This window comes from Anomalospiza imberbis, chromosome 4 (assembly GCF_031753505.1).
Source record: "Anomalospiza imberbis isolate Cuckoo-Finch-1a 21T00152 chromosome 4, ASM3175350v1, whole genome shotgun sequence".
In the NCBI taxonomy this organism is placed as follows: domain Eukaryota; kingdom Metazoa; phylum Chordata; class Aves; order Passeriformes; family Viduidae; genus Anomalospiza; species Anomalospiza imberbis.
The window spans coordinates 65,384,199-65,666,032 of record NC_089684.1 but is presented as its reverse complement, the minus strand read 5'-3'; the positions used below and the strand labels follow the sequence as shown (position 1 = coordinate 65,666,032).

Genomic DNA, 281,834 nt, shown 5'->3' with positions numbered 1-281,834 from the left:
ATGTCCCCGACAATGATTTCCAAGTTCTTTCTTTTGATAAATAGCAGCGAAGAACAAGGGAAAGTAGTCAGCAATTCATATTTACCACCAGGGTAAAAAAAAAAAAGGTGTTGATGTAATCAAGAAGTCCTTAGCCTGTATAACAGAAAAGACAGCAACTTGAGATTAACACAAGTAGCATTTTGCCAGTTTCCTACTGTCCCTGGTTTTCACTTAGCAAACCAGCTGAACAGTAGCAGCTACCTGTTAAAAAAATAAATAAATATATGGAAAGTCAAAACAACTAATTTCCTTTGGCATCATTGCAAATGATTTACACTAACTCAAGAAAACCCAAGAAAACTGATCACTGACTACACCTTAAAAAGCAGTAAGTATAAAGACTAAGCAAATGCATTTAGTATTGCACTGATATGAGTTCAAAGTACTTACTGTCCGTGCCCTGTTTTAAGTTTGGACACATCAGACAGAGTAGTACAGGGAACATCCCAGAACTAGCCAGGTCTTGACAGCTCTGTTTTCTGGTTTTGTTCCCCTACTACTATGCTCCAGGTATTTAACAGATACCATAATGTTCCTGATTTCATCTAGTATGAGTTATAAACAGACCATGAAGTGCAAAACCAGTTCAATTTGTACTTCACAGCCCTAGAAAAACCCCAAGCAGGCATATATTTCCCCACCCCATTAATCCACAGCCTAAGAGAAAAAAAAAACAAACCAGAACAAAAGAGTCATAGAAAAGATGACTGATACAGTACTCCATTATCCACAATCCCCACTTTCTAGTCCCAGGATTTCTCTGAACTTCCTTGTCAGATATACTCTCAAAAGTTAGCATCATATTCACAAAGACATACAGCTCTCTTTAAATAGATGTACTAGTGTTTGAAGTTGCAAGACTAATAATTTTCAAGCTTTTGCACTCAGGATGAAATGTCATTTTAATACAAATAAAAAGACTGACTGTATGTACAAACCAAGGTAAGATTTCAGTTCTCGTTTATCAGAAACATCAATCAAAAAAAAAAAAGCTGAATTGAGAACACACTTCTACTTCTATGTGCATTTGAAGTATGTACAGTAAAAACACCAACACAGCCTCCATGTGTTAACCAGAGAAAAATGCAAGCAAAGATGAATTTTAAAGTACCTGGTAAGCAATCCTTAAACTGAAGCCCAAAATAAAGCTAGAAAACTGCTGCAAAAACCAGCTGATTGCATCATATCAAGTACTCAAAAAAAATTTTTTTTCATTCTCAGTACACTGGAGAATCAGCTGTGCTCTCCTTCAAACCCTGTGAAATCATATTATCCAGAGTGTACTGAAGAACACTTTACAGCTATTTAAGACAAAAAAAAAAAAAAAAAAAAAAGGAAATGATACCAGCTCCATCTTTTTGTGCTGTACTGAGGCATACTCGTTACATGATTGTGTAGAAAATACGATGGATGAAAATCACTACTGATAATTCAAAGTATATATTTTCAAAGGGGAGCCTAGACTACTGCAATGGCACACATAATACCCACAGATGATGGAACATAATCAAAAGTATGATGTAAAGGAGAGGAGAATCAGGTTTCCCAATTAATAAGCTAGAAAGAAAATGGTTCTGAATAGGTCACCATTTGGAACTTTGGGTAAGTCTTGAAAGTCTGTCAGGAAAAAAGTTACAAAAGCAATTGAGTATTTCAATGGTGCTCTCTTCAGCGACCCTACCTAATATGTCTATTAAGTACAAGCATGCAAATATAGGTCAATCCACAGGCACATAGGATCCATGTTAAAAACAGTAAGATAACTGTGATGAGTGGCACCAACAATTTTGATGACTAACACTCAAAATGTTGCTTTCTGAATTACTAAATCAAAATCCTGAAGCAAGTTCCTGCTAGTCTTTGTCACACTGCTAAACACTAAAGTAGGCATTGTTTCCCCCCATTATCTTAGCTGAGCTCAAAGAATTTTTACAATATTTAGTAAGAAAAAAAATTAAAGTATTTCCCCTTTTAAATTTACACAGACGTTTAATTAGCTTTATTTACAGAGCGCTTTTGTTTTCAGTCTCCAATAGTGCCTAGATAGCATCATCAGGCAAGAGTGCCAGTTTTGAAAGAGAATCTATAGAGAATCCTAGGAATAACAGATGGTGATGCTCCTCCAGAAGGGGCAAGCTGGACTACAGAAGCAGCTCTTTCTATATGGCTCAGTTACTCAGGAGTAATTCTGTTGCAGTCTCTACATCCCATGATTTTGAAGACAAGGCCACTATTACTGCATTCTGCAATGAGAAAACAAAAGCAATAATATTTTCAGTGTGTGAACCTGCAGCTCCAGGAAATGAAATGAAATGTTCACAGAAAATCAAAACACATTAATTTACCATTTCTTAAATCCCAACTAATAATTGATAGAAAAATTGTTTCAAAAAGGCAGGAGTAGCTCACAAGATTTATCCGTAAAGTAGTATTTTAAAACTCCAATTCTTAAAAATAATTAACAAAATAGAATAATTGACTCTATACAATGTCATGAAAGTAGAGAATCTACTTTAGTAGATTCTGATGATACTGATGACTCCCTGTACTTATACATATAAACTTGCCCTGCCCTTACTGAAAATATTTAAGTTACTTATACTTACCCTATCAAAGCCCATAGCACAAAGGTTTTCTATTTTTTTGGTGTATTCTGGACTAGAAACTGGTGCTCCAGCATACACATGTGCCCAAAGCCGAGCTGTCTGCTTAAACATTTCTGGATTTTGTTTGTACTACACAAAAGAGAGAGGGGGAAAAGCAGAAAGTTAAATCAACTCAGCAATCCAACCAAACAGCAAGACAATATGGCAGACTGCAACCCATCATTCTTCCTATGATATCTTCCACAATGTTTCATCCTGATCATGCTGCTAATCTTGAAGTAAATTTAGAGGTGAGGATTACACAAAGAGCAAACCTATGCAAGCATTTGATATAGTGAGTTTGCCTTAAGGTAAAGTATGTACTATTGGTATTTGATGTGTGCAGCCAGGTACTGCTCCCAATTGCACAGATCAAAGTAAAGTAGCTATATTTAGCACAGCTGCTGAAAATTTATATTCAGTGTGACAGAGTACAAATTATCCCTATGTTAACATCTCCTGAACATGGTACTATGTACTACTCTAAAGCATTTCTCTAACCACTTAAAAATATCTATGGTTTTACACACTGCAAGTAGGCCTGCAGTTTTTCAGTCCAGGCCAATATTCTACTACTAGGCTTCTTCCTGAGAATGAGGATCTTAATCACACAGGTGACAGAAGAAGGGCTGAAAAATGGGTGAGCAAGTACAAAAAGCTAGGGAGCTGCAACTCTTCATGGAAGCTATTATTTACCAGGAAAAAAAAAACCGTGCCAGTATATAACTATATTATTTTGTACCAATCTCGCCACTAACCAGTTTTCCTATAAACAACAGCAGACTGGACCATTTTGCAGAGAATTTTTAGCTTGTGCCAAGAATTCAACTGCCAAGAAAGTGGGTCATTTGTCATAAACTGTACTCAGAAAAGTTAAATGATTTTCCCATTTTAACAAATTTTGTATGCAGTATAAAGTTTGTCTTTAAAAACCGCTCTTCCCTTAGATCATCACTTTAGTAAGACAAGATATTAGGAAATACATTTTTCAAATATTTAGGTACATTTTAAGGACAGAAACATGGCTGATTGTCATTCTTAGACATTTCATTATTACATGAAAATAATAATTAGATCTATAAAGCACAATAAAATGCTGTACATTTCATTTTGCCTCTCCTACAACAACCCACACCAACTACACTGCTTTGTGTGCCTTGCCCACCTCCCTATAATTCTGATTCACGTGTCATCATTTGTATATTTAATATCTGGTGGCATTAAAACAAACATGGGAGGCAATCTATTCTTGGAAATAAACCACTGTTATAAACACGGTGGTCTCTACCAAATGTCTTTTGGTGTAATGATTAAAAAAGAAGAAGGATTAAGTTAAACACCAGTAGCATCCTGAAGTACTATTTTCTTCTGCTTTTAAGAGATCTTCCCCCAATTAATTTTTTTGAAAATATTTTTGAGAACACTGCCAAGCCTGGAAAGCAACTAGCTGAAGTGCAAAAAATTAGTCATAATTGCATTTTACTCAGAACTAGCTTTCAGTGTCCTATTAATAGAATTACTTTACTTAGGTATCTGTAAATAATCCAGTTTTTCTCTGAATTTAGAAAAGCTAAAGGCAACTTTCACTGATGTTTCAGTATCAGGAATCTAAGGCAGTTCCTGCTGCTGTACTGAAAAAAATCCAACAACCAGAGCAACTAATAAACCAGACAGCTGGTGTCTGAAAATAGTGCTCTTACTCAAACTGGAATTCTCCCTGGGATTCTTTCAAGAGCTTTTGCTATTTACCTGGACAACACACAGTTTAGTAAAATAGCACAAGTGTGGAGAATAATTAATTCCTTGTGAATTTTTGTCTTGGAAAAAGCAGTTAACCCCAAACAAAGTAAAAAAGACCCCAACACTAAATAAACATATGAAAAAAGCAGTTGTTTACCAACATCTCTCTCAAAAACATTAGAAACACTTTCTACTTACATGCACATGCCTGTAACTCAAGGCCAAACCCCAGCATAGTTTTCATGCAGGTATTTGCAGGAAACAGGATAAACTGAATCCTCCCAACATGAGCCATGCCACAGTCCCACTGGACACACCTACACAAGTCCCACTGGACACACCTAAGGGGCAGCCTGGAAAATTGCTCTTTGGAATCTACACATTTTCATGGACTTCTTTACCTGAGAAAAAAACTTTTACCAGCTCAAGTGCTTCTACTGTTATGATTCCCACACAAAATTCTACCATCAGAGCCAGAACAGGAAACACTATTTTTGTTCTTTGTAAAAAAGGATATATAGTGGTTTTTTTAATGAAGGAGGAGTGTGACAGCAAGGGCGTACATCTGGAAAAAAGCCCAGTGCAGGGACGAGCCTGGTGGCCTTTCTGGCCTTTGCAACACTTCTCCTGGGCAGAGCAATTCAGCCTGACAGAACTGTTCACGGACATTTATTCAGAGCAGCCTTAGTGCAGAATCCCAGAAGCAAACCTTCTGTACTTACTGAGTACAGTGGTAGCAAACAGCTCTCACACACCCAGCAGTGCAATGGGCTACCTCTAATCTCCATGTATCCCCCTGAATCCTGACAGGTTTGAAAAAATGCTTATCTATCATTCTACACTGAGTTTCAAAGGGAAGTGCACACCTTGTCACCCTATCCTGGAGGGGCTCTGACTTATAGAAGATACCGGTGAGATAGAAGGTTCTTCCAGCATCAGCTTGCTTTGTTCTTCTGTATCTGAAATATACCCTTACTGCCAGTCAGTGGGGAAGCCAGGCTGCCTTTCTCTCTCCTCAGAGTAAAAAGGAAAACACACCCATACGTGAGACTTTGTTGAGAATTGTCAGAGGAATGACTGTTTCTATCCTTCAGCAACACCTTAAACAAAATCATGTCAGTCCTGGTATGAGCCCAGGATACAACCAATATTTTTCTTTGTATTAAAAGTTATCACTAATGTCTGAAAGGCAACAAACCTTGTTGATTATAAAATTTTACTGATAGCAATTCAATCAGTGATTAAAACAGTTATCCCCAAGTCATTATTCATAAAATTTTGACGTTAAACAAATACAATGTTCAACAACATTCATATTAATCCGGAAGAGGAGCTACATACCAAGCCAAATCCAAGTAACACCACCAAGTTAGAACTCATTTAAAACTGATAGCATATTGCTTTTCTTATACTGGAAGCTTTAGATTTTCAAAGGCCAGTTACACTGGAATTCATTTAACTATGCTGCTACCTCCTGACATTTCTCACAAAGTGATATAAATAAAGGACAAAACCTCCTGATATTGTAGAGTAACTAATACTCACTCTGGAATTCAAAAAGAGCACAAAATACTGTAGCAGCTCACATTTAGTATATGCCATTTTACCACAAATTGTTTAAAACATTTTATCTCCTGTAAACTTTGGGACCTAACCTGAGTCAGCAAAGATGATAGAAGTGTTACAAAATCACAGTCAGTTGAGTATCTTACCTGGTTTGCCACTACTGCATCTTGTGGATCATCTGGTTCTGCAGCTGCCAACAGTGCTTGCAGCGATAACAACACTGTCCTTAGAGTCATTGCTGCTGCCCTAAAATTGAAAATTCAAAAAATCCTTAACCATATCCCATGCCTGTATTTACCCTTGTGGCTGTACTATCATAGAAGACATGAGTTCATGTACAGATTTTAAGTCCAAGAAACATAAACTGCTGCAGGTTGTAGTAATTAAAATACGGTTCTGTGTATATATTTAAATAAGGTTTTAAATGTGGACTTTCCCATTAACAATGCTTTCTGAAGTTTTTGGAAAATACCTTGACTTACACATTTCACCGTGCCCATTTAATGCAATTCATTTCATCTGGGGCAAACCCCACAAAAAGCAAGGCCAGAACAGGTTGTGCCCTTCTCCCTCACTGCCGGTAGCAGCAGCTCTCTCCCGGCGCGGGGCGCGGCCGGCAGCTCGGGGATGCTCCCTCTGCCGGCACTCCCCGTGCAGGAGCAGTGACCTACATTTTAAACATGCGGAACAGGCAAGGAATTCTATACACTAGTTCTCTTTGCACCAGTTTTAACATTACATTTTTCATTAAACTGAACCATTTACATAGTTAATTACTACTATAATAATAAAAAGGTTAGGCTAATTATGGAATGTGTGATCAAAATACTTCCTTGGCTTCCTCTCACTACAACCTGACTGTTGGCAGCAGGAAAACATTCTGTAGTCACAATGGTCCTGTAAAGTTGCTCTTTGTCCCTGTGAAAGATCCCTGTTGAAGGCAGCACAGTCCCAGAGTTGGAATTTCTAACATTTTAGGTTCTTAACATTTATCTTTATCTCAAAGCGTATTTAGAATAAGATACTTCAATAATTTAGTAAGGGAAAACAGTATGCTCAGAGAAGTCAATAAACCTTCAAAAGCAATCACAAGAAATTATTACACACTGGAAGTCTGGAAAGTTATAACATTTACACAGTTTCATTAGATTTTTATCATAAACAACAGCTCTGAATTACCATTTCAGTTGGAACACACTGAAAACCAAGTAAGAACCCTATATACTGTGAAAGTTGAGTATTTCTGATTTGAACAGTTAATTAGATTCTTAAAATCATTGTGGCAATAGCACAGACACATGTTCAAACCACTACACAAATCTGTTCCCTCTGCTTAAGAACTAGGAGCAAGGTGAGTGGGGAAGATGGGACATTTTAGATTTGAGCAAAGTGATTATGACACATGAATGCTAGAGGGAAGTTGTGAAACAGGCATCCAATTTTCAATCAACAGAAAACAGTTTCTTGTTTTCAGAAGATTGCAAATAAATGCAAAGAGTTTGTTAGAATAGGTGGGGAACAGTTAGACCTGATGGTCCAGCTACAAAGGAAATGATGTGCAAGTGCATTTCCAGGCTGAGGTTTCAGAAATGTATGTATTTGCCAGTACTGAGTCACTGTATTAAGGTACTCTAGAAGTGTATACCAATGAACAAAGGATAGATGCTGGTAAAATGTCAGAGGTACATTTGTGGCACCCAAATACTATGCTCCCTGATGCTAACATTCACAGCTTTCTTGCTATGTCACTAACCATTCAAACTTGCCATTCTTCCCTGTTTGTAATTCTGGAAGATTTTTCTCAGTAAGTTATTTTTTAGCTTGATAATTACTACTGAGCTTTCACAGTGCAGTGTTCTACATCAAAAGGCAAGTGAGGAACATCCCAAATGACAGAGATTTTAATTAGCACATAGTGTCTCATTCCAACTGCCACACCAGCTTGAAGTCCCTTAAGCTGAACGTAGTATACTTAAATCTTTAAAAAAATTCCTTATGCTTTTAAATCTGAATTCTGACAAATGACAAAACCATTACAACATACAATTCTCCTCTTTTAAACCCATTCCTTAGTAATTTCCTTTTCTTTACATGTAACTAATGCTATATTGCTCTTATAATTTCCTTGGGCTTGTAATCTCTAATGGTTTATACTATCTTGAAATTAATCTATTTAATGTACACACTGATGATACAATTCACAGTGTCATCTCCTAGCATTACAGGAATGTAATGCAACATATTTACTATTCCAGGTGTCATGGAATACTAAATCTTTCAGGCCTTACTATACTCAAATGGATGTAATAATTTTTATTTTTATGCAGTCAATTTCAGGTAGTACCACATCTGCCACACCCACTGTAAAACCTAAAGTCTTGTTCTCAGTTAAGTAATTTTACGATGTTATACTGTAGAGTTTTAAAGACTGACTTAACATGAAATATCTATCAACCATAACTAATGCTATAGTTACTTTCTCCAAATAAAAGTTGTTCTGTCCTTTCCTTTGCAGAAATCTTCCTACTTTAGAGACATCTGAAAATGTAGAGAAGATGACATAAAAAGGATCACAGCCTTTTGTGCCACTTTTACATACAATTTACTTCCACTTACACTGTACCTTCTAGCAGAGGAGGGTTAAGTGTATTTTGGGGAGCAGAGGGCATTGCTAAGAACCAAAGGTGCCATGGACACCAGCTGTCTCTGGCTTAAGACTGCGAGGTCCTTTCAATCCCTGCTCACCTCTTATATTTGCAGATTTTTATACAAAGCACACTGACACTTGAACATCTGACATTCCAATTTCAAAATAACAATAAAAAGCAGCAATGTATCCATTTATATATACAGATGGCTAGATGAGCAGAGAATTTAAACTCTGAAATACTATGTTTCAGACAAGACTGGTTTAGCCTTTATAAAAAGGTTTAGAAATGGAGCTCACAACTTATTTTCAAGTCTCATGTCTCAAAACAGCTTTCCCATCTCATGCATAGTAAGACAGTCTTTACTGGACACAAACATTGAAAGAAGTATTCTTAAATCATAACAGAAAACCCATTACAGCTTTAGTTGCTGTTTGTATTAAACAAAAGAAGAAATTAAAATTTGTGATTAATGGTAAAGAAAAATTGACATATTTTGCGTAACTATTGTATAACCATCTAAAATCTTCTACCATTAGAATACCAATCAGCCTTCCTGATCAAAGAAAGTAAAAGCGGCTTATTTTCTACATCACTTAGTCTTAATTTTTCAGATATATATTAAGATTTACAGAAGAAATTGAAGGAACAGCTAAAAAATAGATTATGATTTCCCATTAACTTAAAAGTTCTTCTTTTTTTCCTGTTACCTTCTTCTGGGAGAATACAGTGAATGGAGATGACTGCCTAGAATTATATTTACAGACAGCAGTAAGGTAGGACCTGTTCCTCATGAGCAAAAATCAAAAACAATTTCCATCATCAGTTCTGAAAGACAATCTATACTGATAGTGGCACAAAGCTAAAAATCCCAACATACACACCCACCCCTTTCCCCAGCATCTTCACAAGCCAAAGAAGAATGTCCAGGGGAAGAACGAAAAAAAAAAAAGTTTTACTTTCCTTAAAACTAACTTCCAGTGCAAAGATACAGATCTGAATTTTCCAATGCACCTCAAAGGTTTATTGATCTAGAATAGAACCCCGAAAAAATTAGGTATTTCCATCTCTTCTTATATTTGAAGTTTACTACTAGGTATGGATTTATGTGCAACAGCTCATGGAGTCCAAGCAATTCTCTTTGGTAACTCAAGCTAGCTGCATGGTTGTGTTCTCGGTTTGTTCTCTCCTCCTTGCCAAAGGCAAGGTTTTGTATTGCTCCTGACAGACTTCCATCTGATCTGTTCTTAACTGAAGCCTCAGAAGGCTCTTGGAAAATCTCCTTCAATTCTTCACCATGCTTGATATTATGCACACTGAGATGGCTTTCCAGTCTTTCGTTGTACATTGTTTTTGCTTGGACATCATTCTTGTTACTTCACTCTAGATTTTTCCTACGGTTTCCATCTTTCTTGTATAACAACTCTCTAGGCAGGTACACTACTTCAGTGGAAAGCTTACTGATCACTAGCAACAAGCAGACAGCTTGTAGAATGAGTTTTACAGGTAAAACTTCCTATCTGCCTTGCACATGATCTTACATCACCTTTGTACCACGACATTACTGCCTCCTGTTTGCTCCTAAAGCTTACGATAACCAATCCCTGACTTCCACTCCCATCCCACAATGTTGCTCAGCTATCATGCAGGTTTGCCATCTGCAAAATGGGAGGAGGCCCTATCATGCACCAGTGAGCTGCAGAGAGCTCCCTGCAGGGATGCGCTGTCCCTCAGAGAACTTGAAACTAAAAGCCTCCACTCTGAACAACCAAACCAAAAGCTCGGCCTTCTGTTGGCATTACATTTGCTAAACCACAAGGAAAATCTGGATTGAATCAGAACAAAGAGAGCTGATATACATTTGTTCACTTACACTTTTTTCCTAGTTTTTTTTGATAATATCTTAGGGCATTTCCATTAAAAAAGAGCACTCCTAGTTTGGGTGACTACAGTGTTAACATTAAAAGGCACAGCAAGCCAGCTGTGCCCAGCATGCCCGAGGAAAGAAATCTCTTTTACCTTGTGATGAGCAGAGAGAGTCATAAGAGGATTACAAAACACTGCCAGGTTTTATTTTTCTTCATTTTTAAAAGCTAAGTAATTCTACATTTAGGAAGTTTTTACTTATGTTCTTTACATTCCACTCTAGGAAACAATCTCTCTCATTATTCCAAGAGGGCAATGAAGCAGAATGCCAGGAACTGCTGCAGCAAGCAGATTGCTACTCTACTCTGTCATCCAAACATGGTTACGGGAACACTTTTTTCTAAATAATCTGCAATATTTGTTCCATTTGTGAAATAAATAAACTTGTTAATCCGAGAGAAAATCTCTGGGACCTTGTACCAACGGCTTATGGAATCTGGAAGGAAATGAATAAGGCCTTTGAGTAGAAGCCTACTGCATAGTCACTATTTACAGGACAACTACAAGACCAGGCACCCATCAGAGATAAAAAAAAAAAGGAATAGCTCTAACATAGCACAGAGGGGAAAGACCACCTGCTTGCTGAAGAGTTCCCTAAAATCATATTAATACTCTCTGCATTCTTCTCAAAGCTTTAAGAAGCTTCAGTGCTCCTCAAACACCCTGAACAAAACCCAGCAGTACTGGATACCCAGGAAGATCACAAGCTGGCTGCTGCTTATTTATCTATTAAAACAGTATTATCTCTTATAATGATCTCCACATCTCAACAAAAACTGAAGCACAAATCCTCCAGTAGTCACTATGACAAAAATATTCTTATTATTCATTAGTGACTGTCAAACCCACAAAAGCCAAGAGTTTTTGTAGCCATATATGCAGCAAGAACACATTCACTTAATAATCTCTGCTCAAGGGATTTATGCAGAACAGCTTTCAAGTAATTTAGTTCTCAGGTTTCACTGAACTGCATTAGATACGTTGTATATTTAAGATTAAAGCTTTGAGACAGAGTTCTAGCCCACAAGATAAATATAGGCCATAGTAAGTGAAACCACATAATGAAAATTATGTCAGATAAGCATGAACAGTATTCCTTTTACAAAATTATACCCCTATTTTAATTCTAGCGGCAAACAGTAGCTGTTTTGCAAACAAACTGGCATAACAGGTACTTAAAAATCTAAACATAGTGAAAATCCACAGCTGCAAAGAATTTCAGTATCAAGCCTACAATGTGGAAAACGAATTTCATTAAACTCATTAAAAATAATTTAAAGACATTACTTTGCAAACTGATAAAATCTCCCGCCAATATGCAGAATATCATCTCAACTATGCTCATTAGAACAGCAAATCATTACCACAAGATGGGAGAGTAGGGAAGAGACTTGTTTTAAAACTATACAAGCACATTTAAATCTTTGTATTTGTATTCACCATCTATAAATTAGTATTTTATCAGCTTATTAACTCTTTCAGAAATCCTGCTAAGGCCCATAGGCCAAACTTCTCCAGTCCTTTAACTCTCAAACCTCACTGAAAAACAGATATGCAGTGAAATTGGAGACTTATATTTAAACACAGCAACAAAATGAGTATTATTCAGTTAAGAGCATTACAAGTCAATGAAGTGGCACTTCAGATCTTGTTGCTAAAAGATTTGACAGGAGATTGTGGAACTAGTATATTTTCTAGAATACTTCCACAGGTATATTTCAGAATTGCATTTGGCCAATTTACTTTTTAATTCCTGGAGAAATGACTTAAATATTAAAATATTAATTGTGGGGGGATTGCTTATTTTTTGTTTATTTGCTTTCTAAAGAAGCCATTTTATTCAAACCACTTTTCAACCTAGAAAACTTATTTTTGGTGGTGCGGGGTGGTACATCCTCCCCCCTGGCTCCCTCCTTAGGCCAGCTATAGTCTCAGGAATGCTTGTTAGGCCTCAGCCTGGATTAATGGCACCTGGACAGATAGGTTTCCTTGAGCTTATCAAAAACACTGTCTGCTCCCAGAACTTCTGTTGTCTAGCAAGCTCTTGTTTTCCAACAAATAGCCTTGAGTTCCTTCTTTCATCTGAACAAGAGATCAAGTGGAATAGTATTTTTATTACTGGACTTTTCAGGGACTATTCCAGTAAATAACAACTCATCCTTGTGGCCAGGATGAAAGTTTACTGATAATTTAAGTCAATCATCTTGTGACCCTATCTATGAAAAATGGTACTGAAACACTTTAAGCTATCGTGGACTACAGCATGCTGTGACCAGCATTTCCCAGAGTGGGATGACTCTCCGAGCCAGCGAACTCTCAAGTTTGTGAGACTCTGAGGATTGCCATGGAAAGCCAATGAAGCCTGGGCTAATTGCCTCACTATTCCTCAAGGCTTAGTCCTTTGCCCACTGAGAAGATCCAAAGGCATCTGCAAGTATTTCACTGAACCCGAGGGTAATTTTTCTCAAGTATGCCTTTGTACATACTTATCTTTGTCTGCGTGCACATATATTAGGAACGTTGCCACTTCAGATTTAACCTGGTCTAGTGGAATGTGTTCCTCTCCATGGCAGGGAGGTTGGAACTAGATGATCTTTATGGTCTCTTCCAACCCAAACCATTCTATGGTTCTATGATTCTTTGCTCTGGGCATTTCTTAATTAACTAAAGCTGCATATATTGAAGAACAATAAACAACTTACTTAAACATATTAACCATTCATATTGCTTAGTGAGTTTTAGGAAGCTACTCAGGAGAAATCCAGTCTTATCTATCACAATACAGAAATGCTTCAAACAGTAAACAGTGAAGACTATAAGCTATAAAGTTGTTCTTATCAAATGATTAGAGGCTTTGACAAGCACTTCAACAATGCTCAAGTGATTTTCACATACCATTCTATGATTTGAAAAGAAACAAAACTTACAAATAGCACCACTAGAAAATTATTAAGAATAATTTGAAGAGGGATTAATAGTATACATGAAATCTCCCTCCATCACCACCAGGTTCTGTGCAATTCTCTCCTTAGTGCTTCCAAATGAAGACACTGTTTCAAAGAAAGAGTTTAAAACTATATAATTGGCATAATACTGGTGCTTCTTGTGTCAGCTGGTATAAATATACAGAAGTCAAATTCTTGTTCCAATATTCCTATTTTGTATACACCTTGCAGAAAGAAGATATTAATGTTTGGGGTTTTTTCATCAAGCAGATATAACAGAAATAAGACCGATCAAATTATCTGTGCTAGACATAACTCAAAGATTACAAGAACACAGGTCAACTCTTCTGTTTGTCCTTCTCAAATGTCAAAGGTTTTGACTAACAACCCCAAAAGTACATAAATTAAGTTGAAGTTTGTGGTTTTTTACATCTTTGTTGCCTTTTGATATTTACAGACAACCTCATGCCCATTCATTAATCTGCTTCAGAGTACAATCGCTCAGGAGACTGTTCTTGGACAGTTAAAGAGTCATTAATCTCTAGTAAAATTGTAGGGTGGTATGACAATTAGATGCAGGTACAAAAGTGCACTGGCTTTACTGATAAGAAAAACTCTACCAGGTACCACAGCATGTATACTGAAAGATTCTATTGCCTGAAAGAACATCAAGTGTCTGAGATGGTAAGAAAACATATGCCATTCCAAAAGTTAGAAAAACAAGAGCTTATGACCATTACAATTTCATTTCAGTAATTTACAGTATACCGTGCCAGATGATTTCTATAATCTCGTACATCTGTAAAAGATTAATGCCCTGGATGTGTCACCTGCAAGACCTCAAGACTTCAGCATTCTCCTCTAAAGTTTCTGTTTCAAACCCAACTGATGACTGCTTGGCCAACAGCACTCTTGACAAAGTTGTTGACTTTACAAGCATTTGAAGCTTGTATGGATTAGACACTGGTATGATCTGCTGGGGAATTACAGTCCTATTCTTTTGGGGCAGACATGGAGGAAAATAACCATCTGTATTAGGTATCATGCCTATCATACAACTGTTGTACACAACCTTTCAACCACATGAAACCAATTACTCTGAAAAACAAATGAACAATGAGTGCAGCTGTTAGTTTGGACACAATTCTATTCCACAGATTTTGGCTATTAAAACTTCTGCAGTAACATTAACTGATTAAAGAAGGCAATAGGTAGTATTTGTTAACAGAAAAGAACTAGAATTAAAAACTAACTCATATAAAACCAACCAAAATGTCAACAATGAAATGTTCACTCTAGAGAAAAAAGTTTTGGAAGAACTCTCTGTTTATATAATATATACTTGGTGCTTTCCAAAATTATCACCCAATCATTTCATTTGCATATTTGCACCTCAGAATACTATACCATAATGTGTGCTTTTAAGGACATCTCAAATTAGAAGCACAAGGTGAAAAGCAAGGTGAGCTGATGCCTCCTATCCAGGACACCAGTATACTTGATTTTGCACATTTAAACCCCCGTGGAATCTTACCATTGATCTTTCAGAATATCCAAACAAATGGCCCCAGTGACAGAGCTAATATTAGGATGCCATATTTTGGTGATAAACCGCACCTAAAAAACAAGACCATTTTTAAAAACAAAAGCAGTAATTAAATGCAGTATATTAAGTAAACAAATTAAATCCACCATTTTAAATAATATTATGAAGAAATACTAATTTAGAAAATGTAGTACTACAAATGGAACTAAGACGTGATACTGCTTATTTCAGGAGGCTTCAAGTTTTGTAAGACTGTTTGTTAGAGCCTCGCCTTACTCAAAACAGACTACTGCCCATTCCAGCTCCCCAAACTCATCCCTAACTGCTTTCTCACATGTCATGTGTTCACATCCCTGCGTCACACAAAGCTAGTTAGAAATATCCTCCAGCACACAAGTGTTTTGACAAGCAGATGGTCAAATACAGACTTAAAACTTCAAACATTACTAAAAGTGGGCTTTCTAGATTTCACAAAGTCTTGAACTCTTAACATAGGAACTGGATATCACTCACTGTTGAGCTAAACTGTTGGCTATAGATGTGTTAGAAAAATTTCTTTGGTGAATGCTACTATATCTACAACCATCCTGTCTCATCACCTCACATGCAGGAAGTTGTTCACCAACCCAAAATTTAATTAGATTACTAACATTTTTCTTTGCTGTTGAAAAGATCCAGTCCCAGCATTCATTCATTAATCATGTCCATATTTTTACACTGAAGTGTATTTATGTTTACAAAGCATCACTAAAATCAGGTTTTGGTGGTTTGGGTTTTCTGGGGTTTTTTAAGACACCGAGAAAGATAAAAGCAGCACTTTCTCTTAAAGGTCTTGGAGACTAAAGCTGTCCTCAGAAAGGACATAAATGCCTTTGGAAATTCCCCCTTCATTTTCTTCAGGCTGCACTGTGATTGCCTTCTATTGATTTTGACCTATCTTTTTCTCATCTCCTCCTCACCCCAAACTGCTGAAAAACATTTTATGTGCAGAGCAGATCTTTCAACCTTTGCCTCTGACCTGCAAGCAAATCAGTGAAGAGATTATCTGTCAGGCTCTACAGCAGAAAACCGTACATACAGGGCTATAATAAAATCAGAGCAATCCTGGTGTCTAAATAGGCAAGACCAGAACAGTTCTGCTTTCCGGGACAAAAATAAGCTATCATGTCAGCTTATTAACTTATTAACATGTCACTTATTAACTACCTCAACTCCAGAAATCACTCAGAAAATGTAAAAAGCAATGTAAATACTAGATAATTTCTCACAGGAAATGACTGCTAACAATGGCTGTCAAAGCACATACTGGACAAGCTAAAGAAATCTTTCAGATGAAAGGCAGGGCCAGACACAAGCAAAAAGGCTTCCAATTCAAGACTCCAGAATAAGCAGTACTATGCTACAAAGCACTGAGTTTCTAACAGCTGCCTATGAACTCTAGAAATGGAGACCACCAAGCCCTAAAGCAGCAACTAAATCATGGTTTACAGACTGATCTTTCAGCATCTGCAACCCGTTTCAGCTCTCCTTATTTTAGCTCCCACCAAAACGTGTGCAGATTAAAGAACTGAAGACCAACAGACATTTCTTTAAGATTTTCTGTATATTTTGCTCCAGCCCCAAGGAAGTAATTCATACAACCTATGAGCTACTGGAACCTTTCTCTTCCTTCCTCTTCCCCAGATCCTTCCCAGTATTACATATCAGAGTGAAAATAATAAGAATCTAGGGCATGTTCTTGGTTCAAAGACATCTTTCAGATAAACAGAAAACCAATCAAGAAGTGGAGTCAGACAACTCAGGTGTCTACTGATTCAAGCCACTGAAGAGTGGACTAAATCAGGGCACAGGAATGTAGAGCTGCACAAGGCTGGGGAGAACATTATTCAGAGTGGAATCACAAAACTGAACTTCTAGAAAGATGCAGTAAAGTTAGAAGGTGAATAAGTTGTGAAAAATATATGGGTAACTTTACTACAGCCATTTCTCATCTCTCACCCACATGCATGTTACCTATTCCTTCAACAAAGAAGCAGTAAGACTATTATATTTCTCTGTTGGTTCTTCAAGACACACAACTGTACATGTCACTATTTAATTATTACTAGAAACTTGGTGGGTTAGATTCAAGAACCTTTTAAGTATAACTTATGGAGCCCAAGAAATTAAAAGAACCAATAACTCCCTATTACGGCATTTCTTCAACAATGCTGAGGGGGAGGGAAGACAGCTGTACTCTCCACATCATTTAAAATTACCTGAAAACTGTTTTTATCTTGTCAGGAAAATACTACATTAGGGTCAATAATAAGGCCCAAGCTCCTTCCCAAAATTTCCCAGTTTGTAATTTTAGGAACAATCAGAGTGTACCTCTGATTGGACACAGTTTTGAATCCTGCTTTGTTTCTAACTAAATTTAACAGTTCCAATCCTTGTCTAGAAGTGAGTTAAAAAAAACCCAACAAAACCAACAACAAAAACAAGCAAAAACTCCAACAAACAAGCAAAACAAGTATATAAGAACACTCAAACCCAACCTGTTAGCCAAATTGTATTATCCAAAAATGTGTGTTTGCAGTACCTTAGGAGGATTAAATGGATATGTTTCTGGGATTTTTATCTCTAGCTGATACCTTCCACCTGGAAAAGACAAAAACAAGTTGGAAATTATACCAAAAGAACATTACTCAAACTTAGTCTTTCATGACACTAAAGCTTACACTTCTAAATGAGCAGAAGTTAATTCAAATTTACCCAGCCGAATTAGTTAGGAGATTCATTTAGATTTCATCTATTTCATAAATAAATACAATAAAGTCAGTTAGAAAAGCTGTGTTTGCTTGTGCAAAGCAGTACCTATATTTCTTAGGTATATTTATTGTGTACATTTTCATTTCCTATCTTATCATTTCCATGCTTTATTTTAGTAAAATATATCAAAATATGAACCAAATATTTCATCCTAAATAGATGGAAAAAGAGGCCACAGGAATATTCAGGCTGAACAGGGATATTACATTACTTTGACTCTTTTCTCATGACAAATTTTCTTCAAATTACACAACTGAAATTACCTGGTTTTCATTTTAAACTTTTTGAAATTCAAAAACATTCAAAGAACTCTTTCAGAAAAGCTCCCACACTTTAGGAAAAAAATAATAAGGGAGGTACCGGTGTTCAACTTTTATTATGTTCTACATTACCACCTGAAGTAGTTACTTCTGTTCCAATTCTGCAAACACTTTGACACACCAGTATCAGTTACATGCTATGAAGGGCCAGAGCATACAATAAAGGATAATAGGAGCTTGAAGACACAACCCCCTCCTACTGTCCAGTTTTAAACATTTCTCAGTTTTATCTCTTTGTCACGGTATCATTCCATATCCTATTTCCATTATAGTTCTGTTAGCATTCAAGTTCACTACCAATACTTATGTCTTCTGGAGCAATCTCAAACTATCTCTGCCCGCCCAGTAAGGCCATTTGCCAGGCAGCCGTTCAATGACAAAGAGAACAGGGTATAGAAAAACATACACACCAAATTAGACACTGCGTTTTCCATAAAAATTGAAAGCATTTATCCTCATTTGCAATTTTTTTCTTCAACCTGCTGCTCTTCTTTCAGAAATCTTTTCCCTATGTCAGTAAAACGTGTTACAATTTATGCAATTTCTTGAATTAAAGCTGAAGTATTTGCAATCTATTTTCCTTGAGATTTCCAGAGTGATTTACTCTGCAAATGAAGCTACACAAAACCAACTCTCAAGTAGTTACAATACTGGCAGCAAGATGCCTAGGGAAAAAAAGCCTCTATGTACTCCTCTGAGCAGTTACAGTATATGGCATCTTTTAATCTGTACCAAAAAAACACATTAGTAGCTCCTAACAGCTTCCACTTTTAAAATGTATTTCAGTCTAATACACTCCACCTGAAACTAGGTAGTATCAGTTTGATGTTTTACACTATTGTCTACAGCTCTTCTTTTTCTCACTTAAGTCTAAAGTAACTTGAGAAGTTTTAAGAGAAAATACTATATAAGAAAGACCAATAAATCTAAATTACAATAGTAATTCTAAGTAGATTGCTTGTCGGTTCACAGGACAGCACAGGAGAAACAGTTTTGAAGACACATACATCAATAAGAGACCGTAAGGAAGTTTGGTTTTCCTTTTCTTTAAACTGAAGTATAATTCAGCAGCAACTGTTTTTAAGGAAAAAAACCAGCTATGCTCATTAGTCCTTCTACAATTTTGCTGCCACATCATTTTGTAAGGTAATATGAAATCTATCCTTAGGTATTACCATTTCTCCTGCTTACCACAAACTATTGCAATCTTCTGTCTAACAGGATATTCAGCCACCAATATTTTTCACCAGAGACTGCTGAGCTGGTAGTATTATTTATATAGTATTGTTTTACACTAAACTTTGCAGTTAAAAATAGAGCCTTAAAGACATAACCTAAACAAATCTGTGATTTTTTTAATGCTAAATTTAAAATACAAATGATGGATATATTAACTTCTGCATGCCAATATTTCTGCACCTTTTTTAAGAGTATGCATATGTATGGATTTTTTTGTGGCTATTTAATGCTTGAAATTGAATTAAACAGTAATGGCATAATACTCCTTCTGTAATCCTACTGGAACAGGTCTCACAAGAGTTAGAGCAATTCTTAGCTATTTCCCTTGAAGAAATAACCTATTATAAATTTTGCAGTTGCTGTGGCTCACATGCAAACTTGTCTTGAAATTAATAACAATATTACACAGGCTTTAAAAAAAAAAAAGCAACCCCCAAAAAATCCAAACCCACAAAACCTCAATCTATCTACTGAAAAGCTCTTGATTCAAGTAAAACCCAGCAGCCATTAATCAAGTCTCTCAAAGGTCCTCTCTCCAAACACATTTTAACATGGGATGTAAACACGTTTCAATTAAGTTGTATCTTGCAATACTCTGATAATTGATCAATATGAGTTAACACTACTAACAGAAAAACAAAAGTTGTAAATTTTGTCAAGAGATGGCATTCTTCCTCTCAGTCATTCTTAACTAATGTTCCAATATTACCTATAAAAAATTTTGCAGCAGCAGTTTGGTTTCAGATACCTCACCAGCTATGGTCAAAAACTGTTCTTTCAGTTCACAATGGTTCTAGAATTCCCTCCTGTATCACAGGGATTGTCTGACCAGAACTACTGCATAAAACTTCTTCATAAACCACTTCTTGCTGTGTCACTGTTCAGATTATAGATCACAAAACATCAGTAATTATGCAGCATGCATTACTGCTATAATCATAAAATGAAGATGACACACCCTTCAGAATTAAGAAAGGGAATAAATGCATATAACTATATTACAGAAATATTAACATTCCAAAGCAAATTATTCTAATGTCAGGAAACACCAGAAATTGGGCTAGCAGTAACTCTCATTTTGCTCCTTGAAGCATATGACTTCTAGATTAAAGTAAGCATACAATCACATTACTCTTCCATGAGATCTCTGCCATAATCAGAATAAAAAATAAGTTCAACCCCCCATCCAAAAAAAAAGGGGTATTTACTTTATCCTCATAATTAAATGTACTCAAAGGTATGTAAGTATGCATGCATTTCACAGCAACAAATTCTGCACTAAACATATTGCTGGTTTTCACTAGCAGGATATGCTGAATATGTGAGGAGACAGTACCCAGCTTTTGAAATTCTTGTCTACCTGAATCATTCAGCATCACATAGAACCCAGTTCTGCAGAGAGACATTTCAATCTTTTTTTTACCCTCTTTATGACCTGATATACAGTTTTTAACTTTTGTGACACATGAATACCTCTTTAATTTCAAATAACTCTCAATGCATTCTCCAGAAAAGGCACATTTTATAAGCCAAGGTAATACTGATCTGGAGTGGGGGAAAAAATGGCAAGCTCTGACAAACCAACTCACGCAATGAGGTTTAATTCTCTCTGAATGGAAAATAAACACCAAAACCAACACCCTTCTACCACCATTCAGATGTTTCCTAGTATTCAACTGCTTATATACAGATGTTCAGTTATTACAATACTAAGTCTTGGATTTACAAGATGAACTATACTATTGCAAAACAACAATTATTCTAAATGCTAAATAGAATGATTCACTACCCAGTAGATCTGCACGAGTCTGTATTTTAGGTGAACAGCATAGTACTCCTTTTAAATTGAAGGCCCATATTACAACCAGAATAAATTGTTTCCAGACATTACCATCTGACAACTATACATCTGCAGCTGATGAGATGGAGACACATGGGACAAGGGAGGGAGATGGGAAAACCACCATTATTTACTAGACTGTAACGGAACTCTGGAAATAAAGTTCTGCAGGGCACCCCTACCATTACAGCTGCTTCCACTTTTCTATTTTCTCTCTTCCAGACTAACTTCCCTTCTTGTCAGCTTCTGACATCTACCCCTGTCCAATGTTCTTCCATGTCAACCACTGTTAGGCTATTTCCTCATTCTTTTCCTGACCTGGGTGCCAAAGCTAGAGGGGAGACTCTCCCCTGCTTTCAAGTCCAATGCTACTGCACCAGCTTCTAGTCCAGAAAAGCAAATCACAAGGGATGTCCTCCATTAGGGAAGATGTGACAACCAGATTTTCATTAGCAGTCACTAATGCTTTCAAGTGCATACACTTCTATAGCTACAAAACAATTTTCAGGTATTTTCCCCACCTGATGAGAATTTATTTTTTTCAAAATAATGACAAATGGTCTGTGTCCAGTCTCAAAGGAATACTAAAGCCTCAGTGTTAACTCAAAGGCATAGAGCAACTAGAGCAGCTGAAGAGCATGCAAAATTGTTCCATATTAAAAAAAAAAAAAAAAATTATTTGCCTGAGACACTCCATGATACTTTTTTATTGAAAGTACAAATTCAAATCAAAGTAGATACCTGGCATGGGAAAGTCAAGTAAAACTATGTTTCAAAGCTATCCATTTTTTTTTAAAACTAAAAATCCTTATTTATCATGAAAGAACTTTAAATAGAAGGTATGTCTGCCAGTTCCATATATATTATACACAAAGTTTACAAGTACCAGCACAATTGAGTAATTTTGTATCTCTGAAGAAGCATGTGACATTACCCTTTGTTAAAGCTTCTTTATGGAAGTTACCTTGCTTTTACCAGACTGTAAGAGATGCATAATTAGTGATACCAGCTTTAATAAACTAGAAAGTCAGTAAGGTATAATTTTTGAAGGGAGCTAAAGTTATAAAGCTGCACTACAGAGTCCCCCACATCAGTATAAATTAAGTATTGGGACACATGGATGCCCAAAATTAATCCCAAATTTAACTTGCAACAGCATTTCTTCTTGAGATAGGAGAAATGCAAGGTTTATGAATGATCACCACTCTAGATCACAGAAATAGATGTACAGTCTGAAGCTCAGTTTCTTAATGCTTCATGGTTAAGGAGCTCAAACTGTCAAGACAGTAAACAAACAACTAGAAGTCACAATTATACCAATTAAACCACACAGCTTATATTTATAAATTAACCTTGATGTGGGGTAGTCTATTCTACTGCCAAACAGATCTCTCTTCAGGCAACACAGAAGCTGAACTGAAATAGTTTAAGCCATATTTAAAATCTGTATTAAAAAAAAAATCAGACTATTTTACAACATGTACCTCTACATTTTATGCTGTAATTATTTTTACAAGCAAAGCATCTCAAGACACATGACTTGAAATGTATAATGATTGCATACACAAAAACTTTACTTGCCTTCATATGGTGTGTCCGGAGGTCCTGCTATCTCTCCTCTTAATTCTGTAAAATTTTCATCTACAAGATCTACTTTAATTTGATTTTTGCTCGTCTTAAAAATAAACAGAGAAACAAAGAATCATAAGTAAGCATTTCACATACAAATTTCCCCCAAAATATGCTGTTTTAAATTTTTAGAACAGTAATTTAAATTAAGTAAACATTTAAAAATATAGTAATCTAAAGTTAATAGTTATCTTCCAGTTGCAATTTTACTTCATTAAAAATAGACTGCTTGTGAAGCATTAGAAACTTCAATACTATTTATACTATCACTAGAATATGCAAAGCAATCCAGCAACATCTCAAATTGTACTTCTAAGTTGACTATATTTTAAAATGACCATGATCTTTCAAATCAGCTATTAATTCTACATATCTAAACTATAAAATTAAATTGACCAAATTACACATCAGTTCTTTTCATATTTAGACAAATTTATTTAAAAACAGACACATTTGTCACTTGCAATGGAACACAGAAAGACTTCCCCAAGTGGAGTAGTATTTTTAACATTACAATGACCTAAAAAGAATATTGTAGTCTTAAGATCATGTATATCTTTAATATTTAGGCATAAGATATAATTTACTTTATGCACTTGAATTTCACTGTCACCTCCTCAACATTTTCACACCCCATATGAACTTCTCCACAAAATAAAAATACTATACTTTGATACTGGAGAAAACATATGTTTTCCAGAAACAGATTCTCAGAAGTGTTCAGCTAGAACTACTCATTACATTGAAATTGCTTTCCAGGTCCAGAGAGGAGTATTAGTGAAAGTCATAAATTTCCCAGCCAGTAACTAAATTGGGGGGTTGCAAAGCAAAATCTCCTTTTAGAAAGATGTGCTATCAAATTTTCAGAGGTAAGAAGTTACATGTTTTCCCATTCTACTACTTCTCCATACTGTGCTCACTGACTGCAATACAGATTTCCTGATTCCTTTGTTATTTTTTACAAGAGCTGTCAGCATCTTCTCAGATCTTTAAAAATTGTTCCAACTAGTTCTAAGCAGCTGTGCTTCTTTTCACCCTCAGAGTAATCCTGGTTGCAGACAGCTACTAGAGAAGGGTCAAGTCATATAAAGCTGATGGGTGCCATCAGCTGGTTCTTGAATCTACCAGTGATATGAACCATTAAGCACACAGAATTCACTGGACAACAGTTGGAAAATTACTTCTGTTTCTTTCCTGCAGGTGTTCTATTGAATCAGTCCCACCAAAACAAAGAGTGCTCTCCTGACCAGAGATGTTCATAGATATAAAGAAAAATCAAAGATTAGGTAAAAGTTTCACGATGTAAAAAAATCCTAATTCACTAAATTAATCCAATAGTGAACTGGGAGCTTTTAACATCTGTAGTTATATACATTTGTATTTAGAACTTGAAATCCCTTCACACAAATGAGGCAGCACCTGCAGCTCTCCACAACAGCCAGGCACTGTAAAAAATTCCCTCTCTGAATTAGAACTTGATCTTATGAGATGTATCTTCTTGCAAGCTTTCCAACATCCCTTTGAATTTTTTTGCTCTCACACTTCAACTGGCAGCTTGTTCCAACATCTCATGATTTTTAAAAGCTTTCTGAAGTACAATTAGAAGTTACAATCTATATATGCCCACCTGTGACAGCATTGTTTCCCAGCTCTAACAAGTTTTTCATATATCTAGTATTTATTCCCCTTGCAAAATATATCACATTTACACTGGTTTTCCAGCCTTTATTTTGCTTTAAACAAGCTGAAATTCTAATCTCACCATACTGATTTTTTTAAAAAAGGTTCTCTACTATGTCCCATGATCACCTAACCAGCCCTGCATAAACAAACTAAGATGATGCCTCAGAATCTGTGCCATGAGCACTCTGTTGCACTCACTGAAGATACATCACAACCAGCATAACCTAGGAAAGACGAAATCTGTCTTTTTCATGGCAGTATGACATGAGGCTCAGATCAAGTGACAAGAGTCCCAACAAAGATTCCTGCAGAAGTTTTTTTCCTCTCCACTGACTGCACAGCGCTTTGTCAGGTGTACTGCCCCTGTGCATGGACTCTTCATTCCCAAAGCAGCACACTGGTTTAAATGACCAATACAGGTGAGTCACTGTAACTATCTGTGCAGGTACTGCAGTCACTTGAACCTCAGCTGAGCTTCTCCTGCTCCCCCTCTGCGCACATCACCTGGCAAACTCCACCTTGACAGCAGGAGTTCTTGTCCTTTGCAAATAACTTTTCATTTAGAGGACTGTATTAATAGCAAACAGGATGAATTTCAATGATACAATCTATGGTTAATCCATGCTGCAGCTTGCTTCATTTTCTACTTAGCATTCTAGTTTTCTTCAGTGACCTCTTACTCTTGTAGCAGCCTGGGTATTCTCCTTCATATTCAGTTTCAATTAGTACCACACTAGCTGTTTTTCACAACAAATCCTTCCCAACTCCATGAATTTGTTTAAAAGCAATCAAACACACAGTCTGTCACTAAGATCAGTTTCTTCCAAGAGTCAGTAATCCTGGTTCCCCACTTTGAGATGACTGCTTCTATTACTACAGCTGTAGCTGTCTCCACGCCCTTATTTGCTGTGCACAGCACCTTAAGGAAAAACAGCAGGCAACACTGCACTGTTTTATTGCAGGGATTTATTTTGTATTTATGCTTAAATTCTACCATGTCCTCCATATATCAAATTATTTTTTTCTTCATATAGCTGAAGATGTTTTTTCATGTTATTCTGACACTTTTCAAGGTTCAGCTCAGCTTCACCTTGACAAGTATTGCTTTATCCCTCATCCCTGGAGAAACAGCACCAAAGTGATTATTAATCAAATTAAATCTGGAGTGTTTTCCTACAATATTTCTCTTTAATGAGGATTGTGTAGGATAAAATTACTTAATTTCAGCAGTTAACAGAATAAATCCCTGGCCTCCACCTCTACCAACAACAGTGGTCTTCAAAAATTCTCTAACACCAGTAACCTTAGCGCAGAATTTATGAATCAACTTGTGATCTCACATCCCAAGGTGATTTTCCAGAAGCAGTTCTAGAAAGACCTTAATACACTTCCACACCAAGACTAAAACAGCATCACCTCCTGTTGATCCAGTAACAATTTAGTGACTAAATCACTGAGTTAGCAATTCCTGAAATATGAGCCATGCCATTACTCGCAGCATTTACTTCCACAATTTCAGAGCTGAATTCTGTAACAATGCAATGCCCAGAAATCCATCAGCAAAATCCTTTTCTAGAAATCTACAAGCCCAATACTAGCAGAACTTTCCATAATCACACCTAAAAATTATTTTGATCAAGACTGATCAAAAAAATCCAAATGACAAACAGAACACAAGACAGAGAGAAAGGAAAATTGATGCAACAATTTCCCCTTGCATTGTGCAAGGGAATGCATGATGCCATTCCCTCTTTTTTTCTTGATAGTCTAGATGGACTGTGCATAGCCATTTTTCTTTTTAAATGCATCCTTTAATTCACACTATGAATTAAGATTTGTTGTCTTTTAGACCAACTCAACTGCTAAGATTCTTTCTGCAATGCTATAATCGTGCTTAACCAATTTTATTCTGCCTTGTGGAAACTAAACCCAAGCACAAGAGATTAAACTAAAAGTATGATGCAGGCAAGGGAAAGATTCATATTATGCTCCTTTATTCACTACTAAAAGCTTTATCTCTAAAAAGAAACCCAAATGAATCAATCCTTCATGAAGTGTCATTCTGTGTGCATCTTCCAAAGACAGGACACTCAATCACATTTATCACAGTAACCACTGATTGATAATATTTGATTTGTCTTCACCTGCTCCCTCTTAAAAAAAATCCAAAATTATACTGTCTAATTTTATATTTGAGTAACTTCCTTGCAAAGAACACACAATCCACTCCACCAGAAAATCTGAAGAGTAAGTTCTGCCACTGTGAACACATAAACACACAACTTCACTTCTACTAAAATCATTTCAGAGAGCAGCTCTGGACTCTATAATATTACTCTCAGCAGATAATAAGCTCTTCTGTTCTCCTTACTCACCATAGTCTACAGGCCTTAATAAAGAGGGCCTGCCCAATCTGAGGGCCTGTCTGCTTTCTGCAGGAAATCCAACCTTTTTCCTGAGCTTTCAATACCATTTCCTTCTCTCTTCTTCAACCTGCCTTTAGAAACCTCTTTCATTTCTTCATGGCCTATTATCCTCTTCACTAGTCCAGTACCTCTACTCTTAAAAATCCAGTGTTTTCCTTGACATAAAAAAACAGACAAAACCATTACATATCAACAAAAAAGAGCATACTAAGATAAGTTATGAAAAACTGCATTGTTCTTCTAAATTTTATTTTTCACAAACAAAATACTAATTTACTATATTTACTAAAAGCAGAAAATTATATATTCAAAGTTTGATCCAGGGTAAGTCTACTTCATAAAGACTGAAGTAGAGTAAATAGCTTTTTAGAAATAGGAATTATAATTACAACAGAACTTTTTATGCCTTCTAAAAAGCCTCCACATTCTTCAGTTATTTTGATAAGAAGACTACCAGAGAATCAATCTCAAGCAGTCAGCATAAAAATGTCTATTATCAGAGCTGGTGATGTATGGACAGATACTGGTAGGTCGAACTAAAAATGAGAGAATAAGATGTTTCTAATTAATTTTTCTCTAATTACATAGCCAGAAGTCTTGACATGTGTTGAACTCTCTTGAGTTGAAGCAAAAAAACACAAACAAACCCAAACTCCAAATAAATCCCTCACATTTCCATGTCAGTCATGGCTTCCAAACATCATAAACTTAATACTGGATGATGATGACACACAAAAAGAGTTCCGAGTGAAGTTTTCCTAGAACCAACCAGCTCTACTTACTCCCGCCAGGACAATATCTTCACATTAGATCTTCAATCCCTGTATAATAAATTACTCTACAGAAACATAAATGCATCCATTAGCAAATATACTATGTTTTCAACTACTGGTGTCAAAACGAAAAAAGAAAATAATGTGTATTAGCAATATTAATAACTTCAGCATGTTATTTTAAAAATAATGAAGTAGTGTCACACTGCTATTTGCATGTTCTAGGTCTGTGTCTCTCCTCACATAGTCAGACACCATGTGTAAAGTCCTATCAAGTATCTTTGGGTATAAGGGCCAAGGTGGTAAATAGGATTTACAGAAACAAAAAACAACACACACAAAATCACCTTAAACTGAATTAGATCTGGAATTTAAAACCTAGTGGCTACTTCTGAATTACACTGTATGGGGGAAAAAAAAACCTCCAACAACAAAAAGAACAAACCAAACCAAACCAAACAAAATTACAAAACCCTGCTATTCCATGCAGGAATTAATTACCTACCGTCTGTGATTTTACTGGTCTTATAAAATTATTTTCTTCACTCTCAAGGGAAACATACTCTATATTGAAGGGGAACATACTCTATATTGGATCAAGTACTATTATTTTTTGTTAATTTACTTTGCTTTACAGAAGATAACTCAGAAAACTCTAGAAACAAATGTGTGTATATATATAAACAAAACTAAACCAGAAAAAACTAACCTGAAAAGCCACATATAGGTGATAAATTATGCATATAAACATTGCACTAAAATCTGCTACGTATTAGAACTCTGTAATCATTCAGGGCTTTAAGACTAGCCCCTTACACATTAAGAAAGAGTTTTAAGTGGCAAAAATCTTAAAGAATGTACAAGCAAAAATTTCAGCAGAGATTAAGGAATAAACTTGAAAAATTTCTCTGGAATCTTCTCAACTAAGGACAAAGTTTGTGAAGGAGGTTTTTTTGATTTCAAAATTGTTTCCCCAATCACAGAAACAAAATAAAATTACTTCATCTTTCCGACAGGATTTTAATATTATTGATTCATCCATGAGGTAAACTGGCAATAACCACTTTTGAACCTGCCTAAAATATAATAAAAATGTAGTCACTTCTTTTTTACAACCACGACTTACAAATGTGAAGAAGGTACTTTTGAACATCCAAACATTTTATACTGACATTACAAAGTTCAATATTTAATAAGCCAAATTAAGTGAGAAATCCTTCATCCTAGTCTGAAGCCATGCTAGCAAAATTTAATTGTTATACTATAAAGTTACTACTGCTTTATAAACTCTTTTTACCCTCACACCCATTTTATATTCCAACCCAACAGTCTTATTCTATATCAAAATCTGGCATGAATATATCTCACCAGATTTACAGAAAAAGATCACCTGACTATCCCAGTGAAATCCATAACACGATTTTTACACAAGGCCATAAGTACTCTGAGTCAACTTGTTTTGAGCAAAAGGCTCCAATATTTCAGCAGTAATTTACTCCCTAAAACAATTATTTAAATAAATTAAAACAAAACCAAGTTCATCATTCTTATCCTATTTACCAACTCTTTGCAAATCTGTGGATAAACATTCAAAGGAATTTTGTTTTGCAATATTTATCTTGTTATTTTCTTATGCTCTTTTGCTAAGGTACCATTCTGAACTTAGTCCAAATGGTTCAGGTCTCCCTCCTTCACTGACATGCCAGGAAGGAAGATTCTTAATAAAAGCTTGTCTCTTCAGCTGCTAAGAAGTCAATACCAGACTCTCATCTCCCTTTTTTTCAAACTAACACTCCCTTCTTAACCCCCTTGCTACCCCAGAGTAGGCCAGAGTAAGTATACTGCATCCACTCAGTTCCCTCTTTCACAAGAAATAGGAAAGCATCAAAAAGGGAGGAGGTGTCACTCAACTAGGAAGCAAATTGCAGTGCACTGCCATGTAGCAAAACGGCAAATTCAACTTACCAAAAAGAAAAAAAACACCAAGTTTTATAATCCCACTGCCACCCCCTCAAAGAGGGAATAGTTCAAAGCAAGAGGGAATAGTTCAATACTTCCAAAATACTCCTTCAGACTCACTCCAGCTTAAAAGCCAAAATCAAGTGCATATCCTGAGCCTGTTATTATTAAGAGAAGCAGAAGTGCCACATAATTACCACAGTGCTATGAAGCACACACACAGATCAGCAGATCACATCTGCATTCTAGAGCAAGCGCCTGCTAACCTTCAAAGCACAGAGCAACGCCAGAGTGAAACAATCCAGTGGCTGGGGCAGGGCAAAGAGAAGAAACACTACTGTCAACGGCATATTAAAGAGCAGTTTTCCAGACAAGAAAGGGTTAATGCCAAGAAATGCATTTCCTTAAAATGCTCCCATGTTCTTTAAACCTATAAATAATTTCAGTCATGGAAGTTCTACCAAATTTCACATTCTATTTAATTTTCCCCATATTAACATATATTTTCTAGGGTTACATCTGTTCTAGTAAAACTAGGTGACATTGTTTTTGTATACTATTTGTTTCATATACTGATCAAAATACTATGTTACTAATAAGGAACTTGTATTTTAATGTATCTAAGGAGCTACAAGTATGAATACTGTGTGAATTCTGTATTACTTGTGATTAGACAGTCTAGAATTTTCATATTTATCACAATATACAAGAACAATACTGAGCTGTATTTTTTTCCTGTCAGAACACAAAACATCTCAAATATTAAAGCCATCTTCATTCTTCAAGAGTTAGAGCTGGAGCACCACAAAGTTTTAAATTTTTAAATTTAAAGTTTTAAAGTTTTATTTTTTTTTAAATTTAAGGTAGGTAAATACCCATTCCTATTACTGTTCAGCTGTTAAAACACCTCTCTACCAAAACACTTAAGAGACTGTACTTTCACAGCATCTTAAGCCAATCTAACAGTGGCCAAGGTCCTACTTCCCTTCTATTCGCAGAATTAATGTCAAGAAGGGGGTAAGATTTTGTGTAAGCATTCACACAACTGCATAGTAAACATCTGAAATAAACACATATTAGCAAGACAGTTATTTCATTTTAACACAACCCCTGATTTGATTTGTCACTGAACACCACAAGTAAGAGAAGGAGCACAAAGGCAGGAAGAAGAGATGAATCTGGAAGAGGAATGTGACACTGCTTCCTGGAACTGCCTCAGGACTAGTTAAAAGAATTCTGAAACTTCATCTCTAGTGTCTAAACTATTTCTGACCAAAGCACTGCATCAGTCAGGGAGACCAGAGGTGTAACTGACACAGCTCTTCTGGCATAAGCCCTAAGCACAGTTACACAGCCATTGCTTGTCTCACTAAGGGATAGTGCGGTTAAACTGGTAAAGCTGTGCCATGAACCGTGTGTACACAACTGCATACGTACTCTCCTGTACTCCCCTAAGGGTCCCTGCACATGCTATGTCGAGCTATGCAAGATACTTACAGTACCTCAGAGCATAAATTGTGTGCAAGAGTTACCCAAATGTGATCTAAGCCTACTAAGATAATCGACATCAGTGTGGGCATAGTGCAAAGGACTCCTGCTCCCTTCAGAAAAGTAAGACGGGAAAGAAAAAATGCATTTTCCCTATCTTTTTATGCATGGTTCTGTTTTTGATGTAGAACTGAAATACCCTGCAGATAAAGCATGCTTTAATAATCGTTTTGAACCATTCTTTGAATTAGTCATTTTATGAACATACAAAACCATTTGATGCAGGCTCTTCAGTAAATTCCATGTATCTACCCTACTTAGGTTAGCAATTCTACATATAAAGGAATCATAGGATTCAGTTAATTTTAAATTGATTATGCTAATTCACTCACAGTCTCAGAGCTTCAAGTCTAGCGAAAATAGCTGAAGAACAGTTTGTCTGTACTAGCTTCCCACATGGACATCCTTATTCCAAAGTGGAAGGGCTTACCTAAACACCATGAAAGCTCTAAGAGCCTCCGAAGAAAACACAACATATGATTTCCATTCATGTATGCTACTTTATTCCATCACAGCCTCCTGTACTTTAACACACACACCCTAACATAGCAAAAATTCAAAAATACTTTCTCACTGTTCATTTTCAGCTAAAAATAAAAAGTAAAATATTTTCAGCTTGAGCTAAAATACCTGTTTAAGTAAAATATGGACTAATGTACTTGTGGGTTTGAGTTTCTTCCTCCCTTCCTGAAACAGTCTATAGATGTATTTAGAATCTGAAGGCATGTAACCTTAAACTTGCCTTTTTAAAAGTAACTAGACTTACAGTCTTTCATTAGTCTTTCCCAATCTGAACTGTTGATCATACTGGCTACTAATGAATAAAAATTATGAAATAATGAAGTTCAACTAATTTCCTATGTGTTTTGTGACAAGGTAGACAGGACAGCCCCTATTAGCCATCCAACAGAAGAATGACACTCAGGATGAGCCTAGCTCTCTTAGATGTTGGCATAGCCAAACTGGAGTTATACTGCAGGAGTGACTTTTACAGTGTCCAATAAAGCATAACACTGAATGAAGCTTCTTCCTGTAGCTGTTGACATTCACAGCATCTCCCCCCTGTGCAGACACTTTGAAGGATAGACAGGAGCAATCCATTACTTTAGCAGAATTCTGTTGCAATATACTAGATTAAACAGATCTGGTACTCAAAGAAAGTTATTTTTGCTACTCACAGAGATACTTTATTTATGCAGATACTATTTTGTTAAATACTCGGGGCAAACATATTCAAGTGCCCCAACTCAAATATAAGAAATATTAACACTGGGATAATCTCAAAGGAAAATGCTGGATAAGTCAAGACTGCAGAAGTGGACTACATCCAACTCAGAATATTCAGTAATTCTGTGAAACGTCCCTAGAGTGTCATATAGAATATTATTTGCCAAAATTCCTATTCTTTGCCATAAAATAGCTGAATTGATTCCTTTTCTATATCTAAATTGCAGCAATTTTACTTAGCCTGTCAAAGACAAAAAGATAGCCTGCATCTTAATCATTAACTTTAACCTAAAGCATTTTCTCAATTTAATACCAGCAACAATTATTACTGTAAAAGTCATGAAGTATAATAATGACAACAGTCCTTATTAGGATTATGGAATCTAGGAATCTAAAAACCATTTAACAAGTAAATAATTTAAGAACTACTCTAAGTACTTGCACTAGCTTAATGCAAAATAAAGACCACTGGACTGTTAACCAGCACTTTCTTGGAGTTTATACTTACAGAAATTTACTATGATAAAATGTTAACTTTATTTAAATCTCATACTACATAAAGTAACTAACCTTAGGACTTGTACACTTCCTTTCTATTAAAGCCAAACTCCTGGAAACAAGCACAGAAAAATTAATGCAAGACTGGCATTGGTAAAGGATTGGCTAATTTTTAGCACTGCTTTAGGTCCACAGAGGGTTTTTAACAGAGGGTACCATCACCAGTTACAATCTATCCCCTCATCCTAAACTGACTAATCCACTCCTGTAACCAGAGACTGTTCTCCTTCCTCAGGTTTTTATGACATTATCAAAAACAAGCAAATGAGTCTGACTCCAATGCAGACTTAAGTTTTTCTGGTTTCCACTTCCAAAATCTTTAGGATTCTGCCAACTGATATGCAGACCACTCACTAGAAATCTGGACCCAACTGGATACACAATAACATAAAAAAAGTCACCAACTGACACAGGAAAAAGCAATAGATCTAGCTTTCTCTGCACAAATATTCCCATTACCAGTACTTGGCAAACTCATAGGTCTGGTCAAATGATCACTGACATTGTATATTTTAAATCACATACTTAAGTAGTATTCCTAATACTAGTACTGATTAGTCTCTACACAATACTGACCCTAAAAGTGCATTGATATTATATTCACCAAACTTGAGAAACAGCTATACGGTTCAGGTAAAGGGGTGTTAACTATAAATAACCTAATAATTCTGAAAGATCATCCCAGATGTGAGAATAACATGTAGTTTTCTCACCACTTATGGACAAACTTGTTTGATGGCAAAGACGTACAGAACCATTCTCCATTATTTCCCAGTACAAACTAGAGGATATAACCAACACACCACAGATAGGATTAAGAAAACCAAAGATGCACAGTAATGGCATTTCACTATTCTTTTTATGCAGTTATAGGAAACAGGTTTGAACCTTGTCTCGCCTAAAACTGTAGGCACGGCTAAAAACACAGCAGACAAAATTATTTTTGGCAATGTATCAAAGATCTGACAAATAACTATTTTAAAGTTAAGATAATCTTCACATTTCAGAGAAATGAAGCTTAAACTAGTACAAATCTTGTATTTGTTCTACTTTCAGGGTTCCAAACCAAAACTTGTTCAATATCAAAACCCTGACAGCATTGCATCTACCAGAAAAACCAGCCTCCAATTTGAAGAGGATTCATTATTGTCATACAACAGTGAAAACTTTTAAACTAAAAAGAAATGGTCTACTTTAAATTTTTTCTATTTGTTTACAGGGAAAGGTTTTACCAGATGTGGCAACTGAGTTGGAATCCTTTTATGTTTTCTCTGACAAACAGAAACAGTAACTAAAAACCAAACTTATACTAAAGATTCTGTAATCATGCAGGTAGAGACAACTGGTGGCTTCTAGTCTCTTCCTCCTGCTCAAAGCAGGTTCAATATGAGCAGGTTGTTTAGGAATTTGCTGAGTTTTGAACTCCAAGCACAGAGATTCTGCAAGCTTGCTGATCACGTTGCTTAAATGTTTGACTACTACCATTGTAGTTTTTTTCCCCAGTGTCTGGTCAGAATTTCCCATGTTCCAGCTTGTGTCTGCCACCTCTTAGCATACTCTCATGCACTTCTGAGACAAGTCTGGCTCTTCTCAGGAGTCTCTCATTACGTATTTACAGATAACAGGAAGATGTCCCTCTCAACAGTTCTCTCAACAACATCAACTCTTTCATCGTCTTCTCACACATCTTGTGCTCCAGTCCCTTAACCACCTTGACAATTTTCTGCTCAGCTATTTGTGTATGTATCTAAACACAGAACACCATACATGTTCTCTCAAGCACAGAACAGAGGTGAAGAATCACTTCTCACAGCCCATTGACTATATTCTTGCTAATGCAATCCAGTATATGGTTGGACTTCCTTGCCACCATCATATTCAACTAGCTTTTCACTAGGTCATGAAGTTCTTTTCCTGCTAGACTGCTTTGTTTCCAGTCAGTCTCCCAACTGTACATATGGACGCATGGAGTTACTTCCTCCCAGGTGTAGAACTTGGCACCTACCTTAGCTGAGCTTCAAAAGGTTCCTGCCAGGACATTCATTTCTCCAGCCTACTAAAATTCCTTTTTGCATAGCTGCCCCCAGCTTCAGTGTGCTAAAACCCTCCTCACACACTTTTTAAATCATATGCAGGCCTTCTGAGAGGCTGGTACCAATATAATAATGACACTTTAAACGTTCTTATTGTGCACCTTTTTTTACCTTTATGCCTTTTAATCTACTAAGGACACTCAAGCTTTTTTCACACAGTTGTCCTGGTTTTGGCTGGGACAGATTTAATTTTTTTCCTAGTAGTTGATACAGGGCTGGGTTTTGGATTTAGTCTGAGAATAATGTTCATAACACACTGATGTTGCTGGGTACAGCTTACTCTAAGTCAAGGACTTTATAGTTTCCCATGCTCTGACAGCAAGTATAGGCACAGGAAGCCAGGAGGGCGCATGGCCAGGAAAGCTGATCTAAACTGGCCAAAGGGGTGTTCCAACCCATAGAATGTCACACTCAGTATAGAAACTGGGGGGACTGGCTGGGAGCTGCTGATTGCTGCTGGGATGGGCTCGGAACAGATGAACAGGTGGTGAGCAATTGCACTGGGCATCCCTAGTCTTCCTCCAGTTTTATTCCTCTCTCTCTTTTTGTAATCTCCCTATTCATTATTTTTACTATATTTTACTTTATTTAAATTATTAAACTGCTCTTATCTTAACTCATGGGTTTTATCTTTTTTCCAATTCTACCTAGCCCATTGTGGGGAGTGGGGTATCTGATTGAGCAGGTGCACAGTACTTAGCTGCCCCCTGGAATTAAACAATGACAACAATCCCACTCCACTCACTAAACTTCTACTGACTTCAGTGTGACTGTTCTTACAATTCAAAGATTAAGCACATGTATCACCATAAAATGGATACTGTTTAAAAAATATATGTTGACTACTCAGGAACCATAATAGAAGAAATTTCATTCTTATAAATATCTGCATTGCTTCTACACGATAAATAGGAAGAAAAACAAGAATCTTACTAATACTAAAATACAATTACAACCAGAAGTTTCCACATTAGTGGATTCAGTATCTAGCACCCACGACTGCCCAAATATAAACAAACTAAAGCAATGAAGTTTTTATGAGCCTGAAGATTAAATACCTATGGCTTTTCCAAACAGCAAAAACATTTTCAGAGATGTTACTTAGTATCTTGCTATATACTGACATAAATCACAAGACAACTACAGGCAATGATAAAGGCCAACATGAGAGCTACTCTCTAGGTCTTTACAAGTCTAAGAAAGGTATGGCAGACTACAGCTATTTTTCCCTTCCCTTTTGTCTGTAAATCACTGAAACACATAGCAGACTCATTTCAGAATAGCAGAAACAAACACTCATTTCCTTCTTGGAAATCAAGTACTTGAAGTTTTTGTTATTAACCTACTATCTTCACTTGAATGTTGTTTTGGGTTCAAGCAAGTTGCAAATTCACACTGCTACTTCAGATATCTGTTCATGAAGATACTCATACTCCATAATTGCAACTGAGCTTAATTTACTCTCAGCTCTACCTGGATTTACCAGCCATAAATGTCTCTTGATACTTGTAAGAGAATAACACTTCATGGTAGATATACCAGCAATTCTCTTATGGCTAGAAAGAAGCTATGCTTCCCAATGTGTTACCATCAATATTAGAATAGAGTCTTCACTGCAAAAAGTATCAATTAGTAGAAAACACCTTGTATTTCCACATTATAAAAGAAAGTGGATGGCCAATTAAACATTGAATCCTTCACTGCTAGCATAGTATAATTTCTTCAAAGCAAACACTGATGCTTTATTAAATTACACCAAACAAGTCACATGTAATGTTTAACATACCTGATCAATTACAACATGTCTCAGCATCAGTCTTTAAGTGGCCACAAGATCTTTCAATATGTTTCTATTCATTATTAAATGCCAGGCAAGTTCTCCCTGTCATAAGACAGCTATTTATAAACAGAGAGCAGGTAAGGATTTGGCTACCCAATGCAGCATTCCAGTAACTTAATTTAAAAATAATACCAGCTAACCTTTACTATAACGTTTTCCTACTTAGTAAAAGCAGGATACTATTCTCCTTCTACCTCTTCATTGGTTTCTCCATCACGCTGCAGCTTCATACTTTTATTCAACATACATTTTGTAGCTTTAGAATTTCAGCCCATAAAACCAACAAGATAACAGATGAATGAAATGACAGAACAAGGAGAAAGTGGAACATCTGATCCCTTGCCTACACATATTTAACCAGTAAAGTTACTACCTAGACTTAACAACTTCATCTTTGTTATGGACGCACAATACCTCACCTACCTTAGAACTGTAAAGCTCTCTACACACACAAAAGTAATAAGTTTAAAAATCATACTTTAGAGAGCACTCCTGACAAAGAAACATTAGTTAGTTTTATCTATTTAATTCAAATATTTAAGAGATGAAAAGTTACAGGTATCTCTCTTAAATAAACAATACCCTACTTCTTAATGCAATGTCATGTATATAACAAGACTACAAATAATAAAGCAAGCAGAGCAGAAGCACTTTTCCTCAAGTCTGAAAAGACTTTAAATACTTTTGCAAAACACTCAAGAAGTCCCAGACTCAACTTAGAAATATGGAAGATCCTTCATCTCTTCTCTGTAAACCAGAGAGCATTTTCACATTTCAGTTATTTCCCAAAAACTGCATTCAAGGAAAAAGGAAGTGCTAAGTAATATGAAAAGTATATTTAGTCCTGTGTAGCAAGGATTCATAGATCCTTATCCTTAGCAAGGATAAACACACTTTACAGAATTCTTTCTTCATTTGGAATTTAGCACTTCCAACATGTACTTCAAATGCAGAAGGAATTAACTCATCCAGCTGCTCCCTTTTAAAAACATTTCTGGTTCCATCACTCTATTTCAGCATAAAGGTGAGTAGTGGAAAAAGACAGAGAACAAACTTCCTATGTACTTTTCTCCCTGTGTGCCGACCCCCTTCTGAGGCATTTGTGCTCCTGTTACATCTACAAGGAAAAGGTTGGGGGTGGGGGGGGAGGGGCTGCCCTTCAAGTAGTTCAAAGCATTAAATCAGGAATAATTTAAGAACAGATAATGTGAGCCACTTTGCTTTCAGAGAGGGACCTACCTCCAAAGAAACAAATTTAGCATTGCCATTCATTAAAAAGATTTATTTCTTTTTCAAGAAACCAGGTTTAATAATAATTTTAGTAAGAAAACTCCTTTTTTTTTGTTATGTGATTTGTAGTATTTAGTTGGACCTTCATTCATCATTCCACTCCACATGTTTTCACATCCAATGATAATGACACCATAGTTTGACTGCCCTGAAATGTATAAATATTCACAAAAAACTTTGCCTGCAACTTTGATAACCATTGAGTTATGCTGAAATTTTGCATTCAACACATGGGAGTTAGTATAGTCTATTAACAGCAATTTTATACACACTAATATATCATGACACTTATGTAGCTTGCTAATGACAGAAGAAAAAGAAATGTCAAGAGTCTGCTGTACTATGATTTTGAAATTCCATTAATTGACTTTCATAAGAATTATGACCTTTTTTTCTGGCTAGCTTTAGGCAGGTCAAAGGCTATCTTATAATAATATCCATTTCCAAAATTCTGTAACTAAGTCCTGCAGACTAAACAAACAGAAATAATCAAAAATGTGCACACTGGATCCAACCTTTACAGTAAGAAAATTTACCATTCACCTCCCTCAAAACCTATGTAAGTTAAGGTTTCTTTTTTTTTTTTTTTTTGTTTTCTACATAAAGCAAAGAGAAACTGTTTTGAAGCCTTTAGAAAGCACTTCAAAATAGAGTTCCTTGTTTCCACAGTATCAGCTGGTTATAGGGGTATGAGGTCTACATTCTCTAACATTGGTATAAAGGTATCCACCTAGAAATTTCTCTTGGTCTCCATGCAATTCAGTATTTGCTGTGCAATGGCTTGGCAAAATCAGCCTGGGCTTTTTCCAGGGGCTAGCTCAAGATGTACAGCAACAATGTTGTTAGCACACAATTTAAAAGTACATCAACTACTGCTACCCTAAACGTGTTTTCCTTAAGCCATTAGTACCTTTCAAAAATTATCATCTCCATTTTTTCTCTGAAAATATGTCCAGATTTCTGAAACACCAGCTTTAAGAGTTACATATTCACATTAATATTTCACAAGGATCTAACCTGCAACATCATCCCAAGTAGGACGACAATGATGACACAACCATTAAAACCTATCTGGCTGACGTCCACCAACTCAGACACAGACACAGCAAAAGCTGTATTGATGCAACCCTGCAAATACTGCCATATATTCACCCAAACTGATCAGAACTTCTTTACTGCTGCCCTGAAAGTAGTCAGCCTCTCTTACTGACTACCACATACCTCTGAACATACTGATCAGGAAACGAGGTAACATGACTGAAATGAGTGAGGCTTTAAAAGCATCCATCTGAAGGTGAGTAAGCCTGGAGTAGGATAAAGGAAGTTCTTTATAGAGGGAAGCTAAATGGGGGTCTAATAGCTACCGCTAAAAAACCCCAAACATTAAACCCGCATCCTGCAGCCTCTGGCACTGGCGAGCCAAAGGGGTCAGCTGAAGGGGATGTGTGGGATCACGTACCCCCAGCCTCACCCTCCCCAGCCCGCTTCATCCATCGCTCCCGGTGCCGCGCGGGCGGACGCGGGAGGGCGCGTGCCGGGGGTCCCCGCGGAGGCCGGGCCGGCCCCACCCGCCCCGCCCCGTGGCCTCCGGCCTGGCGGCGCTCCCGAGCACCGACCGCCGGGAGACCTCGCCGGGAGCCGGCCCGCCCAGCCTCTTCGGGCCCTGCCGCCGCGCTTCCTGCGGCCCCCTCCTCCTCCTCCCGGCGGCTGGCGGGCCCCCGTCTCCCCGGGAATCGCCATTCCCCTCCCAGACGCCGTGGGACGGGCCCACCTCCAGCACGGGGAGGTGGGGCCGAGGGGGGTGCGGGGTCCCCGCGAAGGCCGGCGGGGCGCCTGCACCGTCCACTGCTGCCCACGCTCACACGGGGGAGGGTGGTGGTGGTGGCGCGCAGGGGGAGGGGGGAGAGGCTCTGACCTCTTCGCTCTTCAGCACCTCCTTGAACTCCCGCTTGATCCTCTGCACCGCGATATTGGCCATCTCCGCAGCGGGCACCCCTCGCCCCCTCCGCGCCGGGCCCAGCGAGCTCCACCGCCGCTCCGCCGGAGAACTCCCGGCCCTACCAAAATGGCGCCCGCGCCGAGCATGCGCGAAAGGGCTGCCGCCGCTCCTCAGGAGGGGCCGCGGGAGCGCGGCCGGAGCGGCACCTGGGCGGTGGTGGGGCCGTGGCGGCCGTGGCTGGAGGCTGCCGGCTGCCGGCTGCCGGTGGGGCCGTGGCTGGAGGCTGCCGGCTGCCGGCTGCCGGTGGGGCCGTGGCTGGAGGCTGCCGGCTGCCGGTGGGGCGGCTGCGGCGCGTGGGCTTTGGGCCGCCTCCTCCCCGCTGACCCCGAAGGAAGGGCGCGCTGCCCACCTGTGGAGGCGCAGGGGTTCGCCCCGCCGGCCGCCCGCCCACCCGCCCGTCCCGGGAGACACCTGCCCGTCCCGGGAGACACCTGCCCGAGCCGCTCGCCCCGTCACGGGCCGGGCGGGCCCGTGGCGAGAGCGTGAGGAGGCACCCCCTCAGGCAGAGCCCCGCCGCGGGCGGGCCCCGGGGCACAGCTGAGGCCGTTGTGTCGTCATGGCTCCCGCCCGGCCCTGTACCGGCAGCGGGGTGAGCCCTGAGGCACCGGGCCGGCGAACGGCTGAAGGAGCACCCTTGGGAGGGCTGGACCGGGTCGGCGGTAGCGGGAGAAATGTCTGAGGTGTCGCTGAGGAAACAGCTGGCTTAAGGACCAGCTGGTACGTCTGCTGGTGAAGCCGTCGAGCAAAAAGAACTAGAGGGCTCTCACGTAACTTGAGTATCTGCTCACCCGGGCCCATGACAGCGGTTCTCAGCTATTTTTTTCTCCATTATGCTCGGCAGAGAAAAATGTTGTTCCTTACACGTCTCTCCCAGGCCTGCTCCTCGTCCTCTTCCCCTTCCCCTTCCCCCTGGAGACACTGGTGCCTCCTCACACGGGACCAGGAGAACTTGCAGGCCCAGAAACAGGTTGTTTAATGGTGACAGGGAAAAGAACTGCTTCTTTTCACAGATTCTGCTACAATGTTTTAAAAGTAGATTAAAAGGCAAAGGTCAGCCCTGTCTAATGGACACTTTGTTGCAGAAGCAAACATGAGCAACCCCAGATGCTGCTTCTGTTCTGAATTCTGAACTAGGGAAACAGTAACCATAACTTCCAACCTGAGGTGTATAAAACAAGGTATGTTATCGAAGAGCATAGATTTTCAGAGGAGAACATTAGATTGGATTTTGACGGTTGTTTATTCAGGAACTAGAGGCTTTCAAAACATTAAGGTTTACAGGAACATTTTATAGGGCCCTCTTTTAACAGTTCAGTGCAGGACAACGTACAACACAGAAATTTATCTCAACAAATGTCGACTTCTGGTAGGGCTATTATCTGCAAATGCTGTTCATTCACCTCCATTAGTATACACAGCATTTTGACTATTATATACACTATAAAGAAAACACAAGCAACAAAAAAATCAATAATTTTTTGAAATCTGTCAACTATATGAAGATGATATAGTCCTTTTAATGTGTTACTCTCCCCATGTAGTTGGACTCGCAAAAGTTCATTTTTCTGCAAAAATGTTGTACCATGTGCATCTGTTCATCAATTTTTTTCAGATGAAAACTTTAAAATGTATTATACAATCCAGTTTTTCAGCTGAGGTTTTTAATGCCTTTATGAAAAGGACCATTTTGCAGTGGGCCTGGTTTCTTTTTAATGACTTAATAGTGTGATCTTGGACCTTCATTTTCAGAATAATTTAGACATCTGAGTCCCACTGATATGTCTTAAATTCCTTTTTAGGAGGTAGGCCATGGCTTTTCTGTGCCCTTGACTGTCACCAATAAAGAAAGGATGATAACTCTTTTTTGCCTCTTAGATGAAAGTTAGGTTTGTAGTGTGCTGAGCAACTATGACTACTATAGACAAAAATAATAAAAGTAGTACATAAAATCTCCTGGTTAAATCCTTCATGTCTTTTCAGACAGCTCACAGAAAGAAACTAAGCTTCCAATATTCAGATTTTGCTCTGAATGGAATGGAAAGCATGACCTTTATTAAGTGTCAAAATCCTTTGTGTTCTGTGAGTATGCTTTTATGTTATAGGTAGTGAACATCCAGTAACAGCCATGGTAAAGGGCAATGATTTTGTCCGGTTTGTACCTAGGTTCATTTTCAAGTGCTCATTTGGATTACAAATGTCAGAGTCTGTTACTGCAAAAATTAAATTAATATGAATTACTGTATCTCTTTTCCTTGGTATACCCCATTCCTGTCCTGTGTCCTTAATCAGGCATTTTTCACTTACCTCACAACTGTTTCATATTCACTGTAATACTGTGTTAATTTTCTCTTTGCTGAAAGACAGTTATAGAAAGGCTTTTTGGCTGCTAGAACAGAATAGTGGTGAGTCTTTCCAGGATCAAAATCTACGTAAAAATCAGTACCTTACATAATCAGCATGCTGGGAGTATCATTTTATGTCTCCTATACTGTTTTATACTTTATTATAATTTACTATTTTACAGAAGATTCTACAGGGTTTTAGTGTAGAACAGGACCATAGACTTTGAGTAGGTGTTTTGGGGTTTGGTTTAGTTTTTTGGGGGAAGTTGGATTTGTTTGTTGTTTTATTTTTGCTTTGTTTAAAAAGCTAATGTGTAGACAAAAATTTAGAACATAGCCTCTTTGTGTGATTTCAGGGACTTCCATGTCTGACTCCCTAATATAGTTCTATATTAGGGAGTCAGACATGGAAGTCCCTGAAATATATTTGTATATATTTGTATGTCGATAATAAAGCCCTGAATTAAGTTCTCATTAGTCTTTTGCCCTTAGAAAAATCCATGCACAATATGTACAACTGTAGTCCATTGAACATAGCTCATTTTTTGAATTAAAAATGTTTGTAGTATATATGATTTCAGGAGATAGTTCTTTCATTGATCCTATCATCATTTTAGTCTCATACTGAACAACGTTTTCAATAGCAGCTTTTACAAACTGGCTGCACATTGGTTTATGCTTTTGCCTGTTGGTGTTGAATACAACTAATAGAGTGGGAGATACTCTTCTGAGCTGCATTGTTTATCATGACTGGCATATTGTTTTGAAAGACTTCTGGAAGTGGGAGAAGGAGATATAGTTGAAGTTCAAACTATGTAAGGTTATTGCAGGAGGAAATGTGGTAGGGTCAGTGGCTGTAAGGCCTCAGCCCAAGCTCTCAATATGGAAAAGCTAACAGTATTCATTAGCCAATGCTAGGATAACCAAACATCCTAAACACTATGGCATTTCCCATGTAATGGGGGAAGTACTGCCTATCATGAAACCTATATATATATATATAAAACAGTTCCCCACATTTTCATGGAAAAGTGGCTATGGCTCATGCAAAGTTTGTGCACAATGGACTCGCTGTACATCCAATATAGCCCCATATGCATGGTTCTTCTCTCTCAGACTATGGATGCCCCCAGCCCCAGTGTACTGCCTGGGGACTCCAAGATGCTTGTGACAGCACTAAGTGACTTCTGTTCTTCAAGATAAGATTCTTGGTGATCTTTTTGTCATTTCCATATTTTCTTAATTTTATTCTTTTCATATCAATAGGACATTTTTATACTAGAATTACTCAGAGGAAATTTGGAATTGCTGAGATAGTCCCCTGTGATTAGAGGAAAATGAGATTTTTGAAACATTAACTTTGCAGTATGTAGCATTCTATTTCTCTTTTACTGTTTTATGTCTTGCATAACAAAACTACCACCTTGTCATCTTGGCTTCTTTAGATTAGAAAAATCAAAAATGTCAGGCTTGATCTTCTCTCCTTGTTGCTGGAGGATTACTTATTGGAGAGGAAAGCTGTTTCAAGAGATAGGTATATTGATTTCAATCCCTTTTCAAACAGGGGTTGAACTTGTAGCATTTTAAATTCTTATTTTATTTATTTCATTAGATATCCATATAAGGATTAACTTTACAGTCTGTGTTAGTACTAGATTATTTGCACTTTGCATTTAAATATTTGTATGCTCATTTATAATAGTGCTTTATTTTAAAAAAAGGCAACAATTAATATTCATGTAACCAGGTTATTTTTAAATTTAACCTTCGTTTTCCGTGGACGGTACGCTTACAGCTCTCATTCTACGATCTCAGCTTTTAACAGAGAAATATAGAAATTGTCCTTTTATCTGCATATCATTCAGCACGTTTCAGAGACTAAGAATAAATTTAGTCTGCACATTTATTGTCTGTCATATTGCGTTCCTGTTGTGGCAGTGTCTGGATGATTCAACTTACCTGTTATTAGCGTTATCATAAAAATAACTAACTGGTCGTGCAAGTTGACCGAGTTTCAAGATGTCATCTTAACTTTCCTGTTCCTCCTATAGATGTCCATGTCCGGTTGCGTGGCCAGGTGTAAGAGTGCCCTCTCCTGGGTGAAACAGGGCAGTTTGCCTTGCTCGGCTGAGACTGATCTCTCTCTTGGGAAGCTTTCCTTGCCTTACAAATAGCTCAAGGTACTGTGGTCACTGCTTTGTCCAGCCGTACCTGTAAAGGTGTTGATTAAGAACTTGTAGGAGTTCTGTAGGCAGAAATGCCAAAATCAGTAGAACAGAAATTGTTCGGTGTTCAGGAAAAGAGAGAAGGTATTCACTCGAGATGCCTGTGCTTACCAAATTTTACTTTTCATGGTGTTAGCAGATGAAATATGTAACCATTAAAAGGCAATAAGGGTTCTAACTAAATATTAGAGTGATTTGAAGTCACTCAGGTTGAATTCACCTGAATTAGTGGAGTTACATCAGACATCAATCTATAGCATAGCAAAGTTTTCATTAAATAATGAATGGGCAGAATTTTTTTGTAGTTTAATAACACCCTATTGTCCTTCACTTGTTAAGGGCTGTTATTAGAAATTGACAGGACACCCGGACTTTTCATTAATTTGATATTGGTCTGCCAATATCTTCTAAATTAATGCTATAACTGAACATAATGTTTCTAGTAGGAAAACCTAGATACAAAGACACCCGATGCTTTTGAGCCTGTTAGCAAAATTACTGGGGTTTTAAGCTTCCACTTTTTTGTGAAGGAGTGATTTTCAGCTGATGGTACATAGACCTTGGGGTCCATGGGCCAATTCTTGTGGCTTCATGAAGAAACAAAAAAAGAGGGGGGAAAATTAGGTTCAACTGTGAAATAGTTCTTGTAATTTTGCAGGAGCTCCCAAGTTGATTAATATTCTTAATGATCAGGCATCTACCTTGAAAATTTGGCAGCCAAAGACTGACAAGTTAACTACAGGGAACTAGAAGCACTTCTTATAAAATGTGCTCCTTTCTTCCTATTACAAAAAGAAGATAGCAGTCTTTCTGAGGATCCTTTCAAAATGAAAGTAAGCTGTGAATACAGAAATAGATTTCACAACCTAACATGGCTTTATTGGTAGTTTTATGAATACTAGAGTTATAAGGGAAGAGAGGATTTAACCAATGTTATAAAGAACTTAGTCACCATGCTATGTTGCTAGTATATTGTTGTCCACTCAAAAACATTTTCTACCTTGACTGAAGAATTTGTACTATTTTAAGAATTTTGTGTTATCATCTATTAATGTAATAACTTTTAGTATGTTATCAAATCTGTGTAACTTTATTTAATTAAATATTGTGATCTTTCTTTCATAGAAAGGTACAAAAGGGAGTTAGAGCTGCCTTAAAAGGCCAGCTGGACAGCTTTTCCTGGCCCACTGGACATTATCTGCTTCTCATGGCTGTAGGATTTGTGACTGAATAACAATTGCTATTTTAATGACTATAGGGGCTAAAATCAGATCTAGACTGATACTCAGTAAAGCCTCCATTTATAAAAGTCATCAGGACTGAAGTATATCAGACTTTTTAGCTAGAAGCTTAAATTTGTTGTTCAGTGTAGTGGTAGCCAGGGAAGTGCCTAAATGCAGCAAGTAAGTAAGAAAGAAGATAAAATGGCATTGATATTTTGAAGCGATTGTTTGGGGGGTGGAGTTAGAGACTATCATTAGGAGATTTGAGTTTGGAATTAGAACTGGAACAGCAAAAAATTGTGAAGCAGTAATTGAATGAATACTGGAATCCAGAATAAATTAAAAATAAACCCACTTTCTTTGGTAGTGGTCTTTATTGCTAAAATATATTCATATTCCTAACAATGTAGATAAGCTGACAGCTGGGAAGCTCACTGTATAAAGAGGTCCAACTGCCAGCATATATATCAAATTTGTGTCTCTGGTATGGTTCCACCTGGCTTTCTGTATTTTCCTGTGAGGAGATAGGCAACACTTGCTCAGGGAGTTTATGTTGCAAACTTATCTGCATCACTGCTGTGTCTTCTCAGAAAAAAAGGATAAGAGTGGACACCTTTCCTCTTAATGTACATAACTAGAGACACAGAGCCATCAACACAGGCTGCAGAGATGGATTATGCTTCTGCAGGCAGTAGTCTTATGAATAAGCTTATGAGGTGGTCTCACCTCAAAAAAAGTTTCCAGCTATAAGAGAATATGCAATAAAGATGTATGAATAACAACAGTATAATACAAGAATATGTGCAGTAAAATCAGAAAACTACTACAAGCCAAGCCACAGAAACAACATACTCCAGTATACTTTGCATATGAAATGTTAAGAATTCTTCCAATGGTCTCTCTGTTTTGCAAAGCACATGACTTTTTAGGGATCCTGAAAGGTAGGACTAATCATAAAAAAGCAGTCTGGAGCTCTTGAATTCAGTTAATATTGCTTGATCCAGCAATTTTTGATTCCGAGGTTTTTTGAAATTTTTATCTAGAATTTGAACTTACTTCTAATGATGGCCATTTTGCTAAACTGCAGTATAATCTGTTATGATGGGCACCAAATCCACAACTGATAGAAGTCTTCTGGAACTGTCTACAACAAAAATTTACAAAATAGTGACGTTTGTCAGAGATCATCTAGAAAAAGCTCAGCTGTGACAGATGGGTAATTTATCAGGCTCCATTGCTGCAGATATGTTGATACCATCCTAAAATAGCTGCATTTTGGAGACTAGAACAATTTTGTATTAGGAAAAAAACCTAAGTTTTTCTATTAATCTCACTACAGTAGAATACTAATTTAAAGCCTTAAGTCTAAATCACTAGTCAGTGTTTGTACCACAGTTCTGTAAAAAAGTTAATTGAACAGGATTTCAAATCATAGAAACCAGTAAAGATCAATTCAAGAATAGAAGCCAGGACAATCTGATTTGTTGTTTTCCTAACCTGATTGTCTGCAATTTGTCCACATGGCTAGCAAGAACACTGCACCTGGCAATTTATTAGAGAACATTGAGGATAAAGTCAGGTTAAACAAACAAGGCTCAAATAGTGTCCTGTACTGAGTAATGTACAGTTTCCCTGAACACAGCAGATACAAGCCATTTCTCTGGTCGGTGGGTTTCTGCCAGGCATGCAATGTTTCACAGAGCAGTATCTAGAAAATCCCTACTATTCTGTGTGTCTGTTTTTTCAGTAATAGCATATGCTTTTGTTTAGGTGGAAGATATAGTTTAGATGTAAAGAGTTTCTTGTCTTGAACATTTTTCTCAAATGAAGGGTAGCAATTATAGCAGTTTCATTGACGTATAATCCATCTCATAAAATTCCCTGTTACAGCTTTTCCATCTTTCTGACAGTGCAAAAAGATCACATGGTAAATTGGAACGAGCTTTTAAAGGCAGTATTCTAGACTTTATCTTTCTTTCCCCAAACAGGGGTTAGTTGTACTGGGAAGTATTCAGTCATGCTGTATGCTTGCCTCTTGTTTTTGCAGATTCTAACCCTTAGTGATGCCTTGTGAAGGCTGACCTAGAACAGAGGCTAGACAGAGTTAAAGAATAAAGTAGGTATTTATTAAAAGGCCTCAATGGATACACCTTGGGCAGTTGAAGAGCCCAGCCAGGACTACATGCAAGATGAAATCAAAATGGTCACAAAAATGGACGACTAGTCATGAAATCTCTCACTTTTATAAGTTTTGGTTCATTTGCATATTGCAGTTAATTGTCCAATTACAGCTTTGGGTTATGAAGTCCCATCCTCCTTGTTTTCTCTCTTCAGTCCACCATTGTTTATACTTTTTGGGCCTGGAACAGTTGTCCTTTGACAAGCTGGAAAAGGATTGTTTTGTCTACCTACCCTAAGAAGAGAACTTGCTAACACTTAATATGAAGCTCAGAGTTACACACTAAAGCAGCAGAGAATCTGAAAAATACAGAAGCTAAAACTTAAGGCATCATTAGTCCTAGGAATATTGTAATATTATGCTGTTGGTCCTTCCCCAAACACAGAGCAGACATAAAAGGTATTAACTCTCTCAGCAGACTTATTTATAGATGCCATACTATCCCTGTATCTTAATATCATTCATTCCAAATAATTTTACTCTCACAGAAATTGTAGTGGAAGTGCTTTGCAGGTGTATCTACTCCTAGGTTCCTGCTTGAGTGGCATAGTATCACAGAATCACAGCAGAGTCAAGGTTGGAAGGGACCTCTTGAGATCATCTAGACCACCCTTCCTGTCAAAGCAGGGTCAGCCAGAGCAAGCCTTGCCAGGACCATGTCCATTTGAATATCTCTATGGATATGCGATAACACAGCCCTTCCGGGCAACTGCTACCAATGTTCAGTTAGCATCAGAAAAAATAAGTGTTTTCTTATGTTTAGCTCTTGTCCTGTCACTGGGCACCATTGTGAGAGGACTGGCTACCTCATTATTTCCTCTACAAAGGAGTTTGGCTTCTGCTGTAATACAGCTTTGGCTTCCAATCTTTCCATCCTTTTTTTTTCAGTAATTACCTTCAGTTTTAGAGATGTCATCTATGTCTAATGATTACCTTAGTAGCTTAACAGAAGGTAACCACAAGAACCTGTTTAAACACCAGAAATGTAAATTCATACTTTCAAACACCCAAAAGGTTTCCCTCAATCTGTGTGGTGTTTTTGCAAAATTTATGAACTGTGAAGTGTGAGTTGAATTTAATTATATAATGGTTTGGGTTGGAAAGTACCTTAAAGATCACCGACTTCCAACCCCCTGCCATGGGTGATGCCTTCCACTAGACCAGGTTACTCAGGGCCCTATTCAACCTGGCCTTGAGCACTTCCAGGGATGTGACAGCCACAGCTTCTCTGGGCAACCTGTTCCAGTGCCTCACCACCCTCACAGTAAAAAATTTCATCCTAATAAACCCATTGTTAAAAGTCTCTCCAGCCTTCTCGTACCCTTTCAGGTACTGGAAGGACACAATTAGGTCTCCCAGAGCCTCAGCTCTCAGCCATTCCTCATAGGAGAGGTGCTCCAACCTTCTGATCATCTTTGTGGCTCTCCTGTGGACTCATTCCAAGAAGTCCATGTCCTTCTTCTGTTGTGAGACCCAAAGCTGGATACAGTACTCCAGGTGGGGGTCTCACAAGAGCACAGTAGAGGGGATGAATCATGTCCCTTGACCTACAGACCACACTTTTGATGCAGCCCAGGATACAACTGGCTTTCTGGGCTGCAAGTGCATATCATGGATCATGTCCAGCCTCTCATCCACCAGCACTTCTAAGTCCTTCTCAGCAGTGCTGCTCTCAATCCATTCTCCTCACAGCCTTTATTTGTCCTTGGGGTTGCCTTAACCCATGTGCAGGACCTTGCACTTGGCCTCGTTGAACTTCATGAGGTTCACATAGACCCACCTCTCAAGTCTCTCAAGGTCCCTCAGGACGACGTCCCTTGTTCACACTGTTCAGCTTGGTGTTGTAAGCAAACTTGCTTAGGGTATACTACGCAAGAATTCTTTTTTCCTGACCAATGTTGTCAAGTTCTGTAAAGTCGATTTTTTTTTCTTACACTAAACTGCTTGTAGGGTTTACAGCTCCTCTTCAAAAGGTGTGACATACGACAGCAAACATCCAGCTGCATCATATCACTTCATCAAATAAAATTTGCTCAAAAGCAAATGTGCACAAGTTAAAACCCTTGCATTATGTCTATAGAAATCTTGCCCAGCTGAGAGAGCAGTCATTTCTTGTACACTTGTCAATACTCATGTTCTAATATCCAAAGTAAAAAGTATGGTTGAATGTGCTACAGAAACCAGAGTATCGTTTACAATGATAACAGATCAGATTTTTTTTCCAATAATGTGATCTAGTTTTCTGTAGTCTATACAGAGATGCTGCCACATTTTATGTGATAGAATACTGATCTTCAAGTGCTGACTGACAGAGTTACGCCTTTTGATATACCTCCTCAGTGACACATGAAATGTCTTCTCTTCTTGTCATATCTTTTTTATTAGTAAATAATGCCTTGGCTTTTTAATGGATGGTACTCTTAAATTTCAATCATATACCAAGTTCTTAATACTAACTGTAAACTGCATATATCCAATTCAGATCAGAGTAATTTTCAGTTCATGACCAGAAAATTTTAATTCATTGCTGCTTCTTAGTTATATGTAGTAAAATGTTTTTAAAAATCCTTTGGGATTTTGTTTTCATTTTCTCTTCTTACTTCTGCACCTAATATCAAATCTGCTTGCTTGTGTTTTAGCTTGTGGTTTGTCTGTCAGATACGGATTCTTCTATTAGGCATTCACTTGGAAATGAACAGGGATTCATTTTTATTTCAAGTCTATGAGAACTGCAACAGTTGAGGGCTCTGACTCATGTTCAGAGGCATTTTGAGACTAAATGCTGAAATGGCTCTGAACATAGAGGGTGGCATGAGATGTGTTTTTCCCAAGTGGCAGCAGTTTTCAGATGAATATAGCAACGTTAGCTGCTGGTAAATTTATGGCTGCAGATAGCTTATGTGAACTACAGTTGCTTATGAAGCAGTTCACTCTGTTTCTCATCCTTTCTTTGCAAGAAAGCCACCACAGTTGAGCAGCTGCTGTTATGATTTCTGCTCCAGAGGAAAAACAATTTTTTAAGGTTATAGCACTGTTGGCTCACTTAGACCACATTTTTAGAAGGGATTGCTCAAAGCAATTGCAAAATAATGTTCCCAATACTGATTGGATAATTATCAATGAAATTTAGTGGACTATTAACTTATGTGGTTACTGAGAACATACTATTCTAATACTATAGAACCATTTCAGCCTAATTCAGATGGGATATCTTTACCAATGAGCATTATCATTAACAATTTGGTGGCTCAGGACTTAATCCTCTATTTTTAAATTGCTTTTTGCAAGCCTGACCTTGTAAGCATCCCAACTGGCCTGCTTGCATTTCATAATTACTCTAAATTACTTGTCATTATTCTAGTTAAGTGTAAAATAATCTTTTTCATGCCCTCAACTTCATCTTTCCTTCATCCATTTCATAGTTTGGAAAACTTCACTGCACAGCTGTGGTCTGGCAGCATTGCCATTGCAGCAATCCTTTGTGGTCATTTTTCCTAGACTGTGGCTAATTGATCCCAAAAGTCTGTGTTGGTGTGTTGAGGCTTCAGGAGCTCAAACGATCCTCCATAGATCCTCTGACAATTTCACTGGAGTTTCTTGTTTCCACTGAGCCATATTTTTTTCTGTGAGTTCTGATGATTGCGGTTGAGTGTTTGTTAAGTTTAGATCTGCACGTTGACAGAAAATCTGGCAGTAAAAATTTGGTGATTACATGAGTGAATATCAGTAAAATTAACATAAATACACAATATAGTCTTTGTGCCAGCCAATTCACAGGCTTGCTGCCTAGTGTCCCAAAGTGCTTTTCAATTCTCCAGAGCTTTGTGAGATGCCAGCCCAGATGAATTCTAGGAATGCTTGCAGGCAACTTTTTTAAGGACTTGGCTTCTTTTTCAAAAATTAGATTTTCTTTTCCAAAAATCCCAGTGTTGCTGCCAAAAGGCCTCTCTTACCTTGATACTACAAGGTTATTTAATAATTTTTTACTGGCACTTCCTAGGTGCCAGTTTCAGACGATTTTTCAGACCTCTTCCAAATGATTCTTTGGTATCAAAATTTGCAGCAGAGTTTCCTGCAGATTCCTTTTTAGAATAGTATTATCTACTTATTATGAACTTCAGACAAGAAAAGAGGGAGCAGACAGAAAAGGAGTTACATTAGGAGGATTTGTCCCATTTCCAGGTCATTTTTCAGATCTGATGAAACAGCATGAATTGCAGATGAACAATTTCCACTCCACAGAGTACCTGGATGTCAGCAATACAATGCCTAGTGACATGACTTATGCAGCAAAGATGAAAAGAACATCAGCAGAAAAAGAACTTAAGAATGGGAAAAGTAATTTTTTTGGGTGTCTGTAAACAAACTCATTCATTATTTGGCAGGTTAGATCACCAATATGACTCCTACTTTACCATTGCCTACTGAGGTAGAAAAGTTGAAAGCTAGCACTGTGATGTGGAATGTGACACCTGCCTGTTGCTTTACAAAATGCCCAACCCACACCACTTATGTGGAGAATGTATAGTAACTTTTGCTCAGCTTCCACCTTCCTCCATTGTAAAGGGTTTTGGTAGAAGAATATTACCACCCTCTGCTCTTTAATCAGAGTTGTCTTCATAGTTTTAGCTTGGCAGTGGGCAGCACAATTCTTTTAGTGTGCCAAAATCAGTAGATTCACTATTCTATCCCTGTTACTACCTGATTTTGAATGCATCTCATGGCTTTGTTCCTAAAGTAGTCTACATCACTGTTTTCATCATAGTTTGACTACCAGAATGGAGACTTCCATACAGTGAGTCTGAACATAGCCTCCATATCAGGATCTTGTTTTACTTCTGTATTGTACACTAAATTTGTGAGTGTAAAGGGGAGCAGATGGCTGAAGTCTGGGAGTAGGAAGCTGAGATAGAATCAGTGCCTGCTATGCCTTGTTCATTTGCCCGTGGGAACCAGGAGGGCCAAATTCTGAGGGATGCTCTGGCAGAATGTTTTATGTAAAATACCCAGCTACTTTTTGCTTACCTGTATGTTCTTGCTGTTTTGAAAGCATTAAGCTTATAAATTGTTTCTCTTGCTCCTGGTCTCTACTTTCTGTGGTTCTAGTTGCCTGCCCCTCTTCCTTGACAGTTCATCCTCTGAAGTTTCATACATGAGGATAACCCTTTCACAAATCCATCCTTCATTAGGCCCATCAGCTTCCCGTATTTCCAAATATGCAAATGGAAACATATATGTTGAACAAAGAAAAATAATCAGGAAAACAATTGCTATTTTGCTGTCAAAAGGCAGTGCAAATAATGCCCTGGAAAAAACCCTCAGCTTTTTACTGAGACCAGGTAAGTAAAACTATTTCCAGATATGCTGAGCTTTGCAGCATACAACATGGGGTGAAGAAATGAGTGTAGGGAGGGGGGTAGGGTTTTATCTCACCCAGTGGGGCTGGCTGGCCCTCCAGATAGTGCTGTTTGCACACCTCTTCAAGGCACAATTTTAAGACATTACCAGATATAATACAAGTCCGTGGATGGTCCAATGTGAGAAATGAGCCAGAAAGACAAAATGCACTGAAGTCTGAGGAGGCTGCATTTGATTCAAAGTGAGGAAGATATCCCAGCTCTAGCTGTGCCACTATTGCATACTGCTTTTTTGTAGATCACTCAGTTGTCATCACTCTCAGCTCCTGCCTCTCCTACATAGACTCTTTGCAGGCTCATATTATTTCTGACAAGGCATCTCATGCTGCTGGTCCAGCTCACTTAGTCTTGCCCTTTCAGTTCTAGGATTGTTCAAATTCAGTTCTCCAAGAATGAATCACTGAGATTCTCTTATCAATTTCAATGGTTCCTCCAAATATGCCTGCTATCATTTTAGCAACTGCTGTTTGACATTGTCCAAGAGCTGTTTGGCAAGAAAATAGAAGTGTTCGGCATTTCTGCCTCAGCTTGGCAGAAGGAACCCTCCTCTCTGCTGTTGTGCAATTGGCATTTCTCTCCTCTCTTGTTTGAATCAGGACTAATGGTAAGCTGAGTCTGGTTTGGGGATTTCAGGATCTCAGATCCATTTTCTAGAACAATGGCTAGCCCTGTGTATGAGGTGTGGGAGACAGATAGGCAAGACTGGTTAATGGTATTGAGAAGCTGCCTTTGCTTGTTTCAAGGGTGGCTTGTTCCCAATGAAGGGTTAGGAGGATGGCTGAGAGAGAGCTTGAAGGAAGCATGCAGCTAACAGTTGATCATTCTTCCTATGACTACCCTCTGACACCATTGTCTAGGTTAGCTTAGTGTTTGGCCAGGACAGCCAAAGTATACTTCAAGCCAAGTGTACCTTGATATTGCAGATGTTCCACGGTTCCTGTTGCAGTCCAAACTCCTGAACAGGCTGTAAGGAAACCTGTTCTCCCTGGAAACATCGAACGGACATAGTTTCATCCTTCTGAATTAAAGATAAGCTTTAGCATCCCTAGTGCCTTACCAGAGTCTTAGTTCTCTGGATTGAGGTAAACAAAATGATACAAGGTCTGCATAGTTTAGCTTTTTTGTGTGATGGCCTGGCTTTCTGTCAGTGCCTTGCCTCCCTTTTCAGTATTGCCACTGCTTAGTTGGGTGCTAAGACAAGAGAAAGGACTAAAACATGGGAAAGAAGAGGCAAGATCCACAGCAAGTCAGGACTGTGTGGCATTGCTACACAAAGGCAGCCTACCTCCTGACTCAGAAGTGAAATGAGTGTGTCTAGGGCCAGCCCCAACCGAGAAGAGTTAGGCTACCTGCATCTTTCAGAGAGAGGTGGCTCTGTGCACCAGTGATGGTTGGACATGCAAGGCTGCCAACTGGCAATGCATCCAAGACTTGGCAAAGTAACATAGGTTAGACACCCAAAGTTAGGAAAAAACTTTCAGAAAAAAAGCTGTAGCCATGAAAGGAGGCTTGAAAACCTCATGACAACCACAAATAGTAATGAGAACAGCCACATGTGGGTCATATGAGACTATGCGGCACTGGTCAGAGGTACCAACTTGGGAGCACTTGCAACTTCTATCCAACCCTCCTTTCTCACTCTAATTGCAGTACTGTCCTTGTTTCCTGGCTTGGAGGAGGTAAGACAGCCTTGGAAATACTGGAGGACAAGATTTTCTTCCCTGTAGAATCCCCACTGCATTATTGCATGGTATCAGCGTCTCAAAGACAGGATGTGGTCCATCTTTCTGTATTGGGAGTATGACACTCCCTCTCCTTGGCTGACTGAGAAGCCACAATCTGATTTTCCTTTCCAACTTCATTCACAGCATCTAAATACCTATTTGGATGGATGCTTTAATTGCTTAGAAGCCCGTGAGTCACGAGCTCCTGAATAGGCTTTAAATTTCAAGAAGAGAAACTACCCTGTAAATTCCTTCGTACTTTGGTGGGGATGGCTGGGGCCAAGCGGCCGAAGTGACCATGTTTGTGACGGGGGCGCGGAGCCCTGCCCGCGGGGGCTGTGGCGGACCCCCAGGCACACCTGGCCCTACAGCAGTCCTGTCCCTGCGTCCTCTCCGCGCGGACCTACCGGAGCTTTATTTTACATGGCCGCCGCGTTGTTCGGCACTGTGGCCGCCCGGCACGCCGCACTACTGCGGCCCCCGAGCCCGGCCCTGCCGGACAGCGCGGCCCGGGACGCGGCTGCCGCTGCCGCAGCAGGGCTCAGACTCCCGTGCGGGGCGGATGGGTGGGAGTGGGGGGGCGGGACCGGGCGGCACCGCCCCGGCCCCGCCGCCGCCGGGAGCCGGCAGATCCGGGTCTCGTGGCGCGGGCTGACGTGTGAGCCGGCCCGAGCCGCGGGGCCGAGCCGCGGGGCCGCCCCTGCCCGCCCGGCCGCCCTGCCCCTGCCCCCGCCCCCGCAGCCCTCCGCGACGGCGGCCGGAGAACGGTGAGCGGGGCCGCCGTGGCGGGGCCGGGGAGGGCGCGGGCTGGCGGCGGCCGAGGGTTTGCGGGGACATCCCCGCCCGACCCCCGACCCTCCGTCCGCCGGGCGCGGGCCGGGGAGTGGCGGCGGAGCCCCGGCGGGGGCTGCGGGGTAACTTCAAGCCTGTTGAAGTGCAGAAACGTCCCCGCCGCCGGGCGCTTCGCCCGGTGCCCGGGAAGGTAAACACCGGGAGAGCCGGAGCCTCTCCACTCGGTGTCAGGCAGTTCTTCTTTTCCAAACCAGAGAAACGTTGGCTTGTCTTCTTATCAGCTGGTCTGATTGTGGTTTTTCTGGTTATTGGGAATTTTAATGCGAAGTGGCACTCTTCTGTTGATTTTCTTTTTTCCTTGAAGGATCTCAGTCTGATACTTTGAGCCAAAGAGGATTAGGTTTCTCTCTTTAAAGAAGCTGGCAGTGGAGTGCAGACACCAGGATATATGCTCCCAGGCTGCTCCCTGCTTTACGAACAGAGTGCAGCTGAAGTGGGAGAGATGAAACAATGTCATGTGAAAGATAATCTCGGGAAAAGGACGGTATCACACTGCTGTTAATGTATTAAATATAGGGTTCCTGCCAGGAGTTCTTCATGTATGCTCGAATATGTGATTCCTAGGGAATCAGTGAAGAAGGGGTATATTGGCCTTGGAGAACACAAGATACGGTTATTTCTCTGCTGCTGCCACTGTGCTGGGTTCCCCAGCTGTCCTGCCCTGCAGCTCAACTGCTGACTTCCATGGCAGTTCTGAGGCCTTGGCTAACCAGCGTGAATGTGGTGCAAGACCTTCGTAAAAAACTTTGGTTTCCTGACAAACACCTGTTTGCCTTTTAGATTGTAGACTGTTTGTGTTTTAATACTGTCTGAACATCCAGATCTATGCAGATGGATAAGTCTTGAAAACCAGCTCCAGTTTTTAGAGGCAAGGACATCTAACATTTGGGTCTCAATAGCATTTTACTTAATGTTGTTAGTGTGCCTACTGGGGAAGGTGTGTATCTTTAGTGCATGTTAATGGGTTATGTATTAGAAGTTTTTAAATGCTTAGCTAATTAGTGTGCTATCCACCTTTACTCATTTATTTTACATTCCAAAAGCAGACATAAATTCAAAAAAATCAGAAGTGTGGGAGATCAGTTTTACCTTTTTATTTCTTCCTGTATCCTTGATAATTTCTTCCAATTCCTGTGACTCAGTGAGATGAAAGAAATCAGTCTTTGATTTTAAAAAGTGACTCTGTCGCTGACAGGGAGGCTTGAAATGGTAGAAGCAGTTTGCAAAATGAAATTAATTGTAATGTTAGCAGTCATTAGTTGGTTCACTTCCAACCACTGTTCTTTCCCCTGCCACATCTTTGGTTCTTTTTGCCCTTTGTAAAATACAAGATTTAAAATGTTTGCCTAGCTCTTGAACGGTACAGAGTTCTGTATTCTAAGTCATTTCAGATCGTTTTGTATAAGGAGCTAAGTAAAGGCAAAGTTTTCCTCGAGGTGTTATGGGTAATTCCACACTGTGTTGTTGCACGTGCTTCTCAGACCAGCAGGGACATCCCTGACCCACTCCGGACCATAAGCCCTCGTCTGCTGTAGAACAGAGATGATGGTAGAAGCAGTTTTGTAGCTCTGGGTGGATTTTTTTTTAGCCTAGTTGGATATTATTTTGCTGACTATATAAATAAATATAATAGACAAGGTACAATGAAATTCTTTATATTGTGCACATTGTGGTGGTTTTGCAACACCTTACATAAACCACGATCAAGCCCATTAAGTTCCAAACTGCATGGCCCAGTTACATGAGCAATATTCTACAGTCCATGTTCTTTTATTCTAAGGGAAAAATGAGAATAATACAATTGTTATTAAAGAAGTATTTCACATTTAAAACTATTAATTATGTTTCAGTAATTTTTAAACTATTTTACCTGCTTTCAAAAATTTGGTATTTAGTTTTGGAGAAAGTTAATTTCTAACTGACTTCTGGTTTTGTTATTAACTTCTCATTTCCTACTTTCATATATTTAGACTTCAGAATAAGTGGTGTGTGAATGTTATTTGCATAACAGATGTGTAATAAAACTATGTTTGTACATTTAGAATTTTCCCTCCTAGATATTATGGGAACTTGACATACATTCTTAAAGACCAAGTTTTGTCTCTTCTGAAGTTTGTCATACCAGAATTTGACCTAACAACATCATGAAACTTCACAGGGCCACTACAATAAAAGTAGCAAGATGTTCTCTTCTTACAAATGCACATGAATGGCAAATGTCACAGTGCCCTGACAATATCAAGTATCAAATTCTTACTGTCTATATTTTGGACATTTATCAGATTCATCATCACGACAAATACGAAAATGTTTTGGCAGGTGCATTTATGCATATAAAGCTTGTTGTCATCTGGCCATTTTCTGCTTGGGGCACAGCTCAGAGAGCCTGCGAGCCTACTTTGTATACATGCTGTTACACATTCTGCATATTTGCATTACATACCTGATATTACACTTGATTTAAACACGCTTTCTGTCTTAACTTTCTGGGTTAGAGATTGAATTTACAAATGCATACAGATCCATCTAGTTGTTAATGAGGCACCTGATTCTGCAAAATGCTAATACTTCTTGGAAAATCCAAGTACTCCCAAACCCTCTGTAAGTACAGTGGAAGCTAAGAAAACTTTCTAAGGCTCTGTCACAGAGCTGAATCTTGCAGTCCTTGTTCAGGTAAAAAGAAAAAGGAATTATTTTCCCAGAAGAGCTCCTTCAGCTTGTTTGCCTTGACTCATCAACAGCTAGCATCCCTAGTTCCCAGTGAGCCTCATTTGAAGTAAGACTCCTTAGCTCCTTGTTATGAAGGAATACAGTCAGTGATAGGAGAAGGATCAGTGTGTGTTAGCTGTGTTAGTCTTAATTCTGCTGACAGAACAGTGGTTCTCCTGGCAGTAAGAGAAGAGATATGGTCCTATCCTCCTCCCTGTTCCCACCACCTGTTCCACACTACTAGCTGAGGCTGTGGCAAGAAAAAGGTCCCTTACTCATGATTGATAGGGCTTTTCATGAAAGATTTGAAGATGCTTAGGGGAGCAGCCCTTGGCATGATTGAGTGATTATGCATTTGCATTGTTGTTAATTGAACAGATATGCTTCAGCAGCTTTCATTTAAGTGTCTAACTGGTATTTTTATAGATAATTGAACAAATTAGTCCAATTTGGGTGGGAACAGATAGAATTACACTTGATAAAAGTTTTCCTCATTAAGATTAGTTCTGATTCTTCTGTTGCTTTGCATGCATTAAAAAGCATGGCTTTCTGGAGCTAAATATATCTTCATTCTTACTTTATAAAGCTTCTAAACAAATGTCAGATCCAAACCACTGAGCGCTCCTCAGAAAGAAAATATTTTTATCAGATAAAAACCCAGAAAACCTGGACCAAAATGTAGCAGCAACCTTTTACATTATATAAGCAGTTGCAATGCTCATTTACTTTATTTGTTGAATCTTTGTCAGATACAGACCTCAAGTATTAGAGCTTTGGTCTTTTTTTGTTTGTATGTTCACAGATTTCCCATTAGTTAATCATAAAATCTTTAGTTTTAGCAGGGAAATATTTTTAGACAACTTGATAAAATAATTTATTTTTATTTCACACATTAAAAAGTTATTTAGGGAAAAAAACCAGCTGTCTGAATGAAATTACATGAAGGTGTGAAGAAAAGTTGGGGTTAGCTCTTCAAGCAGCTGAACTAAATCAAGTGTGAAAGAAAGCTTCTTGGTGTGAGCAACCTTCGTTTAACAAGAATTCTAGTGCAAGTGATTACGGTGTTGTTAGGGGTTTCTCACCCTGGTATCTAGATGAGATTGATCAGATGTGACCCATAATTAAGAACCTCTATTTGAAAATACTAGGTAAATATTTTATCAGAGAGCTCTGTGAAATGTAGAAATATTCTTATTACATTATTTTATTTCTTATATAAAGAGACATTTTTGAGCCATGGAGATTGTCAGATGGTTTAACTTCAAATTAATACGTAGAACAAAAGTGCCTAAAGATGAAAGATACATTATTTTCTGTATGAAAACAGTGGAGCAAAAGGTAAGATGTGTGTTACAAGCTAATCCTGATCTTGTGAAACAGAACCGTAGATTTTTGTTGTGCAAATTAATATAATGGATTTAAAAGTCTGTTGCTAGTAGGTGCAAGGGAGAGTTGTGTAATTTGCATAACACTTTCCTTTTGATAATCTAAACTAGTCTGTGAGTCTGCTGAATTAGATGGATGATATTCTCTGGTAAAAACTGGGTCATCTGTTAGCTAAGCATATGTAAATAACCAAGTCCAGAAATCCTGTTAATTGCTATGGATTCCCTCTGGTATAAGTACTGATTTAAAAAATTCTAATTGATAAGCTTCAAATTGTTTACTGTAGGTATGTAAAAAAAAAAAAACAAAAAAAACCAAAAAACTGATTCAACTTCCATTGAAGTTGAAGACAGGCAGCAGCTAGCTTCAGATAAAATTTGATCTGGCCTAAAGGGGTTAGGAGTAGGGCTGCCAGGGAATAGAGCTTCTTTCATCTGAAAATTGAAAATCCTGCTATCTTTCTCAGCATGCTGCTACCCTGTTAAATCTGTTTGCTCAGTGGCAAGTTATTAAAAACATATGTCATCCCTGGAGAAAAAAATAATGAAAGTATTCTAAAGAATTTCGGTATAATTTTGTGTTCGTATGTGATCAGAGTAACATTAAGGAATGGTGTATTTTTATAGTTTTAAGGATTTAGTAAGGTATTTTTTAATGCAAACAATTAATGTAATTAATATACTAGTGTAAAAAAAGTCATAGCTCATGGTTTAGGGCTACATTTGCTGGAAAAAAGTTTCATTTTTATTTATTTTGAAGCAATATGTTTTTTGTAAAGGAGTGAATAAGAGACTTTTTCATGTTTAATTTTGCAAAGAGACAAAATGCCTAAAAATTTCTGAATTATTAACACTTAAAAAACAATAATTTGAAATAATGAACTACTGCAGGCCACCTGAGCTGCAACCTTTTTCTTTTACAGACTGAGCAAAGTCGTGTTTCAATGGCCAAAACCACCACAATAGGTTATATAGTTCCTTATGGGAGCATACTTTTTTAATACTTTAAAAAGTAAATTATTCATTCTGTACTATGAAGCCCAATAGTTAAGCCCAAAACATCTCCCAGGTGGGGTAATAAACAGCAAAGTCTGGTTGCCTGTTCTGCTTCCATGGGGGGCCTAGTATGAGATCCTCACCTCTGCAATTTTCCATCTGCAAGGCTACTCTTTATTCTTGCTTCCCTGCAAAAGCAGGTCTACCCCCTGGAAGTGGTCCTCTTCCCTGTGCGGCCGCTTGCTCGGAGTCTGGCCTGCCAAAGCAGAACTGCTTCCAGCAGGGTTTTCAGGATTAGTATGTGTTGCTTTCTGCAGCAGGGCATCACTGATACAGCTGCAGGAGTGCTGAATTTGGGAGATTGGCAGTCGTTTGGGAATGGGAGGAGGAATGTCAGCAAGCAGTGAGGCAGTCTGTGATGCTGGAGACACTAACCAAAAGCAGGAGAGTGAACTAATATGCGCAGGTTTTCTACTTAGTATTGAGGTGGGAGGACCATGAAAGTCAGTGAGAGTTCTTGCCTTACTGAAGACCAGAGGAGAGGGCTCCCAGTTTGCTCTGTAAACTGGTTGAAATATAATGTGTTAGTAATTTTACAGAGGATAGCTCACCTTTTTGCATTAACATATGTAAAATAAAATTATTAATAGCCATTAGTTACTCAGTGCAATAGGAATAATTTTGTTGTCCTAGACCACTATCAGTCTCCTAAACTAGAAGAAGCTGAAGCATTTACTTAGCAGAAAGAGGGTATTATTCTTGGACAATGCTCTGTGTCACTGACATCTTCTCTTAATTGGTTTTCATATTCTGAGAGCTTTCTTTCATAAAAATGTCATCATTTTAACAAAGGGATGACCAAAGCTGACAGCTGGAGTTTGGTAATGACATTCTGTATCAAATATCAGTGAATGAATTCTAAAATAGCTGGACTGCTTTTTTGGTCCATGACTGTATGTGCATAATTAGCTCCTTTTCAAGTGTTGCCCAGAGGAAATGTTGAGCCACCTGCATGGGAATAAGTAAATAGCTTTTTAAAATCTTGGTAGATCTTATTTAGTTCCCTTAGGGAGTTCCGTTTTGGTCACTGACATCAGCCTTATTGCCTTTAAAGCGTGAAATCTTTGTCCTGACATACTGGGGTCTGACCATGAAAGAGAAGGGAGCAAACAGTACAGTGAGGAGTTTCAGTGTGCGGGTTCTTATCCCCTGAGAGTTGTACTTGACACTGACAAGACTTAACTTTGCTGATAGAAGCATTTGTATAATCTTCTGTATTCCCCTGAGATGCCATTCTGTGTTGAACTGATGCACCTCAGCATACCTCTCAGCATACCTGTAACCTTAGTTAGCCCAGCCCAAAAATAGTAAGTTTCCTGCCAGATTCTTATTAGATCCTGCCACTCTGAAGGGGTGTGAACTTTTTCACATACTTCAGTTTGAGAAGGGTCGTGATGCTTGCTGTGAAAGGGCTTTGACCATAAGTAGTTGAAGTTTTTATGCTTTGATTCCTGTTTCACTGCTCTGGGTGCAAGCACTGTTGTTGGCAGATTGGCTCAGAAGAATATTCTGCCCCGCACAGAGCAAATTCAAATGTCCACTTCAGGGTAAAAATGTTAGCAACCCAGCAATGCTCAGAATATGGTGGTGGTCACACAGTAGTAGAGTTGTGATGTGAAGACAAGGGATGTATCAGTGCTCTAGTAGTCCTGTAAGACCACCAGGAAAATACCTCAGAGTCACTTTTACCACTTACTTCTCAGCTTCAAGTCTGTCCCTGCTCAAAAGCTCCTTCCCTGATTTCAGATGATACTGCAGTATCCTTCAGTGGCTGGCTCAGCATTTCTTAGTTTATTTGGCTTTGTCCTAGTTTTAAGGAGTTTTTTTGTATTATGTTTGCATCTCTAAGAAACACTAGATGAATGCCACTGGAAAATTAATTAATTGCTTACTTATGAGGTGATTTGTGGGACAGTAGCGAAATTACCCAACTAGTATGCCTTGAGCAGGGTGTGACTGGGTGAACATTTCTCCTGTGGAGCTCCTACTGGGATCTCTAGCTTCTACTTGACCAGTGTCAGTCAGCTTGGTTGAATCCAGCAAGAACTCCACCAGTTGCCTCCATTTGTGTGTATGGGTAATCACTGACTTTTCCATGAGGAAGGGAACTGGCTTAGCTCAGTCTTCATTGAAGAGTTAGTTTATGTTAGATCTTGTTAATTATCCTGAGAAAAGTTGGTAGTGCAAAAAATACTTGCCAACTCATTAGGCTACAGCTGGAAGTACAGGGAGACATGCTGATGGTTTCAAGTACAAACCTAGCTGCTCTCCCCCCACCCCTTGGAATTACAAGGAGAGTGGAGATAGTTGCTTTATACCGTGAAAATGTTGCTATGCCTAGGAGCCCACTTTGGAATCAGCCATCAAAATCATTGCAGCTCTTTTCCCTAGAAAATATAAATGGGTGATCTGAACTGGGACAATTAGTTGAAGAAAGCTGTAATTGGAGCCATGCTTTACTGTGGCAGCACTCCTTCTGGCAGGACCCACATTCATATCCTGCTGGTTTGCTTTTGCTGCCCAGTTAGCCAGTTGGTTTTTTTTGTTTGTTTGGTTTTTTTTTTTTTTGTTCTGAAAATTCAGTTTTATGCCGAGGAGGAGGCCTGGTAGAAAAAGATCATCAGTAGTTCTCTAGAGATCTGTGGTCATGCAGAACTACTAGATCTTGGTGCACTAAATCTGATGAGAGTCATAGTATTTGTTCCAGTAAAAGTAGGGTGCAGCTGTAAGTGTGAAAGAGATGATGAGAGCGAGCTTCTCTTGAGTTATTAATAAAGGGGATTAAAAATCAACATTATAAAAAAGCCAAATATAATGTTGCCACGTTTCAGACTTTAGTTCTATGAGGGAATATTTACTTGAACTATCTAAATTACAGTAATAGAGGAGAAGAGATCCTTGGAATGTTTTAATTAGTATCAATTTGTATACAAGATTCTTCTTTGCAGAAGTTATTTTTAGCCTTGTTTGAACAGAGGAAGTTGCTTTGTAAAGGAAGTTTTCCTAGAAAACGTCAAGCTTATTTTTGCTAGTTTTATAACCCCAACAGTTTAAAACTTTTTTATAAAAAATGAAGACTACCTTTTCTGGTTACTTATGCCAAGCTCTCGGCTTCTGGATTGATTTTGATTTAGTGTGGTGTCTTTGTCTTTAGTGCGGGTTCTGTTCCCTTAGAATCATGCCCCTGTTAACTTCAAACAGAATAGCATTTATTTACTTTAAAGTACTTCTTATTTTTGTCTTTAGTTTTCTCCCTATTCTCATAGTTCCTTTTGTGACATTTCTTCCCTATTCAACTACTAATGCTTTTGTTTCCTTAGTTGTGTCCTGTACTTTTGTTTAGTTTGCCATACTTTGCTTTTTAATGGCTCTGCTACCATTTTTTGCCTTGTTCCTCCATTATACTGCTCTGACGATAGGAAATGTGTTGCATTTCTGGTAGTAGCAATTGAACTAGAAATTTTACAAAGCTATGTGCTGGTAAAATCAGCCAGTCCTATGTACACATACATCTGTTTGGCTTTTTAAAGAGAAAACCCCAAAATCCATACATATTATTTTCCCCCTTCTATGCTGCAGTCCAGTCTGAAGAAACACATGATGCAGAAATCAGTGGATAAAATTCCCTGCCCTGTCTTACTCAGGAAGTTTAGCTGTACAACTGAAATAATGGGAAATTAAATAATAGGCTAGTGATTTGGATGTAGGTTTTTCATCAGAAGAGTAACAAAACACTCCGGATTCTGTGGGAGCATGGGATGTACATGAAGTTCAAATACTACAAAAGATGGAAATCAACAGGAAAATGCATTATATAACAAATACAGAAAATTCTAAGTTTGTCTGGGATTCATTGTTTTGGAATATTTTTGCTTCACTTGGTTGGTTGGTCACTAGTAAACGGTGTTGCCCTACTGCATATACCTTTATCTGTTATTTTACTGTACAACTAGCAGATGTTGAATTGGACTCTGTATGACTAGACAGGGTTCAGTGGGTCCACTCCCTAGAAGAGGCAGGATTAGACATGGATTTTGGAGTAACCAACTGTACCCAGAGGCACTTTGAAATGCCCAGTAACAAGTCAGCTGGGATCCCAGTTACCCCTTGGGTGCTCACAGTACATAGGGGGACAGAATGGCCAAGGAGGAGAAGAGATTCCTACAAAAGCAGTGATCTGGAGCTTTAGGAGGGGATTATCACACCAGTCTCTTCCTGCTTGAAGCAAATTTTCACTCCCTGAGTTAATGGGTACTATGGTCACACAGTCCCAGTGCCTGGTAGTTACTCTGGGACAGGACTTGATGTGCAGGATTGCAAGGGTGTTATGTTATGCTATATGAGGCCAATGTACAGGATATTTTAGATTCTATAAGAAAATATTTGGAGGTCATTTGGAGATGGGAATGATTATACAAAAGAACCAAACTTGGAGCATGCTGTGAATAGAAGAATTTCAAAAAGAGTCAGGTATTGTGAGAAGACATGGATACTAGTATGGCTTAGATGCAGGTGAAAAGGCAAGGGTACACATAATTTTTAAGTAAACCTGTATACTTTAGTAGATAATGGATGAATACAAGAGAGAGGGTTTCCACCTCTGACAGTAAGATAAAAATGAGTATTTAATCTTTGGGGCAGTGAATCCTTTATAATTTTTCAGAATGCCTGCAAGAGGCAGAGCAAATAATTTGCTTTTTTCCTCTAATTTTATTTTAAGTTTGATACATATTTTCATTTGTTCTGCCACACTACTCCCAATACTCTTAGAGGTATTTACCAATTGTGTTCAAAGTTATTGCAGTTGGCTGAAAAACAGTAGCAAGGATCTAAATGGGATTTTGTTTCTCTTTAAAGCAATGTGGCAAGATTCTGTTACTTGCCTGTTGTGCTATGAGATATTTTTGCTCCCAAGAATTTCTTACCCTTAGTCTTCAGGAAAATAGCAACACAGTGAAAATTGTTCTTAGTAGAGGAATCTTCAGCCATTGTATTTATCATGTTTGTGATAGTCTACATTTTAAGTGCCTGGATCCAGGAAAGAAAAGAGTTGATGCGCTTAATGTTTTGATGCTAAAGATGCCTGGTTTAGTCCGTGATAAATCTGTAGTAACTCTGATTTATGTATCATATAAAGCGAGTGTTTCTTCAAATACTGGAGTGATAAATACTTTTACAGTCTTTTACGCCAAGGAGTAGAGATGGACAATGTGTACACTTTGACCATCTTGCTAATCAGCATCATATTAAAATCACATTGGAGAGCATCTAGCACTTGGAAAATGCACAAAAATTCTTGTTTGCCTTCATGATAGAAAGGAATCTAGTTTTGTAATTATTACAGCAGAGTAAGGCAGAGTATAATTTCTGTCTCCCAGAGCTCACCAGCTGCATGCTATTTACTCAGGAGCGGTGTTGCAGAATTGGGAAATAATGTATAGTCATTGCAATAATTCAAAATACAGAACAGTCTCTAGGGACAACAGCCCCCCACCCGCCCCAGCCAGATTGTAGCCATAAAGATTGTGGGTTTGATAGTAGGATGTATAAAATATAACACACTGCTGTAGGGCTGGGAGTGGGGAAGATAATAAAAGAAACAATTTACGATAGTTACTATAACTGAGAATGCTATTTTTTAAATCATGAGAGACTAGAAATATTTTCCATATGGCTTCACTGGCTACAATTTCCAATAGATACTCAAGTCAGAAAGTAGTGAGAGGCTTTTATTTCTGACTTAAATCATCAGAGACCATCCTCCACTTTACTCCTGAATTATAGTAATTCAAACTCCAACCACAGTATTTTAATTTCAGCAGTTCTATTTATGATTACCTCTGTGTGCCTCTCTACAACGGAATGGTCATATTGACTCTCTGATGGTACATCATATTTGTTCTTGTTTACTAATTCTCTCCTTTATCATGTTCTCTATCAGTTTGCTAGTCTGGAGGCCATAATAGATATCTTCTCAGCTGTTATCATAGAGAGCTTTGGCATATTTCCTGACCGTGTCTTCCAGCTGTTCATAAATGCTGAGATTTAGATGCTGTACTAGCAGTAATATGGCTGATCCAAAATACGGTAATTTTGAGTTGCGTAGAAGACATTGCCAGTCAAGAGGACTTGCAGGTATTTGACATCATAGCCTTACCAATTGCTGTGGTCCTACCAGCTGATATAAACCAACTCTGTCAACTCCAAGGAAAACAAGGTGATGATAAACAGAAAAACATACTGGAAAAAATAAGTAAAGGAAAGTTACAAGCATTTTATGTCTTTCTCCAAGTCGGGAGGAAAAGAATAGAGCACATACTCCCATTTTCTGTGATAGATTGTGTGTAGAATGACTGTGTTTGCAAAAGGTGGAGAGCTTGTGTGACTCACAACAAAGAGGTCAGAGCTGAGCAGAGCAAGTTAGCTGCTGACGTGAGATCAGACAATTGCAAGTACCGGGAGGCAGGCAGGAAGCACGCTGCAATTCTGGAACAGGATTTTGATACAAACAGGCTGCCTAAAGAGCCAAGAAATCCTGCTTTGTGGTATATAAAAATACTAGTCTCTTATTCTTAGACAGGGTCACAAAATGCTGATAAAGCTTAGGATCTGATTACAGAGCTTGGTACTTTATGCATTTGAGCTGTGTTTCAAATAACAGTTAATTCAAGAATATTTTAAAGAGAAATAAAGACATGAGAGTGTCATTTTGCAAGTGAAAATCATCATATAGTACAGAGTGTTTCTCTCTTCTTTGTAATTGGGCAGACATGTATCAAATCTCAGTTTCCTTCAGTTCCATCAAAAATAATTGCGTAAAGGGGAATTATTTATCTGGATTTTAAGCATATTAAAATAACCCAATTTTAGCATCTTTTTTTAGGGGAAAACCTAGTGCTGTTCCCAAAATACAATATTTGGGTCTTTGCCAATGAAGGAGTTTGTAATAGGCTTGGAGGGAAGAAAGGATGATTCGTTTCAGCATCATGTGAAGGTGGGAAAGCTTGAAGAGATCTTTTGTTCAAAGCTTGGATGGCATTTTACTTGTTGATATGTCTTGTGCTTTTTTAGCTCGTTGAGGTAATTTGTCGTGTACAGGTGCCTTGGGGTAAATTCCTTTTAGTTCCCCTCCACTTAGATGTATGATGTTGTATGACAGATTAACTTTTCCCATTTATTGTCTAATTTTTTTCAGTTGTGTGCTCTGTAGAGAATGTTAGCCTGGTTTTATCAGTGGTGACTCTTAGTGTTTGGTTTCTGTTTGGTCCACTATAATATAAACACTTGTCTGTTAATTGCTAACAATTGCCATTGTTATGGCCCCTAAATTATTGCAAGTTACAATTAAATACTTTTTTGCAACTTCACTTGTTCAAATACCTTCTTGTGGATGTCAGCATTATATCCAGAGAAGCTATTTTGCACTGTTTAGTAATCAGTGCTTTTTTCTGTTCCTTATCCTAAGATAGTTTTAGAAAGGCTCCTCTGCTTGGTGGGGTATGTTATTCAGGGAGACTGTATAGTTTAAAAATTTCTTCTATTGCTGTCATGTGGTTCTTGTGGTTCTGAAATAATTCCATGAAAGACTAGTAGCCTTACGATAATTCTTAAAAAGAATTATTAGATCAGCTTCTCTGGTCTCCTGTGTATTGGAGGACATTATATCTTTTGTACTTTACTCAGTAACCTGTATTTTACTGAAGCATATCTGAATGCAGTGAGTGGTGGGTCCACTGCTACTTGGGCAGTTTGTTGCACCCATCAGTTACTGCGATGGTAAAAATGTATGCCTTGCTTTTCTTTTCAATCTGGTTAATTACAGCTTCCAATTACTGGTTCTTGATTACCTCTTCATTGAAAAATTCAATACTTGGGCCTGGTTTTCTTTTCAAAATTACTTGCATGCTACATAATCAAGTCATCTCTCAGTCATCTTCTTACTACATAGCCAGATTATGCTATGTATGTATCTAGGCAAAAAGAATTTCCTCCATCACTTCAACTTTTGGTTTTCTTTTGAAAAAGTGGAGACCCTAACAGGTTAAGGGCATTGATGTTCAAACTCCATAATTAAGACAGATATCTCTCAGTTTTTTTTACTCTCTGTCTCTCCATGGTAAGGGTTTATTCAGAGGAACAGTAGGTATTAACAAAGGAAGGACTTCTGAAATGCATTTGCTTTTTTCTCCCCACAAGAGGGTAGAACTGTAGCAGTGTTATATTCTTCTTCTGTTGAATGAAGATGTCTTACAGACATATAGGTTATTCCTCTTTCTTCTAGTGACACTGAAACATTAAAATGCTCATGTGTGATCGAGGCTGTAAGTTTTATAGGCAGTGACTGCAGAACATGTCTGTTGATTCAGCACACCCTTATCAAATGGATGGTGCCTTCATAAAGTACTTGTTTTAGGAATTGAGAGGTTGTATCTGCTCTGTGCTGCTGTGTTTGTCTGTTTGCAAGCTTGCCAGTTGTGTCACATCAGAGCCTGAGTGCATGCAACACTTACACATTCTGAATACAGCTTTATGGATGGCAAGTGAAAAATATTTCTTAAGTATGGTTTTGCAGAACTACCTAATATATCCTGAGAGTCCTCATCTGAGAGAAATCAATCCCAGATTTGACCACAAGGGTAGAAATGCCTTGAAGTCTGCTGCACAGTTTGACCCTCAAGTAAATCACTGAAAAGTTATTGGTAAATAGTAAACATACATTAGAACAGCCTGACATGTCTGGTATAAGTGGTTTTAGCAGATGAATAATCTAGAATTTATTTCCTACCATGTCCATTACCGCTTCTTTGAACATTCTGTATTGCTAAGTGATTAACCTGCTTCTTTGATCTAAAATTAATGTGCATAGCTCCATTTTTAAAGTATTTCCAAGTACATTCACTTTTGTACCCCTGCTGCTTGCTTTTATTATACAACAAAGATTATTGTTTCCTTTAGCAAAAAACTTACTGAGTTTTAAATTATTTTCCTGTATATTGATCTGGAGGGAGAATGCCAGCAGTTTATTAGGGTTTAGGAGTACAAGTTCCCCTGACCTTTCAATTTGTATATGTACACTTAAGAGTCCCACTGTGCAGATGAGAGACAAGAATTTAATCTTTGTGCTTCATGTTTGTTAGGATGTATTTCATTTTGGTATGTGAGAAAACCCAGGGGAGACATAGAGTCTTGCAAAAAAATTTGTGTGAGACAGTGTTTTCAGCAACATCAAAATGTAACTGCACATACCAGACTTCTTCATTCATACTGCCAAAGGAATAATAGGATTACCCTGCTTTGTTTTGCTTTTTCACCCTGGCATTAAATGAACTGAAACTTGATGTGTGAGTCTCTGGAAAATAAGGTCAGTTGAAAAAGAGTTCATTGTCCTTTTATTCTTTTTCTTTTTAGGTGTTCACAGACACCTAAAAGTTCAGGTTTATCCAGAGAGCCATGGCAGAAGGTGGATTTGATCCCTGTGAATGCATTTGCTCACATGAACATGCAATGAGAAGACTGATTAATCTGGTAAGGATAACATGAGGATATTTGGAAGGGTGGTTATTCAGACATTACTTCAGCTCTTACAGATTTGCAATTACTGGTGCTTTTGATTCTGCTTATTCAGTAGCATGGACAGTTAGAATCTGTATATCCAATTTTCTGATGAGCTTTTGAAGAGTCAATACAAATTATAGCTTTCTGTTTATTTCCCAGAGCTGCATTTTGACAGCATTGACACTGTTTCTGTTAAAATGTTTCTTTTATATGCCTTTTTTTCAGTCTGCATAAAACCAAAGAAGCTACCCAGCAAAGTCTTTGTGATCAAGGTAGTTCCACACATATGAAGTTGAACATATTCATATGGCAAGATAATTATGTCTAAATTTTTAAAACTACTCTCTAAAAACTTCTGAAGTTGAGAATCCAGTGATTTTGAGTTTTGAGTTCTGTTTCCTGGCATGTCATTGATAGGTTGAGCAACTTCAAGCAAGTTATGTACATTGCTCTAACTGTAAAATGCTTCTTTGTTTCTGTATTGGACTTAGTTCAATGTCTATTGAAAAATAAGCTACAAAGTGATTCTTTTTTTTCCCCTAAGTATATGTATTTTAAAATAACATTGACAACTATGAACTGTGAGCAATTGGGTGAATTTGATTACAACTCTAATTTGGTTAAATCCTTTTTAAGATTACTGTATACATCAACTTCATTTGATGTACTCCCCCTTATTGATTTTCATATATTTGTTTTTACCACATTTTGTTTCTTAGGGCCTAAATTAATGTCATTTTAAGTTACTGAGTACATCAACTGTTCAAGGCAGTTATGTGTGAAGAAGATTCTCTCTAGGATCAGGCCCTTCTTCAAGAGGTTTCTTAACAGTATTTTGGAAGGTGCTGCTGACACATAGGTGCAGAAAATGGAGGCTTCTGTGGAGAATAGTTGTACTTTCTGTGGAGCCTTTACATCAGGCCTAGCCATCCTAGCTCATGCTTCCCAGCTAGAGGCACAATTTCAAAATCTTCTATGTTCTTTCCCAAGAAGGATTTTCTTTTTGTTCTCAACATGATGGTTGTGCCTTATCCCACAGTTTTGTTGATTCTGAACCTTGAGGCTTCTGAACACATGCTAAAGTCATGAGAAAGGAACCCCCAGAACCAAGTTCAGAAGTTGGGAGGAAGAAGGGAGGATGCATGTTTGCTGCCCTTGTTCCTCAGGCTTGTCAGATGCAAATCTAAACTGGCATGGTTCAGATTTTTCACCCCCATTCAGCATTTTTTAATCTCTTTGGTATTTTGCTAGAAGATACTGACAGGCAATGGCACTGGTCAGCCAGTTCTCTTTGTTGTGGCTGGAGTATTCTAGTTATGAACAATGTGAGTTGTGTCCAAAGTTAGAAGAAATGCCACAAATGTCTGTGAGGTTTTGTTCCTGGGCTGCTCCAGGCAGTGTGAGGTGGGTAAAAATGGATCATTTGGAGGAACACTAGTTCCTGTGTTATGAATGTGAACAGAGCCCATAATAGGTGCTCTTGGGCAGTCACCAAGAGCAGTCTAAGTGTTCTTGTGTAGTTGCAAGAATGGAGTTTATTGCTCAGTATCCACGTTCCAAAAAGATCATACCAATTAGCACTTGAAACTGTGTGGAGTAAAGGGAAATTCCAGATTTCATCTCTCTAAAAAGCAAAGCAGATGCTCCTAAATATTTATAAGACCAAATCACTAGCTAGGATAATTTAGCAGAAAAGAAAAGTCTCAGAAGTCTCAGTCAGCAGCTAGACTATCCTCAAGTAACCTGTTGTATGATCTCAGCAGGAGACTAGCTAAGCCATTTTTTGCATCTGTAACTTTTATGCTCCAGTAAGAGTTTGCCTTCTAAGCTGCTGTTTTGTCACTCAGTCTTACACAACATGGGCAAACAGAAGTTTTACTATTTGTGCTAAAAAGAACATGTGGACATTGCTTCTCAAAATTGCTGAACCCCACAAGTCCCAATGGAGACTGGGTGCACACTGCCTCTAAAAGTTGGATCCTCGAAACCCTAACTTCAAAATCATTTTGATAAACAAAGCTAAGTGATCTGTTCAGACTCTAGGTGAGAAAAAGATATCCAAACATGCTATGTACCCAGAATGGTTTCCTATATGTATTTAATTGTTGATTCTTTTCAATATAGATAGGTATAAAACACACCAGAGTACATTTGAATGGTGTAAAAGCTGGCAGTACTCGATAGGATTTTGGAGCAAATTGTATAACAAGGTGTTTGCAATTGTCTCCAGACTGAGCATTGTAAATGCAGAAGTGCAGAGATGAGATTTAACAGAACCAATTTTAACAGAATTATAATGTAATTATAGAAGACGCCCAAGTGTGAAAATGTTATGTTTAGTGTCTTTCAATCCAGTAATAACACTGTGCAAAACCCCCATGACTGATTGTAGATTTTTTAAACTTGCGATTGACTTAAACTAATTTTTATAGACTAATTTGTTTTTACCTATCTAGATCAACACTGATAAGAATTCAAACACTGATAAGAATTAAGTCTTCTGCTAATAAAAAAGTTATGATATATTCATTTGTGACAATTATGTGTAGAGTTAGCATATTCAAATTCACAGGATTTATGTTAGAATTAACTACACAGGAGATTTGAATAAGACTGCTATTCCAAAATCAGAAAGAGGTCAAGAAGTCTGCCTCTAGAACCTGAAGTTCTTGTTTTAATTTCCAATAATTTTAACTTCTAGTTTAATTGGTATATTTACTTTGACACTCTTATGAAGTGTATGTGGCATTCAAAGTTTAATTTGTGGTTGAATACATTACTTCGGGGGTTTTATACAACATATAGTTTAAATCTCTATTTGAAATGCAGACTTCAATTCATCATGTAGTACAATTAATGCTTATACAATAAAAAAAGCTATTGTCATTTAAACTCTTCTTGCTCTTTGTTGTTAGCAACACCACAGAAAATTACAAACAAGAAAGCTGTTAAAAAATCCACCTCTTACTTAGTTATGTGGCTTGGTTATTTATCTGTCTTTCATTTTCCTTGACTAAGCAGGGCTTTGTTTTGTTGGGTTTTTCCTTCTTAATTCATAATACCATGAAGATTTTATAGTAAGTGAACTGTCCATCTCTAATATGCATAATATTTTAAAAGATTTTGCTGCTTATTAGGTTAACTCGGAGATATTGTTAATACGCAGAGTTCTTACAATGTATATGTACATGCTTAAGTGGCATTGGATTCTTTTGTGCTGAATGTTCTATAGTTTTCCTGAAGTGAATTTTTCAGGGTTCTCCTTGGTGTCAAAATATGAACATTTCACATGTGTAAATTTCTCTAGTATGGCCACTGTAAATAATAAGCAGATGTTATGATCTCCAAATATTCCTAGGAAACACCAGAAATCTAAAATTTTTGGCTCTGACTTCATAAATATCATTTCTAGTATGTAATACCCATGGCACTATCTGTTATGATTTGGTGGTATTGTGTAATAACAATTTGGCTATTGTATGTTGTGTTCACTATTTACTCTATGGATATAGCAGTTAATTGGGAACTTCCATAAGAGGAAGTAAGCGTAGAAGAAAAATATCACAAGATTTTCCATCCTCTGCAGATGCACAAGAATTGTCAAAAGACAATGACAGGTTTGTTAGCTTGCATGACTTTATCTCCAATTCAGTCTCCCCCATCTGCAAAACTTATTTTGACAAGAAGAGCCAAAGTTCAAGGATGAGGAACAGCAAATGACGGCAAGTTGCTTTACTGGGGGGAATCTGTAAGACAAGGGGATGGTTGTTTGAAAGAATCACGATGAAGGATTCTGTGTACCCAGAGGAAATGGTTCCTGTCTTAGTTTTGGCAAAAGACAGCAAATCCCTAGATGAGAATATTGTATTTAAACCTTTTTATTTCCCCTTTTTTCACTTACTTTGTAATACAAAAATCTGATACCCTTATGTTACTCCTCTGGATGTCGATGCTTTCTGAGTAGGCGTGGCTGATCTTGGCCCAAGGGTCAGTTCAAGTTTGAAAACTAGACTGAAAACACAGTTTATGTGGTGGTGAGGAATATTCATACATAGAGCATCTTCCATGAAGAGTGAAACCTGCTTATGACTGCTTAGAGTGGCCAGAAATGTCCAAGCCAGTAACACACATGACGTTGTGTCAAGTAAACATCCTTTTTCTGTCTCCTTCTGGTACAGTATTATTTGATTTACAAAAACTGACTTCAGAATTTTCTCATACTAGTTTTTGCAAAAATGAGCGGTATGTTTTTCACCCAAAATATTCCTAGTTCTAAATGTAAAAGGAGCCATTTTGATAACATGCCAACAGTTCTACTTACAAACCACTGTGGGAATTACAATCTTGTGTTTTGTCCTTCAGTAGCTAATTGCAAAGTAATGGTCCATGCTTAATTATGTTGCTATATCAAAACTTCAGGGGATACAGAGCAAATAATTTTTTATTTTAATCTCTCTTGGAATATGATTTGTCCCTAGATTTTTATAGAAAAAGTTGCAAATTCTCAAACTGAACATAATTGGTTCAAAAACTCTTTTGTCAGTCAAGTTTCCGCATAATTCTCTTGACCAGGTCATTTTAGAGTCTTACTACTTCAAACTGGCATAGTCTGAGATAGTATCCAGCCACAATCTTGGCTGAAGGAGACTTCATGTAAACAGCACAAAATAAACACAGATGACTAAAATAAATGTGTGCTACAAATGGTTGAAAAGCTCTCAAGATGTTAGCACAGCTAAGCCCAACTTAAATAGTCAGCAAAAGTGGCTTTCCCTACTGATGGAGGCTTTCAGTGAAAGCACATCAGAGCTATACCAAATGCATTTTTATAATTTAAAATGTCCTTCAAATATGAAGGTTGTCCTGGAGACTTCTTACAGGACAAGAAGTTCCATGTTGTTCCATGTTGTTTGCCTTCTTTTTTGTATATATAGCAGGTGCTACTTCTTCTAGTCTGTAGTTTTTAGCCAGGCATCCCAAGAGCAGGAAACTGCATTTTGCTCTCACTTGCCCCTTTTGTCCTCTGCATTTAAGCTGATTCAAAGAAGGCCTTTCCCAACAGCTGACCTTTAGGTTGTTCCTTAGGACAGAGAAGCTGTCATTCTTCAGAGTTGTAGGGGAAAAGACTTCATGCACCTGCTTAGACACCAGCCCAAAAGAATAAGACACAGGGTTGGAGTGGCAGAGGGTAAGACTGTACCTGAGTGCTTTTGCTCCACTGAATTCCATTTTCCTGCCTTTCACTGAGTCCTCAAGGTACTGGTGTTGCATAGGCTAAGGCCATAAAACTCTATTACAGAATTCATGAACTGCCAATGCATGTCAAAACTGAGAATCTAATTCTGCTTCAAGCAGTGCAAATGGAGACTATTTTCTAGACATGTTAGAAAAGAAAAAAGTTGTGAAAAGTGGTGTCCACTTGGGTCTCTAATGGGTTGGGAATCAGGACTTCCTGAACAGGTCTGTCATTGTTTGCATTTCCCATTCCTGAGCTTTGTAGTATGCTTGAAAGTGCTCCTTCTTAACCAATATATATTTAGGAAAAAAAAAAAAAAAAAGTAAAATCTCAGTCACACCTCATGATCATCTCAAGGCATGCATAGTGAATTGCAAGCAGTGTAAAAAATCATGCACTGAAAATTCTTTCAGCTTGATATTCCAGAAATAATTAATAGGTATAACCTGTACTATGAATGGCTGAGCTCTGATGGTCAGAGATGTGTTATGGCCATCTCTTTTGAGGAAAAAGGAGAAAATAGTGCTTTTTCTCTCAGGCCTCAAGCAATCAACTCTTAGAGCAAACTGTAGTTATCTTTTGGAGCTGTGAGTTCTAAGCCTTTTCCTCAAGGCTGTCTGTATGGGAGTACACTTTTGTTTTGCTAATATGCATCATTTGGAGAAGATACTCAACTGTTTGGTAAAAAAGCCTATAAGTATTTTGGTTTTACATTTTAGATATAAGTTTGCAAATGTCCTCTGGGGAGTTATGTATGTTGTTTGTGCACATTTTCAAATGCCTCTGTTTAATATTGTGCCTTGTGTATTTGTTGCCTAGTATTTCACATAGCCAGAGATGCTGTGAGCTCCTTGTAATGGTCCTGAACATCATCATCCTGTTTCATCCTCTTTTCACTGTTTATTCATTCTGCTTTGCATTCAGTAAAAGGAGGATGTCATTGATATCATAGGTCAGCAAAATTATAAAATCAAGTACTAGTAAGGCAGGCAATTGTAGGAAAGCGAGGGAAGTGTGAAAAAGGAAGATCTATATGACACCAAGGTGAAACAGCAATCCCAGAACAAATGAAAAAATGAAGAGAAGAATGTGGTTGTGTCCAGATCAGGGCTCCAGATTGCAGTGGTCCCTGGGACTTCTAAAGCATCTTCCTCCATAAAATGTCATGTATTTCAGTATGAAAGTGGTCCCTGGGACTTCTAAAGCATCTTCCTCCATAAAATGTCATGTATTTCAATATGAAAATTAATGTTCTCCTTCTGTCATTACTGGCTGATGATTCTGGGTCTTAAAAGTTGGTTTGTAATCTAGAAATATTATTTTGAAATGTAGCAACCATACTTCTCTCTCACTTGCAGTTGGAGAGAAAATTACTTGCCGCCTCACAGGACTAGGCTCTATATTTTTATTGCAGACTGTTATTCTGTCCTTGTATGAACAATCATTTATTATAATTTTGCATATACTCATAAAAGATGAAGGAGTGGAGAAGGCAGTGTTCACTTTTTCCTTGTTTGTTCCTCTAAGAGAAGCTAGTGTAGTTTGAGACAATTAAATTCCATCAGTGTGCCATTCTTTTCCTCTTATTTCTCTTTGCCAGCTTGTAGCAGAATAATGCATGTAGGTGTCATTTAGCAATTTATTTATCATGTTGTTTACTAGATCATTTATGTAGTTTGGAGAGAACAGACGTGGCTGCCAACAAAGCTTAAACAATGATTCCATTACCCAGAAGCATGAGAATGCAATCAGGAGTATGCCATTGTGTTGTCATCTTCTGGCATTGTTGGAGAGCAAAAGCAGAGCTTCCAGCTGGTCTAAATAGCAAAAAAGTATTTTCACAATGGATGATACTTTGCCCTCATTATCACATAATTTTTTTTTTATCAAGAGTCTTTATGATTCCATTTTAAATTTACTTGTATGGAATAAGTGACCATACCAATTTAGTTATTTGCTTTCCTACTTAACTATTCTTTTAATTCCCACCATTATCTATTTTTGCTCTCTTATCTTTGTATCTGTTTCATTTATTTCTTTCACACATCTCTCTGGGCTTTCATCCATCACAATTTCTTGTATGGAGGTCTTTTCCTGACCTGTCTTATGAACTTACTAATTTTTAATTTCTGTCTTTTCTGAGGACTTATTTCTGCTTTGAGCAGACTCAGCAGTTACTCTAAAATGTAATTATTTTATTTGTCCCTACATAAATAATATACTAACAGTATACTTTTGCCTCATCTGCCATTCACACTAGACTGCATTGATGGTTGCACTTTGTTTCTGCTGTGAGTCCTGTTGTTCTTGTTTCATTACCTCTTTAGTACACCATTTCTGGAGTTGGAAAGTGCTTTTGGACAGGGATTATGCTGCTATTTCTCCTGAAAAATGACAAACTGGGGAGCTGTCTGATCATTGGTATCTTCCTCATATTTGTATGCTCTGTCCTTTTTTTTTTAACTCTTAAATAATACATATAACTCTCAAGGCAAAGTGTTCACACTGGATAGAAACCCTGAATCTTTTTTCAGGTAATATGCTATTGACTTTAATATTAAAAAAAAAAAAAGGTCTGAGCAGAGATTGCAGGATCGGTCCCAGAGATTGTGAGACTGTTGAACTCTGGCATAGCAAACTTCGAAAATTCGCCTGAAGAGTTTCACTAAACTCCTCTGAAGAGGAAGCAGAGGAATTGAAGCAAGAACTGTTTACTGTATAGGTGGACAAAGTGTGCATTTCATTCTCCACAGCAGGTATCTGTGATGAGCAGTGCAAAGTAGCTTAACTTCTTTCAAGGAAGACTGAAATTGTCCTAGTGGCTGAGGTCCCTGTGTTGGAAAAACAAGTTCTCTGTTTAGCTAGATGAAGCTGTTTTCACCGGGCTTACTATTTCACTTGGACTTCAGTGATTTTGTGGAGCAGCTGAAATGCAGTAAAAGTTCACACTCTGTTTTCACCACTCAGTGGCATGTTTGTGTGCACATGAAAAAAAAATAAACAAAACAAACTTTACTTAATATGGTGACTTCCTAAAAGAGTTTTCAGAGGCCAATAGCAGTGTCCCTTTACTGTGGCTGTTCACATTTTGTTCACAGCTGGGGATTGTATAAAGTGGAAGCTCTTATTGCTAAAAACTGTGCAGACTCCTACCATAACATGGCATCTGTTGAAAGAGGAACAGCAAGACACAGGTTTCAGGTGTGCTTGATGGGTGGATGCTGTTGATCCACAAGATGGCATTTTAAAACTGTCCTTGTCTCAAAGGAGCAGGATCTAAACACTGTTGTGTTAGTGTGAGCTGGGGCTAAAAGCTGTATCTTTTGGAAAAGGAAAAGAAGGGAAAAACAGTTTCAAATTCGAGCTAGGAGCCATTTGAAATGTACCCTTTGTATTTTTGCAATGCTAAATTTGAGTGTCATGAGGAAGGAGTGAGAAAGAGCCCTTTTCTCTTACCATGGAAAGGAACTTGATTTCTTGGGGTTTTTTTGTATTGTATTGAATTTATATTCACAATATGTCACTAAGTGGGTACTGATTTACTGTGATCCTGCCACTGCTGCCTCTTCCGGGGACTTATCAGGGGTTTCATGGAAGCCAAATATTCCTATTGACCAAGAGTTCTTATGGCTTGGGGATTATTAGTTTAAATTACTTTAACTTAGGCAATTCAAGACTTCAAATGTACCTGGAGGAAATGAAAGTTCACAGTTGTATTTTAAATAATATAAATTTGTAATTAATATTTTTATTTTTATTTTTTCAAGTTTGTACTGTACTAAAACTGCAAAATTTGGATTATTTTAGCTCTCTTCTAGCTTTCATGCTATTTACAATTTGTGTTTACTTTGCTTTTTATTTTCCTAAATGAAGTAATTAATTGTTTAGCTCAAGTGCACTAAGCCAGTTATTATATTTAAATTACAAACTGCACACAGAATGTTAAAATTCAGATATAATCCTTTTTATTTAAATTGAATAAAATAGTATAAATATTTAGTTTGTAACATTTTTCACTCTCTTCTTTTGTTGATTATACCCTTATGTTTCACTTGCCTAATTTTTGTGTTCTTAAGGGACTGTTTTATAATATATGGAAAAAGATGAAAAGGCTGTTGCTGACTTTAGTAGATGTTAGATCAGACAGTCAGCAACTCATCTTTCACTAAATTCACACTTTTGGCCACACAAGGATCTCTGAAGTATTAATAAAATCAAAATCATTGTTAATAATATTGTCTTAAAGTATCTAGGAGTTATTGTATTTGAAGAATTACTTCTCTGTTCAAATTTTTCTCATCAGCTCCGTAGTGTTCCCAGTCTGAAAAACATGGAGTGTATTTGAAGTCTTTTTGAGGGTTTTGTTGAGAACAGGTGAAGTCTGGTTCAACTTTTTACCATTATTCCACAAACTTTCAACCAAACTTCCCCTCCACATTGGATTAGAAAAATCTTAATACAAAGGACTATTTATTTCCAGTCCCTGATAATTGCTCTTTTTTCAATTGCCTTACTACTGAAATGTTGCACATTCAGTTTTTCCCAACAGTTGCTATGTTCCTTAAAGGGTGTCATTGTCAAAAGAGAGCTAATTGGTAGAAGGAACATTCTTCTTTCAGCAAAAGGCATTACCTTTCCCAGCCATTGAATTTACGTAAGCATTTCATACGTGTGCCAGAAGAGTTCCTTGTCTTTTGACTAAATGAGTGACCACAAGGAATCAGGTTCGTATTGAGTTACACAGTAAGGGACTTGTTGACCTGAGTGAATTAAGAAAAACCTCTTTTTACTGCTGCCCATTTTTCATTATCTGCTGTGTTTCATCCCACAAGGACAATATGCAGCTTCTCGCTGAGCTGTTAAAAACAGATTTGTTACCTGGCTCAGAGAGGCATCCTAGAGCTTTAAAAAAGTTGTATTGGGACAGAGTGTGACACTTAGAATGGGAGATAACTAATATTGTGGCTAGAACACCCCCAGGCAGTGTTCTATATCTAGGAAAATGAGATAAACTGTATGAGGACTTGCCATCGTGGGGACAGAGGGGAATAACAAGATGCTTGTACAGTGTTTCTGATCATTTATCTGTTGCCTGTTTTAATTCTGGTCATCCTTCTGTGTGGAAAATCTGTAAACAGTGTTTTAAGTAGGGATTATAAATTAAGCCCCTCTCAGAATTAAACTCTTATACAAACAGAAGATAATTATGTTGCTGAGCTCTTTAAAATATGGGTATAGGAATATCCAGTTTTCGCAGTTCAGAAATCTTTCAAATATTTCAAATGGGTACTGTTGCTAAGATAACACCTCCCCTTTGTAAATTACTTCCAAAGTTTTAAAATAAAATGAGCTTTTATATAAGAACGGCAGGAAATATGCATAGTTTGATCTCTCCCTTTAGTAAGAAAGAGAAGTATTCTGCCTGAATTTCCCTCAATGCTGTTTTTAACTATAGAAATAGCCTCCAGCCTTCCAAATTCCTTCCTGAGAGACTTCTTTGAAGTTTCACTAAATTTGCTAGTATATCTTAATATATTAATGAAAGAATTAATGTGATCAATCTCCAATTACATTTTTTTCTTTTTCAAATGTGTCAGTCATTGATAATCTTTATGATAAAAGGAGCTTATACTTTCCCAGTTGTCTTCCTCCTTCAGTTCTTCATCTGTTTCCTTGATGTGTTTTGCATAATATGACTACATAAATTAAATCAGTTATGCCAATACAAGGGGAAATGGGTTTTGTGGAAATGATTAATGTATTTCTTACATAAAGAGCATCATCTTTTCATCTCTTTAATATTCGTATATTTACACTGGTAATAAACAGATTAGCCTATTGTGACAAAAAGTACTGGGATTTGTGACACAACTGTATCATAAAACCTGTGAAAAAGCAAATGTCATTTCTAACCAAGGCAGTATAACAATTCTGTACTTTTAAAAACTTTTACTAATAATCCATGTAGTTTACCTAAGCAGAGGATAGAAAATCTGTTTCCACAGTGCTGCACGTTAAATGCCATCCATTTAACATCTCTGATCTGAATAAATAATGTGGTATTTGTCTTCCTTTTTTGGCTCTGTCATCTGTAAAATGGCTGTACTGATTTGCAGGTTAGCCAGTGTTGACTTTTCTTGCAGTAGGCAAGCTTACCTAGTCTGTAAATCAAATAGTCATTAGAGTCACTAAAAATGTTTTAAATTTTACCCATCAGTAAAGAGAAAAACCAGTAAAATACATACTAAAATCTGCTTAAATAAAAAAGGTCTTAGGGGGAAAAAATAGTAAGTACTAAGTTTAAATGTGAAATATTAATTCAACTTCTCTGTGCATAACCATTATCACAGTCTGATAATTTATTGTGATGTTATCACAGAGTATTTCAATGTTACTTGAGCTAGATAATAGTAAGATATTTTGGAATTTATAATGGACAGGTGTAGAGAGTATATCTGTATATAGGTGTAGAGAGTATATCTGTATATAATAGCTCCCATATCACTACTGATTTCTTTTCCTTGAATTTTGAAAGGTATTCAATGGCTGAATTGGAAGCAATCACACTGTAGTCAGGCAATTTAAAGGTATTATGTAAATAGTGTTCAGGAACTATCTCCATACCTGGGAATTCTGCACAAACCATAAGCCAAGTGTGATCCAGTAAAGGATGAGTTATACTTGAACTTTACTCTGACAATCCTGTTTTCAGTAAAAGCCAACCAAGACTTATTGTTAAGTGTCATGCTTTTCTTTTTCTCTGTTTCAGCTGAGACAATCCCAGTCATACTGCACAGACACAGAATGCCTTCAGGAATGTGAGTAATTGTTCATATCAGGTTCATGGACATAAAATGAACTGCAATAATTAAAACAGAGTCTTTAGTGTTCTTTAAAATATAGCAGTTGATTTAATGTTATAGGAACATATTACAATAAATCAAATACTACAGTAATAAAATTGATATGCTGGAGAGGTAATTTCTAACAATCTGTGATGAACATTTGTACGTTAGAAGCAGCATTGATGGGAATTCTGGAGGTATCAATAAACCAGCATAACTGTCAATCAGGCCCCAAGCATTACTGAATCTTACTGTTAGCCTCCAAATAGAATGATTTGGGGAATGAGAGGGGAAAATTTGGAAGGTGCTTTATTTGTCCTCCTCCGATTCAGAGCAGCCTAACCAATGAAGACTGGGTACTGAGCACAGACACACACACGTGTTCACAGCTGGGGCTGGGTGATGAACTGTGAGTACTGTGACCCCTCTACTCCACTGTGAGGAAGAGGAGGCTCTGACATACACCATGACTGCATCTCTGTTGATTTGGTGCCTGTGTAGTTAATGAAACAGAGGAGTGATGTGTACACTTCTTTGGAATTTGCTGTGAAATGCATCAAAAAACCTCTCCCAAACAGTGAACAGTACTAGGTCAGTCAATCACCAGAATCGACAGTGAAGCATAGTTGTGTGGAGGTTATGCAGTAATGTAAGCGTGCCCTGGGGCGTTGAGACACTCCCTGAGACACTTTTTGTGAGCTAGAGGGAATACTGTCAAATGTTTGTAAATAAAAGTGAAGTGGATCTCTTTTTTGCTGTATCACTTTACCGCCTGAGCATGTGAACTCACTCAGCTTGCATCAGGACTGCTGTAATGCTTTGAGGAAGCAGCAAGCACCTGAGCAGTGTTCTTGTAAGCAAGAGCTGCTGGTGCCAGTGTCTTTTACAGGTCTAGGAACAGTGCAGGCAAGGTTTCCAGCATCTTGGAGAGAGTGCATGTCTTCGGTCACCCTTATATTCCTCCCTCCTCGCTCCTCTGTAAAACCTGTTTAGAGATGGGCACGCAGCTCAGACTTGCACTGGGCTCTGCCAGTGTGAAACAATCCCAGATTCAGTGCCATGCCGGGCTGAAGGGAGAAAACTGAGCTGCCCCACATAACCCCTAAGGAAAAGATGGTGTGGTGCACATGTGCTATACAGTGCTGCTGGCTTATTCTTTCTTCATGGGCTTTGTAAGTTATGCTGTCTGTGACTTCCATTGCTTCTCCTCTTCCAAATACACCTGTCCAAGGGCAGACTTTTTAGTCTCCCACACCTTAGACTTCTATGTAGTTTTTTTAATCACAGGCATGTAGGAGAGGGAAAGATGATGGGAGACCCAATATTTTCCAATATTGGAAGGAGGCACAGACAGGGTGTAGAGCTTTCTGAGTCAAAACCAAGCAATGGTAAGTCATTCTCACTCACGCCTTGGGAGTCTTGGATCATCAGTATTTATTAAGCTTTTAGACTAAGGACTGTATTAATGAGTAAGTTCTGATATATGTGGGCACGAAGCTTGTGGGATAGCTTTAATGTTACCAAGCTATAGTGCAGTGGGGATTTGAATGGTTTGCAACAAATAGCTTTCCATTCTGAGATTCTTGCAATAACTGGCTGTGCAGATGCAAGCAATTTGGCAGCAATTGTTCCAAACCAGTGGTTTGTTTCAAAAACCAAAGCAAAAATTACAGAGTAAATCTTTTCCTATGTTATTATATTGCTTAAATTTAGTTCTAGCAAAGGTATTTTTCTGCTGATGCAATGATACAGCCTGCATATTTGTCACATTAGTTTGTGGTGCTTTTATGATGCTGTGCTTGTGCCAGTCTGTAAGACCCCGGGAATCAAAGGCAAAAATAAACAGATTGAGCCTGGAGAAGCTTCTAGAGATGTTTTCAGAAACAAAATAATTCTGGGCCAATCTTCTGTCCATTGCTTCATCCTGTTTTTATGAGCTGTGAAGCGATGAGCTTACGTTTGAGGTGGGTCTCCTCTTCCCTAGGTCCCACAGCTCCACTTCCTGTTGACTTTGATTCCTCATTTCAGAATCTTGATATGAACAAGTTTGTTTCACTCTCACCAATTTGCTCATTCCCAGAATTTGGTCTTCCTTCTGGAAGCACAGCTGGGAATGTTGTCATACACAGATTCTTAAGTTGCAAGGTTGTGGAATAACTGATGAGATGTATGTGGTTTTGTTTTGGGAGACGTCAGGGCTGGGGTTCAGCCAATGTCACAGCAGCATCATGTGTTGTGCTGCTGCTACCAGCTGGAAATTTTCAGAAACACCCTCTGTTGATTCTTCTGAGCTGCTTCGTTTTTTCAACTCTTGATTTCAGTTCTTTTTTTGGAGCCATATAAAGGCAGTAGTACCAGGTTTCCCTCCTTCACTTTTTTGTGTTATTATCTATAAATTCTTACTTACAGTTGTTGGCACCATTATGTCATGGTGACTTCCCTGCAGAGTTTCCTGCCAGGGTCAGGACCAGTGCTTTTGGATTTAGTTGTAGGAACATATAAGCACCACTTCAACAAGTATTTGGGCACTCTACTTGATGGCTGTTCATCTGCTGGTTCTCATTAAAGCATGTGTCAGAGTCTGATGACTGTTCCCTCAATTTCAGTGGGTGTCTTGCAGAAAAGAACAGGTTGTAAGTTTTGAATAGTCAACGCATTTAATATTCTGTTAGGATTGTTAATGCTCAGCAAATCAGAAGATCTTAGAGTTTCCCTTGAAATGAGGAATAAGAGTGGTAATTCTTTTCTGAATTCTGTCTAACGCAAGTGGAGCACAGAGGTTCTCTGACGTGTGGCAGTTGCAACATCAGCTGTTCATCCAGCCTAGGGAGGATCCCAGCTGGGATTGATCTGCTCTGATGGCTCATGGCCCTTCACAGTCAGCCTTCCCTGTCAAAGGAAATGAGGGGCTACTGCCTGAGTTTGTTCTGTGTTCTAGCAATTCCCAGACGTTGTGACCTCAGTTTACCACATTCATATTTTCAGCACTATTCGCAGTGCTCTGCTAGGTTGTAATATGGTCAGAGATGACTGTCTCAAATGTTGTCTACTCTACTTCCAAATTTTTATGCAATTTAAAATGAATACATACATGTGATTCATCTTGATTTGTATTCTTCTAGGGCAGTCACAGCAGCCTAACCTAACAGCTTGAAATGTCTGCCAACTCTTCCCTCCCTTTTCTGGGAATTCCCTTCTCCCTTCCTCTGCTGCTCAAGTCTGTTTTGGCTTTCTTTGGGTTCCTTACCCCTACCTTTGAAAGTGTCAGCTTGCAGGCATTATCTCCTGAAGGTCCCATGGGCTCTTTGTCTTCCCTGATGATTCATTTCTAAAATACCTCTCTTCATACAGTTTTATGCCTTTCCTTCACAGAACAAGCAAGGCTTAAAGCATCATGAAAAGAAGACATAAGTCAGAGACCATGCTTTTGCCTTCCTGCATGCAGATGTTTAACAGTTTTTACCAGGGTCGATCTGTACTCCAAAGGAAGATATTTCTACCATGAGAGGGCAGACAAAAAGCACCACACGGAATACACTTTTACAGTAAAAGAAATTTCTCCTCTTTCTTTAGAGTACAGCCTCACTCTGAAGGAAAAACTGCAGTTTAAGGACACTAAGTTCATGTAAGGGTATTTAACATGGGCCCTTAGTAGTTTTAGTATTGTATTCTTGATATTTTACTTGTACAATCAGGAATTGGTTGACCTTTAACCTTTAAAAGCTCTTTTTACCAAACTCATAATTTTAATAGCTTTTACTGCCTTCTAGAACCTCAAATGAATCTGCAAACATCTGTCACAAAGGATTTTTTTTTCTACTTCCCATTTCTTTCTGGGAGAAGACTAGTTTGTGTGGCCTAGTCTCTGCTTCTGTAGGAAAAAGCAAGTCCAAAATATGTATCTTGTACATGCAGCAACAGATAGGATTCACCGTAGTCACTAACTCCCATGGAGTTAATCCCACAATCTCAGACCAGCTGCTCATAAAGCTTTCTCCTGCAGAGAGATAATTCAGCCATGCTGTAAAGAAAAAAAAAAAAAATTCCAGGTAACCACAGGGCCAGAACTGCTCACAGGCATCATTCAGAAGTGTGTGGATATATATGTATGCCAAACCCAGGGGACTAGATGCTCTGAAAATAAAGACCTTGGGCTGGTTTCAGTGTTGCATGGAAAGGTAGGTTAGAGACTGTGTGTCATGTTTCTCAGTGACACAGGAATATGTACTGTTAAATTCCGTACTAGTTGGTGTGTCTGGAGCACTGGAGATTAATCACCAGATCATCCATCAAAATGGGTGGTGGCAGGAACATTCATCTCAGACCAGGACAATCTTCTATCGATCTAAAAATATTAGAAAATACCATTCACAGGTGCTCTTAGAGGATAACCTTTATTCTTCAAGGAATCAAAACATCACTTCTAAATTACTTGCAAAAAAATGCCAGTTACAGATAAAGGAACTGTGACTGCAAACTCTTAAAAAGATTTTTTTTTTCTGCCTGTCACCAAAAATTCCATCCTGCTTCACTCAACTATTATTTATCCATAAGCTGGTTTTATCTGATTATTTTGTGATCTCAGGGATGGATATCTTTGTAGCAAGATTGTTGTTTCCTACATATAACTGCTTCCAGTAGCTGAAATAGCTTCCTGTCTGTTCTCTTGATTTGTGATGCAAAGCTTTGAAAAGTTGGATTCAACCCCACCTATGTGAAATTTTGCTTATCCTCTTCCCTGTAAGAGATTAAAGTAACAGATTCTGAAATACCTCACATCCTTATTAAAGCTTACGGTCATTTGCAAGAGATGTGGGTTTAACAGTTCCTTGGAAAGTGTAAACATTGTTGTGTCTGTTTTAGTGTCTGGCATGCCTTGAGTAGGTAGTACGGGGCCAGTTAGATCAGCTATTGTCTTGCTTAACTTAGTTCAGAACATGTTTCAGCTCGTTTGGTTCCATCTAAACTTATTACAGCACAGGCTGGAAAAAACTGTATCGCAAAGAACGCGTGTGGTTTCCCTCTGTGCTCCCTTCCCTGACCTGCAGCACGACCTGATCTGGCATCATTTGCTTACCCCAACTTTTGCTTAACCACCACAGACCCTCAGTGCACTAATGTTCAGCAAAAATTCCAGAAGGCAGTCGGACTAGTCTGTTTCTCTGCATTGTATGGGGAATCCTGACTAACAAGTCATCTGAATTTTCAGTCTTCTATCAGAAATGTTTGCCAAAGCAGGTGCTTAAGGCCTTCTTACTTTTTGCTGAAGGTAGTCTCAGAGTGGCTATTAATGTTGTCTGGAAGCCCCAAAATAAAGCAGTTGTTCTTTTCATGCCAAATTATGTGCTAGTCTCCTGGCTATATAAAGATTTTCCAAGATTAAAATATTGATATATGCTGCTGCTAATAATAATATTTTGGTCAACAAAACTGAAGGTCTAAACTCTTACCTTCACAATTCCATATTCTTTCAAAATCTAGTGTGTGACAGTTTAGTGAATTAAAGACTGTAGCTTTCTTATTTATATTCTGTGCACTATGCCATCTCCTCCATATACAAAGCTCTTTATTCATTCAGATTTTCAAAAGAATTCTCACTTGTAATTGCATGGAATTCTAGTAATAAAATTCCTCTACATTAGCAACATCTTGAGTTTTGAAATGTCTGTATTTTGGACATTTAAAAGGCCAAAGCAGTTTCATTTGCTCATACACGTTAATGATGGTGTTTGTGCTGTGAGAAGGATGAACTTCCATTGCATGGGATTTTCTCTTCTTTGACATTTTTGAGTGCATGTGATGTCAGTAAAGGACATCAGTCCAACAGCCCCAACTCATGAAGCCTTACTCCCAGAGCAGCAGTGTGGAGAATGGCATAGCTGTAAGCTTCCCTGCAGGGCCCCTCTGCTGTGTTATGAACAAACCCTTTCCATGGAAGAGCTCCTGTTAGCAGTGCTACCCAGGATGATGGTGATGAGGGTGGTTCTGTGGTATCAGCGTTAACCTTCAAGGAAATTATTCCAGCAGGGTCTAAGTTATCAAGTAAATGTTAAATAAGAACAATCCAACTGATACTGAATCCAGACTTGACTCCATAATCAGGTGATCCACATAAGACAACTTGAAAATATGACAGATACGAGTATCTCTGTGGAGTTTTCTGGATGTTAAAATGTTCATCTAGAGTAATAAAATAGAATAGCTCTTCTCTTTCTGAAGGTTACTCATTATAGCTTTGAATTAATTGCTCTGTAACAGTTGATCATCTAGATCATTAAGGAAGATGTTAGGTCTTCAGATACTATAATAAATGGATTCATGTGAGTACCACAGGTAATTATCTATACATGGGTTTACACTTCAGCTGACAAGATTAGTTACTGTTTGATTACTGGAAGCTATGTTTCAGAGGAGAAAAGTTGTTTTAAAATGTGCAGGTATTTGCAATAGTTTCTTGACCTAAACAGATCAGCCATTTCCAGCCTGAAGGTATTTTCTTAAATTTATTTCCACGTGTTGATGCTTCAGGCATTCTGTATGGAAATTTGGTGTAAAATTTTTATATTGTGTTCCTGGGCTTCACTTTGGAATGTATCTCTGCAGCATTTTTTCATCTCCTGCCAGATATGTTGCTAGAAGAAATACCACATGACCTGGATGATCAGTCATGGAGATCTGGCATATTGACACTGAAACATCTTCAAACAAACTCTCAAGAAATAACTTAGTGTCAAGAAATTGATTACCATTAATTTGCTCTCTTCTTGCTAAAAATTAGCATGTTCTCTGTGTGGGGCCTAACAATGGAGCCTAAGCTTTCATCAGTTTAATCTTACTGTTTTATTTGTTTGAGGCAAAAAAACAAAGACCAACATACATATGGGGGGTTTTCTTACATAAATGTATTCTGCATCAAGTTTGATTTCTTAAAAATCAAGTTTGATTTCTTAAATGTGAAGAGTGTGTTTATCATCTCCAGTTCACTAGGAGCTAATATGATTTAAGAAATATTCATGGTAATTCTAAGAATGCTAGTGAAATATTATGAAATAGATTATTGTCTTTTCAAATGGGTAAGAAATGTGATAAAATACAGTATTACTGTCTCAAAGCAAAAATGAGGGACTAATCAGAACACTAATTGAAAAATATTTCAGGGATTTTTTTCCTGAGATTGCATTTTTGGTTTCACTTGGGGAAAAGAACTCTGTTGTTACTCTGTTATAACTTGAGTTTTCCTTGTCTGTAGTGCCAGGACCAAACTCTTCCAGTGACAATGGCATCAGCTTTGCCATGATAATGATGGCCTGGGTGGTGATTGCATTTGTCTTGTTCTTACTGCGACCTAGTAATCTAAGAGGATCAAACACAGTTGGAAAGCCAACCAGCCAACATAATGTAAGTACAGCTTCAAGTGCCCTGCAGGGAGATTCTATAATAGCTTAAATCTATTTTGGTTTAATACACACTTATAGTAAAAAATGTGGCAAACCCCAGATGCAGGGAAGAAATTATGATATCTTGCTCCAGATCAGAAGGCTGAAGGATGGCTTTATTAAAACTATACTATATTACACCAATATATTAGTTAAACAGATACTATACTATTCTTCATACTTACTTCTTGCTTACCTAACTAACTACAAACTCGTGACTCTGCTGAGAGTCCGAGACACAGCTGGATCCAATTGGTCACTGAACCCAACCAACCTTCACCAGAATCCAATCCAGCAATCACTTCAGGTAAACAATCTCCATGGGGAGATTCCACGTGGGGAAAACAAAGGAGCAGAGATAAAGATTTTCTCTTCTTGTCTTTGTGCTTCTCCTGAGAGACAGAATTATGTCTCTCTGTCCTGAGAATGTGAATGTCACACACACTGTCTGAAAGTAATTTTTTCCCATTTTTTCCACTGTATTTTCTTGGATCTCCATTAAAAATTAAAATGAGTTAGACTGAAGTGAAAGGAATCATGAAGGCTAAGTGTGGGATGGAGCAGGTGCAGTGTCCTCTGGACACTGTCCCTGGATGAAACTGCCACCTGCCTTCTTAGGTGAAAGGGGACAAGCACAGCTTTAAGAGAAGTCAGTAAACAAAATTACAGCATGATACTTTGACAAGGGTAATCTTTGTCCTAGATGTGGGATCATGGAAAAATCTCAATTAGTACAGGAAAAAGTATAGTTTTTGGTGCTCATTTTCTCTAATTATTTTAATAGATATTGAAAAGCCATGAAAGAAAACACAATGTAATACTTCTGAGTTTTTCTATTGCTAAATCCTCCTATGTGAAACACTTTCTCTAATTCTGTACTTGCTTTTTTTTTTTTTTTCCTTTCCTCCTTTCTTCTCCCAAGGGACAAGAACCACCAGCCCCACCAGTGGACTAGAGCATTCAGTATTGGAAAAGTTCAGCAGCAAAAACCTTGCACGACCAAATGAACGAAGTGACCAGATTACTCCTAACCCCCACTCAATACGGTTTTCTTTTCTCATTTATATAGAGCAGAGTTATCACTCAGCAGTAATCTTCATGAACTGCTTTTAGTGACTTCAATTTTAAGTTAAGTTTTGCTTTGTATGTTATTAAAATTCCTATAAGATTGTAATTTGAATAATGGTAAGGCATTGCAGGGGTTTTTTGGTTGTTACTGTTACTGTGGACATTCCACTCAATCTCTTTCTGTTCCAGTGATCCTAATTTCTTTGCCGTGATTTCTGATATGCATTGAAAGAAAAAGAAAATCCCAGTCCACCTATAAGAATGGAAGGTTACTGTCCTTTCTTCAGATCGATTCATATTTCTTCTCCAGTATGCTTTGAGAGTTATATTATGGCTGGAAGTACTTAGTTATGTGCTGAAAAATAGAAATTGTTTTATATTTGCCCTGGTTTCAGAGCAGCTTTTATTCTGGTCTTCAGACCACTAACACAGTTTTCAGGGTTGCTGGCAAAAGCATGGATTGTCCACTAGAATTACACTGTGTGTGTGCATGCACACATAAGTGAACGTAATGATTGCCACTGTCAAAGCTTTGATCTATATATTGGGAACTTTACACAAAAGATTATACCACCAAAAAAGTTAATTCGGCCATTTTCATTAATAAATTGTATGTCTTATTCAATATGTTGTGAAAAAAACATACTCTAAACCCAGGTGTGTTTACTTATAGACTTTATCAAAGGAGAAATTTAGTAAGAAGAACTTGGTAGAATTTTCTGTCCTGGCATAGTCTTTTCATAATTGGTACCTTAATAAGTTTTTAGCCATGATATAATGGATATTGGACAGGATGAAATCATACCAAGAAGTTACCATGGTTACCAACTTTTGGTATACAACATGTACTGGATTATTCAGGTTTTTTCACCTGTATGTTATCAGCAATTCTTAACATTTCATCCTTATCTACTAGTTGTAATTGTAGAATAACAAACTTGCAGGTGATTACATATGGCATGTCTCTTCCATCTAATAAATGTGTGTATGTGTGGTATGTTTAAGTGTGTGTATGTGTGGCTGTGCACACACCTGTGCACATCTCCCATTATGGCAAATGGGAATGACTTTTTTTATGTACCTTAATTTAAGAACATTTTAAAGATGTACAGAAAAGCAACACTGTATATTTTTCTTGTTCAATTTGAAAAAGTGATCAGAATAATGTAAAGCACATTTTTATGTTACCAACATGAAACTTCTTTCCTTAAAGGTCAGTAGAACAGACGTATGGGAATTCTAAGCCTTACTCTACAAACCTTTATTTCATTCAGCTGAAGGAACTAGCTGTTAACGTTCAAAAGGGTTTGTATTGAGGGGCTCTAACAAAAATCTCACATCACATCCCATGGTTGACAGATGCAGGGTTTTGCTATTCAGGGTAAATGGTGAGCCAGCTAAGCCTCCTTGTAAAAGGTACAGTATAGACCTGAAGAAGGGCTTCTGTAATTTGATGTAATTGACCTTTGAATTTCTATGGAATACTGTGCTCCCAAGCATAGGAGCATGTTTAAAAAATATATATAAAAAAAGAAGAAGACTGGGCCAGGTGCTCTCAGTGACATCAGTGCAGTGCCATGTAAAGCAATGAAACTGCAGGAGAGAGGCTGAGAGAATTTGTCCCATTATGTCTAATAATGTACAGGCCACAAACACTGTGTAAAGATGTCACTGGGACAAGCACTCCGCCACTGCTTACTTTTTGCCTTCCACGTACATTTATGTTTGAGATGCTGTTCAGAACATGTAATACAGCATCATTTTGTTGAACCCACAAGGAAACATATATTATCTCCCACACTGACTTTTTTTCTCCAAGGATTTTTGGCCAGAATTCTTCACTATTGGAGGCATAAAACAAGCTTCCAATTGATTAAAAAGCCAACTGAAACAGGCTTCGGTTCAGAGCACTACTCCTCATCCAATTGGGAGTTGGTGAGATTTTACAGAAGATGCTCCTCACTTGTGAGGATCAGTCTCACTTAAATGTCTGTTTATGTATTTATAAAACTTACCATGTGCACCCACCTCTAAGAGTCTTGGCAAATGAACGTTTCGTTCAGAGGAATGTTGTGGTTTACCTTTAAATGAAATGTCTTTGCTTAAAATTCCTCTAATTGTCCCAATGCTTTTATACATGTATGCTTTCCTCATGTAAATTGCTATTTTAAATTTTCTATGTAAAAGAAAAAAAACATTGGAAATATTTTATTGTAAAATATTTTACTAAAGAGCCAGGCCACTATCCCACATAAAAATGTATGCCTTTTAAATTCAGATACTCTCTCCAAGATATAAAATTCAGATCAGCACTCTTAATTAAAATAAAAGTAAGTAACCATAGGACTGTATTTTGCCACTCTTATTTGTGTTAAATAGTGCCTTACTCATCAAGTAGTTGCACTGAAGTTTGTGGAACTACTCTGAGATAATGTACTAGTAGCAGCTTTAGTAAGGGTGGCAGAAATCCGGCCTTTAGTGATGTAATTTGTGATTAAATAATTGTATCATGGTTACAGATGTTTATGGTAAATTTTGGGAAGAGATTAGTGGTATGCAAAGCTCCAGGGTATGATCAGTTCTGTAATGATGGTTTTAAGCTTGGTTAGTCAGAGATGCAAGTTGTAGCAACTTGGAAAATATGGAGGGAAATTTACAATTATACCTTAACTTTGTTAAAACAATAGTATTTTTAGAGTCTGCTTAACACAATTACTATACTCTGAAATGAGAAATCATATGTATTCATGCACTGTCTGCAGATCACTTAGCCTTGTAATCTTAATGATTGAAAAACGAAGAATGAAGATGTCATGTACTTAATATAAATCGGTGGTTTAAAATATGTGAATTATGCCAAACAAAAAATCGTCTGTGCCATTTGCAGTTTCCTAGTAATCTTTTACTGAGTACTTGGATTGGGATAAAGGGCTTGTACTATGCACTTTTTATTGAATTAACAAAATAAATAGCAATCATTAGTAAACTTTTGTCTTTGTTTTTATATAAGATACAGAACTGCACTAACCTATCAATTTCTAAGGTAATTTGAAATAATCTAAAAGTAAGAATCAGTAAAAATAGTGTGTCACCTGTGTAACTTTTAAAATGTAAATTCTAACTCTTCTAATGGGCACCTGTCTACTGTATGTATCTCAAGCAAGTCAGAACAAATAAAAAGCAGTTTCCAAGGTTTAAGATACTTCGATGACCAACATGGTTACCTCTGCCTTTTGCTCTTCGAAGTAGTTATGCAACCGAGGAAGTTAGAAATAATACAGAAAAAAAAAGTAATGACAAATCTGCTGATTGTGTTACTTTGTTTTAGATCAAATCCTACTATTTTGGGATTGCAATCTATTTTCCAGTTCTAGATCTTGGCAGTGTTGGAGCCAGAGCTGCTTTGAGGAAGGAAGATGCTGCAATGGCTCTAAGGCAGTGCGTAGGAGCAGTAGAGACCTGCTGCTTCCTCACTGTTCCCATGAAGTGCAGCACTCTTCTCTGGAAGCAGAGCACAAAATTCTGAGCACTGCTTCAACAGCAACTTGGATCCTTCTTTAAGGATTCCTGTGTTAATCTGAGGAAAAAAGGGAGAACCAGGGGAGCATTAGGGTTTAAAATAATATACACCTATCCAGAGATAGTGGCAATAAATACCAGAGAATCAGAAACAAAATCAGAATAATATAATAATAACAACAACAAGAAGTAACAAATGTTTTAGGCATTTGAGTCAATAAATAGTACAAGATCTTACTCAAATATCAATAATGTCCACTCATCAAAACTTACCCTTTTACTCAAACATGAGATTATAAATAACCCCTGAAACTAAAGCTAAACTTCTAGGTAAAATTGCCACAAATCTAAATTCATATTGTTGTATAGATCTGTACAAGGCCTAGCTGTTCAAGATCACCAGTAATTTGAAATTACTCTGCCCCTGTCGTGGTTTGACATGGAAGTGATTTTTTTTTTCTTCAGGAAGTTGGGTCAAACCAATCAGTGGTCAAGTTTGGATATTGGCACCTGAAGTGACCACTGAAGATAGGGATACGCCTCTGAGAACACAGGGGGTTAAAAGCAAGAACTCCCAAGAGCTCGCTCTCTTTTGGTTCCGGTCAAGGTGCTGTGCGGACCTCCCCTGCCCAGCCATGGGGCTGGGTGGGGGAGGGGAAGCCATGAGGCCTGGTCAAGGTGAGCCGAGGGGTAGAAGGACTGGAACCGAGCCAGCTCCTGTGGACGGAAGGGTGGAAAGAAGCGGAGATGTCTTTGTCACCCCCCCCCCCCGAGGGAAGAGATAGAGAGTCCGGATGGCACCTGTAACTTTGCCGGCGCGGAGGAGAAGGAGGCGGGGGGGGGAAGGCGCCCAGCCTTGGCCTTGGGAATCGGCTGCTGGGCAGAGATTTCAGCCGTCCAGGGAGTCTGAGCTTTTAACCCTTTCCTGAGAAATGAAGGCTTTGTGAAATATTACTCCTCCTTGATTTGAAGTAGAAGAGAGACAGTCTGGGATCCGAGATGATGGAAAAAGAAATTTTCGAGTTGGAAAGAGATGATGGAGTGGCTTGTGGCTGGACTTCTCTTGTTAGCCATAGACTGAACCAAATTCTCCTAACAGAAGCTGCACTTAGGGTGGTGCGTTGGTGTGCCAGGAGACCTGTTTCAGTGATTACCAGCAGAGGAGTATAGAGAAGGTGTGGAGAAGCCCTCTATCTTCAAGGAAGAAGAAGAGGAGAAGAGGACCTCTGTTCTTGGACCCTCAGCCCCAGGGGAAAATGGGGGGGACTGTAGTCCCAAAATGAGAAACTGAACTGTTGTCTCTTTTGGTCCATGGCAAAGCATCCTTAAAGGAGCCCTATGAGCAGTCTGTCCATGCACGGTGGTGAGAGCACTGTGACATGGAAAGGAGAGTGTCACCATGGCAGATTTTCTCCAGGCGGTCGCCATGTGTGACATGGAAACACAAGGGTGGCAATTGTGTTTCCTGGGGGGGGGTCTGTGGCACAGGAGAGACTCCTGTCTCCCTTGAAAGATTGAGTGTTTGAATATCTGAAGGGTGGCAACTTGATCAGGATCCTGGGTGGTGTCTCACTGTTGAGTTTGTTTAGGAATTAGGTGGGAGGAGGAGGGGTGTTTTAGAAAGTCTTCATCCAGGATTTAGTGTTTGTAGTTTTCCTAGTAGTAGTAGTTTAATAAAGTTCTTTCCTTAGTTACTAAGTTTGGGCCTGCTCTGCTCTGTTCCTGATCACATCTCACAGCAATTATTTTAAAAAGTATATTTTCATGGAGGCGCTGGCATCGCGCCAGTGTCAAACCATGACAGCCCCAAACCTGAAAAAAAAAATTACCCTATTTAGGATGTTTGGGAAAAAGATACCACATCATTGCAGCAAAATATTCCATTAAGTGAATTCCTTGCAAAAATGGACTACTTATATCCTTTTCTTCTTCTCTTTATTTATCCATTACCAGCCAATGGCCTACAGTGCCATCAGTGCAAAGATCTGCACTTTGGGCTGGGGGAAGAAGCAGAATATTCCATGCTGAACCACATCCTCACTTGTAAAACAACACAACTCTTACCAACTTCCAGGCAATATCAGCTGAAGATTTTTCTTTTCATATAAGAAAAGTAACTGAACACTTGTATCAAAATTGCCAACTCCCATGGCAGACACTTTGGAGTTAAATGTAATAGCTAGAATCTGGCTTCCACACTACCTTCTTAACATCTGCAGCTCAGAGTACTGGCCAGAGGGGGTGTCTGAAACAAGTGTGCTTCAATATTTGGCAATATATATTAATTCACCCTATATGTACAGCATTTTAAAGGTTTCACTCTTCTTGCCTTTATGGAAAGTGTTACTGTAAAATACTTTCTGAAATTAAAGCAGTAATTTATAATCAAAGATAACATGTAGCAAAGTTTAAGAAAACAGTCCTTTGCAGTTATAAGTTTTGTTGTTACATCTTCCAAGCTACAGATGATGAAACAGAGGAATAATTTTTGTGACTATGTAGTTTTCAGACTTCTAACTGGCTTAAAATTAATTTCTCTTGCTGCAAAAACTGTCTTTAAAATCTAGAGATGAGAAAACATGTTTCCTTTAGCAGACCAGTGAAAAACCCCACCACTGTACAACATTCTGAAGGTCACAGCCACTGGTTTGATATAAAAAGCAAATCTTAAAAAAGGCGTTCAGTTTAAGGGAGAACTCGAAATGGTAAATGATGAGATGAAAATTATTAGCAAGAAAACAACCCAAAGAAGCCTCCACAGGACTGGCACTACACCAAACACCGCAGGTAATGCATCAAAATCTGCTTGCTTGCGATGATTAGTAAAAATTTGGTTTCTTCAACTCCCTTAGTGATTTCATGCAGTCTTGTTTTAAATAGAAAATCCAAATAATCATTCTCCCCTTTATCAAATATCAGCTTGCAGTTTGAATCACAAATGCATCTTGTCTGTGACACTCCCTCCTGCTGTATGCTTGTGTTGGGCTTCATTATGTAAGGGGAAGAGATTAAGCTTTTCGCTATACTGTGAGGGTAGATCAAATCTTCACCTTATTTTATGCAAACAACTGTTATGGCAGTGGAACAGCTCAGCTGAGTAAACCCTTTAAAGAAGGGATGCTACAGGACGATTGCTCTCCAGTGGGGCAGTGATGAAAAGCAGTGCCTTATCTGGCTGCTCTTACTTCCATTGCCTTAGTCCCAGCATTTAATGGTTCCTTGCTGTTCTGTTGAGATGGCTGTTATCCTGAAATGGCTCTCCTGGTGGGAGCTGCAGTGTACCCCGTGTTCAAAAAGCAACGCTGCTGCCCACAGCACTGCTCCTGAAGGAACAGCTTTGATGTCTGGCATGAACTGTATGGTTTCCAGAAAAAACATCAGAAGAGAATGAAAAAAAAGAGGCATTTAGAAAACAACAGATAGGCCACCAAACCTAATCATGCCGGGAAGGAAGTGTGAATAATTTCTCTGTATACTGAGAGCTTTAAGTAATGTAATTAGAGGAAGGTCATGTACTGGGAAACAAAATGTTTAACGTGCAGTAAATTAAAGAATGGGGTTTGACAGGATATTTTCATCAGAGTTCTCAGAGTGCCCTTCCTCCAGCTTTCAAAAGTTTTAGTCCTGCATGGCTTTGGGGTTTACATTATTTACATGGCAATATTGTACATGAGAACTGATGTGGTTGTTGTCCAAATGTTCCGTGTCCTATGCAAACAGGCATGTTGAACCTGACCAGAAATTCACTGCATTTTGCAACAAATTTTACCAAAATCTGCAGTTTGAGAGGCCGGTTTTCACCCGCAAAGAAAATACGGTATTAGATTAATCATAAGATGTTTAGGCAAACTGTCAGGCTGTTCACCAATGTCAAAGTTCTGGTGTACCAGAGAGGTGGACATGAGAAGAGGGTGCAAGTAGGGATATGCCAGGCAGAAAATGTCTCTTATAGCAAGACAATGTTAGCTCTGAGCACACGTAGAGCTCAGGTTCTCATCTGCTTGTGTTCAAAAAATGGCATATGGCTGCTTTATGCAGCTGTTGGAGCCTTTTCAACACGCATGCCCAGTCACACATGTCCTGAATAATCTCTTTAGCGCATCTCCTTCCTTCCTCTTCACATTGTAAGATACAAGGCATGGATTCAAATACTGATCCAACTGATCTTCTGGGCATTTTTGTGCCTCAGCCTGGGACTGTTGCCGAGTACCTCGGATTTCCCAGTTACAGGTGCAGTTACCTCCCAGTTGTGCTTTGTCAAAAGTTAACGAAAGGCTTGACAGACATCAGTGGTTGTTGAATCTGTGTCAGATATTAGTGTCAGAAACTGATTACACAAACTCAGCTGCCTTTAGTTAATGATCAGCTAAATCTGGTTGGCAATCAGTCTGACATTAAACAATAACCAGATAGGATTCAAAACCTTTATATCCAAGGTTCTTTGCTGGCTTTTCCTCCCACCTCCAACATCAGGATGCCAGCCAGGAGATTATGCAATCATGAACTCGCTTGCTCTTTGTCTTCCCTCTCCTTCCCCTCATCCCCCAAATCCTTAAAAACATCATTTCTCCCTTGCATAACAGAACAGCTTGTACACAGGCGGTGAAAAGTGGCCCCTCCACCCACCTTTGGCATTCAGATCGCTCTTTGCTCAGTAGTTTCTGGAAAGGCAGAGGTGTGGCCTCAAACCCACTCCCCAGTATGCTGGAAGAGGGATTCACCTGACCTAATCAATTGCCAATGCTAAAGAAAAACATACACCTGAAATCCCATTCCTCTTGTTACTTAGTTTACTTATCCTGCACTGCAAAAGTATTCCCAGTCTACACTGAGCCTTCAAAAAAACAGAGCAGAATTCACAACTTTTATTTTAAAAAATGGCCAACAGTGGACCAGTCTCATATGCTTAGCAGCAGCCTTATATAACCTTTCTTGCCTTACATGCTATTGGAAAAAATTCTACATCCTGGTAAATGATGGGTCTGCCTCGGTGGAAAAACCAAGAAGATCCCATCCAATAACTCAGAATGTTTTCTGTAAGAAGAAGGGAGACCCAAACTTCATGCATACATTCATACATTTATTTGCAATGCCTTTGAGCCCTGCATTTTTTAATCTGCCTGCAGTGCTCTCACCACCAGAGTGTAGGCTATAGGGAAAGAACAGCAGCCCTCATCATCCTTTCACAGAATCAGGCTGGAAAAGCCCTCCAAGATCATGCAGTCCAACCTTTCAGGTTAAGTTGTGCTGTTTGCAAGAGGGAATGCGAGATCAACGTCCCAGGCAGGAGTGTGACTATCAGTAAAGGTCCTTTACTTTGAGAAAAGGGACTGGGGTCCATTGCCTGTTCCAAGGGCTCTTCAGACATTTGAAACAGCTCTCAAATAATAAACAACCGAGGCCTTTCTCCTCCCAGGAAAGTGCCATGATTACCAGATACAAAAAAGCATCCCTTTTGAAGCTCCTTGGCAGTAGCATAGATGCAGGTGGAGTGTTAGATCCATGTGGTTTTTTATAATCCTCAGGACACGGCACTCTCCTGAGGTAAGTATGCCTGAACCCCCTCCCCAGCCTAAGAAGGCTCTGAAGCTCTTGCCCTCGTTCTTAGCAAACTCAGTAATTGGGAGGTATAAGCTGAGTCTAATGAGCTTCTAACTACCCACACATACACCACCAGCAGGCAGATGGAAGTCCTTCTCACACACACCTGGCCTTGTACCTTCCTCTGACTAGAATATCCACTCCTTGTGTGCCCGGCACGCACAAAGCGCATTTACCAACACCCTCAGCAGATCACTCAAGCAACCTGAAGTGTTTTTGGCTGTGGCTGGTACAGAGGGACCAGATAACATTCTTGCAGTACAAATGTATGCATTCATGGCTATTCTGAGACCTAAGGAGATAGATGGGGGTTTGAAGAGGATGGTATAGCTGAGACTGACTTCTGTGTCACTCACTGAGCTTCTATTTGCTTTGCTTAGGTTTCCCTGGGAAAAAAAAAAAAAAAAAAAAAAAAAAAAAAACACCAAAAACACAAACCTAGACGTGTTTAAAACTGAGACATCTGTGCCAGTAAGCAATGAGAAAAGGTATGACTTGTTTTTACTTCAGAATAAACACAGTGAACCCTGTGCCTTTGGCAGGCAGTTCACTGACTAACCACGCTGAATCTGCCAGGATCATGCACTGACTGCAAACCTCAGTAGGCTCTTTCAGTAGAAACACTCGTATTTTACAGGCATTTCTAAAGGACCTGTGATTACAGTATGTCCTCACTCAAATAGGTAGATATTCTTCTAGGGAAAGACCAGATCCTCCAAAGTAGTAACAGGATAAGATATAAAACAGAAATAATGATTCAACTTCTTAAAATATATCTTAAGAATATATATGAATATATAGTCATATATATTCATATAGTAATTATAATTATATCATATGTAATTATAATGTATAATAATATATTAATATTAATCTGTACTCCTATATACTAAGAATATATATGAATGAAAATACCACATAAGAACAAGGCAATTCTTTAGTCGCTTTGATAAGAACACGCATGTATTATCCACCTGGACTGGCAACACTTAACATAGAAATTGTAACCCGTTTAAAGTCTAAATCACTACAATGATGCAGATGAAGCAAAATCCCACACCCAGCTTATAGGAGAGGCAGTGCAAGTGAACTTAAATGTCCTGGAGAAGAAAAACAGCAGATTTCTCACAATCTTTCTGCTCCCAAAGCCAGATGTAGTATACTAATACCATACTATGTTTACCTAAAAGGCAAGAGCAGTATCGGAGAACTTTAATACTGCTAGGCAAGAGGTCACCGGGCGGTGCCCAGGGCAGAAGAGTGCGAGCTCGTTTTATTTCCTTCTTCGGGGCAATGTTCGCCCCTGGACTTTAAAAGTTTAAATTTTAAACACTGAACTTTACTGTAACCTATCCACGTTTCCCTTCACTTCTCTTTGTTGAGACCGTGCTACGGTACAGGCGAATGAACACCGCCTCCTTTACTTCACAGTAACCATAGCTGAAGGACAAAAAAATATTCAACCACCACAATTAAGTTCTCTTACAAAAACACCCTGAGGCAGCAGACAGGAGCAGCTCAGCGGCCCAGCCCCGCAGCTCCCAGCCGTGCCCGGGGGCCCTGCGGCCCCTCAGCCGCCCGCGCCCTGGCGGGGCCGGGCCGGGCCGGGCCTGCCCGCGGCGTCCCGCGGCCATTCGCCGGCAGCGCGCCGGGCGGGGAGCGCGGGGCGGGCGGGCCGGCGCCCTTCTCCGCCCCCGGGGAAGGAGGGGGCGGTGTGGCCCCGTTCGGCGTCCTCGCCATGAAGCAGCCGCCTCGGGCCCGCCGCGGCCCTTTAAATAGCGGCCGCCGCCGCTGCCGCTCCCTTCGCAGTAGAGCGTCGCGTTGAGCTCGGCGCGCATCCTCTCCGAGCATCCCCGCCGCAGCGCTCCCGCTCGATCCGCGGCGCCGGGGCCGGACCGCGCCCGCCTGCCCGCGGTAAGTGTCCGTGCTGCGGCTGCGGTGCCGCCCCGGGGGGCCCTTCCCGCCCCGGAGCGCGGGGCCGGGGCGCGGCCGGGGAACCGCTCCCTTCCCGCCGCGCTCCCAGGGATGGAGCCCGCGGCGTCGGCCCGGCCCGAGGAGAGCGCGGCCGGCTCGGCCCGCACCCTTCTCCGGGGAGGTGGCGGGAGCTGCGGCCTCCCTTTCCCGAGAGGCCGAGGGGCTGCAGCGGCAGGGCGCGGCCCGGGGTCCCGGCGCGGCTGTGCCGCAGCCTGGGGCCGCGCCGGCGCCCGCCGAGCGCTGTCTGCAGCGGCGGCGCTGCTCGCGCCCGGGATTGCCGTGGCATCGGCACTTCCTCGGCCCGAGCATGGTGTTCGGGGTGTCACGACTCGCAGCGACCGCAGAAACGCTTCTTTGGTGGTCTGTGTATGTTGGCGCTCCGGGGAGGGGCAGGCTCCAAAACCTTCCCGGTTTGGAGAGAGGAGTAGCGGTTCGTTTCAAGAGATCAGCCATAAGAAAATGCCTCTGTGGGCCGCAGCATAATAAAGTCTGAAATCACTGATATTCTTTGTTTGCCTTGAATTGTTGGCCAGTATGTTAATTTGTAGCTCCTGATTTTCCATTTCCCTCTCCTCTTACTAGAGCAATCATGTTTGAAATTAAGAAGATTTGCTGCATAGGTGCTGGTTATGTTGGTGGGCCAACCTGTAGTGTTATTGCGCAGATGTGCCCCAGTATCAAAGTTACTGTTGTGGATGTCAATGAGGCCAGAATCAATGCCTGGAATTCAGACACACTCCCAATCTACGAGGTAAACATCACTGTTTTCTGTTATTCCAGCCTGCACTGCCTTTGCTTGCCTCCCACTACATGGCATTTCCCTGTAGCCCATTTCTGAAGCTTGTCAAGCTTATCATGTCAGTGCTGTCCTTCAAAAAGAGTATTCTGGAGCACCTGCTTGTTGCTGCTGCTCATTAAACCAGGTTTCTGAAATAACTGAGTGCAGCTGATGCAGATGTGTATTAATGATTAGATGAAGGGCCTAATAAGGAAAAAAATGTTTCTATATATAGTGAATTGTGTTAAATCATGCTGACTTTCTTTTGGGACCTGATTTGATCATAATGTAGTCCTCTTGCTCAAGTACAGATACTACCTGCTGGGTTGTAGCACAGTATAAATGTGTAATACTCAGCTGTAAGCTTATTTGCATTCTGAATACTGCCAAAATCCAATCTGTGCTGCCCAACTTTAACTGTGTGGAAAGATTGGGACAGTCATGTTTCTGATTCAGTTGTACTATGACTCTTCAATCTGGCCTAAGAAAACTAGGCCAAATAAATGTACCACACTATCACTCCTTCATTTCAGAATTACTTTAATTTGAAAATAGGTAAAGCATTTTTCTATTTTGCTTCTCTTAGCATTTTTTCCAACTTTTTTAATCATAAAAGAATAGGTCTCTTTTCCTTCCCTTCTTTCTTTCAAGAAATATGATTGTTATAGATTTGAGTTCTTTAATAGGAGTGAAAACTTATCTTCACTTATCTCCCAAAGACAAGGCATCTGACTGGTACTAACAGTTGCACTTTTGCTATAAAAAGTCTTCTTCCCTCTTAAAACCAGAGCTGTACTGTGACTAAGTCAAGATGAATAGACCTTCTTTGTCCTCTAAATTCAAGGGAAACTGTGTATAATGTTCAGATTAGCAGGTGAGACATGAATAAAGTTTTTTGAAAGCAAGTACTTTGTTTTCTCTTAACACTTAGACTGAATGAGCTAAAGTAGAGCTTGCCTTGACACGTTTAAAAAAAAAAACAAAACAAACAAAAAAAAAAAAAAAAAAACCAAAAAAAAAACCCAGCTTGTAACATCTGTTTCCTGGAATGGTGTCCTTTGCTTACAAAGAATGTACAAAAACTGCCAAGAGTTAGTTCAGACAGTTGTAAAATTGAGTCACTGCACAGTGAGGTTTTTGTGGTTTTTTGGGTTGGATTGTTTCTTTTCAGTGTCAGAAGTTGTCTAGTGGACTACCTTTCTATTTACATCCCATTGTAAGGACCATAGTTGGAATATTCAGTGGATTGTAGGATGTTATTTTGCCTGTTCTGACCTTTGTTTTTCTTCTAAGTGGGTGGTATTTGATGTAAAAGGAGACAGTAAAAATGTCTTGCATAAGAATGCTTCTGCTTCCTTTCTTCTCTCCATCCAGTGAACCTTTGCCTTCTGGCATTTACTTAAGTATCTAATATCATGATAGGTGTCTCAAGTTGGAGATATGATTGCCATGTGACAGCGCATGACTGACTATTCAAACAAAATATCTTGGTTAAAAAATTTTAAGACCATTCTTAAAAACCCATACAGAGGATTGCTTATTTATATGTGACTTCCTGCCGCTCTTATCTGATTGGAAGTGTTGAGAGGGGAAAGTGTTACAGCACCGTATGTATCTCTGGAAAGAATTTCATCATATTATGGCTGTTGTGATTCTTCCACATTGTAGGAGTGGTGCCAGGATAAGTTTAATCTGGCCCAAAGATGGGTGGCTGCTGAAAGGAGTGGTCTTGATTTCCTGTGTGTCTTTGCTGCCTAGCTTTCACTGGATCTGGGCTTGCTTGCTTGGTAGAAGACTTTGTGGGGTGTTTTTTTGTGCTGAAGCGGTTTTAGATCTGATGAGGGAATCATGGACAGAGGGAAAAGGAGAATTGAGACCACTTCTTTTGTTTGCAGTCTAGGGAATATTGTAAGACTTATTCTTGAATCTACTTAACATCACTCTACAGGTATTTCTTAAATTGCTTCTTGTGGTAATAAAACTGAGCACAGGAATAACTGAAAGCTAAAATTTGGCTGTGCAAATATGCAATTCAGTGTGGCTCAAAGTTTCAGGACAGCATTGTGAGTCTTTTGAATAAGATAGAGTTTAACTTTTTTTACTGTGTAAATCTTCAGAAGCTTTATGTCTGCCAGGCTGAAAACATGCTGCACTGATGGGGGGAAAAAAATCTTTCTGTATCTGAAATTACATTCTGTTTGGGCATAAAGTTTGCTGTTCTTCCACTGCATTAATCTTAACTGGGTTTTTTTTCTGCTTCTTTTTCAGCCAGGGTTACAAGAAGTAGTAGAATCCTGTCGAGGAAAAAACCTCTTCTTTTCCACCAGTATTGATGATGCCATTAGAGAAGCTGATCTTGTATTTATTTCTGTAAGTTTAGGCGAAGGTGGTTTTCTTTTTTTTTTTTTTTTTTCTTTCTTATCAAATCATTATGTTGCTTTTGTTTTAGGAAGCTGCCTTTGATTTTCATGTAGATTCAGTTAGCAGTGTCGTGTCATTGTGTCACAGATTTCTCCTTGTCTTTCTGTGTACTGCGGGAAAAGTGTTCAGTAAGCTTTTTATTTGTTTTTCTTATAGCCAGTAGCACCTTTGACAAATGAACAGGTTCTAAGTCAAAATGGTAATGTTGATGTTTAATTTGGTTAGGTGTATGGAGTCAGAGCAGAATGTAGTGCAGCTCTCTCATTGCAGTGTACTGGTGAAACCTGTGAGACCTTGATAATAATGATAAAATTCCTAGACAGATATGCAAAATCGTATGCTGGTTATTTGGTTACAGAGATGACCTATTTCTAGAATCTTTTCAGAATAGTGTATTAATGGAAGCAGGGATGGCTTTAATGTTTCAAAGCTATTGACACCACTAGAAAGAGGATTTAGTCAAAGATTAACCTTTTGTAATCTAGAGGTTGTTACTAATGCAGAATCCAAAAGAACTGATTGCTATTTGCATTGGTAGGCCACAGTTAAGATTTTTGTTAAAGTTGTTTTTCTTTGAGTTCTCTTCTTTGTTAGGGCACTGTACTTTGGAGCTCCCTTTCTGACAGTATTTTCTTTCATGCATCAAGTCTCAAATGAATGCTATGTGGCTGGATGACAGCCACTAATACAGCCCATATATTGCCACCTGTCCTTGGTTCAAAACAAGCTGTTGTGTTTTACACGTTGCCATTTCTTCTTTCCATTTGTAATGAAAAGGACCCTCTGTCTTAATCTAAACTACATGTTTTCCCTCATTTTGCCTTTTCTGTGTACATCAGTATACTAATTTTCATCAGTCCTATGCTTGGGTTTCATTGCAAAGTGAGTTTAAGCTATAGTTGCCTCACTAGCCACAAGATTCTTACATGAGTCTTTGCACTCCTAGTATAGCATAGGTAACAAAAGGTGGCTGGCCATAATCATGAAGAAATTACTAGTGTTTCCAGAATCAGGATTGTTTCACCAAAGCCTGCAGAACTGCTATGAATTGCTCTTGTTTAAATCTTATTTAAATAGAAAGCAATGAGCTTTCTGTAGGAAACAAAAGGTGTAATTGAGACAGCTAATACCTCTTCATCTGATGCGGTAGCCAGAATAATTCTGGGGTAGAAGCATTTTCCTTCATCCCAGATGGAAATGTCCATCAATCTTAACAATTTCACCTTGCCTCTTAGCACAAGAGGTACTGACCTGTAACACTTCTTCCCCTTTCACGTGTTTGTAATTAGGTTAATACACCAACAAAGACCTATGGAATGGGAAAAGGCCGAGCAGCTGATCTGAAATACATTGAAGCTTGCGCTAGAAGAATTGTACAGAATTCAAATGGCTATAAAATTGTCACTGAGAAAAGCACAGTTCCAGTACGTGCTGCAGAGAGCATTCGTCGAATATTTGATGCTAATACTAAGCCTAACTTGGATTTGCAGGTAAACATAATCTTTGAGTTGTGTATTTAAGGCCTAGCTGTTGCTTTTGTCTTTTACTTGCTCTTGCTCTCCTGTGCGTGTAGGTGCTGTCTAACCCAGAGTTCCTTGCCGAGGGAACAGCCATCAAAGACCTGAAGAACCCGGACAGAGTGCTCATTGGTGGAGATGACTCTCCAGAGGGACAGAAAGCTGTCCGTGCTCTGTGTGCTGTTTATGAGCACTGGGTGCCCAAAGAAAAAATCCTCACAACCAATACCTGGTCATCAGAACTTTCTAAGCTGGTTAGTGTTGCTCCCTGCTGTGGTCTGCAATGAGCAAGGGGTGTGAACAAAGCTCAGAAGCAGAATTTTGTTGACATTGAGTGATGCAGCTAGGAAAGACAGGTTAGGTTGGGAGGGCCCAATGCATATGTCAAAGGATATTGATCTTTTCAGATCAGCTGACCTAATCTGTGAAGTCTTTGCTCACTTTTATTGCTGTTTGTTATTAATAAGAGCAAGCCTCCAGTGCTGCAGAAACTGATTACTGTCATAAAATGGTTCAAACTCTGCAAGTTAAGCATTACCTTGTTTTGCTTAAAATCTCATTAACTGGCATCTATATATTCAACTCATTAGGTTACCCTTTTGTATGTCAGTCGAGTTGCATAGATATAAAAGTAATCCTTTCAGTAGCAACTCCCTTTGGTCAATGGACATCTTGGTTTCTAAAAAAATGAAGTTCTTTACTGTGCTTTTTATTTGCAGGCAGCTAACGCTTTCCTTGCCCAAAGAATCAGCAGCATTAACTCAATAAGTGCTCTGTGTGAAGCTACAGGAGCAGATGTTGAAGAAGTAGCAAGAGCTATTGGAACAGACCAAAGAATTGGAAGTAAATTTCTCAAAGCCAGTGTTGGTAAATGAAAAATTCTTCCTTTCTTTTTTCCCATTGGGCTTCTGTTTAATAGTGCAATAGTAGTGTTTTGAAATAAGTAATCTGATTCTCTAAAATTTTCTACAGCATTAGAAGTGCTTAATATATGAAAATATTACTGTAGAATACTAGTATAAATCAATTTTTCTGGTAAAATATGTAGAACTGAGATTGCTCCAGACCCAGCAACTTGAAACTGTAGAGTTCAGTGCATGGTTTATCCTGCCTGTGACACTGGAAAGAAAAGCTGTGACTTAATTTTTCTGAAGCATCACTGACAACAGTGCTTGGGAAGATGTCTTCCCAATTGCAACTGCTGCAGGTTTTTTTGGGAGTTGCTGCCAGTGGCCTGAGGGAGAGAATACCTGTAGCTCAGAATGTGTGATGACAGCTTCTAATTTGTAGGATGAATTCATAAGGTTGGAAAAGACTGCCAAGATTGAGTCCAACCTTTGACTAATCACCACCTTGTCACCTAAGCCATGGCACTAAATGCCATATACAGTCATTTCTGGATTAGATTTATGAGAGAGAGTAAAATGTGATGAAGTGGTGATCAGTGCATCAAACTTCAGAACAAGACTAAATCCTCTCTGTATGGTTTCAAGCTAGAAAGTGTGACTTTAAAATAACCTTATCATATATAACCTATCCTAGAGTCTATGCAAGAGTGAAAAATAGATAGCTAGTGCATTACCAAAAATTACTATTAGGTTGTAATAATTCTTCTACAGTGTATTGTCTCTGGGACTCTGCTTGCTGAGCGAAGTTCTAGGTTCAAGGATTCCTCTGTCTCAGTTCTCCCTTGGTCAGCTGTGGTGATCTTTTGTTCTTGGCAATTAGATATCCATTTGGGGATGCGAGAGGAAGGAACCTAATCCTAACACACTTGTTTTGAGAAATTAGCCTAGATCTTGAGATGGGGGGGAACAGGCCCAGGAGCTTGTGAACCTACTTTTAATAATAGCCCAGTTGCTTTTCCTCATACAGGTTCAGGTTTCTATGTTAAAACTTCCATTGATTTCAGTGGAGCCTGAAGCATAATTAAGCCTTCTGTAGCTGACAAAGTAGGTCCAGGAGTTGGATTTTAAGAGATTAAAGTTTTTCATTTGTTAGCAGTGAAATGTTGGGAAAAATTACAATGCTGACTATGTCAATGATTGCCAGAAACTACTTGGTTCCACGGATTGGCTAAGATCAGTACTGTAGTCACCCGTAAAATAACTGTTTTCTCTTTTAGGGTTTGGAGGTAGCTGTTTTCAGAAGGATGTCTTGAATTTAGTGTACCTCTGTGAGGCACTGAACTTACCAGAGGTAGCTCGCTACTGGCAGCAGGTACAAGTTCTTCACCAATTTTTTCAGAGGGTGGTGTTTCTTCAGCACTCAGCTTTCAGGCAAGGAGTTTCAGGCAAGCACTCAGTTTCAGCTCCAAGGAGCAGATACCTTAGTGCTGATCACTTCAGGGCCCTTGGCTTAACACAGACATTTGATACTTGTGGGTGCTTCAGCTTTTTTGGGGTGAATTAAGTTACTTGGATCAAACGGATTGTGAAGCTGTCTAGCAGCCATAGAAGATGTTGCAGTACAAGCATGTGTCTCCTGTCTTTCTTTTGCAGTTGGGTATCTGTCCACTTTGAATTCAGAACTTGTGATCTTTTCCTCAGGGTTTACTTTTACAGTTCTGAAAGGAACTCAGTAGATCTTGCTATTTTTAAAAATAAACATGGTTGCTGTTGTTCTCTCGTTTAATGTTAGGAATGGTTGGGAATATATGGATGCTCTCAGGCCTGGCTCCAATGCAGCAATGATATCCAGTCTGTACTAGCAAGCATTTCCCTATTAACCAGTGAAAGCACCTCACCTTTCTCCCTAGTCCTGACTGAGATGCTTTGAGATGTGTGGTATGGTCAAACAACCCTTTTGGTTTATTGTCCTGATTTGTCTGTGGTGGTCAAGTATAAGGCTGCCTAGCAGATGTCCCCAGAATACCAAGTACATGATTTTCCTTATTTTACCTTATTAACAGCTTTGGTTTTTTTGGCCTTCATTTTGGTTAGCCTGTTCTCCCTTCACTCTTCTCCATTGCAGGAACAATTGGAACACTTGCATGTAATAGCAAAAGTGAGGCATTTAAGTGTGGTTGAATTACACAGGTTTTGAGTTTTGGCATCTGTTAGTGTGGATTAAAAAGGCTAAAAATATTCTCACAGTTGTTACAAAAGGCATGTAAAAAAAGTGTAGGTCTGGCAATGGCATGTATGTGGCACATACAAATTTTAGGGTATTAGCAAGTACCCTAACACTGAAATTGTGTTCTAGGCAGAGACATGGAAAGCAGTAAGTTTTAACTTTTTGAAAAAAGCAGTCTGAAAAAAATCCTAGACTTTAACCTAGATAATGCATGTTAAGATGTATATATGTGCATCAGTATTCACTCTTCAAATAGGATTTATCTCAGAATTTATTAAATTAACTAAATTTATCTTTGGATTGGTTATGATACTGAGTAAAAACGATTACTCTTTTAAGACTCTATTAAATTTGTGTGGGTAGTTCAGCTTGATTGTTAATGGAATTTGTTTATAGTTTAAAATTGCTCCCTTCTGTACCATCATGGCTTGTATAATTTCAGGTAATAGACATGAATGATTATCAGAGAAGAAGATTTGCTTCCCGCATTATCGACAGCTTGTTTAATACTGTCGCTGACAAGAAGATTGCTATTTTGGGGTTTGCTTTCAAAAAGGATACTGGGGACACAAGGTAAGCAAGCAAGCTCAGTTCACCAGCCTGGATTCTTTACAGCTATCACCAGCCACCCAGCTAATGCCCACCACTGAACTGAATTGATGGCTGGATATGGGAGCCTTTTTTCTTGTGACTGCCTTGGTTTATAACAAGGATTAGTCTTTCCTAAATGGGTGAGAACTGATTCTTGACCTCTACAGCAGACCTGAGTCATGCAGAAGTTGCAGATAATTCTAGTCCTTATTAACTTGTACAAGCAAAGAATGCAAACACTTCTGTAGCTGGTTCCAAGTTGCTTTGTGAAATCAAAGTTTCCGCTTGATTTCCTGAAGTGTTTCATTCTGTTCTCCTGTAAAGGTCAAACTTGATACAACTCTTCAACTGCAGTTTGTGGGGAAAGCTTATAAACTCTAAGCCTTTACAATTTTGGTCACTAGGAGTCATCAGACTCGTTATCTTTCTTGGACGATTCAGCAAAAGAGTTATAAACCTTTTAATATTATTCTCCTTGGTGTCCCATCAAGATTACAGGTTTCCTGCTGGCATGGTTGCCACTAAGATATTTAATGTAAAAATTATATAAAAACTCTGTCATCGCTTATCATGATGCATGAGAACTTTCATTACTTGGAACAAGCAACCTGGTTCTTTAACTGATTGATTCCCTTCCTTAGAGAATCATCCAGTATCTACATTAGCAAGTATTTAATGGATGAAGGAGCAAAGCTGCATATCTATGACCCTAAAGTACCTAAGGAACAAATCATCTTGGATCTCTCACATCTGGGTGTCTCAGAAGATAACCAAGGTAAGAATTCTCATATAAAGTTTATTCCCCTCTTCCCACCCTATTCTCAATATACATGGGTCTGTTTAAATATTGTAAATTCATTTTCAGCATGACATCATTGTGCTGTTGGTTGCACTTCCTAAAAGATTGTTATAGCTCAGAAGATTACTCTCATTCTTCTTCCTTTCCCTGTAGCTTTTGTAGAAAAATGCTAATTCTCAACTATTGTATATTTTTCTTCCAATGATCACTCATTTGAATAGATGCCTAGAATTTTATCTCTGAATAATTAAAAGGAAAAGAAAGAAGAATGTCCAGGACAGACTAGTTTTGACAGTTCCTTTGTGCCCCAAGTTCTTAGTTCATTCTCACATATCTAAAATAGAAATAAACAAGTGATTCCGGAATGTACTATTGAGCATTCTCCCTTCCCTCATATCACTTCCAAATTGCTTTGTTCCCTTGCATTCAAGAAACTTTTAAAATGACCACCTATGATTACAGAGGTAAGGGGTATTTGGGACTTCTGTTTTCTTAGTGGGGAGAGGGGGAATGGAACTGATGGATGGGGAGCATAGTTGAGGCTTCTAGAGGTGAAGAGAATAGAGTGAATTGAGCTGTGATGAAGAATGAAGGGTGTACGTTATTAGACATGCCCTTGAATTAGAGGGAAAGGGGAGGCTTTCCTCTAGGCAGCTGCTCAGGCAGCCCCTGGGGAACCACATGTCTCTTCTCTAGCATGAGCTGAGTGTAAAATAGAAACTGTGATGTGCTACTGTTGTACAGATGATGACCTTTGTGAGAGTTGGCATTTGAGCACTCCATAGTACCTTCAAATTCTAGAGATTTGCTTGACTGGTTTACATCAAATTTGAATGCTTGACTTCAAACATTTAAGTGCTCTGACTGCTCTGATGCTAGGTACGACCTGCTTTCATTTAAATAAGTAAAATCAAATATTAAGTATCTTGGTAGAAAATATCTCTAGGTGAGTGACTTGAAACCACTTGTTTGTGTAGGGCAAGGAAGGAGACTAATTTGCCAGAACTGTGCCAGACTGATACTAAAGACATGCAGAAAAAAGCTGTTTTCCTTCTGTTACAGTGTCCCGCTTGGTCACTATCAGTAAAGATCCCTATGAAGCCTGTGATGGAGCTCATGCCCTTGTAATTTGCACTGAATGGGACATGTTTAAGGTAAATGCTATCTTTAATTTAAACTAAAGAAAAAGAGTGTTATGCTACTTATTTATTCTATCTGCTTTAATTACTCTTTACAGGAGTTGGATTATGAACGTATTCATAAAAAAATGCTCAAGCCTGCATTTATCTTTGATGGTAGGAGAGTTCTAGATGATCTTCACAATGAGCTACAAGTCATTGGCTTCCAGGTAATCATCTGGGTGATACTTCTTATGTTTCTTTCCTTCTGCTCTCTTCCCTATTGCTCTCCTCCTTCAGTGACTGAGTAGCAAGGGGAAAAAAAAACCTCTAGATGTGAGGATTTAAATGTTAACCTGTCTGTTCTTAAGTGTTCATTAGTACTGTCTTCCTCCACTGTGTTACTACTTTCACAGACTGATGTGCTTTTAAAGTTGAGGCTATGCCATCAACATTCCGCAGTATAAGCCTGCCTTAGAATCATTCAGGTTGGAAAAAACATCTGGGGTCATGGAGTGCAACCATAAATCTAACATCTGAATGCTGCTCTGCCCTTCTTGCAGCAGGGGAATGATGGACAGTTAGGAGGTAAATGTGAAAAACTGCTCAATCTCATGCCTAAATTTATTCTAGGCATGATATTTGACTCCAAAAACGTCTCCTTCACTGTTTCTTCCAGATCTGTAGTCTTTGCAGAGCAGGTGAATTTGTATGTTACAACCTATGCCATAGCCCCTACTTGGAATTTTATTTTAATACCAGGAAAAAAAAATTGACAGTAACAGGATAGCAAAACACATTTCCTGCCGAAGTAAATGTAAGCTGTTAGTACCATTTTTGCTCCTCACAGAAAACGTAAGCAGGTTTACTGGAGACATGAGACTTAAACACTGAACAAGATGTAATGCAGGTAATAAATGTTTATCAGCCAGTGAGATCTTCACTTGGACAAACTATGAAGGGAAGTTTTGGACTCTTCTCCCAGAGGGCTGTGAAACAAAGCTGGCTGATACTGGAGGTGAAAGCAGTGAATGCAAAGATCATCTGAAGATAGTCAGTGAAAGGCTTAAGAATTACATGAGAGGCTGGAGGAGATAACTGATGAGTCCTTTTAGTCCTTTGTGTTTGATTAAGATCAGCCAGAAGATCCAAACAATGGTGTTTGTTTATACCAGAGAGAGAAAGCTTAACTTTTTAGCTAAGTGTTTTGCTAAGTTAATAGCAAATTCTAGATCAAATTCTAATTTGTGTGATATTTCTCCTAGAAATTTGTCTTCTGTGGCTTAAAGACTTTATAGATCAGAGACTGTACTTTTGTGTTTCTTCTATGAAATTCTAGTTGAATTTTTAGCTAATTTGTGAGTTTGCCATCCAGAATGCTATTAGTCATCAAGGTTTACTAACCAGATTTTTCATCCAGAATATCATTGCAAAGACACTTAACAAGTGACCTATATTTTCTGCATAAAATAACAAAAAGGATTTTGTCTTAACTTAAATTTTGGGATTGTCTGTTTTTTAGGGCCCTTATCTTTTAACGTCCCTTGTTAAAAGCTGTTGCATTAGACAGCCTGATGCTAATAGCAATTCCATTGTATACAATCCAAACCTATGAATTTGAGTAATTTTAAATTTTTCTCTCAATATTTTGTTTTTCTCAAACTAGCCTTTAAATAACTTTAAACACACCTACCGTTTCAATTATAACCTGTTTCCACAGTTAAAGCTGAATTCAGGAAATATGAATGGGAAGCTCTGTGGTTCTAGGCAGAGTGATTTCTGAATCGAGAAAAAGGCCTGCTTAGGTCTCAAGCAGGGAAAGCAGTGTAAGCCTTGATTGAAGGGCTTGAAGCACTTTCAGCATAGATGGAATTTGACTAATACTGGAATCACCAGGCCAGATCAGATGCATGTTTCAGTCACTTTTCATTCCCTGTAGTCCTGATTACTGTGCTTACTCTTATAATGGTTATAGGATTTCTCTCTGGATACTTTTTCTTTGTTTAAGCTACAGGTATGTGCACTGTTTGTGAACCAGCTTGTATAAGTCCATTTAACCAGGCAGTTGAAGCTGTTAAAGGCAAATATGGTACATATAGCTCTCTTGAATGATCTCTCCTGAATGTTTAAACAGTGCTCTTCAGGGTTAACTCAGATGTCTGCCTAGAATCTATTCATCACAATTTTATTAAAATAGAATAGTTGAAGTATTTTGTCTTCTGGAGCTTTGCATTTGACCTGCATTACTTAAGAGGAAAGCTACAGTTCTGCTTATTTACTGAGTGTCTGAACTGTCTTACCTAGTTGGCGTTTTGTCTTCTACAAGCTCTGTCCTTGGTGATTCGCATTAGTCTGACCTAGAAATTAGAGGAATTTGCCTTGCTCTTTGAATTTTGCCATACCTGGCTTGAGTGTGTTGGCTGTGTAACAGGCTTTCACTTGTGTTGGCTGCCTTAGCCTTTCAGAGTTGTGTTGCTTTGAAAACAGCTCACTGCACTATAGAGGGAGAAAGCTTTTTCTGTGCTAATTTAGTATAAATTTTTAGGAAAAGGAGTCTGAAGCCCCATTTTATGAATACACGGAAACATTTTATGGTATTTGTAGTCCTCTGGAAGGTGAGGCAGATGAATGTTCAAAATGTCAAGATGCAGCTTTAAGTAGGCAAAGCAGGCACCTGTAAATGGCTGATTGGTTGTTTTGGTTTTTTAATCAACTCTTTGCAACTCCAGTAGCAGAAACTGTCCTTGGGCACACTGTCCTTTGTGGCTTGTTTTAGTCTATGTTCATAAAATGTGTCCTTCCTAGATTCATCATAGGTTGACATGATTTTTAGCTTGCCACATTGAGTTGTTTAATGTGTTTTCTTTTTCAGATTGAAACAATTGGGAAGAAGGTGTCAGCCAAAAGAATTCCTTTTGCTTCTTCATGTGAAATTCCTAAATTCAGCCTGCAGGATCCACCTGTCAAAAAGCCTAGAGTATAATGTGTAATAGATATTGAAGGAATTTTGTTGATCTTCCTAGTGATAATACTGTAAGCCTATGCTTTTTTTAAGGAAATATATTTTTCATAAACTAAACCAGTTTTACACTAGAAATGGTACCTGGTACATGTGAATTCAGTCTATTTTCAAATCTCTATTTTTATAGCAATTTTTTTGGTTACTGAAGATGGTACAAACCTGTTTTTAATAATGAATCATCTTTTCACTTAAAAGTTACCTTCAAACTGCAGATTTCTGCTTCCAGAAATGTTCCTAAACAGCACTTTAAATATTTCAAGTTATATGAAAACAAAAGAAGTAGTACATATTTTTACCTTAGTCCAGTTATAGACTGTAATCAGTCTATCTAAACTGTGATCTATGGACTGGAACTCTGGTCTCACCAGTTTATTTCTTTTGGGATGATTCTTTGCCTGGTTACATGCATGCTCTAACTGGCATTGAAGTCAAAAGATCATTTCTAAGTAAATTGGTAGGGTTTAGGTCCAGCCCTAAGGTAAAACTGACTTCCGAAATAATGTCCCAGTCCTGGTTGGGATCCTTTGACACTGGTGCAGTCTAAACTGCATCTTCTGGGAGACCACATAGTTCTGCAGTCATCAGTCATGTAATTAGAGCCAGTGGACAGCAGTTACAAACTGATCCACTGGCAGATCTTCAGTTTTCATTCTTTGGTTGTCTTGTCTACATTCCATGTGCAGCCACACATTTTTGATTTAATCAGATTCCTGGGGCAAGTATTCCCAAAGTTGCAGCGACACAACTTGTCTTCAGCAGAGGAGCATTCTGCTTGTTTGAACATTGAATTTAAGGAGAATTACCTTAATTTGGTATCAGCCCAAGTAGAAAACAAATATTGGCTTTAATGTTACCTGATAGTTACCTTTTTCCTTTATGACATACTCCATCTGAAAGCAGTCTTTTTAATGAATCTGCAAAAAATTTATCTCTGCTGTGAAGAAATCATTACAAATAAATTCAGCCCCATAAATCAGCTTCCTACCTCATTTGACTAGCAGGAATGAATACTTCCAATGTTCTCTTGATATTTTTGCCTTTACTGTTACTTTGTTTCTACTTGTTTTTATTATTCTTAATTGGCCAGTGCTATTAAAATCCTTGAGATGACAGTATTTGTCAGTGTTTGTTGCATGGGGTTCTGAAATGGAGGGGAAGCTAGAGAAGGATGACCATGAACAGGTTTCAGACTAGAAGGTAGAGACATCTTAGTTGAATAATAGTGTTGGGTTAGTAGGGAATTATCCTGCAACTGGTCATATAATACCTTCTGAGTTATTCGACTGGTGTGCCTTCAAATATGGTGTATCAATAGTTAAATGGGAGGTGAGATCAGAGTCTTGGAGTGCTACTACTGTAACTGCTTACCCACAGAAATGTAGATACAGTTTAAGCTTTAGGACAGTTACTTGAAGATTTAGGGAACTGGTATAACAATTTGGATAAGCAATACAAGACGCTGTTATCTGACTGAAATAGCGGTGTCCTTGAAGCAGATGCTTCCAGGTTCTGCATGTTTATGGCTTCCACACAGGGACTTACTCTGCAGCAATCATCCAGCAATTTGGGCAAATATGCCTGAGGCTTTTTGTCCTGTAAGATTTTTCACACGTCAAAAGCCACTCAAAGTGAGTGGAAATTATGGGGGCTTAAAATCAAACTGTCATCTTCATCATGCCATTTCCTCCTCCCTATTGACTAGTGCTGCTTTCATGTAACAACCCTGGGATGCAGCGAGGGTTGTAGTGTGGCCCCTGTAAGGATTGTGATCCAAGAGACAGACCACCCTGGTTTTCAGGTGAGTGTCCTCTTGGCTTCCTCTGGCCCTGTAGCACCCGAGAGGGCAGGCTGGTCACTGCTCCTTTGGGATTAAGAAGAGGGTGCTGGCAAGTTGTACTCCAAAGATCTCTTGTCCTTGACTGTTCAGCATGGCACAGCACTGCTTCAGGGCCCATCTTAACCAGGAGGGTGAGTAGAGGTGTCAGGAAATACGGATGTCTTTCTGAAACCTGCACACACCTGCAATAGTAGTGTCTCTGTATGGGACCTGTCTTCATCAGTTTGAAGCAGATGATGAGCTGTTACTCTTGTGTGAAGAATTGTCCCTTTTAGGAATATGAAAGTGTTCCTGAGATTCCAGTGGCTTTTCACAAACCATCCCAAAGAGATGGAAAAACTGTGTTGTTACCCCTGTTGCTACCCTGTTTCACCTCAGAATTAGTCAAAGCCTTCAATTGTGACTTGTGGGTTAGTCATAAAGATATTCAAGGATGGCCAAGTTCATTACAGTGGGATCACTCTCACTTCCCTCTCTTAGCAAAGGGGGAGCAGCAGATCCTTTCTCAAGAGCAGTAAGAGATAAAACTAGTACTGGCAGTTCCCTTGCTTTCTTAGTCAACTAGTTTCTTGGTGGCTGCATTCTTTTAGTGGAAGAACTGGGGCTGGGGGATGAATCCACTGGGGCGTTCCTTCAGGATACAGCAATACACACCTTGCATATATGCCAGAGAACCTTACCACAGGCCAAAAGGAAGAGCTTCAGAAGCTTGTGCAGCACCTTGAATCATAAGCCATCATCTTCAGAGTACAGTTATCAGGGAAATAAGAACTGGAGGTGACCTGAGTTCCTGTTATGAAAACTCGAGTAGTGCAAGAAATAGATGGGGTTTAATGCTATTGAATCTTTGTGTGTGGATGTTACAGCTTGTCATTCTGGATGAGAATTGTGTAACGTGATCAACAGGCTCCTGTGCTCTGAAATTCTTTTTATGGGGGTCTTAAAATGCAATTCCATGGTAACACTGCTTTACACTGTGAAAATACAAGACTACAACAGCTGAAGAAAATCAGGATTTAATACAAGTCTAGAAGTAGTATGATACAGAATGCATAAATTGGGTCTTACCCAAGATATACACAGATAAATTTTAAGTGCCAGGCAAGATGTAATGTTTTTGTTCTGTGTTCATGTTTTTGTGCAGCTGAAAGTAGTCTGGTTCCAGGAATACAATAGCAGCCAAGAATATTCCAAGTGAATAGAAAACACATTTTTGACCAAGACTAGTTATTATAGGAGCAGTTAGGGGTGAGATTTTGTACTGGCCAAAAAATTTACACTTCTCATTTGAGGTTTTTGTCGTGTTATAATCTTGTTCAAAATCTAAACTTGAAATATAATTGTTAATGCAGCAAGGCATAATGGAGATCTGATTTAGGAATGCTGGAATCAAACTAAAATTTCTGCTCCCAGTTGAACACCTAAAATAAGTTACTACATGTGATAGTGAAGAAACATAAATACTTCATGCTTTTTAAATGGAGGGAACACCAATATTAATTATTCATCAAGTAGGAAAAAATTCAAAACTGTTTTTAAATTGACAAAGCCAGTGTTTAGTTCACCTAAGGACTTGCAGTTATTGGAAGATGCAACAATTCTCTATGAATAACATTTAGTTATGTTTCAGACAGTGTAGTAGATTGATGTAATGATGCCAAAAAGACTATTCATTTTTTTAAAGTGTCTGTGTCAACTCTAAATCTTATTCCCAAAACTCAGTTTAATGTTTTCCTGGTTGCAAGGATTAATAATGTTTATTGAAATATTTTATAGCTGCTTTGTGAATCAAACTGACAGAATGGTATAATTGACATACAAAACGAAAATGTCACCAAAAAGGAAACTTCAACTAAACAGTCATGAAACCTGTGCTGAATTAGAAAAAGGATGTTTGTGAGAGTTTGGTGCTTTAACACATAGTTATGGAAACAACAGAACGGGCAACAGCAGAAGTCAGATGCCTGTACAAGCAGGAATTTGTAACTAGGAAAAGAATTTCAGGGCTTGTCCCCAAACATTGTTAAAAAAGTCAGGCAAAGACCTCTCCAATCTGTGAAGTTGAAGTATGACTTTCACTGGAATCCACAGCAAAATATGCAGCTAGAAAAGCTTGTGTAGCTTCTGACACTTGGTACCAGACAGCTGGCAGCCAGTTGTGTAAGAGCATCAGATTATCTTCTGAACCACCCAGCAGCAGCTCACAAGATAATTTTAACATGACGCAATATTGGACTGTGTTTCAAGAAGCATTATTTTTCTCACTGTAAGGAAGTCACTGTGCAATGTTCTCTTGTTTGATAATGGCTGTATGGCTTAGAGTTCCTTTCTTCTATACTTCTGGTGTTGATACGCTGAAAGAGCAGTAACTTGGCAGAAGCTAAAGTCATATTCTGTTAAATCTGCTCTGTAGGCAAGTCGAAACTATTCTTTACAGTAGGACCTCTAATAAAGGCTGGCAGCTGTTAAATGTGTGGGTATCCTGGAGTTGATGCTGCAACCCTCTGCATCTGCTGCAGTGGAGGGAGTGTTGAGTTTCCTTGCAATGGTTGATAACTTTTCCCTGATCAAGTTCACTTTAGCTGAAGTAGGGCATTTTTGGCTCAAAATACACTGGGCTTTCCATGACTAGCAATCAGACTAGCCATCAATTTGATTTTTTAAATTTATGAATAATATTGTTTATTTTAAAAACAGCAGCCTTGCCTCTCTGCCCTTACTAAGTACAGCTATTCTTTTGTTTATCCATTCCTCCCCTTTGTTGCTCATGGCTCACATTTCCCCTTACACTGGTGAATTAGTACATTCCTTCTTGGTTGAAGTTTTGTCTTCATAATGCTTTAATATTGCTGCACTTCATTTTGTGAAGTGTCAGCTGAGGCATCACTGGCCTCAGTTGTACAATATTATGTTCATACAAGTTTCTCCTATATATTATCTTGCTAGGTAGATGTCTTCCTTATATCATTTTGCTGAGTTGGTGGGTGTGCAGGGTCCACTCCTCTTCTACTCCAGGAGTTTAGAAAAGTACTAGAGTCAGTCATAGAATTACCTGCATGATGGGAATTTTGGACCAGATAGCAAAGTCCTGGGATGTTTCACAAATAACCTGACAAAGATACAGGTCAAGTTAGTTCAAAGATGGTATTTAATGTCCATAGCTGAGCATTAGGGAGAGAACCATCAGTATGATTGCTGTAAAGAGAGGCAAGTAGAGCCGTTAATGTAGCACATGCCATGTTTTTATTTCTGCTTGAGCTTAGTGTGATACACAGTGGATTTCATGTTTTACCCACAATCTGGTTCACTTCTCTGCACTCAGATTCAGCAGCCAGACCAAGCCTCAAGGGGCAAGTAACCAGACCCACCAAACAACACTGGGGGTTTAACTTTCCTTTAATGACAAGACAATGGCCATACAATAGGAGCACAGTACAGAATTGCAACAGTTCTGCATACTCAATACTAAAGAAGCATCTGTGCAGCTCAGTGGGGTTTGTTACAGTCATGCACATAAATTAGGGTAGCTCCATTTATGCTTCTACACCAACTCTGATTTTCCAAATTATTTAAATTAATGTTATCTACACATGGTTAATTGTCTTGCCAGAAAGGACGTTTAGTTTTCTTTTGCTTGATACCTTGTATATACCAAGGCTCACATGTGGAGACATGCAAGCTCTGGAAAAGCTTTAGCTATCAGAATGGTACAGCTCTTTTTCTCTGATGCAGCTAAGAGATACCATCTTTTGAAGGAGTATCACTGAACATTCTCTGGCGTGGTTCAAGAAAGCCCTAATCTGGTGCGTTATCACATACAGTCTTTCTTTAGAACTCCTATAGTTCCCAGAGCCCCTGCAAGCTTATGTTACATAGTAGTAAGACACACCAAAGTATCGGTACCTTTCCAATTACTATCAGCACCTTCACAGGTATTAACTGCAGCAATGCTGTTGTAGCAGACTTAGAAATCTGCCCAATCTTTGTTCCCAGCTTATGTTTGTTTCTTCCACCTCAGTTCCATCACTCTTTCAAAATCAGTTCTGTCTTTTGCCTGAACACTAGAAGTATTCTGTTGCTGTAGCCTTGCCAGGAGAAATGAGGTAAAATAATGTGTTTTCATGAGAAAAAAATTGTTCAGGAAAGATAGTAAGTTTATTCATATAGCCACCATCTGTTCTTCTGCATTTCTGGAACTGAGTATAATTATGCACTGAAAAAAGGATTCTTAAAACTGGCTGATTTAAATAGGTTCACTCTCATTTTCAGATGGCTTTTGTCTTTCTTTTTTCTACCAAGTTCTTCAAGAAGAATTCACCTAATTGAAAAAAAAAGACACCAAAATGATTTGTAGGTATTTCAATAAAATAAGGCAGAAGAATACATTCTTATTTAACATGAGTGTTCTATTCTACAATACAATTGTTTTCACCAGTTATTTTATAGGAATTCAATTATATATAACAGCATTTCCAATACATAGAGCAGGGATCTAAAAAACTCTCAAAACTATAACCCAACACACAATCCCTCCACTCCCAAAATCTTGATTTTCCTCCTGTCCAGTTTTATGAAATAGCACTGTTGCTTTGTGCATTACAACAGGCAGAAGTGAATTGATTTAATTAAAATTTAATTCCTGTTTCATAAAGTATCAGCAAGTTATAGTGAAACCTGCTATAAATCTTGTTTGAGCTATCATTAAAACAGTCTGAGCAGCACGGCACCCCAGATGAGTCTTCTCTGCTCCTTCCTTAGGAAAAAACAGGATGTTGTACGTACACAACAGTTCCATTAATATCAGCTGCTACTTCATACCCAGTGCTTTATCAGAAAAAGCACTGCCATGTCTCTAATTATTTTTAAAGCACTGTAAATAAATTCTGCCCGAAGCAACAAAATTGCAACACAAACAACCAAGGACCGTGTTGAACCCAGAAGCATCCAAGAGACAGAATGTGAAGGAAGACCTGAAAACTTGGTACCCTTTATCCTGCCTCACACATTAAGTATAGTACAGAATAGGTTTGGAAAAAAAAATAGGTTAAGCAGCACTGCAATTGTACAAATACTAATTACTGTCATACTGATGTATTTGGATGACCTACAGGAAATTGTGTAATTAATTTTTAAAATACAGGTAACTATATGAAGTGTCCTTGAGCTAAGGTGAGCTTTGTGGCACATTACTTCACTTTTAGTGAAGTAATTTTTAGTGAAGTTTTAGTTTTGTATAATAAAATGTTACATGCTAAATGATCCAATGCCTTTCAGTAATTTACCTGCTTTATAGGAAGAACGCACTAAAGGCCCACTAGCAGTGTAATGGAATCCAAGCTCATTTCCTACTTTTTCCCAGTACTTAAACTTCTCAGGAGTTATGTACTCTTCGACCTGGGGAAAAGAATTAATTTTGCTCAGGTATTAATGCAAAGGAAATTGCTATAGCTAGCATACAGTGAAATGGAATACAGTTACATTGCAAGATCAAAATTTTTCACTCCAAAGCTTTCATCAGTGAAGTTACAAACTGCATTTTTGCTCTGCTTTCTACCAAACAAATGTATTTTATTTGTTTTACCTATTTAGCTGAAAAGTTCAGAATTTAATCTCTAGTTGTTGCTTTATCATTTTCTTCAGTCTGTTTCTGAATGGTGCTTTTGAGCAAACCTTTTTTTCTGTCCAAGTTAGTGAAAAACCACAACAAACAGTCCTACAAATTTCTTCACTAACAGTTAACTCAGTGAAACACAGGAACAGAACAGAGAGCAAATTTCTGGACAGATTGCAGAAGCAGAAACTGGTGAATTTCCCAGCTGAAGTGGCACCATTAAGGGAGAGCCTGTAAGACAATGAAGGGGCACTGGCTTGAGCAATTATGTTTGAGACATACACTGAAGCTCTTGTTTTCCAGACTCATGCCTCAGCTCCAGCTGTCTCCCTGGCTAACAGCAGAAATTGGCACTGGGAAGTCTGCAGAAGATGGAAGGGGTTAGATGGCTGAGGTCATTTTTAGTGAAGAGCCCCTAACAGATAATCATTGTCAGGCTGAACAAGGAAGGAAATTTTTCCCAACATCTGCAGTTAGAGTAAAGTTGACTGTGCAACGTACGCACCGTAACTCTGCCTGTAAATTAAAGGTACTTTTACCTTCAGGTGACGTTTTGTTGGTTGCATATACTGTCCTAGGGTCAAACAATCCACATCTGCTTCCCGCAATACTGTAGAAACAAAATTCCTTGTTAGTGGCAGAAGGATCACAAGGAGAATCACGGATTTACCTGTCAAATTGAATCTGTAAGCTATAAGACAAAATATTTCAGAAATTCAGTCTTCTTTAACCAAATTTTTATTTTTCAATGGAAGTTGGAAACATTTCCTGCACCAGCAAACTGATTGGCATGTAGAGTCAAAGATGCTTACAATTCATACCTGTGAATTCTGGCATCTATTTCAACACCAACTTACATTTCATTGTGGAATATATTTGTTCGTCCGTCTCGCCTAGCCCCAGCATAATGGAGGTTTTGGAAATGACGCCGGGCTGGACCTCTTTAGCGTGTTTCAGCACACGGATGGACTGCTCAAAGTCGGCTCGGGGGTCGCGGACCTTCCTTTGCACATTTCCAGCACAAGGGGGAAAAACACGTGGCAGGGCACAGAGAAGTCAGAGACGCCAGGACGGGCGCGTTCTGCCAATTTCTGCCAAGCGGCAGAGCAGCGGTTGTTCGGCCGCCCAGTCGGACACCGGCACCGCGCCACCGACACCGGGACCGGCCGGGAACGGGAACGGCCCCGCCCCCCGCGGCTGGCCCCGCCCCCCCATGGCTCCGCCCCCCGCGGCTGGCCCCGCCCCTCGGCCCCGCCCCCCGGCCCCCGGCCCCGCCCCCCCAGAGGCGCTGCTCACCTCTGCAGCGCCGGCACCGTCTCCACGTTGTGGGCATAGACATCCAGCCCCGACAAGGCGACCTTCTGCACTGCTTTAAGGTCACCTCGGAAATCGGGAGTTAGGCATTCCACCAGGATTTTTGGATTCCTGAAAACGAGACAGAAGGAACACACGTTGTGGCGTTTTGTGGCACTGTTGTTAAAAAACTCAAGACAGTAAAAAAACCCCCAAACCCCTGTAACTGAAGACATGACACTCTAATAAGCAAAGCAAAGTTAATTCAGGATAATTCTAAACCAACCGGTTTCTACAAACACTTTACAACAAACTCGTGTTAACAAGCAACAAAGACATGTTAAAAAAATAATACATAAACAGTGCACATGAATGTTTGAGAGACTGTTGGAATTGCTTTTATACTTATTATTTGGCTTTTGCTGTATTTCAGCTCACATCAGTAAAACCAGGAATTTGGTTTATTTAAGATCATAGCTCCAAAATACAGAGGAGCTTTAATTCTGCTACTGGAATAAGAAGACTCTTGAGTCCAGAATCTAGTCTTGGTGTTTAGGAGCCTGATTTCAGCTCAGAAAAGCAGGTGGGGAAAACTGCAAAAACCCTCCAAACCCCAAGATACTCTGGACAAAGACTTAAATGAGGTTATACAAATGAATTCTGCAGGCAGGCAAGTGTGCTGTTGGACGGCATACAGGGTACAGATGTAGGGTGAAGGCAGCACAGCCAGGGAAAGCAGGAGGGTACAATCACAGACTTGGAAATGGCCACTGAGGCAAAATGAAAAACCATTTGATCACTGCTGAATGAGAAACCAGACTCCTTCGGTCACATGGTGACAGAGTTACCTAACTCTGCTGTGTTGGAGCCCAAGCTTCAGGAATGAAAATACCTTGGAAGAATGTATTCATTTCCTGATAAACCAACTGTCTGCTCAAAGAAAGAATCCAGTGCTTAGCTTTAAATAAGCCTGGGATGAATTGCAAATGCATCCAAATTCAAAACAGTTTGGGGCCATTCTATGAGAAAGATAAGGGAAAAAAAAAAAGGGGCCACAGACAGGCTATAGGCAGACTTTTGTATTTGCACGGCCCCTGGAATAACCCAGCTAAAGGAGCTTTGACCTACACGCAGCACCACATTCTAAAGTTTTAACAACAGTAATACATCAATGACACACCTTTCTTTCAGATGCCGGACTGTCTTTGCAAAGTGTTCTGCTCCACCATCAGGCATATCTAGAAGCATTTCAATTATTCAGTTAATCTTTCTGTTCAAGAAATGCATTTACTTACTAGCAAAGCAAAAAAAACCCCATCCGATTCAAACGTTAAATGCCAAACAATAAAGCAGTCAAACCCCAGTCTTGTCTCACCACTTATGCCAAGGGCTTACAAAAGATATCCTACCAAGCTTCTGCACAAAGTCTAACTGTGATTGTCTAGGGCAGACTTCAGATTTACCTGTCTACAGGTTCCCTGTCTCCCTGAGCACAGAATGGCTTTACCTATTTATGGTTCTGATCTGAAAAACAGTTGTACAAAAAATGAAAATTATTTATTAGTGCCCTTTTAAGCTCCTTTGAAGCCACTGGACTTTCCATCATATTGAACAGTTTTTACAATGGCTTTCCTCACCTATATGGTGTCACCACAAGGGAGCTACTGCAAGGAGCTACTTCCTTAGGAAAATGTAACTTTCAGTTTTGTTACATATCATATATTCTAGGTTTAGTGTTTAAAAGGAAGTTCTGTAATGGTATTGCATATGATTGTTTGTCTTTTTGCTATCCAAGTAATAGAGCATGGTGTATATGCATGCATTCTGCTAAAAATTAGTTATAAAATATTTAGTGTTGTAGTATTTATTGATGTTTATTGAGAGCATAATTTCTGTTGTATTTCACCAGACATGGAGAAATACTGAGAATATGCAGGAACTGTGCAAAGTTCCAGCACTGTTGTCTCCTTTAACACAGTCCTCCTGGGCAGCCGTGCAGATGACTGTTTCTGGGGGCTGTGTGTAGCCAAGGAACACCAGTGAGAGCTCAGAGCGGAGAGAGGAGAGCCAAGGTACGCACCGTCTCTGTCCACGGACGTCAGCACCACGTAGTCCAAGCCCCACTCGGCGATAGCCTTGGCTGTGTTATAAGGCTCCTGCGGATCCAGTGGAGGGGGGTTTTTGGCAGTCTTTACTGAACAAAATCTGCAGCCTCTGGTGCACGTGTCACCCATCAGCTGGAACATGAAAGACATTCCTACCTTTACACAGTAAACTATTGCTCAGCTGGGGAACAGCTGCATAAGCTACATCAGATAAATCCTAACAGTAAGCAAAAAACCTAGGACAGTGCTTTACTCTAAATTTATTGTAATAAACCCACTCCACTTCAGTAAAGATCCAACAATGGAGTACCAACAGCTCAGACATTAACAGAACACTTAGGAAATTGTTAATGACTTACCATAATAGTAGCTGTCGCCGTGGCATATTCCCCACCTCCCCAGCATTCTCCAATGTTGGGACAACGTGCTTCTTCACATACCTGAAGGTGAAAGGCTGTACTGTACCTGGATTTTTCCATATTATTTTTGAATATAATTATTATATTATTGATGGATTTTAATAGTAGCCTACAAACAAAACATAATTCCTTCTGTGATAAATGAGGTTAACAATTCCCTGCTGTTTTTAACAAGAACAGATAGGAAGAGAACTGCTTTCTGATATCCATCACCATTATTTTATCTACTTCAAAACTCCAAAAATTGCTCAGCCACATAACTGTCTTATTAAATAGCACAGACTATCATTAACATTAATATTTTGAATTTAAGAACTGATAAAATGTTCACAAAGTATGCAATTCATTAAAGCATAAAGAACTAAGAACTTAGTCTGAAAAAAAAAAAAAAAGGAAAAAATCCCCTCCATGCATTTCCACTGCTTTTTACTATCTGGAAAGTACAATTAATGAAATCTGTACAGTTTCTTTTCAAGAAAATCAAGTATTTAACTCTCAAATTGCGTGTGTCTCCATTAAAAACAGTTGCACATAGCATCTTCTAATCTCTGGTGATGTAAGTAGTAAACCCCAGTATTTAAAATGACAGTAGGAAAACACACTAAATCTGTTGGATTTACCCTTAGTCTTTAGGGGTAAAATTCACTGCTAGCAAAAATGATCAGCACTGGGCTTGGTTTCAGCTCTGAAGATCATGCAAGACATGATTTCTACCTGTCCTCCACAGAGAAGAATGTAAAATCTGCCTTACTTCTACAGGAACACTTGGTTGGTGCCAGACTTACCGTATGAAGATTTAAACTTCTCAAGGTATTCTTTAGTTTATTGTAGTTCTTTCCCATGGGAATCTTTGTTTTCAGCCATGGAGGAAGATGCAGCCTGAATAACACCAAGCAAACATAAAGATTAATAAACTACTTACACGGTAAGTTTTATTAACAGATTTGTTTTAATTTGTTACAGATCCCAACACAAGAAAGGTCCCTTGAAATCTAATGCAACTCAGCAATTAATGTTAACATCATTCATTGCCAGATCGGACGTCTCTTCCCTGTTCATCATCATTCCCACACTCAAGCATGGGAATTGTTGTCATTGAAGTGTTTAAAACTGTTCACTGTTCCAGAGGGATTGTGAACAGTGCCACGCTGGAGACTGCAAGCATAAATGGCAGCGGATACTGCACAACTATCCCAAAGTCTGATCACTCTATAACTGCAAATATGGGAGTTTAAACATTTTTTAAACTTAAGTCTTAATTTTTTGTTTTCTCTACCAGTAGTGCTTTTTCAACACATTCACCTACTGATGTGTATTTGTAATTTAATTACTGGCACTCAAGAACATACCACCAATTCTTCACGTTTTTTATGGATTTGAAGTTAATGACACTTGTCCTCTCTTGAATAATCCTTACATTTGCAACACACTAGGGTAGAATTTAATAAAGACACATAGCATACATTTTGTAGTTATTACTAAACATGCAAGATCATGCTGGGAAGCAACTAAAGTTGTTTAAAATCACTATTACCTTTCTCCTTTCACACGCTTTAAATTGCCTTTATACTCAGCCCATGTGCTCTTGTCTGACAGATCTCCAGAGACAAAGTCCTGTAAGTCTGGTCCATTTTGCAGGAACTCTTTTTTTTCCCCTGGCAAAGAACCTGATGTTCCATACTGGCTACACACATGGCTCCCTGACACCTAAAACAATCAAAATTGTAATTTATTTAGTAACAAACATGCTGGCATCATATACTAAACAACAAATTGCCTTCTTGCTGGTTAATGCATGCTTTGTGCAAGCATTTTCCCAACGGCTTTTAAGTTAAATGTATAATCCTCTTTTTATTTTAAGCTACATGTAACAGACTTATCTATCATAACACCACACGAAGTTATGCAGTGTAACACAAAATTCCCCTGTAGTCAGCACTGGGGAGGCCCCACCTCAAACCCTGTGTCCAGATCTGGGCCCCTCACTGCAAGAAAGACTTGGAGGGGCTGGAGCGTGTCCAGAGCAGGGCAGCGGAGCAGGGGAAGGGTGTGGAGCACAAGGCTTACGGGGAGCAGCTGAGGGAGCTGGGGCTTTCAGCCTGGAGAAAAGGAGGCTCAGGGGGAACTGACTGGTCCCTACAATTGCCTGAAAGGAGGTTGTAAGCCAGGTGGGGATGGACTTCTTCTCCCAGGCAGCCAGCGACAGGGTGAGAGGAAATAATCCTAAACTGCAGCAGGGGAAGCTTGGTTTGGACAGACAGGAAGAAATTATTGCCAGAAAGGGTGTTGGGCATTGGAATGGGCTGCTCGGGGAGGAGGTGGAGTCACCGTCCCTGGAAGTGCTTAAGGAAAGACTGGATGTGGCACTCAGTGCCATGCTCTGCTTGACAAGGTGGTGTTGGGTCACAGCTTGGACTTGACGATCTCAGCGCTCTTTCCAGCCGGAGATTCTGTGAAACAACACCGTGTGCGTTACTCCGGCTTCTGGGGGCCGCAGGAAGCGGCGTTGCCGAGGCTCCCGGTGGCTGCCGGGCGCTGTCCCACGGGAGCGGGGCCGGGGTTGGCTCTCTGGGGATGCGTGAGCCCGTGCGGGGCTGGAGCGGTCCGCCCGGGCTCTGCCCGCTGAGGGCCCGTCCCGCGCCACCGCCGCACACCCGCTCGCCACGGGCACCGCGGTGCGCCCCACAGCGTCTCCTCCTGCTCGGCCCTGCCGTATCGCAGCCCGCGCCCGCCCGGCCCGGCCCGGCCCGGCCCGGCCCGGCCCGTCCTGCTGCCGGCGGCCCCCTGGCACACGGCGAGACTCACCCGGGCCCGGCCCCGCGGCACCCGCAGCCCCCGGGCGGCGGCGGCCCCGCACCGGCTCTGCGGCAGCAGCAGCGACATGGCGGCGCCCAGCCCGATCGACGCGCTCGGCCGGCTCGGCTACTCTTGCCTATCGGACGGCTTCCTCGGCGCGATGACGTCACGGGCCCCGGAGCGGCTACAAGTACGTGATGACGTCATGCGCGGTCTCTTTTGGCCCTGTGCGCCGCAAGGTGCGGTGTGGCGGCGCCGCCGGGATCGCTCGGGATCACCGGGATAATCCGGGCTCATCCGCGGCGCTCGGCCCCCCGGCGCGCCGTCCGCGCGCGGGCAGCCCCCCGGCGCGGCGCCGGGCCCCGCCGGCGCCTCCTGGCCCGCATGTCGCGCGAGAGGGCCCGGGGCCGGCGCCTTCCCGGCAAGGCCCCGTTGAGGCCGCCGCGTTCCGGGCCCGGGCGGGGGGCGCCGCTGCGGGGAGCGGAGCCCGCCGCTGACAGCGCGGGGGGGGCGCCGGGTCGCGCAGGGGAGGAGCGGGCGGGGGCCCCGCGGGCGCGAGGCCGAGAGAGCCTCCAGCGTTTCTCGCTGTCTCCCGCAGGATGAAGACCATCCTCAGCAACCAGACCGTGGACATTCCCGAGCAAGGTCAGTCCGCGCCGCGGTCGGGAGGCGCTCGGCCGTGCCGCCCCCGCAGCCCGTAACGCGTGTCCGCCTTTGGTCCGCAGTGGGAGTTTCGCTGAAGGGCCGGACGGTCATCGTGAAGGGGCCCCGAGGAACCTTGAGGAGGGATTTTAACCACATCAACGTGGAGCTGTCCCTCCTGGGAAAGAAGCACAAGAAGGTGAGTGCTGCACAGGCCCTGTCGCTGCCCGGAGACAGAGGGGAGCTTTATGACTGGCTTAAAACTTGGTGGCGGTGTAGGAGAGTGACCAAAAATGTTCGGCTGCGGGTGAGTTGTTTGGTAGATTTTGCTTATTCCTGTGTTTTCTGAGGGAGAAATTGGTCTGAGGGAAGCGCGGGGCCTCCTCGGGCACTGCGGGAGTAATTACGTAGATTGCATTCTTATCTAGTGACAGTTACAGGGAAAGGGGTTGATTACTCTGTGCTGTTCTACAAACTGGATCTTTTAGAGGATAAAAATCAGTTTACTGGATTTCCAGAAACTGCAAGTTATATTAGGAGAGCAGAGATAGATAAATGCATGGTTTTTCTTATTGTCTCAACAAGTGTAAGAAAACATGGGGCGTGACTGATTTCAGCTACTGTTTCATAAAGATCGAGCGTTTCATTGAAACTGGGGATCCACACTCAGGGTTTCATTTAAGTTGGCGATGCACGGGAGGCAGACTTTAAAACAATACGCTTAGCAATTGCCAACGCATGCGTTAGCTCAGGACTGTATATTTATCTACCCCAGCTCTTTTGAAGATTTGTTAGTGGCAAGACCTGAAGAATACAAACGTTTCTCCCGTGTCTCAGGTTAGGATTTAAAAGACAGGAACCAGGTGGGCCTTTAGTAAGTAGTCTGTCAAATAAACAAAACAGTTCTGTGTTTTTGTTTGGTGGGCTTTTGGTAGTTTATCTGCAAGTTTTGTTCCTCATTTGTCGCGTAATTATTTTGTTGCTGGTTTTGAAGTGTAGCTGAAAGCTTTGTTAATGTGATTTTTGATGCAGCTGCGTGTTGACAAGTGGTGGGGTAACAGGAAGGAGCTGGCAACAGTTCGCACCATTTGCAGCCATGTACAGAACATGATCAAGGGGGTCACTCTGGTAAGTTGTGTTTGGAACCAGGATAACTGCTGCCCTTTTTGTTACTTGCAGTGAGAGCCTTTTACTTTATGGAGGGAGAGCGCTTCTAAGCATCCAAAATGCAGCTTCTTTCTCCTTTGGCTTTTTGCCTTGCCTTTGCTGTCAGGCAAGTTCTGCAGGTGGAGGAAAGGATGGATGTCTCCTGGGCTCAGTGTCCTGCCCTTTTTCAGAAGCTGTTGCTACACCTTGACTTTAGTTTCTCCTGTAAGATTCGTGCATGTGTTCTGCCTTGGGCCTGTTCTGCTTTCAACACCTGGCTGTGTCCTGTGCCCCAGGGCTTTCGCTACAAGATGAGGTCGGTGTACGCTCACTTCCCGATCAACGTAGTCATACAGGACAATGGCTCACTTGTGGAGATCCGGAACTTCCTGGGAGAGAAGTACATTCGCAGAGTGCGGATGAGGCCAGGTGAGCGTTTCTGGAGACACATTCTGCTGGTTTTAACTAGGCTTTCCAAGCTGTTTTCTTTGGGCTCTGCCACTGGGAATGGGAGAGGATGAATAATTGTTGGAGCAGCATGTGCTTGTCTGCATTTATGTAATCTTCTTTTGATATCATTGCCACTGTTTAGATTTATTACTAATAATGCCTCTGTAATTTATTTTTACTAGCAAGAGCTAGCTTATAACCAGTCTGGAGTTGGTTACTGTAATACAAGGAATCCAGGATCTACGTTAATCACTGGGAGATCTTAAAACAGTGTTGATAGTTGGAAACCTGCAACTGCTTAGTGTTAGATTTGCATTTCTGTTTTAAAACACTATACATGAGCTAGTTTCATACCAAATCATAGTTATGGTCTTTAAGGTGTTTGAATTTGCTGATCATCTAGGAGCATGCACAATAATCTTAGAAACTGCCATCTTATTAGCTGTTTTTACATCTTGCACACTTGGAGTTTCAGTAAAATGTCTAACAGAAAAGCAGGCACTTGATGGAGCTTGTTAAACTTCTGGAGGGAGGCAACAAAACATTTCATAAACAGAGTTACATAAAGACTGTAGGAAAGATTTCCCTTATCCATTTGTTTTTTTCTAATTCCACTTCTGGTGAGGATATGGGTAAGGACATTTAATGATGTTTTGGGGTGACTGTAGAGGAATGCATCAGACTTGTCCCAAAACACTGGTAGATAACAGTGCAGCAGAGTTACAGGGTTTTTGATTTACTGTGGGATATTAAGGGTGGGCTTGATTATTGTATTTGATTTCTTTTTAAGTCAGCATTTACTGTTAGTAATGGTCTGGCTTAAAATCTGATATCTGTTGATTAAATAGATGAAACTGTAAAAACTTCTGTTACTCCCCTTACAAATTCAAGTTTCCTGTTAGAGTCTCGAATGCCGTCATGTTTACTCCTTGTGAGTATTTGCACCATTGCTAGTGTAAACAGTGCGTGACCTGACAGGGGCAGGTAGTTTTTAATGGCTTTTGATTGGGCTAACTCCAGTTTTGTCTTAATGAGCACAAGCCTGTGGGAAATGGCACCACCTTGCTGACAGCTGTGCTGGCAAAGCGCTGGCTTCTACACAGTGTTGGTGATTGATGCTCTAATGTAATAATGGGTAAGCAGGACTATCACTTCAGTAGCTTTCACTTCAGAGCATGACTTGCACTAATCTTTAATTGAAGCTGTGAGGGAGGACAACTCTGTAATGGATTTGAGGGACTTTCTTTAACAAAGTCATAGAAACTAATTATTGTCTTGAATACTAGTGTCTAGATATGTAAATTGGGATAGGACATTAATATTGTTTCTTTAATACACTTGACACCTTCAACAGTGTGGATTATGTGTTTGCCTTTCCATAGGTGTTACCTGCGCAGTATCTCAAGCCCAGAAAGATGAGCTGATCCTTGAAGGGAATGACATTGAGCTGGTCTCTAATTCAGGTTTGTGAAAGTAGATGTGTGGAAAATTATATGGAAACTTTTATCTGAAGATACCGGCTTAGCAAACTCTTTACCTCAAACCCTGAGGTAAACAACAGCCCAGTTTTTTTTTTTTTTTTTTGCTCTAGTGACTGTAATTGCTTTTCATCGTTCCTTACTCTGTTTCTAAGCTTAAAGATGTTTTTACAAATCTGCAGAACCTTCTTCTTCAAGTCAGTACTTATGGCATTTTTGGCACCAAACTTTTCAGCTTTTCAGTTGTACTTGTGTGCAGTAATGAAGTGCTTCTGCCCTGAGTTGCCAAGATGAGCTCAGTGAAATGCATCCTATTTTCATTAGACTCTACAGGATTTAAAGTTGGTAATTCTGTCTCTAGATGACAGTCCTGTTTGTTAGTTGAAATACTGGCGCATAAACAAAGACTACAAGTTGGCTTGGACCTTTTGGCTTTGTGCTAACAGTCTCACTTCATCTGCAGCTGCTTTGATCCAGCAAGCCACAACAGTCAAGAACAAGGATATCAGGAAATTCTTGGATGGGATCTATGTTTCTGAGAAAGGAACAGTGCAGCAGGCAGATGAGTAAAACTCATAGGTTGGTATCATCCTAATACACATTGTACATCTTCTCTGTAGAGATGGGGACTTGACAAGGTTTATCTGCTTCAGTATGGCCATGGTTAAACAGGTTCCCAATAGGGATGAAATTTTGTTTGTAAAAGACATCATAAGATGCATCATAAAACTTGAATTTTGGTAGGTCTTTCAACAGCAGTTTTCCATCTTTCATCAACTTGGCATTTTGCTACTATATGAATGGTGGACAGGACCCAATTTATATATAAAGGTCTTCCGAGCAGTTATCATGTAAATGCTGGTAAACAGGTCAGTTTAACAAGGACAACTATTTACATTGTCCATGGACATTGTTACTGAAGTTGAGTAGGAGGATTTGGGGATAATTTAGGAATTTTAACTGCTAAAGGAATTTGATGGGTTTCAGCTGTGTGTGGTTCCTTACATAGTACAAAACACCTGTGCAGGATGAGACAGTCTGACTTGCAAATAACTTCTGTGCTGTGTGCCTTGAGAACCTAAGCTTGAGGCAGAATGTAGATGAACTGAGTTTCATAAACCATTTTTTTTAAAAAATCATCCTCCAGATACCAAACATTTGCAAGCCTCAAAAAAACCCCCAAACTTTTAGTGCCATTCTAAGTGCTTTGAGAGATGGAGCAACTTACTACATTTGTTGAACAGTTGAGCTGTTGTGCTTGAAGGCATCTTTAAGTAATCTTAAAGATTACTTAAATCTTAAAGATTTGTGAAATCAAGCAAATTCTTTGAGCTATTAATGTCTGTCTTACATTAAAATTATCAGATAAACATCAAAGTGTTATAAACTTACAGTTTCAACTTTGCACTGCTAAAATGTTTCTAAAAGCTCTTAATGTTTTATTCACAGTTGTCTGGATCCCAATCGTAATTACTGCGAGATATTGTACCAGCAATGCCAGCTGGTACAAGGTGAGAACACCCTTAGAGGTTTAGTAAAATAAACTATATTTCATATCTTGAGTTTGTTGTTGGTTTTTTGGTTTTTTTTTTTTTTTTTTTAAGAACTAAATGGTGATTGCATGAGCCTGATGGCTTTTATAGAAGTAGATTGCACAGTGGTTCCGCCCTACCAATGTGTTTTCAAACCATTGGACTTCATTCAGACTGAATGAATGTGCTCAGAGACTGGTAGGGCAATGTGTAGGCCATGCTACCATGATCTTTCTGTGACAACGTCATGAAGTGGCATTTTTGAGTCATTAAGAAATAGTAAAAGCATTTTCCTCATAGAGGGAAGACCAGTGTTCTTTCACATCTTTCTCAAGCCTCAGAGGTGTGATGACAGAATCTGAAGTAAATGAAAAACAAAACTGAAATCAGTAGAACTAGATTTGTAAGACCATTTAAACTAAATACATAGATAGAAGCAGTAGTCTGAAAATACAATGCTTTATTGCTCAAATAAGAAAACAAAGGACTTGACCTCAAAGCTCAGTCAGAGTGTATTGCTGAGTTTCACCAGCAGTGAATTATCTGGGGATACAGCTTGGTTTCTTCACTGCTAATCTTGCCATGTAGCAGCATCTAACTGGGAGGTTATACTATTTCTGTGCAGTAGTAAAATCCACATTGTCACTTGCTCCATTCAGTTTGGAAAAAATATATAAAACATTGGGATAGTACAGAAACATACTTGGCAACAAGTTGCTAAAGCATCCCACGCATGTTAAAAAATTCCAAAATTGCCCAAAATCCACTTGTATAATGACAAGTGCATTTTACATTCCTCACCTTTGAGTGGGTTAACTATTAAGATGTTATCTGCTAGTAAAAATTTTTATGGCTGCTCCATTTTGGAGGTGAAAAATTGTGATTGTATATGGTTTTGTCTGCAGTTACATTTGCTTAAAACTACTTCACCCAATCTGTAAGGGATATCTATTGGTCAATAATGGAGTTAACTTGGTTTTGTTCTTTTAGGGGTATCTTCAGAAGCTGGCCTGGCACATTTCATTCCTGGTGTTGTACTTAGTTGAAGTTTTGTGGAGTTTAATAACACTTCTAAACCCTAACAGGTGCAGTTTCATGCTGAACAACACTCATAACATGAATACACATCACAAGACTTGAAAAAGGTGCATACCAGTTCTCAAAAGTTGCTCTCTGCAAGTAAAGCTGTTTTAAAGGTTATTCCAAGGCACAGGAGGGTCATATTTTTTTTTTTTTTAACAGAGGAAGTTGTCTTCTAGGTACAGTAGGTGGATAAAAGTAATTTCACTAGAAACAAGTGGCATGGCTGTTCTTCCTGTCAATGTGATTACTTTGTTTTTGAATGAAATGCTTGGTGTGTGTGACTGGAGTGACTGCTTTTCCACAGTTGTCTGAGTGGTATCATCCACTGTAGGATGCAGTGATGGATCTCACTGAAAGTGGGCTTGTGCCCCCTTTTAAAATGAGACACAGATGCATTTGATGCTTTTTGCCTTAAAACGTTTCCTTCTTTTTCTTTTGTGAAAAAAAATAATAGCTAAAAGCAAACTGAGGGTAGAGAAAAGGCAGCAGGCAAAGAATATTAACGGCTTCTTCTGAGAAATAAACAAGCAGAAGCTACACTGCTTTTCGTGGCTAGAGGGGCCACAGACTGAGTGGTCAGCAGGAAAGCCATTGTTGCTAATCAGGCTATTGTAAAATCTTACTGAAGGCTTTTCTTTTGAATCTGAAGTGAAGAATCCAAATCTAGGCTTAGATTTTTCTTCAGTCAGCTTAAATGCATAGTAGCCTTTAATCTTGACTTTGTCAATGTGGTAGGCTGAGAAGGAAAAGAAACCAAAACAAAGTGTTAATAAAAAACTACAAGTCAGGTAAAACCTGCAGAGTTTCTGGTAAGGAGTTAAGATTTCAAATTTTTATAAATTTAGAAAGAGTACTTATATCATAAAATATTTACTGCTTCTAAGACTCAGATGTCTTAATTACATAGGGACAGTGCCATACTGTTTTTAAAAATTAGTTATGATTTGGGAATTTTTAGACCTATGCCATGAAAACTGGATTTGTACAGGGAATTTGTTTTCCTGGGAAAAGCTAGATGCTGCTCTTAACTGAAGCCAGCTGCAAAGACTTGGGAACAGCTGTCCATAAGTGTTACGACTGCAGCTTTCCAAGAATTCCTGCCCTGCTCCAAACTCAGCTGCTCATCTGCAGCATGCATGGCTCTGTGTGACACTGCTGCACCAAAGTGCTGGGTGAAAATACTTTAAAATAGCAGGCCTTGAAGTCATGTGCAAGCACTGAGCATCGTTGGGAATGTGACCCAGACTAAGAACATGTAAACATTTAATAACTTAATTCCTTTAGTAACGTATTGTTCTTTTGTTTGCAGTATGAAATTAGCATGGAAAATAAATCAGCAAATGCTTATCAGTCCTGTGGTAACTGAGAAAGCTAAGCCCTGGAGAGAGAACACTTTTTTCTTGGTGTCTAAAAGTAGTCTGAAGCCATGCTTAGCCATGAGTTAACATTTCTCATTTTTTATTAACTGCTAGAGAGGAGAACCCAGGATACCTAGACTTTGTTTGATGTCAGTTACCTCAGAAAAGCTTTTAAACCCCCCATGTCCTGATCAGGATCTCTCTAATGGTCATCAGTAGGGAACAGTGAGGGCAGGGATGTATTGCACATCTCATTTTGCCTGTATGGTTCAGGTACCAAGGCCTTGCTGGTAGCCTGTGTTTCACTGCTTTTCTTTAATGATTGGTCAGAGGAAGAGGGAGGGTAGGGGAGGGGTGAGGTCCCTGCAGCATTTCTCATACAAGAAGCTGTTGCTGAAGATCATTGCCTTGAATGTTTTTGTTCTCTAATTCCATAACTTGCTAGTTTTTTTCTAAAGCGAAGAAGTAGATTTCTGTTTGTGCCCAGGAGAAAACAAGCAGTGGAACAAGAACTAGAGCTGGACTCTCCCTTCAACAGCAGCTGGTGCTGCTGGTGCCCTGCTGTACTCTGTATGTCCTTTCAGGTCTCTGGACTTGCATGTCCTTTCAGGTCTCTGGACTTGCTTGCACTTTCCTGTCCAGTGACTAGTTCAGTAAGCAAGGAGGCTCTTGCCTTTCTTTGGAGAGTAGAAACTTTAATTGTCTCTTGGGAGTTGTTGGGCTTAAGTGCCATCTCCTAATAATTTCTGAGTAACTACTCTGCTGTATGTGCATGCCCAGAGAGCTTCTCTCATGGCTTAAACTGGAGGCAGCTGTAGCTGCATTTTGTGCAAGGCACTTGATGCCATTCCTTTGTGTTGTAGCTGCCCTGAGTGTGGCTGTAGAGTTGGGCCCCTCAGGGGCTTAGTGCTGCTGGCTCCTGCATCTGAACCAGGACTGCTCACTCTGTCCAGGGCAAGACTTAGCTGTGCCGGGGTCTGAGCCATGGAAATGGCTCTGGGGAACTTGAATCTGTCATGTACTCACCTTTTAAAACCTCTTGTACGTATTTGCCCAAGTAATAATTTCGAAGTTCATCATTGTCTAGGGATGGGTCATCTATTCCATTTGCTGTGATGTAAATGTCGATGTCACCGTAAGTTTTTTTGATCCACCTGAGAACTTTGCGCATTCCCCAAGGCACCACTGCCAAACGAGAAGGGGAGCTCAGGCAGGTGATATCCTGCAGAAATTGAATGTCACGATCAAATTCATACTGGCTTCCATTCTGAGGTTCGTCAATCACAAATCTGGTGGTGAAATGATTCAGTGCATAGAAGTCAGCTGCACCTTTGACAAGCTGCTTTTCCTCTCTTGTGAAAGATGGCAACAAAGTATATGAACGGCCTTTTCTGTTTTTAAAGGCAATGTATTCCTTCATAGTAGCTGGATAGTCCCCAGTCTTAAATATGGGATTGGCAAACCAGCCTATTTCAAACTGAAGAAACCTGTTGGCAGCTTTTGAATGGGATTCAAAGAAGGGGTTGGCAGGCTCAGCCCAGTCCGAATGCAGGGACAGGGACACTTTGCCGTACTGAGAGGACCGGTACCGCTCATCGTATATTCTCCAGGCCATGGCGTGTGCTATTAATAAATTGTGTGCTGCCCGGTACGTGTCATTGCTGCTCCTGTTGTAGACATTGCTTAGCTGGTTAGGCTCGTTTATTGTAATCCAAAGTTTAACCAAATCACCAAGCTCCCTAAAACATAAAGCTGCGTAGTCTTGAAAAGCGTAGGCAGTGGATTGGTTCAACCATCCTCCTGTCTGCAGCAAAGGACCCGGCAGGCCCAGGTAGGTGTGAGTTGGATAATACAAGGTGACCATGGATTGAACGTTGAGTTTCAGGACTTCACTAATCACACATCTGTAATACCTAAGAACTTGCCTGTTGACCACTGACAAATCTCCATTGGGTAAAATTAGTGACCAGTCAAGTGCAAATCTGTAGTGGGTGACTTTCATTTTTTCCAGGAGATCCAGTTGCTTTTTAATACTGACAAAATCTGTGCACTGTGCTGGTCGGGTTTTTAGCTTTACCCCTTCAACTTTGTGCAGAAGCCCATCTCCTGTGACATTCCAGAGGTACAAGCTGGAATCGCAGAACTGTGGTGAGGAAGCTGCCGATTCTGCCTGTGAAAATAAAAATATGCTATAATGGGTTTTAATTAAATGAACTTAATACCTGCTTGTAGTCTGCATTTCTGCCTGTGTTTAGCTGTCAATTAGTGCTGGATGTCAGAAGGCTCTGCTTAGATGCTCCAGGGGGAAGAGGATAACCAACTCACCTATATGGACTTTGTGCTAGTGGTCATCTTATCATTCTGTTCCTTTCCCTATGAAAAACATCCAAATTGCACTTTATGATTACACATGGGCATTTGCCCTGCCACCAGCCTACATGGCATGTTTTCACAGAGATGGCTCTCCCTGGTCGAGTTCACTCTGGTCATGCACACAGCAGGTCTCGGGCAGCTGCCAGGAGAGCGGGTGATGAGAACCAGCACCAGGGGCTGTATGAGGCAGGCATGGATTATTTTGGCACTGCTGCTGTGATCAGCCTTGTGAAACTGAGGCATAGTAATCTGACACAAACAGCTTGTGGCATTTAGTTACATCTTTTCTATCTTCTAATCGTTGAAAAAGTTTGGAATAACACTTTTTTTTTTAATATTCCAATTTTAAATGCTTTTTTTAGGTTTCATAGTACAATATAGTGAAGTTTAAATTATTTAGATTGCTTTTTTTAAAGGAAATGTACTTCATTTGGTGCTATATATTAACAAGATTTACAGAAGCTTAACTTTTTCTTCCTCTACGGTTGTCAGTGAATAGGTTAAATTATGGGATTTTGTTGTTATTTTTTGAGGCTGGTATTTGTCATGCGACTGTCTATGTGCAATGACAAGAAGGGTATCCCAACACTGCCCATACATACAGTTAGCTTATTTACTAGGTTTAAAGCAGAAATAGAAGAAAAGTATTGATAAGTCCTGTAGGAACCAGTTTGGACAAAGGTTGTATAATCTGTTTTCTAATGTGAGCTCAGATGGTAAAACCTCAAGGTTAATTATCTTCACCTCTGCTAGGTGTCTTTTTAAAGATTGGCTTCTTACCCACTTGTCTGAGTGGCACTTAGAGCCAGGCCTAACCCAGGAATGTGTTTCTGCTGTAGACAAGACCTGGAGCCTGCAGGTGGCTCTGCTGCCACCAGTGTAATCGCCTTGTCCTTGCCCTTTGTCACTCTCTCCATCAGGCCTTCACAAGCATCCCTATGGCCACACTGCAAACTGGATTTGGAAACCCCTGGTTTAAAAATAACCCAGTAACAATTGGTTGGATCGACTTCTTGGTCTGAAATTTCCTCATCTGATCTGCCACATGGAGATGCAAGCAGAGGGAGGGCAATGCTTGGAAGGGCTCCTGCAGCAGCAGCCAGCACTCTGTGACCAGCTCACCTGAAAACATGAAATTGAACCAATGCAATTATGGCTTAACTTCTGTTGGCAGTGTGCATTGAAATTCTTGAATGCAAGGTGCCATATACAGCCATTTGTTCACGAAGCTGCTAATCACTCTGTTTCCAGAGATCCGCTTAATATTTTATGCTTACCTTGAGAACAGACTCGGTGATACCCCAGGAGAACTCGCAGGAGAACTGAGCTTGCAAGTTTGGGGTAGAATCCTTTGGGAAGAAGCCATTTTCTCGTATGATTTGTTTATAATAAAGTGCAGATGACTTAGGAATCCTTTCCTTTTTTTTGCTTTTGAAATCTACGTAAAATAATCCACGCCTGATGTTGTAAGCATGTTGCCATTCGAAGCCATCAAGGAGGGACCAGGCTGTGTAACCAAACACATCTATGTTGTCGTATTTAATAGCTGCATAAGAGAAGGTAGCATCAAGAGTCTTGTATTTAGTACTCTAACATATATAAGGGATATTTATGAGAAAGTGCTATTTATTTTGAAAATCTTGGGTGTCTTCTCAACATCTGTATGGACCAACTGTAATTCATTGCAAAACTGATGTATATATCTTAGTCTTCATTTACTAAAAAAAAGGTGTCACTAAGAAATTAAGGTGTCCTTAAGAAATTAAATTACTGTAGGATTCTTTATTTCTGCTCTGACCAAACAAGAAATTTTATATTACATCCAGGTTTGAAGTTTCATTTGACAATTTGCCAGTAAAATAATACCAGTAAAATTAGAGAATCATGAGTTAAAATAAAGGGAGCAACAGTTGATCTGGTTTATAAATTTGTCATGCAGCTTAAACTCTCTACCTTTATTTGAAAGATGTCTATAAGCTCAAATATTTGGGAATGTCTACTCAGCTTGTAGATTGAAATTTTTTTTTGTTAGCATGGGACTGTTAATGACTTTAGAGAAGTAGGGTAGAGCAACCCAGAGACTGATTTAGTCACCAAATGGGTGGGTGCAGTGCATGCTGATTTCTTCAGGCAATCTTAGTGTCCCTCTTGCAAAGGAGTCTAGATATGATCTTTTACATATAATATATGTAAAAGATAACAACACAGCTGCTTTCTCAGATGTGGAACCTGATTCTTCAGGAAGGGCAGCAGAGCCTGCAAAGCACTTCTCAGCAGACACCAACTAACCACAACGCTTTTCACCTGTGCAGGCTCGTGCCAGCTGGCAGCCTGGAAGGAAAAGTCCAAACTTCACAGTCAGTCATGTTCACTGCCTGTCACTACCTTTAAGCTAGGAAATAACACAGGATAACTCTTCATGTTAACCTTATCAGGGCTGGAATACCCAAGGCAAAGAAATGACCAAGTAGCATTGCTGAGGATTTTGACACAGACAGGTGGACAAGCCATATTTTACCTGTAGCCCACCACACCAGAAAGCAAAGGAATAAAGATGAAGTTTTCTTTATTCTTTCCAATATCATTTAGCCTCATTTTCCCAGGACATACCATTTTGCGTTGTTCTGTATTTCCACTGAACTTCCTTGCCCTAGTCACACCAGGCTGCAACTTGAGCAGAAAGCAGTTTTGCACAATGCATGTATTGATGCAGCAGAGTTCCAAGGTACCCAGAAGCATGGGCATAGTCCAGCTGGATGTTTTCCTAGCTGCCAGATGAAATCAGAAAGCCCAAGAGCTTGCAATGTGAATATATGGGAAGCTGATAGACAAGACCAGAATACTGGAAAGGAGATGAGGAAATGTAACAGAGCAATACAATGGCATATATTTTCAAAGAAGGCAACTTCTAAATTAGGGAAATCATGGGAGAAAGTACAAAAATATCTGAAAATACCCATTGCAAAATGCAGAGGCAGAGAATGGTGCAGAGGATAATGAGATAAGCTAGAATGGCCTTACAAGTAAAGTTGAGTAGTTGATGTCCGCAATGAGGAAGGTTGAACAAATGGGAGCAGACATCTAGGGACAGACTAAGTGACAACTGAGAACATTTTTGTTTGTTGAAGCATATTGAATAGATGGGGATAAGTTTAATTGTCAGAGCAAAAGATGCTGTTGTACTTGAGATGGTGCATGCTGAGATTTTGTGGCCATTTGAATGGGTAGGGGAAAAAATTACTATTTTATGTATACTTTATGGTAAAGAAAATTAAAAGTTAGGCAGGTGACAGAGATCTGGTGGATCAGAGTGAGAGTATGTTGGTAGCATTGTCTGCAGGGACAGTGAAAGGAGAGGGCAGAAACAGGTCAGGATCCTGACTGATTGTTAGAGTGAGGATGGGAAAAAAACCCTGAAAAACAAGGGGAATTTTTGGGGCAGAAACAAAGGGCTGAAGGTAGGAAAGCTCAGGAGTAAACTAAGCTCCCTATGTCACCAGAGGTGACATTCACAGAAGACAATCTCAAGGCTTTTCTGTACCTACTATAGGTGGAGTCTTAAGAGTCCTGCAGGAGTAATAGTTTCAGTATGGAAACCCTAACCCTAACCAAACTTAACCCAATGCAGATGTTGGACTTTAGCTTTCTGGGACAGGGGCTATGGGTTTTTTCTGTTTGTATAACACCTAGCACCAGTAGATCCTGATCCATGACTTGTACTCATGCAGTATAAATAATTAATGATTAACTTTGTTGCCATTATCTCTTAAAAAAAAAGATTAAATTATTACAGAACTAAATATCAAATTATCAAAAGTGCTCTCTGAAAAATCCAACAAGTAATTTCTGTACAAACCTTGTAAAACCTTATTAATGAAGTTTTTCATTATGTAGATGGCTGTGGTGTCATCTGTTTTCACATGGCTGTCAGTGAACCAGCCATTCTCTGCAATCAAGATTCGAGGACTGTTGTATTCCAGTTTAATCCAGTTCAGTACTTCCCTCAAATTGAGTGACAAATTTTGTCCCATTTTTGATAGAGTGTTTGGAGGTTTAAAGTTACTAGGACCAAAGGAAAAAGCAAAGAAGTCAGCTGTTCCCTTTATGTAGTTTTTTTCATCTTCAGTAAAGTGTGGCAAAAACAAGAATTCATCTTTCAGTTCTTCTGGATAATCCCCATCCCCGTGGATAGGTTTAGCAAACCATCCGAGTACTCTCTCCATGGACTTCTGACATTTAGAAATGTCCGACTCATCTTCCAATTTGTTAGGCTCGATCCAGTGGGATCCCAATATTATGGATATCATCCCCTTCTGATAGGGTTCAAAGTGTTCTTTGTAGGTATGCCAAACTTTTGCATGAGCCTGATGAGAGAAAAATAGCATTAAATTGTAACTCTAACAAGTCTTTTTGTGCATTGGCAGCTAGAGAGGCAGGTAGCTCCATCTGAGTCACTGCAGGCTTATATGGCACATGAATTACCCTGCACAGTTTAATGGGCAGTCACTGTTACCCTGCAAGGTTCCTTGGGATGAAGGCAATGCTCAGTAACTCGTGTCTTGTGACACGTTAGGGCTGTGGCTTTTTGCCTTTTAACACATGTCTAAATTTCAGGAGAGATCCCAGCCGGGATGAGAACAGCTCTTGTTACACAGACACTTTGCAACAGCTCTAACAATGGGATTTGTACTCTGTGATCTAGCCAGTCCCATCTGAGTCTTTCTCTGTCAAATGGTGATTCCTGGTATGGTTAAAATTTCAAACCATCTTTACAATTATTCCATCAATGATGCATCTCATATGATATTTTATTTGTCAGTGGTGACTCTGTGCTACTAAGTGCTCTGTGCTCCAGGGGTTACCTGGACTTACTCTGATCAAACCACATCCACCCCATCCCTCTTCTTGGGATTTAGTTGCTTTATTCTGGCCTAGTCATATGAACAAGTATTCAAGTTTTGATATTTGCACAATTCCTAAATGTAAAAACTTGGGCAAAGAACCCAGCTGTGAAGTTTGAACCCAAATGTCAACTTTCACAGCTCTGAGTGAGAATTTTGTTCAGGATTTTAGTTAGTTTCTTCTTTGAAATGACCACTGCACTGTATCACATCTTAATACTGCTTTTCTGATTATCATAATGTTTTAGAAAGTGCGTCGTTATTACATGTCACAATTAGCTTCAAATGTCACACTATTAATGACTTAAATAAGGGCATACAGCAGACAAAACTTACACAAAACCGGAAATACTTGGGAGACTGAGGAACCACTAGCATTGTCAAAGTCCTATAGGGAAACAGGACAGGTAGGTCAGAGAGGAGTGACTCTGGGCTGCAGCGTGAATCACATCAGGTGATCTGACGCAGGGGAGGGGAGCTGACCTCTCCCAGCTGAAGAGTTGTCAAGTAACTCAGGGTTTACCTTTTGCCTGTGCTGTGGCGTTACGCTCTTAAGCTGGAAAGAAAATAATAGTTTGCACCCAGAGAAAAACATTAGGAGCATTGTGAAACACTGAGTGCTGAGTTAGATTGTCATCATTACTAAGCCAAACAGCATTGCTTACCTTTGACAATAATTTCAGTTAATTTATCTAGAAACATACAGCCTTGACAGTTTAAAAAAACCTCCAAAAGGCCTGATGTCAGGTAGGTATTTGTTTAAGCTGGGCAGTCCCAAAGAATTACAGTTTGTGAAATTTTGTGTATCAGTTGTTTATGGTTTCTAAGGTCATGCTCGTAACATTTGTTCAAAGTCTGTCTTTGAAAATACTGATTAAGTGACACTAACCTTTGAAATGCAGGTTCTGTAGCTGAAGAGGGAAGCCAGCAAAAATGGACTCATGAGGCAAATTGCAAGATAAAGTGTTATAAAATGGATTTCTTAGTAGCCTCATCAGAAAATTTAAGTGGCCAGTGCCATCTCCTCAGTTGCCCTCACTGTCCTCTCCTGAAAGTCCCTCCAGCCTGGGGTGGCTGCTGGGGCCAGGCTTACTCTGTGCTCTGCCTCTTTTCTCACCTGGTTTGTACAGTTTTTCTCCAGACACAGCCCACAAACATCACTGTTGAACGAAAGGCATATGGCATATGGCTTATAGCTTAACAAGAAACCCCCACTGCACTCAGCTGTATGATGCACAGTGCCAAGTACCACGACAATAGCTCCAGGTAAATCATAGCAATCACACTTTTCTAGGTGAAGTGGAGAAAGATGGCTTTGCCAAAAAACAACTAATTAGAACGCAATATTGACATGTAAAAGCCAATCAGGGATAACTCGTATTCATACACATTTTCAGGAGGTGATTAAAAGAAAATAAAATTGCTATTAAAAATAATGTGTACAGTAGAGGATATAGGCCCAGGTATAACTCTAGAGGGGTAGACCTCAAGTATATATAAGTGCATTTCATATGAGTCAAGATAGAATCCTCATATACAAATTCATATTTATCACTGATGACTTAATTCTGAGGATTAACTCTTAACTGTAAAAAACTTCTCACTGTCTACAGTAAGGATTTTACAGACATAGCAGACACAATATAATTTGCTTACCTATAAATCTGAGTTGTTAATTATCTGTAAAGAAACTGGACATTCTCAGATAGAAGGTGTTTGCTAAATGCAAACTATTGTTGATGGAATCAGCTGATTTACAGAATTTGTTTTTTAAGACCAGATATGAAACAAACATCAATTTAAAAGCCGTATCATACATCAAATTGGGTATTTTCAGTAAATCTTGACTAATCTTTTTTCAGTTATAGTTTAATTCCTAATCTTTTATTTTCCTTGTTAGAGCAAGGACAAATGTCAAGGCTAAATACACAGTTAAAGTAGGATCAATATTGGGTATTTATTCTAGCTATGTATGACTCATTAATTTCAGCATATTTTCCTGGTATAAATGTAGAAAATATTCCCTAGTCTCAAAAGTCACAGAGAGTACTATGTCAGTTAGTACTAACCATGTAAAAAGGATAGAAAAGTCAACTTAATAAACTGAAGCCAACAGTATTTGTTCTTCTCTCTTTTTGAAACATTCTCGTACTCCTTGAAATTCTGATCCTGTAATTTAACATATGCACATGCAAAGAGCTTTCAATAGAGCAATACTTTCAAATTCTTAAGATACTTTAGTCAGCCAATTTTTCTTTGAACAGCCATGAGTATACAAAACAATGTCAGGGGGGTATATGGAGTTATTTTAGTGTGCTGGAAATCAAAAACATTTAGGAAAACTGCAATTGAAAAGATGATAATAAAATTATTTGGGCTTTGTGTCTACTTGTTTGGTGTTTAAACCATGAAGAACTAGAATGTAGTCTGATGATGATGATGTTACAGTTCAGAAGAAGGGCAGGGGTATGTGGCTTATTTGAAGAGTGTATTTCCATTCAAGGCTTTTTTGGTCTGTGGTAAAGATGCCCCATAGTCAGTAGAGCTAAAGCAGAATTAAACCCTTTCTTTTGCAAACTGAATCTCAATTCTTGTGAAGGATTGCCTACATCTCGAGATGCAGGTGACTACACTTCTTGAGAGAGTGTTATGAAGGACTGAGGCTTTACTGTCATAATTTGTTGTCTGTTAATTGTCCTGCATTTGGATTGTGTTTTCCCTAATGATTACCAAGAAATCTAAGAAAGCTAACCTGAAAATAACAAATCATCAAAAAACTATGAATCAGTGCTGAATTTTACGTCATCACTGATGGCTGCTACTATTTGAAAAATCTTCCAGCAAAGACATTTACAAGCACAGATAATTCTGGTGTCCACCCTAGAGCCATACTTGATGGAGACAGGCTTCCCTTCTTCTGTAAGAAATACAGGTGCTTGTGTAGTTTCATCTTTCTGCATCCTGAGGAAAGGAGTCTCCTTTGGGGGAAGGGAAGGAAGTGTCTGGTAGGACACAGAGGTAATTATTTATTATTTCCCATTCATGAAGTAGCAATTTGTTTTTAAGAAGAATGAATTACAGGACTTTCCTGGGGCACACTCATCCACAGTTCCCAAGTCAGTAGTGTCCATGAAGAGATCCTGGCATAGAGTGATCTATCAAAGAGCTGGGAGTAATGCAGCTGGGCACAGAAAAGAACATGATCTGCAATGGACACTTAAATCATTCTTCTGCTAAGTCTGAAATCAGTTAGTGACTCAGGATTCTTGACAACTTTTCTGTGTGTAAAACTTCTATTGACTGCAATGTGACTTTCTTGAAAAATGATTTTCTGAAGGTTCAAGGCCAGAAGCAAATACAAGAATTTGTCAGTTGCAGAATATTTTAACTACTCTGGCAAATAATTTTTTCCCACTTGCATACTTCTTTCTGTAGGATTAACCTATTCAGATTTATTTGTTAATTAAATGTACAATGTATGGCAAGTTGTAGAACAATTCTCTTTGTGATAGTTAAGAATAGTCTCAGCAGGGAAAATTATACTGGCTGCAAAGATGGGATAGAGACGTGCTCTGTAAAGCACTTTGAGCACAGCAGATGCAAAAAAATACTGTACATCATGGAAATAATTTGAAACTCTCAAGTACTGAAAAGGACATTTGTTTTCTTCTGAACACAGGAAGCACCAACCTTACTAGTTTAGAAGCAAACATTTTGCAATATGATCTTACTAAGCTAGAACAAATCATACTTAGATATACATACTCTATGGCCAGTAAAGTTGATTTAATATGCAAATACACATTTATTTCCTTCTAAACTAATAGAATAGTCATTTCAATATGGCCAAATCTGTTTAACTAAATGTAAAGAACAAAGAATGTTCTTTAAGAGTTAGAATTTGTATGTAAAAGGTCATTTAAATAAAATAATAAACAAGCACTTTAAAACAAATAATTACTGAGTCAGCTGTTGTGACAAGCACTAAGATCAAAGTGAGGGTCAACAGAAAGACTGCCTTAGCTAAAGGCTATTTCTTGGTGCTTTCACAGCAGGTGATTTTTTTTAAAAACATTGATCACAGGACCAATTCCTCCTATTATCTCCCACATCAGTGCAAGATCAATTTGTAATATCTTATTATACTGTACCTTGATCAAATTGTGTCCTACTGAGTAGACAGTTCTTATTTTCCCTCTCTCTCCAGGAGCATGAATACCTGTGCCATATCCATGCCAAGCAACTAAATATGGATTGTGGATTGTAATCCAATATTTAACACGGTCCCCAAAGGTCTGGAAGCAAAACGTGGCATAGTCATTGAAGATATCAATCACTGATTCATTTTTCCATCCCCCGTATTTTTCTTGCAGCATCAAGGGCAGGTCCCAGTGGTACAGTGTGACCACGGGGTCAATATTTCTGTATAGCAAAGAGTCAATAAGGGTGTTATAATACTGAAGTCCTTTTTCATTGGGAGCTGCCACCACTCCAGTGGGGAAAAGCCTTGACCATGAAATTGAAAACTGGTAAAAAGTAACTCCCAAAAAATCCAGAGCAGACAAATCTTTGTCCAACAAGATATAACTGTCACTGGAGGTGCCTGTGCTGTCAGTGTCCCTGAACTCCGAGCGGGTGAAGCGGTCCCAGATGGAGGAGCCTTTCCCGTCCTTCCTCCAGCTGCCTTCCACCTGGAAAGCTCCTGTCCCTACTCCCCAGAGAAAATCTTTGGGGAAAGTGTCATATAAAAACATCTGTGTTTCGCTCACGAGGCTGAAGTGGGAGTCCTTTTTCCACACAGATCTTCCCTCTCCAGCAAGCCCAGTAACTATCCTTATGAAAACTAACGTCCAAAAAGCAACAATCTTCTCCAGTCGTTGGCCACACATGATGCCAGTTTATAGTGCCAGTGTTAAAAATCAGATTTCTTGTACTGATGCTGAAAAAATTCCATTCTTCTGCTGGAGTCCACGCCGTGCAGGCCGTTTTCATTTGCCACAAACTGCTGGAGTGTCTTATCAAAGCTTCACTAAAAGCTTGTGATCGTAAAAGCCTTGTCAATGATTAGCCTGAACTGTGAGACGTAGAACAGGTCTGAGAATGGTGTAATTTATAGGGAGGTGGCCTCTGTGTGACCACTGAGACACCTACCTGGCTTTTTACTGCAGCCTGCCTCAGCAACAGAAATGCTAGGAACTAATTTATCATCATTTAAAGGTCAGTCATTCAGGTGGGATAATAAAGGTGACAGAGGGTCTAAGAAGCTATCACATCCTTTATTTCTTGTGGAGCTGTATTTTGAGGAAACATTAATACAATTCACACCACATAATCACCAATTTAAAGGAGATTTATCCTGTCTGTGTAATTGGATGGCTGGAAGGGCAGTGCATGATTCCTCAGTCCTACCCTGCTCAAACAACCTACTTCTGCTTAAAAACTCTTCCTGGACTTGTGGGGAATTTTGTTGTGAACAAGAGATATACACACATCCAACTAACTATATAAAAACACAAAGCAAGTCAATATTTCTTTCAAACACAAATGCAGCCATTTTTCTATCCTGTATAAAAGTCTCCTGTACAGCACTACACACAGCAGCAGTACAAAATCAACAGGGGACTGTTTCAGTTCTTACACCATTTTCCTGGATTTCTTCAAATAAACACAATTACCAAAGATAATTATCCCTGAAATATTCTATTTCAATATTGATTAATTTAACAATTCATATACACAGCTGGAGCATCAGTACAGCAAATATTTATACAGCAATTTTGCAGTATAATTTAATCTTTTAACATGTTTAGCAACAGTATGTATGTTGAGATATAGTCAATTTACTCAACACAGTAACACTGATGTCTGCCATTTTTTTCTTGAGGTGCAGTAATATAAAATGAGTCCATATAGAAACAGAAACCGTGTGACCACAGCTGCAGAAGAGCCTTGAGGAACAACAGTAGAAGTATGGAGTAACTTTGCAGGTAAGAAAGATACACACTGAAATCTGAACATGGGGACAATTTAGCAGCGGAGCAGAGCACTCTGCTCAGATGAATTAGCCCTGCTGCCATGTAGGACATGAAAGTCCTGATGCACTGCTGGGCCACTGCTGCTTTACTGCTCCTGCTCCCTGTGAGAGCACGCTCACAGCACTGCAGAATGCCACTGACAAATACCTTTAATTTATCAGTAAAGCTGATTAATTACTACAAATGGAAGCCAATTTATTTATTTTTAGGGTAAACAAGAAAACGTCCATGCTTGTAAGCATTTCTCTGCAGAGCCTTTACAAGAAACATTTTGACCACACATGAAGATAAAGCTCCCACTGACATCTGCACTCCAGGTCCCTGGTGGTGGGGTAGCCACACATCTGACATGAGCCTCTCCTCTAACCAGAAGTAACTGATCTACATTTCTCAGCCAAGATCCTACCACACACAGGCAGCTTGGGAACAAGAGGAGCAGACAGGGACTGTACAAAGTTGGTTTACAGTACATACTAACATGTTCCTTTTTTGTTCTATGGAACAGCATTTAAAATGGCTGTTTGATAGTCATTGCCTTAACATAATCTTTCTATTTTGACATTTAAAAGCACTGATTTTATGTATCCTATTTCACGAAAGAAAACTCAACTACACTTCTAAAGCAGCTAGTCACCATCATTACCAGGTGCTTGAGCTCCAAGTACCCACAACAGCTTTGTAGCCCCATGGGCAATCTGGGTAAGCCCCATGGGTAAGGGAAAGGCAACAGGCTTCTCCCCACTAAGCACAGCAGTGTTAGTACCACTGGCACAAGGCTGCAGAGTGTGCTGCACCTGCCTGAGATGTGTAAGGTGCAGCAGAGACTGGTGCTCTTAGGTGCTTGGTCTGTATAAGGTTATGAACTGTACTTCTTTCCTTATTATTGACATGACTGGGAGCATGCTATAATCATGGTTTGAAAGTGTTTCAATGCTTCAAGCCTCTGTGAATCCAGTTTCTTACTGCTTGGTCATATTTAACTGTTTGGGCTGTAATTTAACTTCATGAAGTTAAAGAGGAAGCCGTTTAAGTGATGAGAATTGTACAGTGACTTGAATTTGGAAGAAGGATTTCATTACCTGAGCAAAGACTTGGGGAAAAGAAATACTGTTAACCTGGAAAAGCAAAATTAATTTGACTGTGAAAACAAATGTTAATTTGACTGTTCTTAACTTGGAAAGCAATCAGCACGGAAGAGTGAGATGTGATCAGGGGGTGTTAGGAAGTGAGGGTGTGAAAGGAGGAGAATTAATGATTCCACTGGCTCAAGTGGCAGAGTCAGGCCAGGCTCCAACCCTGATGCTGTATGAGGACATCATAAAATATGATGCTTCACAGTGGGATTTCCTGCCTCTGTCCACACACCTAATCAATCTGGTTGCAGAATGAATCAAGACTGGGAGAAGCTGAAATCTCCAGGGCACTTGCTGATACAGATTCAGTAGTTAGGAAGCCTAATGATTATTCAGTTCAATTCTTACTTATCGGATTTCCTTTTCTTCTTTGCCTTTGCCAAGGCATATGATTCAAATGAAGAATCACTTGACTCTTGAATAAATACTCTCCCTGTTTTGGGGCTTGGCTTGAAAATCTGGGGTTTGATCTACAGAAATGCTGAACACATTAGTTAAAAGGATAGAATTTTGAATGTTAGACTGAGTGTCTGAGTTGACACATTCATTCTGCCTAGATATGTAAATGAAGAAAAATACCTAAAGACAAAGTTCACTCAGAAGAAGTGTAATGTTTACATTAACATCAGCTGCTCAGCTCTACTAGTATTAGGTGCTCAATGAAGCACAACTTATGTAATCGCCCACAACAGCGTCACGCAAATCCCTTATCTTAACCTTATACAGCAAAAACTGTTTGAGATGGGATCAAGTCTTTCTAAAGACACAGAATTGTGATGGATACTATAGAAAGCCTAACGTAAATAGAAACTACACCACAGCTTTATGAAGAATTTTTGGAATTTTTCATCTGTAACAAAATGCTAATTTCTGCTTCTACAATGCCAGAAAAATTTAATTTTCTTTACTAGAGAGTCTAGTAAGAAAAACATTCCTTATGGGATTTCTCCAAAATAGAAACTACAATCTAGTAAATTAGTATTTTAATGACCATTATTACTACAAAAAAAACCCCAGAATTTAACATGAAATTTCCCTTAATAAGTTGGCTTCAATTCCAAAAGAGTATCAACATAGCAATATACAAAAATGTGGAAATAAAATAAAGAAGATATTAACAAAAAGAAAACATACTATTTTTTATTTCTCAATATAAGAAAATGTAATTAACAGTAATAATATTAACAGTAGGTCTGGGCTTATTATACAGGGGGAAAATCTCAACTTCAAGTTTTAATATCTCACTTTTTAAAATGTATTTTGGGAAAAAAAAAAAACCCAACATAAAAAGCCAAATAGTCTGTGAGTTTCAGCAAGGTAGAAAACAATACTAATAATGTAAAAATGATTTGTCAGCCTCGCCAATAGAGTGGTGAAATCAAGTGCACTTTAGCTACTTTTTAAAAAGCTGTAATTTTAGTTGGGTAATAGGCCTTTAAAACACTACCCATGATCAATTATAGATTCAAGGGATTTTGCCTCGATTTCATCTTGCAAAGCACATCATAATACATAATAATGAGTATTCAGTTTTCTTTCCTGTGGTGGAGCAAAGTTTTTCCCACTTCCACTGGTTCCATAGGCATGTACATAAGAACAGAGGTATCCTGTGTCTCCCCACCATAGCCAGGAGTGAATTGTAGGCATTCCAGGCGTTCAGTCTGTCGTCTCCACAAAGGGTTGAACTCTTGCCTTCCAAGAAACACGAAGATGTCACAAACCCACAAACAGATACTCCTCTGCTGGCTGTTACTCTAAGTAGCTTTATCAACTACAAAGAGAGATAACCACCTGCAATAACTCCTCTAGCATTATTTGAACAGTTTGGCTCTTACAAATATCAGCCATTTTAACTGATCTTTAGTTCTAGTATGAGGAGCACGCTCAGCTTTCAGAGTTACATAATGAGAATATGTGAATACAAACTTATCACTGGAGATGTTTTTCTAAAGCAGTATCGGTTTTGTTTGCATAGCCATTATGTTGAGTGCATATGGAATAACTTGCAAAACAGGCCAAAAAGCACAGCCTGTGCTAAACACACACAGGTCTGTGTTTACTTGCTCACCATGTTCCTCACGCAGAAATCCAAATTCACAAGCTATGCTAATGCTGAAAATACACAGGCCACCTAACCATGTGTGTTCATAAAAGAACGGTAGCAGTTTCTGTATAAACAGGATCTTACAGTTACTTAAAGTCCAAGAATTTCACAGGAATGGTAATACGTATCATTAACAGATGTGTGGAACGAGACCATGCCATCAAGCAGACAGTGAACACAGAGGGAACACAAGCGACAGCATCAGGGATTGCAGTATGAGACAACTACCAATTGAGCTTGTACTCTGGTTGTTTTATTTTCTTCTTTGATGAAAGGTCTCCCAAATCACTGGCAGTATTTGTAATGTCACAAATTCAGTTTGTCTTCCCATTCTTCTCCAAGTCCAACAGTAATGAGCAATTCAGTAAATGGACAGAATCTAAACAACAGACATTATTTGAGAGAGGAGTAGTTTTTATTTGGCTTGAACAAATTTATCCCCTTCCAGCATTCAGCAAGTGTGTTTAGTGGAAGAAAACAGACAAGATTTCATTAGAAATTAATTAGAAAATTAAGCACTCAGTAGCAGAAACACAACATTAATTCATTCCCTGGTTTCTCTTGGACTCCTGAATTCCGAGATCTCCCCAGCCTTTGCGCATGGGAGAAAATACCATTAGAGGAACCAGACGCTCCGACAGCCTGGAAGCTGGGGACTTTCACACGTTTATGATCGGTTTATGACCAGGAACTGCCTTTCAGTGCGGCGCTGACCGGGCCTGGCTGCCCGCCTATCCTGGGAGCTGTGTGTGCCTCAGCGCCCTATAGACACGGGAGTCACGGAGGCCCGGCGCTGCTTTCCAGTCTGTTTTCACCCAGCAGCTCAGCTGCCGGCTCGCCTGCTCTGCGGGACGTGCCCGAGCACACGCGGCTCCATTGTGAGCTGCTGCTGCAGCGCTGCCGCTCCCGCCGGGCAGCGCCCGAGGCCGCGGGGGCGGTTAAACGCCCGCCGCACGGAGGGGCCGCTGCGGCCCGGGCACCCACGGGCACGGCGCCGGGCGCCCCCGGCAGCCTCTGCCGTGGCCCCGGCCCGGGGCACGCCCCGCAGCCCCGCCCGTCGCGGCCGTGACGGCAGCGCGGCGCGCCGGGCGGCGGGAGTTGGCGCGAAGGCGGGAGCATGGAGCCGGGAGCGTCCCGCTAGGCACGGGGACCGCGCCGCCGCCGCCGCCATGGTGAGGGGCTCCCCGCCGGGCCGGGGGTGTGCGGGGCGGGGCGGCGCGCAGGGTCCCGCCGGCCGGGGGGCGGCTGCGGGGCCGTCGGGGCCCGGCGCGGGCTGAGCGAGCCCCGCGGGCGGCCCCGGGCGCGGAGCCCGAGCGGCTGCGGCGGAGAGGCCGCCCCGCCCCGTCCCGTCCCGTCCCGTCCCGTCCCGTCCCGTCCGCAGCGGCCGAGGCTTCCCACGCGTGCCAGGAACACGAAGCCGTGCCCGAGGAAATGCCCTTGCCCGGAGGGGCATGTGGCTGAGCCTCTCCGGTTCCCCTTGCCCCGAAAGCGGGTGGGGTGAGGGCGCGGAGCGTGGGCTCGTCCGGGGAAGGAATGCGGATGAGCAAACCTGCGGTAAAGGCGGTGTGCCGGAGCGTTACCTCTTCCTTTAATTCCAGCGGGAGCGCGCACGAGGCGTTTCTGATGGCGAGCTGGAGGGTGCGCAGTTTTTGCAGAAAAACAATTCGATGGGAGAAAAAAAGAGCTTGAAAGTCTGGAAGCAAACAATTGTTTATCGATAGTGATGCAACCCTCAGTAGGATGTAAAGAGATTTTTAAGCATAAACATATACGTGTTCCTGTGCTCTCCGAAGTGCTGCTCACCTATGCAGTCACCATGGGATGGTATCCCCTTTTCATTTCTGGCTCAAATGAGATTGCTTTTACTCAGATGGTGTCTCTGTGCATATCTTTTACTGGCTTAACTACAGATGTCATTTTGCAAGTTAAGGTGCAAATCTAGTTTTGGACTTTCCAAAGAGTTTAAGCTCGTTTTTACACCTGGTGCTCTGCAATGGTGGGTGATACAATCTGAGTCTTCTACTGTACTGACAGAGGTCTGCCAGCACTAAGACTCCTGGCACTATTGAACTGTGATATTTTCATGGTTTGTTTTGGGCTGGCTGATGAATTCAGATTTATGTAAGAGTTCTGCCTCTCCCACGTCCCTGCTATCGCCTTTTTAGGAAACTGATCTTCTTGGAAGGCTTGCTTCCTCCTTTCCCACCTTCCCAGGACAAATTCTTCCTCTGTGTGATCTTCTGAATGTGACACATCTCAGTGTCTGGGCCTGTCCTAGGAGGGACGAAGATAGCCATTATTTTGGGGAGCGTAAAAGTTGCCTCATCCCATTCCCTTTTCAGTGCTGAAGTGGCTGCTCAGCCATCTCTGCTGCAGCTGTGGAAGTAGAGGCAGAAGCACAGTGATGTTAGTAATGGTGCAGCCTGTTCTGCTTGTGCAGTGACAGCATGAGCATATTGTAAGTCAATATCACAGCCTTGCAAACTTTTCTCCTGTAGTGCCAAGTGTAAGTAGCCCCTGTTTAGCTTGATTCTGCAGCACATTCTCAGCTGTGCTGATGTGTGCAGTTACACAACAAACTGATTGTATTAGAAGAGATTTATTTTTTCACCCGGATTAGTGGCTGTGACCCAGTTCCCAAACAGCGAGCTACAGTGGTACACTGAGGGAATGAATGCCCAGGAGTAGGGGTTTCTTGAGTTTCATGGCTGGAGCATCACTTACAACTGTGAAACTGCTTGTAAAACTGCTGCAGTTACCAGTATGAGTAATGGTTCATTAAGTGTAGCTACCCAAGCAGGTATTACTGGTTTCACTGAAGTGATAGTATAAATCGGATTTTAGTTAGTGCAATTGTTCTGGAAGTGCCAAGTGTCAGAGCTGATACGTGAGCAAAACTTGCACTGAAATAGGCAGACTGGAAAGAAATACAGCTGTTCTGAGTTAAGGCCCTCATTGAGACACACAGAGTACCTGAAGTAAGATGCATTACTTTCTACTGCAGTCACTGAGCTAGGTGGGTGAAGTTCAGTTTTCTATCTTGTATTTTGAGCTGCAGACTGGATTACATGATGTAATTTTGGAAAATATTCTGCCTTACTGAACACTAGTCTTGTAAAAACACTCCTGGAATTCCCAGTCTTTGTACTACCTAACAAATGGGTTTCAGTTTCTGTTTGTGTTACTCTCCCCAGTAAAAGAAACATACAAATCTTCCAAGAGAGAGCTTGCAGCCTGGCATGATTAATTACTGTGGTCTTCTGTTGCAGTGGAAGATGGAGGATTTAAGCAGTAGTCAGAACAGGCAAGGACTAGATGGCACAGTCATACAACTCTAAGATAACTGAGCAGCATTTTAGGCCTTTCAGATGCTAGGTATCAATCACCCCCCTGACTGAGTCAGAGTGATCAGAATTCTTACTTACAATTCCTACCTAGGTGGAACTGCTCAAAGTTATTCCTTGCTGGTGCTGTGCTCAAGCAGCCCTGGGGAGCCACACCAAAATAGCCTTGCCTGTTTTAATTTTAGCCTTTTGGGCAAGGGAACAGCCATGCTGGTGAGTATCTCCAGGATACACAGGGCACATTGCTGTGGGTTTTGGGGGCATGTCCTGGAAGGAAACTTGACAGTTGCAGCCTTTCCTCATTGGAACAAGCATAGGTAAAAGCTGAACATGCAGATTTTCCAGCTGGTGGTCCTATATATATGTATGGATGGCATAATATACCCATAGGAAGGCCAGTCAGAGTATGTTAAATAGACAAGCCCAGGAGGGAGGGAAGTGGTCCTGTCTGGGATCTAAGTTGGTATGATAGATACTTATGTTGCTTGATTTCTGCAATTAGTTATGCAATGAATTAACAATTTGTCTGGCATGCCTTTATAAAAAGCATGAAAAATCTGTCATGAATCCTGGATAAAAGCTTCACGTAAAGGTAACTTCGTTGTTGCCCCGAGACGTACTTTTCTCCCAAGCAATTCTCTGTTCACTGTGTTATGTCAGCAAGGGTACCTTTTCCTCTGAGGAGCAGGGTAGCTGAAGAAGACTGGTGAATTTATAGCAGAATATTGAAGAAGGCTGTGCATAGGTGTCAATCTTTGTAGCTTAGGGCTGTGTATTTTAAGTTTGCATTTAATAAACCTTGTATAAATCTTAAAGAATTCTGGTATTATTGCCTATTCTCAAAGCACCAAAAGGTTCTGCAAAGCTTCTGCCAGAATTATGTACACTTTAAAACTGGTTCTAGAACTGGAATCCAAACTCAAGATCAAGTTAGAGGAAAAACATTGATTAATAAATCTTGCTAAAAAGCCTTTGGAGAAGCCTACTGAAAAGCTGTAGAAATAAATTAAAGCAGACATGTGGTTTTAAGCTGGGCTAGCCAGTGTAATACATATTCCCTGCTACCACTTTTAAGGTGTGCAAGCTTGATGACTGTAATTTTAGGATGTTCCCTCATGTAACAATTTCCAGGTAGCACAGAGGTTGGCAGAACAAGGTAGATTTGCAGAGCACCTCACTTAGTTAGCAGTTTTAGTGAAAACAGTGGAATGAATAGAACTTTACTGTTAATCTAAAATTAAATTCTCAAATACTTTAAGCTTTACAGTAACAACTATTAAAAAACAAAAGGGAACTTTAAAGTCACATTATTTTGCAGTGTTTTATTAAGTATTTAAATTATTTTACTACATACAAGATCTAATGATATTTGCTTTTCTCTTGCCTATGTTACCTTAAGCCTAAAAGGAAGTCAGTAATAATGAATATAACTAAGTCAAAATATCTGCTTAGAGACTTTTAAATTAGATGCTCTCTTCAGACCTATTAGCTATAGGTATTGGCTGTCAAAATTTCAGTTTCTATAGTGCTGCATTTATATTGTAGGAATATTTGTAAAATAGTAGAGCATTGAAAATCTGTGCTTCAAGGCATGAATTCCATGGCTGGAGAAGTATGAAGTCACATTGAGGAAGAATGATTTTCAACCTACCATTTGTTGAATCCATATTAATATATGCAGTTAAAACATAAAGAGCCTAAATATTTACAGGAGACAACATTTCCAGTTCTAGAAAATTGTTTTAAGTGCACTGAATGAATCTATACATGTCTCCTCTTTTGTTTATGCTTTCAAATTACATGTTCCATTGATTTAAAGCCCTAAGTCCAACTGACAGGAGCTGACTGTTAGAAAAAGAGCCTCAAAGACCCCTTATTATCAATCAGACTTGATGCCAGTTTCCTGAGAATGTGCTCCTTTGCTTGTGGTTCCCTGTAACGGTAAGGCGTGCCAGCTGAACTCCAACATAGGGAATAGCTCCCAGCTGTGTCCACTGGAGTCCTGAGCCCCACCCTTTACCTGCTGTCTGTGTTTTAGGCCACAAAGAAAGGAGGTACTGTCTTTCTCTAGAATGGCTGCTAACCCTGGAGGTAGTGATACCAACCAGGTACCTCCTTCCTCAATTTCTTTTCGAAAAGCTGGATTGCTAGATTTTTAAAAGAGTACTCAGATGTGATTTTGTGCGTATAATAGTGATTGTCTAAAATTTAAGCTCCAGCTGATGTTTTTACATGCTTAGAAAGCTTGTTATGGCTGTATTGTGGTCAGGTACTAAAATAAGGTAACAAAATAGATCTTGGTGTTATTTTTCTTTATTTAAATTTTATAAGTTTCTTGCTGGCTAGTTTTTAGTGAGGTGTAAGTTACTGTCTTAAAAATTTATGAGAAAGTGGAGAATGCAGTATGTGCCATTACTTCACTGTTTCAAGCTCCTGGTCCTTTTCTTTCTTTCTATATGGGACACTGCTTCATAGCTGTGTTAATCATCTTGACTATAGAAATAATTTGGTTTAGGTTTGTGATAATTAATCAGAAAAAAAAATGTAATTATGCATCTGTCTTCGGTCACTGTATTTTATTGTTGCTGGAGGTTTGTCTAGCAGTATGTATTGGTGAAGATGCCCAACTAAGGAAGAAATAAATCTTTTTCATGATTCAAAGACTAGAATCAGGTGGTGTGGGTGTCTGAGTAGATATTTTTAACTATCTGGGCTTTGTTTGCTGAACTGTAAACAAAATTTCAAAATCAATAAATGTAATGGAGCTGCTGAGAAGGTAACTTCAGTATATTGCTATTTTGTAGTATGAAGAGTTGTCTGTATTTAAAAACTTATAAATCTCTTTTCCCTTTTACTAGGATATCCGGAAATTCTTTGGTGTTGTACCTTCTGGAAAGCGACAAGAATGTGAGACTGTGAAAAAGAGTGAGAAAATTAAAAATGGTGAAGGACCCTCAAGTGTGAGGAAAAGGGAAAAGGAGACTAAGGTTATTTTGGCTTTTCATATTTATGAAGTGTTTGGTTTCTCTGATGGTGGATTGTTTGTGTATCTAGCATATTTTGAACTCATGGTTCTTCTCATATACTAAAATAACAGACTATATGTTAGTTGTTTTTATAGGCCTGGGAGGAAACTGCCACTTAAAATAAACTTCTAGCAGTAAAGCTTTGTAGGTGGTGAAGAAAATTGCTAATCTAATAAAATAGATTTGTAGGACAAAGATAGAAGTTGTTACAGTTAAGTGCTAGTGTAAGAGCAGTCTGATATATTTGAAGTTATTCTGCCTATTGGCCACAGTTCTCTCAGTAGGTTTGCTAATGTCATTTTTAGTCTAATAAACCCAAGGTTTGTGCCCAGTAGATGTAGACATGTCATAAAGGTGTCAGGCTTATAAATCATGTAAAAGTCTGTCATGTGGTGCCTGTTGACCAGTTTTTTTAACACCTGTGCAGGAAACATGAACATTCTGTTTTTTGGGATCACTTCTCTAAACCTGCTGCAAAGGCCAAATTCTTCAGAATAACAGATTAAAACTAGATTGGGTTGTGGTTTCAGACTACTTTACATGTTAATCATCTAGCTGTATAGAAAATAAAGTAGTGGCTAAAGCTAGTTGAAAAATCAATTAAAGAGTGGAAGAATTTCTAATAGGATGGAATGTTTAATGTGAAACACAACAGTTTAGTAGTAAGAAGCTACTTAAAATAAGTATTCTATATAATTTCAATTTGAAAATTCTCCCTTATTTTCTCCATGCTGCATCTTTCCCCCTCTCACGCAGGAGTTAGCACAAGGCTGTTTGTAAATGTGATAATGGAAAAGAAATAATTTGTTAGCATTTGTTTGAAACTCATAAATTTGAATGTATGCCTGACTAAAAGCTGAGAGGATCTGTTTAATGGTTGAACTAATGGACTGTTGCACTTAGGTGAATAATTCACCCAGTGAAGATGATTCCACACAGAAGCGGACAAAAAAGAAGAGAAGAATAATCTATGATTCAGGTAGTGTTCACAGTTGTTTCTGAATATTCCTTTGTATTTTTTGCATTAGCATGCAAGGTTGATTAGGTAAATTGTACATCTGAAAGTTTTTTTGGGTTGAGTTTTATAAACAGTTCCTGTTCAGCAGTGAGGAATAGTAGGAGTACAAAGTTAATATATTGCTGCTACTTTCAAAGTATTGATATTGTTTGGAGATTTGGCAAGTTCCGACCCTTTAGTAGTAGGATGGAAAAAGAGAAACAGTGCTCTAAGCTCTACAAGATGGAAAACTGTGTGGCTTTTTTGTTTGCTTTTTTGGTGTTATTATTGCTGGTGGTTTTATTTGTTTTGTTTTGTGCGGGGTGCCAGTACGCAAGTCAATTGACTAAAGCCACTCTTTTATTAGATATAATTACAATATATTTGTGTTTATCATGGAAAGAGATAGACTCTGAAGGTTAGCCCTCTCTAACACTTGTTAGTTGTCTCTGCTTCTTGTGTTTCTCCTGTTTATTCATGTGGATACTGGGATCCATAATCCACAGTCGTATAAATCTGTCATCTCCACAGCTTTTGTGATATGGGGAATGGTTAGTGATGTGAGTGGCAATTCACCAGTGCTTTGAAAAATCAGAGCCTCTGATGGTTTTTGTTTTTTGCTTGTTGTTAGTTTTTGGAATAGGTTTCCACCTTTTTTTTTTTTAAATTTGTTTTGTTTCAGGTGTTTGGTTTTTTTGAAGTAAATTGCTGTGATAATTTTGAAGGTTGCATTCATTTTTGGAAAGGTTGCTGTGCAGATACAGCATTTACTGAAATAAATAACAAAGTATTTATTGTTATGTAAACAAACACCACTGTCAAGACTGAGTTGTGACCCAGTTTTCATTTAGTCATTTATGTGGTGGATGGTAAGTGAAGTTATGCTCTGAGCTTCCTACCATGTGGTCGGGATATGGAGTCTTTTTCTCATTCAGCTGAATATATGTGAACACATGTTAACTGGTGTGTGATCTATTACTTAAAGCCTGTGTGTATGTGGAGGAAATCTACATTTACGTTGTGGTCAAAACACAGATTCAGAAGAGGAGGTGCAGTCAGTGAAAAAATCCAAGAAGCCACCTGAGAAAAAAGCAGCTACTTCAAAACCTGGTAAAGTTCTAAAGCAGGATCCTGTTGTTTATATTTCAGAGACAGGTAATGGAAGAAATATATCATGTATATTTTACAATACATCGTTATATGTTCACCTGTAGCGGGGTGGGTTTTGTTCTAGTGGGATGGATTGTTTGACTGATAGACTCAAATGTGACCATAAAACCTAATACTGAGGAAGACAAATTATGTTCTCCTTAAACAAGCTAAGCAAAAATGCTTCAGAAGTTTAGCCTCAAGTACTGTAGTCAGGAGCAGGGTGAAAACTGAGGTGATGGTGTGTAGTGGCTTAGGTTGATTTAAATAAGCATATAGTTTAATGAGGTAATGCTTCCTTGCTTAAGAGAATTCCATAGATTTAGGGGAGGAAGCTAAGGAAGTACCTTTAATATAGTTCAGCTGCTCACTAGCATACTTTGAAATGACTGTTGGCTGCAGGTTTGGAAACAGGGTTTTTTGTTTTACCTGGTGTGTAACCTTCCATGTCTCATCTCTGTGTGATATGTTGGTGAATAAAAAGTTCTTTTACTTCTCTACACAAACACCTATTTTGTCAGTTGCTGCAGTGGTTGCCTGTACTTCTGCACTGAGTTGGGCTGAAGCTCTAACTTCTGTATTTGTCTCTGGAGTAGAGTTCTTTTCTAGCCACAGTACTTTCTGAAGAATTTGATTGAATTAACAGACTTGAATCCAAATCTGTTTTGATAAAACATGGTTTTTAAGTAATAGAATTTAAGTAAGGCTTCTGTAATCCCTCTTTGAGTTTTGTTATACTTATTTTGGAAGAGTGGACACTGTTCTTAGGTATGGTAGTTTTTTTTTTTAAGTTTAATAAAGTGAATGTTAAGTGTTGCTTCCCTATAAAAATGCCATGCATTTTTAAAACAAAAAGGAGTTGTTTGCTGCAGTATTGCACTAGAAGTATGGCTCAGCTGTTTTTTCCTATACCTTTCTTCTTCCTTGGGATGTTTTGTCTCTAAGATAGATACATTATGCTTATTTTGCTTGTCCTTGGTAGTTGACCTGGCATACTGCTGTACCACATCAGGTATTCAAATGAGCTCAATTTTCCAAAATAACATGAACATTTTATTTGTCTTATTTATCCTTTTACTCAAAGCTTTGTTTCCTTTGACAGTTTTCCCCACAATTCTTTCCTAATTAAAAGGATCTTTAAAAGCATTTATGCCAGAGTAGGTAAATGATCAAATTCCTGGGGAATAAACAGCATATATTTAGGTTTATTATGCAATTCCAAGTGGTGTAATCAGGTTTTTCTGCATAGGGATACCATGGGAACACTAGTCAAGGTTATTAGTGAAATGCCTGAAAACCATGGTCAAGGTTACTCTTATCAAAAGTGTCTTAAGTACACACAGGTTTGATTTAACAGTGTATTCTAAAACAATGCCTTTATAACCTTGAGATGTAATGCTTGAATTTTGTTTACTTATAATTTCTATAAATTGTTTCCTCAGCTTGATGGAACTGTGAAGCTGAGTGCACTTAAGTGGTATTGCTATAGAAGTTGGCTTGAGATAAATATGTTTTACAAGAATAGGACTATGGACATATAGATAGAAAAGGTCTTCACAAAATTTGTAGACATTTGTCCATCTCTTTTTTTTACTGTTACGGAACTGAAAACTTAAATCAAGAATATGCTGCTTGGACTCACTCAAAAGTCAGAATCTCATTCTAAAGGGCTCTATCCATGGCAGTGTTTGAAAGAGCCTTTTGGCATCAAGAAGGCAGTAGAAGTGTGGTAGTTAATTGCCTCAACCTGTTTTTCAATTTAATTTGAAACTTTCTTCCTCTTGTTGCTTGAATTTCTTTTCAGCTGATCTGTATGTCTATGTGGTATACAGCTTTCTCCAAAATTGTTTGAGGAAATCAACCTTTTGGTTTGTATAAATGTAGACTGATCTGGATTATTGTGTTGCTTTGTTGCTTATTGGCTTGTGAACAAGTTTGATTTTTTGCCTTTTAAAAAATTAAGCAAGAATAGTTACTCTTTGTTTTTATTGATGCATTTAATCTGAATAAGTATTTAGTTTAATGATGGCCAAAGATAAAACTAAGTTATTCTCCACAGTAACAAGGGGAAGTTACCAAGTTTTTCGGTAGTACAGTCTTAGGGAATTGGGAAAAATCCAAATGTTCGTTGTACTTGTTAAAATAATACTTGCACTGTTTAGTGGAACCTTGAGCTTTGTAGATGACCTGTTAGTGGGGTTTGTTGAACCTCATCTGGTTTCATCATACGTGGTTATTCAGCAAGAATTTTGACCTCACTTGAAGTGAATACTTATCTTTCATATACATTGTGTAGAGGTAATCATGTATATGTAGCAATTGCCTTGATTGCTTGAATATTTTTAAAAAGAGAAAAGCCTTAGAGTAGTGGCAGTCAGAATTATTTATAATGGTAGAAAAACTGACATGGTGGGAACTGAGGAGGTGTACAGTTTACTGGAAAATTGTTTCTTTAGAGCTTAGAAGACAGGACAAAAAGAATAGCTTGTGAAGGTCCTTGCTTAGTACAGACTCTTTTAATGTAGAGAATATTGGGGATGGGGAAACAAACAACAAAACAAACCCAAACAACCTCAGGCAAAAAATTAATGAATTGCTAACACTGGTGGGCAAAAAAATCGTCCCCACATCCAAGCACAGGTTCAAATGAGCAGCAGGTTGTCAGTGAATAAGCAGGTCTTTCACTGAAATATTTAACGGGGAAATAAAATATTGTCACTGGCACTTCCTGGGCAATACTTGTGTTCTACTTATGAAAAATGCTATACTTGAGTGAAAATGTGAGGAGATAAATAGTACTCTGTGTACCAACTTTCCTCTGAAGTCTTTCATGAAAGGTCAGTTGAGAAGGTGTAGTTGAACCTTAAGGGAGTTTTGAAATGCATTTGAGGAATGAGTGTGGGTTCTGGCAGAAATCCTCTGAAGAAGCAGGGATGGATGTTGTAGAGGGGAAATGCAAAAGTTAAGGGAAGTGAGCCTGTTTAAAATTGATTTGATTAAATTTGGGAACACCAGCAGAACAGCAAAAGGGTCATGTAATGGTAAATGTGCTCTTGTACTCAGACTTGTAAGAGTTGAGAGGAGTGTTATATGAACAGTGAATGTATGATAGTAGGTAACTCTCTGAATAGGGGAGTAAGTGTAAACCAGAGGCGTGCATGAAGTAAAATATAATCTTGCTCTTATAGAAGTGTTTTTTTTCTTTCTACAGAAACTAGGATAACAGCAATATTGAGAAATAAATGTAATTATGACTGAAAAAAGGATTCATTTATCAGAAGACATTAGAATTACTTGTCAGCCTGTATTTCAAATGTGGTAGGACATGAAATAAATTTTAGTTTAGTCTCTGTAGCAGGTCTTCAAGCTGTAGCTGTGTTAGCTCAAGATGTTGCTGTTTTCCTCTGCCTGTTCCTATTCTCCATGCTGGAGACCTTCTTTTTCCCTTTCAGATCTCATTATTGAACTGCCAGAGTAACTGGTCTTAACGTGGTTAATCTGCTGGATTAGTTCAAAATGTAAAAAGAGGATTTATGTTTGGATTTTTTTTTCTATGCTGACTGATTTTGTTTGAAAACAGAGCACTGTGTCCCGAGAGGCTCAGTAGGCTGAGCTGCAGCTGGAAAAAATTAGCACATTTATACTTGCCTGGATTGCTTGAAGTTACCTTTTTTCCTGTTTTGAAATTATTCATGTGGCATTACTGAATATTCCTGTCATGCAGGTAACTTCAGGCTATTGAACCAGGACATGAAATTTCATTGCATGGTGGGATTCAGATCTGCTTCTGTGAACTACTATTGTAGAAAAGTAGCCTCAAGTGAATAGAAATATCAATAAAAATAAGCTGGCATGAGTTAATGGACTCTGCTAATTGCTTGCTGAGGTTATACACATAGCTGTTTCAATGCCAAGTGTAAGCATTTCATTTGGAAGGAGTTGTTATAGTTAATGGGTTTGCAGATTAAAATAATTTACTTTGGTTTAAATATATTCACTCTTCTTACTTATTTTAATGGTCCCAAAACTAAGCATACAGACTTGACTAACAATTTTATTTGGTGTGTATTGGACCAAAGATATCAAAGGCTATGTAGTTTGACACTCAAGTGTCTAACTTGTGGTACTTAACTGCATTTCAGTCTTGTATCCCTAAACCTTTTTATCTCAAAGTGAAAAATAAAGCAGAGGCAACTTTCTCAGGCTACCTTTTATAACTGAAAAATCCAAAGATAAATTTGTTTTGGGGGTGTAAAGGTGAAATGATTCAGGTAAGCTTTATATTTTTATAACAGCACAGAACCTTGACATGTCCATATAGGCCAAATGCTAACAATTGTGGTTTAAAGTGCATGTTTGTAGTACATCTAAAATCAGTTAGCTTTTTGAGAAATGGCATGAAAAATCTAATATGACATAATACCTACAATTTTAAATGTAGGTTGCAACTACTAGCTTTTTGAATGAGGAGAAAGAAAAAATACACTTTGCTAATCACACATAGCATCTGTTCTTTGGGAAGGAGTTGGAGGAGCTGAGTTGGAATAGACTTGCTGGCTTTTTTGAGAAGTGGTTATCTTAAAGGTAATCTTCTTAAAGCGTTACTTTAGGCAAAAGATGAGTACAAAACTCAGTCAGTCCTGCCGAGTGTTGGGTACTGACCCATGCATAGGTAAAGTAAATAAAGTCAATACTAGGACTGTAGACAAACCTTATTTTCTGCAGCCTCAGTTTAGCTTAGACAGCAGTGCCTGATGCAATGCCTATTGCTGGAGATGGCAGGTTCTGTAGGACAGGAACTGTTTCAAGTACTTGTGCAGAAGAGTTGTCATTGAAACTGAAAAATGTCCAGAATATTATCATTTTTTTACAAGTAAAGGAGATTTAATGATTTTAGGATGTAGTCATTCAGCTCTATACAGAAATCCTTATGTAGTAGTCTACAAATGCTATTCAGCATACATAATAATAAGTACAGGTTAGTTATAATCTGCAGATACCCTGCCTGTATTTAGAGTTGGTTTTATGACACCATAGTAACAGGCTGTCCCTGCCTCAGATATTTTGTATCCTAATTAGAATAGGAACCAGGGAATTATATTCTATAGTGATGAGCAACTCAAGAGTACAGAAATAATAAATTAATAAGATACATTGTTCTGAAGGCCTTCTGAGGATCTGTCCTGTGCTGCTTGTTGCCATTGTCCCTGCATGCAATAAAATGCTACCTTTTTAGACTGGCTGAGGTAATTCCTGTACCCAAGCCTTTTAAAAGGATCTGAATGTATGTTTAAAACAGCTGAGATAATTTTCATCAGGCTCAGTTAGGGAACAACTGCAGGTGTTGTTCAGTAATCAACAGGTGAAACCCTTTTGAGAAAGGGTGAGGACAGGAAAGAGGAATAACAAACAGTTACAAGTGACCTGCTGGCATTGGTTTATTAACATAATTGTGCTACTGCTGGAGCAGTATATAAAATGAAAGCCAGCTGTGCTTTAACATGGAATAGCTCTTAAAACACACAGGATGGCAGTTGTTTGTTGCTAGGGAAGTTTGTCCTCCTACATTGCCTGGCATAATAGATCCCTGCTTCACGTGTAGTGTTTGTGTACAAAATAATTAAAAGCAATCTCCTGATTGTCACTGCCTATGTGTTCCATTGATCATACGATTAGCTTTCCCTTTGTTACATGTACTTGATTTCCAGAAGCCTCAATTAGAATATATGGTCTTTACTTGTGTTTCTAGTTCTGAGCTGATTCTGGAAAAAATAAAGACAGAAAAATGGATCAATGTAAACAGGAAATACTGTTCTTGGAATAGTAGTGTTCTGCTGTTGAAAGGTTTTACAACAGAAAAGTCATTTAGTTGATGATGAAATTGATTCCTATCTCTCAGTGAAGTCCATGCCCCCATGTAAGGTTATCTCAAGGTTTGCCCAGCATTTGCTATAAGAATGCAATTAATCTACAATTTTTGCAAGTTAAAACTCAAATTTTCACTTGTATTTTCCACAAGTTATTGGCTTGGTTGTATGAATAAGAACACATCTTTTTCCTTTTACAGGTCAAGTGCTGAGCAACATTGACCTGCTGAGTGCAGCAGCAATAGTGTTACTGTCTTGGCACTTTCAGAGTTGTAAATCAAGCTGCCTTCATGCTTATAAGGAGACTGGAAATGAGCAGCTGATTAGCTTTGCTGTTCATTTCTGCCGTAGTAGGTGTGTAGGAGCAATTTGTTTCTAGGAAAGGTGTTAAGGTTTTGCTAAAAAGGTTGGTTTTTATCAGTATTTGAAATAAGGGGAGCGCCTGGAGATCAGGTGAATTTGTGATGTGTTAATGAATTTCCTGAACCTGGGATGAAAATGTAGCCTGAGTGTCAGTCCCCTAAAGCTTCTTTTGAAACCCACTTTTAATAGAATCAGGCTGGGTTCATTTCCTAATGACAACTTCCATGTTCTCATTCTCCCATTTCTTTATTTTTATTTATCAATGACTGTTCGTAAGTGAGTCTCTTGTCTGTCTTCAGCCGCTGCTTGCAGTCAATAAATGCTTCTAATCCTGTCATTTCTTGGAACAACATAATTAAAACAAAGTTCTAACTATTGATAATATGTAGTACTAGCTTCCTAAATGACTTGAGTGCATACATTTTTAAATTAAAATCTAATTGTATTTACTCTACTTCTTTCTGCTTAAGAGAAAGCAATATCCTGTTGGGTTTTATTGCTATTTATGGTTATAAGTGAATAATGAAAAAAATCAATATTGCATACAGATCCTCTGATAACAATAATAAGTAAAAGTTCTTTTTTAGCATTGAGCAGTCTTTAGTTTAAGAAAAGCTGGGAGCAGGGAGGCAGAATAGGATTTGTGTAATCTTAAGACAAATGTAATTACATCTACATTAACTGCTGATTTACAGTAACAGTATATTTTACTCCTGCAGATGTTTTTTTGTTAAACTGAAAAATTTGAAAGAACCAGAAATACTCTTGAAATTGATTGAGTTAAACAATCTCCTATTCAGACTTGAAACTATTGTAAGTTAGGAGTCTACAGCATCTAGTGTCCCAATCTCCCTGATAGTCATAGTTTGTTAAATTGAGCTTAATGGCAGTAGGATATTTACTGCTACGTTGGGAAAATAAATTGTGTTCAGTATAATAAAGCTTTTAGCTTTGTGTGAAACTGCTGCTGTCAGCTGAGGGCCTGGGATTGAATTTTCTATATATTGCTTTGTGAGTTGAGTTGGCTGAAATGCCACTTCTTCTTGGATAAATTTTTGTCTTTAGGCATTCTCTGTTTAACTGCTGAACTGATTTACCCCCTTACAGATACATCTTTGTGTTAGTTTTTTCCCTCACTGAACTTTCTCTCCCAGGAGTAGTTAGAATCCTGCTTGGTTCTCATTATATTCTGCCTAGTAAGTGTTCAGTAGCAGCAAATTCTGGCTGATGCTTAAAACACTCCAAAACACTGCCATCTGTTGAGAACAGGTGAAACAAAAAATAACTGTTTCCTTCCATCTTTACATAGAATACAACAAAAATGAGAGATGACAGACATATAACATCTTCTAAACTTAGGGAAATTGTTAGAAAACAAATTTTTCTATGATAAGAAATATGGGGGCTTAAATTAGGGGTTGCTGGAAAATGAACATGCTTTTGTGATTATGCTGTCAATTCAAGTTCTGTTAAAAACTAGATGTTTAGAATTATCTGTGTTTATGATATGTTGAGGTGAGTGTCTAAAGCATCTCTGTTTTGAGAAAAGTAAAACTAGACTTCAGTTAGAGACATGCAAATAAAACTGCCTCTGTTTCTGTTCCTCTCAAGTCTTTCTGCTGCTTTTTTAGAGTGTCTAATGTTAATTTTGGGGATTTTCTTTCAGTTTATTCGCTCACTTTGAGTTTGTAGAAGGATTCACAAAGATGGTGCTTTTATCACTAGTCGAAGTTTGTCCAATTATGTTTGTCTTCTGTGCTGTTGTATTAATCATGTGGCAGTGATATAAGTGGGGTTTTGTATGCCTCATTGAGAGGGTTTCATTTGTATAACTGTCAGTAAGACTTCACAACATGACATAAAACTCTTTGAAGTCCTTGGAATTCATTTATATGTTGATTGACTGGATGAAGAGTTTGGGTTCAGAATTAATAAACAGCCATCAAACCCTCTTTCTTTTTCACTGCTGGGTAGACTACGTGCTGGTTATTAGAGAAGAGTCTGAAAAGGAGACTCTTCAAAATTAAAATTTTGCTCAGTGGTCTGTGGGCTAATTCTTAGTAAGATTGTATATGCCACTTTTCCTCCTCCTTTCAAACTGAAAATCCATTTTGTCTTGCTGACCTTGTCTGATTTCTGTGTTCTGTGAAATTGTTGCTTTTCTTTGAGTTGGCTTTGACTGTACTGGAAGGAGAGTGTGTTTAAGTGCAGAGATACAGAGAGCTCATAGAATCTCTAAAAGGGGAAAAAGTGAAAAAATGGCATTTAAATGTTTTTGCTAAAACTTCCATAAACTATGAGCAATACTTTAAAAATAACTAGGAAGCTTACCCAAGAATCCTTTTTTCCTTTGTTTTGGTAAAGAAAATGTTCTGATATTTTTCCTTGGTTTGTAATGTAAGATAGAGAGATTCTTAAGAATACATGTCTACAAAGCCTATATTAGCTGCTTTGTTGATGAATAGTATAAAGTAATAAAATAAATGTGCCTTTGTGCATCACATAAAATGTGAAGGAAGAGTTGTGCTGTTCAATTTGACCTTAATTAAGGAGGGAGTTCAAATTTCATTGATCTAGATCTTCTGTTTATTGTTTTCCTCATTTAAGAAGGGAAGGCATTCCTTGTGAACTTGTCTAATTGAGAGGTGATGTGTGAGCACCAGTAAGAAATGTCATGTTGTTATTTCAGTACTGAATCTCCTCAGACTCGAGTTATGCTATTCAAGTTGTTAAGTACTATGTGTTGTGCAATTCAGCCTTTTTTTCCAGAAACCTTCTGAATGCCTGTAGCATTTCTTTAGGATCTGAGTTGACCTAATGTGCCAAAATAGTTCTCTTGGCAGTTCCATTGTTAGAACTTGAGTTCCACGTACCAGAAGTAATGGAATTCTCTTTGTGTTTAGATGAAGATGATGATTTTGCCAATAAAAGGATTTCCCTGAAACCGAAGGAGAATGGGATGTCAGCGATTGGTTGTCCAGCAACAAATACTGGGAAAAAAGAGGAGGTGAAACCACAAGCTAAAAGCAAGCCCCTCTCTCCACTGAAACAGACTCCCACCTCTGCACTTGATTTCTTTGGGACAAGGAGTGTCCAACGCTCAGAAAAGAAACTGGTAGCAAGTAAAAGGAAAGAGGTGAGTGCTGATGAGGTTCCTTTAGGCTGCTCCTGTGTCTGAAGGCAGCTCAAAATGAGCAGTTTGACTGCAAGGAAGGTCTTGCTGCTGCTCCTACCTCGTGTTACTCACTATGATCACTAACACAGAAGTTGAGTGCTGATGATCCATGTGTGCATGTCAAGTCCTCAAATACAAGTTTGGAGTAGTATTTCCATGTTTGAAAAGATAGCACAAAGTTGAAGGTAGTATTTTCTTATTGCCCCTTCTCATGTGACTTTTCTTGAAATCCATTAAGTTTTCTGAGGTCAGTGAGTGGAAGGGATAGCTTATATTTGAGGGTGGAGGGCAGGCAGGAGAGGGAGAGGGAGAAGGTTGTTTACCCAAGCTTTATGGGGCATTTATTCATGGAATAATAAAGCACCAAGTAAAGTATGGAGGAACTTAAAAATTCCCAGTGTAGTTATTGATGTATTTTTCAAGTGGGGCAACTTTGATAGCTCGGGAGGTGTTCAGCATTGTTTGAAGAGTTGAGATATTTATATTATAGTGTGGTCTTGTTTTGAATAATAAAATCCCTTGAAAATAGCCTTCTTTAACAGTGTTTAGGTTAGAAAGCTAGAAATTAATGTTGTATGTCTCGTTCACAGTACTTTTCTAGAAGTATACAGAAGGAATCTATACATATTAAATTATTATGAGTGACACAGTAATGGGGTAGCTGAATGGTTGGTCTTTTTTTCTTTAATATAGCCTTCACAGAGCAGAGACAGCACACTAGATGATGAGGCCATTGCTAGGCAACTGCAGCTTGAAGAAGATTCAGAGGTAAAAGCTCTACAAATTTAATGCTCTATATCAAGAACAGTTTGTTTAACATAAAATTGTTTTTCCTTAAGAAATTGAGATGGACTTTCCAGGTATGCTATAACTAAGTGTAATAAAATTCATCAATATGCTCAAGCCTGGTCACACAGTTATTTTATAGGCATTATTTCAGTTATGTAAATAGAATATATCATTTAATCTATTTTCTCTCTATCCAGGCTTTGTCTATGCAGCTGATGTGCTTCTAATAATCCTGCCTTTCACACAGAATTCACTTTCTGCTTCCTCATGTTTTGGTAGTGTTTTGATGGTGTTATGCTTTTTTCATTCTCTGGAGTGAAAAATTAAAACTAATTACTATCCATGATCTGTTTTATTTGTCTTCTGAATTTTCTTATAGTTGAGAAAAATGTGAATGACTCTTACATGTCTTAAACTTTCCTGTTTGAATCAGTACTAATACAAGGGGAAAGTACACTTACACATATTTACTTGCTTTTGGGAAAATTTGATTTGCCACATATATTTGTAATATTGAGTATTGCTTGAAATAAGTAGATTGTACAGATAAATCTGCACCTCTGAAGGTGAGGATGAGAGTAAATGAATCCAGCCTTACCCTACTAGAAAGTTAAGCAGTCTGTCAGGAAAAATAATATGATTTGAGCTGATCTTACCTCTCACAGTCACAGTTTCTGTGCATCCAAGTACTTTATATCAGATGTATCTCTGCCTCAGTCTGCTTTGCACTGGGTGGTCTCTGCCCCTTCCCTTTCTCACTGTACACAGGGAAGGTACATTTCACTGTTATGGACCCATATAAACAATGCCTGTGGCATACTGGCTTTATAAAATCATCTGTTGAGATCTTAGAGCATGGCATGTTGGATTTCAGTTACGAAAGTAATTTTGTTGTTCTCTTGATGAAACAATGTTTAATATTTATTGGCAATAATGAACAGTGTTCATGAATAGAAAAGGTTTTCCCTGAGGCACCATATTGGACAGGAAGGGTAACTGAAGGATCAGTTATCAGTGGAGATGTCAGGTTTATATTAAGTGAAATAAAAATTAAACCAAACTGACTGTGGTGGATTTTTTTACAACTAATAAATAACTCACAGATGTCATGCACTGTTTGCTCTTACTGGTTCTTCCATCAGAGAAAATCAGTTGTATGAGTATAAATAATAGAAAGTTAAAATATATTTGCTTCCCTAAAGTAAATAGAACTGACACTAAGAGCAGGTCTAAGGGCAGTAGTTAAATTCTCCAAAACTGACAGATTTAAAAAAAAAAAAATTTGTTGCTAGTAGTAAATGAGAATAAAACATAAATTCTGGAGACATCATAATTTTTAACAGGCATTCTTGCTACTTGTCTTTTGGGACTGCTTTTGGTAAAGGCAGCAGGTTGCATGTTGCTGCAGGCTGTTTGTTATGAGGTGCAGCCTTCCAAGCTTGATTATTTAAAAGGAAAGGGTACACAACACTAAAAAAATATGAATGAAAAACTCCTTTGAAAACATCTTATACGGGCATAATAGTGTTTCTGGTGCAACAAATCTATTTTTCTCACTAGATTTAACTAGTCTTGCTTTCTGGGGGAGACAAGTAATTCTTCAGTGCCATTTCCAGAAATGCATTTGCCTCTGGTAGGACACAGGTTTTTGTCTATGTGCTCACTTAGAGTTTTTTAAAAGTACACTAGAGTTAGAACTTGTTTGGCATTAACCTATTTTTTATTTCAGCTGGAGAGACAGCTGCATGAAGATGAAGAATTTGCTAGAACTCTGGCCATGTTGGATGAAACACCACAGAAGAAAAAGGTTGAATTATTTTTAAACTTAAGCTTTTAGGAGTTGTATTGCTGAGAGTGTTCTTATTTAGACACCTTTGTTTTGAGACTTCCATACCAATACATTAAAACCAGCAGGGAAGTGTTTTCATGGAAATAGCATACTCACTTCTGATCCTTCCCTCCTGGCTTTTCCTTGCTCAGTAAAAGGTGTCCTGCCTAATCAATGTGCTGGATGGTATTTTAAGTTCTAGTCACAATTAAGTGAAGTGTGTTGCTGTGTCCGTGTGGTAGCCTGGGACACACATCCCTGACTTTGCCATTGTGTGTTTATTTAGGCTTGGAAAAACACTGAAGGAGAGCAAACAGTACTGAGCATCAACAGCAGCCCTAATACAGCAGCAGGGTATAAGCAGACAGAAAGAGGTAGGATTCAGAAACTGGAAAGCATTGCAGGATTTTATAATATTGAGATACATTTTTATATATGAGCTCTTCTCCCTCTGCCTCCTTTTAAGTGAAAGCAGTAGACTCAGCTGGTGCAGCCAAGAATTACTCTGCGAAGCCACAAACTAAATCTGAGCAGTTGAAAGGTTCTTGTTTGTCCCCACAATCATCTGATGGTAAACAAGAAGAGATTGCTGAAAAGGAAAGAGGTGCTCAAAATTCACTATCAAGAGGAAAAGCAGCTTCAGGGAAAGAAGAGAAGACAACACCAAAGAAGGAGAAAATTTCTCCCAAGAAGACTGAGGTAGGAGCTATCAAAATTAATTTAGATGTCTTGGTGGAGTTTGCAGGAAAATAGTTTTCATTTATTGTAGGTGTCACTGTTGTAACTTGGTACTTTGAATCTCCTGGGCTACTTTTAAGGATTTGAATTCTGGTAAGACTGTAAGTTCCTTCCTTACAGCAGCTGTAAAACTATCTGGCAAAGTGTAAATTAAACAGATGAAGGACCTGAGATTCTCTAATGCCCTTTAAGGTGTGCAGGTACAGTGCAAATTCAGTTCTGTGCTTTATCTTGTTTAACTTCGCTGGAAAACACAGAATGCAGGAATTCTGACACTTATTTAGTGAGGGACAGCTTACTCATGTGAGTGTGGTGACCTTAGTTATCTGTTCTGTGGTTAAAATGATGGGTGGTATTGCTTATGGATTTACATTTCTCTCCCTAGTCTCCTATTTTTCTTATTATTGATACGCTATATAAGAATAGAATTTAGTTTATCTGATTCAGTAACTGTATTTGTTGAACACTGGCAGTTATGTGCAACATTAAAATGTACTTCTTAATCATACAGTATAAAGTACCCCATTTTAATTTAATAGCAGTTTAATTAATTTAATAGCAATTTAATTTAATAGCAGTTTAATAGCAGTTTTAATTTAATTTAATAGCAGTTGTAATTAGAAGGGAGAGCCTGCACCTCCTTCTGGAGGTGAGTTTTTAACAGTTGTTTAAGAGGCACTTAAGCTTCTTAATCAGTGAAGTCTACTTCATAGTATTTCTACTTTTATATAAGTGTAGATCACAAATAGAATGTGAATTTAAAGTGACAATTTAAGAATTAAGTGAGCATGTACATGAGCAATAGACGAATCTACAGAAACCTGCCAATAAACAATGGGTATGTATTTTTTAAGCTCTCACATTTTTGAAATATTTTTAAAAGGAACAAGGAAAAACACCTCAACACAAGCACCAGAAGGAGAGCAGGCTTCAGTATTGCAGCTTAATAGATTAAAAGCAAGCGTTAGATCTTGCCTTTGGTGCATGCAAATATCTTGAACAGTGAAGCTGGCGTTTATTTTGCTGTTTTTATATCTGTAATATGTATATTAATTTTTTCCCTCTCCTGACCCAGTCTATAAGCCCTGAGGACTCTGAAAAGAAGAGAAACAATTACCAGGCTTACCGAAGCTTCCTTAATCGTGAGGGTCCCAAAGCACTGGGTTCCAAAGAGATACCTCAGGTAAGTTTGGCTGCAGGATTTTATATATGAAGTGGAGAGTTTGGTAGACCTACTGCTGTAAGTAGTTTAAAAAATATCAACTTAACTGTTTAAAGACTGGTATTTTTTTCCCAGTAGGAAGAATGTATTAGAAAAACCTAAATTGTAATGCAAAGCGGTGAGTAAATGTAAGGAAGTGTACTAAAGAATTTGTATTCAGAACTTGGTTTAGGAAGTCATGGTCATTAAAAATAGTTACTGGTCTTAAAGTTGAAGATTGCTGTCACATATTTGATTCACATGCTACACTTGAAGCACAGAGTGCTACAAGTATGGTCAGGTAAGCGATGTGTGAAGTTTTGTTGGTAGCTATTCCCATTTAAGCTTTTAGAACAATTACCTAGCTAGGTATGATAGTCTTATTTGTAAAGTTTCTTAGGGTACCTGATGTGGTAGAGGGTTAAAATAGCTGATGATTAAGAGCCGTTTGGTAGAATTGAATCAGTAATGGCATTTTCTGCAATGCTCTGGTTCTCAGGGAGCTGAGAACTGCTTGGAAGGCCTGACATTTGTAATTACGGGTGTTCTGGAGTGCATTGAGAGAGATGAGGCCAAGTCTCTGATTGAACGTTACGGCGGAAAAGTGACTGGCAATGTCAGCAAGAAGACAAATTACCTGGTGATGGGGCGAGACTGTGGCCAGTCCAAGTGTGAGAAGGTGAGTGTGCTCCTGTGCTTGGCCAAAGGCAAAGTGGAACTGAATTGTTCCTCTCTTAACTGGTAATTTCCAGTATTCCTGCCAACAGGAAGCAGTACTAACAGTAAAGTGCATCTTTAAAATGAAAAGTTGCCAAGTTGTTTATGGCTTTGTTTTGTTTTTACTTCTGTACATACATACAACACACACATACGTACATATATATATATATATATAAACTCTTGTTGTTGTTGTGTTTCTAGTCATAGTTTTTTACTGGAAAACACTTAGATATGAATTATGGAAATCCTAATGTAACTTGATTTCACATTTAATTCTTTCTTTTGCTCCAGGCATCAACTTTAGGTACAAAAATTATTAATGAGGATGGTCTATTTGATCTTATACGAACTATGCCAGGCAAAAAGTCAAAATACGAGCTGGCAGCTGAAACAGAGGTATGCTTTTTTTTGCTTTGGTTTGTTTTTAATTGAAAGGAGTTTGTCTTCTGTTCCAGTAATAGTAACACAACAATCGTCAGTTTGACCTTTTAGGTTAAGAGTGAAAATTTTTTGTTTGTGAAGACAAATGACTCTACTTGGGAGCTAAAGGTTATTTTCATACTCTGACATTATTCTGCATTTTAGGTACCTGATAGAGCAGGTAATTGCATCTCCTTAGATGGTATCAGGTTGAAACAAGGAATATTCATTCATTCTTTGGAATAAGTAATTGTGACTGATACCATGAGGAACCCAGACAGACCCAGAAATATGTAAACTATTTGTGTACATAACAGATCTTGTCTTTGTTGTACTTGAACTAAGAAAATTAAAGGTAATTTTTTCAGGCAATACCAAAAAAGAGGTAATAAGTTTTTTGTGCACATTTAAATTTAGGGTATAGTGGCTGAGAGAATGTTATCAAAATCTCTGTTAGCTCTAATGTGTGGTGCATTCATTACGGACATGACTTATTTATGCAAAGATACCATCAGTGTCCCAGGGAAAAGCACCTCTAAGTTTACTAGCTGATCACTTTCTCTCCCTTAGAATTGTTGTCGATCGAGCAACTTTCACAAGGGTTGTTTTGCAAGAGCTTCAAGGGTGTCTGACCCATTTGTTCCAACCTGACAGTCATCAGTTTAGCATTGTAGGATGCCTCAGGCTTTGTGAATTAAGAGACTGCTTTTGGAATGAACAGAAGACTTCCTGCCTCTTTTTTGTGGGTTGTACTATAGAACCTAGCGACACTGTGTTTAGCTATGCTTTATTTCTCAGAAAGTATTTCTGTATCTGCTCTTGAAGTGTTTTTAATCACTATATAAGCTTTGTCACTTTCCAAGCACTCCTGTAATTGTTTAAATAAATATGCTGTTTCTTGACTGTATTTTTTCCTTTAATTTATTTTTAATTTTTTTTTTTATTTTCTTAAGGCAAAGAAAGTGGAGTCAAAACCCAAAAAGACACCACAGAAAGCTGAAGCTGGGAAAAGGAATTTTAGCCCCTACAAAAGGGAAGCTAATAATAAAAAATGCAAGTTTACTCCTGAAAAAGGAGAAACCATCAGTTCTGTCAAGAAAGAAACCACTGCTGTTCGAAAACTTACGGACTTTAAACGTCAGACTGTAGAGGAGAAAGAAGCCCCAAAACCTAAGGGGAACTTGGTTTCTGAGGTTAATGAAGATGGCACAGAGAGATTGCTATGGGTAGATAAATATAAGCCTGTATCTCTTAAGGCAATTATTGGACAGCAGGGTGAGCAAAGCTGTGCCAATAAACTGCTCCGATGGCTCAGAAACTGGCACAAGAACACCTTGGAAGATGGACAAGGTGACTGGCCTGCTTAATTTTCTGTGTTCTTTCATGCTAATCATGCTCCTTGGTTCCCTGGACCACCGAGGGCCAGGGTGGTAGCAGAGCAACTTTAGAAATTGGGAATAAGGCTGCAGTCAGATGTGTTTTAAGCAGCAATTGAGGCTGAGGGTTTGTTGATGAAGTAGTTGTTCTTTTACTACCCACCTCCCCACCTGAAAAAAGAGCAGAAAAATGTGTCTCAAAACGTTTTTTTTCCCCAAGTCTGAGGTTTCATTTTTACAAAAAAATCCCAAAATATCCTAGCTGTGATGTATCTAAAAATGGCCTTGCGTTGAGCCTATTGATTTCTTCCTCAGCAAGAGGAAATAGGTTAGGAGCAGCCAACAGTGAAGATACAGGATAAGAGCAGGTCTAAAGGGCTGCTGTCATGTGTGGGGATGAATTGTCATGGTCCTGGCTCTGGCAAGAAGTGCATGTGTCAAGTAGACAGTTTGTCATCCTATAGACAGACAGGTTTTTCTGTGTTTAAAAGAGGGCTTAGATTTTAGTTCAGCCGTAGTGGGGGTTCTGTGTGTGGTGTGTTTGGGGTTTAGCTTAATTTGTTTGTGGTGGTATGTGGGTTTGGTGGTGTTTTTGGTTTTTTATGTGTATGATATGGTTGTGAGGAAATTGCTGAAATGGTTATATTACATTAATAGCACTTTCTGGTATTTTTCAGTTCAAAATCACTGCAAGTCATAAACTGTAAGCTGGTTTAAGCTGCTTTTACCTGAGTAGTGAGGATGCAGCTGTGTATGCATCTTTGGATGTTCTTCTTGGGCCTTAAATGAGGAAAAATTCCAATGCTGCTTGATATCTTTAGGAGCATGCAGTTTGTTTTATAATTACATACCTAGGCAAAACCTGAAATATGTTTGGTTTTTTTTTTTGGTTTTTTTTTTTTGGTTTTTTTTAGCAAAACCCAGTAAAACTGGAAGCAAAGATGATGGGACAGGCTTTAAAGCAGCATTACTTTCTGGTCCACCTGGAGTTGGTAAAACTACTACAGCTGCTTTAGTTTGTAAGGTGAGTTCATAGTAATGGTTGTTCCCAATGCTTTTTTGTTACATATTAATTCTGAATCTGGATACAGCTATAGTGTGCAGGTGGGTATGCTCTGAATGACCAGGGTCTGCTCTCAGCCAGGTTGCACCTGCTCAGAACAAGGTTACAGGTGAAAATATGTGGCTGTTTAGGTACCTTTATCAGGTCTGAGGTGAGAAGGTACCAGTGGGTGTCTGCATTTCTTTCTGTTACATTGAGAGGAAGCGTATCACAGTATGTGAATAATTGGAAATGGTTTTCCAAAATTGTGAGCATTCAGCACTGGTTCAGCAAGTTGGAGAATATTTGCACTTAGTGGGACTCAAATTCTGGCAAGCTTTTTGAAAGCTAAGGTCATGGTTTTTATTTGTCTAACAGAGAGATTTCCCAGATTTTTTCTAAATTGAAATACTACTTCAGGATGAGAGAAATTGGCAGGGCTATGTGTCCATTTCTAAATCTGAATTCAGAATTCTGTTGTATAGAGTAACTCTTAATCCTTTTTCCCCCCTTCCCCCACTGCATGCCATTGAGCTCTGTGCCAACAGGTTGATGCCATACCTAGAACTAGACTAGAAAAGGTGACTGTGCTGTCTTGGCTTACTTTTTTTCCCTCAAAGCATGGTCTTTTCTGTTTCTGGTTCCCAACCTGGTTTGCCCTCAGCTGCCTCAGGACTCTACAGAGCATTTCTCTGTGCTCCACAGGAAATGCCAGCAAAACAGACCAGTGCTCTGTGTGCTCAGTGCTGTGTTCTGGCTGCCTCTGGCAGGAGGGTTTGATGATAAAAGAGTAGCTGGGCTAAGTTGTGTCAGGGACTGACAGAAGTGTTAGGGCTGCTGGGGGAGCCATGTGTTTCCTATTGGTTAAATAGTTAAAAGCTTCTCTTTCCTGCAGCTTTGAGAGCCATGTGGTATGTTTCATTGTTATGCAGCTGAAAATACCATGGAGCTTAGCTAGCCTTGGCTCACAGCTCTGTTTCTATTCATGCTGGCAGTTCTGTAAATCTTCCAAAATTTAATATGTGCCACTAACTCCAATGCTTCTGCATCCCCCTCAATTAAATCAAAATGAAAATCAACCAACCAAAAAAAAAAAAAAAAAAAACCAACAGCCAACCAACCAAAAAACCCAAAACAAATAAACAAAAAGCCAATTCAAAAAACACAACAAAAAACCCCACAACAAAACAAAAATAATCTCTTTTGGGCCTATCTGTTCCACACATAGTTATAAGTTTTTTTGAATTGCTAGAGAAAAGGAGTATAAGGGGAGACACTAATTAAAACGGTATGATTTTTCACTGCTCTGTGTTCTCCCTTTTTATGTGGTTTGTGTTTGGACCAGGAACTGGGGTATAGCTACGTGGAGCTGAATGCCAGCGACACTCGCAGCAAGAACAGTCTAAAGGAAGTAGTTGCTGAGTCACTTAACAACACCAGCATCAAAGACTTCTATTCTGGTACGTCTGTTGTTTGAATGAGATTTTTGTTTCATTAAGAGTCTGCTTAGAGAAAGGACAGAGCTTCCTTATTACACAACAATGTTAGGAATTTACCTTGCTTGTCAGGTGGAGGGATCTGGCTCTAATAGGGGTGGGTTCATGTAGTAAGCGGTTATATTTCTTCTTCAATTTAGAATTAAATCCTGCTATTTGTAGAATGAGTTGTTAATCTGCACAAACTACTCAAGAACTCTGCAGTTGCTCCTCTGTTCCATGGGACTTGTTTCTAAGAAGATGATATGAGGTTATAGTCTAGTCTGTGAACATAGATTCGTGTGATCAAGTGGCAGAGCCACCACCTCAGTTGCCTAGGATTGGGTTATCTTACTTAACATTGGGTAAAACTGAGCAGGACTCCTTTATTCCCATCTCATTTACTTATCCATATTCATTTTCAGGTGCATCTTCATCAGTTAGCAGGAAACATGTATTGATCATGGATGAAGTGGATGGTATGGCAGGCAATGAAGACAGAGGAGGGATTCAGGTGAAGCCACTGTAGCTCCCAGCTAATGCCATTGCCAAGAGAGTGTGCCATATATCACACAAGATAGTTAAGCCACTCTGTCCTCAAGCCATGGTCCATAAACAAACTCTCTGCAGAGTACAGTCTGATGTGTTTTAGAAGCCTGTCTTTGTGTAAGAATTGTGCTTTGGTAGATGGGGAAAAAGGATACTTGTGTAGAAGAAGCCTGGAGTGATGAACATGAGTGTGTGCACTTTAGAACAGGTACATTTATCCTAAGGTCTCTCTAAGGTGACATCTCCCTGCAGTGGGAGGTTCATAATCTGGCTGGGACTGTTGCTCTTTTGCATAGGCAGTAACACTGAGTAATGTGTGGCATAGGCAGCAGCATCCTTTGTTCTCTTCAGTAGCTCCAGTTTTAACTTCTGAGGATTTCCTGTAGTCACATGCAGTGCTTTCATGGTGAAGGGCATACAGATTTTTAGCTCAGATGCAGGTATTTCCAATGCAGGAATGAAACTGAGCTGAATTTCACCTTCATTAGAGCTAAGTTTGTTCTGGTAAGCCTCAAAATGATGAAGCCTATTGGAGCAGGGATGAACTGGTCTTTTTACTTTCTGCTTTTTCATTCTTTGTGGCAGGGTGCAGCCAGAAAGCTGTGTATGCCCTCTGGGTATAAGCCAGGTCAAACTGGCCTTTGGAGAAATGAGTCTACTTCTCTAGGTGGACAGCTGTACTCTGGGCTATTGGTCTTCATTGCTTCTTCATTGCTGAAGACAGTTCCAAACATAACTGCTGGAAGTAGACAGTGAACGTGGGTAGGCAGCAGATCTTTTGCAGCTGAATAGAACAGGAAGTGAAAAATGTAGGCAAGGGGCTAGGTTTGCACTGTGTAGAAATGTGATTACAGCAGGAGTGTTATGGACTTGGCAGCTGTCAAGGATCTGATTTAAGGCAGGGACTAATGCTGCTTGGTATGACATTCTAATTGTTCTTATTGTCCAGGTTATCTGATGGAATTGTAATGTGTTTAAATTACAGGAGTTGATTGGTTTGATCCGACACACAAAGGTACCCATCATTTGTATGTGCAATGATCGCAACCACCCTAAAATGCGCTCCTTGGTCCACTACTGTTTGGATCTTCGTTTTCAGAGACCTCGTCTGGAACAGATCAAAGTAAGTAGGCTGTGGCTTTATGGACTGCACTGAGTTGCCATCAGTAACTTCAGTTTTCATGCACCAGAGTTCATTCGGAATTGGATACACCACTTAATCGATCATCTCAGTGAATAATTGCTTTTCAGAATGAATTGCCTGCGGTTTTCTTCCCAAAGCCTTCTGGATTTTAGATGTCTGTTTTAAGAATATATCCAAAATGGCTTTTTATGAACAAACATGGTCTTTTTTACACCAGTGATAAATGATGGTTTATGAGAGAAAATTTGAGCTATATGTGCTTTAAAAATTTAGAAAAAATTGCAGTGCTCTTTCATAGATGTGTCAGTATGTTCTTCTGGGGCAAGAATTCATAGGAATTATCTAGTGACAGTTTCTCAATTGTGATTACAGGGTGCCATGATGTCTATTGCATTTAAAGAAGGTTTAAAAATTCCCCCGCCTGCTATGCAAGAGATAATCCTGGCAGCAAATCAGGACATCAGACAGGTCAGTATCCATCCAGCATCAGTAACCATTCAGATAGCAGATTATATACATTCAATTCCAAGTATTTGAACAGTATTTTTAATGTGTAAAGATCAGACTCTTACTGCTGGAGTCCTCTATTTAAATTCTATTATGCTACCAAATTGTAAATTTTGTTCTTTAGGTTTTACATAATCTTAATATGTGGTGTGCAAAAGACAAATCACTGACTTATGATGAGGCTAAAACAGATGCCAGCAGAGCCAAAAAGGACATAAAACTGGTAAGTGTCAAATACTGGATTGGCTTTTACTGTCATATTCTTATATAATCACAAGGCTTTATAAGCATCTTTTGAACTGAAGCACTGAATAAAGCCTAGGTGCCAAGAGCTATCACATTTGCCACAAATAGTTGAAGAGTAGTATATCAAGGACTGAATATTTTGATATGCTCGAGTATATTTTGATATACTTATCTCTTATGTAAGATGCAATTATGAAACTCATACTTCCCATCCTTTGTTCTCTGTTTAGGAGATAATTCTCTTAATATCAAAAATAAAATACAGTTCTTAAAACTGGTAAAGTTCTAGAGCAGAAATACTGACTGAGGAGTTTGTACTGATGAGTCAAGATACTTCTAGATAGTAATTTTGTTGATACTGTGCTGTGTCTTACTTTCTGTGTTGACCTTCTAGCTGCTGACTTCTTGAAATGTCATTTATTTAGGGCCCTTTCGATGTAGTCCGGAAGGTTTTTGCTACTGGAGAGGAGGCTGCCCGTATGTCTCTTATAGACAAATCAGATCTTTTCTTCCATGATTATTCACTAGCACCTCTCTTTGTCCAAGAAAACTATGTGCATGTGAAACCAGCTGCTGCTGGGTGAGTTACTCCAAACCCTAAACTGACACAGGCTTTTGTGTCAGGGAGTCAAAGAAGACTAAAACCTGTCTGGATATGTCTGCTTTGTAATAAAGTCAACTTCGTTTTTTTTTCCAGAGGTAATTTAAAAAAGCACTTGGTGCTCTTGAGTAGAGCAGCTGATAGTATATGTGATGGTGATATAGTGGACAGACAGATTCGTAGCAAGCAGAACTGGAATCTTCTTCCAACACAGGTGAGCATTTAGCACTCATTTTATGTTAAGGGGGGTATCCAGTGTTAAAGGTGGCGGAAATTGGTGTTTCAGTATAGTTAAATATCTGTATAGCTCATACTTCATGTAATATTTTCTGTTCCACTGGTGATCAGAAGAGTTTCCTATATCCATGTTGTTGAGCCCATGCTGCAACATGAAATGAAGTTTTCTGAAACTTGGAAAAGCTGGACTGTCACAAAGCATAGAAGCACATGGTGTGTATCACTTGTGCTGTTACAAGCCTGCTCTGTCCTTCCTCTCACCAGGGTAGGATTTCTCTCAAAGCATAGAAGACCGAAACTTGGTCATTGTACTTCTTTTAATGCTCATTGAAACACTGACAAGACTTGTGCTTAAAGGATTATGACTGGCATCAGAGAATGCATTGTAGGTGAAATTGGAAGGCATTTCTGGATGTCATCTAGTTCACCCCTCTGCTCAGTACAGGTCCAAAGAGCTGAATTGCTTAGGAACATAGCTGACTTGATGTAGGTTGCAGTGCTCGTTGGAAATGTCTCCTTCACCATGTCTTTGTGTTGGAGATCAGTTGTTTGTGTCAAGTCAGCTATTTGACTGCACTCTAAACTAGACTTGAGAAAAGGCCATGTTTTTGTGTTGTTTGTTTTGGGGTGGGTGTTTGTTTTTTTTTTTTTTTTTTTAAATAACTTCACAGGTATTTTAGAACATGGTAATGAACAGGGTGGTACAAGAAGTGAAGCTGTAACCTAACAGGGATTGACCAGAAATAAGCAATTGAGAGAATTCTTAAAATAAGCTGTTTCCACAGTGGCCCTGTGTTGACTTCCCATCTTCCCTGGGGACAGTGTAGTGCAGGGCAGTGTGTCATGGTGTCCATGAGACTTTCAGTGTGATTTGAGTTTGGCATGTGTGTTACTTTTTCAGGCTATTTATGCAAGTGTTCTCCCAGGGGAGCTGATGAGGGGTTACATGTCCCAGTTTCCTGTCTTTCCCAGCTGGCTGGGGAAATTTTCATCCACAGGCAAACATGATCGTATCATTCAAGAACTGGCAATGCACATGAGTCTCAGGTAGTACTGACATTCCTCTGATACAGTTCTTTTTTTGTGCAGTTCTTTACCTGCCATCAATTCCTTGCTGTACCTGGTGCAAACAAGTGACACATTCACGTGTCCTGTGAATGCGTCCCTGTGTTATTGGTGATGCTTTTCTCAGTGCTTAATTTGTACAAGTCAATCACAAGTACCTTGCATTTTTCCTTTTTCCCCTGAAGTTAGAGATTAATTTCTCAGTTAGAGATGTGTTTCCCCAAACTGTTTGGTGTTCAAACACCTTGTATTGGTCATTCCCTAATGAAGGTATGGCAAAAGGAATGGCACAGTACAACTTGCAGTTAGCTCTTAAGGCAGCTGATTGTTGATTTGCTGAGGGCCTCCTTACCTATTTGTTCTTGTCTTTAGAAGCAAGTGGTGCTGGTTGGACAGATTTACTTACTCAGTACTTTATTTTCAATTTGACAAAGAACTCAGACATGCAAGAGGACAGTAAATATGGAATATTTGTCATATTTGCGAGACGCACTTGTCCAGCCCTTGAAAGACTTTGGAGCAGACGGTGTACAACAAGCTGTAACATTTATGGACTCTTACTGCTTGATGAAAGAAGATGTTGAAAATATCATGGAAATAAGCACGTGGGGAGGCAAACCCAGTCCTTTTTCAAAGCTGGATCCCAAGGTAAAATTCATCAGTGAATTTTTTTGTCTTCTTCCGTATCTTAAAAAAGAAATGCTAGAATAATTGCTATGGTATGGATGTGCTATGGAAAGGCTGAAGTTGGTGGACCAGCTTAACCATAATTGATAGTAGGCTTTGTAAATCAGGTGTCAAACATACCACTGAGTTCAGGGCTAAGTCCTAAAAGATAATCAGGCTGTGCTTCACTCAGTAGTCGTACACTTTTTGTTCCTGGTGTAAAGGATTCCTAGGAGTCGGTTGTGTCTTGGGTATAGAAGCAGAACACAGGAAGGACAGGGAAAGCTGGTACCTTGCTACAAGGAAGCTCTGGCTGTAAGGTCTGTGTGCTTCAGGCACAGCCCTGCCTGTCTTACCATCCTGCAAAGGAGGAGGCTTGCACAGCTGTCTGTGTTACAGAGCAGGCACTGCCTTCAGAGGCTGCCTTGCAGCTTGCACCTTTCCCAGTCCTCTTAGACTGAACTGCCAGACCTGGGGTGCTTCGTGTGCTGCTCTTCCAGCATCCAGCTACTGCACTCCAGTGGTTGGGATCCTCAACTGGTACAAGGTGGGCTTAAGCTCAAATTGCTTTTACAAACTAGGAAGATGTAATCTGAAACAGGTCAGGTGCTGATGGAGAGAAGAATCTGCTGGTAACTAAACCTACACTACTATCAGGTGTTTTCTCCTAGTCTGAATATGCTGCTTAGTCTGGCAAGGGTGCAGTCTTGCTGAAGGGGCTCTGGTGTGACTGTTCTGAAATAATTGTAGGCCTAAGCAAGAAGCATCTGAAGATACACACTTTATTGAGGATTATGTGGGACTCGTTTAAAAAGACCTTTCACCATACAGATCTTAAATGCTTTCTATGTCCTTTTGAGAGAGTGTAATCTTCTATGTATCTTTGGTCTTGTCTTTCCAAAGGAAAGTTGATGGGGAATCTCTCAGTAAGTCAGTTAGCTAACAATCTACAGCTCCTAAACTAATTCTCAGTTTCTTTCATTCCACCCTGCCAGGTCAAAGCAGCTTTTACACGTGCCTACAACAAAGAGGCACATCTGACTCCATATTCACTTAGTGCTGTCAAGGCATCTAAAAGGCAGTTGGGATCTGCAGCGACCTTAGATCTAAGTGAAGACTTGACTGTGGTAGAGATCCAGTCTGATGAGGATGAGCAGGATACTGTTGAGAGTGATGCAATGATTAAGGTGATGTAATTTCCTCAGTATTAAACAACCTCACTGAAGTATTGAGGCTTTTTTGTTTGTTTTTAGTTACCTTTCTCTTACTTTTAAGATCACCTTAATGAATTAAGAAAAAAAATCATAGTAGATATTAAATAAATAACTTCTCAACTTTTAAATTTTTAACTGGTGGCAGTGTGGAAAATGCTAAGTTACTTCCATCCATTGTCTTATGTTGGACCAAAGTGAGACATCACGTTAAATCTAAAAGTCTACATCCAATTCTAAAACTTAGTAATATTTCAAATGTTGATGAGGATGGTGCCAGTGGCAAGGAGCCACCACAGGCCTGTGCCTGTGGTTCCCACAGATGGCAATTCTAGTAACACCTTTGTAGGTATCACCAAATGGGGACCCATAAAGACTGAATATGGTTGTCTGTATTCTCTGTGGCATTTAGAAACTTCACACCTGAAAGGGGAGGCAAAGAGGTGGCTTTTTCCTTAACACTGACTACATTTTGACTTAAACTTTTTTCAGCTGGATTTTAAACTGTCTGTATATTTCTGTTTGTAGCAAAAAAAGGTGAAGTCTTCGAAGGTGCCAAAAAGAGAGAAAAATGAAGAAACAACAAAAAAAGAAGGCAAAAGAAAAGAGAAAACAAGACATTTAGAGTAAAACCTTGCTTTGGACACAGCTTTGCATATCTAACTTCTGCCAGGAACATGAAACAGATCCAGTGCTGCTGCTGGGAAAATAGAACCAGTGCGTTGAAAATGCTCCTCTTATAGAGGTGCTGTAGCTCTTGTGCTCTCACACTGCTGTGCTTATTCCTGACCTGGTACATGTTACAAGCTATAACTGTCCTTGTGCAACAGACACCAGGTTTGTGAAATGCTGAAAATGTCATGCTTAGTTACCTGGCATTTCTGCTGAGTCTTCCTAAGACTTCACTGCTTTGTTTTTTTTTTTTTTAATATAAATCCCCTGACATTATGTGGTGAAGTCTTGTAAATAGTACATGATGCAAAAACCCCATACATAAATGGCTTATTTGTACATTATAGAAATTAAGCAGTATATAAAATTACAATAAAATGTTTCACAGGACTCTTTTAAAGCTTTGGTTAAATTCATGGAGTGTTCTGTCCTGTCTCCCTCCTTTTATTCCACAGTTTTCTTTCCTTCACATATGTGATGTGGCATTCCTCTTTTCCTACAACTTCCCTTTTTTTCACTTAGAGACACAGAAAAGCAGTGAGGGATTTACTTCCAAAACTTGAGTAGTCTGTACTTATATAAGTTATATCTTTAATCAAAACCAGAAAAGAATATTTAAAGAGTAAAAAATGTTTAATTGAAAATATTCATAACAGTTCAGAACTGATACTGAAAAAGAGAACAGTAGGGAGGTGTTTTTTTTCTACAAAGATGGCCCAGTGGTTTGTCTTTGGTGCAGATGAAATGCAGATTTTGTTTGTAATAATTATCAGTTTTATTACTACAATAAACCAAAGTACAAAATTTATTAACAGCTAAATAGTTACATATATCACAAAATAGAAGCGACATGGCTGTTACTAGGCCTTTCTGGGGAAGAGATGTGTGATGTAGTGATAGAGCTTTCCTTGCTGCTTGCCAGCCAACACAAGCAGTTCTGGAAATAAACAGAGGTGGTTAATTAGATTCTGAGATACTGTGATAGCAGATCAGGAAAAATAAAATCAACTAAAAATTCCCCAAAAGAACTTGAGTGCATTACTGTGAGCTACAGCTGAGTTTTCATATAAGGTGTTTGCAATAGTAAATTGTAATTATTGAATTTAAAAAATCAAATTATTGACATTATTGAGGAACATTGTTAACTCATTTTCAGTTACCATTAAAAAAAAAACAAACCCCAAAACAAAGTCCTGGATCTAAGTCTTTAGTATAGACAGATCCATGCTCTCATTCTTAGAAGGATGAGTATTTCAGGCCAATACTTGCTGCTGTTATCCTGGGAGAACAGCTTGTGGATGTTAATGGGGTCATAGGGGTAAATGAAGTTAAAGCACAATTTAACAACCAGGTTAGTTGCAGTAGCAAAACCTACTGGTGTTTGCATGCCTGAGGGCAATAGGTGATAGAAGTGGGTCTCAAGTTATCTGAGACATTGACCCAGACTCTAGGTTAAGATTTCCTTACTAGGAAAAACTCCAGAACTGTCTAGAATGAACCCTGTTAAGTAAAAAGTACTGACTGTAGGCCATACCTGAATTTATTGGTCCTCATCTTCTAGTTTGAGGTACTCTGTGCAGTCATTTATTTTCTTAAGATCAACAATGTTAATCCTTTCAGAACACATGGGACACACATTTTCAGTCTGTAACAGGCTGTTTTAAAGGAAGGGTAACTGGTCAAAAGCAAATTCTAACATTTTACAAAGGAAGTTGGGCCGAGGCACAAAGCCTAGAGCAGAGTTCTGAGCAGTGCTATGTAACAAGTGCAGGACAGAGCAGTGCTTCTGTCTACTTGAGAACTAACACCACAGGAAGGCTGCTGTTTGCATTTAAACATATAACAAAGGAGGTTTTAGCAGCTCCTGAGTTCCTGACATGGGAACAGAGCTATCCCATCCTCACGTGTGATTATCAGGAACAAGACATTATTGCTGTCTTTGTACCCAATTCTGTGTGCATTTTGTTTGTTTTGGTGATTGCTGGTGCGCCTGTGTTCCTGTCCTGCCCCCATATCAGGCCTTCTTCCTGGACAGAGCTGAGAACTTACACAAGCTCTCCATCCATATTCATTACTGCTCCTGCTGGAGCCCTGCATCACTGGCCCAATTCTTTTATCACATCCTGTCATTTTGGTTAACTTTGAAGCAATGTTCTCTGAGTGTCTTAAGGTGCAACTACCAAGTAAGGGGAATTCCTCTTCCACCCAGCCCAGCTGTTACATGTTCTTAGTACCAAATGATCCATTAGCTGCTAAAATATGAACAAACAATGAGATGCTGCAATGGAAAAAAAATCCCAACTTACCTTTTGAATTCTGTGTAGAGGGCAGGAAAGTCACAGTGTGGGCAAACTGTCCAGTCATCGCGTACCATGTGCCGACCCTGCACACACAAACTGCAGGTAACTGAGGGGCAAGTGCTGCCTGGCTACAGAGAGCAGTTACTTTTGGACCTGTTATTATGTGAATGTATCAGCAACTGAGTTCTAAGATCTTGAATTAAAAGCCCCATATATGTGTTACTGTAGCTTGATTACTGTGTATATTCTGTAACTAGAAAAGGAGCTCTCACAGATGCAGTGGGAGTGAGGGATTTGCATTCCTCTTTTAGAAATGGAACACTGTATTACAGTGTTTAAAATTCTTTTACTTTGGCAATTCTGGAATGTTATCTGTAGATCTGTATCCAGAGCTGTACCGAAATCTGCTGGCATTTTTGGTGTTGTATATGACATACCAAAAATGCCCCCAAAGCAATAGCACCTCAGCCCAGTAGGTCACATCAGCAGTCAAGTTTGTGAGCCTGCCTGGCCTTTGCCTCTTTACATTTTCTCTTTTCTGCTGCAGTTTACTAGTTTATTTTTGATAGAAGGAATTTGTATGTATCTTTTTAATGCTATAAAAACACAACAGCACCTTGAACTATACCAAGACATTTATGCTCTAATATGATATGCAACAGCAGACTCTTTTGACACTGACTCTCATTAGATATTTGAAAATGCCACAGTCCTAATATCTACAAACAACTGTGACATAAACAAACTGTGGGCCAAGATGGAGCCTAAATAAATATTGTGTAACATAAACATGTACATTGTGTTTGGCTCATAAAGTTATATTTAAACCCCTTTGTATTCCTAAAGATATTACTTCTAAAGTATACCTGTCATCTTATTCTGCTAAACCAATAGAGCAAAAAGATCCCTGCATAATGGATATTAATTTTTTTTGGTGAGACTTAATTCTTTAGTTTTAATAAAGAATGTTAGCTCTAACATTTGTTTCTTGTTCAAATAAGTTCCCTTTTTTCCCTGCAATTTTAGTATGACAATTCACGTGAACCAGTAAAAATGATGTCAGTTATACAGTAGCTGTACAGTAACTTCCACCAGGAATGTATGCCATCCCTACCTTTTCAGTACACTCTAAAGAAGCAAAAAATATTAGAACATCTCATTTCTGTAGGGATGAGTAATGTAAGAAATGCTGAAGTCACTGCCTGAAGCACTAGTATTGGGTGTGCTTAAAAATTCCCCAAAACAGTTTTTTGAAGTTTTGTTGGTTTTTTTTTTTTTTTTTTTTTTTTGTTCAGTTGGTTGATTTGGTTTTTAATTTTTTTTAAATTTCAAGTCTTGGTAGCTTATGGGAGGAGAGCTGTGCCGTCCACAAGCTCTTCTACATGGAAAAGGAAAGAGGGACTTCTGTTAGTTCTCTGAGCACTAGAGCCCCATGGCAAATGGCTGAGCTGGGAAGGCATCAGCAGCACTAGTCTGTGTTCTCCCAAGTGCACCAAATGCTCCAAATGTGCGTGCTGGGGATTCCTGGTGCTGCACCTGCTTCCTCAGGAAGCTGAAGTCTCCCAGAATGACTTCCTGAATTTACTGGCACCCTCAAGTGCCTGCTTCTTGTAGGTGGCAAGTGAGGACACTCTTATGATAGTCAAAAAGAAATTTGCCAACAGATTAGAAAAACCCATAAATGCATAAAAATGTCTAGCTTGGATCCACTAGCAAACTGAAGAAGTTCAAATAAACTTATTTGTAGAAGGGAAAGCAGCTTTGCCTTCACTGTCACAGTGCAGAAAGCACAGCAGACACTCACAGTTGCAATGCAGTATGGAAGGTTGTTTTTACAGCTGGGACACAGTAGTTCACACTCTTGGAGTTGGAAAGCACAGTAGGGACAGGCTGTTGTTGGCTCTTCTATCTCACTTGTGTCCCGACGTCTAAAACATAGAATAGCTGTGAATAAAACCCTCAAGCTGATTGAACTTAACCAGGCTGTTTTACAATGCCTTTGATATTTAGCAAGTGTTTTTCCTTTGAGTTAATTGCATAGCTTCCAGCTGTTCTTTTACATTCTATTAGCTTCTTCCTTTTAACTATCACCCAAGCTTCATCAGAATCATGTCAACTCAGAAATAATAGGTAATTTTCCCTTTAATTAGAAATGCCACCACCTTTTAAAAGGTGTAACTAATCCTAATATTTTATAAGATTTCAAAACTCAGGGTCTATATGTATTGACTATAAAGCTATGGTTTCCTTGTTTCAGAGTTTTTCTGTGGCAGGACCACAAAGAACTGGAGTACCAAAAAACTGGCTTCCTGGTAGGATTATAGAGCTTCTAACTGCCTCCAAAAAGGCAGAAGAGTAGTAAGAAGAGTTTCAGAGAAACACCATAAAAAAGCTATGTAAGATGAGACTCTTCAGATCCTGAAAAGATATAACTGATAGAAGGGAAATAAATAAAATATGGAGATGTTTAAAATCATAAATGACACAGAAAAGGGTAGATCTCTCCCAGGAGGAAAACTACAAGGCCTTAAACTAGCTAGAGACCAGTCTTGACATAATGGAACTTGTTGTAGGAGTCAACTGTCATTAAATATTTACAGGAGTTTAAGCAGAGCGATTGGATAAGCTCATGAAGAGCTTACAGACTTCATAAATAAATACCTAAACCACCAGTATGAGCTCAGCAGGTCACTGAACCTTGGTTAGAGCCTAGTAGAATAAATGACAGAAGTGTTACATATGCTTGCCCTGCTCTTCTGCAATTACCTATGCTTCTTTGTCTGGCAGAAAATATTGACTAGGATCAAAACAAAACTTCAGCTGAGCAAGAAAATGTCAGGAATGAATGTATTTTATTTGCCCTCCCATTCTATTTTATCTTAGCCATTTAGTAATCTAAATTACAGAAGAGCACAATGCTGCTGCTGTAGTAGCCAAAAGTTTGGCTGTGGAGTCTCAACTAGAAACCAACTAAACCTGTCTGGCTGCACTTGTGTCTGTAGGGAGAAGATGGAAAACACTATTGCTGGTTAGGAAGCATTTTAAATGCACCTTGCATTTACGGCTTATCACATTCAAAGGAAATTTTTAAATCTCAGAGAAGGGTGGAAAATGGTTCTTAGCCTTTCAATATAAGACAGTGAAATAATGTGAAAACGGTCTACAGGCTTTATGATCAAAAACAGCATTGCAAATAAAGCCTTGAATAAAAGCCGTGTGCACTTGATTAACATCACTCACCTGACCATTGTTTCAATTTTCTTTTTGTATTTTGGATCTATTTTACTCCGATACTCAGGTCTCATCAACATAGCAGCAAAACTGAAGGCTGAGTTTTTCAACCCTGCTCGGTGACATTCAATCACAGCTGAAGTCAAGATTGGCACAATATCTGTAATAGAATGAAACGATGTCAAATATTTATTTGCCAATAATAATGTTTAAAACCTTTAAGTTAATACAGCTAAAAAGGTACTGGTGGAAAAGAGTATTTTTCTTCTTTGTCATGGTACACAGTTGCACAATTTGGGGCATTCTTGGAACCATATACAAGAAAACCATTGTTTCACCTCTCACTGCCTCACACTCCTGAAGCCCAGCATGGCAGCAGGAATGTTCTGATTTTAACCATTCCTCCCTAATCTTGTCTGCGCTCTTTAAAGCCTGCCTTTTAGTCTACACTTTCCATGTACCCAAAAATATTTTTTAAAAAAGATCAATTAAAATTTTGTGATCAAGTCCCAGAACCAGTCAGTTCATCACACACAATCCTAAGACTGTGTGTGGTTCAGGCTGCTCAGTACTGCAGTAAAGTGAGGACAGATGAAAGTGCTGGTGAGGATCCCATCCTGGAGGCTGTGTATGGAAGAGCTGCCTGGAGGAGGATGCAGAGCACACTGTGTAGTTACACTCTGTTGCCCACAGGATCACAGGGGGAGGATGAACCTTGCAGGGCAGTGCTGATGAATGAGTTGCCCTGCAGAGCACAGCTCCTCTGCTGTCAGCACTTACGTGACGGGAACTTGCTGATGTTGTTGGCTACACGTATAAGCATCCGTGCTCCCTTCATGTGATCACCACGTTTCACGTGAATCTGGAACGCAGCAAACAAACCACATTTACTGCAGCCATTGGAGAGTGATTCCTGCAGCCTGCTCTTGGCAATCATTCATCCTGCTGGGAGCTGCATGCCAACAGCTCCTTCATGAAACTAAGCAGAGTGGAGTACAGAAGGGACCAGAGACCTCAGCATGGCTCCTCCCCAGTCTTTCTGGCCTTCAACCCACCACTTGCAGCTCTTGCCTCACTGCTGGTAGAGAGGGAGGCTGAAGCTGGCTGTAGGAATGGATATCCTGATGGGCATCCATGGGTTAACCAACAGAAATCATTTGAGCTCCTGCTTAATTTTATTTACAGAAAAGCAGTGATCTATTTATGGATAATAACCTCAAATACAACAACAGTAATAATAAATAGTTGTAGCATAGTATTTGTAAGCATGAATGCAAAAGAAAAGCAAGCAGCCATATGTAATTTTCAATTATTCAGTATTTAAGAAAAGAATATGCTACTCAAAGAGGCAGAAACAACTATGGATTGTCTTCCTGAAGCTTGCTGTTAGCATGCACTTGGATTCTGTGATACAATCTATACGACAATATGATTTATGCACACAGAACATCCATACATACAGTTCAGTAAATCAGACACTGTGCAACTTACATATAAATTCAATTTCTCAGTTCCTTACCTTCACTAAAATATAGCTGTGTAGAATCATAAGGTTTGTAGCCATTTCAGAAGAAATTTTAATCTTCTGGGTCTTTAACTCTGAATACATACTGAAAAGAACATCACGTGCATTTCGATAGTTCCCTTAAAAAAATGAAACAACAGTAAATTTAATTTTTCATAACAATATCTTTACTAATGACATATAAGGAAGCTGAAGTTATGTTGATCCTTTGAATAAAACCACTGCATGGCAATTTCTTTGCAAAAAGTCACAAGCAGCTGCTTGTCACAGTAACCTAAACAATATCAGCCAGGAAGTTAAAAAAAATTACACTGGGAGAAGTAGTCTAAACAGTAGCAAAATATACTATGATGGCAATATAAAGAACTTTAATAGTGGAAGGTGTTTTTAGAGCATTTAAAGACTTTTTTGTTGTTATTCTTCAATGTCAGATATTCAAAAGCTACTTTTTAAATGTTAATTTAGTATACTTTAACTTGATCATTTGCTTTGGCAACTCCTTACCTCTGCAACCGAACCCAAAACGTGTCAAGAGACAGTTAAAATTTGAATGTTATTTCACTAGGTTATACTGTTTCAAGGTTACATGGAGGATTGTCCTGAAACCACAGGATTTAATTAAATTATCAATGTAGCTGAAATCAAGTAGTGTTTTGCAATTAGTCTATTCTTAGTCGTTTTTTTCTTCTTTTGTTTTGGGGTTGTTTTGCTGATTGGGGTTTTTTTGCATTATTAGAGGCTGAGAAGGTCATACTCTTTGCAGCTGGAAGCATTTAAAGGAAATTCTAGTTATTTCAGCAAACATTTTCCTTTGCCTCCCTATATTTCTCTATCAGCAGATGTTTTCACTCTACAGAGCAATTTGTAATGTTTTGTTATACACTACAATTGAATCAAACTGTGAAATTTATGTGAGACAGCTAAATATCACTTCAGAATTAGTTGCTGGAAAACAACATTATTCTTTTATATTCTATTCCTGACTCTCAGTATAATACAGTCTTAAAATCAAGTGATTACATAAAAACAACTTCAAGGAAAACTGCACTTAAAATGGCATACCCAAAGAAAAATACCAAGCAGTATGACTTAAATATTTTTATTAGATGGATTTTTAAGGAAAGAACAAACTATATTAGTGCAAATTTCACAATCAAGCTCAGTGAAATCTGCTGAAAGAAGAGGGGGCTGATGTAAAACTGCCTCTCCAGAAGAAACAGTTACTGCAAGATTGGTGCTTTTAATCAGACAAACATTGTGCTTCTTATTACACTGTTGCAGAACACATTTATACTACTAGGGAATATGAAATACAAAATGGGATACTGCATTTTAGATATAAGTTTTCAGATTCAGAGATGCTAGTAAATATTTAAACCCTTGAGCCTTTGCATTTCCTGCTTTTATAATTAGCACAAATACATTATTCACTTCTATGACGGATTAGGAGATTTGCTTGCCAAGGGTTTCAGAGGTTTTTCCACTACTTAGCCCAATGCTGAGGAGCAGCCCATAAATGTTAATTTGCCTGGGTTACTCCCAAGACTGCTACTTTTCTTTTACAGATTTTTCTTTTTACATAATTAAAATGAAAAGCAAGCAGTGTTATGGTAGGGTTGTTGCCATGGCTACAGAGGAGAGTAAATAATGGAGGTGGCAGCTATTTTGCTTCTAGCCTTCTACCTTCTTATTTTTTCTATTTCTAACTTTAGCAACCCATTACAAAGGAAAACCAAGCTTAAAGTAAGCATATGTCTGGTCCCTCAACAGAAATCAACTCCTCTGCCCATCTTCCACTGATAAAAGTCAGGTGCTAAGACTAAAAGGCCAGTACCAAACCAGAAACCATATGTATAAATGGCAATTCTATGACCTGTAATACGCAGAAAGGTAAAGTCACAGGCTGTCTTAATCACTATGTTTACTTGAATGCAATAAAAAACACAGACATTTTTCACAAGTTTCTTTTTTTCCCAATATTTAATATACAGGTGAGAGTCCACAGGTTTTCCCCAAGTCTACTTTCAAATTCAAAACTGAACTTGAATATAATTAAAAGCACCGGCACATGTCTTCTCTAAGTAGAATCCTACATAAATAACAGCATCCTACTTAGGGTACCTAATCACATCAGAGAAAACAGACCTACCTGAACACTGCTCCTCCCTGGCAATTATTATGGCAGTTCTGGCAGCGTCTCGGTGCTGCTTTAGGGCCATGTACAGGCGGAATAGGTACTTGGCATCCTGAATGAAATCATACAAAAGCAATTAATACTGACCAAATTCATACTGCTGTGTTCACTTTCTTGACTTGCTCGTCCCACCACCACGTTCTCCAAAGAAAGCAGACAAGCTTGCTTCATGCAGAGCTCTCTGTATGGACACACTCCAGCTATGCCACAGTCACCTGCAGGGTTTGGCTGTTGCCCAGGCACAGAACACCCGTGCCAAGGGCCCAAGGGAGTCCTGGCAGGTGCTGGCCAAGCCCTGTCAGGAGGGATGCAGAAAGCCACAAACCACTTTGCACATGGAGAGCTGTACAGGGGGAACTCCTGCTGCGTGGGCATTTACAGTGTCAGAAAAGAACCCAGGGACTCCTTTTAGAAATAGAACTCTTGCCAGAAATTGTGTTATGGATCTAGATGCAAACATTGTTTAGTGTGGGTGCAGATGACAAAATCTGGCCCCTAATGAATGTATTGTTCTGGGACCAAATGGTGGACATCCAAGACAGCTAAAAAATTGAAAATTAGGGGACAACCAGCTAATAAGATGCATAAAATTTCTAATTTGCTACACCAGGAACTTTTGATAATTATATAACTCAAGAATACAAATGCAGCAAACAGTTCACCCAAAAACTGGCCCTCTAACAGCAGGAAAATTAGTGGAATAATTTAAAAACAAAACCAAAAAAAACAGGATGGCAGTATTGTAAAAAACAAACATGAGCTATTTTGGTAAGTGTACTCAGATGTCTAGAAGATTAGTAAAAAAAACCAAAAAACACAAATGAGGGGAAGAAGAATTGGTCTTTGATAACAAATCAGAGTTGGTTTGGTTTTGGGAAAATCCTCAAGTGGTAATTCCTAAAAATACAAAATAAAATAATAAAATATAGGAATAGAAAAAGTAAATATTAAAAATAGTCTATGTATTGCTATTAAAGAAGTATAAAAATAAAAAGCAAAATAAAATGGCCTTGCTTTTGTTGAAAAGGAAATATTAAGTGCAAATAAATGGGTGAGTGTCTCTATTTTATATCATTAGCAGTGATTTCTAAAATGGGGTCAATAAAAAGTAAAACCTGTAGATAATCTTATAACTAGTAAATTGGGACTAAAATAAGCTAAATAGTGTATATAATTGTATAGTTCCAACTTAAATGTGCAAATGAACTAAAAAAAGAAAACACTACCAACTTTAAGGAGAGCTTAGCAAAAAAATCCAAACCAACCAATTCTGCAATATTAGTAGTAAATCCAAACATTCAAAGTGTGTATTCTATGTTAAAAAGGTATAAAAATTACTACAATAATAATTGTATTAATCAATGTTGCGTTATTCTCTGGAATACTGTGTGGGTTTTGTATGTAAGTCTCAGACACAGCAAAAAAAAAGCAGAAATTCAAGGGAACAGAAATATTAAAGAAATAAAGATATTTCCTTGTAGAGAAGATGACTTCAAAGATTAGATTGTACTTTAGAAGCAAAGAAAAAATTACAAAAAAAATCACAGAAATAAAAGCAAGAGAAAGAATCGCAAACAGAAAGAAAAAACAGAAGACAAAATCTTCTTTCTTACTTGAAATACAAGGAAAAACATTAAGTGACCAAAAGGAATTACTGCTAAAGTAATGATCGAGCAGAATTTTAAGTAACACATGATCAAAAGGTTGAACATCATAAGAATTGTAAGTTAAGAATAATGAAACAGTTATCTGGATAATAAAGAAATTGCAACTACTTACATTAACAGATATTATTTATCCATTGTAAACTGCTTTAAAAAGAAAAATTGCTATTCCCTTAGTGGGGTAAACCAAAAATTAGTAAAAATAGTGGGTTATGACATAATTGTTCCCAACTTCTGACATCACTTAATGGTCACAGATGGCCATTCCATTGGTGATTAGCAGAAAACAGCACTACTTCCCCATCCAGACTGCTTCTCCCCTTTCTCCTGCTGCAGCAGGAAAGGATCCTATGCCAGCATGGACCAGTGGTCTTATATGGTATTTGCCAAGTTCCTAATTATATTTGACTTAAATACTGTATTTTAAATACTTATTCAATCCCCCCAAAAAAAGGAAAAAAAAAAGAAGAAAAAAGTGAAAGTAATTCAAGCAACATTAGTCCCATGTTTTACTTTCATACTCCTGCCTTTAAAATCAGTAAGTTAAAAAGCAGAAAATGCAGGAAAGAATTTTCTAATACAATACATTTCCTAAGGTCTTAGGAAAATTTATTATTGCAATCTGATTTAATATTAGATACTCAAAATTTTAGTTTAATTTTTCTTTTTAAAACGTATGTACTCAGAAAATATGCAAACAGAAAACAGCAGAACCTTGCTAGTTAGTGTTCCCCGAAAGAGCGCACATGACAAATTAAGAATCTTTATATGTTGAAGTTAACAAACACAATAGTTGACATAATCACACATCTAAGAAATAGTTTATAATTAGTCAGACAATAGTATAGCAAAATTTTGTGAGCATAATAATTTTGATAATATGGCACTTTATTAAAATGCCACACAACTGTTGGTTGTGAAAGATTTAAAGCAATCAGCCGGCTGTCAGTGATGATGTGGTTTGAAGATCAATGCTTGAAATAATGAGCAAGTTTCTGCTGCATGGCTACTATTAAATTCACTCTTACTTTCAGCTTTACAAAAATGCCACGATATAGAGCTTCTATTTTTTAAAAACAATAATATCTTGCTTGATAAGTTTGAGAACAGTCTCCATAGCATAATGAAGATAATGATTGTTTTTAAAGTATCTTTTAAAGCAAATATATATGATTTGATAGAGTAAAATTTTGTTACTCACTGAGAGAGACTATGGTAGATTGGATTAAAGCATTCAGAAGAACAAGAAAGAGCTTTTAAATAAGGAAAACAAAGCTCTACACTGAAGTTCAAAACAATGTTAAATATAGCAATAATGGCATTCAAAAATTCCTAAATATTTTCTAAAATCTTTAGAACCTCTTCACTATGGAGATCATACAGTAGCTCACTTCCCTTACCCAGTCCCATGGACTTCTCTGAACGAGGCAGCTAGACTGCTGTTCTGAGGAAAGAGGCTGGATGCTACAGTTTCTCTCCACCCAACTTCCAGCATAAATATGAAATTAGTCTTGCTTACACTGATACTGCATAGTTTTTTCATCCAGTGCCTCCAACAGCTTAATTCCCTTTGGGTTCTTGCACGTGAATTCTTTTTGTTTTGCCATGTTTTGCTTCTCGCATAATTTTACTGAAATTCGCATTTCATATTAAAGGTAAAGTAAAAGGTAAATAATAAAGATACAGAGGTTTGGTTTGGTTCTCCTTTTTTTATCTTTTATAAAAGCAAAGTTTGCTTGGCCATCAAATGCCCAATGTCTCTAAAAGACTAAAATCTCAAATCCTTAATCCATACAGAGAGGAAAGAGACAGTTTCCAATTTCCTAACAGAATTGTAAACCACAGCTGAAATATTAGGGGTGAAATCAACTTGCACTGAGCCCCTGTCATCTCCATAATTACCAAACCTTACTGCCCTCAGCAAGGCATAATTTATTCTTCCATATACATCATATTGCACCTGACTGTATTTACCATGACTCTGTATGACACCCTAAATTCCTTGACTAAGCAATTGATTGCAGACTGCCACGCCCTCACCTGAGGTCTGGCTTTCACCACTTAGCTCACGTTCCAGGTCTGCTGTAACAGGCAGTAAAACTTCAAGTGGTTCAGCCACTTAGTTCCATGAACTCAAGCCCAAATACGACTGAATGTACAATAAGCTCTATTATCATCTATCCCATTCAGAAACCAAAAAGGAGCTGCTAATTTTGAAAATCTGTCTGCAACATCTTATGCCTTACACTGATGTTGAACACAAGAACTTTCATAGCCTGGTCAGCTTTGGGGTTTTGACCTACATCTCCTACTTTGTACTTTACTCTCTTCCACTGCAAAAGTCAGACCAACTTTGCTCCTGCAGGAAGAGATCAGTGCTGTAGCTTGTTTTGAGACATACACATGTTAACTGTTCATCCAGGAAAAGCAACAGCTAGCTGGCAAACTGGCAACAACAAACAGCTAAGTTTTGTCTCTTACTCTTATTATGAGCATTAATTTGGACCTCCTCTGTCCAACTATCTGCCTTCATAAAGATGACTGAAGAAAAATTTATTATATCCAAGATAGTTGCTTCCTTTCTTATATTTCTGAATCTGGAGTTACTGGGTGAATGACTCATGGAACGATCATACAAGTCTTGCTCCTTGAAAAAAGCTAAACCACAGTCTGTGCCTACCAAGAATTTTAGGACAAAGTAAGCTCAAAATATCTTGTAGCACAGAAATGCAACACAATAGCAGTGATAAAAATACAATACCTGGGGCATGCCATCCCCCTCTCCCATAAGATAGTCAATCAGCTGATTTGTTAGGGCTTCATCTTTTGCCCGTCCCACCTATTAAAAAAAGACACAAGAAATTATGATATGAAAGAAGAAGAGAAAAATAATTCACTCAGTAGGAGCCTTTCCATAAAGCACTGAAGCTAGATAGATTTAGAATATGATTTCTTTAGTTCTGTATGTTCAAAACAGATGATTATTTGGTTCATCAGCTTTGACATGCAGAAGTTCCTGTTTATTTTCTAATGTGTTAAGCTGGGATTTTTAGACATGTTTAGATATCTTTGCTGATACAGTTTTTCTTCTATTTGCAATCTAACCACACTCAGTGATGCTGGGAAAATGTCACAATAATGAAGGTAAACTTCCTAAAAAGATGAAGAATTTTTTGTTTTATCAAAATTGCTTACTGTTTCAATTGCCATTTCCATAGCCAAGTTATCTTCTGTGCTTGGACTTTGCAAGAAATGCCTTAATGCCTAAAATTATACAGAAAAAAAGTTAAAACTGAGACCCATGAAACTAATTTTTTCTAATATTTATCAAGTTCTCTCTCTCTGCATTTTGAGAACAAAGTGGCACACTGAATGCTTATCTCAACTACAGAGGTAGCAGCTGCTCTTACAGATACTCATGCAAGAAACAACTGAGACTTTGCCAAATTCTGGTGTACACCTCCACTAACTGTGAAAGATGTTCACAGCAATATGGTGAGAACAAATTATTGATTAATGTAATTAGGGTTTTCATTAATCACAATGTGATTAATGTCATAATGTTTTTTAATGTCATGGAGCTCCCCATGCCACAGCTGAAGGAGCTGTCATCCACAATGGCCATAATTTGCAAAAATCAGTCATATTTTTTTGGTATGTGTTCAGTATGCAAGAGTCAAACATTTAACAAGCATCAGTTCACAGACTAGTAACTGATCAGAGGTGTGTCAATCAACATACTTCAATTAACAGATTTTCTTTTTTTTAAAAAAGCGTTCAGTTAGGGCATGTTACAGCAATTAAATTAATTAGTTACTCTGCAACAAAGTCTCCACTGGTCAAGCCAATGAAATGCAAATAAATTGCTGCTGCAGATCATGATATTCAGAGACTCAATGACAATAGTGTATCACTGATTCACCTCAAGCTTCTACTGCTATGAAAAACATATGTGCATGGCAATGTATCATTCATGGAACACAGTCTATATAACTGTAAATATAAATAATTTGCTTACAGTTTTTAGTTTTTAAAAAAATATCCGTATGTCATCAGTAAAGGCATTTAAAATCTAATATGAACTTTCCTGAAGACTGTATTTTGAACAGTTTCTATAAACATTTAACTTTCACTGACTTATCCTTTAAGCACTGACCCGTCCATATTGACCACACAGCAAGAAAAATTTCCCCGCCTGAAAATGTTTCTTTTCTGCTTCAAAATATAGTGCAATGCTCTGATAATCTTCATTGGTAGTACTTTCAGAACCTGCAACAGACAGATCTGAGTGATAGCATGGTATTCTTATTAAATAAGATAAAGACCCTACTGAATGAACATTCTATTCTACTTTGTTTTTCTACAGACATTCAAAGAAAACCAAAGCCTGACAGACTCAAATTGTGTCTCACACATTTTTTTCCTTTTTAATCAGACTAAATGTCAGACATTAGGAACTAGTAACATAGTGAAATAAATGTTTCCCCAGGTTTTACACCATAATGAGATTTCTGTTTTTCACAGAATCATAGAATAATAGAATGATTTGTGTTTGAAGGGATCTTAAAGATCATCTAGCTCCAAGCCCCCTGCTATGGGCAAGGACTTTCACTAGAACATCTTGCCCAGAGTTCCATCCACCCTGGCCTTGGAACCCTTCCAGGGATGGGACATCCAAAACTTCTCTGGGCAACCTTTTCCAGCACCTCACCATCCTCCAATAAAGAAAGTTTTGCTAATATCTAATCTAAATCTACTCTCCTTTAGTTTAAAACCATCCCCCCTCATCCTGCCACTACAATTCTCTTCTAAAAAAGCACAATGAAATGGGCATTGCTATGATCTGATAATGAATTTTTCCATCATGTCCTGGCAACAATAAAGCAGAGCAAGTGATTATGAGATTATCACCTGAATCGCTTTCACAGTTTCAGAATATGGAAGCATACTTGCACAAAGCAAGGCTGTCAGGGACAATGCAACCATGTGGTAGCAGGGAGAGCTAAAGTCTTCTAACCAAGACTCCATTCTGCTGTACACATGTTAAACAAAGACAGTCACTACTCCAAAATTAGTTTTAAACTCCTTTTCTACCCACTTGGATTACAGTTGGAGACATTCTATTTTGGACAGAAGTAAGAAAGCATAAGGAACTGTAGAACAATTGTGGCCACCTTGACAATCATCTGCAACCACACATCTCCAAGCCAACTGTTGCCAAGCTTTTATAACCTTCTCAATAAGAAATCAATGTCTAAACAAAGAGATTAAGTGAAAATATGAGAATTTGGGAGATACATATGTGGAGGTGAAAGGGCACTCTTCAAAGATGCCTCACACAAACAGAAGCTCTAAAATCTGATGCAAATTGACAAGATGGACTCTGACTGGCTTGATGGCCTAAGACAAAAGGCAGTTTCTCAGTAAGGTCTCCTTTCCATTTCTCAGTGAGACAAGAGATGGCCATGAAGGGTCTTAAAGAGTAGAAAAGAAAAAAAAGTGACATGTAAGAAAAGAGCTGGAATCAAGAGAAAAGGAAAAGGGAACAAAAATCAAGAACTGTACCACTGAAATGCTCCATTTTGTGTCAAGGTCAAAGAAAGGGATTCCACAATGGGCACAAGAAAATAGTCTAGACAAGTGTTTTTTGTCTAGACTTAAAAACCTGTAGGACAGGCAAGATTTGAAAACCAAGCAGATAGCAAAGCTGAAAGTAAAGACTGGCTTGTAGGCCTGAAGTACACGTTACCAAATCTGGGCACGATGACTGGAAATGGGAAACAAAACTAAACACCCATTGTCTTAAGATTTTTAATTGATTAAAATTAACTAAAGGAACAGCAGAACATAATGCAAGCAAACTATGAGTCTGGAATACTCACTGATGATATCAGCATAAATCTCCATCTTGTTGTGTTGTTGAGCTAATGTGAAAGCTTCATTATTACACTTGGACATTACCAGGAACTGGATGGCAGAACCATAGTCACCAAGCCGCAGAAAGAATCTAATCAGAATGACAAATTAATACCTTAGTACTAATTAGCTTAATGAATACACCAAATGTTTTAGGAATACATCATATAACATACATACAAATATGACACGCTTCTAATCCATTTTCTATCTCAATTGTTTTAACTAGGTTCCTAAAATTAACTCAGCATAAATAATACAGCACGGCAATTTTTTATTATTGTCTAAACTTATTACTTCAGGTTAATATAATTTTAATCAGAAAGACAACAAGAACAAAAAAAAAAATCAGTACCTATTTAGTTGTCCAAATCTTAGAGAACTCAATTAACTGAATCATACAGTCACTAGCCAAGTACCAATAACCAGAGTCTAATACATTAGCAGGCCTCATAAATTCCCAATAGATATAGACTTCTTTTTAGTGTGCATAACATGATTGTTACCTGGCCACCATCTTTGCTCCTTCAAGAGATTGTGTTTCTCTCACAATATTAACAGCCTTTTCAGGATTATTTAGGTGATCCAAATATAGTCGAATTACACTATCCCATTGTTTTGCATGTTCATAAGCTATCACAGCTTCCGTGTACCTGCAAAATAATGGTTCCACATCAGTTGTTTTAACTTTGTAAATAACTCTTTACAATATGGTGTGAAAGAAACAAAGTACTTTATTTCTGTGAGATTACTTTGTGGCAACTTCCTTTCAGTTTGCATGTAATTGAATTGCTCTGCATTTCCTATATTCTTTTTGGTTTCTATTTCATTTTCTCTGAGGAGAATGAAAAGCAGAAGCAATAGAAAAATGTCTACCACAATATTATTTTTGACCTATTCTGCCAGCATTTCTTTTGCTACATATTAAAACCAGTTAATCTCTTCCATATGAAATCCCTTGAGAGCAAGAGAACAATAAAAACCAAATGTGATAGCTAGGTGTACAATTTTAAAATAAGACCTCTTTTCTGTTCTGTAGACAAGATCAAGAAATTTCCCATTCTCTCACTTTGGAATTTACAGAAACAGTATTTGCTAGTCTCAACAATGCAAACATTAAACTCTGGTGCTGTTTCATATTTTAAAGTATCATTATTCCAAAGCACATTTACTTACAGTAAGCACTAGGAGGAACTACATTCTGTGATTAAATATAACCAATCTGGGGCTTTCACTTCAGCTAATGACTTTGCATTATTATTATGCAAATGCAGCCATTAAGATGTACCAGTAATTTGATTCTAAAATGAAAAAAAAATTCTTTCATGATTATTCTCCCTTTGAATGACCTTTAAAATCACAGCTAAGGAGTTGCTAGAAACAAACTGAACTTGAATACTCTGCTAAGTGGAATGAATGATTTTAAAGTTCTGTACTTTAAAACCTTTGATGATTTTTGTTAGAAAGATATTAATGTTTAGACAGGAAAACAATTAATTAGAAACAAATCTTTGATACCAGATGAATGTCCTTAAATTATGTTTCAAATCTTCAATACACAAAGTGTAAACTTAAATTTACATATTTTAGAATCCATTTTTACAAGACTATTTTATGCAAGTTTCAGTATGTGTTTTATTTTACAAAAGCACTCACGTATAATGATAACAACAACAGCAGTAACATTTTTTATATTAAAAAAGAACATTCAAAAGTACCTGCCATCTGCTTCCTTGGCTTTTGCATATTGTAGATGAATCTTTGGAGATGAAACCTGAGGAAGAAGTTCACCAACCTTTGCCCTAGAAAGATAATAGCCACTTAATAAATACAGCTGGCTCCAAATTTTCTCCAGTAAAATTGTCATATTTATATCAACAATGAAAATGAGTCTGATAGAAGAAACTGAACATAATGGATAAACTTTGAAGTAATTTCAATACTTTCAAAAAGTTGCACTTTCTAAGAACTGGAAATCACAGATAGCTTTATGAGCATACAGGCTTGAAGACAGTCTCTTTTTTTAAGTCTGAGGTGTACAAGCATAAGAAGTTCCAGACCAACAATTTTTACCTCAGGTGTTCTTGGAAATCAACAAAGAAGCACAGCATTAAAACTGCAACCTGAAAGATCTATAAAAACCAGCAAGCTGAGCAGTGGGCCTTTCAGGACAAAGGATATGAAAGACTCAGAGGGTGACCTTAAATCTCACCACTCTGACTAAATGATGGGCACTCTTCAAACTGAACCTCCTTCTACAAGAGTAAACAAAACTTGTACCTCCCACTTCCCAAATCAAGGTTATCATTAGATGCAAGCTACTCCCCTTAACCAAGTGCTCTCCTGGCTCATTTTGATACCACTGACAATTCTTTGATGGAATAAAATTTTCATTTTTGAAATAAATGCACATAATATTCCAATCTAATCGTTAGAGCACTCACATGAAAGAGGTCTTACTGAACTGTCTGATCAGTTCCTAATGTAGGAGTCCATAAAAAGTAATTAGGCCAGAACTGAGCCCTTAAATCTCTCAGAAAATCGGACTTTTCAAATTGAAACTTAACAATAATCGTTAACTTAACGATTAACTTAAAAAAATTAACTTAACTTAAAAAAAGGAAATTATGATACTGGCTACTCTTGAATCATTTCCACTGTTCAAATACTCAGTCTCAGCTATGCATGTTATACTACATGTAAACACACAAATATAATTATTATGCTCAGTGTCCACTAAATTCAGTGTGGATGTGTGCATGTGCACACACCCACAAAGGACTTGAAAGTGCAGGAAACTTTAAACATAACACACACAAAAAAAAAAGGAAAAAAATTATTTCCCACTTACACTAAGACTGTATTAAAACAATATAAATTTCTGAGAGAATCTTTACGCTTTAATTTGGAACAATAAAATCAATGAAACATAGTTAATGAGGCATTTGTGCTATTCAAATAATCTTTTCCAAAGAGTACCCCGGAAAATCCTCTGAAATATAACATTTCCCTGAAACCTGTACTTACCAGTTTTTACACCGGATGTATACTGATGCTGCCTTGTCATAATATTGTCCCTTTTCATACAGCTGAGCAGCTTCTGAAAATTGCTACAAATTGGAACCATTAAAATATAATTTCTAAATTAAGATCATAAATGAATTATTAACCTAGTGAAATCACATATTCAGCCTTAACTTATATTAACTCCCTTGAGTACCTTCATACTCTCCAGAATAGCTCCACAGTCTCTTTTCAGTAACCTACTGGGATGTTTAATGGCCTGGTTTACCCCTCGACGGACATCTCCCATTCGAATGGACATCTGAGCCACTCCAGCCAGGCAAACTTCATCGTGTTCCTGGTACTGGCAGTCAAATGAAAAGCAGTAACTATAGATTACACATTAGAAACAACAGGTCACAAAAGCAACAGTAAGCAACCATTGAAACAAACTAACAAAATATTACAGCCTTAATAACATTTAATTTAGAGGTGAATTTAAAAACTAGAATTCAAAAGAGTTTGAACATGACAACTTAGTGTATATTGTGACAGTACAATGCTATCATTACTAAAAAGGAATTACCTTGTTGTTTCCAATGATTCCCTTCTCATAATGTGCCAGAGCATTAACATAATCACCCCTAAAAGAAAAGCAGAAGTTATACAAATATTTTTAATAGGAAGAGATGTTTGCCTTCCTACCACTTTATGCATGTATTACGATGTATCTGCCTTGATTTAGACATAATTACTGGATAGAAGATTGTGAGGTATGTGAGAGCTGGACAGTTACACAGAATGTCACAGCACTTCTTATGGACTTGATCAAACTCTTAGTCAGAGGCAATTCCATCTCTCAATTCTGTTGGATGGAGACCAATAAACCTCCCTTGAAAGGCAAATGATCTATCTGCAAAATACACCTCAATGGTCTCAGCCCTATTCCAGATTTTTTCTGGAAGACAAATGAAGCTAATCTTTGAAATTATTTAGAATTTTTGCAACACAAAATCCAAGGCAATTTTTTCCTGGAGCATATTCAGAACTCAAGTTCCATATGGTTGCATTGCTTCAACTGTGTCCATTCCTTCCTTTCTGTGGCCAGCAAGTGTCCTCTCTCAATTCTAGGTGTACTCCAGGAGAAAGGAGTTGTCTACAAACTATTAATAGGCAAGTTTTTCCTTTTGACTTAGACATTAAACAGACTAGGTTTTATCAGGGAAGAATTAATTATTAAAGAGGCTTTAAAATCATGTCAAACAGTTAATACTTTCTGTCTTTCAGGGATTGGCAGCCTTGAAATTTGACACACCTCTACCTAAATGATTTAAGAAAATAAAGGTTTATAGATATTTAAACTAAGACAGGCAAAAGGCACGGCTTTCATCCAATGTAAGAAGTGTTAAATTATTTGGACTTTATTTTCCAAGCACTTGCCTGCACCGAAGTATTTATTTAGTAGATGATATTATATAGTGGACCTACCAGTGGCAAAGGACTTACATACACCAGAATTAGTCAAAAAGAACTATGATTTACTAACTTACATACTTACATACTTACTAACTTTACTGTCCTGTCACCCCAGGACACATGTCTCTAACATCAAAGATTCCTTGCAAAACTCCTCTTCCTCATACTAGAACTGCAAGACCTCACTGAATCCTTTCTTAGCAATGCAGTCATCTGAAATATCTCAGTTCTGTGTTCTTCTATTGAGCTTGAATATTGGTTTACTATTCTTATACTACAGCTTTACAGGAGAACTTACATGAATTCAAGCTGCACTGCATATTCTTTTGATATGAAAGGGATTTGGTCCGGGGCCAGATGCTTAGCCAGCTGAAGCGCTTTGTCCCAGTGTTGCAAGTCTTTTCGCATCTATTAACAAAGAACAGTAACATTTTCTGATGCAAGTATCAAATTTGGACTTCTATTCTGAGCTTTAAATTATTCTAATAAATAATACAGATATTGAGTTTATATTCTAGAAAGACTCAGACAATTTGAGAGATGTTCATCCTGAAGGAAGATCTGTTAGGTTGACCCTGGGAATGAGAGGCCTGTCACTCATTCAGTGCCTGGTAAAATTATGGAAAAGATTATTCTGGAGTTACTGAAAAACACTTCAAGGACAACGCAGTCATTGGTCACAGCCAGTATATTTTCATGAGAGCAAAGTCCTGCCTGACAAACTTAATTTCCTTTTGTTATAAGGTAACCTACCTAGCTGATCAAGGACAGTCAATTGATGTAATATTTTTGGATTTCAGTAAAGCTTTGAATGTGGTCTCTTAGAGTATGTAAAATGTCCAACCCACAGCTGAATAAACACATCAAGGGATGGGTGAGCAACTAGGTCATGAGTCAGGCACAAAGGGTTAAAGTAAATGGCGTGACATCAGACTGGGGACCTGTCACTAGTGGGGTTCCACAGGGCTCCATCCTCGGCCCTGTGCTCTTCAACATCTTCATTAATGACTTGGACACAAGACCCAGTAGTATAATAAATAAATTTGCTGATGATACTAAATTGGAAGGAGCTCTTGACTCCTTCAAAGGCAGGAATGCCCTGTAGAGAAACCTTGCCAAATTAGAGGACTGGGCACTCACCAACTGAATGAAGTTTAACAAGGGGTGGTGCTGGACTCTGCATCTGGATGTACGGACAAACTGGGGAATGAGATGCTGGAAAGCTGTGCCATGGAAAGGGACCTGGGGGTCCTGGTCCACGATACGCTGAACATGAACCAGCAGTGCCCTGGCAGTCAGGAGGGACAACCCTGTCCTGGGGGCATCAGGCACAACATCACCAACCAGGCAAGGGAGGGGATTGTCCTGCTCTGCTCTGCACTGGTACAGCCTCATCTTGAATATTGTGTGCAGTTTTGGGCATCACAATATAAGAAGGAAATAGAGCTATTAGAGAGTGTCCAAAGGTGGCCAACAAAGATGGTGAAGGGCCTTGAGGAGAAGCTGCATGAGAAGTGGTGAGGTCACTTGGTCTGTTCAGCCTGGAGAAGACTGAGGGGAAACCTTGTCACAGTCAACAGCTCGTTGGTGAGGGGAAGACAAGGGGCAGACACTAATCTCTTCTCTGTGGTGCCCACATACAGGACCCAAGGGAACCACCTGAAGCTGTGTCAGGGCAGTTTTACATTGGATATCATTCAAGAAAAGGTTCTTCACCCAGAGGGTGGCTGGGCACTGGAACAGGCTCCCCAGGGCAGCGGTCACAGCACCAGCCTGACAGAGTTCCAGAAGCATTTGGACAAAGCTCTCAGGCACACAACGTGACCCTTGGGGTTGTCCTGTGCAGGGCCACGAGTTGGACTCAATGATCCCTTCTAATTCATGGTAGTCTATGATTCTAGTCACACAATGGCAAGACAAAATTATTAGAAGGTAAAATATTCTAGCATTAACCTTGAAACAAAACCAGCAGAAAACATACACATCTTAAATGAATACCTCAAGAGCAGCAATAGGACAGGAGGATGCCAGATACAAATCTTGAGCCAGATTAAAATCACTAGTAAACATTGCAAGATGTCCTGCTAAAAGACTGTGGTCTTCTATTCCCTGTAGAAAGACATAATAGGGGCAGAAGTAGTCCAAAAGAAAACAAATACTGTATAAATAACATAATCTTGTAAGAAAAATAAAGCAAAATAGAAAAACTAAATGTCCTTACATTTTACAATGATGTGTATTGGATTCTACAAACCAGAAAAAGCCCTCATGTGCCACTACAGATAATACAGTCTAAAATCAGAAATTTGCAGAAGTATAATTTTAAGGTGCTATTTCACTTTTAGATGTATAGATGCAATCTGGTTTTATTTTGGATTTTTAAAAATAGCAGTCTTCAACATATTCTCAAAAATAACAAAAGGAAATAAGAGCCTCCCAATGCCTGAGACATTAATATAGTCTGCTGTTCTCAAGAAAATGCAGAAAGAAATACTGCACAGTCACTTCAAGAGAAAACCAAACAAACAGTCTGTAGGTTGGGTACTTTATCCTCTATATCCCTTGAAAGCAACTCAACATCTGTTTGAACAAAATCAACCCCTTCCCCCCACAAAAAACCCCAAGAATTCAGCAATTCTTAATGTGGAATTAAATTGCCATATTTCCTAGGTAAGACTTTATATTTTACCTTTACTTGCTCTAGTGACATCACCATCCCAGCATTACCAGATGTTCGATAAACACGTATTGCAAAATCCACCTCCATATGATGTAAGCAAGCTTTGGCCAGCTCATTCCAACAAGACTGGTCATTCAGAAGTCTGCAAACCTCCCATGCTTCAGAAAACCTACAGAAGGTAAAACACATTTACAACTATTTTAATTTTAGGTATTACTAATACTCAAAACTCCCTCTCAACATTTTTTTCTCTCTGTTAGAGAAAACATAAAAACATTTACTTCTAAGCCATGGAGAGAGAGACGTATCAGGAAGAATGGAAAAATACAAATGTGTACCTTACAGTTCTATTTCTCCTGTTTCTACCACCCTTTTTCAGTAAACCATCTGCTTTCCCTACTCTGGCATTCTTTACATTATACTGATTTTGCATTGCTTCATTACAGTGGGAGGACAGTACGACAGAAGCACGCTCAGCCAGTTTCAGAGGAGCCATTGTCACAAATCTCTGAATAAGTCTTGAAAAAAATTACTTTAGGTTTTTTCTTGACAGTGAAAAAAAACCCAAACCATCACTGGGTCATTTACTTCACTTGGTCTGCCTGGAGAGCTACGTGAACTTACAGATCAACCTGATTTAACAAAGTTCAGCAGGACACTTTAAAATCACCAGGATATGCTATATTGAACTATAAGCACAGAAGAAAACAATTTATACAATATAATTAAAATGCAGATGTACCTTTTCAACATTAGAGTCTGAGTAAGCATTTGTCTCAGCATATCAGGTCCAAAGTCTTTCAAATTGCCAAGGAAACTGTGAGTACTTAAATAGATACTGTTTGTTTTCCCACTCGGAGTCTGACAAGTTAGTTCTCCATTATACAACAACAAAGGTTTATGGGAATAGGGGACTTCTGTGCCACCTGCCAAAATAATCCTTGATCCTAGATTCAAAGATCAGGAAGAAAAAAAAGAAGTCTCGTAAAAATCCCTACACGGTAAAAAATACAGCAAGCAGCTGAAAACGTATTTGCAGGACATTAATTCAGGGTCTGTAATCCTGGCAGTCAGCAGCAACTACACAAGCACACATCTTTCAGGAAATACATAGAATGTAAAGCTTCTAAACCAGTAAGGTCCCTTTCCAAATGTCGGTAGGTAAATTTCAGTGTTTCTCTCTTGCAAATATAGAAATGGCTATGTTTACAACTTTAACACTTTCAATGAATACACATTTTGTGACCCTGATGCAAGTTTTCTCACACTGATCCTGAGATTTTTCTCATGAATGCTTCAAAATACAATTGAAGCACAATGTGTAACTTTCAGATGAAATATTATAATAGCAAGAAGCTTATGGATTTGAGACCAAAATGCCTTGAAGCCTTACAGAGGAACCTGCAAAGTAAGTAGTTTTCTGTACAAAAGTTGCACTTCAAATCTTCTTTAGTACTATTTATTTCTATATGTATTTTATTTAAGACAAATGAAGATGCAGAACATATTTTACTTTATTAATTAAAATAGTATAATCTTTAAGAATAACCTTTTTAAAGAGCTTATGGTACCTTGAATGGCATCCTTATGAAAAACATAAGTGTATACTTTATCATCATCAAAAGCAACAAAAACACCTTTATCCATTGGCCAGTTTTCCCACAGGATTCCTTTAATGGTTGGTGAGAAGTCTGGAATCTCAAATACTCTATCATTTACCTAAATATAATGCAAAAGTAACATTACTACTGAGTGACTAAGGCAAGAAACAAAATATTCATCCCAGCTGTGATTAAAAAATTTAAAAATAATATAAGTAGTCCAGAAATATGAAAACTGTTTTAAGAAAAAGTTTCCTTATAAGCAGTGGTTCTGAATAACACAAGAATTTAAATTTGAAGTGGAGAAAATACACATTATACAAATTATATTTACTATTTTTTAAAAAAAGTGAAACTGGGTGAATTATCTGTATTTAAATACACAAACACATACATTTTTGAAAATTGCCAATCAGGAACTTAGTATAATGAAAATTGTCCTGATCTAGTATGACAGATTTTATTTCCCTGCATTACCATTAAATTATCTTCAAGTTTCCTTGACAATTTCTTGTATCACCATATATGCTAGAATGCCAAAATCTTCTTCATTTTCCATTAAAAACACGATATTGTTGAAGAGCCTGCTGTGCTTGCCACAGCCTGCTTGTACATATATTGTATTAGTATCCCACACTAACTTACTGGACAATAGACAAAGCCATCGCTTTTGTCATCTATGAAAGCCATTCTGGTTCCATTGGGATCTGGAAAAACCTTTCTCACACTGACAGAATGTCGATATTCATTCACATATTGCCAGTCTTCAATGAAGAAATAATGAATAATTCCAGTCTAATGAGAAATAATAGAAAATATTAATAATTACATCAGTAAGTGGCAAGCAGGTAATTAATTTGGCTGTAGTATCTTCCATCTTAGAGTACCAAGTGTTCAAAAAAAGTACTTCCAAGTGGGTTCTTTTGCTTCATTCTCACACCTTGTTTTGGGTAAGACAGGAAAAACTTCCAGGTGACAAAGAAAGGATTTGGGAGGTTTGAGGGGTTTTCTGTTGGTTTTGATCTTTATCTCCCTCTGCTTTGTGAAGCCAAGTGTTTACTGCGCAGTTCTCTAAACAAATGAAATGTCTGTCATTGCTGAGAGAAGCCTAACCTTCAAAAAAACCTGTAAAGTTTGCTTCCAAGGAAGCACACATTCTTAAGAGAGGTACCTAACTCAGGTAATAAAAGCAATCAAACTGATTTGTGATTAAAGGTATATTTTAAAAAATGTGGCTTTTGACATCAGTGATAGTATTTGCAACATCAAATTGATCAGTTGCAAATTTAGTACTTCAAATTTACCAGTACCAGTTTAGGTACTGAGGAGGTAGGAAAGGCCTCATCTGCTACAAAATCACTCAAGTCATTAAACCAGTTATTCAACCAGAGATAGTGGTTCTGCCTTTCCTCTGGAAGGTCAATACATCAGTCAATATCACACAGAGCATGATATTACAATGCCAAACGTGTCCTGCATTCCCAGTGCCAGAAAATGCTAAAAGGACAAAAAACTACCTCCATACATAAAAAAATCTCCAGAAAAATCCATAAGCATGTCTACATCCTTTTTCAGTGCCCTCCTTAATTCCTATCCTTGTTGAAACATGTTAAAAAAAAAAAACTTTTGACAAAGGCTTCAGTAGCAAATCAAGGCTTTCATTTATGCTATGACATTTGTATACATCAGTACCTTTTTGTCCACATTTTTCACATCACCACCTGAATCAACGAATTTGCAAGGAAAGTGCTATGTTCTTACTTGCATCTCGAAGACATTTTGATTGCTAACCCTCTGACTAATGCAATAGAATTAAGTTCTGCTCTTGAAAGCAATGTTTTGCAACAAACACTAGTAAAAGCAAAACTTAACCTTCCTGCCAATGTGCATCATATAAATGCAACAGTAAAGGAAGCTGGATGCAATTTTGACTGTATTTGCTCAAAGTTCTTGTATAGAAAATAATCCACTCTACAGTTCACAGATGCACTTTTTGTTTTGCTAAAAGCATGAGCAGTAATAAAAAAAATTCAAACAGAAATATATTCCATCTAAAAAGATCTTTTAAAAGAAGTAATACTTACATCTGTGCCATATATGAGGAAGTCACTAGTTAAAGCATGGCACAAAATTCTGTATTTATCATCATCTGCTGGAAAAAGTCGAGTTTCTCGCTCTTCCTGAGCACCCAAACCTTCACTTTCTATCTAAATAAAAAGAACAGAATGAACTGAAAATCTCCACTGTTAACAACAGGGTATCACAGTGTTGCTTGTATCAAACTGTAAGAAAATTAGAAGAAAAAGAACTTGCATGTGCATCCCTTTAGAACCTAGCATCTACTTCTGTCACATTACCAGAGATCTTTCAAATAAAACTTGTTAAATAGATGACAAGAAAATGTTTTTCTTCACCTGTTCTAGTCTAGGTTGTATTTCTAAGTCTACAGAAACTCAGCTCTATATTTTACTTAGCCAGCAAAACTATTCTGAAGAATTTCTAATTTTTACCTCCATTAACTGAATATCATTCCATTTTATTTGATTTTTAGTATTACATTAATTTGCTCAGCTTATATCAACTCATTAGTTCAACACTGGCAATCCAAATTGCCAGAGCTCTTACCATATGCAGTTGGACTTTACCCTCAAAGAGAGCAGCAGCATAATCAGAATTAAGGTGCATACTTGCTACTGTCCCCAGGTACTCCACATCTTTAAGCTTTTTAACATCTAAAGGATTCAAACAGAAAAGATAAGGTAAAAATATTTTGGTTTTGTACAGGTCTTCACTTATCTAAATTTGCAGCTGAGTGAGCAGATGTGAAAATCTCACAACTAAGCAGAGACAAGGCACACATAAAAAGATTTTCTTCTTAGCAGCCAGAGAACTGGTTAGAAACTACAAGAGAAACTCTTTTCCTATGCAAATCTGAATAGTATTGTTACTGATTTACTTAATTTGCTGTCACTGAAAAAGAGGGATTCTTAGAAAAACATGAAAGTTTGAAATCCACCATCTAAAATTTGGACACAGCATAACCAAATTTTCCTTATCCCACACAAACAACATGAAGATCTGCCAAACTGAAAATTTAAACTCACTGATCATAGTTCCTAGGTACTTTGCCAAACTTAGTACTTTAAGACACAGACACATAATGTCTCAAAAGCCTGAATCCTTCATTGATTAACAAGATGTTGTGAAAAAAACAGCTAAGCCCCAGTCTACATTTCACAACCATACTTCAAATCTCAAATGAGAAGTTTTATTTCCATTATTAACAATGCCTTGCCATAACTGCTTCAGCCTGCAAAAATTATTATCCCATCCTAGCAGGACCATTGGCAATTCAAGTTTTTATTGTACAACGTGGTATGTCCAGAACTGCTAAGCACAATACTAAATTAGTAAAAAAAAATATAGAGTGCTGCATTAGTTTTAAGAGAACTAAATTTATGCTTACTATTCTCTCCAAGTGCATAAAACCAAGCCCGATTGTTCATTCCTACAGCCAAATGATAAACACCAATAGCGACAAAACTGGGCTCCACTTCAACAGAGACTGTGACTGGTAGCTCCTGTAAGAAAACAAAACAAAATAATATAATTTTCATCCACTTTTAATACTTACTTTAATTACATCTACATGAAGTTTAAAAGGAAGAGGTTATCATACGCTTTCCACATGATTTGCTACGGTGACTTCAAGCAGAGAAGTGAGGTACGCAATCCGTGTACTGCAAGCATCTCCAAGGATTGGAAGCTTTGTCAAGAAAACATGGAGGGATCCTCTCCGCGTAGACACTGCCAACAGCTGTCCATCATCTGTCCAAGCCATCTGATCTACACCTAAAATATTCACAAGTTTTGTAAAAAAAAATATAGTTCTTTCTTTAACTACTGTAACCAACAAGCAATTATTTTGCTCTAAACTGTGAAAATTGTAGGAATTAATATCCAGAATATATGTACTAAAGCTAACCAATTAATACAATTCCAAGATCAATTAGAATCACTCAACCCAAACACATAATTAACTAATATAGTGTTTCCCTGAGAGTAAAGACTTCACAGAATCACAGAGAGGTTTGAGCTGGAAGGGACCTAAAAGGCCATCTAGGTGCAACCCACCTTCCATAAGACCACATTACAGATCTATTACAAAACTGATTAACACCCTTCTTCTTTTCAAAACTGAAAAGCACATTCAGTTCAGGCAGCACATTCAAAGTGATCCATAATACTGGAAGCAGCTGAGCAGAATTCAATCTTATTCCCCTTACTGCCAAATCAGTAAGTACTAAACACAGAACTCATGTTTGCCATGCTCTAACTGACTATAATACAAATATGCCAAGGGAGACAGGGAAGTGTTGTGCTGAAAAATCCTAAATTTCTTAAAAAGAAAACAATTTTAAAAGGAAGGTTCTTAGAAATAAAAATGTTGGAGGTAACCAGCTACTTGACAATAACTGAAGCATTTACAAACACTACATGAGGAGATAAAGGTGGAAACTCACTACTCAAGAAAATGGTTTTGTAACACTGTTCTGGAAGCCACAGGCACAAGTCCTGTACATCAGGACAAAACCAGATCAAATATCAATGTTAGAACAAGACATGCCAAAAAGCACCAAAAAATGATGGAAAGAAGCAGAAACCAGTTAAGTGTAATATTGTAATAATCTAAATACATTGTAATGCCGATTCAAAACCGCACAACACGAACTGGTCAAATGTTCTGAGAGCTGTACTTCTCTGTACTTTGTATAGGTAAAATATGCACCCATTTTGCTACAGGTTGCCTAATAAATGCAAGTTGGGAAAGCAGGAGTTTTTGAAAAATTCTATATTTACACAGTTTTTCCAACAGCAGTACTTTTACTCTATGAATAGAGACACTGTCAAAATTCCAGTTAATTTGTAAAACTTTCTATCCCCGTGGAGAAAGTTGACATACCTTTGTTTTCATCATCCAAGTTTATTATGGCATACATTTCTCTCATATCTGTCAGATCATGGATTTTGATGCTAAAAAACAAATGAAGAGTAAGTCATTCCCACCAATCTAAATCTTGGTCATCATTAACTGGAAGAAACGTAATCCAATCAAGACAGCCTAATGGAGCAAAAAGTAGAACACAAATGCAAAATATCTTCAATTTCCTAAAAACAATACATTATTATCCATCACTGTAAATAGTGTATCACTGCATCACAGTACAAAAATATTTGCTCCGAGAACTGAAATTTGCGGAAAAGGCACAAATCCAATTTGAAAGAATTGAGGGTTAGGGAACATAGACGGTTATTCCCTTTTGATCTGTTTACAGCATTTTAGTTTTAAAAGACATTACTGATGGACACACAGGGCTTGAAACACTGATGCAAAAAATAATTTCAACCTGCTGCACATAAAAGGGACAGAGTGAGAGTTTACTTATGTTGTCATGTCACTCAATGCAAGTAAAACCACTCCTTAAAGAAATAATCCTTATTGTACAGTAGCTCAAGTGCTTGAAGTTGCACCATGTTTTGCTCACAGTTATATCACTCTTGATGTGCAAGTGTCATAAATCAGCAGTTGGTCCTACACAGAGCTGAGGACAGAGAGAACAGTTTGGCTCCTACTATGACACAAGTCTTCTTTTGCTGAAGAATTCAGGTATCACAGAATCAGGGATTAGCAGATGAGGAGCTAAAGCAGCTGTTCTATCATATGCACAAAATATTTTGGAAAAAACTCCAGTGTATTTCATTATTTACTTCCTTAATTGCTCACACTTTTCAACTTTTGTCTAGACTGCAGGTAAGACCAAACACCAGAGACGAGGATATCACGTATCAACATACTCAGTGCAGATTTAAATTAATTTTTCTCGTGTTGTTAAGCAGATGTTTATGTTCAATCAATAAATCTCAGTAAAGAAGTTTGGACTTTCTTGTTGCCAAGCAACATAACAGAAAAAAGTTATTAAAAAAGGAAAAATACATACTAAAGTTTATTTATTTTTTGTTTACAATTAATGATATAATTACAGTTGCAAAGTTTTTTTGTCAATAATAGCTTCTCCTAACTCTAGGCAGAGCAGCAATTCCATAGAGCAATTAATCTTACCTTTTCTAAAATCACTTCTTAGGGAGCCTTGAAGCCTTAGGAAGCATAGTGTGAATGCCCAGTAGCTCCAGTCCTGAGAGATGAATTCTATTCTTTATATATAGAACTACCACTTACCAATTGTCTCCACATGATGCAGCTTTGTTTAATGACTGTGATATAGCAATGCTGCTTAGATTATCCTTATGATTATGAGCTTGAAAGACTTCTTGTCCTATTTCACGAATGTGTGTAGAAATGACTACAAAACACCCTTGTGAGAAACCAATCATAATATAGCCATCACCATACCTGTTACAAAAAAGCACCAGTTTAGAAAAGAGATCTATTAATGCAATATGCAAAAAGCATTTTCTTTCAGACTGCTGGGGTACAGTCAATGCCTCCCAATAACAGAAAAAATAAAAAAAATATGGGAATTTATATATATCATGTTGAACCTTATAATATAAAATAAGTTAAGGGAAAACTATCAAAGGTCCCTAAAGGACAGAATCATGCCTGTGCCCAGATGCCTTGTAAGTCATCTTTTTTTTTCTCCTATTTTCTATCATGCCACTTTATTTTGAGCAAGCTGCACACCTGGCAGTGATGCCAGGAGAAAGATTTCCGGTACCCTCATTGAAATAAGCATACAAGAAGATGGCAACTTTCATTTCAAGGTTCTGGCCTATGTGGTCCCATCAAAGCCATGTCAAAAACAATAAAGCCACTCACTGTGCCCTTAAGGGCACTGCAAATACAGTGAAAGTGCAAAAGCAACAAATTTGTGAACATTCTGTTTACTTTTCATAGTATCAAGTAGAAATAATAATGTTAAGGCACAAATAGTTACAGCATGTAAAGATGAATTCAAACAATATCTCATTAGCTCAATTTCAAGAAAAATCACTACGAGGGAAACAGCCCAGGTACACTTGTTACACATGGTCATAAACTAAGAAGCATATAGCTTCAGGTTTTTTAAGAATTGTAGTGTAAAGGGATGTCAATTCCATGTTGACTGAACAGGCATTAAATAACACAAGCTGTAATGATTCAAAGATACAGAAATAGTACAACTACTTTTTTGGTACAGTTCTGAAACTTCTAGCTTATGTTTTCTAATAGGAACATTACCAATGGTATTGCACAATAAGAAGGCTAAAAGAACTTTGCACAGCTTTGCAAACCAACAAACTAGCTGAGGGACACAACTCAACCCCTAGCTCTTCCATCAGTTACTCGTCCACATAGAAAACAACCCATAAACCCGTCAGTTTAATCTTCTTTCTAGACAGCAGCATATTTTTGTTTAAAGCTGAGCATACCAACAGTGATTTTGTTGGAAGATACAGTGATATGGTGGAAGATATAGCCACTGAATCATCAAGCAGAACAGTTAAAAAATGCAGACTACCTTGTGTTCAGAAAAGAATTACTGGAAAGTCTAAAATACAGTCAAGAAAAATCCAGTATGAGCATGGAATCGATGAAATTATTTCCAGCATTTACCAGAAGTACTCGGAAAATACTCAAATTCTTAATATTACAATAATTAATTAAGAAAGTTCTGCTCACCATTTGTAGCTTACAATATTGCCATAAGGCTGCTGAAATTTTAGATCAATTGGGTTATCAGGATCATTCAAATTAAAAAGGAAGAGAGTCTTCTTGCCAACCACCGCACTGACCTGTCAAAGAATGAAAAGAAAAATTAACATGACAAGAATGGTATAACTTTAAAATAAGGCCCTATATTTTCACTAAAAGATGAGATCTAGGAAGTTGAATAATCTTCAAGAATCCCATGGATCTGAATTCTGAATCTTCATCAACAGTAGAAGAGAATTTTGGGACATTTCCCTTTGTGAGACAGTGGTTCACAAATCTAAATGCAAGCTCAGCAGAACACACATCTCAAATTCAAGACTTTTCTCCTACAGAAGTCAGTTCCATTTCCTCAGAAGAAAAGGCAGCAGGTTACATGGAGTTATCCTGTTAAGATTATTCCCATTCAAACTACAGTATTTTGTAGTGACTTCTTACTGTGCTTTCCCTGGTTGGTACTCTTTCATCAGTCTTCATAACTGAGAACTGCATGTCACTGGGATCTGAGCTGATTGAGGTCTGCAAGAAAGAAGTGCAGATTGAGAAATCAGCAGTTAATCTAGCCCATACTGATGATAAATAATTGCATTATTCCTGCCACATATTATTTTGCATAAGGACAGAGAGGGAAAGTTACTACTACATTTAGTACCAAAATCAAGAAAATCACTGGAGAAGACATGACCTCATTTTGGGTCTTAATGACATGTTAGCATAAAATATACTAAAAATGAAAAAAAAGTTCCTGGTCCTTGAAAGCACAGGGATTCAAAAGGCACAAGCTCCCATAGGTCCCAGCTTTCTCAGAAACCAGGATTGCATCTTAAAATCCAATGCCCATTATAAATATTACCTGTCTTATAGTATCCCCTTCCTGATTGCTTATAGTAATCATTTTGTCTTCACCTCCTAAAGCAAGGAGGTTTTCAATACTCCAACAGCCACAAGTAATCCTTTTAGTGTGTTTACCTGAAAAAGAAAAGACCTATACAACACAAATCAAACACAACCACAAAAAAATAAATCTGTGATGGAAATATACACCCTTCAGCCCCTCAAACACAGATTGTCAGAATGTGAAACAACCTGTCAGAGCAAGAGCCTTTTTAAAAAAAATCTGCTCTCAGACGGAAGTCTTTTGACTTTATATGAGACAGCACAGCTCTTGTTCTTCCATTTCTTTGCATCACATTTCTGGGGAATGTGTTAGCCTTTATGCATCCTTAGCCTTTATGCCCAGAGGTACTCTAAGCAGGTAAGAAAGAGTAATTTAGCAAATGAACAATCACATAAATCCTTTGCAAGAAAGGTAACACAAGTCCTCCAGGAGGCAGTAAGGCAGTGTTAGGTATTTGTGTGTGTATATATATATATATATATATATATATATATATATATATAAAACTTAGTATTCTCTAAAAATACTCTGCTGAGTACACCAAAGTAGAAGGTCCAAGTTGAGTATGAGCACATTCTTTACCTGCATGTTCATATAGAGAACTGGAAAGGAAACTGTGTATATTAGCAAAATTCCACTTTCACATGTGCCAGAGTAGTTTCAAACCAGTCCATACCAAGAACAGAAATCTTGCGAGAAGTCTGACGGTTATATATGAGTAAATTGCCCTTTGTTGTTCCAACAGCAAGTAAAGCTCCAACTCGAGACCATAACAAGAAAGACATTGCATCCCTAAAACAAAGAAAAAATTTACTTTGTATAGTAGAGACTCCTTTCATGTGTTCACATATTAAAACATTTTGCATAATAAATTCTGCATTTGTCTTTAATTTCTGTGAGTCATACAGACCAAGGAGAACTTTCAAATTAAGCAAATGTTCTCAACCAATACCAGAATTATGTAAGTATGCAGAAGATAGTAAAAGTAATAAAAATTGTATGAGGTTATGTAACATGACTTGCACAAATGAAAATGGGTCTACCAGCATCAAGAGTCTTTGATGGACTCACTGCTAATTTTCCAGTCACTTTTCGTATTGTTTTTTTTTTGTGTTTCAATAGCTCCATGCATTTAGCCAACTCAAGAGTGAGTAGGCCTGGTTCTAGTCAATGTAATGAAGAAGTTAGAAAGATTTATTTTAACTTGAAGTTTCAGATAGAGCAAGGCCCATTTGGTGTCTAATTAAGGCTTAGAGATACTATACATCATGTTAAATAACCAAGAACCTCTTAAGCAAAAAAACTATAAACCAGAATTTTCTAATTAGTGCAGTCCCTCCCTTCTTTTTAAATTTCACCGTAGGCATGCAATAGAAATTTGAAAAATTGACATGCGAAATGACCTCTAATATATTTGGTTTGCATATAAGGGTGCGTTTCTAATTTCAAAAAGGGAAGGATATCAGAAAAGCCTCATTATCACACCGTTTATGTCTTGGTGCTTATTCTGCTTAAGCAATAACACTGTGACAAAAAAAGGACAGGGACTTACATTGATATATAATGTTCTAGGAAGACTGCCTCCAGTAAGCAATTTACCTCCAGTATTAGAGATAAAGTCCATGAAGGAACTGCAATTAACTGCAAACTCCATTCTGTTAAGTACCTTCTATGTTCTTTTTTGCTTGCATACTGGTAAGTTACTCCTCTCCCCATAGTACATGTTCACACATGAAAATGGTACAATATGGTCTGTTCATTCCCTCAATATAGTATGTATATAGTATACATCTTAACAAACATAGGACAGAGTTGTTTCCACTCTCTTTCCTACAGGAAGAATGTTTAAATAGAATGCAAGAGTTTAGTGGGATAGACTCAAAGAAGCCAGAAGTTTAATTGTTAAACCAAGCTTATCTATTAACCCAATGCTTGATGGTTATGCAGACCCCAGAAGAGTTTAAAGTCTGTGGCCAAATTCAGAAAGGTAAGGGTTTGAACCTTAGATATCTACTTTCATCCTAAATTAGTCTACTTTGTAGCAATTAACTGTAGCATATTAGTTTAATTAGTATATATATTATGAGGACTCCAATAAAAAGATAATCTTGAAATATAGCCTCCACATCAACAAGTCACAGCAGTCCAAGGCTTTAAATACCCATGTTAAAAAAAAATTCTTACCTCATGCCACTGTCTACTTGGCTTGTTTTGTTTGTGATTGCATCCCACAGAAATATGGTGCTAGATTTGTCTGTGATTATTGCTAAAGTATCTCCATCCTTATCCCAGTCCATAGCAACACAGTTCCTGAAGGAAAAAAAAATCACTAAGAATGTTAAAATGTATTTGTAAGTGTACAGAGACAGCCAGAACTATGCAACTGAGTCCCTATTTCTCCCTTCTCCTCCCTTGTAAACCCATGACAGATTGCAGATTTATCTGTAAACCAGCTCTATAGCAACCCCACTCTTATTCAAATCTCACTGATAACAGGGGCTGAGAGGAAGGTCATAAAAGACACTGCCACTATGTTCTAGTACTTGAAAGACTGTCACCTTGATTTTCAAGAGACACTGAAAGTCCTCTGCAAGGTTCTGGTTTGTTAGAGGCTATTCAGAGTTGGGATTATTTTTCTGATAATAGACCACTGATTCCACACAGCTTTCCTCACTTTGGACAGATTTCTGGAGAGAATGTGCATTTATCATATATTGTGCAAAACACTGCACAGAGAGCTGGGCCACGGATATTACCAAGCAAAAGAGACGGACACAGCCGGACCATGTTATGAATGACACCTAACCCGAACAGCAAGATGCGATGGTCAGTGAAATACACAGGAGTCTGGTAAAGACAGTGAGAAACACATCTCTTGGTTTGTTGCAAGTGGCAACTACCACGAACTACAAAGACTGGATTTCTAGACTTCTTGGGGAACTAAGTGATTCTGGCTCATATTTACCAGTGACACAGGGCTAGGTAAGTGATAATCTGGAAATTTAAGTTATACTCTTGACTAGAGGTTTCAGCCTTAAAGACCGTGGGAGATTTGCCTTGACTAAGGAGTTTATCTTAATCGAAATTAATCAGGTAGCTAGAAATAAAATAAAAAATTTCCATGATGACTAAGAACAGTTAAAGTGATAAGAAGAGATGAGCAGTACACAAATGTAACTACATGCAGTATTAATAGTGCCCAATAACAATGTATTTATTGAGCAAACCAATATGATGACCCAATGTTACACTATTTTTCCTTAGGGAGGTTCCCCCTGGTTCATATCCAGCCTGTTCCTATGGTCTGACTGCCTTTTAAGATGTTCAATGTATCTTCAAAAGTACACAAGTTTTTAAATTTAATCTGAAAAAAATCCAGTCTGTCAACTGTCATACCACTCTCTGATGTGAACCAAAGTGTGATAAGCTGGAAAAAAAAAGATTCACTTCATAAGTATCATCTTGACCTAAAGCAACAATGCCAATGTGTACATTTATGCCACTGATGCAAACAGAAGCACTAAAACAAAGAAGTATCTTTCCTCAGCAAAGCCATGATAATAAATTGTTAGAAAATCAACAGTAGCAAGAATGCAAGGATATATTTTTCACAACCTCCTTATGATCCTTCTTAATGTGATAGGTCTTTTTTTTTACATTTTAATTACATAATTTGTCTTCTCTGCCAGGTATGTTCACCAGAGATAGTATATCATCCTACACATTTCTCACATTGTTTAAGTATCTCACCAGAATAGAAGCATTTTTAAAGAAAACAACAAACAAAAAAATTTAAACCTATCTTAGTACCTACCCTGGTAGGCTGATTTCATTTCTCTTCTGACCATGACGATCAAAAATTTTCACAGAATGATCACCTCTAGAAAAGATTAGTATATAGAATAATTCCCTTTCTTTATCAGTAATTATGATGAACAAATGCAATGAATAGTTGCAGTCTTACCCTATCACAGCAAGAAAATTTCCTAAAGTTTTCTGCCAAGCAAACTGCACGGGAGAACCAGACCAAGCTTTTTCATACAGACTGAATACTTGCTGGGGAAAAAAAAAAAAGTAGGAAATTATACATCTTAAAATCATAAGATATAAGAGTACTACAACTGCCTAGCATGTTAGCAGCTGAGTACTGTAGAGGTTAAAAAACCCCACAAACAATCCAAACCCAGCTTCTGTGTGATTCCAATGCACTGAAGTATAAAAATCCCACATAAATGTCCACCAACTGCCTGCGAGGTTTGCTCAAGTCTGCCACAGGTTCTTCTCCATTCTTTTGGGTCAATGTAAACTGAGGCATTCTTCACAACTGAATCTGCGTTCTGCTCACAAGAACGGAAAAAATACAACCACCACATGCCACACTCACAAACATCATCTGACAACGACGTTTGACTTGGAAAAATAATTTAAGGAGGGCCACCAAGATGATTTGAGGGATGAAGCACCTCTCCATATATGAGGAAAGGCTGAGAGAACTGGGATTGCTCAGCCGGGAGAAGCGAAGGCTTCGGCGCGACCTAATTGTGGGCTTTCAGAACCTGAAGGAAACACACAGGCTAGAGAGGGACTATTATAAGGGCATGCAGCCACAGAACGAGGGAGAAAGGCTTCAAACTGAGACAGCGGGTTTAGACTAGCTACTAAGAGACATTTGCTGCGATGGTGGAGAGGCACTGGTACAGGTTTCCCGCAGAAGTTGTGGACATCTCATCCGTGGAAGCGTACATGGCCGGGCTGGATGGCGCCCTGAGCAACCTGGGCTAGTGGAAGACGTCCTTGCCCATCGCAGAGGCGTTGCAACTAGATGACCTTTAAGCTTCCTTCTACCCGAAGTTTCTCCACGCGAAAGTAAACAAACACGGGAGCGCAGGCAAGCACACCAGGCCCCTCTGCCGCTTGCTGGCAGCCCTTCCCGCCGCGCCTCCCTCCCCTGCACAGGCCGCAAGCGCCACCGCCCGCTCGCTCCGCGGGGCGGGGCGGGACGGGACGGGACGGGACGGGACGGGACGGGACGGGACGGGACGGGACGGGACGGGACCCGCGCCCGCCGCCGCCCGGGGCCGCGGCGCCCCGCGCCCGCCCCGACCCACCTTCATCGCGGCCACCGCGGGCTGCCTGCGCCGGCACTGCGCATGCGCCGCCCGCCCACGGCGCCGCGGTTACCGCGGAGACGGAGCGGGCAGAGACCGGCCCCGGCCCCGGCCCCGGCCCCGGCCCCGGCCCCGGCCCCGGCCCCGGCCCCGGCCCCGGCCCCGGCCCCGGCCCCGGCCCCGGCCCCGGCCCCGGCCCCGGCCCCGGCCCCAGAGCGGGGTGCGGGCAGTTCTCGGAGGAAAAGGAGGGGTTTTACATCGTAGGCACGCAGAACGGGCTTCTAAGCGAGGGAATAAAGGCACACACCCGCCAGCAAAGCCTCTTGAGATCAGCTGTATTCCAACTGCAAAGCTTCATCACAAAGTGTAACCGATTTCTTTTAAAACAATAAATAGTTCGCCGAGAGCGTTAAAACACACGTTTAAAATTACAAATGTACAAAGGACTTTGGGTGTTGGGCACTTCAAAATTAAAAAAAAAAAAAAAACAAACCAAACCCAAAACATTCAATGAGTTCACATTCTCCCGTTTTTCACGCGCGGTGCTGTTCGCAGAACATAAGGGACAAGGCACGTAAAAGCAAATACAAAAAGGCGTCTCCCGAGAACATTTAGACCGTTCAAAGCAATTCGGTTTAACAGCAGAGGACTCGAGAAAGGCAAGTTATAAAGTATCTGAAAAAATTAGGTAACTGTTAAATAATTTGATACAGTCCTGCGAGGCACACATCACAGCCCTGTAAGATGCTGAACATGCTTAAATGGTGGCAGCTGAGCATCTGGCAGGATTGGGCGCTTTACATTTTTAAATAACCTTACAGGAAAGACAGATAATTTCTTCATCTTATAAAATTATACTTCTTATAGTAGTGCAAAGCCTCATTTAAAAATGTAATTAGTCTAGATGTTATGGAATGCTTCAAAAATTCCAAAGTGCAAATATTAAACTTAAATTGGTTAATTGTTAATCACACTTTAGAATTCTTCCAATAACGCATACAAACAGCAAAGTAAATACAAGAACCAAAGCAGAGAAAATGTATGATGTTCTGCGTCTTGCATAACAACTTTGAAAATCCAAAAAGTACACTGGATGTCAAAAATATCTGTCAGAAATTTTTAAATAGTAGGTTTCTGTTAGCATAAGACAATATTTAAAATAAGGCTTTGGTTAAATAAAAAGTTTGCTAAACTAGGAATGATGATAAAAAGTGCAAAAGATTCACCAAATACACAACTTCATTTCCAAGGCAGGCATTACACCTGCCATTTACAATGATTTGCATTGGTTTGTTAGCCTGCCTTGTAGTTACTCAGATACCTATTGGTGTTTATTACAGGCAAATTAAATCGATGAGGTCCAATCCTATAACTTGTTTCATCCAGAGATAGACCCGATTATATCAAAGTATATCCATTTATAGCATCATTGCTCTGCATTTAGGAAAATCAAGACCCTGGAATCATAACATTTGATTATTATAGTGAGTTCACTCATTTTCTTAGCACTCCCAAACAGAAGTCCTCTATTGCCAGCTGGCAGGCTGCAGCTGACTTCCTTACAAGTAGAATTCTTGTAACATATGCATAACAAAAGTTTTTAAAGTTCTTAAAAAGTGCTTAATACTGGTCCATAAGAACATCATGTCAGCTTCAGACCAAACACTTTTCTGTGGTAGATATCCTGCACCTGGTGTTTATTGGTTTATTGGTTTATCGTAGTTTTCTTGAGGAAAAAGCAATCCTCTGAGTCTACACAGGAGAATGTCACGTTCCCAGAGAAAATAATTCAGAGTTTTACAGTCACAACACACGCTCCAGCTCTCCCTAAGCACAGTGGTGCAACCTGTAAACAAACAAACACACCATCTGTGAGATAAATGCAGTCAGCTTTAAGTAATTTTCCCCCCTAATTATATGGCTGCAGCAGAATGACAGTATCACCCATGCTCTGTTAACATGTCCAAAATTGGATACAAACACAAAGAAAAGGTAAAGATATTTTATATAACAGAGTGAAGCACTCTGAAAACAATAGCAAGCCCTAAGGACATCAAGAAATTCTTATTGATAATTTCAATTATTCAGTATTACAGGAAAAAGGAACATTTGATTTAGTACAAACTGGATACCTGAGCTAGACAATTGAGTCAGACAATTGAGTAAAGGGTGGTAAAATAATGCATTTCTCAGAAAAAGAAAATGCCTAAAATTATAGGGGGAACCTCTCCTTTTTACTTGATTATTTGATAAAATCCTGTTAAGAGTTCTTGAAATCAGAAAAAATTCACCAGTCTTTATTTGTTAATTGCAAACAGAATTGGCAAGACCCTTTTCTGCTGGACTTGAACAGAGGGAAGTAGTTTCTAACACTCCCCTTTGCTTCCCCTTTTAACCTTCATAGTATTGCAAAGTACGTGAATTAGCACACCAAGTGGTACAGAGACCATCCTGAAGACAAAAAAGGCTGTTTATGCCAACTCCCCTATTTCTTTTTTCCCAGGAACAATGGACTTTATTATAGAGCTGTCTGTGGTTCTGATAACCTTCACCTGAGAAAATTCCACTGCCTTCTCCTGAGTTGTGATAAGATGAAGAGGTGGCAGACTGCAGCCATAACGAGAGAAAGAAGGTATACAAATATTCCTAATCCCTCTGAGAAAGGTTTGAAACTATCCTATATACTGGGACTGTGGCATTCAGTGAGATATAGAGGGTCAAGGCTAAGGATACAAAGGTATACCTAGACATGTAAGATTCATTTAGATGCAATGGTGAGAAGCACAGTTTCTCTCCTCTGGTGAGAAACAGTTTCTGTCCTCTGATACACTTTTTTTTACTTTAGCAGGACTAAGAATGCCATGGGTTATCATTACCAGTACCAGAGAATTCCCCAAGCTCTGATGATCCTCCTTGATGACTTGTAAGACCTTGCAGCAGTATGAAATGGAGGGAAATGGACAGCGGAGTTTTTTGTGTTCCATGGATTTTTATAAACAGCAGTTTAGTTCTCTTTTTGAATTAAGGATTTGGGGCTATTACCAGAATAACATATTCAGGTGGTTCAGAATTCAGTTCCCTAAATACTGGTGTCTGATGCTATTACAGATGAGCTTGGACATTCATCCTGGTCTGCAGCTGGACTCCAGGAGGGCCTTGGTGTCCCATAGAGTCTGTGCTGTATCTACCAGCCTTTTGTGGATGTAGATACTTTAGGGTATTTCAAATGGCATTAGACACCAAAGGACAGTCAGCTCAGGATGTCCTTGTGTGTGCTCTTCCCACAGAGAGACACATTCCTGGAGCTATATAAAAGTAACCAAGCTCTGAACTGACAGTAATGGTTTCTGAACATGAACTGTAGAATTATTTTTATTTTAAAGCTGCAGAAAGAAAAATGGGTAAAGGCTTTCTGGAACCTGCATACACTGTACATAGCATTCACCCCAGGAAGGGATTATTAATGAAAAAATGACCAAAACCTTGATGAAATAAATGTTGAGAGACATATTAGAGCTAAAACTAATCTACATTTATCATTTATCTTCAGAACAGGAAGTCATGTAAACAGAATCCTTTGTGACAGTTTGGGAAATGTGGCAATACATTTTATTAAAAGTAGCTGAAATTGTCAAAGAAAATAGCTATACTCTTGCAAAAGAAAGGAGGGCACTTTATTGGAAATTAACAACTATCTGCTCAAGAGAAGTCATCTTAAGATGGTACACAAAGGGAAAAAAGAGACTCACAACAGACAAGTAAGAAACTGCTTTTTAGAGAAGGAATATTTGAATTCTCCTTGCAAAAGGAGGCACATGTGAAATAACAATATTAATAGTAGTGTATGATCTGATTAGAAGTTATACCTGTGTCCATTCATTCGTCTGGGGATCGTAAGACTCCACGGTATTAAGATAGGTTTGACCATCATATCCTCCAACAGCGTACAACTTGTCACCAAGAAGACACACTCCCACTGCATCTCTGCTAATGCTCATAGAGGCCACAGCAGTCCACATATCTGTTTTGGGATCATACCTAAACGATAATTTGTGTTATGCTCTAAAACAGTTACCAAAATTCAACAACAACAAAAAAATGTACTGGAATTGATGCTGTCAAGGTAGTAGAAAACAGGACAGTACACATCTGGGTGTCAATTTCAAAGGACTTTCCTCCCTCAATTCCCCTCTTTTTGAAGGTGTTTCTTTAGTCATCTGCTAACACAAGCCACTGCTAACCAGGTATCTGCTTCATGCTGCTTTCCAAATAGTCATACAGCCATATACACCTGCTCTTACTACATTTTGTATGTCTAAACATACCATGCAACAAACAGTTCTGCTGCTACACCACAGTACAGCAAGTGCTTGCTTTAAGTATGGCAAAGCACAGGCTGATAAAATTTGGTTTGGTAATAAGATTACCAATTTCAAAAATATGACCCCCAAAAGTGGTTTGAGAAAATTATATGGGAAATGCAAAACCCTTAAGACAATTTACAACACTTTTGAAATCAGAAATATCAGCACAGTAAACAGCAGATGGTTTAATGAAAAAAATTGTATGGTTCTACAACATTATCAACATTCTTTACAAGTCAAATTGAGAACTACATAGGAGACTCCATACTATGCTTATGGCAAGGAATATGTTTTAATCTGGCTACGAGACAATCTTTTTAAAGATTGCAGATGCTTACAGCAGAACTAATATAATTACAGAGCTCTGAAGGGCTCTAAAAACTGTACAAAGAAAATAATTATTTGGTTAAGATCATACTTGCTAAAAACAAGTTGAAAGGCAATAGTCTTAATTTTTTTGCATGAAGAGCATAGATACAAAGAGATCTAACAATTTTATTTGCTGTCCTCTAGTCAAAGTATTACACAAATGCATGCAAGCATAACTGTAACATGAAAACACCACTTGAAGCACACATGCAAATAGAAGAGGGTGATAAGTAAGCTAAATGTAGAAATTACTTTTCCAATTATTTTATAAGTTATAAGCAGTTGTATTTATCTGGGAAGAGGAACTTCCGTTGCAAAATATAATTTAGAAGTTTAGTGTGGTTATAAAAGCCTGATTTTTAAAATCAACATTTCTTAATTATTTAATTTTTTAAAGGAAGTAGTTCCATGAATTTGGTGGTCTTCCATTTAAAATCACCAAAAGAGCAAGGACAAAATGCATAAAAGATGATTCCTATTTATTAAAGTCACGGGTTATGTAACTTTGTTTCAGAAAATACAGATGTAGAAAAATATACAGACTTACTGCTTCTCTCGGGTTTCTGATTATCTGTATAGCCCTAAAAATTTGGTATTTGTTGAGAAGTAGCTTCCTATCTGCAAACCGTTCTGGGGTCTCTTCAGTGCAACTTCCACAGGTTAAGGGCTATGGGCCACACTGTATTTTCAGGTCTACTAGGACTCTGAAAGTTTGAAAACTACAGCTCTCTTGTGGATTTTGTTGTTGTTGTTGTTGTTGGTTTGGTTTGTGGTTTTTTGTTTGGAGTTTTTGGGGGTTAAGGGTAGAATATATGTCCTGGCATGAATAAATTTAGTAAAAGAAGAATATGGGCAATGAGGACTTACTGTAAGTGTTGGGAGGTAACAGGAAAGAATAAAAGTTTTACAGCTGGTGGTGAGAGAGCAGGGAGAGAATTAAGGCATAGTTCAGACATATCTGAAATGCCAGTGAAGATTTAATACAGTGAATTATGAAGTATTTACTATATTTTTAAATTATTTTATGGATCACATGTGCTTCTGAAATATGTGATACAGTCATTCATTAATCACTTTACAGAAAGATATACCAAACTAGGAATGACTGAATTACATGCCAGTTTTCCAGTGTCATTAGGGCATACAAGAAAGAATTAGCTATATAAAGATTCACAAAACCTTACTGTTAACTCCTTTGAAAGTTATTATATTAATAGATTCAGACTTCTTGTGTGAAAGAAGATCTGCTCAATTTTTTAAAGCATTCAATTCCACATTGTTTCAATTATCAAACATAGTTCATTCAATGAGATTGTTAAAATAATCTAGATAAATTGCATTAAGAAGAATTTGCTTTAAATAATCTATCCTGGTAACATTTTGAATCATAGTATGCCTACACAGCATATTTCTATATGTAAGTTTCCTCTGTTCATGCTAAAAGTAACACACCTGTTTTACTGGGTTTCTACTTACAGCTCTTTCCATAAATCACTCGATGGACTAGCACTATTAGAATCCCATGGCAGGATATGTCTCCATCAGGATATTACCTTTCTACGCAGTCTGACAGCCTGGATGTTAAGTTGGATGCTGGAGCATCATGGCCACCTATTGCATACAAGAACCCATTCCAGGTAGTTACACCTACACCACCTCTTCTTTTTGACATCTGAGCACAGAGAGTCCATTTGTTTGTATGAGGATCAAAACATTCTACTGACTTAAGACAAGAACTTCCATCTCGACCACCAACTGCATAAAGCCTACGAAGTAAAACAAAAAAAAAAAAGAAGAAAATAAATGTTATCTGAATAAGACAGTTTCTAGTGAAACATGAAGGATTCAAAATTTGTTGAAAAGGGAAGTTCAGAAGGAGAGTTTCAACTTTCAGTAAACTGCTCTGTTGTGAAAACTCAGGCAAGATTTTGCTCCAATCTTTTCTTATTGTAACAATCAATGCATACAACAATAATTTACAGAAAATGGGATATCTTACACAGCATTTATATTCCAACCTATGCGTATAGCTAACAATTTCAAAATCACATATGTGACTTGCAGGGTCAGAAGGACAAATTCAGTAGTGGATCTGTGCATGCACCATCTCTACCCTGCCTCATCTTAGGCATTAACATGCTTTTCTGGACCTGGGTTTTAGTTCATGACTGTCTGCACTACCTTAAATCCCTCACACCCACTAGGTGGCCCAATTAGCTTAGTCCTAAGAAAAAGGTTTCTAGTATTTAGTACAAAGGATTTCAATTATTTGCAAGGGTTGACTGAAATGAATGAAAAAAAATTGGTTTAGGAGGACTCAATCACAAATGAACCTTCAAAACGAATCAAATAATCAAATTATATAAAAAGCTGATGAACAGAATTTATGAGCAATCTAGGCATAGCAGCAGACATGCCCAGCACTATTATTTGGAAAAGTAGGAACACAGAAGCCACTCTAAAAAGAAAGTAATGCATCAGAAGTAAAATCCAGTGAGAAATCATCTCAAATTATTTCAGAGCCTAAGAATGGCTAGATAATCAAACAAACATTAGATACTGTAGATAATGATAGTGTGAATTTACAGTGGTTACCATGAAGCACTATTGAAGATGTCCTCAGTTTGGGTAACACTAGTGTTTGTTTTTTTTATATACTGACCAAGGAACTTAAATACAAATATATTGTAAATATGGTTGATCTAGTCCTTCTCAGTAACAATTTTAATAAGCTTAAAAAAAAAAAATCCATGGAAGTTTCTTAGTTTAGTAATACAGCTTGTTTAAGGTAAGGAATGTACTGAAGGTTTCTGTAAAACTGTGTTGTAGTTCCATAAAGTTCATGACTAAAACCAATCCTTTATGCAACATAACATTTATGAAGCTCCCAACTTTACCTTCCCTCAAAACATGGAGAGAGTTTTGATCATTTATGCAGTGATTTCACATTCTGGACACAGAGAAAGCTATATTAACTTCTCTATATGAAGGTTTTGATCCAATCACTGAAATTTACCAAGTTACAGACAGACATTACAGGCAAGTGCAGAAATTACTGCTCCTGCATCTGAAATGCTGCATGTGTTTTGAAAAGGTCAGCTGTAATGATCTTTTGCTGTTGCCTCCCTTAACAGTCTAGGCAATGTTCTATAATAATAGGCAAATGTGAGGGTCTAATTCTGGTGCTTTTCATCACATCTGGGACATGCTGCTGAATATATAGCAAGCTTAAGACCCAGCTTAGGTATCTGAGACTGCAATTCCAAGGCAACCAAGGCACTCTATTTGCTGGTTGTTCAAGTTCATCCCTCTTTCCTGTAGGCAGTGAGAATTTCCACTCATTCTTAGACTTATTCCAGATTTTAGAGAACCCTTTGTAGGTGCCTTTCAGCAGTACTAATTTGCCAGTGATTAGGCTTTCAAAATAATTTTTTTTTTACCTGACAGCATTCAAGTAGCTCAAGGGAGATGCACAGACAGTACATAAGCAGGAAGTGAAAATTTGTGGACAAGAGTGTAAATATTCTGCCACAACCACAATACTACTCAGTAAATCAGTAGCTTTTGTTTGCTGTGTCACCCTAGCAAAACATGGCTTGCTCCTCTCTCCACTCCCAAAGCAGGGGCATTTCTTTAGTACAAATTGCATCTCTGACTGCATATGTGCATACCCATACTTAATTAAGGGTGAAGCAAGAGACTGAATTTGTTAATTTAGCTTGAATTGCTAACTTAGCTTGGTTAATCATTGATTAGCCTTAGTATATTTAGTGCTGATGCAGTAAGTGCATTCATAATCAGCTACTTGAAATCTGCATTTCTGTAGCTTCAAAAAACCACACTGTTTGTGGATCTGTGATTGTTAAAGTATTGAATGCAACCAGACTTACAGCACTGAACTGCTTATAAACAGAAATTAGGCCCAGCTGCACCCAGCCCCTCTGATCTCTGGGGACCAGCTGGAATGCAAGGGGGGTTATTTTCAGCCAAATTTCATACTGTAATGCAGCAGGTTCTTGGTATAAGAAAGATCTTGCCATACTGGAGCAAGTCCAGCTGACAGTCACTAGGATGATGAGGGCCCTAGTACACTAGACATACAGCTGAAATGCTGTGGAGAGGCTTGCTTGACCCAGCACAGTATCTCTTCTGTGAATGAAGAAATTTGGCTTTTAATGCTACTAACTGGTATCTATCAAGAGAAATTATTAATAGTAATTTAAGATGATCTTTTAATTACATTAAAGTAATGAGATTTTAAATCTGAAAACAGAAACTCCATCACATACTTTCCATTTAATATTGCTACACCAACGGTGCTCCTGGGAGTTGACATACTAGCTACGAAGTTCCACTGACGAGCCTGTGGATCCCATCTTTCTACTGTATTCAGGTAGCTCCAGCCATCATGTCCTCCTACGGCATACATGGGACCTTCCAGTACCGCTACTCCTAAAATACAGATATGGAAACAATTAAGAGGAATAAAGATCAGACAATTAAAAGGAATAAAGATCAGAATTTCTTAGTGACAGTCCAGTGTGCACCACAAAACTGAAAAGAAAAAAAACCCATTCCTTTTGGTAGCTGATGCTACCAGATACAATCTTCAATATAATTTGAAGGAGAAAGGACATTGATTAAGCAGTTGGCAACTAAACAAAATTTCCAGCCCCCCTAAACTTTATTTCTGAATGTTTTTTTGACCAGTAACATTCAACCAGGCAACCTTTAAAAAATATGCAGTCAGCCTTTACAGAACTGTACATACCAAGACCGTGACGATGAGTAGACATTGGTGGCATTACACTCCAAGTTTTTGATCTAGGGTTGTAGCACTCCACAGTATTCAATGTTTTCAGTCCATCTCTGCCACCAACAACAAACAATTTATCATCTAAGACTGCAACTCCAAACTGTAATCTTCGTCCATTCATGTTTGCAACTGGAGTCCATGTGTTGGTACGAAGTTCATATTTTTCAATGCTTGTAGCTCCTGAATGACAATATGTGCAAGTTATATATGGAAAAAGAAAAGTTTTGAAGCATTAGGATAGTTTTTATTTTAGCAATATGATGATTCCACGAGACACCATGATATCCTGCAGCATATTCTTAAGTCTGTGTAGACAAATAGTCTTTTTTGACTTCCTCAGCAATTACCTGGCCCATTACAAGGGACAACTTTCTTGGTGCTTTTTAAGACAAAAAACAGGTTTTGTAACTGCTTTGCAGAATCAAGCCTTTAGATATAGAAATATTAGGAATATAAATCAACCATGTCGAATGCAATTATATATTGAAATCAACTGTTCTGTAATATTAGATAAAAAAGCTGATGGTATGTAACATGAACTACCAAGAAACAGCTTTAAAACAACAAATTAAAGAAAACACTTTCTCTGCTGTAACTTTTCTAACTTACCAGATCCCTTCTAATTTCCACTAAAAAGTATGGAATTTTCTATGAAAAAATCATTCAAGTAGTTGTAACAGAACTATTTAACAATTAGTCAAAATATTTTTGTTGTTTTGGCCTATTTTTTAAGCATGTGGAGGTCACCTTTGTGGCCTTTCAGATCTTTTCCTCCTTTTCCAAATTACTGCCCCCTTAAGTAAATAAAGATTAGTTTGTATTAATTAAACACTTCACTACTCAGTAATCAGCTATTCCTATGGTAATTTCAAATCAGAACTCTAGATTCTAGAATATTTACAGCAGTCCTAAGGATATATAGGCTTTTTTAACCTGATAAACAGTACACACTTCAGATGTTTCATATTCTGTACTGCCGAGTCCTTGAATTTTAGATTTAACAGGTTGTAAAAAAATCTACCAAACATTTCTTTTAAAAAGAACCAAAACAGCTCATCAGCTAAACATTACGTAAGCCAATACCTTTTGTTGCATCCATTCCTCCAACTGCAAACAAAACGCCCACTGTAGATTTTCTAGGTTTGGTGCGAGGGCTTTGCAACATAGGTCGTCTCTCTGGCAACAGATGGTACTTCATTGCTTCCATAATGAGTTTTTGACATTCAATGTCATCCCTAAAGAGTGCGTTATTCTCCATATCTGCCAAAAACTGTAAAAAAGAAAGCAAATCAAACAAGCCATATTGCTATAAACCACATGAAAAATAAAACCATGATTACCAAGATAATATTTTATACAAACACTTTCACTGCCTGAATTAAAATCTCTGTATTTTCAAAATGGTCATATAAAAAAGGCTAAAAAACTGTCAAATAAATAAATAGATAAATATTTAAAGAGGAAGGCCATCTGATCTTAATGGATTATTTAAGCTTCATGGTCCAAAGGAAGGAAACATAATCTCCTCAAGTTCCAGTGCTGTGCAAGAATGTTCAAGAAAATGGAAACAGGTTCTGGGTATGTAAGTAATTTCAACCTTATGTTTTTATTCCCAAATCCACCCAATGCAGAGGTCTGTAGAAGCCCTTTCAGCACATGCTGAATATTTTAATATATATTCTGTTCCTCACCCTGAGAGTTACCAAGATCACAGTGTATCACTTAATAAAAGCCCTTGTTAAAATTTTTATATCAAGCTTGCAAGCAAATTTGGCAACTTTTAAAACTTAAATATGGATTAAATAAAATTCAACTAAAGACTACTAACAGAAGTTTTTAAGTTCAAAGATTCTGGAGTGGTTTGTACTCCATATTTATCAAACTGCAGGAAAAAAAAATTATTAGGTTGAGAGTCACATTCTAATTATTAGAAGTCTGGAAACTGGGATTTTTCTGAGCTGCACAACATGGCATGAATAACAGAGAAAAAATAAATTAAGTGCTCCACCGGGATTTGAACATTTGTCAGAAAAAGAGAGAGAAAAAAAGGCAGATGCCTCTGAAAAGCCAAAATTCAAACACTTTGTGAGTATTAGACATGCAAGTCCACAAACCAGAATGAGATGTCTTTATTGAGCTGTTGACAGCCAACCACTAACAGGTACAAAACTGCTGTGACATCAGTCATCAGAAGCACTAAAGGGACTTGCTGTGAAACAGATGTGCACAATATGGTTATATATAATAAAGCTGCCTTAGGGCTGCAAAGTGGCAAATACGATAACCATGTTTCCAGAAGGGCTACAAGTAAGCACAGATGGCTAAACCTGAACACCTCAGTATCAGGCAAAATAACAAAATATGACAGAAAACATAACTAAACATCACAGAGGGAATAAAAAACCTTTTCAAAGCCCTTCATCAGTGATTTTCAGAAAACTGAGATTTCTGCAGCATTTCTCAAAGTTGCTGAAGTTCTCACTATTAAAATAGCAAATGAAGTGTTTTCATGTGGAACCTAAACTCATTCTTTACTTTCATACCTTCCATTGTTTCTTCTTTTGACCCAGAGGATTGCTTGTATCACTTCACAGGGACACTGTGATTATAAAATAATAAACTAAAAGCTGCCTTTTAATTGCCAGTGTGCCATGCTATAAAATTGCACATGGTTTAAAAATACATAAAAAAGAAATCAATTAATTCCTATTGTCCTAAATCAGACACTTTCAGAGCTGCATGCATGAAAAGTAAGGCTTGTACACAATATGACCAATTCAGACTTTCAATATATTTTTCTGATGGACAAGCAGCATATAGTATTTAAAGCAACACTATGTGTGAATGTGAGTTCTGCAAAAAGATGCAACCTACATTTTCTACAGTTTCTAACCCACTCAACCTATAAAGAATTTCTCACAGTACAGAGTCACAGTCTCTGAAAGCAACTTTATTTCATTTAAAAAGAAATGCAATCTAGTCTGCAGGCTCTTTAAACTAAAACTGCTATAATTATTCCTCACTCAAAGAACTTAGAATGGGCTTACTAAAAGTACATTTTTTCCAAGTTTTATTATTTACATAGGTCCTTATACTGAAAGCATTTCTAACAGCATTTACAAATGACATGTTAGCATGAAATCATAGTAACTGCAAGTCTGATAAGGAGAAAGGTAGTGCAGACACTCTAGTACTCTAGTAGTAAGAATTTCTGTCTAAAAGGAATCTCAGCCATAATGTAATTCAGAAATTTCTAAATCATCTTTTTCATTATTTATCAGAGATGTAATATTTGCCACCTTACAGCTTAAGAGGCTGACAAATACTCATCTTTAGGAAAAAGAAATGTACATATATTTAGGACACTGCTTGCACTAATCAGAGATGTCTACAAAGAGATGCATAAAACCAGCCAATAAAACTAACAATTACGTACATTTTTTTTGCTCCCAGTGCTACAGTTTCACAGTATTTCCTTAAGATTTTTTAAAGTGTATCTGCATCTCTGCTTGCACTGGTTTTGGTTTCAGCAAGTTGTTCAATTTTCTAATTTAATTTCTTTCCAATACCTTTAACTCATCAACCATAAAACGAAAAAGCTTTTAATTTTATTTGCTGTCAGATAGCCTAATGTCACATAATCCTGAAAAAAAAACATGATTCTGAAAACATTTAGACTGTTTTGGGCACTTCAAATAAGCTTACTCATCTACTAAATGTTTCCTTATTAAAATCAAAGCTCTAACACTTTAATTTGTCAAAGTAATAAATAAAAAGATTTTCTTCTATAACAAGAAAAATCTTGCTGATGAGATGAGATGAAAAATTAAAGATAAAATAAGTAAAATATAATTTTGCTTCTGTATTTCATCTTGTTATTTTTCTAATCAGTGACTGAGTGGACATAATTTGATTTCAGTATATATTTCTGTGATAAATTCTGTACTTTCAGTTTCTAAAGATGTTTCAATTACAGCCAACTAAGTAAAAGAAATACAGCAGGGGTTACTTAGTTATCAATTAATTAAAAGTTCAACAAAAGAATGATTTTCTCCTTGTCAACTGCCTTATTCAGAATTATGTTTCTAGAAAAAGTGAATGACAAAGTCAAGGCCACAACTGAGAAAATCCTGCTTTTGAATATATAATAATCAGTATGGAAATAAATACTAAAATGCTCAGTAAAGAATCTTACTATCCAGCAAGAGGACATCAGATTAGATGTAATACACAGAATGTAATGCATGTGATTTATCACTATGAATTTTTCTGGTGTTAATGAATTTTACTTATTATTCAGGTTCCATAAAAATCCCATTTTCTTCATTTAAGAGAGAATTCTCACTAAACAAACTGAAAATCATAAAGCAAAATCCTTTAACTGTATAGTAAATACTAAATATTACTAAAGAAGGTCCAGCAAGGAAAGATAAGAAAGGAAAAAACAAATACAAATAATCAAACCTAGTTTACAAACTTGCTATCAGGTAGTGAGTCACAGAACCACAAAACAAACGGAGTTGGAAGGGACCCACAAGGATCATCGACTCCAACTCCCAGCATGCCACAGGACATCCCCAAGGATCACCATGTGCCTGAGAGCATTGTCCAAGTGCTTCTGGAACTCTGTCGGGCTGGTGCTGTGACCGCTGCCCTGGGGAGCCCGTTCCAGTGCCCAACCACCCTCTGGGTGAAGAACCTTTTTCTAATATCCCAGCTAAATTTGCACTGATACAGCTTTATGCCATTCCCTCAGGTCCTGTCTCTGGGTGCCACAGAGAAGAGCTCAGTGTCTGCCCCCTCCTCATACTTGAGGCTCCCCTCATGGCCCTTCACCATCTTTGTTGCCCTCCTTTGGACGCTTTCTAACAGCTTTAGATCCTTATACTGTGGTGCCCAAAACTGCACACAATATTCAAGATGAGGCCGCCCCAGTGCAGAGCAGAGCAGGACAATCCCCTCCCTTGCCTGGCTGGTGATGCTGTGCCTGATGCACCCAGGACAGGGTTGTCCCTCCTGGCTGCCAGGGCACTGCTGGCTCAATTTCAACTTATCATGGACCAGGACCCCCGGGTCCCTTTCCATGGCACAGCTTTCCAGCATCTCATTCCCCAGTTTGTCTGTACATCCAGGGTTGCCCCATGCCATTTGCAGTCTGGCACTTTTCCTTATTAAACTTTGTGCAGTTGGTGATTGCCCAGTCCTCTAATCTGTGGAGGTCTCTCTGCAGGGCCTCCCTGCCTTCGAGAAATCAGTATGAGAATAACAAGAATAGTCATTCCTATGGGACTAGGAAAACTGTAATTCACAACTATTTAAACAAACTCCAAGAAGGAGAAAAAGTATTGACTGGGAAGAACAAGAAGTACCCACTGATGGCCTATCAAGAGTTAATAGAAGAAAAATCACTCCAAACAATTCAAATTGCATTTCCTAGCTATTTCTACATGAAGGAAATATAATGACCCAAATAAACCATGCAAGTTTCATACGGAAAAAATTTTAAAAGGACACAGCTTCTACTGACTAAGATATCCTTGATAAGCATTTTTATAGGCAAGAAAAACAACTTTTTCTAGAAGCACCCTCTCTTCTTGTGTCCTAGGATCAAAATATGCTGCAGTTACAAAGAGACACAAACTATCATGCCTATACAACATGCCAAGTTCTTACATGCAGTTCTAAGAATCCAGATCACTATAAATTTTATGATTTGTCACTATCAATATATTTATGCTATAGACATTATGCCCATTGTAACCATGGTATAAACTAGAGAGGAACTGAACAATTTACTTGGGGAGCAAGCAGAGGCAGTCTAATGTAAGCCAGGAGTTTACTGAGATCTTTTCTTCTCTGTTCCAAATCATGTCGAACCCACGTAAGCAGAGCATTCAGTATAGTTTCTTCGTTAGGAATATTCATGTCATCACTTGCTAAAAGCTTAGCAATTTCAGTGGCTGGCAATAACAGAAATTCCTGATTTCTAATTACTTCCATGAAGTTTTCCTGGAAAAGAAAAGTATTTTAATAGAGGCAGCATCATACTTTGAAGACGTTTTTTGGAGCACGTGCTGTATCCTCCCCTCTTTTCTCTCCCTTCACGCCATCTCTCAGTTATCCCACTGGAGTACTGACTTGGGAGGAAAACCAAAAAAAAAGTTTAAGTAACTGAAATACTTTCAGTCCCGATGATTTCCCCAACTCAGTCATTCAGTCCCACAGACAGATGTGCTGAAACAACTGAGGGAAGTGTACAGACAGAGAGAGAGAAATGAGCCATAGGTTGTGGGTGTTACTATCTTGACACTGCAAAGTGAAGAAATACTTTCTGAAGTACAGTTAAAAAGATGCAGAGTTTGTTCCTGTTGTCAAGCAAAGAGCGCAACACACTATAACAATTGGGCACATGTAACTGTTTTCATTACTGCTAGAGGAAAATGTGGCAGTAAGTTTTCAGAGGAAATAAACAACACGAACAATTTTATTGTTGATGTAAAATGGATTATTTTAAGTTTATTTTGCTACTTCATTGATTTTATACAACTGATCTGAGTTGACTGGGGACCAAAACATACAAAGAATCCACAATATTACACATGCCTGCTACACTAACAATATTTCTTCTGATAGGATTCAATCTTCTAATTTTCATCCTGTCATTTTCAGCAACAAATCCTTACTTCAAAATAAGAAATTCATAATATGTAACACATCCTATGCTGATATCTGATTACTTCATAATATGAGGATTTGCAGCATATTCTGTAAGGATTCTGACTGGCTTAGGCTGGAATAGCAGAAGTATGTAGAAACACAATCAGCACCATGAACACAATCAGCACCATTACAGCGAAATACCTGGATGTAACAGAAAAGGGTCGTGTTATTTCTATCCTCTCTCCCCATATACCTTTACAAAGCAAGCAAAAGCAGAAAAGTAAAATCACAACATATTCTTGCATTTTGGTAGCTCAAACTGCAGCTAAATTCACACTCAAAACTGAGAGTAGCTTCATGATGATAACAATGTTACAAACAATTTACTAAATGTACTGTGGATTCCTGGATAGCCAGCTAATGGGATGCTGATTTTGGTCTGCCATCACACACACCTCTAAAACACCTAGAAAACAAAATGTGTTAAATCCACAAACACAGAAGTCTAAGTGGGCCTAATATGAAAATCAGCCTTAGAGTCTTGTTTAATGATTTAAAAAGAAAGAATTGCATCCTAATAAAAAAACTGTAGATTAAAAGCACATACTGGAAAGAAAGAAGGATTTTTAGGTCAAAAAAGGGGAGAAACTCACAAGAAGAAGCAAGAGGTGCACTGCAAAACTGGTCTGAATTTAGTATTTAAAATGCCATCAAAAACAATAGTACAGTTTGGCATTATATATGCCATTGGCATCATGATAACAAAGCAAAAAACTTAATACTTCTTTTTTATTGCTTGGTCTAATGCTTTCAGAGCTATACCTCAGTACTCCAAAGATACTGACAATTAAAAAAAAAAGCTGAGCTAAGAGGAAAAAACTAATTAGGTGTAAATAGTCCATCTTACATGAAAGCCAGATGTACATAAGATGGCTACAAGATTTATAAGGGGAAAGATCGAAGTTACTCCACTCTATGGGTAATTCTGGAAATCAGGAAAATAACTCAAAATGTTATAGGTATACATAATTCTACTTGTGGATAGAATTTGGAAAGAAAACTTTCACATTTAATATCTGAAAATATTTAATATCTCAAAAACTTTCCTATAACAAAGATCCAATTGTCTACACAAAAAAGTACTTTCAAGTGAGAGCTATAGTAGATTAGAAGGGAGATAGAGTTATCTTTTCCTCTTTAATTAATTTAACTATTTGTATTACAAAATAAAAGTCAAACTGAACAAATGTATGAATTAAAATCAGTGAAAGGAACTGTACCAATATTCAGAAGTACTACACATGCATTGTGATTTATTTCACTTTAAATGCCTGGCAGTAAAATTGAATCTGAGAAGTGATCAAAATTATTTCCACAGTTTAAACACACAGTTCGCAGGAATTCATATTCCACTGAGTTCATTTGTTTCCACTGGCTGCTTTTTTGTTGGTTCTTTTTCCTAGAGAGTGTGTAAGCTGCAGCTGTGCTTTTAGTTTTGCTGAATGAACAGGCAGTGAGCTCTGACAGAGAGAAACACCAACACTTACTACCTTAAACTTTCCAAATTGTCTGTCCAGATCACAGGAAGAGGAAGGGGAAAGCACTTGCATGAAAAGTTCTTTTGTCTCTGGAGGCAACAACAAGCTGATCTTGCATAAGTCAATCAGGGATCCTCTTTGGAAAGCTTTTTTCCAACTGGATTTCATCACTTCAGCAGATATATATGTAAAAAATACTGATTTTCCTTCTTGTTGCTTGCAGACCATTGCTTTCTGATGGGAACAAATTCAATTTCCTCTTGTTCCCATTCTATTTTTAAAGCAGAGACTCCCTTTGAGCAGAATATCAAAGCATTCCACTGGGAATACAGGCACTCTTTGTCCTATGTCTGGTTTTTTTTATAACCAGAATCTGAAAATTCCTCTTCCTTTACAGAGAGAGATTCTGAAGACAAAAAGAAGGAGCCAGCGTATCTCCTAGCATTCTTAACCTCCTCATTAGCCTTTTCTTTCCTTCTTCTTATGGGAACTCTCTGTGGAAGAACAGGATATTTCAGAGAACAAACTGTCTGCAGTTTCAATCCCTTGCTTTCTGGTCCTGAAAGTAAATAGAATTTCCCAACCCCAAAATTAGCTCCTCAAAGAACTTGGAAACTTTATCAAATAAGTAGTCTGAGGCTTATGTATTAAGCAAGACAGGGACATGCAGTCCTCATGCTCAATGCTGAGTACTGCTCATTCACATCATAACCTCAAATTCATTCTTCAGCAACTGCAGAGTGATTAATACTGATACTCTTAACCACAGATCTGCCTTGGACTTGGTACAGAACAAAAAAATATTTAGAAGCACATAAAAAATGTCATGATGTGTATTTCTAAGTGATACTTAATCCCTACAGTGGGATGCAGTGAGGTGGTTAGTCTCCATGCACACTGTGTCAGAAGGATGAAAACCTTGGAGAGCATCAGACTCACAGGATCTGACTGAGAGCAATCAGGAAATGTTATTTTGTCTGCTGTCTACTTCAGTCCACTGGTCAACTAAGTATGAATTCACTAAGAACTGAGCTGACTTCCCAGTAAACTATTAATAGTCAAACAGCTGTCAGATACCACCTTCTTTACTTTTACTCAGATTTGATGTGTTAAACAATCAACCAATCTAATACTTGCACTGTGTGCAGGGCTTGTTTAGAGTCCAGCTATTGTAGCTTGACTCCTCACTGCACTGTTTCTGGATTCCAAAACAGGCTGAGCAGCACGCAGAAACCTATTCACTCTTGACAAGGCAACACTGATGTATTGTGCTAGGCAGGACTGAGGGAACTTGAAAGACAAAAATATCTTGGGCTTTCACAGGTGAAAAGAAAGTGAATGAGTATTTTCCAAGTCAGATGATTACTGAGCAGGATATTTTGGACTGCAATTTCAGGTGCAAGAATGTAAAATCCTTGTTTTAGGCACTATCACAAACTATGGTTCTGGCCCTTTATGGACAGAAAGCATTTACATTTCTCCTCTCTTCATGCTCCCTACTAACAAAAGAAAAACTTGTCCTGACTGTTGCAAGAAAAAAAGGACAAATTATACCTCTTTAATTCTTTCTTCCAAATCATAAATCAACGATTTTTGTTACCCAACTACTGCATTACAGGAGAAAGCAAGTCTAAGTGTGCCACACCTTTTCTTCTGCAAAACTATCTAGGTTTCTGTGCTTGGACCCAATCTATTGTTCTGTTCTTTTCAGTTTTTCTTTTTATACATCCATTGGCTTGCTCAGAAATCACACAAATTCCAAAACTAACTTTATCTGAATCTTGTAATACTATCACTGCTCATGTACTTTCTGAAGACTTCTGATGAAAATCAAAATGAGTTTTCACTCTGCTTTAAGCATGCATAGGTGATCAACAATGATTACACAGGGACTAACTCAGGCACCATCACACAAAGTTTTGAACGTCTGCTCTTTTTTAGTTGAAAATCAGAAAGTTAAAATCTGGCTACTGAAGAAGCCTGAAGAACATCTCACTAGTCACCACAGATATTTCATGTTCTGGAAATAACACAGGCTAGCTTTTCCTCCTCTCAAAGTATTAACTTCCCTTTTGTTTCCTTTTTTGTGGAAAAGGATCTATTGGTTTTCATTCAAGGTACACTATCAACTGCTTCAAACAAACAAGATGTCAAAAAGGGGTGTTTGTTCTGACTTTGAAGACAGCAATAAAAATGCACAGAAGGCATTTTGTGCAAAAATGCCGTTCAAATTCATTAAAGCAAAGAGATACAATACTGGCCAGTGTAATAAAATTCCTAAATTTATAACTGTATGCCCCAAATACTATATATAAACCACAGCAGAACAGGATAACCTTTGCTCAAAAGATATCTTTGCTCAGATACATTTCATGATGCTATCAACTCTATTTTACAACTGTGATGTGTAAAATTCAGAGTTGCTCTTTATACAGCATTAAATCCACTACTAATCGCTTCAGTTCATTTCATGTTTCACTTCATGTATATTGAGGATTTTTTAAGCTTAAGTTTGCAATGCCAGTAATCAACCAGCTTTGATAAACTGTTCCCTTCTGTCAAAACAACTTATCAACTGTCAACACAGTAAGCAATAAAGTAATGCAACACTTCAGTCCCTTTATCATAATATACATCTGCAATATGAAGAAATGCAACATTCAAATCCTTCTTTTTTTTTTTTTTTCACTGATGCTTTCCAATGACTAATGTACTTTACTCAGACAGAAGAATCCTATTAACAAAGGCAGACCTAATGGGATAACCCACTGATTCATCCTCCATTTTAAACAAATGCTCATTTCACCTGAATTTCAAACTTCATGTAAAAAGGTATTTTAATGAAGCAGGTAAGATGATTACAAACTTATTACATGTGTCATAAAAATCTTTAAAAAAGAGAAGTTGTTTTACTTGTAAAAATATTAAATGGCAATCAGGTTTTTTTTTCTGTCAAAGAAAAACTCATAGAAAATAATGTGCAAATTAAAATTTAAGTATTTTATACTATTCAGTACCTTATACTACAAGTATTTTAAAAGAATTGGAACTATAAACTGTACTCAGTATAATCCCACACTGTTCTATGCAGCCCAATGCACTATAAAAATAATTCCCTCTTTTAACAAAGAGAATTTTGCCAGCTACTACAGGTGTACTTAACCCTTACATTCTAATACTTCTTAATGGAAAGAGCATCAAGTACCTAGCACTTACTAGTGTTGAACATTTTCTTTTTGCAAACAGCTTTTAAACAAATGATATTACTTGGGGATTTATTTTAATTGAAGATTCAGTTGGACTAGACATTTCTATGCAGTTTCCATAGCAACATTCATTTCAAAATAAAGCAGCTTCTTCTCTATTACTCATTATTACTAAAATTCAATTTAATGTCTTTGTTGGAACTAAACAACATTAAAAGAGGCCTTGGGAACAATTCATCTAGCACAACTAATTAGTTTTGAAAATGGCTTTTTAAAATCCACCTAATTTGAATTTCATTCACATCAAAGCCTTAAAAGCAACAATTTTGCCACCAAAGTAAACAACAGCCAAAAGGCACAGAACTATTTTCCTTTGGTCTGAACAAAAGATAGGTGCTGCAAAAGAATAGCTTTTAGAAAGCTATGCAAGAAAAAAAGGAAAGCTAAAGAACAGCTTTTAGAAAGCTCACAGCCCATATTTTCCCTAAGTCATGAATTGCCAGTCAGAATACTAAGACTGGAATACCAACATTCCCCTTTAAGGATGCATTAGTCTAATAATTCTTACTATTCTGATCTTGGCAGTTCACTTATAAAGGACATGACAATAGCCCAGACCAAAATACATGCTTATTCTGAAAAAGAACAAGTAAATAAGAGGAGGGAGTTTCTCTTTTCACATATTTTTTCTATCACTGGTCTCACTCAACATTAAATTCTATTACTCCTCAAAGGCTTAAGCCACATTTATTTTACTGTTTCATTGCAAATTCTACCTAACTGCAATCTCCTTATTTTTGTTTGTGCAATAATGAAGACCAAGAATAGAAACACATAGTTACAATCTGCACATTATTTATTGATCTGCCTCAGTAAATTTGTGTGTCCATTATATTAAATATGTGAGAGATCCATTCACTGCAGAAGAACATTGTCTTGTATTTGAAAAAAAGACTACCTTAAACTGCTATACATACTAAACTAAATTAATTTAAGCCAAGAAGAAGTAATTTTTTTTAATAATTATTTTAAACCAGCTAAACCTAAGGCAGCAAGAGGAAAAGCCATGGATTTCTAATACTAATTACAAGACATAAATTACAACTCTTGGATCTAAGCCAATAACTTAATGGCAAGGTAATGCCATGACACACAAGCAAATTAAGTAGTATCTTCATTCCCACATCTCTTATGCAGTGTCTCCATGCCCTCATTCAGATCCCAAGAGCTTACTTAGGCAACATTTCATCAACAAGTGAGCAAAATGCTTCACAAAACTGCAAAGAGCAGATGAACTGACTTGCTTCAGAGATAGTTCTTCTGCCTTCTTCTGATAACTTTACTAAAATACACTTGTGAGAAGAAAAAAAAAGAACATTTTGTATTAAAATAAAAGGCAGATGAAGCAGATGTTAAGCAGATGAAGTTTACTTAAGCTGGTAGGTCTGAATTTCTACAAGTTAACTCAAAAATATAATTGGCAAATTTGTATTTAGTCACATATTATCTAGCCTAAGATTAAATTCTTTGATGCCTGACATTCCATTGCTGAGTTATTAAGGATAATGCTGAATCTATATTGCTGAATGCCCACATTCATACCCCAAGTATGTCTTAGAATCTGATTACTGCAGTTCATTACAAAAAAGGAACACTTTCATTTAGTAATGTGTAATTTTGGAATAGGTGATGGCAGCTTGCGCACTGTGAAGTCTGTAGTTTTTGATTGTCAGAAAGAGGAACAAGCTTTTGAAATATTTTATTAAATGCATACTCCACAATCCCATTTCTGTTGCAGGGCATTTATGCTTGTGTATTTCCTTCCAACTCTAAACCAGCAACTTTGCAGCTATTTTGTCATTTTTCATCATGGGAACATACGAGCATTCTTGTTTGAAAACGATGAAGGCTTTCTGGGGGAAAAAACATTAGTACTATATTTAGGAAAACATTCTGTATTTTCCTTACTTAAAGCAGATGATACTTAATGTAACAACATACCATAGTGTAATTGTGAGCCACCTTGTGCAAGTCAGTGCAACCCTGCGCATCAGCAAAAGATCGGATTCCAAGGCAATTGGACGGGTGAAGCTGCTTCATTAGGAATTTGCAGCATGCTTCTACAACCTGAGAGAGCTGAAGAAGGCAAGCTGTAGACAACAGGCACTCAATGTTATCTTCTTTTAATTCAAGGCGACCTAGTAACATCAAAAAGAAGATCACATTAGTTTGCTCTTATAATCTTACAAATTCCCTAAAACCCCAAGGTAATAGAATTATTTACAGATTATATGACAGAAAAGAAGGCTTAGTAAACATCACCCTCAGCATTAGATAACTTATAGTTTTCAAAATTAGGATTTATAATGATGTAAGGAAAGGGAATCCTAACGAGATTGCTTTTTTTGTCAGTCATGATACATTTAATAGAATCACATAATTTGTTAACTAACTGAATGTAGTATTATCAGAGGAACTTTATCCTACCAGGTTGTCTCAGGTAACAGCAATGAGACCTAATTGCTGTCTACAGCTTTCTCACCAGGGAAGGGGAGGGGAAGGCACTGATCTCTTCTCTTTGCTGACTGGTCACAGGACCCGAGGCAATGGTCTGAAGGGGGTTAGGAAAATGCTCCTTTTCCAGTAGGAAAAGGTTCTTCCCCCAGAGGGTGGTGGGGCACTGGAACAAGGCTCCCCAGGGAAGCAGTCACAGCACCAAGCCTGACAAGAGTTCAGGAAGCATTTGGAAAACACTCTGGGACACATGGTGTGATTGTTGGGGTGCTCTGAGCAGGGTCAGGAGTTAGACTTTGAGAATCCTTGTAGGTTGCTTCCAACTCAGGATAGTCTATGATTTATTATTATTTACTTTAAGAATTTAAATAATGTGAGTCATTTGTAAAGAGCATTTGAAATCTAGTAATGGAATACAATGCTCACATGAGGACAATTCATTAGATGAAATTCCCATTTTCACTTCCATTACCTGTATATGCATATTGAACCAGAGCCCACAGTGCCTTTGGCTCCACACCTTCCATCTTGATTTCTTCCTGTCTTGCTTCCCTTACATCATTAGTGAACATTGCTGCAAAGTAGTCCGAAACAGAGGAGAGAACCAATCTGAGTACCACATGCAGCAGAAAAAGAGAGAAACAGAAGAAAAGAAAAAAACCTTAGTCAACCTGATGTTTGTTAATTTATGATTCATTACCTTGCCCTTTGAAGAAACACTGTAGTGAGAAAAACATTTAAAAATTGACAAAGTGCTCCATGCTCTAGTTTCTCTCCATAAATAACGAAGTACTGATACTAACCTACTAAACCTACATTTGCTACTGATGTACACTAATTACACTTTCAAAGCTCAATGACTTTTAATAGCCAACACAAACACCCCCAAATCCACATACATTGGAAATGAAGTATAAATATACATTATTAAAATAAAATTGAATTTATTTTCATTTATATTATGTTACTTTTTTAAATGTGAAAGAATGACTTACCAGTCCTTTTCAAAGTGCTTTAAAATGCTTTTACTCTTGGTGCACACATATACATTCAATTATGTATATGTGTGCACCAAGACAAAACTTGTCACAGTAAATGTGGAGATGATACAGAGTAATCTCTTTTCTGGGTATCTATTTAGCCTTTTATAACAGTCCTGACTGTTCTACTGTGTAAGTAAATATGTTAGTGCACAACGAACGTTTCTTTGGATTACTGAGAGTAAAACACTCATTATTAACAATAATGCCGCTCTTCAAAATGTGCAAGAATGTCTCAGTATGTGTTCAGAGACTAGGGTGAAAGAGAAAATTATATGAGGCAGGAATACAAAACCTACCATAACTACTCAGGAGGAATAAGAGACCTCCAGGAATGGCCTTGTGGCTTGGATCAAACCCAGCCTACTGCAAATACTTTAAACAGTCCATATGCATACATTCAATTAATCTAATACCTCAGGCAGTTTATGCTGTGCTGAATCATTATACTAGTGTGTTAAAATGGCAGAGGTCAGGAACCACAAAACAGAGTAAAATGTAAAGGTGAGTAAATGTAAAGGTGAGCACCAGTGCTCAGGGGAGAATTTACAGGTACGTAAAGAAAGTAATGAAATACAAGGAGCAGTCTCATAGTTAATTAACTGCAAAGAAATAAAATTTTGACTAATTAATCTCACAATATATTTTTCTTGTGAACTTTCTAATCATTGACCATTTGGTCAGGCTTACAGGCTTGCAGACAAAAAAGGGTAATCTTTTTTTCTAGCTGCTGAGGCAACAGAGTAGAGTTACAATTGCATGGGAAAAAGATTAATTTTATTTTAACATCTTGTATGACTGAAGTTTTGTCAAAAAAAAAAGTTCTGTTCTTTTAAAGAAAAATTAAATTCTGTTATTGAAATATAAGAATTAATCTGTAGCTGACTAGCTAAGAAAAATTAGAACTTTCTGCCAAGGTATGGCCTGGGTATCACTTCTAGGCATTTTAACCTCAGGTTTAATGAAATCTGCATTTAAATGAAAATACTTTCTCCCAGAGATCTATAGAAGTGGAGTAAATTAGAGAGTACATTCATGTAAGTATCAAGGGAGAATTTCTGCAACTGCTTTTGATGCTAGAATGAGATTACAAGAACAGATTTCTATGTACAAAATAGGGGTTCTCACTGGAAGGGAAAGTGGTTTGAATAACCCGAGTATCTCTGCAGGTCCAATTCAGAATTTAAAAAGGCAAAACAACCAACTTAACATATTCACATCTGACAGTTCTGACTTGGAACTCCTACACAGAACAGAGCTTGAAAAAAACCAGGTCTTCTGCAACAGGAAACAGAACTTAATACTCAGTCATATCATAGTTTGGGGGTTGTTTTTTTCTTTTTTTTCTCCCCCCAGCAGTGCAACTGGACTAGGTAGCTGCACTATTATTTAGAACACTGGACTGTATATATTTTAGAAACAACTGCTTAAGAAATGCCAAAAAATAGCACGAGGGTCCCAATGCCTTCTATTAGAGTTTGATTTCAGCAAATTTCTCCCTGTAATTTCCAGACACAAGAGTCCTCCAAAGGAAATTAACAGAAATGTAATCCATTTACTAATTTTGCAAATGTGTGCAGATCCATGAGGAGTTATACGTGGTTCACAGTGGTAAGTGCTTTCCCAAGGGTGACTTGCATATGCTGACAGAGGATGTGAAGTCCACAAGTAGTTTAATACAGGTAATTTGAACGAGCACAAATTACACTGAGAGCAGTTTTGCAATAATTTCACAATGAAAAGCCTGAAATTTCACACTTTTCTCTTAATTCAACTAATTTACAAAAAAAAAAATGTTCTTTCAGAGAAAGAAATGGGATTAAAATATAGCGTGACAATGCATCAAGGTGACACTGAGCTAGGATAAAAGAAAACCAAGGCAGACTTTCAGCCAACTGGCCTTTTCTTTTTCCCACTAGTCAATAAAAATCAATTACTGCTATACACATGTGATTTGATATTCACTTGTCACTAAATACTGACAAAATCTGAGTGTTTTAGTACATTTTTGTGCTCCTACAGGAGGTTCCAAGGCTACTGATGTCTTTAATTTCAGTGGTTTGTAATGATCCAAAATTAGAAAGATCTACCATGATGGCTTAATAGATTTTGAAGAGTTTTCCACTGAGACCCAGTAAAATACGTGTCACCCTTTAAAACCCGTACTTGTTGGAACTGCCACAAGCTGCATCATCTAGATAGTTTTCTAGGTCACCAAAGCAATTACTAAGTAAAATGATGACAGCTACCAAACCTGGCAATTTACAGGTTTAGTATCTCCAAACTCCTCTCACCTGACAGAATGAAGTGACACTGCCTAAGATCTGGAAGATAAAAGGGACTCTTCCTAGGCAGCTCCTTGTTTGTGGCAGTGCAACAGCTGAAAACCGACCTTGGAAACTCACTATCAGCACTCACTGAAGTTGTAAGGTGATAGTGAAGAGTTCAGGCTCTTTCAAACAAGCTTCCTAAACCCTAGAGTACATAAGGTTCCATTTGCCTTCTTTTCTTAAGTTCCATCTCTTTTGCATTTCCATCTTTCAGTGTCAGCAGAAAGACAGACAATGGCTCTGCCCAGACTGCTGATTAAAGGATGTGGAGCAGGCTTTAAATGCCCTCTGGGGAGGAATTTACACACATTTCCCTTTTCTTATATGAATGTTCTAATCAGGGGGTTATTACCAAACAAAACAAGCTTTTATTATGGATATAGCAGTTAGCTGAATGTAATAAATACAAACATAATAAATGGCAGACATCTGAAATTGCAGTGGACACAAAATAAACATGCTATGAAAAATTAAATGAAGTATATCAAAGTATCCAAAATTTCTTTATGGAATTGCAAGCTGAAGGAGTGGGAATATAATACATTTCTTCCTAGTGGAGAATGGTCCCTTTTTCCTACTTGCTTCTTGACCTTGTAAATACGATTTTAGCTATAATTTCAGCACAGAAAAAGAAGATAAACAATTTTGGAACAATAGAGAATTCCATATTCAGTAAAATCATGACTATATGTGATGCTTTTATTTGTAGTAGACTCATAGCCTGAATTCTTTAAATAGATAGAAAACCTCTCAGAATTTTACAGTAATATATTACCTGTGCTTATTACCAAGGCAGACACCAAACTCATGTCTCTTTTCTCTAAAAACATACATCACGCACCTCACAACATTGAATAAAAGTAGAAACTGATAATTTAAAAAATACAGGAATTATTAAAAATGCCAACTTCAAAACTGAAAATCTGAATACTCCTCTCTATATATGAGTGTGATTAATATTAATAATGAAGAATGTTCTTTCTTACCAGCCTATGTGACCATATACTATGAAAAACTCTTATCTTTCTTATGAAAAAATAAAGGAAAACAAAAATGTCCAGTGTAAGCGAACTTTCTATTTTCTTACTCAGAATGCCAAGCCATTAAGCTAAGATATATTTAATATATATTCTGTTGCTTATTAAGTCTCAAGACAAAATAATCGCTGGTTTTCTGAAATGCACTGATGGATCCAGCCTGCAGTCAATACTGATGGATCCAGTCTGCAGTCAATGCCAATGCAGTCAAAAATGTCAGAATTTGTATGGAGGCAGCAAAAAATACTACAGAAGTTTTTTCTTATAACACTGGCTACTACAAGTACATAAAGGCAGTCATCTTATTGAATTTCTATAAAACTTAAATGAAATTTAGGATTTCCATATTTATCTTTCCCACTATGAAAAAAAATCAGTTTTCAGTGCGATACTTTGGATCTACTGAAACGAAGACTGCAGTTATTGCTGTTTTTCTGTGAAAACAAAATAGTTAGAGAAAGAACTTATTATGCAAAAGCAAAGCTTCTTTGTAAGTTGCTCCAACATTATAAAGTGAACAAGAGAGAATCATAAACCTCCCACTTCCTGCTACAAGCACGAAGTGTGCTTCTTTGGCTTTAACTTTCACGCATATTTAACACAGAATATACCAACTACAGCAAGATGTTTCTCCTCAGAAAAGAAGTCCAGAACAAATAACAGGTAGTAGTAGCATAAGCCTCATGCACTACAGAAATAGATACAGTAGCACAAACTGGAGAAGTGAAGTCAGTTCTCTGAATAAATGAGAAACAAGCATGGACCACATTAAAGGACTTTTAAGCGTGTTGTCTATCCATTTATTTCATTGCAAATAGAATCTTCCAGTCCTCACAAGACATTTACAGCTGTCCTCTGCACCCTTTCTACACATTTTTAACTATTACATAAGCCACTGTCCAAACACATATTGCAAAGGGGTTACCTTGGCTCCATAAGGAAGTAAAATGATTTCTTTATTATAATCACTATTTTTTCCTGTTTACACCACTCCAAAGTTTTTTGACCCTAAATTACTTGGGCATGTGCCCACTAGGGGTGTGTGTGTTCCCTGTTTCCATCTGATTCATTCTTTTCACAGGGACAAAACAACACAGATTAGTAACTAATTTGAGCATTTCATAAAATGAACTCTCCAAGAACAACAGCAAGCTATGGTTTAAAAACCTCCCTGATTCTCAAGTCAGTTCCCATCCCCATGCTGTCATTCCCTCAGCTGAGTCAGCACAACAGTGTGGATAATATCCGAATAAAAGCACAAATCTGACTTTTTAAGGAAAGTACCAACTCCAAACCAGCAACTTCTTCCCATCTTTTTATTACTATTACAGCATTGAGCTGCAGTTTCACTGTGCGAGCAGGAATCAGCAATGGAAAACAAGAATGCTTTAGGATGCCATTTCTGCTGAGACCTCAGCTCAGGAAACCACAGCTTATTATACCTACGTTCCTATTCAAATTACAAATTCTGTGCATTGAATACTGTAATGTGCTTCAGTTACACATGCCTGTGTTTTGCAATCTTTGGTATTTTCCTAGATTTTAAGTGGCATACATATGTTTGTTCATACATAAGTTTGTTCAGCATGGTTCACCGTGTTGATTACACAGATGACAGAGAGGGTAATATTTGAACTAATTTAGACATCTAATACCAGCAGTGTTCAGAAGTCTCCTGTCAAAAGACTCTTCTTACTACGGGAGCAAAAAACCTTTATGTGAACAGAAGACCATCATTATTGTTAATTGTGACTCCAATAGCATAATTGCTAGTACAAAGAAAAAATTAAAACATAATTAAATGTAAGAAAAAATTTACATTGTTCTATGGTAAAGAAACCACTACAACTTATAATATTCTGGGATTGTACTTGGGATTTCTAGGGGAAGTACATGTATGTATGTACTTATGATATTATGCAAATATCATAAGTATGCTTGGAAACAAAAAGAACCTGAATATTTTTATTCTGTATTGCATACAACAGAAAAATTAACTTTTAGTTTCCAAATAAATGTTAAAAACCATATACATGTTTAAAATAGTCTGAGTTGTTTAGGATGTTCTGACTTTTTTTTAACACTTTGAAGGAGCATTTGTAAATAATTACGAAGTTATGAAGTTATTTCAAATAATAATAAACTTACCTGTGAGCTGGAATCCTACGATCACCAGCAACTAACACCACATCACACAGCTGATTGTGTCTAAGATAATTCTCCATCTTTTTAAAAGTTTGTTCAGCATGGTTGAGAGCCTGAAAAAATTCATCTGAGGTACAGGGCTCCATTGTCTGACAAGATGATAAGGTGTGACTACTGTTGGAGGTTCTGCCGAAGACAATAACAGAAATCTTAGTTCACACAATATTCAGGTGAAATTTTATCTACAAAGGATAAAAATCATATGTAATTTAAAAATTTATATGCATGTTTTGTTTTAATATACACTCCATGCTATTTTATTTTTCTTCATATTTTCTTTCTCCCTCTAAACCTAATCTAGATCTTTGTGGAAAAAATACGATCATTTAATGCTGAACTCTTCAACTAAGTGACACACAGAGATCAGCCCAGCAGTTTTATCTGTAGGGCTGTCAGATGGTTAAGGAAGAACATCCTCCAAGGCCCTGCAAAGTGAAAAAGTAATGGAAGGATGGCAATAAGGAACCAAACCCCTCCCTACCACTTATGTTTCACACTTAATCTAAGGTGACTAGAACAACTCAGCTAGTAAAAGCATATGGGCATGCAGGGAAAAAAAAACATGAACACATTGATACACCACCACTTCTACTGTACTCCTTGTGTCTGATATGAGATCTAGCACATCAGAAGTCAACAGAAGTGAAAAGCAAGGGTATATGGGGAGAAAAATTATTCCCATCTGTATACACAAAGATAGAAGATTGGCAAAAAACAGGAATAGAGAAAATGTAAAAGGAATGCTTGGCCCTAGGACATAAAGGAAATGAATCCTAATTATGTACACTGTGGAAAGCATGTTTTCTTGCTCACAGTTCTTTAACTGACTACTGCTTAGTTTTCAACAGTGCAGGCAACTTATAAAATACTCTGTATCTACCATAACATTTGGAAAGATGTGGTTTCACAAGATCTGCATCCCAACCCCTGCTACCACAAAGATGTCATGAACTGAGCAGCAAGCCTGGGGCTAAATCCACCACGAAACTTATCTCACTCCTTGGTGCAGGATATTCATTTCAAGAGAGAGCTCCTCAAATCCAAAGTCTAAATTTCCAACAGAAGATTTTCTGTAAAGGGGAACGTTGTGGTTTGGTCTTGGGTTTTGTTGTATGTTTTGGTTTTGGGGTTTTTATGCATGTACCCAGGTAGCTAAAAAAGCCAAGCAGTTTGGTATTTAATTCAGAGCTAAATCTAATAATGGATCATAAATTAGATACCTGCCTACTGATTTCCCTTGGGAGATTTTATGTTCAATGTTCTTGCTGAAGCTGTGGTTAGCAATTTATTTATGTGTCAACTTTTTCCCTGCTTCCAGGAGCCGAGGAGTCACTTATTCTGCTCCACCACCGGCCCTCTAACAGGCTGGAACAAGTATTCTTTGTGGCTATTTTGGAAACTGAATCAGGTGCTCACACAAAGATGTAACTATGTAACCATGGAAAACATTCTATTGGTCAGCTGTGCGGCATTCTCAAGGGAATGAGCAAGAAGTACTCAGAGAAAGCAACTCTTTAACCAGCAGCCCGGAAAAACAAAACCAGAAGCGGAATGAGTAGGTCGCTGGTCCACACACAAATACTTAGGAAATTATTCTGTATCTCCCTATCACAATTTAGCACATTCTCAATTTGGTTATTATGTTGTGGTTTTTCCTGGTTTGTTTGGTTGGTTGTTTGAACTATATATTAACACATATTCCTCAAAGTAACTCCATTAATAATATTTTTTTTTAAATTACATGATATCAGAATTTTATTTACATTACAACCTTACAAAGTGTTTTGCAGATAGAATGGAAGAAACAACAAAGGAAAAAGCTTTCCAAGCCAGCACTTGCTGGATCACAACCTCACTGGAGCTATTGCCAGCTTCAAACCTGCATGTTTTCCACACAGAACTCAGTCATCACTCTCGTTCAATAAGAAAAAAATAATTGCAGTGGTATCTGTTTTCCAGTACCGACAATAAAGCATGTATTCAGGACACAACATAGTCAAGTCTAGTTCTTTCTCTCATCTAAAGATACTCAATCCCATACCTGTCCTCTAGTAACTTACAAACCATTTTCCATAATGAAGGAACAGGAGAAAGAAAGACTAAGGTTCAGTGGTCCATAAAGAGAACGTGAAAGAGACAGTCTAATAGTTACAGTATTTGCAAAATTAAAAAAAAAAAAAAAAAGAAAAAGAATGCTTCGAAAGCTATTTGTGCCTGTTACCCTGTGACTGGATATGAAAAATTTAAATGCCCCTCCTTCCACAAACTGTTTTATGGATCTTTTTCCAGTTTCATTTGCTACAGCAATGACAACCTGGGAGAATTCCAAAAGTATTTACACCCTCAAAGGTCAGTGAGATTGAGGTGAAAAAGAAGACATACCAAAGAATTCTGTAGCTCGAAAACTCAGGGTGGGGAAGCAGACAGATTGGAAGTTACAACATATTAACTGCAAGACTGATCAAGACAGAGCCATACTGCAGAGCTGCTACCACATGGTACATTCAGACTTTGTCTTTAAATAATTACAGACATTTTACTAAACTGTTCAAGGTCAGCACACAGCTGATGAATTCTGGAATCCTGCTTGTATTTAATGTTCAAATATAAATATACATCCTATATTATATTTTAGTACATTTCCCTACTTCAATCTACAATAAAGGAATTCCAATATTTTAGTGCATGCATGGATGAAATGAACCAGATACAACATTCTGCACACTAGGGATGCTCTAGGCATTTTTAGCTTTATCTCCACCATGCCTTCAAGGTCTGTAGATTGCTGCTAAGGCACCACAAAAAAAAAAAAAAAAAAAAAAAAAAAAAAAAAAAAAAAAAAAAAGTTACGAAAAACAAATCCAATGCTAATAGACTTACACTTCTATACAAGAGTCTGCAGAGCTGTTGGTGAATTCTTAAAAGTGTACAAATCCAAAAGGATGATCTTTGCCTCAGGGATGCAGGACAGTTAACAAACAGCAGCAACAGAGGAAATCTAGGAGATGAAGATCTGCAGAATTCAAAGTGGACTGTCCCAGTAAACAATCATTCGAGCTAATGCTGGTTACAAATGACACATAGGAGTATGATGTGAATAGAAGCACAGCTGACTAGCCCTGATTCTTGAATCTGAATGATCTGTCTGCATCTCAGACGCAACCTTGGTCAAAGATCTGGTATTAAACTTGGAATTGAACTCTATACAACACCAAATTAGTCTGAAAGCAGCTCTCCTCTAAATGAATCACATAATGATCTAAATGATGTCATAGTGACAAAGCCCTTATCTATATGCTTTTCTACTTGTGATATGTGACAAGGCAAAGAGGAAGGACTGATACAAACAAAGCAGCAGAGCTGCTTCTGTTACTTCATGTTATTAGGGCTTGTAACTGGGCAGTAAGTTACATAGGACCATAGAAGAAAGGTAACTATAGCTCCTACAAAAGGTTTTATAAAAAGACTTTTTCATGCACACAATTTACTTGTAAAGGAGACAATAATGTTTTCATATGGAAAAAAAAAGCTCTTTGTAAACTACATAGACAGAAGTGTTGGTATGGGGTTTTTTCCCTTGAATTAACACATAAGAAGCCATAATTTAGACTACTAAGAAAAAACATTTAATTAAATCCTTAATATCAGAGAAACTCCAGGTGTTAGGCAGAATTATGTAGTCTATCCAAGAGCTTATACATTTTTAGCAAATGAAGTGAACAAAACATAGTATAAGTGCAGTCTCCCTGTAAGACAGAGATACAGATAACAACACAAAGCAAGCTCCTACACTGCCATTAGTTGCATATTACATTGTACTGACACTGAACTCAAAATTTACCTAAATTATTTAAAGCATGTAAGTAAACATTAGCATGAATTAGAAGACACTAACAGAAATACAAAAACCCCTAGAGGCTATACATGATTAAGCACGTAATTTAAAAGATACTTCCAATTTACTAAGTTCAAATCTTTTGTGCATTTTCTCTAGCATACAACTGTCTGAAAAAAAAAAAAAAACCCAACCAAACTAAGACTTTTTAAAATCTCCTAAATAAGTATCTGCAGTTCTCCAATTCTACAAAGTAACAAATTAGTTTTACCATATGCACATTATTCTCTTAAGACTAAATGTTGTAGTATTTTCAATCTACACATTTATCTTTTAAAATTACATGTTTATTTTCCTACAGTGATTGCCTTGCTATGAAGAGAATATCCTAACTGGGATAATGCTGCATGTAAGTTTCCCATCAGAAATATATGTTGCTGAAATTGAAGGTGATGTTATACCTGTATCATATCCAATAACATAGCTATTTAAAAATTTACATCTGAATGTCATTTAAAATGGGATCTTTTCAGAGGTGAGCTACTTATAGCTACATAGCTGTTACAGCACAGTGGGACTGCTGTTATGATGCAGCAGTAAGTATGCAGGATTTCCTTTCCCAGTAATTCTAGTATTTTGACATGGGGTGATAAAAGCAAATACACTGTGTTCACTTCTAAGCAATTTTACTCTCCTTCCTTTCCTTGAATCTTTAAAGGTCATATATACAATAAACAGTTAGTGTTTATATTATGGATTACTTTGCCTTTCCACTAAATTGATTTTCTCCTAAGGCATGAAAAACGCTAAACTGCTATAAGTAAATTGATCTGTCCTTAATAGCATTTATTAAAGTGTACCCTTTTATGTAGCCACACTTTCTGAAATGCCACATCAGTGCAAAGCTATATAAAAAGCAAGAAAGCAAACATAACATTTTCTGAAATGGTAAGCTATTATGCACTACATAAACTACAAAACAGGAAAAATACTTTTAGTGAAGAATGACTGACTTATACAGTAAATGAAATAAAAGAATTTAACTGATATTTCACAATGAAGGTTATTAACTTGCCTAATTTACAACAACTGGCAAACAACTTTTATTCAAGAATAATTTTTACGGTTTCATCTTTAGTAACAATGTGTAGGAAAAGAACATCACAACATCTTTACAGATGCAATAGAAACATTTTTTCTTTTTCTGCCAGATGCACAGTTTAATTCAACCAAATGAGTTACTGGAATCACTTTAAAGCACAAATTGATTGACTTTCAACTGATGTAATTTTTTTCTTTGATTTATAGTCCAAGTATTTTTTACAGTTCATTCTCCGTCTTCTATAGATACACATGGGAACATGAGGTCAGAATCAAAAGTTTACATTTTCATAATCTTCTCCTAACTGACATAACTAAACAATCAGTATCACTTCAAAATAATGCAGAAAGCATTCTGTAACATTACCATGTAATGGGCAGTACCTTGTTCATAGCAGCATGTACTAGTGCACTGTTTAAAACACGAGTGCATCCATGTTTGTGCTTTGTTTATCCCCACTGACTGCCTTTTAAAAAGGTCCTCGTAAACACACAGAACCTGATTATAATTAATATTCTGTTTCTGATGCACAATAACTGCAAGGTTTCTGAAGCATTTGAGTTCAGAACAAAGGCTAGCCTATATATGCATACTAACTACAAACATGAAATGAAAACACATTTCTCACAATAGGAAAGTAATAATTAACCTGCACGAGCTGCTGTCCGATTCATTTTCTTCTTCACTTGCTCTATCATCTGTTTCTTGTCTGTCAAGCCAACGTGCACCTCCACAGTCTTCTGCTGAGAATTCAAATTTAGGGACTTCTGAGGTGGATGCCATTGGCCAAAGAGGTGAATTCTGGAAATCCTGTTGGCTGGACCTTCTGTAACCAGCTGATGTTAAAGGTAAGTTACCCAAATCTAAAAACTTCCTGCCACCAGTTGTTACATTTTGTCCTCTATTCCAGAAGTCTCCCTGATGGTTTTCAATTGCAGAGTTCGGAGCTGATGCCTGATGACCAAACCACCTCCATCTGATTTTTAAAATCTGCTTCACGTCAAACTCTTTACGAGAACCAGACATTCTTAGCGAAAGCCAGCGATCGTCTAGGCAACAGGGTAAGAAGCAGCACACATAAAAGAAGATTTGTGCACCCAACCAAGACAAGAGAAACACATGCTCTGCCTGTCTGTGGCAAGCAGATTTTCTACAGAAGGAGGGGAAAAAGCATTGCAATCACACAAAAAAGGCTTCTTTAACGGTATGTCATTTGAATATAAACAAAGGGCAACAGACAGTGGAAAACACTGACATAAAAGAGGAGCTGAAACAATCACTTCCATCAGGAAAAATGCTAATCACTTCATCCTAAAAGCTCTGAGGCCGTTTCTGTTGCTGCCTCTGACCATCAGGTTTCAAAAACTCTAAACAATATTTATTAAAGCCCTTTCAAGAGCTAAATACCACCCCCTTTTCTTAAACCACAAATGAAAGCAAACTGCAATTTCTATACTACATCTTACAATCTGTTTCTTATTCTGTTAACTCTTGCTACTACAGAGGAGAAAAAATGTAAAAATCAAACTAAATTCCTTCTACGCTGCTAAAAATAAATTTACAGAGAAGAATCAAAACCATCTCAAATTTAACTGATTATGCTGGGGAAAAACTGAACTGTAAATAATTCTTTTTCCCATTACAGGACATGAACTAACTTAAAAAGGACAAGAACAGCCTCGGAAGGCTCAAGGGACTAGTAGTGGAGGCTATAAAGCCTTTCATCTTGATGTGCTTTGATTCAAATCTAGGTCTGCAGTAACCAAAAATTTCTATCTGAAATGAGTTAATGGTTTCCATTTACTTAAACATCACTAAAACAGAAAACAAGAAAGAGCCAATCACTGCAAGATACCAGACAAACACCAGCAAAATAAACAACATAAGATGACTGCTCAAAAGGCTTCTTTCTAATCTTATACTATCAACTGTTCCACATCAGGTTACAAGGACTGTTATGGAACAGTGAAAAAGAGAGATTCATACTTTTGCGACAGAACTCCCTCTAGGACTGGTAATTTATATAACATCTTAAAATGTCCAGCAGAAGTTTTTACTCAAATGAGGACTAGCCATTCCTATGAATGGCCTAGAAAGCCTAAAGCACAAAATGCACAATGACCAATTTACAGCTCCCATGAAAACCAGCCTATTTCCTCTCTGCCACAAGAAGCTAGTTAGGTATAAAATGCTGAGATTAATTTCAGTCACGTGCAAATTGTAATAACAATTTTAGAACAAAAAAGAGGTACTGGATTTTATCAGTCCTTGATACAGAGATGTATGTTTTCAAACTTTACAACTCTGTTAGTCTGTTCAACTCTCCAGGATACATACACAACAAACTTTCAAGAAGTGCTTCTTTATTACCCTACAGTTTTCAACAAAAGTGAAAGCCACTCTCTCTCAGATGGACATGACGAACTCCAAAATGTGGCATCTTGTAATTAGGATACCTGCAGTGTTATTTAAAACTGGCTATATGCAGAGTCCACATGAAAACTTAAGCAGTGCCAAATTTTACCACCCAAAACCCAAACACTGTTTCAAACTCAGTGCCAGAAGAATATCACGCTATTTTCTGAGGAAACACAATGCTGAAAGTGCTAGTTTTAACCTGGAAAGCTCACCCGTCATTGCCCAGAACACAGTTATTTATCTAAGTGCTTCTCACAAATGCAAAAAGCATTTGAAAATGAGCAAAAGCTCATTTCTACAGGAACTGCATTCCAGCTGTTTCCACAGAGATGCATTTCAGAGCGTGTACTTTGCTGACATCCTGGATTTAATTTAAACACAGAAAGATAGGGAAATATTTAAGAAAGGATCAATGTTTTAATATATTAGCATGAAAATTGTATGGATGTTTAACCAAAATGATATGACATGCAGACCCCACTCTCATGTGGTACACATACAGCTAATTATTAAACACTTAATTGTAGTGTTCAAATACCATCATTTGTGTAACTGCAAGTTGAGTGAAACTGGAGTAAGGCTTAAAAAGTAAAAACAAAATGGCATCTTTTTATTTATCCTCTCCTTCTGTTTTATATTGGTGCTGGGTGTTCATTGAGGGTGAAGAAATAGGACAAACAGCTGGTGTATTTGTTAATATTAACCAAACCAGTAATATTTTAATTATCCGTCCAACTATAAAAAGTAAGCTTTAAATACTTTTATTTCTACTGCTATGCTAAATCCATTATACATAAGGAGTGACCTGGATTCTCACTCTTGTGTAAAAGACTCATTTAAAATTCAAGCTGCCCCAGTACAAGTCTACTAAGACAGTGGCAGATTTGCGATTCTAGTGCTTTTTCAGCACTTTTCATTGATTTACTGGCAAAACCAGCCCAATTATTGCCTTTCTTTGGCTGTGAAGCTATGGGCTCAAACAGAGATTAGAAAAAGAATGTGCTGTAGTTTTAACAGACCAAACCAGAAAACTGTTTTCTATTCTCTTTCATTTTTCTAGATTAAAGAAACTCTTGCTCCTCTACACACTCTCAAAATTACAGTTCAAAGACTGACTGCATAAATATCTAAAATATTTCTCTGTTTCACGGGAATATTTGTATTATAGACTACAAGATAAGACAAGTGACAGTTAATTCTTCAATTTAAACTGACAGTATTCCTCAGAAATAATTGAGGGCCTCTTGTTCTGGACAATCTTTGTTACTATGAATAATGTGATATCTTTTATCAGATCTCCAGCCAGGAGTTACCAGACTTTTAAGGAGATCTCAAACAATGGACTGTTAGGATTTCCACTGACTACGATCACCCAGACTTCACTGTTGACATCTCATCTGGTGATTGGCGCTCACAAATCCAAATGCCCACCCTCTATGGCCTCCCACCACACATCCTTCTAAAGCACTAACACATTTCTGAGAACCTGCTAAAACCCATCCTAGTCAAGCACAGTATACATAGACTTGGCAAGGATTCAGAAATATTTTTCATCTACTAGGGCAAAAGTTTGCATTTATTGATAAAACAACAGTGCTTATGTCCATTTTTTCTGACCTTGGGCACTGTTGTAGTTTCTATTTTGTGGTGAATCAAAATAACATTTCAAATATAAGTACACTGTCACCTTTGAGAATATAATTCTCTTCGTATTAATGAGGTTGTGTAAGCTTACTGTGAAAACAATTTTGAGAACTCTGATTTTTAATTGAACAGATTGATATTCCTTCAAGTGGAACACCTGAACATTTAAGCACATAATTTCTCTTATATGAAGAGCTTCACAAAGCTATAAATCCCTGCAGTTAGCAGTGGGGGACAGTTTCCCAGCTTCTGGCTTGTGAACAAAAAGAAACATCTATACAAATGCTGTATGTTAAATCTGCAACTGTGTAAATAGGTAACAACCAGAACATAGCATGACAGCTTTAGAAATTGCCCTTTTCAAAATTTTCAGACAGTTTATCTGCACAGAGATAAAAAACATTTGTTTTTACTAATGAAAAAAATTTACTACACTGATATTCTGTATTATTATATACATTTACTCATACAAGTATAAAAGAAAGATTGCAATCCAGCATAACTCAATACATTTAAACAAATTTAGTCTTAAGATACTTCTACTGCATATTTTGAGGGAAGGTGTACTTCATTTTTAGAGTCTATCACTAGGAAATATGGAAATATTATTATTTAAATAATAAGACCTAGTGGTTTTGTTGATTGTGATTTTTCCTTTTTCTTGCCAAAGGAAATCAATGAAGTTTTCAAATAAACAAACATGTATATGGAATACTTTTTTGAGGCACTTTTAAGATTTAAATTTCAACACTACTTTTCATGGTAACATTTTTTCTGTCGCTACTGTAATTTGGGTCCAAAACCTTTCACCACTCAACTTCAAGGCAATTCAGATATAATATATTCAAGGTATTTAGTGTGTCAAATGAATTTTAAAAGAGGCCATAAAAGCTCAGCTAGTCCTGAGAATATATTAAGGATCCTTTTAAGTGCCAATTAAGAATGTGTCAAAATAATTACATAAAGTCTTTATTGTGACTACAAGAGTTGTTTGTTGAAAAAGTAATGATTAACAAAAGTATTAAATATAAAAAGATAAGTTTTAGACATAAGTAGACTCATTAGGATGTGAAAAAGCAATATTGTCAATGTTTAGTGATCCTAGATGTGCATTTGAAAACATAAGATGTTCATCACTGACCATAAGATGTTCATCAATTAATCAAATACATACTTAAAGCACTAAAAGGCATTCAAAATTTACCACTTTTTAAAATGGGATTTCCAAACTTTAAAATTTTAATTTGAGGCATTAAAATAACTGCTCAAAGAAAACTGTTATAGATGAACTTCAAACTGCAATTCTGCTTATAACTATGCTTATGTTAGAAGAAGTGTTAAATACTTACTTTCTTTTTCCTTCCCTGTTCCTGTGTTCCAGACCCAAAGTTACAGAAATAGCTCAACAAAGACTTCAGGAAGATTGCTATATTAATGCTTCATGATTCTATAAAACAATAATCACTCCTATCCCAAAGTTTTATATAAATGCAAACACTTCTGGTTCACGGTTATGTGAAAAGAACCTTGCATCAGCAGCCATGGCACAGTTCATTCAGGAGAAAGAGAGGAAAACGTCCTACAGCTACTGACTTCATGTACTTTAATTCATTGTTCTGACTGGCAGAAATGAGCTGCAGCCAAATTACTGGTACTTCATTGAAACTTTCTGCCACTTTGCATTGTACATTTCCCTCAAAACATGAGGGAGCAGTCAGCTTAACAATAGCATGAAAAGACCTGTACAGAACAACTGCCCAGCTTGCTGTTTATTTTATTCAGCTAAGGATGGGGTGGGGAACAAGAGAGATTTTCACATGTAATACAAGACTACACTGTTAGATCCAAGCTAAATATCATACTGGTTCACACACAACAGAAGTTGTGATTGAAGACATTTGTATCTCTTTAGGATTAAAACTTCAACCTTGCTTTATTCAAGTAATACTGAAGCATCATCAGGGACTGCACCATCTAAAAGCCATAATGTAGCACTATTCCTCAGTAAACAGCACAGTAAGCTTATTCGCTCTCAAAAAATGAGCAATCCAATTCATCAGGTCAGATGCTGTTTTTAAGTTAAAATTTACTTGTAATACAAAACGGACAACACTGTGAAGGGCCAGTCTCTGAAAACACAGAACCAGTTTTCTGTACTAAAAGGGTCAAGTAGCAACACACAAGGTAAAGACAAGCAAGATTCCCAGTTCATCTACTCCAGGAATACTAGGAGCAACAATTGTAATGGAAACAAGGTAGTCACAAATTTAGACAGTAATCATCCAGCACTAATAATCTCCTTTAGAAATGTCACTGTTAAGAAAGAGTAGTGACAAAAACACTGTTCTGCAGACACTTAAAGACATCCTGGTGAAAGTAAAGCCATTCTTTAGAACCAGTTTAGGAAGGTATTGCCTAAAAAAGTTACAAAAGACCATAAAGGACAGATTGAAAGACTGAGGCAAATCAAAACAAAATAACAAGGAGATAGTTTCCTTTTGTAAGCAGGTCTGCTGGGCAAACTAAGACAATATTTTAACATTTTCCAAGACAGCAGCAGTGTTATTTCACTATGAAGTATTCAGATTTCTCAAAAATTCACAGAAATATGGGTAAAGGATAACACTATCAACATTGTCAACAGCAGAGTGGATGCTTATTTGGTAAAAAATGACAACTATTCAGCGTTCTACATTAGGCACCATATAAAAATCCACCAGATTAAAAAACATTAAAAAGAACAGTGAAGAAGCAGATTTGCAAGTGATTAGGTAATGCAACATAGTACTCCATGCCAGATTACATAAATTTCTAAGAGAAATACATAGAGGTCTGTGGGCAAAAAGTTTACACAGTATTTAAATGTCAACCTATGCAATGCCACAGCTACTGAAGCAAAGCACTTCAAGACTCAGATTTGAGCATTCTAAATAAATCATTTAATACCAAAAATCACCTCAAGAGACTAATTTCTCTCTCAGTGACGACTTCTATTTAATTAGCAGCTTTAGTTAAGCCCACCCCCCAACTGAAACTTTAAGCTGCATAAGAGATAATATATTATAATATATGATAATATATCTTATTACATATTTATAAAACAAGTGGTGTGATCTTATCTGGAATTCCTTGTGTGCAATTGATCATTGCAAGTCAAAAGTAGTGTTGCAGAAAACAGGGTTCACAGAAAGGCAACACACGTGATCAAAGTATAAAACCAACAATCATCACACTAGAAGGCAGAATGCTTTATAAGAATCATATCAAAATCTATAAGTATCAAGATTAATGCTTATGAGAATCATAATATCTCATAAATATGAAAAACAACTTCTATTTAAAGAATCAATGTTGGACTTACAACATTTTTAGAAGCCAATTGTGCATAACATTGCAGATGTCAAAGAGAACGTCTCATAGAAATGCTTTCAATATAAAGTTTTCTATGACCATTTGCCCACCTGGAGTTGAATCTCAGAAGAGGTATCATAGGCAGCATGAAGGACTTGTGTAGGTACACAGATAACAAAAGAATGTCTAGGGAATGTCTTCTGTCCATGGGCCTGCTGCTGAATGGGGCAGGGCCCTGGTGACACGGGATATGGAAAAGGCTGAGGTATTGGATGCCCTCTGTCTTGCCTAGCAATATCAGCCTTCAGAACTTGATGAAGTTCAGCAAAGGGAAATGTAAAATCCTGCACCCTGGAAGGAACAAACCCATGCTGTGGGCCCCATAGCAGGACAGCAACTTGGAGGAAAGGACCTGCTGGTCACCAAGTTGCACATGAACCAGTAGTGTGCCCTTGCAGCAAAGAAGGCTAATGGCTCCCTGGCCTGCATTAGGAGTGCTGCCAGCAAGTGAAGGTAGTGATCTTGCCCCTCTACTCAGCAGTATGAGATATGGTCATACTGGAGCGGGAGTGCAAAGAAGATCCATTAAAACGATGAAGGGCCTGGAGCTTTTCTGTCTGATGAAAGTCGGAGAGAGCTGGGACTGTTTAGCCTAGAGAAGACTCAGGGAGGTCTCATCAATGTGCATAAATAAATATACATAAATAAATAAATGTCTTTCAGGGGTGTCCAGTGACAGAACAAGAATCAATAGGTAACAACTAAAACATAACATCTAAACATGAGGAAAAGCCTTGTCACTGTAAGGGTGACTGACTACAAGTCACCCAGAAAGGTTGTGGGGTCTACATCCTTAGAGATATTCAAAAGCTGTCTGGACATGGTCCTGGGCAACTTGCTCATGGTGACCCCACTTGAGGAAAGAACACAATGCCTTGTATTACATGCTTTTATTACAAGCACTGTGACTTGCTGATAGATTTTTCATGTTACAATAAGCTTCAAAAAGTTGTAAAAGCAAGATGATTCAATTGGAGATGTTAACTAAAGGCTTCCATTGACTTTACTAGTGATTTGGTTCAAGGAAGTATTATCAGGAAAAAAAATGCAGAACAAATCACAGTATATTTAACTATCCTCTTCACTGTAAAACAAAACTAGTCCACTGCCTGGATCAATGTTGCTTAAAATAGCATGTATCTGAGGCACATAAAGAAAAATATCTTTTAATTCTATACTTGGATACTATTAAATCTCAGGTTAAGCTATGCATCAAGTCACCATGTATTCCTAATCACAATCAGAAAACTGGTTTCTTAGGTTCTTTGTTCTGTCTCCACAGTTTCATGTGAAAGCAATCTCAGATTCCCCACTATGATTTATTTTACAAGCTCTTCTGACAATAACTACAGTTCTTCTGCATGTTTCACCTCACGTATCCCACATGTATGCATATCCCTCCCTACCAAGCACCAGAACAGGAAGGTCAAGCAAATTCTTGGTCATATTCAGACCAAGAACAGACAGGCTCATCAGCTGGCAGGTCAAATACCATTTCTTATTTGGCCTTTCCTACCTACCCATATTTTCAAAATCTTTCAGGAATTTAAATGCAACAAGGGCTCCGTTCTGCCAGAATTTGACAGAACTCTGAGAGAAGTAGACAGAAATGCTATTAGGAAGAACTGACTAAACCACAAGACATAAACCAAACTTGCCTGGGGAACGTACAGACTCACAAGCTGCCTATCTTTTTCTTCTGAGTATGCACAACTGCCTTAGCCTGGGTGGCTACATATCACCTAAGCCCAGGATTTATAAACAAAGTAAAACAGAATTCAACACAAAAGCTGACTGATTGTTCAAACACAGCTCTGAGCTCCTACCCTTCCATGGTTGTGTAAAACTGAAATGACCTTAAGGATAGAGGCAACAATGGCAGAAATCTGACCTTAAATATTAAATCACTGAAGTACTTGCAGAGTTAACTGTTCAGCTATCCTAAACAGTGTACTGATCCCATCTTAGTTGCCTTACCCATGGTTTTAAAGGAACCTCTAAATGTTTCCAGTTCTGCACAGAGAGCAAGAACTAGACACCAGCAATATAAATAAAGTGCCAGGAAGAACACAGGGTACTGTTTGCACTCTCAGGGGTATGAGATCCATTACTGAAGTAATATACTCAAAAAAGGGAAAAAACGTGAATTCAGATTGCTAAACTGTCAGAAGGAGAAAGCATAATTGATAAAAAAACAATTATTTGCTTAGCATGTGTTTTTTCCATTCTCTCATATCAACTCTAGCCATTTCTTAAGAGAAATACAAAACTATGTGTTGTACTATTGCATGTCGATCTCCTCAGATTTAGAGGGTCTGCAATCATTTGTCCATTGCTCCTCTTCATTAGTTTAAAGTTCTAAAAATTATTTATTTAGCTTTCAGTATTTGTAAAAATTATTTTTCATTCATTGAAATTATGAGTTTTCAAACAACAATAATGTTTGAATATTCACTGAAACTATCAATCTGGTTTAAGTACAATTGTTCTTGAGTTGAACCATCAGACAATTTATTATGCAAAGATGCAACTTAGGTTTCTATTTGTTAATTACAAAACCTATCAGGAAGTGAGAGGAGGTACAAAGTGAAGTTCTATTACTTATCACTTGATCTGCCCACATGTTTATAAACTCATAGACTAATTCTAGTTAATTACTTTTATTTCCTTGAAAAATACTTCCAAGTTTAAAATGCTATGGTGCTTGGTGAAGATCCTCTAAGCCATATCAAGTTATGATAACATTATGAAATGCCCTACCTCCTTAATGCTCTCATTAGAGTTTGAATGCAAAAGCTTGTGATTACATTTACATTCAAAAATATAATTTCCCATATTGCACGTAAAAGAGCAAGATTTAAACTTTGATTTCATCTTTGGCAAGGATGAAGTGACCATTTAATATTCAAAAGTAATTATTTTTAGAACATTAGAATACATTTTATCTATCTACCAGACAAATGCATATGGATCTAAAGAATAACCAACATAAGATGTTTCACAGCAACTGTCAGGCTAATGGCTTATTCACGCAAAAGTCAACATAAAACATCTACTCTGCTAACAAGTATGAACTTGCCTACAAACAATCCAACCATCAAAATCACTGATAAAAATCTCATCTTCCTAAGAACTTCTCCTACATCTCCTCACCACATGCACGGTACTTACGAACTTTTAACTAATTTGCTAATTCAGCCATATTACTATTTTTATTCTTTACAGTTCAGGTTAGTAAACCTCTATGGACTTGAGTCTTCTCTTACTCTACAACGTGAATATGTATCACATGACACAGCCAGGTGCTGTGAATATTTGATCTGTTTTAAGGCTATACTTTAGCCTCATTTTGACAAGTTCTGTTCTGAGATTGAGACTAAGTAAGTCCCAGAATAGTGTGAACTTTTTTTTTTGGTAATAAATGATACTACTTCCACCCAAACCAACTCAAATCTCTTCTAGACAAATCATTGTCCTCTATTGAGTTCTTTTCAATAGCGTCAATACAATGTATATTTGCTACTAGACAAAAGCATCAGCTAAGGCAGTGAGACAAGCCTATCCACATGCATTTTCAAAAAAAAAATTCAAAAACATCCTGTACAATTCTGTGAACAGTCTTCCATTTACCCTGAAAATCTGATGGATGCTTTTGGAAGAATCCAAGTTACCACTCAAAAACTTTTTTGAAGTATATCCAGTTGTTATGGAAGACACCAGGATTTTTAACATCAGTTGCACTTAGAACTGCCAGAAGAGGTAATTAATTGTCAAAGTATTCCTCTGAACAGACTGAAATCAATAATCAACTTTACAGAAATTTGTCCTCTGGAAAAATGCCAGCAAAGTCTACAAGACATAATTAAGAATCAGCAGCCCTGCTAAATAATTAGTCATTCTACCTTGCAGTAAGATGGGAATAAAGATATATCCCATAGTGATCAACCTTTTCAGTTCCTTCTCTTTGTAGTACATTTTGGCATTTGTTTCAAATCCCTTTCAACTTTCATGACCACTGTAGAAAGGGTGCAGGTCAAGTCTGCACAAATTCTGACAGCCTGGAGGAGGATGGCTACTTTGGTAGGTGGAGCTACCACATTTTGAACTACTGCAAAGTAGTGAAAATACAAAGCCTGCTCACAAAGTAATTTCTGAGGAACCTTAGCAGTTCTTACAATTTTTTAAGCTCAAGAAAGTGTTGATATCATCTGTGGTGGAAGCTACCAACAAGGATATGGATTGACTGAAAGAAACAATGTGACTGATCATGACATGAACAGGGAGAAAGACCATCTCTCTTCTGTATTTGTATCACATGAGTAAATTCTGAAGGAATTTATCAACATTCCCAAAGCAGAGACATCTAACATTCGAGAAAGCAGATTTTTTCACTTTAGTGAAACTTAGTATTTCTAAATGAATTGGATTGCTTTTGTCACACTTAGCACTTAATTTTCAGCAGTATTTTACTTTATAGAGAGTTCAGATAAAGCTAGATTCTTGCATGTATTCATGCTTTCCACATTCTTTTTTCACTTTCCTTTGTGCAAATGTCAAAGCTATTCCCTTTGACAATTACTTCCACTTGGAACAGTTTTTCTACTTTGCTGCTAAAAAAATGCAATAAAGTGATACCCAGTCAGTATTACTGAGTGATGAGATTTGATTGTGCATTTGGTGGGCCTTTATTCATATTAATTACTGCAAAATGCAGTATTTTCTCTAACAGATTCTGTATAAATTTTCCTGTTTTTCCTATAATGATTACAATATGCAAAGGCTTCTCATGCACTTTGAAAATACCAAAATTGAACTTTACAGTAATGCTGACAGTCTTCTATAAAGTATGCTTTGATAAAGAGCACAAGTGTTGAAATCACATAAAAATGGTCTAAACACTAGCATGTGAAGCCCACAAAAACAAAGTCATTGCTGCTTATGCACACTTGCCAGAAAGAAGCACTTGCAAGAGGTGTTACATTAGACAAAAAAAAAGGATGAAATTTCAGGTATAAGGAAGAGTATGTACCCTTGTGGGCTAAAATCACATTCCTTGTAGCATAACTTACTGTTAGAACTGAGTAAATACAATACTTACCTATAGCACCGGAAGCATCTCTAGTTGTTCAAAGCATCACGCAGTTCCATTTGTCTTCCTCTTTCCAAGAAAAATTGAGGTAGCAGAAAAAAATCTAGAGAAAGAAAAATACAAGTAAGAACCACCCACTGGAGGGGAGGAAAAAAGGAATAATCTCAAAAGCAGATTCCCAACTCTGTTCAGCTAGAACTTCTTTCAATTTGTTTTGTGATTCTTACTGATAGGAAGACGCTAAAAGTGTGTCACTGCACAACTGTCACCTTAGTTCCTTCCACAACTTCAAGTTACATACCCATCAACAAAGACTCAGAAAAAAGAGTGGAAATTAATATGAAATGTGAATGTGTAAACTCTCAAGAAATACTGTTTTTTAAAGACATTACCTCTTGGAAAAAAAAAAAATAAACTTAGTCCACTGCCACCCCTATCTTTGATTCCCTTCCCTGAAGGGAAAAGCAGCGAAGAACTGATCTGCCACATGAAGCACTTAAGCTGAACACTAGTGCCAAAGAATAACACTGACTGCATTGGTGAATAAAGCCAAGCAGCGCCACTACACATGCCTCCCTAAATGGAGCAGCTCTATAAAAATTCACATTTACTGTTACAGTGGTTCTCAACCCTTACCTATTGACATGTCACAAAAAATTTCCTTACCAAAGTTAGACTCTGCTCAAAAAATCTTGCCTGCTGAAATAGTACGTGCCTCCTTTTGGCTTGGCACCAAACAAATTACTATATGCACTTTGAAGTGAAAGAAAGTAGCCTTACACGATACCTGCATGCATAATGTGATACCTAATGTGTAACCCTCTCATGGTCTGATCTTTCTCACAAGCTTCCAGAACCTTGCAGGTCTCTGAAGGGTAATACCACCTCATTCTTGCATCAGGAGCACATAAGCTCATCTCTCCCATATGACTTAAGGCCACACAGCCCAATAACACTTGTGTCTATGGGCAGCATTGCCTTGCTGCTAACTTTGAATGAAAGATTCTGTTCTTATGACAAAAAGCAAGCAGTGGATAGACAGGTTTGTAACTTCTGCACTTTTCTACTTGGTAAGACTGCTGTAAGGAAAAGCAATTTAATTGCTATGGAAAGAGGAAACTGTAAGAATTTTGTAAGGGAAATGAAAAATCATACCATAATTTCTTAAGAGCTGTAGCAACTTCCAATATTGGGTCATGTTATGTCTGATTAGGTAATCTTCTTCACCATATCATGAAACACTGAATTATATCAACAAAACCACAAGACATAAACATAAGCAAACAATAATCTTTTTAAAAGCATGGGTGATACAAAAGTCCAGAGAGTTGGAACAGGTCCACCGATATGAACTGTCATTGTTAGCAACAGCTTGCAATTACTGTGTGACCATAATGGTCTAATGGAAGATTTTCTTCATCTTCACTCAAATTCTTTTCTATTTTAAATTAGCAGTTACTGCATTTCTGTGAAACACAATGTGTTAGTCTACTGCCATGGTATAAACATGCTGTCTTCAGTAGTGGACCTGCCCATGCAGAGGAAATGACTGAAGGATGGATGGTTCAATGAAGTTGGCACGTGGCAGAAGAAAACACTATTTGACTCAGATTAGGTTTATTATTTATTATTATTATTTTGGTTTTATCCTGCTATATGTTCCCTAGCATTGTTCAGTGGGAGGAAAATGGGAAAACCATGAAAGGGGAATACAATCTGCCCTATCAGGAATGCACCTATGAAGTTCAGGAAAAAGGTGCCTTTTTTGTTTGTTTTTGTTTGTTTCTTTTTTGTTTGGTTTTGTTTTTTTTTTTTTTTTAATACGAAGCCACAAAGGCCCTTGGAAATTCCCAGGCAAAAAGACCTTTATGAAAAATGATCAGATTATTTCTGGCAAAATTGATTAATTGCTCATGAAAATACTTCATGTAATCTACTTTTAAAAAGGAACCACCTATCCAGTACATAGTCTAGATAGAAAACCTACACCAACATTACCATGAGTTCCAGTTTTTATTCTTGTTTATGCTCACAGAAGGCCTGAGCAATATTTTTTTCTTCAAAAGATGACTGTATTTGTAGTTCAGCTCATGTGATTTCATAATCAACTTTTAAGTAAAAGAAAGGAACAAAGCCAAGCCTTTCCTTTTAGCTGTTCCGACATTACTGCCTAAAAAGCCGACTACGAGCCTCGGGCGGCTGGGCTTCAGATGGGCTGCTCACGAAGGCCAGGCAGTCCGAGCTCAAAGCACCAAGCCACAAACACGCTTTAAGGAAAAACATAAACCAATAATGTATATAATCAGCAGCTGTTTGATGTTCAACACTTATACTTCTTTTTGTTCCGCGTGTAATAACCCCGCTCCCCATGAAGTGAAGCGGCAGTCAGTCATTGCTCTTATCTGTTCGACCAGTCTCAAATTTAAAAAAAAAATTGTTTTCCACTATTTCATGCTGTGATCGTGAAGGTTTAAGACACATGGGGTTAAGTCCCCGAGAGATGTATCTGTGCACTTCTACCAGGTCTCCGCTCTGACCGCTTCGGACCGAAGCGGACACGGCGGCCGCCCGTCTCGGCGAGACCGGACCCCGCGCCGCGTCCCGCCGCCCCCGCCCCGCCCCCGCCCCGCCCCGCTCGGGCGAGCGCCGGCACTGCCCCGCCGAGCGCCGCGGCTCCCGCCGGGCCCCGCTCAGCCCGGGCATCGGACACCGGACACCGGCCCCCCGGGCGGCGGCCGCAGCGCCTCTCCGCAGCCGGCCGGCAGGAGGGAGCCCGGTGGCGCTGAGGGCGAACCCGCCCGCACCCCTCGCAGGCGCCGGTCCTCGCCCTCCTCCTTCTCGCTTTCTCCTCCCCCTCCCGGCAGCCGCGGCCCCCTCCCCTCGCTGCCGAGCCCCCACCGCCCTTCTCACCTCTCACGGTCCGGGAAGGGGGCGCGGCTGAAGGGGGCGGAGAAAGAAAAAATTCGCAAGGAAGGCCCCCGCACCCTCTCCCGTGCCCTCTCCTCCCGCCCCGCCCGGCGGCCGCCAGCCCTGCCGCTCCGCCGGGAGCCGCGGGCACTGGGCGCTCCCGCCCGCCGCTCTCGCGTCCCCGCGGCCCCGCTCCGGCCCCTCCCTGCGCTCGGGCGGCCCGGGAGGGGCGGGGCCATGCAGGGACACGCCCCGTCCCGGGCCCCGCCCCCTGCCCCGGGGCGGGAGCGGCGCGTGGCCGCGGGTGGCGGGCCGGGGCCGCTCCCCTGCCCTCCCCTGCCCTGCCCTCCCCTCCCCTGCCTTCCCCTTCCTTCCCCTGCCCTCCCCTCCTCTCCCCTCCCCTGCCCTCCCCTCCTCTCCCCTCCCCTGCCTTCCCCTTCCTTCCCCTCCCCTCCCCTGCCCTCCCCTGCCCTGCCCTCCCCTCACGCTGCGGCGCCGCCCACGCCGCGCGCCCCCTGCCGGCGGGGCAGGGGAAGAGGCAGTGGAGGCGATGTCCGCCTCGTCCGGCCCCTGTGTGTCTTTCTTCCAGAAGCACAAAGCCAAACATTTCCGTAGCTGCCCGCTGTCCCATTTAAGTGAAATAAACCTGTGGTAATGCACACCGCAGCCTTTCGCCTCCTCTCGGTGCTGTACTCGGCGCTGAGGCAGCCGGTCCTAACCACCTCATGTGCAAGCACACGCAGCCTTTCCTGCATCGTCACGCAATGCCAGTGACCGCTGCCATCCAGAGGTTGAATAATTTTCCAAATTAATAGACTGTGTGACAGCCAGATGCACCTCCAGCTGCTCAAACCGATTTAAGGGTGCAGGAGGCCATTGCTGAGGCGTGGCGGTGCAGGTTTGATGCAGTGATGAGACCCACAGCCATTGCCGGGCCTCATTCTGCACGGAAATGCGGCCTGCGTGGCTGTATGCATTGCCTGACAGTTCTCATCCCTGCTGGCATTAAATGACTGAGCCAGTTTTAACTAAACTTGACAGAAGGATGGGGGTTTCAAAGATGCTAGTTGTTCCAGCTGTGTAAAAATTACTAGCTAGGTGAAGGGAAGATTGTCCCCAAGAAAGAAAGCTCATGTTTTCCAGGTTGATGTGTGGCCAAGGCACACAAACGAACATACACACTTGATTAAGCCAGTTCAAACACACACACACACACACACACACACACACACACAGAGAACTGCCCGAAGGTAGCAGTGTCTAAAGCTTACGGTGTTCCTGAGGAATGTGCACACAGATCATACATGGGCACTCTGAACTCAGAAACAATACTAAAATCTGCCATCACAATAGCCCTAAAATAGATACGACCCATTGGCTTACTGCAAAGTTCTTGGAAGGTACCTCCTGTAGAATCTGATGCTCAGTGTATTCCACAGGTGAATACTGTATCAGCCTGAGCTTGGGTGGAATCCTATAGGGCAACATATATGCTGTCCTTGGACACCACCATCAGTGATGATAATCTGTATCAGAAAGAGACAGATACACATAGTATGTGAAAAGTCCTCCTGCTGTTTTCCAGTATTTTCTCCATTTCTTCTGGGCAGAAAGGATGGGTGAACACCACACAACACTGAAAACAAGAAAATGTAAGTAAATGATATGAAAGATACTTAAGGGGCAATGCAAATTAGCAAAAACAAAGTAGAGCTAAATTCCTAATGGATGACATATAAATTGCGTCATTTTTTCCTTTTCAACTCATACCTATGATTTTTTGTATCTTATTGCTTCTATTATACCATTCTGTCAAAAAATCAGAGTTCATTTTGCTTTGATTTCCTTGCTTTCATTGCACAAAAGTGCTACATTTAAAATAACATATTAAATTTATATCCACTACAGCTTCATTAGGACTCTTTCTATGGAATGAATACTGTATTTGCTTCCACTTGGCTTACTCATCTTCTGAGATAACTAGATGACAAAAAGAGCATTTCGAGTTTGTAGGGCATTTATTTTAATTTCAACAGTAATTCTTCATTTGGGTAGTACTCAATATTTAATGGCTTGTGGGAAAAATACTTCAGAAGACATCTTTCTGAATTAATGAAATCCTTTATACTGTATAATCCTTTATCCTATATTTGAGTCAAGTTGTTTTTACATATGCATTATTCAGAGTAGTTTTATTCATAAAATTTCAGAAATGTTCTTTGCAGTCTCATCTGCAAGAAAAATTTATAGAATATCATGTGGGTTGTCAGAGTTAAATACTTCACTTTTAGCTGGAAAGTTTAGCCAAAAAATTGTGACTATGATGTATTGAAATAGCAATGTCTCTATCCAGTCTTCTTGTGGCGTAAAGAATAGTAAAATGCAAACTGAAGACACTTCACAGATTGGCAACACATCTGTCATCTTTTAAGAATACAGCATCAATGATAATATGAACAACTCATTCTCAGTTCATTGTACTTAATATATCACTGATTGCCAGATCAAAAACTTTAGATTGTAATGATCAAATCAATAGTCTATTAAAGTCTGAAATATTGTCTATTACATAACATTATCTTCCACCTAGCCACATGCAATTGTATATTAATAAAACAATAAAATCCCCATAACTGATTCATGTGGTTCTGAATCATTTCTATAATGAGGGCCTGACTCATTTTTTAAAAATCTTGTCCAAATGAGAACAGAATTTCTTCACAAAGATAACTGATTTACTGTTTGAAAGTGGTTATTAAGGGGTTCTTAAAGCAAAACGTCCACAAACATCTAAAATAGTTGCTTTTTTTTCCTTATTGTCATTGTGGTACATGAATTTTATCTTGAGCACATTTGAATGAATCATCCTCATCTATGCCCATGTAAGAACAGAATGTGGCTTTCTGCAAGTTAATGCAGTGAGAGGTGAAAAGGAAAGTCATTATAAGAAAAGGAAATGAATAGATGTTATTTTGCATGATGTCTGCACTAAGTTAAAAGCTAAACCAGGAAGGAAGTTGCCACCACTATGCTAGATGGGAGTGCTTCGGTGACATGTGCTTGCTTTTCAGAAAACCAGTAGTCTTCAGATTAGGACTAGGAATAATTACCATGTTTATTTTGTGTTTACCTGAATTTTTCAAAATCCATGAAGGTGAGTGATCAGCTTTTAAAATCACCTTTTATTTATTCTGAAGTCTGCAATAGAAAAGTTGGCACATGCTTTCCTAACAGCAATGGTTAGGATGCTGCTCATGTGTGGAATTTGCAAAGGATATAGACTCTTTTTGTTAGATTTTTTACTGACAGAGTTAATGATATGTGGTAATTTGAAATGAGTTTGTAATTTATTTACATACACTGCAGAATTTTTGGTAA

At 38.4% G+C, this 281,834-nt stretch overlaps 10 protein-coding genes and 2 long non-coding RNA genes across 22 annotated transcripts in view; 5 read left to right on the top strand and 7 right to left on the bottom strand.

Moving 5' to 3' along the window:
• Positions 1–2,011: 2,011 nt before the first annotated feature.
• On the bottom strand, positions 2,012–40,481 carry UBE2K (ubiquitin conjugating enzyme E2 K). 4 transcript variants are annotated; one of them, XM_068188909.1, is made up of 8 exons: positions 33,084–33,184; positions 26,956–27,161; positions 22,850–22,943; positions 17,640–17,698; positions 15,047–15,129; positions 6,140–6,239; positions 2,649–2,777; positions 2,012–2,285 (listed from the first exon to the last, which is right to left on the bottom strand). In XM_068188909.1, exons 2-8 carry the CDS (start codon positions 26,956–26,958, stop codon positions 2,211–2,213), a joined length of 543 nt encoding a protein of 180 aa, XP_068045010.1. In that variant the 5' UTR covers positions 26,959–27,161; positions 33,084–33,184; the 3' UTR covers positions 2,012–2,210. The 4 variants fall into 4 exon arrangements, with proteins under 4 accessions (XP_068045010.1, XP_068045008.1, XP_068045009.1 ...); XM_068188907.1 differs by lacking the exons at positions 26,956–27,161; positions 33,084–33,184 and adding an exon at positions 40,210–40,481; XM_068188908.1 differs by lacking the exons at positions 26,956–27,161; positions 33,084–33,184 and adding an exon at positions 23,650–23,700.
• Positions 36,950–39,550, bottom strand: LOC137473143 (uncharacterized). Its single transcript, XR_010998623.1, has 3 exons — positions 39,516–39,550; positions 37,145–37,260; positions 36,950–37,060 (listed from the first exon to the last, which is right to left on the bottom strand). It is a non-coding gene; the product is annotated as an uncharacterized lncRNA (long non-coding RNA).
• A 401-nt stretch (positions 40,482–40,882) lies between the features above and the next one.
• On the top strand, positions 40,883–94,531 carry SMIM14 (small integral membrane protein 14). 2 transcript variants are annotated; one of them, XM_068188912.1, is made up of 5 exons: positions 40,883–41,014; positions 70,824–70,930; positions 82,966–83,014; positions 90,291–90,439; positions 91,400–94,531. In XM_068188912.1, exons 2-5 carry the CDS (start codon positions 70,856–70,858, stop codon positions 91,430–91,432), a joined length of 306 nt encoding a protein of 101 aa, XP_068045013.1. In that variant the 5' UTR covers positions 40,883–41,014; positions 70,824–70,855; the 3' UTR covers positions 91,433–94,531. The 2 variants fall into 2 exon arrangements, with proteins under 2 accessions (XP_068045013.1, XP_068045012.1); XM_068188911.1 differs by lacking the exon at positions 40,883–41,014 and adding an exon at positions 56,031–56,185 and having other exon boundaries at positions 70,835–70,930.
• Positions 94,532–102,381: 7,850 nt separating this feature from the next.
• On the top strand, positions 102,382–117,074 carry UGDH (UDP-glucose 6-dehydrogenase). Its single transcript, XM_068188897.1, has 12 exons — positions 102,382–102,579; positions 103,222–103,390; positions 105,686–105,787; positions 107,128–107,328; positions 107,412–107,609; positions 108,075–108,222; positions 109,481–109,575; positions 110,873–111,003; positions 111,663–111,796; positions 112,883–112,974; positions 113,058–113,168; positions 115,811–117,074. The coding sequence occupies exons 2-12, from the start codon at positions 103,229–103,231 to the stop codon at positions 115,919–115,921; spliced, it is 1,485 nt and encodes a 494-aa protein (XP_068044998.1). The 5' UTR covers positions 102,382–102,579; positions 103,222–103,228; the 3' UTR covers positions 115,922–117,074.
• Positions 117,075–121,017: 3,943 nt separating this feature from the next.
• LIAS (lipoic acid synthetase) lies at positions 121,018–130,331 on the bottom strand. Its single transcript, XM_068188898.1, has 11 exons — positions 130,031–130,331; positions 128,760–128,932; positions 128,011–128,104; positions 127,166–127,246; positions 126,782–126,938; positions 125,882–125,939; positions 124,705–124,833; positions 124,266–124,411; positions 123,948–124,018; positions 123,080–123,191; positions 121,018–122,115 (listed from the first exon to the last, which is right to left on the bottom strand). Exons 1-11 carry the CDS (start codon positions 130,106–130,108, stop codon positions 122,063–122,065), a joined length of 1,152 nt encoding a protein of 383 aa, XP_068044999.1. The 5' UTR covers positions 130,109–130,331; the 3' UTR covers positions 121,018–122,062.
• Positions 130,332–130,507: 176 nt separating this feature from the next.
• RPL9 (ribosomal protein L9) lies at positions 130,508–134,436 on the top strand. The gene is made up of 6 exons (XM_068188899.1): positions 130,508–130,666; positions 130,747–130,862; positions 131,696–131,791; positions 132,106–132,238; positions 133,642–133,722; positions 134,201–134,436. The coding sequence occupies exons 1-6, from the start codon at positions 130,621–130,623 to the stop codon at positions 134,305–134,307; spliced, it is 579 nt and encodes a 192-aa protein (XP_068045000.1). The 5' UTR covers positions 130,508–130,620; the 3' UTR covers positions 134,308–134,436.
• KLB (klotho beta) lies at positions 133,042–150,183 on the bottom strand. Its single transcript, XM_068188896.1, has 5 exons — positions 149,136–150,183; positions 143,940–144,447; positions 141,361–141,629; positions 138,737–139,880; positions 133,042–137,088 (listed from the first exon to the last, which is right to left on the bottom strand). The coding sequence occupies exons 1-5, from the start codon at positions 149,871–149,873 to the stop codon at positions 136,727–136,729; spliced, it is 3,021 nt and encodes a 1,006-aa protein (XP_068044997.1). The 5' UTR covers positions 149,874–150,183; the 3' UTR covers positions 133,042–136,726.
• A 5,171-nt stretch (positions 150,184–155,354) lies between these two features.
• On the top strand, positions 155,355–189,064 carry RFC1 (replication factor C subunit 1). 4 transcript variants are annotated; one of them, XM_068188892.1, is made up of 25 exons: positions 155,355–155,428; positions 160,459–160,587; positions 161,530–161,605; positions 162,659–162,778; positions 171,906–172,138; positions 172,871–172,945; positions 174,696–174,773; positions 175,081–175,168; positions 175,261–175,493; positions 176,608–176,715; positions 177,233–177,412; positions 177,745–177,849; positions 178,827–179,223; positions 180,164–180,273; positions 181,637–181,751; positions 182,192–182,280; positions 183,301–183,438; positions 183,832–183,927; positions 184,091–184,189; positions 184,638–184,792; positions 184,910–185,027; positions 185,952–186,097; positions 186,550–186,763; positions 187,777–187,968; positions 188,521–189,064. In XM_068188892.1, the coding sequence occupies exons 1-25, from the start codon at positions 155,426–155,428 to the stop codon at positions 188,620–188,622; spliced, it is 3,399 nt and encodes a 1,132-aa protein (XP_068044993.1). In that variant the 5' UTR covers positions 155,355–155,425; the 3' UTR covers positions 188,623–189,064. The 4 variants fall into 4 exon arrangements, with proteins under 4 accessions (XP_068044993.1, XP_068044994.1, XP_068044992.1 ...); XM_068188893.1 differs by lacking the exon at positions 155,355–155,428 and adding an exon at positions 157,105–157,234; XM_068188891.1 differs by lacking the exon at positions 155,355–155,428 and adding an exon at positions 159,555–159,708.
• Positions 189,065–189,415: 351 nt separating this feature from the next.
• Positions 189,416–228,011, bottom strand: WDR19 (WD repeat domain 19). 2 transcript variants are annotated; one of them, XR_010998620.1, is made up of 37 exons: positions 227,972–228,011; positions 226,828–226,919; positions 226,678–226,743; positions 225,048–225,173; positions 223,540–223,655; positions 222,819–222,934; positions 222,404–222,484; positions 221,936–222,048; positions 220,493–220,666; positions 219,218–219,288; positions 217,934–218,106; positions 217,721–217,835; positions 216,880–216,986; positions 216,339–216,461; positions 214,900–215,049; positions 214,225–214,372; positions 213,396–213,600; positions 212,663–212,822; positions 211,972–212,082; positions 210,272–210,381; positions 209,084–209,141; positions 208,715–208,861; positions 208,522–208,604; positions 207,213–207,296; positions 206,001–206,147; positions 205,461–205,585; positions 203,735–203,847; positions 202,774–202,842; positions 202,340–202,417; positions 197,870–197,966; positions 195,715–195,839; positions 194,976–195,057; positions 194,205–194,355; positions 192,769–192,892; positions 190,971–191,047; positions 190,135–190,319; positions 189,416–190,043 (listed from the first exon to the last, which is right to left on the bottom strand). XR_010998620.1 is itself a non-coding variant. In XM_068188879.1 (37 exons), exons 1-36 carry the CDS (start codon positions 227,975–227,977, stop codon positions 190,205–190,207), a joined length of 4,038 nt encoding a protein of 1,345 aa, XP_068044980.1. In that variant the 5' UTR covers positions 227,978–228,011; the 3' UTR covers positions 189,416–189,601; positions 190,199–190,204. The 2 variants fall into 2 exon arrangements, 1 of the variants encoding a protein (XP_068044980.1); XM_068188879.1 differs by having other exon boundaries at positions 189,416–189,601; positions 190,199–190,319.
• LOC137473133 (uncharacterized) lies at positions 191,512–192,762 on the bottom strand. Its single transcript, XR_010998621.1, has 2 exons — positions 192,090–192,762; positions 191,512–192,049 (listed from the first exon to the last, which is right to left on the bottom strand). It is a non-coding gene; the product is annotated as an uncharacterized lncRNA (long non-coding RNA).
• A 278-nt stretch (positions 228,012–228,289) lies between the features above and the next one.
• Positions 228,290–278,625, bottom strand: KLHL5 (kelch like family member 5). 3 transcript variants are annotated; one of them, XM_068188878.1, is made up of 12 exons: positions 278,460–278,625; positions 275,559–275,652; positions 257,994–258,176; positions 251,911–252,047; positions 250,926–251,122; positions 243,317–243,529; positions 238,604–238,790; positions 237,476–237,700; positions 236,994–237,156; positions 234,258–234,470; positions 231,838–232,009; positions 228,454–229,817 (listed from the first exon to the last, which is right to left on the bottom strand). In XM_068188878.1, the coding sequence occupies exons 3-12, from the start codon at positions 258,134–258,136 to the stop codon at positions 229,761–229,763; spliced, it is 1,707 nt and encodes a 568-aa protein (XP_068044979.1). In that variant the 5' UTR covers positions 258,137–258,176; positions 275,559–275,652; positions 278,460–278,625; the 3' UTR covers positions 228,454–229,760. The 3 variants fall into 3 exon arrangements, with proteins under 3 accessions (XP_068044978.1, XP_068044977.1, XP_068044979.1); XM_068188877.1 differs by lacking the exons at positions 275,559–275,652; positions 278,460–278,625 and adding an exon at positions 263,638–264,036 and having other exon boundaries at positions 228,290–229,817; positions 257,994–258,180; XM_068188876.1 differs by lacking the exons at positions 275,559–275,652; positions 278,460–278,625 and adding an exon at positions 263,637–264,029 and having other exon boundaries at positions 228,290–229,817.
• Positions 278,626–281,435: 2,810 nt separating this feature from the next.
• The window catches only part of TMEM156 (transmembrane protein 156), a 25,398-nt gene continuing 24,999 nt past the window's right edge, over positions 281,436–281,834 (top strand). Inside the window, 1 exon segment of the mRNA XM_068188875.1 lies at positions 281,436–281,610. Coding sequence (XP_068044976.1) covers positions 281,436–281,610 — 175 coding nt within the window.

Coding starts and splice junctions, on each gene's coding strand:
- KLHL5 (XM_068188877.1), bottom strand. CDS start 264,013: ATGTCTGGTTCTCGTAAAGAGTTTGACGTGAAGCAGATTTTAAAAATC. Junction 252,048..257,993: donor CGTAGGATTCCAGCTCACAG/GTAAGTTTATTA, acceptor TGTGGTACTCAG/ATTGGTTCTCTCCTCTGTTT. Junction 229,818..231,837: donor AGACGAATGAATGGACACAG/GTATAACTTCTA, acceptor GTTTGTTTACAG/GTTGCACCACTGTGCTTAGG.
- SMIM14 (XM_068188912.1), top strand. CDS start 70,856: ATGGCAGAAGGTGGATTTGATCCCTGTGAATGCATTTGCTCACATGAA. Junction 83,015..90,290: donor CACAGAATGCCTTCAGGAAT/GTGAGTAATTGT, acceptor CCTTGTCTGTAG/TGCCAGGACCAAACTCTTCC. Junction 90,440..91,399: donor AGCCAACCAGCCAACATAAT/GTAAGTACAGCT, acceptor TCTTCTCCCAAG/GGACAAGAACCACCAGCCCC.
- UBE2K (XM_068188907.1), bottom strand. CDS start 40,272: ATGGCCAATATCGCGGTGCAGAGGATCAAGCGGGAGTTCAAGGAGGTG. Junction 22,944..40,209: donor AGGTGCTGAAGAGCGAAGAG/GTCAGAGCCTCT, acceptor TTTATTTTTAAG/ACGAGCAAAAATCAAATTAA. Junction 2,286..2,648: donor GTGCTATGGGCTTTGATAGG/GTAAGTATAAGT, acceptor TTCTCATTGCAG/AATGCAGTAATAGTGGCCTT.
- RFC1 (XM_068188891.1), top strand. CDS start 159,673: ATGGCTGCTAACCCTGGAGGTAGTGATACCAACCAG. Junction 159,709..160,458: donor GAGGTAGTGATACCAACCAG/GTACCTCCTTCC, acceptor CCCTTTTACTAG/GATATCCGGAAATTCTTTGG. Junction 172,139..172,870: donor TAGCAAGTAAAAGGAAAGAG/GTGAGTGCTGAT, acceptor TCTTTAATATAG/CCTTCACAGAGCAGAGACAG.
- LIAS (XM_068188898.1), bottom strand. CDS start 130,108: ATGTCGCTGCTGCTGCCGCAGAGCCGGTGCGGGGCCGCCGCCGCCCGG. Junction 128,933..130,030: donor TGCCGCGGGGCCGGGCCCGG/GTGAGTCTCGCC, acceptor TGATTGTTTTAG/GTGTCAGGGAGCCATGTGTG. Junction 124,019..124,265: donor AATATATTCCACAATGAAAT/GTAAGTTGGTGT, acceptor TTGTTTCTACAG/TATTGCGGGAAGCAGATGTG.
- RPL9 (XM_068188899.1), top strand. CDS start 130,621: ATGAAGACCATCCTCAGCAACCAGACCGTGGACATTCCCGAGCAAG. Junction 130,667..130,746: donor CGTGGACATTCCCGAGCAAG/GTCAGTCCGCGC, acceptor TTTGGTCCGCAG/TGGGAGTTTCGCTGAAGGGC. Junction 133,723..134,200: donor TGAGCTGGTCTCTAATTCAG/GTTTGTGAAAGT, acceptor CTTCATCTGCAG/CTGCTTTGATCCAGCAAGCC.
- UGDH (XM_068188897.1), top strand. CDS start 103,229: ATGTTTGAAATTAAGAAGATTTGCTGCATAGGTGCTGGTTATGTTGGT. Junction 103,391..105,685: donor ACACACTCCCAATCTACGAG/GTAAACATCACT, acceptor CTTCTTTTTCAG/CCAGGGTTACAAGAAGTAGT. Junction 107,610..108,074: donor CATCAGAACTTTCTAAGCTG/GTTAGTGTTGCT, acceptor TTTTATTTGCAG/GCAGCTAACGCTTTCCTTGC.
- KLB (XM_068188896.1), bottom strand. CDS start 149,873: ATGTGTGGCCAACGACTGGAGAAGATTGTTGCTTTTTGGACGTTAGTT. Junction 139,881..141,360: donor TCACCGAGTCTGTTCTCAAG/GTAAGCATAAAA, acceptor TTATTTTCACAG/GCAGAATCGGCAGCTTCCTC. Junction 137,089..138,736: donor CGTACAAGAGGTTTTAAAAG/GTGAGTACATGA, acceptor TTTCCTTCTCAG/CCTACCACATTGACAAAGTC.
- WDR19 (XM_068188879.1), bottom strand. Junction 210,382..211,971: donor GTCCTATTGCTGCTCTTGAG/GTATTCATTTAA, acceptor CTTTGTTAATAG/ATGCGAAAAGACTTGCAACA. Junction 208,605..208,714: donor CTATTCTGGAGAGTATGAAG/GTACTCAAGGGA, acceptor TCCAATTTGTAG/CAATTTTCAGAAGCTGCTCA.